The sequence below is a fragment of the Hippopotamus amphibius genome, chromosome X (assembly GCF_030028045.1).
Source record: "Hippopotamus amphibius kiboko isolate mHipAmp2 chromosome X, mHipAmp2.hap2, whole genome shotgun sequence".
NCBI classification, from domain to species: Eukaryota; Metazoa; Chordata; class Mammalia; order Artiodactyla; family Hippopotamidae; genus Hippopotamus; species Hippopotamus amphibius.
This window is the reverse complement of record NC_080203.1, coordinates 91,439,321-91,727,678: the sequence shown is the minus strand read 5'-3', so window position 1 is coordinate 91,727,678 and position 288,358 is coordinate 91,439,321. Positions and strand designations below refer to the sequence as shown.

The 288,358-nt window shown below is 39.3% G+C and overlaps 2 protein-coding genes, 2 non-coding genes and 2 pseudogenes across 11 annotated transcripts; 4 read left to right on the top strand and 2 right to left on the bottom strand.

Moving 5' to 3' along the window:
- Positions 1-74,347: 74,347 nt before the first annotated feature.
- Positions 74,348-203,848, bottom strand: LOC130842311 (melanoma-associated antigen D4). 4 transcript variants are annotated; one of them, XM_057718946.1, is made up of 13 exons: positions 81,649-81,747; positions 80,488-80,698; positions 79,412-80,242; positions 78,819-79,025; positions 78,651-78,714; positions 78,343-78,422; positions 77,852-77,943; positions 77,137-77,216; positions 77,009-77,051; positions 76,523-76,585; positions 75,447-75,561; positions 74,733-75,175; positions 74,348-74,553 (listed from the first exon to the last, which is right to left on the bottom strand). In XM_057718946.1, exons 2-12 carry the CDS (start codon positions 80,695-80,697, stop codon positions 74,741-74,743), a joined length of 2,220 nt encoding a protein of 739 aa, XP_057574929.1. In that variant the 5' UTR covers position 80,698; positions 81,649-81,747; the 3' UTR covers positions 74,348-74,553; positions 74,733-74,740. The 4 variants fall into 4 exon arrangements, with proteins under 4 accessions (XP_057574929.1, XP_057574928.1, XP_057574931.1 ...); XM_057718945.1 differs by having other exon boundaries at positions 80,488-80,729; positions 81,649-81,713; XM_057718948.1 differs by lacking the exons at positions 80,488-80,698; positions 81,649-81,747 and adding an exon at positions 203,806-203,848 and having other exon boundaries at positions 79,412-79,918.
- Positions 75,807-75,935, bottom strand: LOC130842800 (small nucleolar RNA SNORA11). The gene has a single exon (XR_009050577.1). It is a non-coding gene; the product is annotated as a small nucleolar RNA SNORA11 (small nucleolar RNA).
- On the top strand, positions 79,931-209,431 carry LOC130842312 (melanoma-associated antigen D4). Of its 5 annotated transcripts, none has more exons than XM_057718950.1 (13): positions 202,032-202,130; positions 203,081-203,291; positions 203,537-204,367; positions 204,754-204,960; positions 205,065-205,128; positions 205,357-205,436; positions 205,836-205,927; positions 206,563-206,642; positions 206,728-206,770; positions 207,194-207,256; positions 208,218-208,332; positions 208,604-209,046; positions 209,226-209,431. In XM_057718950.1, exons 2-12 carry the CDS (start codon positions 203,082-203,084, stop codon positions 209,036-209,038), a joined length of 2,220 nt encoding a protein of 739 aa, XP_057574933.1. In that variant the 5' UTR covers positions 202,032-202,130; position 203,081; the 3' UTR covers positions 209,039-209,046; positions 209,226-209,431. The 5 variants fall into 5 exon arrangements, with proteins under 5 accessions (XP_057574936.1, XP_057574933.1, XP_057574934.1 ...); XM_057718951.1 differs by having other exon boundaries at positions 202,066-202,130; positions 203,050-203,291; XM_057718949.1 differs by having other exon boundaries at positions 202,090-202,130; positions 202,894-203,291.
- On the top strand, positions 145,916-146,167 carry LOC130842314 (non-histone chromosomal protein HMG-17-like; annotated as a pseudogene).
- LOC130842799 (small nucleolar RNA SNORA11) lies at positions 207,844-207,972 on the top strand. Its single transcript, XR_009050576.1, has one exon. It is a non-coding gene; the product is annotated as a small nucleolar RNA SNORA11 (small nucleolar RNA).
- A 40,324-nt stretch (positions 209,432-249,755) lies between the features above and the next one.
- LOC130842069 (nucleoporin NUP35-like) lies at positions 249,756-250,974 on the top strand (annotated as a pseudogene).
- Positions 250,975-288,358: the final 37,384 nt, after the last annotated feature.

The following is a 288,358-nucleotide window of genomic DNA, read 5'->3' as shown; positions in this document are numbered from 1 at the left end:
CCTTTGTTGACTGACATGGCAGGCAACATTCCTTTCTGCAGTTCTAATGTGAATTTGTTCTGGACTTGCTGTTTCCACTCTTTTGTATTTCCTTGAGTCTCCTAAATCCTTTGCAAGAGGTGTTGGTATACAAAGGAGTAGACAAAAATAAGTCAAGGTACCAGGCAGGTAATATCAGTTCCCTGCAGAACAGAGTATGTAATAAATGAGGAGTGAGTCCACGTCCTCATCCCTTTCCATCTCCATTGCACCTGGCTCTTAGATAATCTAAGCTACTTTTTAATCTGTAATTGAATAATAGGAGAGGCCCCAAGGCTGCCGCAGGATTACTTGAACCTCTAGTTTTTGGTGACCTATTGTTCTGCATCTGAAAACCACTAATGGTTCAGTTTTTAATCCCAGCAAGAATATCTTTTATTTTCCCATAATTATAAAAAGGACTATTTAAACCAAAAAAAATTAATTATGGCATCTATAATAATTGATGAAATAAAATATACAACCATGATCACACAACGGAGAGGGGTGAATGGAATTATAATATTTTAAATTTATTACATTTATGAGAAGTGGTAAATATTAACTCTACAGACTGTGATAAGTTAAAGATGCATATTGTAACTTTTGAGCAACTACTAAAAGTCATGTGAAAAATTATGGATTTATCTATATATTTAAATAAAATAGAGGCATTAAATAAAATACAAAAGTATTGATTATCCTTAATGAATTAGGAATATGAAATAGAAGAATAATATACAAATAGGACAAAGAGAAAACAAATAGCAAGTGATAGATTTAGCAACATGCAAAATTGCATTGAGTGGAAATAAACTAGGGACTTCCCTGGTGGTCCAGTGGTTAAGACTCCATGCTCCCAATGCAGCGGGCCTGGGTTCAATCCCTGGTCAGGGAATTAGATCCTGAATGCTGCAACTAAGAGCCCACATGCTACAACTAAAAGAGCCTGCATGCTGCTCTAAAGATCCTGCATGCCGCAACTAAGACCCAGCACAGCCAAATAAAAAGAAAATGGAAATAGACTAAACACTCCAATAAAAGGCAGAGATTATTAGACAGGATAATAAATCAAGACCCAAGACAAAAAAAAAAGGTGCACTTTAATGGAAATACTCAAATTGGTTGACAATAAAGAGGATGGAAAGTGATATATCTTGCAAAATGTAAACCTAAGAACAATGTTGTGGCTACATAAATATCAGACAAAAAAGACGTCAAGAAAAATAATATCACTTGAAATAAAGTGAGAAATTTCATAAAGATAGTGGGTTAATACACAATAATGCTTAATATGTTTGTGCCTAAAAACAAAACTTTAAAATTCATGAGACAAATGCAGATAGCTCTAAAGGGAGAAATAGACATATCCACAAGTGTAATTGGTAAATTTTATCACTCTTCTCTCAGTAATTAATAGGAGCTACACAGAAAATTAGTTAAGGATTTAGAAGATTTCAATAATAGTGTCATCCAAGTTAATGGAGTTGACATATTATAGAACACTACACTCAATAACTACAGAATTCATGTTATTTTCAAGGGCACATGAAATGCTCACCAAGCTAGACTATATTCTGGGCCACAGATTATCCATATATATTTTGGATATATACATATATTATCCATATTTACCCATAAACATAAAGTAAATGTAAGTTTGAAATCTTACAGAGTATATCCTTTGGCTACAACATAATTATTAGAAATAAATAATGATGAAATAGCCAGAAGATATCTAGAAATAGCCTCAAATATTTATAAATGAAATGACACACTCCTAAATAAAATATTAATCAGACATAAAATCATAAGAAGAATTAAAAGATATTTTGAATTGAGTATTATGTAATCACAACATATCACAGTGTTTAGGATACAGCTAGAGCAGTACATAGGGGAAATTTATGGTTTTAAATGCTTATACTAGAAAAACAGAGAGTCTTAAAAAATCAGTCATCTAAATTTACATCTTTAAAAGCTGACAAAAGAAGAGAAAATTAAATTCAAAGTAAGTAGAAGTAAAAATATAGTAGAGAACAGAAACAATAAGAATAGAAAACAGACCAAATATAGAGAAAATTAATAAAGTCAAAAGTTTGTTCTTTGAAAGAATTAATAAGTTTATAAATTCCTAATGAGACTGATCAAGGAACAAAGAGAGAGAAAACTCAAAACATCAATATCAAGAATGAAAGTGTACATCACTACAGATTTTATAAATATTTAAAGTTTAATGAGTACATTCTCTGGCCATACAAAATTAAATTAAACATCAATATTATCAGTAATAATTAGAATTTCCTCTAAGAATGTGAGACATATTTTCTTCCTCACTTGTATCCTGATTAGCCTATGTACCTTTTGATCAGGTCCCATATTACTTGAGTAGTGGCAAAGAAAATAAGAGAAAGATGGCATTACAGGAATTGCCTAGTAGAGAGTGTTTAGTATTGTCTTAAAATTGGTGAGTAAGAGAAGCTGAGATTGAGGACTATCATCTTTGTAGTGATGCCACAATGTGTAGGTGGGTAGCCAAGTGGCACAGATAATAGAGGGAAGCTATATGAAACTCACCAGTTGAAGGTCAATGGGGAATGGTGACAAAATTTTCCAAAGAACTTTTAATAATTTAGGGGAGAAAAAAATAATTTAGGGGAGCTCCACTGAAGTCAGTTCCTTGTCAATAAGGCATTGGAATAGTTACAACTCATTCTCATTAAGCTCTTGAAAAGAGTAATATCAAGCATAGAGTGGGACTGAAAAAGCCAGTTGAGTAGAATTTTGTCCTTTTTTTTCTCTCTGTTTTTTTTATCCTACCGCATCATGGAGGAGAAAGTAAGTGCCTTGAAGGGAGGATGACAAGGGGAGAGAATGTATCTCCCTTGACTCCTCCACTTTCTCTTGTATACTAGACCAGGCTTTGATGTGGTTGAAATCAAAGCCTGGTCTAGCATGACCTGGGGTAGGCAAAAAGCTCTAAGATTTAAATTAAGTTCAGAAATCAAATTGTAAAATAAATGGGACTATGTTATAAATATCAAACATCAATATGAGATCATTCTAATAACCTAATAACACCAGCAAGTTATGGAATTTGGTCAAGCCACACAAGTGTGAAGGGAATGTTTTCAACTTTGCTATATGGAGAGCAGTTACTAGAAAAAATAAAATCATTTCATGGTTACACACCAATGAGTTGAGAATTCTTAATACACTCACTTAGATTTGAGACATAACTTTACCTCAGCCATTATCCCTCTTCCTGTCCCTGTACTTTTGCTTGTTTGTCCATTTCTCTTTTCTTTGTATTTAGTCCTTCATCCCCCTTTCTCAGTCTTTAGTATCCTTCACAATCTCCTCTCCTCTTTCTTTATATATCTCCCACTCTTCTTACTCTTAAACTTTTATTCCATGCTCCTATCATCCCTTCCTCTCTTCTATCTTACCTTATTCTGAACCCTTCTTGGAGTATAGGATCTCTGCCTAGAGTTGACTAAATAGTCAAATTGTGTCACTATTGAGAGCAAATGAGTATGCCAATTATAATTTTTCTAAGGCAACAGGCATAAACCAGTACTATCATAGGCAAATTGGGATTATGATCTCACTATCTATAACAAAGCTCCAAATTAGATAAGTCATCATGGTCTGGGAAGGCCACTATGGGAAAATGAAATTAAGTTAATGTCTGTAGGATGCATAGAGGTAGGTGAAGAGTGGGGAGAAATATGTTACTGACAAAACAAAAGGGGATGCAGAGGCCTTGAGGTAAGTAAGAGTGAATAAATTCAGAGTAGTTGGAGAATGGAAAGAGTGGCATAGACTGAATGCAGTGAGAAGTCATATCAGGAGATGATTTGAACAAAGGGTTTCCAGAATTCCTCCATTTGTGGGGACTTAAATGAAGCTTTCTGGTTGAAATGAGCTGGTGGTACTAGATTACTTGTCACCAAGCTACGTTTTTATAGCAAGCATAGGTATTTTATTTAGAATTGTGTGTTATAAGTCAGTAAAATAGCACTGTTTTACCAAAGATGCTTTTAATTATGAATTGCATGAGACAAACATGAATTTTTGTTGAAGATATTATTAGTATTTGGATGAAGTGATGGGGAATGTAGATGAAGAAAATCAAAAAGGGAGAAGGTTAAAGCCCTGCACAAGGTACTGCTTGGCCAGGGTAGGGAGTTTGACTTTTATTATAATTACAATAGGAATACAGTGGGAGATTTAAGCAGGAAAATAGCATAATATGATTTACATTTTAAGCAGATTAATTTAGTTACTGTGTAGAGGACTGATTATATTAGGAAAAATATGAAGTAGTGAGGCCAATTAGGAGGCTCCTTCAGTAGGCCAGGTTAGAGAGATAATAGTGGCCTAGTGTGATAATGGAAAGTGAGAGGAGTTCGTATATACTTGAGGTACAATATTCAGGATTTGATGGTTGTTTGAATATGGGAAAGGAAATGAGGGAAAGGAAGTGGTGATGGAAGTTTCTGGATTGAGAATATGAATGCACGTTGGTGGTACTTACTGAGATGGAGGAATCAAGTGAAGGAATACATGATGATTGTGAGAAGGCTATACTACAAGAAGTCAGTTTGGGACATGTTAATTTTGAGAATACCAAGAGATATCAATTAGAGAAGTAAGGTAAGCAATTTGATTATGGATCTAAAAGCCATAGGCCAAGTTAGAACTGGAGATACAGATATGGGAGCAGAAAGCATATAAAATGGTGTTTCAGATCTCCTTTCCTGAGTCTGATCACATCCCACTGCAGACACTTTACAGAGGAAGTGCTGAGGAAAAACAGGCAGCTGACACGGGAGGTTGCTATGCAACAGATGAGGAAAGTTATCCAGCCAGGCAGAATTGATGTTGGCCCTTGGGGACCAAATGCTGCAGTTCCTCCCAACATTAGCTTCCTTTCATATGTTGGCTCCTAGCAGGATCTGATGCCAGAACAAATGTGAAATGTATGAAGATCTACCTTGGATTTTTTGGGGAGAATCAATTCAATTTGAGTTATTTCACATCTATATGTCATTATCTGCCTTCTGAGTCTCTCCAGTCATTCTGGGAGCACAGCAGCATGTGTGTCCTTGGGTAGGACCCCAATAAGTGCCCTTTACAGCAAACTTTCCATTTTGGATATTGATAAATCAGGCTCAGAGATGTCCAGTGACCTGAACAGACTCAGTTAGGTGAGAATCTGGCCCGGCACTCTGTCCCTGGAATTCAGAGGTCCATAAGACCACAGCTACCCTAGGCCCCCAGCCATGGAAAGAACCAAGTCAAACATTTACTCTGAATCAGGGCTTGCCATGGCTCAGACACACAAATGCCTGATTGTCCTGGCCGCTCCAGTGGGCACCAGGAAGTCCTCAGGGGCAGCACGTTTGTGTCACTCACAGTGAAGAGGCCTGACAGAGCAGAGAGTGGACCCCCAGGAGCAATTTTCACACTTGGATGGACCCACCTAGAGCAAGTGGAGATGGGGCTGGGGCCTCTACCTGTGTACTCTGGGATGCAGAACATGGGCTTAGATACCAGAGAACAGAAACCTTGTTTGTTTGGACAGATGTTGGCGGGGCAGGGGAGGTGGGGTGGATCTTCTGCTTAAACTGAAGAGGTTAGGGTGCCTCAGTACCCGGGCCAACACTAGTGGAACATGGGTTTTTGGAGTCAGGAAGACCCAGGCCCCAATTCTGCATTTTTTATTTATTGGCTCTATGGCCTTGTCTAGTTCATGCAATGTCTCTGTTTGTGCCTCAGCTTTCTTATCTGTAGAATGGGGATGTTGACATCTACCTCTCAAGGCTGCTGTGAGAGGAAGACAAACATCAGCACAGATCCTGCTACAATGTCTAAACTGTGTCCTTCCTTGACCCCCTTTCTCAATACACACAGAATGAGTCCATGGCTGGAGCAGGACAAAGAGCAGGGAAGAAGGATATTGGCAATTCATGAATAAGGGGCTTACATGGAGCAAGTTGGTGGTCACTGAGGTAACTGCCACCCCCATTAGTGTATTTCCCCTAGGTCCTTGCTTTTCCTTAGCCCTAGAGCTGAGGAGATGTTCAGCAGGTGTTTGGTGTAGCACTTGTTCCCTCACAGAGATCTATTTCAGAGAGGCAGACGGCTTCTTGGACTGGCTACCCTTATCGCTCATCCTATTGGTTACCATGATTCAAGTTGTAGGCACTCTGCAAAGATTCAGTCTAGGGAGGCTAGCCCATGACAATCAGACTCTCAGGAGACTAATGTATAACAAAAGCCAATGTATTTACATAAATTCATTTTGACTGGCTGGTGCTTCCTGTTATATACATTCTCTCTCAATAAAGGAAAATACTCACAGGCAGCTTAGAGTCTTCAGCATCAGAGTGAGGGAAGTTGGTTGGTCATCTCAGTGGCTGGAATTCTTGAATTAGGATTCTTTATGCATGCATAGCCTGTATAGGGAATTTCTGGTCACAAATTCCAATGTTTCTATCAGCAACCAGGTCACTCTCTCATAGGTAGACTGTCTCACACAAAGAGACATGTCTTTTCTGCTGCTTGGATAACCCTGCCACGGATTCCATGCAGCCCACCTTGCTTCTGCCTACATAATCCTTCTTCATACAGGCTGCAATGTCACTATTAGTTATTAACATCAGTATAGCCCTGCTATCTCCACCTGAGACTCTGGCCCAGGCTTCTCACTTCTAACGGATGTTCTCTGGGGTCAACCCTAAGGAATCTCATGTCACTACCTAAAGGGTGATTTTTCTCACCATTGCTTAAGGCCATGAACATATTATTCGAAAACAGCATAAAAGTATTCTAACTATGGATTCACATTGTAGATAAAGTAGTTTTTAAGTCTCATAATGTTGGACAATTAGTTTTCTAATTTTCACTATTGCATATGAGAAATGGATAATTTTGCTCCTAAATATTAAAGTAATCTCTGATTATTTTATTGAAGTTAGCTCCTAAAACTGGAATCATTGAGGAAAATATATGAAATTTTTCTAAGGCTTTCATGTATATATTTCTCTCCAGAATGATTGTACCAATTTATAGTGCTACAGCTATGTGTGAATGCCAGTTTTATTGCATTATCACCAACACTGGTCACTATTCTCTTAAAAAATCTGCCAATCCCTTTTGTGAAAAATAAGTGATTAATATTATTTTATTTAAAAATATCTTACTCTTTTCTGATTATAGAGGTGATTCATAATATATGTAGGAAATTGGAAAATACAGAAAGAAATGAAGAACAAAATAAAAATAGTATATACTTTCACACCAATATAACTACTATTATAATTTTTAAGATTTTATTTATGCTTATTTATTTATTCCTGACTTATTTCTTTCTCTCCACATCACACATCCAACCAATCTGTCAGGAAAATATTTTGGTTCTAGCTTCAAAATATGTACTTGTAACTTGACCACTTCTTTCCAGTTCTATAGTTAGCACCTTGGTTCAAACCACCAGCATTGTTCATACGGACCATTATAATAGCACCTTCACTGGTCTCCTTATTTCCATCATGTCCTGTACAGTCTATTCTCCATGAGATACTCAGAAGGATCCTGCTAAACCTTATGTCCCTCCACTGCTTACAATCATTCCATATCTCTAAAGTCCTTAGAATGATCTATAAAGTCCAACATGATTTATTGCTCACCTCTCTGATTGATTTGTCTCACCCACTCACACATTCTACTTATGCTACATTGGCTTCTTTCTGGATCCTTAAATATACCTTCCTTGCTTACTTCTACTTTAAGTGTTCACTCAGCTGTTTCCATGGCCAGGAATACCCTTCTACAATATAGCTGCATGATTAATTCCTTCATAGTGAAGAATTTTCTCAAGTAGGCACCTCCAGACTCTTCTGATCCCCTTACTCTGCTCTATTTTTTCTTTTCCCCATAACTCCAATTTTGTAGTGCACTATGTAATTTAGTTATTTTTTATGTTTATTGTTTATAGTCTGTTTCCCCCACTGGAAAATAAGACCCACAAGGGCAGAGATACTTATGTGTTTTGTTTTCTATCCAAAGAACACTGAACAAGGACTCAGCACAAAGAAGGCATGCGATAAATATTTGCTGAATTTATTGATCTATCTATCTATCTATCTATCTTAATAAATTCTCAGGATAAGTAATGAGGCTCAATGGGTGGAAGACAAGAGGAAGTTTATTTTGTTGCTCCATAAAGGTAGAGTTGATGAGGGATTTAAAAAAAGTAAACTAGAAGCCAAGGAGTGGTGGAAAGTTGCCTAAGTGCTTGATGTAACTCCTTTTATTCAACTCCAAGATCTTTAAAAAATTTCACAAAATTTCATGCACTGTTTGGCCTGTGTGAATATTTTGAAGGTTGAGGTTGGGATGTGTGAAAGGCAGAGTTGTGAGTTCAAGAGACGTGAAGCAAAACAGAGGCAGTGGGAGAGTGACATCAACAATAGGGCAGACTAGGAAGTTCCAGGTCTTTGTTTTCCTACAGAGAAACAAAGTAAATGCCAATAAATGGGCTAAGATATCTTTGTGAGAAATCCAGAGACCAGTTGAGAAGTACCCAGGCCAAGAAGGGATTACAGCAAAAGGGGTAAGAAAATTTACATCATTTTGTGTGCCTGTCTGTGCCCCTTCCCTAACATGTCATAGTGAGGCACAACCAAGAGAAAATGTTCTGTACTGGGGTTCCTCCTTCAGGTTGGAAACAAAACAGTGGACCATGTGTCAAACGTTCTGGCTTGTTTGGAGGTTCACTAAGGGATGGATTTCTCTCTTGTTTTACTCAGAGCACTGACAGGACTGGTGGCATAGTTTGTAAACCACTGAAAATGAAATGAGCAGTGTGCAACATTAGAGCTGTGATTTTACAGGCAGATACTAGGAGAAGCAAAAGATTATGGGCTTCTGGAAGTAACCAAGACAAGCTGCTTAGGAAATTTGAGACAGTTAAAAACACAACATAGTCAAGAGAAGGCACATCCCCAGAAAAGGCTTGAGAATTCCTTGTATCTACAGCTTGGCTTATGGGTGTCTTATCCTGCACAAAACCCAGTACACAGAGATAGGGAGATGTGGTTGTTTATTTATGCCCAAATCTCAATAAAATATTACAATGCATACCCCCAGAAGGGAAACATAGACGAATCAAAGGAAGAAAATAAAGCTTGACACCAATCCTAAAGAAACAGAGATCTATAAGCTGCCTGACAAAAAAAATGTTTTAAAACTGTCTTAAAGGTACTCAATGAGCTAAAAGGAATACAGAATGACAACTAAATTAAAGCAAGAAAGTGAAAAATACAATAACTAAACTGAAAATTTTGCTAAAGTGATTAAACAGCACAGTTAACAGGCAGAAGAAAGAATCAATGAACTTGAAGATAGGTCATTTGAAATCATTGAGTCAGAGCAGCAAAAATAAAAAAGAATGAAGAAAGCAAACAACATATGCATTGTGTGAGTCTCAGAAGGAGAAAAGTGAGAAAAGGGGCAAAGAGCTTATTTTAAGAAATAATGGCTAAAAATCCCCAGATCTGAGGAAATAAATAAACATACAAATTCAAGAAGCCCAACAAATTCCAACTAGGAAAAACTCAAAAGAGATCCACATCAAGATACATTATAGACAAACTGTCGGAAGTCAAAGACAAAGAGGAAATCTTGAAAGCTGCAAAAGTAAAGGAACTTATACAAGGGAACTTCCATAAAATTATAAACAGATTTCTCAACAGAAAATTTTCAAGCAGAAGAAAGTGGGATGATGTATTCAAAGTGCTGAAAGAAAATAAGAAAACTCTGTCAACCAAAATATTGTATTTGGAAAAAGTGTCATTCAAAATGAAAGCTAAAGGAAAGATGGCAGCGAAGTAGAAGGTCATGGAGTGCATCTCTTGCCACAGATGCATCAGGAATACATCAGTAGATGCAACAATTCCCACAGAAAACTAGTTGGACACTAGCAGAAGACCTTGGACACTGGAAAGGACTGCAAAGATCCCAGCATAACTGGGTAGGATGAAAAAAAAAAATAAGTGAGAAAGAGGAGAAATCAAAAAGGATGAGACCTGCACCCCAGGACAGGGGGAGCTGAAACAAAGGAAAGAATACTGAATTGAGGGAAACACCCCTTATCTGACGAGGAAACCTCCTCACCATTGGGGAATTTGATTGGGTCAGAAGGGAGGCATTTGGGACTATCCAAAGAGGGTAAAGTGACCAATCTATGGCAGATGGGAAAGAATGAGAAACACACAGATGGTCTGTACCACAGCCCTGCATGCCCCCAACTGAGACGTGGGTTCACAGCAGTACAGGGGGTCTGGGAGCTGGAATGTGGGGACTGGAGAACAGGCCCAGGGTGAGAACTGTTGTTGGCTGTGGGGAGATGGACTGAGGGGATGGGAGGGAAGAAACCTGCATCAGGGAATGCCTAACAGGGAAGACTGGGTAGCAGGGTGCTACTGCTGAGTCACAAGCAGGGGGAGGAGCCACTGTTGTGGCCTCTCCAGAACAATAAAGGAAGACCACTCTAAGCATGGCTGTCAAGTGCCAGTCAACAAGTAATAGAAAAAGCCGCCTCAACAGACGGCCCTAGTGTGCTAACTGATGAGAGCCAAAATGTCTGGCCAGTCGGGACCATCTATAGGGACATTCATCTTACACCCATGCCCACCAGCTTCCCTTCACATTTGGTGTCAACACTGGGGCTCCTACAATCCAAGCAGGGCACTATTGCTGACTCACACACAGGGGGAGGAGCCACTATTGTATCCTCTCTTTCCCCACACACTGGCACTTACAGACAAACAATAAAGGAAGCTCTGCTGGTTGCAGAGTAATACAAAAAGCCCAAGGTGGGTAAAAGGACACTTACAGCTGAGACCCCCAAGGAAACAGAAATATTATTATTAATTCTATTAATCTTGTCCATTTGGGGGTCAGTTATAGTTTTTTTTATTTTTTAATTATGATCTTAGTCCTAAGGGATCTACAAGTTTTATAACATTTTTTATTCTGTTTTTTCTTCTATTTTTATATTTAGCATTTTTATATATTTCTATTTCTAGCTAAGTTTTTTGTAGTGCTGACTTTATCTCTTCTAGCTTCTTTTCTTCTCTTTTACACATTTTTATTTTTTTTCTTTTTCTTTTCAGATTTCCAGTCACACTACGCTCTTCTGTTGCCCTGTCTTCTTTCCTTTTTTGTTTTACTTTACCTTAATATACTTTTAATCAATATTATCAGTCTGCTCTGTTTCCTTGTTTTATTCTCCAGATGACACAATGCTTTGGTTTTTCTTATAAGGTTTTTTTTTTTTAGCTCTCTATTGGAATATAATTGCTTTGCACTTTTGTACCAGCTTTTGAGGTACACCAAAGTGAATCAGCTGCATTTCTACATAAATCTCCATACCCCCTCCCCCCCACAACTCCCTCCCACCCTCCCTGTCCTGGCCCTCTAATGCATCACCTGTCATTGAGTTGATTCCCCTTTGTTATACAGCAACTTCCCACTAGCAATCTATTTTACAGTTGGTAGTGTATATATGTCTATGCTACTCTCTCACTTCATCCCAGCTTCCCCTTCACCCCCTGCCTCCCCAACCCCATGTCCTTATTAGGTTTTGTCTTTATCTTAGTCCTAATTATAATTGTCTGATTTTGTTTTGGGAATCTTCAGTCTGCCTGGTTGTTCTCTTGCTCTTTATTATATTCAATCCTCACTTTCAAAATTTCCCTGGATTTGTGTTTGTGTGTGTGTGTTTGTGGGTTTGTTTTTTTTTTAGTTTTGAATTTTTGTTGGTTTTCTCTTTGCTTGCATGATTGCATACTGGGGTTCTTCTGTCAGGTTTTTCTAGTGCTTTATGTTCTATTGGGTTTGGTATTTGTGTGTCTTGTGCATGTATGTGTTTCCTTGATTTAGTATTTGTATGACTCAACACTCTGCCATTAGTCTGGGGCTTGGACAGTCTTTTTTAATCCCCTTTATTGCTGGGAGAAACAACCTCTGGAGTCTGGACTACTCGACCAGAAGTCAAGTAGGAGGCTCTGGGGAGGGAGCACTGAATCCAGGATGCTAGACCAATAGGGAGTCCTAAGCCACAGGGAAGATTAACTACAGAGAATTCTCACAGAGCCCTGCATCAGAGTCTAAGACCCGGCTTTGTCCAACTGTCTGCAACTGCCAGTGCTGGATACCTTTCACCAAACTACAAACAAGACAGGAACACAAACCCACCCATCAGCACACAGATGACCTAAAGCCATATTAAGCTCACAGATACCATAAAACACACTACCTGACATGCCCCTGCTCATCAGAGAAAAAAGACTCAGAGCCACACACTGGAAAGCAGGCATCAGACTCTCCTACCAGGAAGATTACTCAAGACAGTGGAAAAACTGCACCACAGGGGGCATAGAGCAGAAATAACAGAAATTACTACCAGGCAGCATAAGGAAAGGAGACAGCAAATCCTATAAATTAGACAAAATGAGAAAACAAAGAAACACCAGGCAGGCAAAGGAGCAAGATGAAAACCCCCAAGACCAAATAAATGAAGAGGGAATAGGAAAATTGCCTGAAAAGAATTCAGAGTAAAGATAGTAAAGATGATACAAAATCTTGAAAACAAAATAGAGAAACTACAAGAAACAGTTAATAAGGACTTAGAAGAACTAAAGAGCAAACAAACAGCAATGAAAAACGCAATAACTGAAATTAAAAATACTCTAGATGGTATAAACAGCAGAATAACTGAGGCAGAAGAAGGAATAAGTGAGTTGGAAGATAGAATGGGGAAATAACTGCCACAGAGCAGGAAAAAGAAAAGAAAATAAAAAGAATGGAAGGCAGTCTCAGAGACCTTGGTGACAACATTAAGCATACCAACATTCAAATCATAGGCATCCCAGAAGAAGAAGAAGAAAAAAAGTAAGGGTTTGAAAAATATTTGAAGAGGTTATAGTGGAAAACTTCCCCAACATGGGAAAGGAAATAATTAATCAAGTCTAAGAAGCACAGAGAGTCCCATACAGAATAAACCCAAGGAGAAATACACTGAGGCACATATTAATCAAACTAATGAAATTAAACACAAAGAAAAATATTAAAAGCAGCAAGAGAAAAGCAACAAATAACATATAAGGGAAAATCCATAAGGATAACTGCTGATCTTTCTGTAGAAAATCTGCAGGCCAGAAGGGAGTGGCAGGATATATTGAAAGTCCTGAAAGAGAAAAACCTACAGCCAAGAATACTCTATCCAGCAAGAATCTCATTCAGATTCGACAGAGAAATCAAAGGCTTTACAATCAAGCAAAAGTTAAGAGAATTCAGCACCACAAAACCAGCCTTACAACAATTGCTAAAGGAACTTTTCTACGTAGGAAACACAAGAGAAGGAAAAGAACAACAAAAACAAACCCAAAACAATGAAGAAAATGGTAATCGGAACATATATGTCAATAATCACGTTAAATGTAAATGCACTGAATGCTCCAACCAAAACACACAGACTGCCTGAATGGATACAACAACAAGACCCTTCTAAATGCTACCTACAAGAAACTCACTTCAGACCAAGAGACACATACAGACTGAAAGTAAGGGGATGGAAAAAGATATTCCATGCAAATGGAAGTCAAAAGAAAGCTGGAGTAGCAATACTCATATCAGACACATTAGACTTTAGAGTAAAGTCTATTACAAGAGACAAGGAAGGACACCACTTAATGATCAAGGGATCAATCCAATAAGGAGATATAACAATTGTAAATATCTAGGCACCCAACGTAGGGGCCCCTCAATACATAAGGCAAATGCTAACAGCCGTAAAAGGGGAAATCAACAGTACCACAATAATAGTAGGAGACTTTAACACCCCACTTACATCAATGGACAGATCATCCAAGCAGAAAATAAATAAGGTCACACAAGCTTTAAATGACACATTAGACCATCTCGACTTAATTGATATTTATAAGATACTCCACCCAAAAATGACAGAATACACTTTCTTCTCAAGTGCACACGGAACATTCTCCAGAATAGATCACATCTTGGGTCACAAATAAAGGCTCGGTAAATTCAAGAAAATTGAAATCATATCAAGCATCTTCTCTGACCACAATGCCATGAGACTAGATATCAATTACAGCAAAAAAACTGCAAAAAATACAAACACATGGAGGCTAAACAATATGCTACTAAACAACCAAGAAATCAAGGAGAAAATCAAAAAATACCTAGAAACAAATGACAATGAAAACACAACAACCCAAAACCTATGGGATGCAGCAAAAGCAGTTCTAAGAGGGAAGTTTATAGAAATAGAGTCCTACCTCAAGAAACAAGAAAACTACTGAATGAACAATCTAACCTTTCACCTAAAACAGTTAGAGAAAGAACAAAAAACCCCAAAGTGAGCAGAAGGAAAGAAATCATAAAGATCAGATTCCAAATAAATGCAAAAGAAATGAAGGAAATAATAGCAAAGATAAATGAAACTAAAAGCTGGTTCTTTTAGAAGATAAACAAAATAGGTAAGCCTTTAGCCAGACTCATCATGAAAAAAAGGTAGAAGACACAAATCAACAGAATTAGAATAGAAAAAGGAGTAGTAACAACTGACACCACAGACATACAAAACATCATGAAAGACTACTACAGCAAATATATGCCAGTAAATTGGATAACCTGGAAGAAATGGATAAATTCTTAGAAAAGAACAATCTTCTCAGACTGAACCAAGAAGAAGGAGAAAATATGAACAGATGAATCACAAGTTTGGAAATTGAGACTATGACTAAAAATCTCTCACCAAGCAAAAGCCCAGGGCCAGATGGATTCACAGCTGAATTCTATCAAACATTTAGAGAAGAGCTAACATCTATCCTTCTCAAACTCTTCCAAAATAGAGCAGAAGGAGGAACATTCCCAAACTCATTCTACAAGGCCACCATCACCCTGATACCAAAACCAGGTAAAGATGTCACAAAAAAAGAAAATTACAGACCAATATCACTCATGAATATAGATGCAAAAATCCTCTGCAAAATATTAGCTAAGAGAATCCAACAGCACATTAATAAGATCATGCACCGTGATAAAGTGAGGTTTATCCCTGGAATGCAAGGATTCTTCGATATACACATATCAATCAATGTGATACATCATATCAACAAATTGAAGAATAAAAACCATATGATCATCTCAATAGATGTAGAAAAAGCTTTTGACAAAATTCAACATCCATTTATGATAAAAACTCTCCAGAAAATGGGCATGGAAGAAAATTACCTCAACATAATAAAAGCCATAAGTGAGAAACCAAAAGCCAACATTGTTCTAAATGGAGAAAAACTGAAAGAATTCCCTCTAAGAACAGGAACAAGACAAGGGTGTCCACACTCACCATTAGTATTCAACATAGTGTTGGAAGTCTTAGTCACAGCAATCAGAAAAGAAAATGAAATAAAATAAATCCAAATTGGAAAAGAAGAAGAATTGTCACTCTTTGCAGATGACATGCTGTTATACGTAGAAAATCCTAAAGATTCTACCAGAAAACTGCTAGCACAAATCAATGAATTTAGTAAAGTAGCAGAATACAAAATTAATGCACAGAAATCTCTTGCATTCCTATACACTAACAACAAAAGATCAGAAAGAGAAATTAAAGAAACTCTTCCATTTAAAATTGCAACAAAAATAATAAAATACCTAGGAATAAACCTGCCTAAGGAGGCAAAAGACCTGTGTGCAGAAAACTATAAGACATTGATGAAAGAAATCAAAGATGATAGAAAAAGATGGAGAGACATACCATGTTCTTGGATTGGAAGAATCAACATTTTATAATGACTATCATATCCAAAGCAATTTACAGATTCAAAGCAATCCCTATGAAATTACCAATGGCATTTTCACAGAACTAGAACAAGAAATCTTACAATTTGTATGGAAACGCAAAAGACCCCGAATAGCCAAAGCAATCTTGAGAAGGAAAGCTGGAGTTGGTGGAATTAGGCTTCCTGACTTCACAATGTACTACACAGCTACAGTGATCAAGGCAGTATGGTACTGGCACAAAAAAAAGAAAGGTAGATCAACGGAATAGAATAGAGAACTCAGAGTTAAACACACACACATATGGGCACCTTATCTTTAACAAAGGAGGCACGAATATACAATGGAAAAAAGACAGCCTCTTCAATAAGTGGTCCTGGGAAAATTGGACAGCTACATGTAAAAGAATGAAATTAGAGCACTTCCTAAGACCATACTCAAAAATAAACTCCAAATGGATTAAAGACCTAACTGTAAGGCCAGACACTATAAAACTCCTAGAGGAAAACATAGGCACAGTACTCTAAGACATACATCAAAGCAAGATCCTTTTTGACCCACCTCCTAGAATAATGAATATAAAATCAAGAATAAACAAATTTGACCTAATGAAACGTAAAAGCTTTTGCACAGCGAAAGAAACCATAAACAAGACAAGAAGACAACCTTAGAATGAGAGAAAATACTTGCCAATGAAGCAACAGACAAAGGATTAATCTCCAAAATATACAAGAAGCTCATGCAGCTTAATTCCAAAAAAGGAAATAACCCAATCCGCAAATGGGTGGAAGAGCTAAACAGACATGTCTCCAAAGAAGACATGCAGATGGCCAACAAACACATGAAAAGATGCTAATTAGAGAAATGCAAGTCAAAGCCACAATGAGGTATCACCTACACCAGTCAGAATGGACCTCATTAAAAAATCTAGAAACAATAAATGTTGGAGAGGGTGTAGAGAAAAGGGAACTCTCCTGCACTGTTGGTGGGAATGTAAGCTGGTACAGCCCCTATGGAAAACAGTTTGGAGGTTCCTTAGAAAACTAAAAATGGAACTACCATATGACCCAGTAATCCCACTTCTGGGCATATACCCAGAGAAAACCATAATCCAAAAAGAAACATGTACCATAATGTTTATTGCAGCACTATTTACAATAGCCAGGACATGGACGCAACCTAAATGCCCAACAAGAGATGAATGGATAAAGAAGATGTGGCACATATATACAATGGAAATTACTCAGCCATAAAAAGGAATGAAATAGAGCTATATGTAATGAGGTGGATAGACCTAGAGACTGCCATACAGAGTGAAGTAAGCCAGAGAGGGAAAAGCAAATACCGTATGCTAACTCATATATATGGAATCTAAAACAATTGTACTGATGCACCCAGTGACAGGACAAGAATAAGGATGCATATGTAGAGAATGGACTTGAGGACACGGGGTTGGGGGAGCGAAGGGGAAGCTGGGATGAAGTGATAGAGTAGCATAGACATACATACACTACCAACTGTAAAATAGATAGCTAGTGGGAAGTTGCTGTATAACAAAGGGAGATCAACTCGATGATGGGTGATGCTTTAGAGGGCCGAGACTGGGAGGGTGGGGGAAAGTCACGGGAGGGAGGGAATATGGGGATATGTGTATAAATGCAGCTGATTGACTTTGTTGTACCTAAAAAACTGGTACAGGAGTGTAAAGCAATTATATTCCAATAAAGAGCTTAAAAAATAAAAATAAAAATTCGTGTCTTTCCTGATAACAGTGGAATGAAATGAGAAGACGAAAGCAGCAATCACACTGGGAAATCCATAAATATGTATAAACATACTCTTCAACAACCAATAGGCTGAAAATGAAGTCAGAAAGGAAATTAGAAAGTACTTTGAGACAAATAAAAATAAAAACATAACATACCAAACTTATGGGATGCAGTGAAAGCAGTTCTCAGAGGATAACTTATAGCTGTGTACACCTACATTAGAAAATAAAAATGATTTCAAATCAATAACTTAACCTTCTATCCCGAGATACTGGAAAGAAGAGAACAAGCTCAACTCAAAGACAGGACAAGGAAGGAAATAATACAGATTAGAAAGGAAACAAATGAAATACAGAAGAGAAAAAAAGATAATCAACTGAACTGAAAGTTGATTATTTGAAAAGATCACTACAATTGACAAAACTTTAACCAGACTGGTAAAGCAAAAAGGAGAGAATATTAAAATTACTAAAATCAGGAATGAAAGAAGAAATTACTACCAACATTACAAAAATAAAAAGGATAACAAAAGAGTATGAACAATTGATGGCCAACAAATTAGATGACCCAGATAGATACATTTATATTAATATATGAACTAGAGAAAATGACTCAAGAAGAAATAAAAAATCTAAATACCTTTAATAAGTAAAGAGACTGAGTTAGAAATCTAAAATCTTCCAACAAAGAAATGCCAGGATAAGATGACTTTACTGGGAAATTTTCCTTAAAGAAGAATTAATATCAATCCTTCTAAAACTCTTACAAAAAGTAGAAGAGGAGAAACACTTCCTAGCTCATTCTGGAAGTCATCATTACCCTGACACCAAAGCCAAACGAAGGCCTCACAAGAAAAGAAAACTACAGACAAATATCAGTTAAGAATATAGATTCAAAAATACTTAACTATATGCTAGCAAAACAAATCCAACAGCATATTAAAAGATTTATACAGCATTAACAAGAGGGATTTATGTCAGGGATGCAATGGTAATTCCACATATAAAGATCAATGTAAAACACAATATTCATAGAGTAAAGGAAAAGAATCTCTTAATTGACACAGGAAAATAATTTGACAAATTCCAATGTCATTTCATGATTAAAACACACACACACACACACACACAGCAAACTTGGAATAGAAAAAAAATTCCTCAACTTGATAAAGGACATCTATGAAAACCCTATGCCTAATATCATACTTAATGGTCAAAGACTGAAAGTCTTCCCCCAAATATCAGGAAGAAGACAAGGATGTCTGATCTTGCAACTTCTATTCAGCATCATACTGGAGATTCTAGCCAGAGCAATTAGGCAAGAAGTAGAAATAATAAAGCACCTAGATTGGAAAGGAAAAGGTAAAAGTATCTCTATTCACGAATGACATGATATTATACATGCAGAAAAATTTAAAGAATCTACAAGAAAAACATTAGAGCTGGTAAGAGATCAGCAAAGTTTTGGGATATACAAATATCAGCTGCAATTCTATACACTAGCAATGAACAAACTGAAAATGAAATTTAAAAATTCCATTTAAAACAGCATCAAAAATTACAAAATAGTTAGGAATAACTTTAACAAAAGAAGTGCAACACTTGTACAGTGAAAACTACAAAGCACTGTTGAAAGAAAATAAAGATCTGAATAAATGGAAAGACATCTTGTGTTTATAGATTGGAAAATTTAACATTGTTAAGGTGGCAATACTAGCCAATTGATATACAGATTCAATACAATCCCTATCAAAATTCTGCCTGTTTTTTCCCTAGAGATGGACAAATGGATCCTAAAATTCATATGAAGTTACAAGGGATACATAGTAGCCAAAATAGTCTTGAAGAAGAACAAATCTGTAAGATGCACACTATGAAATTTCAAAACTTATTACAAAGCTACAATAATCAGGATAACGTGATACTGGCCTAAAGATAGACATATAGACTAAAGAAATAGAAGTGAAAGTGTAGAAATAAACGTTTATATTCTGGCCCAGTTGACTTTCAACAAGGGGGCCAAGACTATTCAAAGGGGAAAAGAACAGTCTTTTCAACAAATGGTACTAGTATAACTGAATATCCACATGCAAAAAAATGAATTTGCACACCTATATAACATTTACAAAAATAAACTCAAAATGAATCAAGGACATAAATGTAAGAAGCTATAAAAATCTTAATGGAAACAAGTGAAAAGCTGTGTGATGTTGGATTAGGCAAAAGTTTCTTAGATATGAAACAAAAGGCACAAGCAATCAAGAAAACAAATAGAACTTGATCAAAATTAAAAACATTTTTGCATCAAAAAATACAATAAAGAAAGTGATGAGAATCTACAGAATGGGAGAAAATATTTGCAAATCATATATTAGATAAGGGTCTAGTATCTAGAATGTAAAAAGAAGTCTTACAACTGAACAACACAATGCCAAATAAGCCAGTTTTAAAAATAGGCAAATGATTTGAATAGACATTTCTCTGAAGAAGATCTACAATGGCCAACTGACATGTGAAAACATCCTCAACATCTTTCTTTTGCTGTTAGGGAAATGCAAGTCAAATATACAATGAGATGCAAGTAACACTAAGATGGCTATAATAAGAATAATAAAAAAAAGAAATAGCCTGCATGGAAAATAACTTGGCACTTTGGCAGTTTCTCAATAACTTAAATAAAGAATTACCATGTATCCCAGCAATTCAACTCCTAAGTATAGGCCCAAGAATATTGAAAACATATACTCACACAAAAACTTGTTCTTCAGTGATCTTAACAGTATTATTCATAATAGTCAAAAAGTGGAAACAACAATAATGCCCATCAGCTGATGAATAGATGAACAAAATATGGTATATCCATACAGCTATAAAAATAAGGAAAACACAGATGAATCTTGAAAATATTAAGTTAAAGAAGCCAGACACAAAAAGCCACATACTGTATGATTCCATTAATATGAAACGTTCAGAATAGGTAAATCCATAGAGACAGAGAGAATATTGGTTTCCAGGCAACTGGGGGAGGGCAAATTGGTATAAACTTCTAGTAGGTATGGAGTTTCTGTTTAGGATGATGAAAATACTTTGGAATTAGATAGTGGCAAAAGTTGTACAATATACTGAATATTGTACTAAAAACATTTGAAGTGTTAGTTTTATGTTATGTAAATTATAGCTTGGTAAGAAACATATGACAGCACATTCTGTGCTGGTAAGACTATAAGAAACAGACAGTCTCTCATAAATTGCTGGGAGAAATGTGTTCCTGTTCACACTTGGGAGGGGGTGTGGCACTATCCCCTCTGGCTTTGATCCAGCCTCTAACCAAGACATGTACACAAAGGGGGAAAAGTGAAACTGGCACAGAAGTGCAGCCCCAAGCCTCAGCCCCAGCCACATCCCCAACCAAGGCAGAGATTGCCATCACACACAGGAGAAACCCAACTCCCTCAGGGCTCCTGCTTTAGCCCCTCAGACCCTGACCCCATTCCCAATAGGGTGGTGACAGAAATTGAGCATAGGAATAGACCTGAGTTTCACCTGGCTCCGGCACTAGCCTCTCCATTCCAACGCTACCTTCCAACAAGATGGTGGCTGCCAGCACACCCTGGGGGAAGACACAGCCTGTGCACACCTTAGATCCAGCCCTCCCAACAAAGCATGTGCAGACTGCATAAGGTTGCTCCCAAACAAGGACACGCTTTCCAGACCAGGGAATGTAACTGTTTCACTTAATTTCATAGAAACAGAGAAAGATAAACAAAATGAGAAGACAGAGGAATGTTTCAAACTAAAGAACAACAACAACAAAACCCTGAAAAAAACCTTAATGAAATAGAGAAATAATTTACATGATAAAGAGTTCAAAGCAATAATAAGAATGCTAACTGAACTAGGGAAAAGAGTATATGAACACATTGAGAATTTTAACAAAAAGTTAGAAAATGTAAAAAAGAACTAGTCAGAACTGAAGAATACAATAACTGAGATGAAAAATACACTAGAAGTAATTAACAGTACATTAGGTGATACCGAAGAATGCACAAGTAATCCAGAAGATAGAATAATGGAAATCACTCAACCAGAGCAACAAAAAGAAAACCAAATTTTAAAAATGAGAATAGTTTAAGAGGCCTCTGGGGTAACATTAAGTATATTAACATTCTCATTATAGGGGTTCCAGAAAGAGAAGAGAGAGGGAATGGAGTATAAAATATATTTGATGAAATTATGGCTGAAAACTTCCCAAACCAAAAGAAGGAAAGATATACAGGTACAGGAAGCACAGAAGGTCCCAAACAAGATGAACCCAAAGAGACCCACATCAAGATGTATCATAATTAAAATGGCAAAATTTAAAGATAAAAAGAGAATTCTAAAGGCAGCAAGAGAAAAACATTGTCAGTTGCAAGGGAACCTACATAAGGCTATAAGCTAATTTTTCCGTAGAAACTTTGCAGGCCAGAGGGAGTGTCACGATATGTTTAAAATGTTGAAAAGAAAAAACTCTACAACCTAGTTTCCCTACCCAACATGGTTATTATTCAGAATTGAAGGAGAGATAAAGAGCTTCTCAGAAAAGGAAAAAAGTAAAGGAGTTCATCAATATTAAACTGACCTTACAAAAAATATTAAAGGATATTCTTTAAGTGGAAAAGAAAGGCTACAACAAGAAATAAGAAATTATAGGAAGGGGAAATCCCCTTCCTGATAAAGAGAAATATATAGTGAAGGTTGTGGATCAACCACTTAAATAAGCTAGTACAAAGGTTAAATGACAAAAATTGTAAAATCAATATAACTACAATAAAGTTAAGGGATTGACATGGAGATGTAAAATATGACATCAAAACTGCCGAACATCAGAGTGGGGGGAGTAAAAAATGTAGAGTTCTTAGGATTGAATTTAAATAATTGTCAGTTTAAAATAAGTATTTAGATATGGTTATAGGTCAACATATATGAACTACATAGCAACCACAAATCAAAAACAGAAAATTGATATACAAAAACTAAAGAGAAAGGAACACAAACAAATCACTAAAGAAAATCATCAAACCACAGGGGAAGAGACTAAGGGAATAAAAGAACAGAGCTACAAAGAAACCAAAACCAATCAACCAAACAAACAAAAAACACCCAGAAAACAAATTACAAATAGCAATAAGTACACACCTATCAACAACAATCACTTTAAATGTCAATGGGCTAAATGCTCCAATCAAAAGACATAGTGTGGTTGATTGAATAAAAAGACAAGACCCATCTATATGCTGTTTACAAGAGACTCATTTCAGAGCTAAAGATACCCACAGACTGAAGTGAGGAGGTGGAAAATGATATTTCATGAAAATGGAAATGACAAGAAAGTGAGCGTAATATTCATATCAGAAAAAATAGACTTTATTTTATTTTTAATTTTTTATTTGAAGTATAGTTGATTTACAATATTATATTAAAGAAGTACAGCATAGTGATTTGGCATTTGTCCAGATTATACTCCTTTAAAAGTTATTACAAGATAATGACTATAATTCCTTGTGCTGTGCAATATATCTTTATTGCTTATCTATCTTATACATAATAGTTTGTATCCCTTAATCCCATTTCCCTATCTTGCCCCCTCCCTCTTCCCTCTCTCCACTAGTAACCACTAGTTTGTTCTCTATATCTGTGAGTCTGTTTCTTTTTTGTTATATTCACTAATTTGTTTTATTTTTTAGACTCTACACATAAGTGATATCATATATTTGTCTTTGTCTGACTTATTTCACTTGGCATAATACCCTCCTATATATATATAAATCATATATATATGATTGTTTTAAGTTACTGACCTCAACTTCAAATGCATCTTAACAATCCCACATTTGTACCTTCCTCCCCTCATGATGACTATTTTTTAGTATGATAGTTTTATATTATTGGTTCTTTATTTTATTTCATTTATTTCATTTATTCAGCAAATATTTACTAAGTGCCTGTCAGGTATGTACCTCACTTAATGCTGTATATACCTTCATGTAGCCGATCTTCATATCCTGAATTTCTTTGAATTCCTAGAAATGGAGTAACACTTCTCACATAAATATGAGACTTCCCTATTTCCAGCAACTTAGGAAGAGCCTTTGGAATCTTTTTGAAGATGATGTGCAATGCAAGTGCTGGATTCTTCTAAACACAGAAGAGTCACTTGTGTTCCCTTCCCCACAAACTGGAAATGACACACATTGATGCTAGTGGCCTGATAAAAAATACGAGGTGAGGTACTGAAGAACTAGGTCCACCTCTGAGATAATGGTGTTAAGACATTAAAATTACTTCACCTCCACTCTGTCCTCTCAGCACATTATTTAAGTTGTTTCAATAGATTTATGCAAAATAGCACAAGGACAGAGTCTAGAACCTGAAAGAAATTAGACCGTGTACTAAATCAACCTAACTTCATGCCAAATATTATAACCTTGACAGGCATATAGATATACTAGATAGATAGATGCTGATTTTTTTTTTCATATTTTTGTGTTCATTAACATTAGCTCTGTAATTCCTTTATCCAGAGAAACAAAGAAAATCAGAGAAAGTATTACATATGTGCAATAGAGTCAGCAAAGTTGCTTGCAATGTAGGTTAAAAGGCTTATTAACACATTTTTCTCACCCTTTTAAACTGAAAATCCATAAAGTATTGTGGCCAAGGAAGTTAATTTAACATTTAATTAGAGACATTAGAAAAGAGGTTCTGGAATAATACAAAAGAGATCAGAAAGGAAGTTATTTTCACTGTAATAATATGATAACCAGCTGATTACAGTTTATCTTTTTTTAAAAAGCTCTTTACTGGAGTATAATAGCTTTACACTGTTGTGCCAGTTTTTGCTGTACAACAAAGTGAATCAGCTGTATTTATACATATATCCCCATATCCCCTCCCTCCTGTGACTCCCTCCCAGCCCCCCATTCCAGCCCTCTAAGTCATCACCAATCATCAAGTTGATCTCCCTGTGTTATGCAGCAGCTTACCACTAGCTATTTTACACTTGGTAGTGTATATATGTCAATGCTACTCGTGCACTTTGTCCCAGTTTCCCCTTCACCTCCCCCGCCATGTCCTCAAGTCTGTTCTCTACATCTGCACCTTTATTCTTGCCCTTTCACTGGGTTCATCAGTACCAATGTTTTTAGGTTCCATATATATGTGTTAGCATACAGTAATTGTTTTTCTCTTTCTGGCTTACTTCACTCTGTATGACAGACTCTAGGTCCGTCCACCTCATTACATATAGCTCCATTTCATTCCTTTTTATGGTTGAGTAATATTCCATTGTATATATATGCCACATCTACTTTATCCATTCATCTCTTTTCTTTTTAATTTCTTTTTATTTTTTTTAAATTTTTTTGGGGGGTACACCAGGTTCAATCATCTGTTTTTATATACATATCCCCGTATTCCCTCCCTTCCTTGACTCCCCCCCCTTGAGTCCCCCCCACCCTCCCCACCCCAGTCCTCTAAGGCATCTTCCATCCTCGAGTTGAACTCCCTTTGTTACACAACAACTTCCCACTAGCTATCTATTTTACAGTTGGTAGTATATATATGTCTGTGCTACTCTCTCACTTCATCTCAGCTTCGCCTTCACCCCCCACCCCCTCCCATACCTCGAGTTCTCCAGTCCATTCTCTGTATCTGCGTCCTTGTTCTTGTCACTGAGTTCATCAGTACCATTTTTAGATTCCGTATATGTGAGTTAGCATACAATATTTGTCCTTCTCTTTCTGACTTACTTCACTCTGTATGACAGACTCTAGGGCTATCCACCTCAGGACATATAGCGCCATCTCATCCCTTTTTATAGCTGAGTAATATTCCATTGTATATATATGCCACATCTTCTGCATCCATTCATTTGTTGATGGGCATTTAGGTTGTTTCCATGTCCTGGCTATTGTAAATAGTGCTGCAATAAACATTATGGTACACGTTTCTTTTGGGATTATGGTTTTCTTTGGGTATATGCCCAGGAGTGGGATGACTGGATCATATGGTAGTTCTATTTGTAGTTTTTTAAGGAACCTCCAAATTGTTTTCCATAGTGGCTGTGCCAACTTACATTCCCACCAACAGTGCAGGAGAGTTCCCTTTTCTCCACACCCTCTCCAACATTTGTGGTTTCCAGATTTTGTGATGATGGCCATTCTGATCGGTGTGAGGTGATACCTCATTGTGGCTTTGACTTGCATTTCTCTGATGATTAGTGATGTTGAACATCTTTTCATGTGTTTGTTGGCCATCTGTATGTCTTCTTTGGAGAAATGTCTATTTAGGTCTTCTGTCCAATTGTGCATTGGGTTATTTGCTTTTTTGGTATTAAGCTATATGAGCTGCTTGTATATTTTGGAGGTTAATCCTTTGTCCATTGTTTCATTGGCAAATGTTTTTTTTCCCATTCTGAGGGTTGCCTTCTTGTCTTGTTTATGGTTTCCTTCACTGTGCAAAAGCTTTTAAGTTTCATGAGGTCCCATTTGTTTATTCTTGATTTTATTTCCATGATTCTAGGAGGTGGGTCAAAAAGGATCTTGCTTTGATGGATGTCATAGAGTGTTCTGCCTATGTTTTCCTCTAGGAGTTTTATAGTGTCTGGCCTTACAGTTAGGTCTTTAATCCATTTGGAGTTTATTTTTGAGTATGGTGTTAGGAAGCATTCTAATTTCATTCTTTTACATGTTGCTGTATTTTCCCAGTACCACTTATTGAAGAGGCTGTCTTTTTCCCATTGTATATTCTTGCCTCCTTTGTCAAAGATAAGGTGCCCATATGTGTTTGGGCTTACTTCTGAGTTCTCTATTCTATTCCATTGATCTTCCTTTCTGTTTTTGTGTCAGTACCATACTGTCTTGATCACTATGGCCTTGTAGTATAGTTTGAAGTCAGGAAGGCTGATTCCACCAACTCCATTTTTCCTTCTCAAGATTGCTTTGGCTATTCGGGGTCTTTTGCATTTCCATACAAATCAAAAGATTTCTTGCTCTAGTTCTGTGAAAAATGCCATTGGCAATTTGATCGGGATTGCATTGAATCTGTAAATGGCTTTGGGTAGTACAGTCATTTTCACTATGTTGATTCTTCCAATCCAGGAACATGGTATGTCCCTCCATCTGTTTGTGTTCTCTTTGATTTCTTTCATCAGTGTCTTAAAGTTTTCTGCATACAGATCTTTTGCCTCCATAGGCAGGTTTATTCCTAGGTATTTTATTCTTTTTGTTGCAATGGTAAATGGGAGAGTTTCCTTAATTTCTCTTTCTGTTCTTCCGTTGTTAGTGTATAGGAATGCAAGAGATTTCTGCGCATTAATTTTGTATCCTGCTACTTTACTAAACTCATCAATTAGTGCTAGCAGTTTTCTGGTAGCGTTTTTAGGGTTTTCTATATATATCATGTCATCTGCAAAGAGTGACAATGTTACTTCTTTTCCAATTTGGATTCCTTTTATTTCTTTTTCTTCTCTGATTGCTGTGGCTAAAATTTCCAAAACTATGTTGAATACTAATGGTGAGAGTGGACACCCTTGTCTTGTTTCTGTTCTAAGAGGGAATTCTTTCAATTTTTCCCCATTTAGAATGATGTTGGCTTTTGGTTTCTCACATATGGCTTTTATTATGTTGAGGTAATTTCCTTCTATGCCCATTTGCTGGAGAGCTTTTATCATAAATGGGTGTCGAATTTTGTCAAAAGCTTTTTCTGCATCTATTGAGATGATCATATGGTTTTTATCCTTCAATTTGTTGATATGATGCATCACAGTGATTGATTTGCGTATGTTGAAGAATCCTTGCATCCCAGGGATAAACCCCACTTGATCATGGTGGATGATTTTTTTAATGTGCTGTTGGATTCTGTTAGCTAGTATTTTGTTGAGGATTTTTGCATCTATATTAATCAGTGATATTGGTCTGTAATTTTCTTTTTTTGTGACATCTTTACCTGGTTTTGGTATCAGGGTGATGGTGGCCTCATAGAATGAGTTTTGCAGTGTTCCTCCTTCTGCTCTATTTTGGAAGAGTTTGAGAAGGATAGATGTTAGCTGTTCTCTAAATGTTTGATAGAATTCGCCTCTGAATCCATCTGGCCCTGGGCTTTTGTTTGTTGGGAGATTTTTAATCACTGCCTCAATTGCTGTACTTGTGATTGGTCTGTTCATAGTTTCTCTTTTTTCCTGGTTCTGTCTTGGAAGATTGTGTTTTTCTAAGAATGTATCCATTTCTTTCAGGTTATCCAATTTGTTGGCATATATTTGCTTGTAGCAGTCTCTCATGATCTTTTGTGTTTCTGAGGTGTCCGTTGTTACTTCTCCTTTTTCATTTCTAATTCTGTTGATTTGCATCTTCTCCCTTTTTTTCTTGATGAGTCTGGCTAATGACTTATCAATTTTGTTTGTGTATCAATTTTCTATCCTGCAACTTTATTGAATTCATTGATGAGCTCTAGAAGTTTTTCTGGTAGCATGTTTAGTATTCTCTATGTATAGTATCATGTCATCTGCCAACAGTGACAGTTTTACTTCTTTTCTTATTTGGATTTCTTTTATTTCTTTTTCTTCTCTGATTGTAATGGATAAGACTTCCAAAACTATGTTGAATAAAAGTGGCAAGAGTGGACTTCCTTGTCTTGTTCCTGATCCTAAAGGGAATGCTTTCAGCTTTTCACCATTGAGTATGATGTTAGCTGTGGGTTTCTCTTATATAGCTTTTATTATGTTGAGGTAGTAGGTTCCCTCTATTTCCACTTTCTGGAGAGTTTTTTTTTAAATCATAAATGGGTGTAAGTTTTCTCCATTTATTATTCTTTTAAAAAGTTTGTGGAGCATTTGTAACTATTTGGTTTTGAAAATTGGAAGAATTCCCCCTTGAAAACATAGAAGTCTCCCACTTTTAGTGGGGATAATTTTACTTCTTTTTTTCTTTCTATTGGAAGTCAGTTTGTTTAAACTTTCTATTTTTACTTGATTAATATTAGTAAATAATTTTTTTCCTAAGAAATGCTACATTTCATCTAGGTTTTCATGCTATATGTATATAAGAATGGAAAATTTATGATTTTTTTAAAAAGATTTATTATTTATTTATTTGTTTTATTTTTGGCTGCATAGGGTCTTTGTCACTGCACATGGGCTTTCTCTAGTTGTGGCCAGTGGGTGCTACTTTTCATTGCAGTGTGTGGGCTTCTTATTGAAGTAGCTTCTTTTGTTGTGGAGCATGGGCTCTAGGTGCACGGGCTTCAGTAGTTGTGGTGTGTGGGTTCAGTAATTGTGGCTCCCAGGCTCTAGAGCACAGGCTCAGTAGCTGTGGTGCACAGGCTTAGTTTCTCCATGCGTGGCATGTGGGATTTTCCCAGCCCAGGGATCGAACTCATGACCCCTGCATTGGCTGGTGGATTCTTAACCACTGTGCCACCAGGAAAGTCCTCCCAAAATTTATGATTTTTCAACAAGTGCTCTATTTCAATGGTTATTATCCCTTATCATATCACAAATTAGTGATTTCTGTATTTTTATTGATTGTTAGCTACTGAGTTTCTATTTTATTTTTTCTAACATTTTTCTCTCCTCTAGCTCATTATTTTCTCATTTTATATTTACTATTTAATTCCTTGTGCTTTCTTTAGGTTTATTTACTGTTCTTTCCCCAGCTTCTTGAGATTAGAGTTTATTTTAATTATTTTATTTTTATTTTTGAAAATGTTTAAGACTGTAAAAGTTTTCTTCAATTATGGTTTTAAATGTGTTCCACAGACTCCCATATGCAGTGTTTTTGTTATCATTTATTTTAGAAGTCCTATAATTTTGGTTTGTAACTCCTATTTACCCAAAACTTTTTGAGTAGATTTTAAAAAATTTCAGGTGGAAGGCCACATGTGAATTCTTATTTTGTTTATAAAACTCAGTTTTATTACATTATGTTTGTAAAACTACTGCTCTATGGAATGTAACCAAATGGAAAAAATTTTTGAGGAAAACCAAAACAGCAAAAACTATTTTAAAAGATACAAATTTATATGTATATGTAAGTAAATCATAATGCATAAAATATTCACTGTATTCTTTATGGTTCATGTGAACTTTTATTCATCAAGAGATACTATTAAGATTGAAAAGGCAAGCCACAGAATTGGAGATAATATTTGCAATCATGTATCCAAAGGAGTTATCTTACTTAGGATATGTAAAGAAAACTAAAGTTAAATATATACAAGGTAGACAAATCAATAGAAAAATTGATAAAGCTATAGAACAAGCACTTCACAAGAGAATACTCCAAATGACTAAAAAATAGATGAGAAGGTGCTAAGCATCAGGAAATTTCACCTACAATGACATCCAATGCCAATTCCAATGGCTAGAAACAAAAAAGAAATAACAATGCCAAATTTTGGTTAGAAAGTGGGGAAACGTGAACTGTCATACATAGTTGATGGGAGTGTAAATTGGTATGACCATTTTGGAACTCTCTTTGGTAGCATATAATAAATCTGAATATATGCAATGTCCTATGACCTAGCACATCCACTGCTGGGTAAATACTTGGAGAAATCCACACATATGAACACAGTTATTACCAAAAAAATGCATACAAGATAGTGCTGAAGCATAATATGTAATATCCCAGAAGAAAAACTACCCAAATGTACATAACAGTAGAAGTAATGAATAAAGTTTTCTACATATGATGGAACATGTCATTAAAAATAATTGTCATTCCAAATCAGTACTGTTTTTGAAAGTGTATTTCTTTAATCTTGAAGGAATCTTTGAAGAATTATCTCTTTGGTGAAAAAAATCTTTAACAAAGGTTCACCTCTTTCTCGTTCCCCTTCCTGTTATTTTATAGTAGTCTACTAAAATATAACCTAATACATTTTTATTTTTAATAGTATGTGTGGAATAAACTCGTCATTGTAAAAATTCACTTCTGTAAAGCCATCACTCTCCTTTTTGCTTTCCATTTAATAACTTATCCTTTTATTTCATACATGAATAGTGAGATATTTGTAGTGATTTTGACCTAGTATTAGAACTAGATAATTCTGAATGTTTCAATTTGCTATAATATATTGAATTCACCTCCATATTTCCATATAGTACTTGATTTTTTAAACATGAACATAATATGATAAATTTATGAAGCCACTAACCTTTTGAAAAGTTTTAGTATACTTCACATATTTTGTAAATGTGTTTATATGTTGTCAATCAAACCATGTGGTCAATTTGCACTGTGATTAAAAGCTTTGGAATAGCATTAATATGTTAAATTGTGTTGATTTTTTAAAAAATTTTGCATTATATAATTTTTGTTGAATTGATTCATTCATTTTTTTGTGACTTTATTTTATTTTATTTTATTTTTTTATAATTTTATTTATTATTTTTTGGGGGGTACACCAAGTTCAATCATCTGTTTTTATACACATATCCTCGTATTCCCTCCCTCCCTCGACTCCCCCCCACCCTCCCCACCCCAGTCCTCTAAGGCATCTTCCATCCTCGAGTTGAACTCCCTTTGTTACACAACAACTTCCCACTAGCTATCTATTTTACAGTTGGTAGTATATATATGTCTGTGCTACTCTCTCGCTTCATCTCAGCTTCCCCTTCACCCCCCACCCCCTCCCATACCTCGAGTTCTCCAGTCCATTCTCTGTATCTGCGTCCTTGTTCTTGTCACTGAGTTCATCAGTACCATTTTTAGATTCCGTATATGTGAGTTAGCATACAATATTTGTCCTTCTCTTTCTGACTTACTTCACTCTGTATGACAGACTCTAGGGCTATCCACCTCATGACATATAGCTCCATCTCATCCCTTTATATGGCTGAGTAATATTCCATTGTATATATATGCCACATCTTCTTTATCCATTCATCTCTTGATGGGCATTTAGGTTGCTTCCATGTCCTGGCTATTGTAAAGAGTGCTGCAATAAACATTATGGTACACGTTTCTTTTGGGATTATGGTTTTCTTTGGGTATATGCCCAGGAGTGGGATTACTGGATCATAGGGTAGTTCTATTTGTAGATTTTTAAGGAACCTCCAAATTGTTTTCCATAGTGGCTGTACCAACTTACATTCCCACCAACAGTGCAGGAGAGTTCCCTTTTCTCCACACCCTCTCCAACATTTGTTGTTTCCAGATTTTGTGATGCTGGCCATTCTGATCGGTGTGAGGTGATACCTCATTGTGGCTTTGACTTGCATTTCTCTGATGATTAGTGATTTTGAGCATCTTTTCATGTGTTTGTTGGCCATCTGACATTTATTTTTTTTTTTAATTTATTGGCTGCATTGGGTCTTTGTTGCTGTGCAAGGGCTTTCTATAGTTGCGGAGAGCGGGGTTACTCTTCATTGCAATGTGCAGGCTTCTAATTGCGGTGGCTTCTCTTGTTGCGGAACATGGGCTCTAGGTGCACGGGCTTCAGTAGTTGCGGCTTGTGGGCTCAGTATTTGTGGCTCTTGGGCTCTAGAGTGCAGGCTCAGTAGTTGTGGTGCATGGGCTTTGTTGCTCTGCGGCATCTGAGATCTTCCCAGACCAGGGATTGAACCTGTGTCCCCTGCATTGGCAGGCAGATTCTTAACCACTGCAGCACCAGGGAAGCTCCTGGTTTTTAATTTTTTTATAAAAATTTATTTTTTCAGAATTTACATTTGGTTTTGTAAACAGCTGTACATTTTAACAGCGTCCAGATTTGGCACATTTGAGATTTTAACAGCAAAATCAATTTTTACACGTCCTACTTTTTCTATGATCAAATCAGTTTCTATCCGTGGTTCTAGGTTACTGGAGGTGGGGTCAGGCTTCTCTTTCCACTACCCACTCCAGAGAAAGCCGCCTTCTCCAAAGCCCTTTCCTCACTCTTCCTTTAGAGGGAAGACTGATGTGATGGGCCAGATTCTGGAGCACTCTGAGCAGTACCACTGTGCACTGGGGTGGGACACCCATGCATGCAGGACATGGTCATGCCCTTCTCTTTCAGGTAAGCTGAACCAGTGCCTACACGTGAAAGCTGGGTGTTGCCACATCACTCTCTGTCCTTTCTTCTCACTGGAGATTTTGGGCTCTGTCATCCTTGCACATTGGGGATCAGCTGGTGGTAAGTGGTAGAATTAGAGTCAAAGATATCTTGCTTCATTCTTGAGCCCAAGCCTGTGCTTCACCCCAACCTCACCAGAAGGCACTACACTGAGGGGCACTGGGAACTGGCCCAGTGAAGGATATTTCAGATTCCTGTGTGTCTGTCTCCTTTAGGGAAAGCCCTGGGAGAGGGCAGAGCAACTGTGTCAGGTAGGAGGAGGGCATTGTTGTGTCCTCTGAACAAATACTTACCCCATACTGTCAGATTCTCACTAGTAACTCCACACCTTCACGTCTCTCACTCTACTGCAGATGGTGAACACATTCACCCAAATGTCATAACCCACATTGAAATGTCACAGGTACCCATTCAAATAGACATGCCCTCAGGTGTTGCCATGTTCTCAGCCAGCGGCCAGCATTTGTTGTTTGCAGACACGGTGGTGGACTCAACTCAAGAAATGATAAGGTAAATGTCTACTGATAGGTTGAAGCCTCCTGAGTTCCAGTGGTTCCCCCATACCTGCTTTCCATCAGGGGTTCATGCACCAGTGTCAGGTCCCATGAAGCCAGTGTTCTCGTTCCTAAACTGGTCCCACTGTGACATGTTGTGCTTGTTTAGACCTCATGTTATCTCTCAGTACTTTGGCCTTGATATTTAGACTATCCAAATTGTAAACACATTTCATAGCCAAATCACTGGCTTCTTATATTTCTCACTTAAAATTGGGCATTCCAGGTCATCTTCAGTAACTATTCCCATATATCTAACAAATTATTTGCTTTCTTTGCACACAATGTTAATTATTTATCTCACATTTAACAATTGCCTTGAAATATCATATATCACTACCACCTTTTTATAAATACCTTTCAGCTATCACTAAGATATATTCAAAATTTTACTTTTTTAGAGGTAGCCCAGAGGTCCTACAGAATCACTACCAATTATCTATGTATACTATTTCACTTGCACAAAAATTTTCACACTCACAGGCCCATGTCAATTGTTAATATATGCAGAGTCAAAATAGGATAAGTTTATCTTTGGTAGTCAGTTTTCAAATATACCTCCACATGAATAGATGGAGTCTATTTTATAGCCTCTATAATCCATCCTAAAATGCTTGTTCCACAACTTTTTCTCCAACACCATAAAATCAATTCTCTGTTCCCATAGGCTCTGGTTAAGTTACATTCCTCTATGTACCAAAATAAACCCACTACTGAGATCACACCCACATCACATGGTGCCATCACTCAAATTGAGCCCTAGTGGAATGATTATCAACGAAATATTCCCTAACACACGTTCAGGAAAGGAGAAAGGAAGGACTTATGGCAAAGCTAAGATTGATGAGGTAAAGTGGTTTCAGGATGGGCAACACGTTTCCATTTGAGTTCATCTAAATACCAATAATCTTGACTAAAAAACTCCATATCAACCTATGTTTAAAAATGTTCGCTCATGGGGAATTATTATTATTATGTGTGAATTATTATACAATATAATTTGAGAAACATTAACAACATAATGTAGCTTTTTACAAAACTTACCTTAGTGTTTAATGGTCATAGTTGATAATATTTACGAGTAAGAGGTAAATAGAAGATCATTTGTTCTCCTGAATGTAAATTCCCCATTTAGTAGTTTTATTTTCATCTAACAAATTAAAAATACCAGCATGAGTAATTTTGCTAAAAGAGAGGATTAGATAAAATCCCAGTGTTCCAGAAAGGGGCATGGGTACTTCATTGTGGAATATTTAAAGAATTCCCAAGAGAAACTTTTTTAACAATGACAAATGCAGGAGTTTATGTTACTCACTATGTGAGAGAGGAGGCCTCCACCATTATTGTCTGTCCCTTACAGTACTGCTTTAGGAATTTAATAAAAACACACTCCTGTTAAAATTATTTCAACTATCACTTACAAGATACAGTTAAAACTTTTTGGCATATGATGTTTAAAGATTTTCTATGTTTGTACCAGACTAACAGAGCAGGCCCACCTCTCACTCTATTCCACTGAGATTTACTCCTCCCCTTTTACCTGGTACCCATAGCGCCAAAGAACTCTCTATCCTCTTCTAAGTCACTGATGCATTCTACTTGAAAGGTCCTGAACTGTGTCTTACTTTTGGTGACTTTGCTCTGTCTTCTTTGCAGCCTCTAGAGTTTAGTGATTGCCTGTCCTAACTTTTCCGTACTCTCTGATTGTTACCCCTGTAACCTGTGGGGAAGAATAGTACTGTTCTTGAGTCAGAAAAGAAAGGAAACCCTTTGACTCAGTGGTGCAGCTCTGGGCAGAGTTGGGAGCTCACCACGAGACTTTCCCTTATTTCCCTGTTGTCAGAAACATTACATCTCTGGCCTCCAAATATACTACCTTGGGGAACCTGGATGTTCTCCAATTATGGAGGAATTTATCAGGCACTTCCTAAGCTGAAAGCCTCCCCAGTCTGCTCCTTATGGTCTAATGATAGTTCCCCCTGGTCCTGTGGGTTTGATGCTGTGTTTCTAATTTTTCATATTTTCTATGGAGTTCTTCAATCCTCTGTGAAAGGTGTTGGGGTACAAAGATTATGTCATAGTGTCAGGCAGGTGATGGCATTTCCCTGCAGAACACTGTGTGTAATGGATAAAGGGTGAGTCCACTTTCCCATCATTTTCCCTCTCCACGCCCACTGTCTCCTGGGTAATATAAGCTACTTTCTTATCTGTCAGATCAGAATATATTTATAGCATTCACAAAACAATACTGTTGACATAGTTTTCTTTTTTTTCCTATTTCCACAGAAGAGAGGATTGACATATTTGACTCAGTTTCTGAGGTCAACATGAACAATGTGACTCCCCAAGTAAATCAGGGGAGGCTCTAATAATTCTGTAATGTTTTTGTGGAGTGCAGGTGGACAGCCTAATCCAAGTTGTTGATCAGTTTGTGGATGAAACTTCCACATAGGCTCTTTAACCTCCAGCACATCCCATGCTGGAGGAGCACCCTGTCTTTACCATTGCAAAGGTCAGTGGCCTTTGGTGCAACCAGATTCTTATCAACGTCCAGAAGGCCCTTTGAGATGATTAACTTTTCATGGTCAGTACTGACTAGGCCATCCCTGGGCAGGCAGAGTTTCAGTTTATGGACTGTGCAAGGTACACAGAGAACTTTACAACTTGAAGCATAGCAACATTTTGCAATATTAACTGAATTATCTTTCCATATTTCCTTGTACTCCTCTGCATTTGCACCATAAATTCAGTCAGCCAGTCATTCACTGCCTCAGGGAAAACAGAAATGATAGATACTCCCACCCTCCTTCACAGTAGAAGGTTGATAATGTGCCAGGGAGAGGCCTCAATGTCCCTCCTCCCTTAACACAATCTGACTCCATGGACTCAAAGATTCTTTCCCTTACACCAGAAGCTTCCTCCTTTGTCATAGATTTCATGTTGTTTTTAAATTAATCTGTTTTCTACAAAAATCCTTTGAAAATGTCTTAAGTTCAGTTGGACTTTCAATTCTTGCCTCTCAGTAGAATGGTGACTGAGATTTGAGAAAGAGTGATAATAGCTTGTCTATGATATGGTAATTGGCCCTGACATGCACTTACAGTATAAATAACTACCAACCTGTTCAAAATTCATGAAGAGACTGTTTGTGGACGTTGGACAACAGGGAGTACAGAATTGTGATCCTTGAGAGAGGAGCACTGAAGAAATGAAACCAATGTTTGCCACAAGCATTCTACCTGGGGGCACATTGCAGATTGTGGAACAAGAAGGTAGAACCTAAACAGTGTGCAGACACTTGGATGAGTTGAAAGATTGGGATTTGCAGCTGCTGAAGCACTTGAAATTTGCAGGTTTTATCTGAAGAGAAGGGTGCTGTTTATGTCCCAGGCTGAAGGCAAGACTCCAAGAAGCCTATGACGGGGCAGGTGCGGTGGAACTGAGTGCAGAAATCTTGCTGAACATTGTGGGCACTCAGTTCGAATGACAGACAAGCTAGACATTAGGCATAAAATACACTTCCCTACAACTAAGTTCAAAACTGATCCATGCCCACCCTCCCAAGGAATAAAAGCAAGCTGGACAAGCCAAAAAGGACCCAACAGTAACTTAAACACCTGCCAGAACAAAACTGAACAACCTTTATAGACTATGACACAGTCCAGATTTCAAACAATGCTCCAATCTCCTGCAACAAACAAAACAAAAACTCCTGCACATACCAAGAAGTAGGAAAGAGTGAATCAGAATCAACAAAAACTGCAATGACTAGAAACTGACCTCAAGAGATCTAAACTGTTGGGATTAGCAGAAAAATTGAAGGAAAACATGCCCAAGGCTCCCCTCTTCTCTGACCCTCACCATTACAACTATCACCAGTGATCCATGTGAATCTATGACACTTGTTCAATAACTTGCTTAAGGTCACACAGCTAGTGGTGGAGCCACTATAAATATTTCAACTATTTCCCACTACACTTATATTAGTGATCATTTTTGATACACAAACCTCTTCCATACTTAAAGGTTTTGAAAATAGTTTCTTCATTTTGCAGGTATTAAATGAGGTGATAATAGACTCAAATTTATTTTACATCAGATGTCTTATAAATTCATTTTTAATACAATCTGAGGGAGAGAGAGAGAGAGAATGAATGGACATGTGTTATCTGCCCACCCCACCCCCATCCCTCACAGTGGTGTTTGTCACTCTGCCTCTACATTTTGTCCCAGGGTGCCTGGAAAGGAGATGTCACATTCAGACTCTTGCTTCATGAGGGGGCTCTTTGACTTTCTGACATGAAGAATACTGGCTTCAAATGTCTGCCATGACCTGGTGCAGGTTAGCACTGTGGTCCACACATCACCCCACGTGTGGACTTAGATGATCGGTTTTACAGGTCTTTATTATGTGGAAGCAGCTCCCAAATATAGAGTGGATAAGATGTGCCATGCCAGCTGGCCAACTCTAGTGTGAGAAACAAACAGAGTCTACACCTGGCTCATCCATCTTGACACACATCACCTCCATTCCCAGCAAAATCTGCTCTCCCTGTTACCAGGCAGTGACTTGGCAGTACCTACACCACCATACTAACAAAGCTTAAACTATTAAGAGCCTTCACAAAATATCTAAGTGCAACATCTCCTGCAAATTAATGACCTTTCAAGATGACTCTGTGAAGAATGTAGTGCACACACCATGATCCCTCAAAGGAAATTTATAAGGCTAAAGCCCTATTCAACAGTCTTTACAAGAAATGAAAGGGAAACATGGCAGGGAAACCATGAGAATCACTAGACCAGCCTCACCACCCTCTGACACAACTTCCCCCTCCCTCACCTTAATAACAACCCCTCCTTCTAAGGTCTTCCTGAGGCCTGCGTTGCTATGATGGATGGAAGACTGATCTGAGAAGAGATGATTACTAGTAACATAAACAATGACAATAATAATGAACATTTATTGATCACTTACTATGTGTCAGGTATTTTGGTAAGCATTTTACATGGATTCTCTCCTTTAATTCTCCCAACCACATTGTGAGTTAGATTATTATTGTAGATTATTATTGAAATTTCACAGGGAAAGCCTCTGGAGTTGAAAAAGCAGAAGCAATTCTCTTAAGGTCAGTGGGGCATCTAGGGTTTTGAGCCAGGTCTGTCCCCAGCACCCTCTTTTGTTTTGAAGTATAGTTGATTTACCCTATTTCAGGTGTACAGCAAAGTGATTCAGTTATACCTGTCTCTCAATAGATGATAGATAGATAGATAGATGATAGATAAATATATTCTTTTTCAGATTCTTTTCCATTATAGGTTACTACATGATATTGACTTTAGTTCCCTGTGCTATAGAGTAGTTCCTTGTGGTTTATCTATTTTATATATAGTAGTGTGTATATGTTAATCCCAATGCCCTAATTTATCTCTCCCCCCATGCTTCCCCTTTGGTAACCATAAATTTATTTTCAAAGTCTGTGAGTCTGTTTCTGCTTTGCAAAGAAGTTCATTTGTGTCATTTTTAAAGATTCTACATATAAGTGATATCATATGATATTTGTCTTTGTCTCTCTGACCTATTTCACCTAGCATGATAATCTCTAGGTCCATCCACATTGCTGCAAATCACATTATTTCATTCTTTTTAATGACTGAGTAACATTCCATTGTATATATACATATATATATATATACATATATACACTACATCTTCTTTATCCATTCCTCTGTCAATGGACATTTAGGCTGCTTCCATGTCTTGGCTATTGTAAATAGTGCTGCTATGAATATTGAGGTGCATGTATCTTTTTGAATTACAGTTTTCTCCAGATATATGCCAAGGAGTGGATTTCTGGATCATAGGGTTATTCTATATTTAGTTTTCTGAGGAACCTCCATACTGTTTTTCATAGTGGCTGTACCAACTTACATTCCCACCAACAGTGTAGGAGGCCTCCCTTTGCTCCACATCCTCTCTATAATTTATTATTTGTAGTTTTTTGGTGATGACCATTCTGACTGGTGTGAGGTGATACCTCATTGAAGTTTTGATTTACATTTCTCTAATAATTAGCAATGTTGAGAATCTTTTCATTTGCCTGTTGGCCATCTGTAGGTCTTTGGAGAAATGTCTATTTAGATCTTCTGCCCATTTTTTGATTGTGTTGTTTGGTTTTTTTTTTTTTAATATTGAGCTGTTTGTATATTTTGGAAATTAAACCCTTTTCATTGCATCATTTGCAAATATTTTCTTCCATTCTGTAGATTGTCTTTTCTTTTTATTTATGGTTTCCTTTGCTGTGCAAAAGCTTTTAAGTTTAATTAGGCCTCACTTGTTTATTTTTGTTTCCGTTACTCTAGGAGATGGTTCCAAAAAAACATTGTTGCAGTTTATGTCAAAGTGTGTTCTGATTATATTTTCCTCTAGTTTTGTAGTATCCAGTCTTACTTTAGGTCTTTAATCCATTTTAAATTTATTTTTGTGTACCATGTTAGAGAATGTTCTATTCATTCTTTTACATGTAGCTGTCTAGTTTTCCAAGCACCACTTATTGAAGAGACTGTCTTTCTCCATGTTATATTCTTGCTTCTTTTATCATAGATTAATTGACCATAGGTGTGTGGGTCTATTTCTGGGCTTTCTATCCTGTTCCATTGATCTATGTGTCTGCTTTTGTGCCAGTACCATACTGTTTCAATTACTATATCTTTGTAGTATACTCTGAAGTCAGGGAGTGTGATTACACTAGCTCTGTTCTTCTTTATCAAGATTGTTTTGACTATTTGGGGTCTTTTGTGTTTTCATACAAATTAAAAAAAATTTTTGGTCCAGTTCTGACAGCAACCTCACTCTTAATGACTATGCCTATGTTTCCTGAACTTCAGTAATCATCTGTTTACCACCATTCCCTTTTTTGCCATATTTGATCATGGTACATGCTAGTCTAATACCAAATACCTCCAATGTACATAAGTACTTCACTTGCATGTACTGTATCTTTGCTAAGAATTTAATTTATTAATCTCACATGAAATCCTCACTATTGTGTTTAGAAGGCTTAATATTTTCCTTTGATAAATCATTATGCATTGATAAGTACATTTTTAAATGAAACTTTGTGTCACTATCATGGTGGAAATACCACATCATTTGTCAAAAATGTCAAGTGGCCATAAAAACAAATTTCAGTGAAGCAAAATGTGACATTTGTTGAAAAATGATTTAATATGTGTTAATTTTTTTCAGTGGTTCATCCAAATATACCACTGATCATTTGGGTGTCAGTTCAGTAGATTTTATCAATGTGAGGGATTCCTCTGTAGTCCAATTCCTTCTGGATACATGGACAAAACTTAATTTCTGGACCTACGAAACTGTGAATAATGGTGAATATAACAAGATATTAACTTCCCCTGTGGGGAACTGACTGGGTGACAAGATGACCTTCCTCACGTGTCCTTTAACGCCTGTGTTTTTAAATGATAGAACTGATTTGTGACTTTTCCTTCCCAGTCCAGGGTGCGTGCATTCACAAGTGGCCCGCAAGGCTGCCATGTTAATTTCCCCTATAGCCCCAGAGCCTTGCACAGTATTTAGAAAATACAGAGTTCTCAATAAACATTTGTCCAGTAAATTCTCCTGCATCCTTGCAAATCTTGTTTCTTCTTGGAATGTTATTTGCATAGCTTTGATAGCTGATAAACTCCAATTCATCCTTACAAACCAGGTGCAAGTACTCTTGACTCTTTCAGGAAGTTGTTTCCTCCTCTCTGTTCCCATCAGTTATTGTCACAATACCTCTATCAGAGAGGTATTGTGGTATTGCTTTGAAGCCTGTTTACCCAGCAAGACTCTGAATTTCTCATAGCAGTAACTATTTCAAGTTCATCTTTGTGAAAGTTCTTCAACTTCTATAGTACTGTTTTTTCCTTTAATAATGTCATGGGTTTGTTCTTATTTTCCAAACCAAATTTGGGGTTCCCGTAGTATAATGAGCCTGACCGTCCAGTTTGTGTGCCATATGATTCTTCAGCCATCAGCCCTGCTCCTAGAACCCCACCAAGCCCTTCTACTATCACTCAGTTCTGGATATCGCCAAAATGCTTGAGCCTCAGTTAAGCCTCTTCCTTCTCCCAGGTTTCCATCTCTGGACTAAAAGACTTATTATATACTTTAAAGACAATACACTTTTTTACTGGGCAGGAGAATGAATAGAACCTTCAATATAGCATTGTTACCAAATCAAACTGTGTTCTCTAAAAAAATTTGAGTTTTAGAAATTATCTTGTGGGCTTCTTATCAAATCCACTTTCGGAAAAATTTCATCTAAAATTACTCAAACATCTTTGAGTTTATTGTGGTAGATGTAAATGTTGATAGACACAGAATGGGTAGAAAGGTGAAGGGAGAACCTGTGAGGTAAGAGGTTTGCAAGATGATGTCTGACCCTCATTATTTGTTCACTCCTTATTCTACTGCTAGCAGGTGTCACCATCTCATTATCATGTGAGAAGATAGCCCAGAGAAAGAAAACCTACCCATTTCAGCCCATCAACATCACCATTGGTCTTTGGGGCTGAGAAAACTTGAGTAACTTGCTCAAGCTCACTCATACTCATTCTATAAGACTAGTGTTTATTACCCAGTTACTAAAATCAGAAGAGACATCATATGAAAAGTATACTACAGAATAACATCCTTTATGAATATAGATGAAAATGTCCTCAATAAAATCAAAAGCAGAGATTGGAAGAATAGATTTTTTAAATACTCCAATTATATGCTATCTAGAAGAGACACACTTTACATTCAAAGGCACAAGTACCTTGAAGATAAAAGGGTGAAAAAGTATGTCATGCAAACAAAAATGAAAAGAGAGCTGGAGAATCTGTACAAATATTTCTAAAGACAGAAATATCATTAGATGAAATATACTTTAAGACAAAAGTTGTAATTAGATACAAATAAGGACATTTTTATCATGATAAAATGGTCAATCCATCAAGAAGGTATAATAATTCAAAACATATATGTACATCACAACAGTGCCTCATAATACATGAAACAAAAACTGACAGAATTGAAGGGAGAAAAAGACAATTCAACACGAATAATTGGAGAATTCAATAACTCCCTTTCAATAATATTAGAGTAAATAGGCAGAAGATAGCAGATAATAGAACACATTAACAATAGCATCAAAAATATAGAATTAACAGATATCTGTAAAACATTTCACCCAACAACAGTAAGGAACAGAATACACAATCATCTAAAGTGCACATTCTTTGGGATAGATTAATATGTTATGCCATTACACAAGCCTCAATAAATTTTGAAAATATTGAAAGAATACAAGCTTGTTTTCTGATTACAATGGAATGGAATTAGAAATAAATAACAAGAGGGAGTTGAATAATTCAAAAGTATATGGAAATTGGCTTCCTAAGTGGCACAGTGGTTGAGAATCCACCTGCCAATGCAGGGGATACGGGTCCAATCCCTGCTCCAGGAATATCCCACATGCCACGGAGCAAATAAGCCCGTGTGCCACAACTATTGAGCCTGAGCTTTAGAGCCCATGAGCCACAACTATTGAGCCCATGTGCTGCAACAACTGAAGCCCATGCGCCTAGAGCCCGTGCTCCACAACAAGAGAAGCCACAGCAATGAGGAGCCTACACACCACAAAGAAGAGTAGCCCCGACTCACTGCAACTAAAAAGAAAGCCTGCACACAGCAAAAAAGACCCAACACAGCCAACAAAATAAATAAATAAATAAAATTTGAAAAAAAAAAAGTATATGGAAATTAACAAATAACCAGTGGGTCAAAGAAGAAGTCACAAGGAAAATTAGAAAATACTTTGAGATGAATGAAATGAAAAACACAAGATCTCGAACCTTACAGGATATAGTTAAAGCACTTCTTAGAAACAAATGTATAGCTATAAATGCCATTATTAACAAAGAAACAATTATTTTAAATTTTTTCAAAAATATTATCTCAAATAATTATCCTAAAAATTCATTTTAAGACATATGAAAATGAAGAATAAACTAAACCAAAACAGGTAGAAGGAAGGAAATAAGGAACATTACAATGGATATAAATGAAAAGAAAATAGAAAATAATAGAGGAAATTAACAAAATCAAAAGCTAATTTTTGAAAAGATCAACAAAATTGAAAAGCTTTTAGCTAGACTAAGATAAAATAACAAAGACTCAAATTGCAAAAATCAGAAATGAAAGATAGAACATCAACACAAACCTTACAGAACCAAAAAGATTATAAAGAATGATATGAACAATTGCATGCCAACAAATTAGACAACCTAGATGAAATGGACAAATCCTCCAAAAGACACAAACTGAAATTGACTCAAGGAGAAATAAAAAACCTGAATAGACTTATAACAGGTAAAGGGACTGAATTAATAACAAATATATTTCCACAAAGAAAAACCCAGCATCAGAGGGCTTAAGTGGTGAATTATACCAAATATATTTAAAGCAGAATTAACATCAAACTTTCACAAGATGATCCAACAAAAAGAAGAAGGGATACTTCCTAAATAATTTTATGAACATAACTTTAACCTAATACCAAAATCAGACAAGGCATCAACAAGAAAAAACAAAATTAAGGCCAATATCCCTTACAAATACAGGCACAAAAATCCTCCACAAATTACACACATACTGAATCCACCAACAAACACAAAAAGATTATACATAAAGATCAAGTGAGATTTATTCCAGGGATTTAAGTTTGACTCAACATACAAAAAATAATCAATGTAGTATGCCCATCTCAATTGAATAAAGGAAAAACCTTATCATTTCAATAGACAAAAGCATGTGACAAATCCAAAACCATTTTTTTTGATAAAAACAATGAAGAAAATAGGAAAAGAAAGGCATCTTCTCTACTCAATAAAAGCAATCTACCAAAACCCAGCTACTATAATACTTACCTATGAAAGACTGAAACTTTTGCTCTAAAATAATGAAAAAGACAACAATGTCCACTCTCACTTCCATCCAACAACATCCTGGAGCTTCTGGCATAACATTTAGGCAAGAAAAATAAAGAAAAGACCTTCAAATTAGAAAGAAATAAAGAAAACTATTGCACAGTTGACATGATCTTGTGTATAGAAAATACTAAGGAAGCTGGAAAAGAAAATATTATTGGAACAAACAATCCAGTTTAGTAAGATTGCAAAATATAAAATCAATATAAAAATTCAGTTGCATTTCTATACACTAGCAGTGAAATATTTTTAAGAAAAATTAAGAAAAGAATTCCATGTATAACAGTATCCACAGAAATAAAATACTCAGAAATAAATTTAACAAAAGAAGTACAAGACTTGCACACTGAAAACTACAAAATATTGTTGAAAGAAACTAAAGAAGACCTAAATAAATGGAAAACCATCCCTTATTCACTGATTGGAAGACTTTATATTGTTAGAAATGGTAATATTTCACAACATGATCTACAGATATCATGTAATCCCTGTTAAAAATCTCAGCAGGATTTTTCTGCCAGAATTGGCAAGCTGATCCTAAAATTTCCATGGAAATGCAAAAGGACCTAGAAAAGCCAAAACAATCTTGAAAAAAACAAAGGTGGAAGGCTCATACTTCCTGATTTCAAACTTACTACAGAGCAGCACTAATCAAGATCCAGTCCTGGAACAAAAAATCTTAAAATTTGTGTGGACACACAAAAGACCCTGAATAGCTAAAGCAATCTTGAGAAAGAAAAACGGAGTTGGAGGAATCAGGCTCCCTGACTCAGACTATACTACAAAGCTATCGTCATCAAAACAGTATGGTACTGGCACAAAAATAGAAATATGGATTAATGGAACAAGATAGAAAGCCCAGAAATAAACCCACACACCTATGGTCAATTAATCTATGACAAAGGAGCCAAGACTATACAATGGTGGAAAGACAGTCTCTTCAACAAATGGTGCTGGGAAAACTGGACAGCTATATGCAAAAAAAGAAAAAATGAAATTAGATCATTCTTTAACACCATACATGAAAATAAGCTCAAAATGGATTGAAGACCTAAATGTGAGACTGGACACAAAAACTCCCACAGGAAAATATAGGCGGGACACTCTCTGACATAAATTGCAGCAACATTTTTTTTGATCCATCTCAAAATAAACAAATGGGACCTAATTAAACTCAAAAGCTTTTGCACAGCAAAGGAAACCATAAACAAAATGAAAAAGAAAAAAACAACCCACAGATTAGGAGAAAATATTTGCAAACGAAGTGATCAACAAGTGATTAGTCTCCAAAATTTACAAAGAGTTCATGCGGCTTAATATCATCAAAACAAACAACCCAAGCAAAAACTGGGCAGAAGACCTAAATAGACATTTCTCCAAAAAAGACAAACAGATGGCCAAGAAGCATACGAAAAGATGTTCAACATCTCTAATCATTAGAGAAATGCAAATCAAAACTACAATGAGATATCACCTCACACCAGTCAAAGTGGCTATTATCAAAAAATCCACAAACAATAAATACTGGAGAGGATGTGGAGAAAACGGAACCCTCCTACACTGTTGGTGGGAATGTAAATTGGTACAACCACCATGGAGAACAGTATGGAAGTTCCTTAAAAACCTGAAAATAGAACTACCACATGATCCTGCAATCCCACTCTTGGGCATATATCCAGAGAAAAAAGTGGTTTCAAAGGATACATGCACCACAATATTCATTGCGACACTGTTTACAATAGCCAAGACACAGAAGCAAACTAAATGTCCATTGACGGAGGAATGGATAAAGATGTGAGAAGGTGTGGTAAATATATACAATGGAATATTATTCAGCCGTTAAAAAGAATGAAATAATGCCATTTGCAGCAACACGGGTGGACCTAGAGATTGCCATACTGAGTAAAGTAAGTCAGAGAAGAGAAATATCATATGATATCGCTTATATGCAGAATCTAAAAAGAAATGATACAAATGAGCTTATATACAAAACAGAAACAGATTCACAAACTTAGAGAATGAGCTTATGGTTACCAGTGGGGAAGGGTGGAGGGAAAGGACAGTCCAGGAGTTTGGAATTCACATGTACACACTGCTATATTTAAAATGGATAACCAACAAGGACCTACTCTATAGCACAGAGAACTTTGCTCAATGTTATGTAGCAGCCTGGATGGGAGGGGAGTTTGGGGGAGAATGGATACATGTGTGTGTGTGTGTGTGTGTGTGTGTGTGTGTGTGTGTGTGTGTGTGTGTGTGTGTATATGGCTGAGTCACTTCTCTGTGCACCTGAAACTATCACAGCATTGTTAATTGGCTATGTGCCAATATAAAATAAAAAGTTAAAAATGAAAAATACAAAAAACAAACAAACAAAAATGTGTGGTCTTGGAATAAACAAAGGTATTATATATATATATATATATCAATATAATAAAATTTGAAATTCTAGAAATAAACTTACATTTAAGGTCAATTGATTTTTGACAACCTTATCAAGACAATTCAAAGGGGAAGGAATAGTATTTTCAACAAATGGTACTGGGACAACTAGATATGCACATGCAGTTGTGGACTGAGAATGAGATTGGACTGCCATCTCACACCATGCACAAAAAATGAATTCAAATGGATGATAGACATAAATCCAAGAGGAAAACTATAAAACACTTAGGATAACATTTTACTGTAAATCTTCAACGCCTCGAAATAAGCAATAATTTCTTAGATATGACACCCAAATCATGAGTGAAAAAAGAAAACACATAAATTAGACTTCCTCAAAATTAAAAATTTTGCTCTTCAAAGCCCACCATCAAATGTAAATAATGTCTTACTTATCCATGGGATAGTAGAAAATATTTGTAAATCATATATCTGATAACGGAACTTTTATCTACAATATGTAAATAACACAACTGAATAATAAACAGACAACACAAATAAAAATAGGCAAAGGATTCTAATGGACATTTCTCCATTTCTCCAAGGAAGATATACAAATGGCCAACAAGCATAAGAAAAGATGTTCAAGGTCATTAGTCATTAGGGGAGTGAAAAAACCACAGTAAGATATCACTTCATACGCACTAGGATGGCAAAAAAAAAATGGACAGTAACAAATGTTGACAAGGATATGGAGAAATTGGCGTCTACATTTCTAATAAGATTGTAGAAGTTTCAGTCACTTTGGAAAAGACTTTGGCACTTCCTCAAAAACATGACCATACAGTTACTTTGTGACTCAACAATTTGACTCTAAAAATCTACCTAAGGGAACTGAAAACATGTCAAGTGAAAACCTGTATGATAGTGTTCATAAGTGCCTTATTCACAACGCCCAAATAGTGGAAACAACACGAATGTCCATGAAAGTGTGAATAGATACAGAAAATGTGGTATATCCATATAATAGAATATTATTTAGTAGTTATAGGAATAAAGAATTGATACATGCTACAACATTGATTAATCTAGAAAACATAATGCATAATGAATGAAGCCGGTTTAAAAAGGCCATCTACTGTATGATTCCTTCTATTTGGAATGTTTACTGTATGCAAAATCCGAGAAATGAATAGATATTCCCAGGGACTGGAGATAGGGGAGGGATTGGAAGGGACTTTAATACATACTGAGTTTCCTTTCAAAAGAAAGAGTTCTTGAATTACCTTATGATGACAGTTGCAAAGCTCTATGAATATACTAACAACCACTGCACTGTACACCTTAAAGAATGAGTTTTACGGTATTTGAATATATCTCAAAACATTTTCTAAAATTTGTAAAGGCACCCATAGTATTCATAGTATATTACTAGATTCACCTACATATATGCATGCATATATATCAGTATAAAAGGTAAAGATAATTTTAAGTTATTTATAAAACAAACAAATATAAAGGTTTCTAACAGGAAATGATATGGGACAGAGAGCCCCCAGTGCAACCTCTCTGCCACAGTAGCAATGCTGTAAGCAAAAATGTCAAAACTAGGCTGTTCCTCAGGCATGACCTTCATGATTGGTTCTGCCTCTCAGACGCACCTAGATCCTGCTTGCTTTCCAATCCTGGCTCTCCAGCTCTCTATGGACAACATGTGCAACCCGATATCCTTGAGTAAGATCTATTTTCGGTTAAGCGATCCTGAGCCTTGTTCTCTTGATCATAAGCACACACCCGGATTCACACAGGGATTGGCAGATGTAGATATTATTTATAGTCATAAAGGGGAAAGAAACATTTTACTTGTTAGACCGCTTTATTGCGGTATGATTGACATACAAATAGCTGTACATATTTAATGTATACGAATTGATTTAAAAAGTTTCTAAGAGAGGAAATGTACAAAAGGAGGAAAAGAGAGCCCAAAGCCACAAGCTAGAGCGTGTCAACCTGTAGATGAGTTTAGAGGAGGAGAAGCCAAAAACTTGAGTCAAAGAATAGGATCCATGCAGTAAGGAAGAAACTCAGGAGAGAGTGAATTACTGAAATCAGAAGATTTCAAGGAAGAGGAAGTAGGCAGCAAGTTCAAGGCTACTGAGAAGTCAAACAGGGGCGGAGGAATGATACTTTAATTTGACATCATGCTAGTTATTGGAGAACAAGAAAAAAGCAGTTTAGAGGACAGACAGGCATGCAAGACTTGTTGGAGGGGGAGGTGTGAAGTGGAGACAACTTATCATGAAAGTTTTGCTGTGAGGGCAGCAGATATAAGGAACAATAATTGGTAGTGAAGTGTCATCAAAGGAATGTATTGTTTAAAATGGCGGACAGTGGAGCTTGATTGCATGCTGGTGGGAATAACCCCTAGAGCAGGAGAAGATGCAGATGCAAGAGAAACAGTGGTTATCTGCAGGGCTTAAATCTTTTAAAAGGTGAGGGTAAGGATTAGGTCAACTGGAGACACTGACTTTGTTACCATTATGACCCAGGTGCCCCATGCTTCATACTCTAACTTAAAGAAGTGCTGAAAGCTACATCCCCATGGAAGGCCAAACTGAGAATGAGAGATCAGTGTACCAGCAATGGCCAGAGGATGCAGTTTGAAGTTCAAGAGATCCAGACTGAGTTCTGGAGGTTAATCTAGACTGACAAATTTCCATTTTCAGCAATGTATGGGTTAGGGATTATTGCGTGCCACTGATAGTTCTATGGCATGTGTGTGAGTGTGTGCGTGTGTGTCTGCATATTCAGAGGAGGGTGAAAATTGTGGATCGATCCCACTGCTAAGAGAATAAGAAATCCTTACAACGAAGGATATCAATGGAGGGGACGTTCTCCTTTTCAAGGGAAGAGAAAAAGGCAGTCGTCAAGAAAAGCTGGGAACAGAGATCAACCCAGAATGGAATCTTCCCAGAAGGCCTTAACTTTTGGGGTGGAGGGGCAGGAGATGGGTGATTTCCCCTGGACTTTAGGAACTTTGATATTTAGCCATCATTTCCTAGTAGTTTTGTTCCATATTTTCCTTCCCTCAGTTACCTTTCACCTGTTATTTAGAATCTGCTTCTCCCATACAGTCTAGAGTGGTGTTTGGGAGGATTTAAGGAGCAGGACATTCCAGGAAAACATTACCTTCCTTGCATTACTGTTCCTCTTTGGTCCTACTCCAAGGGACTCTCCTCCCAGACATCCAGGCGGCGACCAGCATCCAAGAGGATCTGGGATCCTCTGAAAGAGGTGTGACACAGAGAAGTGGCTGGCAAGTGGATACTGAGAGTGGATATGAGGCAAACCCCCTTTCCCAAAACAGACGGACATCTGAAAAAGACCCTGAGGTCAGGAGGGTGGGCAAGCCTTTGGGTTCTGTCCAGTGTGAGTCATCCAATTGGAGTGGAAAGGATATTCCTTAGACTTTTTGGATTGAGGGGTTGCAGTACGCAGGAAGTGGTGGGCAGCTGGGATCCAAGAAATGGTAGCAGGGCTGGACAAATGGACTTCTAGAGACATCCTACAACACTGAGAGAGAAGGGAGGGGTGGATGGGGACATACTCCCAGGTTTTGTGCTGTCTTCCCTCACAAATTGGTGCCCTGAGATATCTCACGTGCTGCCTGGGACCGTGGTTGTCCAGCCTCTGAAATGAGGAGAAAATGCAAAGGAGGTAATTGGCTACTTGGGATAAGGGGTTAGGGAAGAGGTGCTTGCTTAGTTCTGTTGCTTTCCAAATTCAGGAGGCTGGCAGAGACCTCTGTCCCCTGAGTCTCCCCAAGGCCCTGGTAAAACAGAGGTGGGGCAGGAAGGGGGAGCCCTATCAACTGGTCTCATGGTCTGGGTAGTGGTCTCCCAGAACAAAGAGGGGAGGAGGGAGTCATGTGTCCTGAGCGACTTCCCTACTGATGGTCATGGAACATTCCTGGGAGCAGTACTTCTGAAATCTGGCTGGAGCTGAGGTTTGTGCTATAAAATTGGGGCTACTGGAAACCCACACAATGAGATAGAGGCTACAAGGTGAGAACACGGGAAGTGGGTTGGGTAGCAGGAGTCCTGGACTCCATGGGCATGGTTTGGAGGTAACAAAAAGTTGCTGGTGAAGGTGGATAAAGGTCAAGGAAGCCTACGTTTCCCAACCATGCAAGTGCACTGTGGAGAGGTAGAAATTCTAGATTCATATTGGGCTGCTCTACAATTTCGATCCTCCTCCAACAGGCAGTGGGCGCAGGGCAAGGTAGAATTAAATGGGATGTGCTTTTTAAATCCCTAAATAGTAGCTTGTGTACCTCAGAGGAAGACAAGCGCACACATTTCTGCCTTTCTCTTTGTCTCATCCTTAGTCCCTAGACATGATAGGAAACAATACCTTGGTTACCATGGAAACCGAAGCTGAGTGATGCATTGGACTGTGGGCGGAAAGCAAAGGCGGTCTTGACATAAAGGCCCTTGGGAGAAGAGATTTGAGCAAATTCTTTCAACATGAGCAAAGTGCTCATGTTGAAAGAATTCACAGTTTCCACAGGCGCATTGATCCCTGCGATTGTTATTATGCAGAAAACACAAAGGTGCATGCACGCGCGCACGCACATGCACACGCACACGCACACGCACATGGGAACAGACGTCATTCTCTGCATCATGCTGGCTGGCCCATAGGATTCTTGTGGGCGAAGCTGTGCTACGACCCCTTCAACATCCGTCATCACCCTGTCATCTCTCCTCTGCCGCCGAGCTCTGTCCTACCTGCGTTCTCTTTCAGTTTGTCTCCCCCCTCGGCCCCCTGCCCCCCGTCTTCCCCTATCCCTTGCCTCTTCTCTCCCTCCTTAGTTTTTCATTCTGGTCCTCCATTGTGCCTTGCTCTTTGTCCTTCCTCCTTCTCTCTATACTTTGTTCTTCCTCCCACCCCCTCCCCTGCCCCTACGTTCCAAGTGACTAAGAATTCATTCACTCAATTATGATAGGCCTGTTATGGACCATGTATTTTGAGCTCCCAGCCTCATCGGACAGTGCATCATAAAATTAATCGCAGACATTGTTCCACTGCAAATTATGCTGAGTGACATGGAATTAAATAACAAGGAGCTATGAGTGTGAACAATAGGGGACCTAATTTCTGTGGTGGGTTCAGTGAAGGAAATGTCATGGGCATTTGGCATCCTGCCACCCAGCATCGTCTTATTGCCTCTTTAGGTAACTGCCTTCTCTTTCACGTTGGCAGCAGCTACCCTCTTCTATCGTTTGCAGCATGATGGGACTCTCACATAAGGTGCCAGCCCACTCTTGAAGGTGTAAACATGAAATCTAACGGGATGCCCACTTCCTGGAATCTGACTAGCAAACAGACCAAAACAGGGTAAGGAGCTGTTTCGTCTTGTCAGCGCATCCTTGTTCCTGCTTCCAGGTTCCCCAGCGGCACCTTTGTTCATGTCCTTCATCCATTCTCTTGCTCATTCTTTCTTCTTCCATCTCTTCTTCCTCCCTCTCGCCTGGCTAGATCCCTTTTCTTAGAGGCCTACCCCCACAAGGACAAAAAGGGTGGGTGAGGAGACGATAATAATTATCAAGTATTAGAAGGTGGAAAGCAGACAGATGAGCGCTATCTGACTTAGCTGATTTAAGAGCCCAGAGGTGAGGAAAGCACCAAAACAACAGTTTTTAACCCCCGTTGCCAGACCTTCAAACTGTCTGTGAGATTGGCAGTGGCAGGTACCCCTCCACGTTAGGGGTAGTAGTGGGGGTTGTAAATTGCATGACTGCTCTTGGGTAGAGTTAAGAGACATTTAGACACCCAGAGCCCCTCTCAACAACCTGTAGCCTGGGCAAATTGCTTTCTCCAAACCCTAGGGAGTTTGAGGGGAGACTTACTCTCCGGAGCGAGTGAATCAGCAACGTATGGACTTGGAACCTCAGGATGAGGTGAAAGCAGGCATCCAAACCCAACACAGAGGTTTAAGTGAAAAATATACTGTACATAAAACGACAGTCATCAGCCTCATGCTCAATTTGCTATACAAAGTGCTGGCATCTTGCCTTTTCCCATAGATGCAGGAGGTTCTTTCCTGGGTAATCTAACCATCCCAGGAGTAGAGATTTCATAATTATAGCAGGCAGTGGTCTCCAAGTTTTCAATATTAGTTCAAAATATTTTCTAATTTCGATGATTTCTTCTTAGAGTCATGGGTCATTTAGGAGGCATGTCTTTGTTTACAAACATATGGGGGATTTTCTAATGATCTTTGTTATCGATTTATAGTTTTAATGGCATTTTACAGTTTATGGTGGTCAGAAAATATACACATCACCAAAGAGTCTATTCTTTATGTATGCTCGTGGGAGTCTCTTTATCTGAATATCTTTATTAACTTTTCAGTGGAATACAACACAAAAATGGAATTGCACGAAATGTAAATGTTCTGCTCTGTAAATTTTTACATCACCAACAACTAACTGCACCCAGGTCAAGAGATGTGGCATTGCCGACAACCCAAAGGCACCATCGTGCCTCTGCTTGCTCACTATCATCTGCCACCTCAGCAAATCTAACCAGTATTTTACTTTTAGTGCTTTAATGTTGCCTGTTTGTGAAGCGTATTACACATAACAAATATGTATCCTTTTTAAAAAAATTTTATTGAAGTATAGTTGTTTTATAGTGTTGTGTTAGTTTCTGGTGTACAGCAAGGTGATTCAGTTGTCCATATATATATATATATTTTTTTTATGTTCTTTTCCATTATGGTTTATTACAGAACATTGAATATAGTTAGTTCCCTGTGCTATTACATTAGGAGCTTGTTGTTTATCTATTTTATATGTAGTAGTTTTTATCGGCTAATCCCAAACTCCCAATTTATCCCTCCCCCACTCCCTAAATCTGTATTCTTATAATCTAGCTTTCTTTTGGAAACATTATGCTTTGATTTCCATTAATATCAATATATCATTGATTTCCATTAACGAATAGTAATTAAATTGGTATGAACATAGCACAACTTAGTTATAGCTTCTATTTCTAATGGACATTTCAGTAGTTTCCAGTCCTGCAGTATTAAAAATGTTACTGTGGTGAACATTCATACTCATGTCCTCTGCTCCTTTAAGGCTGTAGTTGCAGGATCACCCTTATTACTTTCTCCCCCTGTGGCAATGTCTGTGGTGATAATGGATAGCCTGGTGCTTTTCATGATCTCAGAGGGGACACTTTCAACATTTCATCACTAAGTGACATGGTGAATTTTGTAGGCTTTTAAAAGATATTCTGATTGGATTAAGACAGTTCCCTTTTATTCCTAGTTTGCTAAGAGGTGTTTTTTTTTTTATCATAAATGGACGTTTATTTGTATATTACATTTTTAATTATTTACCAGTTTATTGATACATAGTTGACATATAACATTGTGTAGGCTTAAGGGATACAACATGATGATTTCATACATTATGTACTGTGAAATGATTACCACAATAAGGTTAGTTAACACCTCCGTTTATCACATAATTACAATGTGCACGCACGTGTGTGTGTGTGTGTGTGTGTGTGTGTGTTGAGAACATTTAAGATTTACTCCCTTAGAACTTTAAGTATGTGAGACAGTGCTGTTAAGTATAATCACAAGGCTGTGCATTAGACCTCCAACACTTTTTTGTCTGTAGCCTTTGACATACATCATCCATTTCCTCCACTCTCTCACCTCTGGCAACCAACAATCTATTCTGTTTCTATGAGTTTGGCTTTTTTAGATTCCACATATAAGTGAGAACATACAGTATTTGTTTTCCACTTTCTGACATATCTCTTAGCATACTGCCGTCAGGGTCCGTTCATATTGTCAAAATGCCAGGATTTCATTCTTTTTTTTATGATGGAATAATATACCATTGTATATATCTCACATTTTGTTTATTCATTTACCTGTCGATGGACCCTTAGGTTGTTTCCAAGTCTTGGCTAACGTGCATAGTGCTGAAGTGAGCATGAGGGTTCAGATATCTCTTCAAGATAGTGATTCCTTTATTTAGGATGTGTACTCAGAAGTGAGATTGTTGGATCATATGGTAGTTTTATTTTTAATTTTTTGAGGAAACTCCACATTGTTTTCCATGGTGGCTATACCAGTTTTATTCCCACCAACCGTGCACAAGGGTTCTCTTTCCTCCACATCCTTGGATGTTTATTTTTTGAAAATCAAATTCACACAATACTTTTCCTGCATCTATAGGAAATATAATATTTTTTTATCCTTAATATGCTAATTCTATGAAATACATTAATTTCATGTTGAACCACTTCATTTCTAGACTAATCTTGACTTGATTGTGAGATATTATCCTTTTGTAACATATAACTGGATTGGTTTTACCAGTGTGTTATTCATGATTTTTCCTTCTATGTTTATGTGAAATACTGGCCTGTATATTTCATTTCTTACAATAGGCCTCATAGAACAAGCTGGGAAGTGATCCCTGTTTTTTATACTTTCTGCCGTGTATGTAAGACTGATGTTCTTTCAAGTTTTATAGAATTGATTGGTGGGGTCATCAGAATATGGAAATTGCTTTTGCTGTTGTTTTCTTCAGGTTCCATTCATTTAGTATTTATAGGACAATTCATATTTTTAGTTTGTTTTGGTGTCATTTTCTGTGGTTTGTTGAAACTTGTACATTATACCTAACTCTTCACATTTATTTGCATAAAGTTGCTCGTGAGTCTTTCAGTATCTTTATTATAACTATAATCATGTCTCCTCATTCATTCCAGACGTTGATTTTTAGATAACTTCTCTCTTTTTTGTTCGAGCTTACACGAGGTGATTGTCAATTGTGTTGTCTTTACCAAGAATCAACCTTGGCTGTTTTGTCTTTAACCAATTAATGCTCTTATTCTTATTTCTTCTGCTTTCGTTGTGTTGAATCTGCTGTTCTAGCACCTTGTTGAGATAGATGCACATGTCATTGATTTTTTGCTTTTCTTTTTTTGTAGTATACATTTGAAGCTGGATCCCACAAATCTTCATTATTATTCAGTTCAAAATATTTTATAATTTCATTGATTTCTTTTTTGAGCTCTGGGTAATTTAGGAGGATGTTAATTTTAAAACATATGGGGGATTTTCTCCTTATCATTGTTTGTTAACTTATATAGCTTAATAGCATTTTGATCAGGGAATATACTCTATTATTTCATTGTCTTGAAATTTTCTGGGACTTGCTTTATGGTCAACATGTGGTCTTTTTTTGGTAAACATCGTTAGTACTAGAAAAAGACTGTGTATCTTGCAGTTGTGGAGGTGAACGCTGAGTTGAATGTTGATAGGAATGTATAAATATATACTGCCAAGTTTGTTCACTGTATTTTTCAAATCTTTCGTGTCTTTGCAAACTTTATGCGTGTGATGTATTGTTTACTGGGAGAAGTGTTTTGAAATATCCCACTATGATTGTGGAGTAATGTATATGTCCTTGCAGCTGTGCCAAGGTTTATATCATATACTGAGACCACATTATTGGTGCAAACAGATTCATAAGTGTTTTATTTTCCTGGTGAATTTGAACCCCTTATGTTTGTTGAGCTAATAAACAGTATATTTACCTGTGGTAATGCTTTTTTTTCCCCTTTTTTTGCCTCAGAGGCCAAAGTTTCTGATATAAATAGAGGCACACCAGCTTGCTCTGATTAATATTTTTCAGGTACATATTTTACTAATTTGTAACATTAACTTTTCTGTATACTTAAATTTGATGCAGCGTGTACTGTAAGCATATATTGCCTTCTTTTTCTTCTTCTGCCTCCTTCTTCACCTGTTCCTCCTCCTCCTTCTTCAATCAGCCTGCTAATCTCTGGATTGTTTTTTTTTGTTTTTTTGATTGGAGTATTTACCTTCAATGTGATTATTGATATACTTACCTTTATATCTACCATCTTACTATTTACTATTATTCCTGTTTCTCTGTGCTCATTTGTCTCTTAGTTTTTGTCTTCCTTTTGATTAATTAAAATTTTTTTCTATTTCCCACTTCTATCACCTTGATAGTTATTCACTCTGTTACTATTTTTTGGGTGGTTATTTGGAGACTATAACTTGCATTCTTAACTTCTCAACGCCTAAAATAAATTGGTCCTTTTATCTCATCACAGAAAATGTAAGGATGTTAGAACACCTGGTCTATGTTTGCCCGCTCCTTACTTTAATATTGTTGCTGTAATGAATTTTAATGCCTCATAGATATAAACACCCAAACACATATGGTTTTTTTAAGCTCTTTATTAGAATATAATTGCTTTACACTGTTGTGCCTGTTTTTGAGGTACCCCAAAGTGAATCAGCTGTATTTATATATGGTATCCCCATATGCCCTCCCTCCCGCAACTCCCTCCCAGCCTCCCTATCCCAGCCCTCTAAGTCATCACCCATCATCGAGTTGATCTCCCTGTGTTATGCAGCAGCTTCCCACTAGCTATCTATTTTACATTTGGTAGTGTATATATGTCAATGCTACCCTCTCACTTCGTCCCAGCTTCCCCTTCGCCCACCCCCACCTCGTGTCCTCAACTCCGTTCTCTACATCTGCATCTTTGTTCTTGCACTGTCACTGGGTGCATCAGTACCATTTTTTTAGATTCCATATATATGAGTTAGCATACGGTATTTGTTTTCCCTTTCTGGCTTACTTCGCTCTGTATGACAGGCTCTAAGTCCATCCACCTCACTACATACAGCTCCATTTCATTCCTTTTTATGGCTGAGTAATATTCCATTGTGTATATGTGCCACATCTTCTTTATCCATTCGTTTGTTGATGAGCATTTAGGTTGCTTCCATGTCCTGGCTATTGCAAATAGTGCTGCAATGAACAGTGTGGTACATGTTTCTTTTTGGATTATGGTTTTCTCTGGGGATATGCCCAGCATTCGGATTGCTGGGTCATATGGTAGTCCCATTTTTAGTTTTTTAAGGAACCTCCATACTGTTTTCCATAGTGGCTGCACAACACATATGGTTTTAACCTCAAGAGACATTAGTATTTTTTTGTATCATTTTATAAAGCCAATATCATTTAAATATATCGACATATTTATCTTGTATGTCACTCTTCATTACTTCCATGTCTTTAAGTTTGATGAGAGATCATTCTTTCTGTTCTTAAAGAACACACTTAAGTACTTCCTTTAGTGTGGATGTGCTGGTGAGATGTTTTCTCTTTCTAATTTAAACTAATAGATTTTATTTTTGGAGCAGATTTATGTTTATAGTAAGATTGATTGGAAAGTACAGAGAGTTGCCACGTACTCCTTCTCCCCGCCACCTGCACCCTGTCTTGTTTTCTCCTGTCATTTACATCTGGCATTATTGTGGTCCATGTGCTACAATTGAAAATTATTAACTAAAGCCCATAGCTTGCACTCGAGTCAACTCTTTGTGTTGTACTCTTGACAAATGTAAAATAACATGTATCCACCATTACTGTCACATACAGACTAGTTTCACTGTCCTAAAATTGCCTTTTGCTTCCACCTATTCCTCTTTCCTTCACTCCCTGGAATCCTGGCATTTCCATTCCCCTGGCGACTCCACTCCCCTGGAATCCTTTGTACTGTCTCCATACTTTTACCTTTTCCAGGATATCATCTAGTTGGAATTGTAGAGAAGGTAGCCTTTTCAGATTGGCTTTTTCTCATGTAGCAATGCACTTTTCAGGTTCCTAAATGTCTCTTTGTGGCTTGATCACTCATTTCTCTTTATTGGTAAATATTATTGCATTGTATGGATGTACCGTGGTTTACCCATTCACCTGTTGCAAGGCATCTTACCTTTTCGGCTTTATTAAGATAAAAATCGTATATGTTTAGGTGGTATGGTGAGATGATTTGACATAAATATACATGGTGAAATGGCTACCACAATCACACCAATTAATATACCCATCCCCTCACATGGTTACCCTTGTGAAGGGTTCTTGTGGTTAGAACACTTGATATCTATCCTCTCAGAAAATTTCAGTTATACAGTTCGTTACTATTAACTATGGTCACCATGCTGTATGACTGCTTCCAACTTTTAGCAATTATGACTAAAGCTGCTATTAACATGTGAGTGCAGGTTTTTGCATGGACAAAAGTTTTCAGCAAATCTGGGTAAATCTCAAGGAGTATGATGGCTGGATCATACGGTAAGAATATGAAACATTGACCCTCTTGTTGGCTTGAAAATGTCTTTATTTCTCCTTCATCTTGAAGGATCTTTCCCTGGTCATAGAGCTCTATACTGGCAGTTCTGTTCTTTCAGCACTTGGAATGTATCATTCTACTTACTTCTGGCTTCCTCGACTATGTTGAGAGTCAACTGTCAGTCTCATTGTCCTCTTTTGAAGACCATGGCTTGATTTTCCCTGTTTGCTTTCATGATGTTCTCCTTGTTCGCTTTTCAGCAGTTTGACTATACAAATTTAGGAGATGTTTACTTCAGAATTTATCCTGCTTGGGCTCCTTAGCGTTTCTTGAGTCTCGAAGGGACATGTTACTTGTCAGTTTGGGAAACACCATGGTCCCTCTCTGTTCAGATGTTGCCTAGACACTTTTCTCTCTGTCATCTCTTCATGGAACTTCAATTAAAATAGCACGCGTATGTGAGCCTCTGCATCCACTATATCTCTTACTACCCGTTCTGTATTTTCCATTGTTTTTTCTCTCTGTATTTTATCCTGTGTACTTTTATCTAACACTCTGATTCTCTCTTCACCATGTCTTACTTGTTGAAAATGGATGCATTCATTTCTTGCTTTCAGATATTTTGTTTTTTCTATGTTCCATATATTTCTTGGTTTTGTTGGGACACAATTTACATTCAATAAACTATATTCACTTGTGTGTACACTTTGATGAGTTTTGACAAATTGGAACGTCTGTGTAACCACCACCAATATCAAGATAGAGAACATTTCCAATGCCCCGCAAAGTTCACCGTGTGCCTCTACAGTCATCCTCCTCACCCCACTTCTAGCCCTGGGTAATCACCAACCTTCCTTGTCTTGTGTTAGTTCTGACTCCTCAAGAATTTTGTGTAAAATGAATCAGAAAGTGTGCAGTATTCTGTTTCTGGTCTTCCACTTAATTCTTTTGATTTTCCTAGGCATTGTGTATGTTGATGGTTTGTTCCTTTTGACCCTTTGTAGGAATATGCCACAGTTTGATAATCCAGTCACCAACTGATGGACATTTAGGATGTTTTCAGTTTGGGGACATTATGAATAAAGCTGCTGCCAACATCCATGTACAAGTTTGGTGGGTGGGCATGTGCTTTTATTTCTCTGGGTTCAACACCTAGGAGTGGGATGACTAGATTACATGGTAGCTGTATGCGTACCTTGATAAGAAACTGCCAAATTTTTATGGAAGTACCCAGTCTCTGTGCCCACATGTCTGAAATCTGTAGTGGCTCCACCTCACCAGCCCTTGCCATATTCAGTCATATGAATTGTAGTCATTCTAGTGGTTGTGGTGTGCCTTCTCACTTGGGTTTAAATCTGTATTTCCCTGTTGACTAATGATTTTGAGCAACTTTATATGTGTTTATTTGCCTTTCATGTATCTTATTTAGAGTAATGACTATTCAAATATTTTGCCCATTTTAAAAACAGGTTATGGGTTCCCCTTATTGAGTTGTAAGAGATTGTTTTATTTTCAGTTGTGCAAGTAAGTTCTGTATTACAAATGTGCTCTTTCTCTCTGTGACTGGATTTTAGTTTCTTAACAGGATCTTCCAAGGAGCAAAAGTTCTCACTTCCCCTTTTAATTTTTATTTACACTTTTCTGGGTTTTTTCCTTTTATTGTTCATGCTTTGTGTGTTCTAAGAAGTCTTCACCTAACTAACAAAGATTTTTCATGGGCAACTTTTAGAATTTATAATTTTCCCCTTTACATGTATGCATATTGTCTATTTTGACTTATATTTGTATGTCATTTGAAGTAATGTGAAAGTTACATTTTTCTATATGCATATGCAATGCTTCTTCAATATTTGCTGAAAGCATGTTTTGCCCCATGGATTACATTAGCACCATTGTTGAAAAACAATTGCCCTTACATGTGTACATCTCCTTCTGGACTTTCTATTCATTTTCCATTTGTTTATATGCCTATCCTTTTGCATATAAACAAATGCAAAATCCACACTCTCTTGAAGACTGTATCTTTACAGTAATTTACAAAGTTAGGCAATGTGAGAATTCCAAATACGTGATTCTATTTGCGTGTTGGTAGGGCTATGCCAATCCTTTGTATCTCGGTAATAGTTGTAGAATTATCTTGTTGCTTTCCAGTCATTTGAGGTGTGGTGTATCAATAGATCAACATACTTCTTAATAATTTATTTCTTTTTTTTGATTTTCACTTCTCTTCTTGGTTGTTCTTTGTTTTTCAAGAACTTTTATTGAGATACAGTTGACATACAATAAACTGCACATATTTAAAGTGTAAAATTTGATTTTTTTTCTTATTAGTAATGTATATATGGCAGACCCAATCTCCCAATTCATTCCCCCACAACCCCCCCGCCTCCCCCGCCCCACTTTCCGCACTTGGTGTCCATGTGTTTGTTCTCTACATTTGTGTCTCTATTTCTGCCTTGCAAACCGGTTAATTTGTACCATGTTTTTGGATTCTGCATATATGTGTTAATATATGACATTTGTTTTTCTCTTTCGGACTCACTTCACTCTGTATGACAGTCTCTAGGTCCACCCATGTCTCTACAAATGTCCCAATTTCGTTCCTTTTTACAGCTGAGTAATATTCCATTGCATATATGTACCACATCTTCTTTAGCCATTCATCTGTTGATGGACATTTAGGTTGCTTCCATGTCCTGGCTATTGTAAATAGTGCTGCAATGAATATTGCAGTGCATGTGTCTTTTTCAATTACGGTGTTCTCTGGGTATATGCCCAGTCGTGGGATTGCTGGGTCACATGATAAATCTATTTTTAGTTTTTCAAGGAACCTCCATGCTGTTCTCCATAGTGGCTCTATCAATTTACATTCCCACCAACAGTGCAAGAACGTTCCCTTCTCTCCACACGCTCTCCAGCATTTGCTGTTTGTAGATTTTCTGATGATGCCCATTCTAACCGGTGTGAGGTGATACCTCATTGTAGTTTTGATTTGCATTTCTCTAATAATTAGCAATGTTGCAGCTTTTCATGGGCCTCTTGACCATCCGTATGTCTTCTTTGCAGAAATGCCTGTTTAGGTCTTCTGCCCATTTTTTGATTGGGTTGTTTGTTTTTTGGATATTGAGCTGCATGTACTGTTTATATATTTTGGAGATTAATCCTTTGTCTGTTGATTCATTTGCAAATATTTTCTCCCATTCTGAGGGTTGTCTTTTCGTCTTGCTTATAGTTTCCTTTGCTGTGCAGAAGCTGTGAAGTTTCATTAGGTCCCAGTTATTTATTTTTGTTTTTGTTTCCATTACTCTAGGAGGTGGATCAAAAAAGATCTTGCTGTTATTTATGTCAAAGAGTGTTCTTCCTAGGTTTTCCTCTAGGAGTTTTATAGTGACTGGCCTTGCATTTAGGTCCTTAGTTCATTTTGAGTTTATTTTTGTGTAATGTGTTAGGGAGTGTTCTAATTCAATTCTTTTACACGTAGCTGTCCAGTTTTCCCAGCACCACTTATTGAAGAGGCTGCCTTTTCTCCATTGTATATCCTTGGCTCCTTTGTCATAGATTAGTTGACCATAGTTTATCTCTGGGCTTTCTATCCTGTTCCATTGATCTATATTTCTGGTTTTGTGCCAGGACCATATTGTCTTGATTACTGTAGCTTTGTAGTATAGTCTGAAGGCAGGGAGTCTGATTCCTCCGGCTCCATTTTTTCCCTCAAGATTGCTTTGGCTATTTAGGGTCTTTTGTGTCTCCACACAAATTTTAGGATTTTTTGTTCTAGTTCTGTAAAAAATGCCATTGGTAATTTGATAGGGATTGCACTGAATCTATAGATTGCTTTGGGTAGTATAGTCATTTTCACAATGTTGATTCTTCCAATCCAAGAACATAGTATATCTCTCCATCTGTTTCTGTCATCTTTGATTTCTTTCATGAGTGTCTTATAGTTTTCTGAGTACAGGTCTTTTACCTCCTTAGTTTGGCTTATTCCTAGGTATTTGATTCTTTTTGTTGCAAAGGTGAATGGGATTGTTCCCTTAATTTCTCCTTCCGATCTTTCATTGTTAGTGTATAGAAATGCAAGAGACTTCTGTGTGTTAATTTTGTATCCTGCAACTTTACCAAATTCATTGATTAGCTCAAGTAGTTTTCTGGTGGCATCTTTAGCATTTTCTATGTATACTGTCATGTCATCTTTGAACAGTGACAGTTTTACTTCTTTTCCAATTTGGATTCCTTTTATTTCTTTTTCTTCTCTTATTGCTGTGGCAAGGACTGCCAAAACTATGTTGCATAGTACTGGAGAGAGTGGACATCCTTGTCTTGTTCCTGATCTTAGGGGGAATGCTTTCAGATTTTCACCATTGGGAATGATGTTTGCTGTGTGTTTGTCATATATGGCCTTTATTATGTTGAGGTGGGTTCCCTCTATGTTCACCTTCTGGAGAGTTTTTGTCATAAATGGGTGTTGAATTTTGTCGAAAGCTTTTTCTGCATCTATTGAGATGATCATGTGGTTTTTATGCTTCAATTTGTTAATATGGTGTATCACATTGATTGATTTGCCTATATTGAAGAATTCTTGCATTTCAGGGATAAACCCCACTTGACCATGGCGTATGATCCTTCTAATGTGTTGTTGGATTCTGGTGGCTAGTATTTTGTTGAGGATTTTTGCATCTAAATTCATCAGTGATATTAGTCTGTAGTTTTCTTTTTCTGTAGTATCTTTGTCTGGTTTTGGTATCAGGGTGATGGTGGCCTGCTAGAATGAGTTTGGGAGTGTTCCTTCCTCTGCAATTTTTTGGAAGAGTTTGAGAAGGATGGGTGTTAGCTCTTCTCTAAATGTTTGATAAAATTCACCTGTGAAGTCATCTGGTCCTGGACTTTTGTTCGTTGGAAGATTTTTAATCACAGTTAACAATTCACTTCTTCACATATTTGAGTCTTAAAATCCAAACACATGATCCATCTCTCCATTCATTTACTTGGTGGTGAATTTCTCTCTCGGCAATTCCTATTGTGTATCATTTTACAACTTCACTCACATTTTGTTAAATTCACCTGTAAGTGGCTCATATTTTGCATCAATTATGGATGATGTTTTTGTTTATGATTCTAATTGTTTTTACAATAGATAACTGTAATTGATTTTTGTTTACCGACCTCATATCCCGCAACCTTGCTGAGATCACCAGCAATAGTTCTAGTAATTTTTTAAAAAGATACTTAAAGATTTTCCATGTGGGTGATTATTTCATCTGTGATTAAAGACAATTTCACTCCTTCTTTTCCACTTTGTATAGTTCAAGATATATTTTTTGTCATTTTTTTTGCTCTTTATTGGAGTATAATTGCTTTACACTGTTGTGGCAGTTTCTGCTGTACAACAAAGTGAATTGGCTATATTTGTATATGTATCCCCATATCCCCTCCCTCAGCCATAAAAAGGAATGAAATTGAGTTATTTGTAAAGTATGTTTTAAAAATCTTGCCGTAATGCGCTGGTGAGGACTGCCAATCCGGTGCTGATCAGGAGTGTTGAGAGAACTTAGGGGGAAAGCTTTCAGCTTTTAACTGTGAGATATATTTTAGGTGACTTTTATCAGTTTGAGGAGTCTCTCCTATTCCTGGTCTCCAGAGAATTTTTAATCTGAGTGGGTGTTACATTCTGTTAAATGCTTTGTCCGAATTACATAAGTATCCTCTTGTGGCTATAACAAATTACCACATACTTTAGTGGCTTAATACAACACAAGTTTGTCATCTCACAGTTCTGGAGGTCTGAAGTCTGAAATGGGTTTTACATGGCCAAAGTCAATGTGCCTACAGTGTTATGTTCCTCTGAGGCTACTAGGGAACAATCTGTTCCTTGCCTTTCCTGTGTTAGAGGCCACCTCTCCTCTTTGGATCCTGCCCCTTTCTCCATGTTCCAAGGCAGCAGCATAGAGTCTTCCAACCTCTGTCCTCTCTGACCTCTGCTTTTGACATCACATCCCCTACTCTCTCTCACTCTCATTTTCCTGCCATGCCCTTATAAATAAGGAACTTTGTGATTGTATTGGTCCACCCAGATCATCCAGGATAATCTCCACATTGCAAGATCCTCAACTTAATCACATCGGCAAAGTATTTTCTGTCATGTAAGGTAACATATTCACAGGCCACAGAGATTAATGCGTAGATACATTTGGGCGGCATTGTTCTACCTAGGATGTGCATCATTTGAGATAATGGTATGGCTCTCTTTTGTAGTCTATTAATATGATTAATTTCATACATCGATACCCAAATGTTCAAGAGAACTTACATTTTGATAGTAACCCCCATTTGGTCATAAAAAATGTGTTTTATGTATCATTGCCTTCTATTTGCTAACCTTTTGTTACCAATTTTTATGTCTACATTCTTGAGGGATATTGGTTTGCAGTTATATTTTCTTGTAATGTCTTGGTCTGGTTTTGGTATAGGGATAGTTTGCTATAAGGATAATAGCTTCAGAGAGTGAACTGGGAAGTACTCCTTCCTCTTCATTTTTCTGACAGAATTGTGTAAATTTGGCACTATTCCTTCCTGAAATACTCTGTAGAACACAGTGAGACCAACTGTGCCTGGAGTTTCCTTTGTGGGAAGATTTTTAGCCAAAGATTCTATTTCTTTAGGAGATATAAGGCTACTCGAGTATTCTCTGTTTTCTTGAGCGTGCTTTGATAGACTGTACCTTTCTAATAACTTGTTCATTTTCTTCTATGTTGTCGATTTTTAAAGTGAAGTTTTTCATATTATTATTCCCTTATTGTTGTTTTAGCATTTTTGCACTCTAAAGTCATATCTCCTCTACTACTCCTGATACTGGCCACTTGTGTCTTATGTATCAAAGCTTTCTTTCTCACTTAGTCTACATCAAGTTTATAAATTGTATAAATCTTTGGAATGAACCAGCTATTGACTCGTATTTTCTCTGTTATTTCTTTGTTTTCCATTTTATTGATATCTTTTTTTTCATCTTGTATAACTGTAACTTTATTATTTTTTTTAATTTTTTATTTTTATTTTATTTATTATTTTGGGGGGGTACACCAAGTTCAATCATCTGTTTTTTTTTTTTTTTATTTTATTTTATTTTATTTTATTTTTTTTGGTGGTACACCAGGTTCAATCATCTGTTTTTATACACATATCCCAATATTCCCTCCCTCCCTTGACTCTCCCCCCACCCTCCCTCGAGTCCCCCCCACCCTCCCCGTCCCAGTCCTCTAAGGCATCTTCCATCCTCGAGTTGAACTCCCTTTGTTATACAACAACTTCCCACTGGCTATCTATTTTACAGTTGGTAGTATATATATGTCTGTGCTACTCTCTCGCTTCGTCTCAGCTTCCCCTTCACCCCCCGCCCCCTCCCAAACCTCGAGTTCTCCAGTCCATTCTCTGCACCTGCGTCCTTGTTCTTGCCCCTGAGTTCATCAGTACCATTTTCAGATTCCGTTTTCTACTTTCTCTCGGGTTAATTTTTACTTCTTTTGGTAGCATCTTAGTTTTGTAGTTCATTGATGTTATCCCTTTCTTCTTTCCGAAAATAATCATGCAAAGTGAGAATTTCTCTCTAAGCACTGCCTTAGCTTAATCACACAAAAGTTGATATGTTGTGTTTACATTTCCCTTTAGTTCAAAATACTTTCAAATTTCCCTAGTGCCTCCTCTTTGTCTGTGTGTTACTTTGAAATCCTTGTTAAATTTCAAAGTTTGGGGATTCTCTAGAAGTCTCTTGCTATGGACTTCTTGTTTCACTCCACTGTGCCCAGAGGACATCCTCCACATGACATCAATCCTTCTTCATTGATGGAGTATTGTTTTATAACCCAAAAGAGAGGCTCTTTCTTGACACATTCCCCATGTGCCTTGTGTGTATTCTACTGTACTGAGTGGAGTGTACTATAATTAGGTCTAATTAGTTGATAGTGTTGTTAAAGTTCTCTGTATAATTATTGGCCTTCTGTCTATTTTCTATATCAAAATCTCGGAGAAAAATGTTTGAAATTTCCAACTATTAAATATGTTTGTCTGTCTATATCTCTTTTTAAGGCCAGTCAGTGTTCCCTCTGTGTAATTTAAAGTTCAAATATCCAGTGCAAGGAGGACTGCTGTGCTTTCCTGAGTAATGAGCCCTCTTTTTCCATTATTAAATATGCTCATTTATCACTAGGTAACACTCCTGATCCTAATACCTACCTTATCCGTTATTATACCTTCTCTTTTTTCTAACAGTTCACCTTCACATGGCATATCTTTTTCAATCCTTTTTCATTTAATCTATCTCTGTCTCTATATTAGAGTGAGTTCCTAGTTAACAGCATACTATGGAATCTTGCTCCTATTCTATCTAGAAATCTCGGCCTTTAATTTGCAGGGTTTAGAATATTTACATTTAGTTTGAGTAGAAATCCGATTGGCTTTAAATCCATCACTTTATTTCAAGTAGATTTCTTTCCTTCCTTCTTTTCTTTTTCCTTCCTTCTTTCCTCCCTTCTTCCTTCCTTCCTTCTTTCCTTATTGACTTTGTTTCCTCATTTTTTCTTTCACCCAATTCCCTTGCCATCTTACGTACTGCTGATGTGGTTTTCAGTATTCCATTTTAATCTGTATATGTATTATTTATTCCTTTTGTTTTATATCTAAGTGGTTCCTGTAGAGAGTATACTATACATATTTCAATTTAGGCATTTCGTCTTCAAAGAATAAGATTCCTTACACACACATATGTCTTTATTTTTATAATCCCATCAATTTGCTTTTGTTTCCATACAATGCATTTATATGTATATTATATCCCAGATAATGCATTGCTATTGGTCTTGAAAACATTCAGTTAACTTTTAGAGAAAGAAATCTTTTAGAATCCCTTCCCCTCCCCGATTCCACCTCCCACGTATTTACCATTTCTATAGGTACTTTTTCCTTTGGGTTGATTTGCACTTATATTTGGCATGGTTTTCATTCATCCTAAAGAAACGCATTCGATATTTTCTATTGTGCAGGCCGCTGGTGGACAATCCTAATACTTTTTTTTGGTTTGACTGAAAAAGACTATTTCGTCATCATTTCTTTAATTTTGGTTTTAAATTAATGTTCAGTGACATAGACTTCTTCTGGACGTCCAGTTCTAGGAATTTCAGCACTTGTATAGCTGCTTGTAACCACCATCACAATCAGTATTCAGAACATTTCTGCAACCCTCAAGAAGTCCCCAGTGCTACCCTTTCGTAGTCATGCTCTACCTCCACGCCTCACCACGGCACCACCAATTTGCTCTCAGTCATGACAGTTTTGTCTTTTCAAGACCGTCCTACAAATGGAGTCATTTAAAAAGTAATCTGAGACTGGCTTCTATCACTGAGCATAATGTTACTGAGTTTCATCCACGTTGTTGACTGTATTAATAGTTCATTCCTTTCTACCACTGAATAGTATTCAATTGTATGGGAATAATGCACTTTGTCGAAGGACATTTGGGTTGTTGCACAGTTTTGTTGATTATGAACAGAACTCTTGCTACAAACATTTGTGTATGGGGTTTTGTGTGAACTCACCTTTAAACTTCTCTAGGGGAAATACTTTGGGGAGAAGTTGCTGGTCACGTCGTGGCTACGTATAAGTTTAACCTCATATAGGAGCAATACAACTCTTTCCATAGTGGCTGTGCCACTCTGCATTCTCATCGGTAACCTGTGGTAAATCCAGTTGTTGCCTATCCCTAGCATCATTTGGCATTGTCAGGTGTTTTTGTTTGTTTGCTTGCTTGCTTGCTTGCTTCTTTGTTTGTTTCTTGCTTTGTGTTGTTTAGTTTTGTTACATTTGAGCATTTTTAAGATAGAAAGGCTGGTATTTCACCTTAGTTTTAATCTGCATTTGCCTGAGAGCCAGGGAAGTTGCACATCTGTTTGTGTGCTTAGTTGCCTGCTATGTATTCTTTTTATTGAAGTATCTCTTTAAGTATTTTTTCCACTATTTTCTTTCTGCTGCGTTTTGACAGTTCTTTATATATTCTGGGTACAAGACCTTTGCTGGATATGTAATTTTTAACTACATTCTCCCAGCCTGGGATTTGTTTTTTCCAACCGTTAACAATATCTTTCACAGAGGAAAAGGGTTTTTTGGGTGTCATACCTAAAACATCCTTACCAAACTCCAGGGTGAAGATTTTGTGTTATTTCCTTCTAAAAGTTTTACAGTTTCACGTTCCTGGTTTACATCTAAGATTCATTCTTAGTGGCTTTTAGGGTAAGGTGTGAGGGTCTTTTTCTTTCAGATGGACATCCAGTTGTTCCCACACATATGCTGAAAAGCCAGTCCTTTCTTCGTTCAATCACCTTTGCAGCTTTGTCCAGAACAAATTAGCTGTATTTTGTGAAACTAGTTCTGGAATCTTCCCTCTGATTTATTTTTGTGTGTGTCTGTTGCTTCACCATCGTCACACTGACATTTGTTTACTGCAGTTTTGTAAGTTTTTTTTTTTTTTTGGGGGGGATACATCAGGTTCAATCATCTGTTTTTATACACATATCCCCGTATTCCCTCCCTTCCTTGACTTCCCCCCCTCAAGTTTTTTTTTTTTTTTTTTTTAGTTTTGTAAGTTTTAAATGAGATAATGTGACTCCTCCAATTTTATTCTTCTTGTCACAATTGTTTTGCCTCTTTTAGTTCCTTTTACTTTCTGCATAGGCTTTAGAATCAGCTTGTTTACACCTACAAAACTGGATGCTGGGAGTTTTTTATTGGAATTGCATTAACTCTACAGATAAATTTAGGGAGAACTGACATCTTCACTATGGTAAATATTCCAATCCATGGTCGTAGTATGTTCTTCCATTTATTTAGGTCTTCTTTTATTTTTTTCTTCAGTGTTTTGCACTTTACAGCATGAAAATACCATGTGTCATTTGTTAGATTCACAACTAAGAATCGCCCTTATTTATGAGTGGTACGTGGTATCACTCTCTCTCTCCCTTTTCAATTAATTAATTAATTAATTAACTTAATGGCTGCGTTGGGTCTTTGTTGCTGTGCTGTGCATGGGCTTTCTCTAGTTGCGGTGAGTGGGGGCTACTCTTTGTTGTGGTGTAGCGGTGGCTTCTTTTGTTGTGGAGCACGAGCTCCAGGCGCATGGGCTTCGGGAATTGTGGCACGTGGGCTCAATAGTTGTGGCTTGTGGGCTCTAGAGCACAGGCTCAGTAGTTGTGGCGCAGGGGCTTAGGTGCTTCGCAGCATGTGGGATCTTCCCGTCCCAGGGCTCGAACCTGTGTCTTCTGCATTGGCAGGTGGATTCCCAACCACTGCACCACCAGGGAAGCCCAGGTATCACTCTCTCAAGTTTCATTTTCCAACGCTTCTTTGCTACTATATAGAAATATGATTGATTTTGTGCTGTAATCTTGTATCTTGCAATCTAGGTAAATTCACTTAGTAGTTCTAGGAGATTTGGGTATATCTGCGTGATTTCAACAGAGACAATCGGCTTGTGAATTGGAACAATTTTACTTTAGTCTACTGATTTGTGCCACAGCATGGATGAATTTCCAAAGCATTGAAGCAGAGGGGAAAAAAAGGCAGACACAAGAGATTACATATTGCATATTTATGTGTATATCAGGCTCTAGTAAAGAGCATATCTAACCTATAAGCAATATAGAGAGGAGATCAGTGGTTGCCTAAGGCTGGATGTGGATGGTAGGGATTCACTGGGATGGGGTATAAGGGAACTTTATCAGGTGATGGAAATGTTCTCTTTCTTGACTGAGGTGGTAGTTACATGGACGGTAGCATTTGTCAAAGTGCATGGAACTGTACACTTAAATGGACACATTTTTATTGGCCTGAGTACAACTGATAAAGAGAAGCCTTGACTGTTAATTTAATTGGGAGGAACTCAGTTTGCAAATGAGCAACACCCAAAACGATGACCTCTGATAATGAAAATCTTCAGGGCTTTATCAGTCATTGCAATGTTCTCCTTGTGGGCAGCAAGCAGGGGACTCTTGCCAGCCTCTGCAGTCCTCCAAAACCCGCCCACACGCAGAAGAGCAAAGTGTGCTTGGGACAAGAATGTGAAACTACAGCTGAGGTTGGACACCATTTCCTGGGAACACCCTTCTGCATTGATTCTTGCCCTTGCCCTTGTCCCTCCTGCGTTGGAACCTTGTGCCTGGGGCCCTTCCCAGCCCTCCCATGCCTCCCCCCCCACCGCCCCCCGCTGGGGAAGGAAGCAAGAGGAGGAGATGTGTGAGGTGGCCTGATCCTAAGGCTCCTCCTCTGTGTCCCAATTCCGATTCCGGGTGCCGGGACCCCTCAGTGTCCTCGAGAGCTCCAGAGACAAGCTAAAGATAATTTGTAGCTGCTGCCTTCCCGAAAGGCACATGATTATCTGGCTCTCAGCTCTCTCAGATTCCTGGCTAAAAGCAGTGCGCTGCTCATAGTGAAGCTACATCTTCCCACCTCTTCCCTCCCTGCTTTCAGAAGGCTCACTTTCGCCTAGACTTGACCTCTGTTGCCTCCTCCATCCAGGCTGCCTGAAGTAGCCACATGCTCTAATCCCTCCTGGTTTCCAGAGGCCTCCTACAAATGAAGACGTCTATGGACACTGTAGGGGAGTTCGCTTGCTCCACAACCCCATCAACTCTTAGTATCCACAGTCTTTTTAATTTTCTTCTTTCATGTGGTCTTTGGGTGTGTACACCACATTTCACTTATTGAACTTTGTAACCCGCGGAAGGGTCAACCGTTTCAAAATAAATTGCATGTATTTGCTGAACCCCATACTAGGGCAGCTGGCCTGGAAAGGGACTGTTGTGTCACCCTCAGGTGTGAGTCCATTTCTGACGAGGATGCCGAAGCGTTGGCCTCTCCAGGACACAGGAGTGAGGATGTGTCGGGAGGCTGGGTAGGCAGTGGCAGGCCTCAAAAGCCCAGGATGAACCTCGGAGGCAGGGAGGCCATGAAGGGTGGGGTTCTGGCTCAGGGAAGAGAGATGGGGAGCTGTATGGGTTGCCTGGGTGGTCAGGAGGGTGGGTGTCTGCAGAGAGGAATGAGAGGCGGGGGTGTCACCCCACGACACTGTGAGTCCCTCGAGGGCAGTGGCAGCGGGCTGCAGTGGGCAGAGCACACATGTAGCCTCAAAGTGCCCTGGGCTCCAGTCCCAGCACTGCCACTTCCTGGCTGTGGGGCTTAGGGCAAGTGTCTTCCCTCTCAGAGCCTCAGTGTCCTCACCCATGGAGTGGGCCTGATCATCCCATCCTATCAGGGCTGCCTGGTGAATGACATCAAGGCCGTGTGAGCAATTGCATGTGAATATTCAGAACAACTGTATACGTAATCGTCAGTAACTGGAAACAAGTGAATCGGTGAATGCTTGGCCGTCAACAAGTGTCCCAGGAGTCAGAGGGCACAGGCCTGTGTTGGGGAGAAAGCTGCGGGAGCTGCCAAGGTGCATGCACACCTCAGCCAAGGCCCCGGCACACAGCAGGGCCTCAGAAAACACTTGCTGAGACCTACTGTGGGCCTTTGTGGTGGGGGAGCCCATGGAAGGGCTGTGGCTGGGGCGGGAGGGAGGCCTGCCTTGGTCTCATGGTTGCCCTGTGGGTGAGGAGGTCGGCCGCCTCTGAGGTGACCATCCTCGGCTTCTGGGGGACCCAGGGCCTGTCTGCCATCCCCAGGGCCCTCTTTCCTCCCTGTTCCTGAGGCCGCCTCTCTGCTCTCTTCCTCCCTCCCCACCCTGCTCTCAGCACTGCCCCCTGCAGAGTGTGGGGGAGCAGGGCCCAGGTGAAGACCACCATGGGGAAGGGGTGGAAAGGGAGAGTGCTGCAAGCCTGGAGGCCCAGGGAGGTGGTGCCTTCCCCAGCACCCTGTCTCTGAGGGCTGCCCTCTCCTTCTTTCCAGATGAGCTGCCTTATCTCAGGTGCCCTCTGCCCACAGTGCTCCAGCTCATACCTGTGGCTTGTGGTGAGCGCCCCACCCTTGTCCGTGAGAAGGCAGGTGCCTACTGCATGCATAGCAGGGTCCTGGAGGTCCCAGGGCGAGGGAGCCAGAAACATTCCAGTGTCATTCATCATGCCAGGGCTGGGTTCCCAAGTCCCGGACCATCAACCTGGAAACCTGCACCCTGAAGGGGACTGAATCTTTGTCAGAATCACAAAGTGTCCACGGGGCCAAGCATCAACCCAGCAGCCAGGGAGGCAGAAATCAAGCCACCAACAAATAAGGCAGAAACCTGCGTGAAGCCTGTCTTTAGGGGAGGGGTCCATACAGAGCCTGCTTCCTGGGGGTGCGGCCCAGGCCGTCCCTCAGCAGGGCTGCACTAGTGGTTGAGTGCTCTGCTGCTGCTCTCTTGGACTTGTTCATCATTTTTGAGCAAGGTGACCAGCGTTTTTGTTTTCCACTGGGCCTGGCAAATGATGTAGCTGGGTCCGGGTCAGGATCCAGGTCTGGCTGAGAGGGTGGAACCCCTTCTTGGGGCAAAGAGGCAAGCGGCGGGGTGGGGGCGGTGGGGTGGGCAGGCCAGGGTCCTTAAGCTACTCTCTCCTCCCTCTCAGCCCGGAGCCTCGTCGTCCAAGCTGCGGACATCACTGGGGGAGCCAGAAAAGCCCCAGATTGCCCCTTCGTGCTACAGTCCTTCCCAGGGATCCAAAGTGTCTCTGCCCTCACTGTCGTCCACCCGAGGAATTAAAGTTCTAGCCTCAGCTCCCGCAGGGATCACACAGCCCTTGAAAACACAGGGACCTAGGCTGGCCTTGGCCTCACTGGGAGAGCCCTGCTTCCATGGAGAAGAGCCCTGGAGCCTCCCAAAGGGCCTCGGGTCATGGTCACAGGCAATGGGCTGCCCAGGTCTGCCTGCAGCTTTCTTTCATTAAATCGGCTCTCGCGGCAATAATGGCTCCTCCTTCTACCTGCTGGAGGGGTGAGAACGTCACTGTGAGGCCTACCTCATTGTCCTTAAAACTCGGTCTGAGAGCTGAGGTCTTGAAATTGGGTGGATGATGAGGGAAGGATTCCAGGACAGCGACTCCAGAGATGGGGCAGAGGTGGGTCCTGGGGGATGTCTGTGGACCCTGTCCCTTGGTGGGAGGGACAGTGGCACCAGCTCACAGTCCTCCACCCCACCCCTTCTCCTGTGGACCCCCACTGGCATTTAAGCGGGGCCACACAGCGCAGGAAATCATGAAACTGTGTGGACTGAAGCCCCTGGAAACTCTTGGTCTCCACACTCAGCTGGCATCTCTGCCCCTCCCAGCGCCCGGCCCACCCACACCCGCCTGCCTTTTAGGCAGAGGCGGCCCCCGCCTGTCCCAGAGGGCCTGACCATGGGCCAGTCAGAGCCACACCTGCCCAGGAAAAGGAGGAAACGTCCGACTGATTTTGCAACTTTAATGTAACACTGATACCCAAAACACGACAGCACGACAAAAGCACACAACGAAAGCAGGAAGGGCAGAGAGCGCGTCATCTTGCATGCCATCTTCCGGGGATGGGGAGAAGCTGCCTAGAGTGCTCTGTCGGGGAGGGGGCAGAGGAGGCACTCTGGCTTGGCGGGGGACTGCTGCAGCTCCTCAGCGCTGCCTGGAACCGGGAGACACAAAAGCCAGAACACAAGTGTCAATACACGTGACCCACGAGGGATAGGAAGGACAAACCAAGTGTCTTGTCAGGCTTTCCTCGTTCCCCCACGACTCCCCAGGCCTCCCCCTGACTCCTCCCAGCCCCTCCACACCCCATCCTTCGGAGTCTCACGTAATGACCTCCAATCTTACTGAATCCAGGAGAAGAAGCTGGCACTGGTTCTGGCGGCGTTTCTGGTCCGGATGGTGGAGCTGGTGCTGGGGCCATCGAGCATGCTGGTGCTGGCCGCACCACTGGTGCCGCTGCTGACGCCAGCCCTCCAGGTGCCTCTCCTGTTGGCACGGTTGCTATTCAGAATGTACTGATGGTATCTGGCCCAGAAAGCGAAGGGGATCCTGGACCAGGCGTCGCCAAAGTCTCCGTCCTCATCCCAGGTCAGGAGTTCGACCTGTATGTCGTCCCAGCTCCACCGTCCAATCAGAGCTTCCTCCCCGATGTTCATCTGGGCCCTCATCTGGGCCCTGGCATGTTCCTCAGCCATATCCACATCCATCGTCTTGAAAGCATCATCCACAGCCTCCAAGAAATGAGCCCTCCATTCCCGGGGGTCTCGGTTCTGATACTGCGATGGGAGAACAGCAGCCGTCGGAACAGCTACCCCACCTCGCTCAGCACCTGCTTCCTGCCATACACCCTCCTGAGCACGTTGTGAAATCAGGATAAGAACACACACAACTGGAATCGGGCTCCCGTTATTCTGTGCCAGGCCTGAGATTTCGCCCCATCCACTCACTACGTCTGTGAACTTGTGTCAGTGACTTAGGAACCTTTCTGGGCCTCAGCGAACAAACAAGGTATGGGAAGCTCCAGCCAGAACAGAGGCTCTGCCTTACCTGGGCGATGAATCTCAGCACCCTCATCTTGCTGGTCTCGTGGCGGGCGCGGAGGCCCCAGAGGAACTCATACTCGGGTGGGCTGCTGTTGGGGATCTTCTTGTATTCCAGGTACCTGCGTGAGAGAGGAAAATAAACTTCTGCTTCCAGCCAGGCAGACCTGTTGCTGCACCAGTGGCTCCCAGGTGGCCCCTTCCCAGCCCCGAGGCTGCAGCTCAGCTGCTGCAGGAGGCCTGCCCTGGCCCTGCAGTCCTTGCCTCGCTCCCATGCTTGCTCCCAGGGTTTGTGCCTCTGAAACTGAGGTGCTCACACCCTTACGCCATTGGTCCTGCCCAGCAGCTGTGTGGAGGTGCAGGGGGCATGTGTAGAGTATTTGTTCATAGGAAGGCCACGAGTTTGGTGCCCCTTGTCACAATAACCCAGATTCCTGTTGGGTGTGTTGCAAACAGAGGAGTCATTTCTTCAGGCCCCCTGGTCTGAGCACACCCCACCACGGGGCTCATCCATGGCCTGGCTGAACCCTGGGGCAGTCGACCCCAGAAAATGACTGTAAGGGAAGAAACAGTCAACCGAGAGCAGTGGACTCCATGCATACTCTTGACCATCTGTATGTGTGTATGTGGCGGGGCTGGGGGGGTGGTGAACATGCACACGGGCCTGTGTGAGGGCACACGAGATCTCCAAGCACTGAGGATGGGGTGGGCCTGGGCTAGAAAGTCAGCAGGGCTGGGCTCCAGGCCCAAACAGGCCTTATCCCAGCCAGGGCCATGCTCAGGCTTCCACTCTCTGAGCCCCAGCCTCCTGAGATGTAAAGCCGGGGACACGGCCTAGAGGGCGGGTGCTGAACGAGATGGGGGCTGTACCACCCCACCCAGTGTTCACAGTCAGCACGTGCTCCCTTTCCCCAAGCCTCCTTGGAACTGTCCTCCCCACAACACTCACATACCCCCACCCCACGCTCACGCCAGACACCCATCCCTCTGGTGTTAAGACATGGGCTGGGGAATGGCTTCCTCAGCTAGAGCAGCACACGAGGAAGGCCTGAGTGGGAGGCAAAGTGAACTGTCGATACTCACTTCTGCTTCACAAAGTCCTCTGTAATGAGTTTCCTCAGATCGCCCAGGAATGGGTGCCTCACCCTGAGTGCAAGGAAAGGAACGCACGACTAGAGACGGTGGCAGTGCCCGGGGTGGGCAGGAGCGCTCCCAGCAGGACTGAGAGCTTCCCAGCCCTGGGGGGGGGGGGCGGTCCCCATGGACGCCCAGGCCGGCAGCAGAGGCCAGATGGCCACTTGTCAGCGATGCCCCAGGGAGGGGTTTGACGGAGCCCCCAGGTCTGATGGTTTCTCTTAGCTCTCATCTGGGAATAGAGAGGGCACACGGAGCGGAGGGGGCGCGGCTCAGAGTTCAGGACCGTTTCCCCACGCACCCTGGTGGGACCCTCTGCGCTCTACCTAGTCCAGGACGCCACACCCCACAGAGCCCACTAGGCTGCTGCAATCCTGGGGCCTCTTGTGCCCAAGGACACACTGAGGAGCGGGAGCCGAGAGACCCCAATCATACCCGGGGCGCAGTCCCATCTTGCGTAGTGCCTCCCAGAGGACAGCTGCAAGGGGAGATGAGGTAACGAGAGTTAAGCACACGGAGGTGAGACGGTGGGCAACCCCCCAGCTGCAGGTCCAGCCACTCACCCTCGCTGGCACGGTTGCCGTTCATGAAGATGACGCCCAGAATCACCAAGAGGAGGCTCAGCCTGGGAGTGTCCTTGGTCCTGGAGGTGTAGAAAGAGGGATCCTGTCCAGCAGCCACTTGCCCAGGGCACCACAGCCAGCTCGCCCAACTAGCCTCTCCCAGATTGCTGGGCTACAGGGCAGTTCCTCCCCCTCTGTGAGGCTTGCTATACCTGGTCAGGACAATTCATTCCTCGGCCTGAGACTGAGTCCCTTCATCCATCAAATGTGGATGCTCACACCTCCTCCCAGGGTTCTGCCGAGGATGGGGTGAGGCAGGGAGCAAACGCTTGGCAGCCCTGGGTCCAGAGGCACATCCAGACCTTCCCTGCCCTTTGTGCACTGCGTCGGGAGCACAACTCCACTGGAGCACCACCGCTCTCACCCCTCCCGAGGCCCAGAGTGCCAAGCCCTGGCCAGGACCTTAGCAGGGAGAGGCAAGCAACACACCTGCTTTCCTACGAAGATGGGCATGGCGACGGGTGGGCAGGGGTGAAACCCGGAGAGCAGCAAAGCCTCACCCCACGATACTGCCCCTACCAGCCCTTAACTGCCCAGCACTGTTAACTCTGGGTGGGAGTCGTGCTAGCTGCCCCCCAACCCCACTTTCCCGTTTCTCTGAGAGGAGGCAGGAGGCACCACCGAGGAAGGCCACCACTCTCCTGCGCTTTCTCACTTTCCCAGGAGGCGGGCTGACGAATCCCGTGTGCAGACAAGAATGTAGAGGTGTTCTTCCTTGTCGATTTCCTTCAGGTGGATGCCGAACTTCTACACGGGGCAGAAAACAGAATGTCAGATCAAACATCCATGCTGGGTGTCCTGCAGGCAGTCACTCAATTCCCTGTTGGAACTTTTCCTTGGCGGGGAGCCCCAAGCCCTGGGGGAGGAGGAAGGGAGGCCGCGGAGGAAGAGCCCTGCGGGAGCACTGACACTAGCTGAGACAATGGGGTCCACCTCAGGAGACCACAGACACTCAGAGAGCACGAGGGGCAGGAAGGAGGGAAGGAGGCACACAGAAGAAGCTCTCAGGTGGAGAGGCCAGGGAGGCCTTCCTTCCAGGGCACAGCGTCCCTGCCCTTGGGCCTGGAGGGGATGCAGGGAGCAAGGGTTCCCTGCTGCTCCTGCCCCACAGAGCTGCCCCCCCACCCGCCACTGCCCCACACCCACCTTTTCCAGAGTGTACGTTGCTCGTTCAATGATCTCAGGGAAATGTTCGTCGTATTCTCGGATGACATCCTTTAGCATGTCTGCAGGAGGGGAGGGGTGGGCAAAGCACCAGGGCTGAGCAGGGGCCACAGAGCTGCAGCCTTTCCGTCAGCCCTGCTGAGGGGAGCACACTCAGGACCCCACACCGTGCAGATGGAGCCATCAGCCAGGCCTGATATGTGTGTGGGGGCATCTGACGGGAGGCCCACAGGGTAGGGTTGTGGGAGGGGGAAAGAGCAGAGCTCAGGGAGGGGCCACATGTTGCCCACCTGAGCGCCTGATGGGGATCTTCTTGTAGTCTTTAATCATCAGATATTTCACCAACTTATTTGCCTGGAGAAGGAAGAGCACACCAGGAGATCAAGGCGTGGGTGACCTCAAAGAACTGGCCCTCAAGGGAGGAGAGGAGGGAGATGGGGGAAGGGCAGGCTTCTTACCCTCTCCTGCAGAAGGGTCACATTGCGGGGTGGCAAGCACAGTACGTGCCTTGAGGGTACCTGGGACCTCAGGGCCATGGGGGGCCGAGGGGCCATCTGAGGCCGAACAGTCGTCAGTGGGGGCTGCGATGCCCTCCAGGTCGGTGGGACCGTAGGAGGCTCTCTCTCCTCCTCGCTGCTCTCATATTCGTCATCCAGGTGCTTGGACTGTACCATTAGACAGAGGAGAGACTCAGGGCTACCAGGCTACCCGTGCAAAAGCACCTGGCACACATCTTAACCAGAGCAGGTACTTGGAAACAAGGGTAGTAGGAACAGCGGATGACACGTGCCGAGTGCTTACTAAGTGCCAGGCACTGAGCCAACCGCTTCTCCCTCCAGGCCTGAGGGTAGGGACTATGTGGAGTAAAAACATGCGCGTAAACTTGCCATGGAGAAACATGCACAAGCTGAGAGAAGAGGGGAGGGAAGAAGAGGGGAGGGAAAAGGATGCGGGGAAGGGAGGGGAGGAGGCGGAGAAGAGGAGGCAGAGAGAGGAGAGGGCAGAGAAAGCAGGGGAGCAAGGGGGACTGGAGACATCAGGGAGGTCTCACCTTCTTTGTCCTCTTGCCTCCCATCCTGGCCCAGGGCTCCGCACTCTGCTGAGAGGTGGCAGCTGCACCCTCAGGCTCCGGGATGCTCGTGGCCATCTTGGCCTTGGCGGCAGCTGCTGCCACAACATTCTGAGGCTCCACCCACCGAGTCTTGGCGAGAGCCTTCCCAGACTTGGTCGTCTTGGGCCGGGTAGCTGCCCCCTCCCCAGCAGAGGCTGTCTGGAGCCCCCCAGAGGCAGCACTGGGGCCCTCTGTGGCAGCCTCTTGGGCCGGGGCAGGTCTCTTGGGGCGTGGGAAGGCCATGCCACTCACACCTGCCGGCTGGGTGAAATCAAAGACATCGTTCTGACCCAGGAAGGCTGTCTTGGGCCGGGTGGCATCCATCTCACTGGCACGCGGGGCCTGGGAGAAAGCACAGGTCGTACTAGGGCCCTCGGCAGCAGCCTCCTGGGCCTGCGAGGATGTCTGGGGCTGTGTGGACCTTGCCGGAGCCCCAGGGGTGGCCATCTCGCTGTTGACTAGCATCTGGGAGCTGTGCGGAGAAGCCAGGCTTGTCTCGGGGGTGGCTGCCTGAGCCTCAGCAGCGGATGTCATGGGCTGGGTATCGCCTCCTGAGGCCTGGTCTGCGGCCACTGAGTGGTTAGCGACCACCTGATTGTAGGTGGCACGGGCAGCAGTGGCAGTGGCCCGAGCAGCTTGGTTAGAGGAGGCGGCCCGGGCTACGTTGGCAGCACGGGCAGCCGTCTCATTGGCAAGTGTTTCTGGATCCATGCGAAATGCCTCCAGCAGAGTCCTGGCCAGCATAGGGTTTTCCAGTTCCCAGGGCTCATTCTGCAAGACCAGGGAGGGGAGGGGAAGGCAGACAGCTCTACACACTCGGCCTGTGCTGGCCAGCCCCTGACCAGCCCCCAGGCCCTCCCAAACCCCCCTGCTCCCAGCAGCACAGGGGAGGTTTGGGGAAGCTGGGCAGTCCTTCCCCATTCAACTCCAGCCTTCATCTACCCCCTCCTCCCATCCTCCCTGACGTCACAGGAGAGAAGGCCCAGGGCTAGCAGGTGGCCGACAAGGGGCCTCACCGCTAAGATGCGAAAGCCTGGACCCAAGCTCCCAAAGGCTCTGAGGATACGGATGTCAAAGCTGGTGAGGGCTCCGTAGCCTCCAAAAGCACCAAATTCTTCATAGTCGTTGCCTTCAACCATGTCTTCCTCCCCGACTTCATCACTACCCTCGTCCATGTCTTCAACGTTGTACCCTTCTGATTCTTTGTGGTAGCTTCCCTCAGCCATGCTGGGGGGTCCCAAGGAGAAGACAGCTCAGCCTGAGTGGGACGGGGAGGCCTCTTCAGGGGGAGGGGGCGGGATCCAGCAGGAGGTGGGATCTCTCGGGAGGTGGGGGGCTGCAATCATCAGGTTACCAGGCAGTATGGAGGGGGGGAGTGAGGGCTGCTGGGGTAGATTCTCTCAGAGACAGAGCCCTAGGAGAAGGATAGAGGAGGTCGGAGGAGACCCTGCACTGAAAGGGAAATTTAGGACAGGCAGGCTCCCCAGCCCAGCGGCTGGATTTGAACAGGGGATGGACTGGCGGGCTCGGGTCCAAAGAGTCCCATAGGAGATGCGTTGAGAGAGGGGGAAATAAAGAGCCTGAATTTAACGGCTGGAGCAGGGGGCCAGGATGGTGGGCAGGAGATGACATGAGAGGGCTCAGACAACGGGGACCGCCAGAAGCTCTGGGAAAATGAATCCCAGGGACCCTCTGACTAAGTCCCAGTGGGGGACTCAGCTGATTCAGGTCTAGGTTGGGCTCATATAGGAGCGCTCAAGGTGGATGGGGTGGGGGTCCTCGGACTAGGTGAGGCTCGAGCTGGAGCGCTGGAGGTCTCAAAGGCCACGACTGCAACTCCGGGAAGGGGGCAAAGCGGTCAGTTCGACTGGATTGATCTCAGAGTGGTTGGGGTGGGGGTGGGGCCGCCGCTCTAAGGAAGCTCAGCACGGAGCACACGGATCTGTTAAAGGGGTTCGGATGGTGGGCTCCGGTGTAAGTAGGGCTCGACTCGGGGAGCCTGCGTCTGGTGGCGGTGGTGGGGGGCGGCTCCTATCTAGACCGCGGGTCTAATGGGGTTCAGGTTCTGCGTGCTTGGGCTTTGTTCAGACCCAGCGGCGGGGGGTTGGGATGGGGAGGGCACAGCGTACCGGGTTCCACTCGCCCTCTCCCGGTCCTGCCTGGGGCTGGATCCTTACCTTCCCTGGGGCTCCAATGGCGTCCGTCCTCAGCACCAGGAACCCCGCAGCCGCGCCCTCGCCTACTGCTGCCAGCACAGCAGCTCCGACCACCCCGCCCCTTTTCTCCGCGCACCCCCCGCGACTGGGCAGCCTGCGCATGCGCGGACCCCTCCAGCCGGCCCGCTTTCCCAACAAAAGCCTTTTCCACCAGGTCCCTGTGCGCATGCGATTCCGCCCGTGGGTGGGCGGGGGGGGGGGGGGCGTTTTCTCCTTCCCGCCAGATTCCCCTCACCGTTCCCCCGCTCCGCCCCCACGTCCCCGATCGCAGGCGCGGGCACGCACACCCTGTATTGCGGTTCCAATCCATCCATCGTATACCCTCAGTCCCCCCACTTCTGCACAATGCTTCTCAGCCCTGCCCTCCCCCTTGCCTCTAAGCTCCTCCAGCGTGGTCTGGAATACACTGAGCCCTGCTTCCCCAGCATGACCCCTAGGTCACCAGAACAGAGGTCTCTTGCCCAGTCTGTAACTACATGCAACAAGAGAAATGGGAATGGCGAGAGAGGACACCAGTTCCCTTTGTGTTCCCCTCCACTATCCACCTCTAGGGCCCCCAGGCACACTGGGAACATCTGCTTCCCCAGCCACTCTTCATGCAGCCTGTGTGTCACAGCCCAATCTGTGCTGGGCATTATCTTCCTCTCACAACAGCCCTGGGAGGTGGATGTCAGGATCCCCATTTTACAGATCAGGAAGCTGAGGCACAGACAGACGCATTGCACGAACTAGACAAGGCCACAGAGCCAGTAAGCTGAAGATGCAGAATTTGGGCTCCGGTCTTCCTGACTCCAAAATCCTTTGTTCCACTAGCACTGGCCCCGGGGACTGAGGCACCCTCGGCTCTTCAGTTCCAGCAGCAGATCCACCCCACCTCCCCTGCCCTGTCAACATCTGTCCCAACAAGCCAGGTTTCTGTTCTCTGAGACCTAAGCTCATGCTTGGGTCATCCCAGGGGGAACAGGTAGGGGCCCCAGGCCCACCCCTTGCCTGCTGGATGTAGGTCCATCCAGGTGTGCGAACCTGGGGGTCTACTCCCTGCTCCAACTGTCAGGCCCCTTCGCTGTGAGTGGCACAAACGCGCTGCCCCTGAGGCCTTCCTGGTGCCCGCTGGAGCGGCCAGGACAATCAGGCACTTGTGTGTCTGAGCCATGGCAAGGCCTGATTCAGAGTAAATGTTTGGCCTGGTTCCTTCCGTGGCTGGGGCCTGAGGCAGCTGTGGTCTTGTGGATAGAAGCTGGGCTGGACTTCCGAATTCCAGGGACACTGGAGTGCCAGGCCAGTCTGTTGCTAGCTGTGTGAGCCCGCTCGGGTCATTGGACATCTCTGAGCCCGGTTTCTCAATATGCAAAATGGGAAGCAAAAGGAGAACTTAACTGGGGTCCTACCCAAGGACACGCATGCTGCTGCACTTCCAGAACGACTGGAGAAAATGCTATGTTCCCATCTCAAGTTGCACCTCTGTTTTTCTAAATTTATTTATTTATTTATTTATTTTTACAAAAAACATAGTGGACTTTTATATTCGTTTTCACATCAGCCTCTCCAGGACCCCTGTGTCTGAATGGAAGCTATTGCTAGGACCAGAGCTTTTACTCTCCAGTGACCAACATCAATTCTGACTGGCTGGATGGCTTTCCTCAGCTGTTGCATAGCAACCTTCCCTGTCAGCTGCTTGTGTCTCTCAGCCCTTCCTGTGTAACACGTTTCTGTGGGACGTGACCAGACCTTAGAAGCAAAAGCCTTGAGAAACCGCTATACGCCAACAGCAAGTGCTATGTTCCCCTCTCATTTTGAAACTGTGCTTTTTCATAAAATCCGTAGCGGAATTTTATATTCGCTTTATTTTGCATTTTAGTCTTATTTTTTCTTTTTCTATTTTTTTTAAATTGAGATATAATTGGCATATAACATTATATTAGTTTCAGGTGTAAAACATCATGATTCAATATTTGTATATACTGTGAAATGACCACCACAATAAGTCCAGTTAACATCCATCATCACACATAGTTACAATTTTTTATGATGAGAACTTTTAATGCATTCATTTTTATACCAGCCCCTCTATACGCTATATGCTTTATAACTATATATGCTAATATGCTAACAACTGCGAAATCTACAACCCCAGTTTGACTTCACCTTTGGGATCCAAATCCATAAATTCATTCGTCTACTTGACATCTCCACTTGGATGTCTCAAGGGCTCCTCACAGTGAGTCTGTCTCACTGTGGTATTGTTATATCCACCCCTCCCACACACTCACATCCCCCATCTCTCTTGTTTTTGAAACTCCCATCTTCACAATCTCAGTAAATGGCACCATGATCCACAAAACTACTCACTCCAGAAAACGAAAGTCAACTACCACCACTGCCCTTTTCTCATACACTGCACCCAGATGGGAAACCTCCGCAGCTCTCCAGAGCTACCTCTCTGTGCAGCTCTCTCCCCTCCATCACTCCCAGAATATTCTAGTCACATTGGCCTCTTGGAATTCTCAACTCTGTCTCTTTCACTCATTGGGCTCTGTCTGTGTTCAATCTCCCTGTGCTGCAGCCTGTAAACTCTATCCAGGAAAGAAGTTGGGGGTGGGGGGTAGGGGTGGAATTGGGCAATCCAGGGGATCACCTGGTTAATTTCCTTTATCTTGGGGATCTCTGTCCTATGTGGCTGGTGGTGCCATGACGTAAAGCTCTATAATTTGGGGGGTTTATAGGTATTTATGTGGCAGAGCAAATCAGATTCGTGTTAACTTATCATGGCTGCAAGTATAAGTTTCCACCCCGGTTTTTCATTTATTTTTTTCAGTGACCCTTATGCTTTAATATGTATCCAAGTTGCTATGCACAGTTAATGCATGATGTGTATTCATGGTATTTTTGCAATCGGCTTCCCCAGGGTTTTACCTTTATTCCTAGACAAGTATAAAACCAGAAAAATATAGAATCATTAAGAGGACCAAAGATAAGAATTTGAGGACGCTTCTCATAAGGAATAATGCAAGTCATAAGAAAGTGGCATACCATTTTTAAAATAGTGAAACAATAAACGTCCACTCAGAATTTTACGCTCAATGAATATCTTTTTAAAAATGAAGTTGAAATAAAAGTTTTTCATACGTACTGAAGCTGAAATAATTAATCATCAGTAGATTCGCCCTACAAGAAATGTTACAGGATGTCCTTCAGGCACAAGAAAAATGACTATAAATGGAGATATGGTCTACACAAATGAAAATCAGCACTGTAAATGGTAGATGTGAAAGTAGATATAAGCTATTAATTTTCACATTTAAGAATATTTTGTTATTGATACGTAAAGCAAAAATTCATAACAATGCATTGTGGAGTTATACGTTATATAAGTTATGTGGAACTCACTTCTTGGAAAATAATAGCACAAGAACTGGGGGGTGGAATATAAGAGTATGTAACATGCTAAATCTACATGTGAAGTGGTACAATATTACTTGAAGGTAGATTGCGATACGTTAAGGAAGCATGAAATATAAACACTAACGTATCTATCCAAAGAATTATGGCTAATAAGCCTACATGGGAGATAAACGGAATCGTGAAGTGCTCATTTAATTTAAAATGTTTCAAAAAGAGAAATAATAAAACAATAGATGAGCAGCTAGAAAAAAGATAACATGACAGCTTTATTTTTTCTTTCAGCAAAACTTTGATCTTTATTTTTTATTTTTTTTTCAGATCTTTATTGGAGTATAATTGCTTTACAATGCTGTGCCAGTTTCCGCTGTACAGCAAAGTGAATCAGCTGTATTTACACATATATATCCATATCCTCTCCCTCTTGAGCCTCCCTCCCACCCTCCCTATCCCACCCCTCCAGGTCATCACAAAGCATCGAGTTGATCTCCCTGTGCTATGCAGCAGCTTCCCATTAGCCATCTATTTTACATTTGGTAGTGTATCTATAACATGACAGCTTTAAATCCAACCATATCAATAACCATATTAAGTACAAATTGTCTAAATGCACCAATTAAAAGTTAGGGATTGACAAATTGGATTCCTTTCTCTTTTAAATAGACTTCATTTTTTAGAGCAGTTTTAGGTTCATAGCAAAATTTAGCAGAAATTACGGAGCCATCCCATATCCCTCCTGCCCCCACAGAGACAGAGCCTCCTCCATTATCATCATCCTGCACCAGAGGGGTGTACTTCTTACAATCAATGAACCTACATTGACATATCATTATCACCCAAAGTCCGTAGTTTACATTAGGGCTCACTGTCGCTGTTGTACATTCCATGGGTTTGGACAGCAACATGTAGCCACCATTACAGTATCATACAGAATAATTTCACTGCCTCCCAAATCCTCTGTGCTCCACATATTTGTCCGTCCCTCTCTCCTAACTGCTAGCAACCACTGATTTTTTCACTGTCTCCATAAGGTTGCCTTTTCCAGGATGTCATTTAGTTGGAATCATACAGTATGTACCCTTTTCAGATTGGCCTCTTTCACTGGGTAATTATGGCAATTATGAGTAAAAGTGCTATAAACATTCATATGCAGGTTTTTGTGTGGACATACATTTTCAGCTCATTTGGGCCAATACCAAGGAGCACGATTGCTGGATTACATGGTCAGAGTAGGTTTAATTTTGTAAGAAACTGTCAAACTGTCTTCCAAAATGGTTGTATGAGTTTGAATTCCCACCAGCAATGAAGGAGAGTTCCTGTTGATACACATCTCTGCAGGCATTTGGTATTGCCAGTGTTCTGGACTGTGGCCATTCTAATAGGTGTGTAGTGGTATATCAGTTTTTAAATTTGCATTTCCCTAATAACATACAATGTGGAGCATGACAAATTGGATTTTAAAAAGATCCAGCTATACGCTGTGTATATGAATCCCATTTTAAATATAAAGGTACATATAGGTTAAAAGTAAAAGTATGGGAAAAGATATATTATGATACTAATAATCAAATCAAGGCTGTAATGGATATATTAATATCAGGTAAAGGAGATTTCAGAATAAAACATATTGCCAGGGATAAAGAGGATCATTTATAAGAGGATAGTTTATGATTGCCTAAAGAGGCCAATTCTTCAAGAGGGCATACAAATTCTAAATGTTTATACACCTAAAAACAGAATTTAGACATATATGAAAGAAAGGAAAATCCACGATTAGGGTCAGAGATTTTGTCTTTTCCCTCCACAGCTGAACAAGTTGACAAAAAAGAAAAAAATCAGTAAGTGTATAGAATGCTTGAAAATGCCGTCACTCAAATTAATCTAATTAACATTAAAAATTTTTATTGGGGTATAAATGATTTACAATGTTGTGTTAGTTTCAAGTGTACAACAAAGTGAACCTGTTATACAAATACATATATCCACTCTTTTTTTAGATTATTTTCCCATATAGACCACTACAGAGTATTGAGTAGAGTTCCCGGTACTATACAATAGGTTTTTATTAGTTATCTGTTTTATATATAGTAGTGTATATGGGCCAATCCCAATCTTCCAATTTACCCCTCCCCTCCTTACCCCCCAGTTAACCGTAAGTTTATTTTCTACGTATGTAAGTCTATTTCGGTTGTGTAGATAAGTTCATTTGTAGCCTTTCTTTTCAGATTCCACATATAAACGACCTCATAAGATACTTGTCTTTCTCTGTCTGACTTACTTCACTCAGTATGACAATCTCTAGGTCCATCCATGTTGCTGCAAATGGCATTATTTTGTTCTTTTTGTGGCTGAGTAGTATTCCATTTTATCACATCTGCTTTATCCATTCCTCTGTTGATGGACATTTAGGTTGCTTCCATGTCCTGGCTATTGTGAATAGTGTTGCAATAAACATCAGGGTGCATGTATCTTTTCCAGTTATGGTTTTCTCCGTATGTATGCCTAGGAGTGGGATTGCTGGATCATATGGTAGCTCTGTTTTCAGATTTTTAAGGAACCTCCCCACTGTTCTCCATTTTAAGGACACTATCCCCAACAAAAAGAGAACACACGTTGTTATCACATGTACATGAAAATTTACCATGATAGACAATATTCTGGGCCATAAATACATCTTACAATTGAAAGAATTAACATCACCTAAAGGATTTTCATGAAGGACAATGAAATTAATTTCACTGTAAATAACGGGAATGTGTCTGTAAAATTCCCCAAATTGCAAACAATAGAACATACTCTTCAATAACATATGGCTGAAAATAACAAAAAAGAAATTTAGAAAGTAATTTGAATTGAATGAAAAGTAAACAATAAAATTTCAGGGATGCATCTAAAGCAGTCCTTAGAAACCAATTTATAGCACTAAATGTATTATTTCATTTTTTTAAGGCTGGGTATTTTTCTCTAGTAAATTTATACCACATCTTTATAATCTATTCTTTGTCTACAGACATTTAGATTGTTTCCATGTCTTGGCTATTGTAAATAGTACTGCTTTGAATGTTGGAGTGCACGTATATTTTCTGGTTATGGTTTTCTCCAAATATATGCACAGGAGTGGGATTGCTTGATCATATGGTAACTTTATTTTTACTTTTTTGAGGAACTTCCATACTTTCTCCATAATGGCTACACCAATTTACATTCCCACCAACAATGTAGAAGGGTTCCCTTTTCTCCACACCCCTTCCAGAATTTATTATTTGTAGACTTTTTGATGATGGCCATTCTGACTGGTATGAGGTGATACTTCATTGTAGCTTTGATTTGCATTTCTCTAACAATTAGCAATGTTGAGCATCTCTTCATGTGCCTTTTGGCCATATTTATGTCTTGTCTGGAGAAATTCTTTTTAGGTGTTCTGCCTATTTTTTGATTGGGTTGTTTGTTTTGATATTGATCTGTATGAGCTGTTGTATATTTTGGAAATTAGTCTCTTGTTAGTTGCATCCTTTGGAAATATTTTTTCCTAGTTCATAGGTTGTCTTTTCCTCTTGTTGATGGTTTTCTTTGTTGTGCAAAAGCTTTTAAGTTTTATTAGCTCATATTTGCTCATTTTTGCTTTTATTTCTTTTGCCTTGGGAGATTGATCTAAGAAAATATTGTTATGAATTACGTCAAAGAATGTTTTGTCTATGTTCTCTTCTAGGAGTATCATGGTGTCAGGTCTTACATTTATGTCTTTAAACCATTTTGAGTTTAGCTTTGTATATGGCATTAGAGAATGTTCTAATTTCATTATTTTACATGTAGCTGTCCAGTTTTCCCAGCACCCATTATGGAAGAGGCTGTATTTTTCTCCATTGTATATTCTTGCCTCCTTTGTCATAGATTAATTGACCATAAGTGCTTGGGTTTATTTCTTGACTTTCTATCCTGTTTCATTGATCTATGTGTCTGTTTTGGTGCTGGTACTATACTGTTTTGATGACTGTAGCCTTGTAGTATAGTCTGAAGTCAAGGAGCACGATTTCTCCAGTTCCATTCTTCTATCTCAAGATTGTTTTGGCTATTCGAGGTCTTTTGTGTTTCCATACAAATTTAAAAATTTTTTGTTCCAGTTATGTGAAAAAAGCCATTTTTAATTTGAAAAGGACTGCATTGAATCTGTGGATTGCCTTTGGTACTATGGCCATTTTAACAATATTGATTCTTCCAAGAAGATGAGTAATTTAAATTTAGGATGAAGTGGTTTGTGGCCAAGAAAGTCCTTCAGGAAGAAATGATCTTTAAGCTGAGACCTCATAAATAAGCATGAGTTAGACAGATGAACAGGAGAAGACAAAGGGTTATCACTTCAGGATTCCCAGGAGCAGCACTATAAATTCCCTAAGGCAGTAAGAAGTGTGGCTCCCACAGGGCCTAAGAGAAGTTCAGAGTAGTTTAAGCAAAGGGAGGGTGGGAATACTTTAGGGTCAGAGGGTTGAGAAAATCATATTCCAGCTCATATCACTATTGCCATCATTCTTTCAGGCCAATCCCCTCACTTTTCATTCATATATTCAATCATTTTTCATTCCCATTATTCACTCCCACTCTATGCCTCTCATGGAGACCATATTCTAGTTTGCTTACTATCTATCCCTTGCTTTATGCAATTGAAAAATATGTACTGTAAGTCATTTTCTCTTGATTTCCATAAGATTATTTTTATATTTTTTATATTTATAGTATATAATTTTACATATCATATATCACAATAATTCTATCCTTTTTCTTACAGCTTTTTTTGGTGGTATAATTGACAGCCAGCAAACTGCCCATATTTTTTGTGTACTATCTGATGAGTTTTGGCATATAAAACCATCTTTGAAGCAACTGCCACAGTGAAGATAATGAGCATATTTGTGATATCTGTAATGGTTAGCTTTATATGCAAATTTTGCTATGCTATAGAACCCAGTGATTCAATCAAATACTTTCTGTGTTTTCCTGTGAAGGTATGTTGTAGTTGTTAATGACATCTATAATTACTTGACGTTAAGTAAAGGAGATTATCACTGATAACTGGAGTCAGCCTCATCCAATGAGTTGAGAGAACTTAAGTGAAAATTTGAGGTTTCCCTGGGGAAGAAGAAATTCCACCTGTGGACTAAAGTATTCGCTTCTGCATTATAGTTTTAAGGGTGCTATTTTCTGACAGAGATTTTCCTACAGATTTCGGACTTGCTTAGCTTGTACTCGCAATCATGTAAGCCAATTTAAGCAATCTCTCTCTCTCTCTCTGTCTCTCTTCTCTCCCTTTCTGTGTGTGTGTATGTGTGTGTGGTACCCAGAGGGTTCTAGAGGAAAACAATCTTAAGGATGAGCTTTCTGAATTGGTTTTATTTTTTCCCAGAATTGCTTCTCTAATCTGATTAGATTTAAAGGCACTAATGACCCTATTTCCTGTGGTAAAGAGAACACTTGTTGTCCATGACTTATGTGACAATAGAGATATGCAAAATATTGCCATTGGACTCACCTAATCACATCATTATGAAAAGCAAGGTTCTGGATAACTATATAATTGATAACTTAGAACATTTTAATTAAGCTAAAGTGTATAATAATATCATCTAGTCACTCTAACTGTACCAGAGAAGGTGAGAAAAGAAAAAAAGAGATGAGCTCAGGGCTTCCAATTTTCATTTCAAATTTCCGTTTTGACGTGAATGGCCCAAAGTGTCAATGTCTGCCCTGAAAGAAACCCTTATCTCTTTTGCCTGCAGGGCTGAGTTTTCTTTTTTTTTTAAGAGGAAAAAATTTTACTTTTTACCTATACCAAGTAAAATCAAGAAGCTTTTTTCTTATAAGTATGGTCTTACACAGAGGGATTAATTATAGACATCAGCTTATGTAAAAGCTAATAAACATAAATATTTCCTATATGATTCTTGTGGGAGAGTACAAAAAATACAAAAGAATACAAAAAATACAATCGAAGTTAAAATTGTACATTTTTTTAACATCTCATTTAACTTTCTACACTTGTTTCCTTATTTAGTGTGGGTTAATGGTAATTAACTCATACAACTCTTATAGGAATTTAATGAGGTAAGATATGCAAAGTGCCTGGCAAATGGTAAAGATTCAAGACCTGTTGGTAAAGAAGTGTAATTAAATGCATAGTGTCACTTGATCAAGTCCAGGTGTTTCCGACCTAAATCTGCTTCTGTCCATTCTCTACATTACAGCTAGTGTTAACAGCCAATAGAAAACATAAATCTGACTTACATTATGACCCCTCTGCTTAAAATTATTCAAATGATACATCTAAGAAAAAACCCAGACTCCTTACCAGGAAATACAAAACCTTTCATATTCTGACTTCTATTTTCTTATGTGGTCTTTCAATCTTTTGTTTTTCTTTTTTAAGCTCTTTATTGGAATATAATTGCTTTACACTTTTGTACCAGCTTTTGAGGTACACCAAAGCGAATCAGTCGTATTTATACATATATCCCCATATCCCCTCCCTCCCGCGACCCCCCCCCACCCCCCGTCCTGGCCCTCTAAGGCATCACCCATCATCGAGTTGATCTCCCTTTGTTATACAGCAACTTCCCACTAGCTATCTATTTTACAGTTGGTAGTGTATGTAAGTCTATGCTACTCTCTCACTTCAATCTTTTAAATCTTTGTAAATCATGTCTATCCACACTGAACTATTTGTATTTACCTGAATATGACACAGGGTTAAATGCCCTCATGCGTATTTAAAACAATATCTTTTCCACCTGAAATGCTTGCCTTGATTTTAGTTTCCTGGGGAGTTCCTGCTGATCCTTCTAGACTCTGGGATGTGATCATTGATACACCAAGGTAAGTATTTCAATCAGGGCTAAGTTTTCTGAAAAACAAACCTATAGTCTCATCCTACCAATAGCTGAATTACAACAGAAATTAAATTCCCAGTCTCACAGAGTGTCTTAAAGTGATGACATTGATTGGGAAGAGTGGGATCCTGAACATTGGAAAGAGGATATATGGGAAGATTCCAGTGAAGATGGGGATATCAAAACCCTAAATTCTACTGAGCCTTCTTTGCCAGTGGAAAAGATGTTTCCATCCTGCTCTGAAAATGTTTACTCTTCCTGAAGAAACTTTAATGGCCTCCCTTAAGGTAGTTGCCTGAAGAAGCACTGATTTTTTGCTTCTTGGCTTACTCCCACCACCCTTCTTTGCTTCTAGATCTTTAAGTATACTCAAGTCATAGAAGTTTCCAAGGGTAAGGTACAAAGTGTGACCCATGGGGAAGTTTGCTGTACACCAAAACAAATGAATGAAATTTTCCAATTTATGCAGACAGAAATCAGGGCAATATGTGTTGGAATGGGTATTAAGTGTGTGGGATAATAGTGGAAGGAACATAAAGTTGGATCACAGCAAATGTACTGATAGGGACCTGCTAAGTAGAGATTCTAGATTCAGTGTTTGAACTCAAATGGTTAGAAAGAACTACAGCAGTTTGGTTGGTTGGTTGGCTGAAACATGAACCAAAAGGTGGCCTACACTAAATGCCTTTGAAATGCCAGAACTGCTTTGGTGTACTCTAGAGGAAGGTATCCAAAGGCTTAGGGAGATTGGAATATTATTGTGAAATTTATAATGTAAAACCTGCTCACCTACCCTGGGAGAGTCCAGAGGACACACTTACACCACGTTGTGAGAAATGAATTTCTGAAGGGAGCCTCAGCATACTCAAAGAGTTCTATGGTCACTCCACTCTGTAGGTCAGAAGAAACAGTGCAAACTGCTGCCACTAAATGATTTCTTTAAATGCAATGGCAATCACTGGATCCCAAGCTATCAGGGATCAAGTGGCAACACCTAATCACTCAAGCCAAAGTGTGTATGGTTATCATAATAGACAACAGAATCAAAGCATTAATAAAAATAGTTTGACTCCCATAGGACTGTGGTATTGGCTAGTTGATCATGTTAGCCCTAGAAAAAAAACAGTTGGGCAGTCTAAGTGGAAGAGTTACAGGTGAAGTGAACAGAGGTCTAAATTGAAATATCAAAACAGAGTCATGGCCCTTCAACAAATTTCCAGACTTGAGACAATTTACAGACCCAGGATCCCTTAATGAAGGGGAGGCTGGGTCCCCTTGAGGAAAGACCCTACTACACTGCCAAAATTTATACTGCTAATCTTACAGCTTTTCCCAAAGGGACTACAATGGACTGAATTATGTCGCCCCCAACCCAAAATTATATTTTGAAGCCCTAACTCCCAGTGTGATGCTATCTGGAGATGGGGCCTTTGGGAGGTAATTAGAGTTAGATGAAGTCATGAGGGCAGGGCCCTAATGGTGGGATTAGTGCTCCTATAAGGAGAGACACAGGAGAGCTTGTTCATTCTCTCTCCATGTGCCGACAAAAAAGAGATGATGTGAGCACACAGCATACTAAAAGGCCAAGAGAAAAGGCCTCAGAATGAAACTGACCTTCCCAGTACCTTAATTTTTGACATGGCAGCCTCCAGAACTATAACAAATAAATTCTTGTTATTTAAGCCACGCAGTCCATAGTATTTTTTTATGGCAGCCCAAGAAGACTAAGACAGGCAACCAAGGCCAATTACCAAGGTGGCTGTGCATTGGAGAAAGGGAAATAATTGTACTTTTGGGGGATTACTGGACACTGGCTCTAAACTGACACTAATTCTGGGAGACCCAAAACATCACTGTGATCCACTAGTCAGAGTAGCAACTTATGGAGGTCAGGTGATCAATGCAGTTTTAGCTCAGATCCATCTCATAGAGGGTGTCCAAATCCATCCTGTGGTTATTTCCCCAGTTCTGGGATGAACAAGTGGTATATACATATTCAGCAACAGGCATAACCCCTATATTGGTTCCCTGACTTGTGGAGTGAGGACTATTGTGGTGGGAAAGGCTGAGTGGAAGCTACTAGAACTGCCTCTACTTAGAAAAATAGTAAGCCAAAAGCAATACCACATTCTTGGAGGGACTATAGAAACTAGTGTCACCATCAAGGACTTAAAATATTCAGGGGTGGCGATTCCTACCACATCCTCATTCAACTTACCTATATGGTCTGTGCAGAAGGCAGATGAAACTGGGAGAATGACTGGATTATTGTAAGCATAACCAAGTGGTGACTTCAATTACAGCTACTGTTTCAGATGTGGTCTCATTGCTTGAGCAAATTAACACATTCCTTGGTACTTAGTAGGCAGCTATTGATCTGGTGATAGTGTGATGATTGGATCTAATGAGCAAGAAATGGAATCAATTCTATACATTTTGATAAGACAATTCTGTGTCAGAGGGTAAGGAATAAATCTGACAAAAATTAGAGGCCTTCCACTATAATGAAATTTCTAGGGGTACAGTGGTATGAGGCATATTGAGATATCCTTTGTAAGGTGAATGATAAGTTGTTGCATCTGGCTCTCTTACAACCAAATAAGAGACACAATGTCTAATGTGTCTCGGATTTTGGAGGCAATATATTTCTCATTTGGGTGTGAGCAATACTCTGATCCATTTACTGAGTGATCTAAAAAGCTGCTAGTTTTGAGTGGGGCCCAGAACAAGAGAAGGCTCTGCAACAGGTCCAGGCTGCCATACAAGCTTTTCTGCCACTTGAGCCATATGATCCAGTAAATCCAATGAGCTTAAAATGCCAGTGGCAGACAGAGATGCTATTTGGAGCCTTTGGCAGACCCCCTACAGGCGAATTACAGTGCAGGCCCTAAGGATTTTGGAGCAAATCCTTGAAATCCTCTGCAGAAAACGGCTCTCCTTTTGGCTTACTACTGCCTTTCATGAAATGGGTGTTATCTGACCCACTAAGCCATAAAATTAGGTATGCACACCTCACTCTGTCTTCAAATGGAAATTGTAGATACCAAGTCAGGCTTGAGCAGGGCACTGGTATGTTACATCAAGCAGTAGACCAAATGCTCACGGTCCACACTTTCGCAACTTTACCTTTTCTCCTTACCTGAATCTATGATCTCATTGGGAATTCCCTACCATCAGTTGAGTGAGAAAGAGTACCAATTTACAGGTGGTTCTTCATGGTTTGCTGGCACCACATGAAAGCAGACACCAACATCAAGTAATTCAACCCCTTTCTTCTTTTTTCTTTTTAAATAACTTTTATTGAGATATATTTGACATACAATAAACTGCATATATTTAAAGTGTACAATTTGATATTTTTTCTTATTAGTAATGTATATATGGCAATCCCAATCTCCCTCAACCGCCCTAAAAATAGTGGTGAAGGGAAATCCTCCGAGAATGCAGATCTTAGAGCAATGACCCTGGATGTGTGTTTCCCTTGGAAGGAAAAACAGCCTGAGTTATGAGTCAATACTGATTCATGATCTATGGCCAATGGTTTGGCTGAATATTCAGAGACTTGGAAGGAATATGATTGGAAAATTGGTGACAAGGAAGTCTGAGGAAGAGATATGTGGATAAACTTCTATGAATGGGCAAATAATATGAAGATATTTGTTACATATTAATACTCACCAATGAGTGATCTCAGCAGGTGAGAATTTTAATAGTCCAACGAATAGCTGTGCTGTCTATTCCAGTAATTCTCTTTCTTTAGACATTCCTCTCACTGCCCAAAGAACTCACGAAAAAAGTGGCTGTGGTGGCAGGGATGGAGGTTATGCATGGGCTCAGCAACATGGACTTCTACTCATCAAAAGTGACCTGGCTGCAGCCACTGATGAATGTCCAATCTGCTAGGCCAGCACTGAGTCCTAATATGGCACCATCCTCCAAAGTGATCAGTCAGCTACCTGGTGGCAGATTGATTACTTTGGACCATTTCCATCATGGAAAGAGCAACACTGTTCTTACTGGAATGAACACTTACTCTGGATACGGATTTGGCTTTCTTGAACACATGCTTTTGCCAAAAATACCACCTATAGATTTACAGAATGCCATATCTGCCATCACAATATTCCATACAATGTTGCTTCTGATCAAGGAACTCACTTCATAGCAAATTGGCCCATACTCGTGGAGTTCACTGTTTTTTCCAGGTTCCCCGTTATCCTGAAAGCACTTGCTCGATGGGATTATGGAAGGACCTTTTGGAGACTCAGTTATAGTGCCAGCTAGGTGGTGATACCTTGCATGGTTGAGTTAATGTCCTCCAAGAGGCAGTATATGCTCTAAATCAGCATACAATATGAGGTGTTGCTTATTGCATAGCTTGGATTCACAGATTCAAGAATCAAGGGAGGATTAATCTCCAAAATATACAAATAGCTCATACAGCTCAATACCAAAACAAACAAACAAACAAACAAACAAACAACCCAATTAAAAAATGGGCAGAAGATGTAAAAAGACATTTCTCGAAAGAAGACATACAGATGGCCAAAAGGCACATGAAAATATGTTCAACATCGCTAATTATTATTTTATTTATTTATTTATTATTTTTTGGGGGGTACACCAAGTTCAATCATCTGTTTTTATACACATATCCCCGTATTCCCTCCCTTCCTTGACTCCCCCCCTCCTTGAGTCCCCCCACCCTCCCCGCCCCAGTCCTCTAAGGCATCTTCCATCCTCGAGTTGGACTCCCTTTGTTATACAACAACTTCCCCCTGACTATCTATTTTACAGTTGGTAGTATATATATGTCTGTGCTACTCTCTCGCTTCATCTCAGTTTCCCCTTCACCCCCCGCCCCCTCCCAAACCTCGAGTTCTCCAGTCCATTCTCTGTATCTGCGTCCTTGTTCTTGATCCCACTCCTGGGTATATACCCAAAGAAAACCATAATCCCAAAAGAAACTTGTACCATAATGTTTATTGCAGCACTATTTACAATAGCCAGGACATGGAAGCAACCTAAATGCCCATCAACAAATGAATGGATACAGAAGATGTGGCATATATATACAATGGAATATTACTCAGCTATAAAAAGGGATGAGATGGAGCTATATGTAATGAGGTGGATAGAACTACAATCTGTCATACAGAGTGAAGTAAGTCAGAAAGAGAAAGACAAATATTGTATGCTAACTCACATATACGGAATCTAAAAATGGTACTGATAACTCAGTGACATCGCTAATTATTAAAGAAGTGAAAATCTAAAAAAATGGTACTGATGAACATAGTGGCAGGGCAAGAATAAAGATGCGGATGTGGAGAATGGACTTGAGGACTTGGGGGGAGGTAAGGGGAAGCTGGGACGAAGTGAGAGAGTATTATTGACATATACACTATCAAATGTAAAATAGATGGCTAGTGGGAAGCTGCTGCATAACACAGGAAGATCAACTCAATGATTGGTGATGTCCTAGAGGGGTAAGATAGGGAGGGTGAGAGGGAGGCTCAAGAGGGAAGAGATATGGAGATATATGTATAAATATAGCTGATTCACTCTGTTGTACATAGGAAACTGGCAGAACATTGTAAAGCAATTATACTCCAATAAAGAACTGAAAAAAATAAAAATAATAAAAATTTAAAAATCTAAAAAATTTAAAAACACTATAATGAGGTATTACCTCACACTGGTCAGAATGGCCATCATCAAAGAATCTACAAACAGTAAATGCTGGACAGGGTTTGGAGAAAAGGGAACCCTTCTGCACTGTTGGTGGGAATATAAATTGGTACAGCTACTATGGTGAACAGTATGGAGGTTCCTAAAAAACTAAAAATAGAACTACCATATTACTCAGCAACCCCACCCTTAGGCATATACCCAGAGTAAACCATAATTTGAAATGATACATGTACCCCAATGTTCATTGCAGAACTTATTTACAATAGCCAGGACATGGAAACAACCTAAATGTCCATCAACAGAGGAATGGATAAAGAAGATGTGGTACATATATACAGTGGAATATTACTCAGCCATAAAAAGAACAAAATAATGTCATTTGCAGCAACATGGATGGACCTAAAGATTGCCATAATGAGTGAAGTAAGTCAGACAGAGAAAGAAAAATACCATATGATATCATATCCCTTATATATGGAATCTTAAAAAAAAAAGGGTACAAATGAACTTATTTACAAAGCAGAAGTAGAGTCACAGATGTAAGAAAACAAACTTATGGTTACCAGGGGTAAAGGTGGGTGGGAGGGATAAATTGGGAGATTGGGATTGACATACACACACTACTATATATAAAATGGGTAACTAATAAGGACCTGCTGTATAGCACAGGGAACTCTACTCAGTACTCTTATAATGGCCTATATGCTGTACACCTGAAACTAACACAACATTGTAAATCAACTATAGTCCAATAAAAATAAAAAAAATAAACTTATGGTTACCAAACAGGAGATGGGAGAGAGATAAATTGGGAGCTTGAGATTAACAGATATATGTATGTATATACATGTATAATTGAATCACTTTGTACACCTGAAACTAACACAATATTGTAAATCAACTATATTTCAATAAAATTAAAAAAAATAATCAAGGGATGTGGATGAAAATGGGAGTACCTACACTCACTATTACCCCTAGTCCTCTACTAGAAAATTTTGCTTCCTGTCCCTGGCGCTTTATGCCACAGGGCCTTTTGTAACACTTGTTATAAGAGGTAACAAGTGTTGGTGGGCATGTGGAGACGAGGGAACTCTTGTGCACTATTGGTGGCAATATAAATTTGTACAGCCACTATGAAAATCAGTATGGAGGTTCCTCCCAAAATAAAAAATACAACTACCATGTGATCCAGCAATCCCACTCTGGTGTATATCCAAAATAAATGAAAACAGGATATTGAAGGGATATCTACACTCCCATATTCATTGCAGCATTATGCAAAGTATGCAAAATATGGACACCATCAACAGATGAGTGGAATGGATAAAGATGTAATAAATATATATATGTATAATTAGTCACCCAATAGAATATTATTCAGCCATGAAAAAGAAGAATATACTACCATTTGTGACAACATGGATGAACTTGAAGGCATAATGCTAAGTAAAATAAATCGGAGAAAGACAGAGAAAGTATATGGTATCACTCATATGTGGAATGTAATCAAACTAATTGAAACAGAGAGTTAGAATGGTGGTTTTCAGGGGCTAGAGTGTGGAGGAAATAGGGAGAGGTTAGTAGAAGGGTACAAACTTTTAGCTATAAATTGAATAAGGTCTGAGGATCTGATGTATAGCATAGTAACTAGAGTCGATAATTATTGTATAATTGAAATTTGCTAAGAGAATAGAGCTTAAATGTTCTCACCCACACATAAAGATAAATATGTGAGGTTATTGATATGTTATTTAACTAGATGAGTGAAACCCTTTCACAATGTATATGTATGACAACTTGTGATCTATAATTTAAATATCTTACCATTTTATTTGTCAGTTATACCTCAATAAAACCAAAAAACAAAACAAAGGGAATCCTTTGTAGGCAGCATATAGTTGGATCTTGCTATTGTTTAAAATCCATTGTGCTAATCTTTGGAGTGGGGAGTTTAATCCACTTACATTGAAAGTAATTACTGACAGGGAATGACTTTTGCCATTTTGTTATTTGTTTTCTGTATGTCTTATGGCTTTTTGTTCCTTATTACTCCATTGCTACCTTCCTTTGTGTTTAGTTGAGTTTTGTAGTGACATACTCTGATTCCCTTCTTATAGTATTTTGTGTATATTCTATAGATATTTTCTTTGTGGTTACCCTGTGGATTACACATAAAATTCTAAAGCTTTAAGAATATTTTATATTAAAGCATTTAACTTCAATCACATACATCTCTACCTTTTTACAGCTCCACGTTCCCCCCCACTTTATGTTATTGATGTCGCAGATTGCATCTTTTTTTCTGCTTCTTTTTGATTTTATTCTTAGTTCGTTGTATTTTTTTAGATTCCACATATAAATATCATACAGTGTTTATCTTTCTCTGTCTGACATTTCACTAAGCATAATGTCCTCCAAGTACATTCATGTTGCTGTAAATGGGAAAATTTCATTCTTTTTATGGCTGAGTAGTATTCCATTGTAAATATATACCACATCTTCTTTATCCATTCCTCTGTTTATGAACACTTAAGCTGCTTCCATATCTTGGCAATTTTAAATAATGTTGCTGTGAACATTGCAATTCACATAACTTTTTTTCCCAGATATATACGCAGGAGTGGAATTGCTGGATATTATGGTAAGTCTGTTTTAGTTTTTTGAGAAACCTCCATATTGTTTTCCACAGTGGCTGACCGATTTACATTCTCTTTTCTCTTTGCCCACATTTGTTATTTGTGTTGCTTTTGATGATAACTATTCTGACCAGTGTGAAGTGATATCTCTTTGTGGGTTTGATTTGCATTCCCCTGATGATTAGAGATGTTGAGCATTTTTTCATGTACCTATTGCCATCTGCAGTTCCTTTTTAGAAAAATGTCTATTCAGTTCTTTTGTCCATTTTTAAAAAAATTGGGTTGTTTGGGTTTTTTGATGTTGAATTTTATGAACTCTTTATATATGTTAGATATAACCTCTTATTGGTCATATGATTTGCAAATATTTTCTATCATTCAGTAGGTTGTCATTTCATTTTGTTGATGGTTTCCTTTGCTGTGCAAAAGCTTTTAAGTTTAATTGAGTACCAGTGTTTTTATTTCCATTACTCTTGGGGATGGATCAAAAAAAATACTGCTGTGATTTACGTCAAACAGTGTTCTGTGTATATTTTCCTCTAAGAGTTTTACAGTACCCAGTCTTGCATTTAGGTATTTAATCTATTTTGAGTTTATTTTTATATATGATCTTAGAGAATGTTCTCATTACATTCTTTTACATGTAGCTGTCCAGTTTTCCCAGCATCACTTATGAAACTGTTCTTTCTCCATTGGACATTCTTGGCTTCTTTGTCATAGATTAATTGACTATAAATGTGTGGGCTTATTTCTGGACTCTCTATTCTAATATGTTGATCTGTGTGTCTGTTTTTGTGCCAGTATGATACTATTTTGATTACTGTAGCTTTGCAGTATAGTCTGAAGTCAGGGAGTGTGAGTCCTCCATCTCCATTCTTCTTTCCGAAGATAGTTTTAGCTTTGGCTATTAAGGATTTTTTGTATTTCATACAAATTTTTTTTTATAAATTTATTCATTTATTTATTTATTTTATTGACTGTGTTGGGTCTTTTTTTTTTTTTTTTTTTTGCTGTGCACGGGCTTTCTTTTAGTTGCTGTGAGTGGGGGCTACTCTTTGTTGTGGTGTGCGGGCTCATTGCCATGGCTTCTCTTGTTGCGAAGCACAGGCTCTAGGTGCATGGGCTTTAGTAGTTGCAGCACATGGGCTCAATAGTTGTGGCACACTGGCTTAGTTGTTCCATGGTATGTGGGATCTTCCTGGAGCAGGGATCGAACTTGTGTCCCCTGCATTGGCAGGCAGATTCTTAACCACTGTGCTGCCTAGGAAGCCATCAATACAAATTTTAAAATTATTTGTTATAGTTCTGTGAAAAATGCTATTGGTATTTTCATATGGATTGCATTTAATCTGTAGATTACCTTGTATACTATGGACATTTTAACAATATTCTTCCAATCAAAGAACAGGAGATATCTTTCCATGTGTTTGTGTCATCTTCAATTTCTTTTATCAGTGTCTTATAGTTTTGCAAGTACAGCTTTTACCTCCTTAGGTAGGTTTTTTTTTGTTTGTTTTTTTTTAAATTTTATTTATTTATTTATTATTTTTTGAGGGTACACCAAATTCAATCAACTGTTTTATACACATATCCCCGTATTCCCTCCCTCCCTCAACTCCCCCGCCTTGAGTCCCCCCACCCTTCCTGCCCCAGTTCTCTAAGGCATCTTCCGTCCTCGAGTTGGACTCCCTTTGTTATACAACAACTTCCCACTGATTATTTTACAGTTGGTAGTATATATATGTCTGTGCTACTCTCTTGCTTCGTCTCAGCTTCCCCTTCACCCCCTGCCCCCTCCCAAACCTCGAGTTCTCCAGTCCATTCCCTGGATCTGTGTCCTTGTTCTTGTCCCTGAGTTCATCAGTACCATTTTTAGATTCCGTATATGTGAGTTAGCATACAATATTTGTCTTTCTCTTTCTGACTTACTTCACTCTGTATGACAGACTCTAGGGCTATCCACCTCATGACATATAGCTCCATCTCATCCCTTTTTATAGCTGAGTAATATTCCATTGTATATATATGCCACATCTTCTGTATCCATTCATTTGTTGATGGGCATTTAGGTTGCTTCCATGTCCTGGCTATTGTAAATAGTGCTGCAATAAACATTATGGTACAAGTTTCTTTTGGGATTATGGTTTTCTTTGGGTATATGCCCAGGAGTGGGATGACTGGATCATATGGTAGTTCTATTTGTAGGTTTTTAAGGAACCTCCAAATTGTTTTCCATAGTGGCTGTACCAACTTACATTCCCACCAACAGTGCAGGAGAGTTCCCTTTTCTCCACACCCTCTCCAACATTTGTTGTTTCCAGATTTTGTGATGCTGGCCATTCTGATCGGTGTGAGGTGATACCTCATTGTGGCTTTGACTTGCATTTCTCTGATGATTAGTGATGTTGAACATCTTTTCATGTGTTTGTTGGCCATCTGTATGTCTTCTTTGGAGAAATGTCTATTTAGGTCTTCTGTCCAATTGTGCATTGGGTTATTTGCTTTTTTGGTATTAAGCTATATGAGCTGCTTGTATATTTTGGAGGTTAATCCTTTGTCCATTGTTTCATTGGCAAATGTTTTTTTCCCATTCTGAGGGTTGCCTTCTTGTCTTGTTTATGGTTTCCTTCACTGTGCAAAAGCTTTTAAGTTTCATGAGGTCCCATTTGTTTATTCTTGATTTTATTTCCATGATTCTAGGAGGTGGGTCAAAAAGGATCTTGCTTTGATGGATGTCATAGAGTGTTCTGCCTATGTTTTCCTCTAGGAGTTTTATAGTGTCTGGCCTTACAGTTAGGTCTTTAATCCATTTGGAGTTTATTTTTGAGTATGGTGTTAGGAAGCATTCTAATTTCATTCTTTTACATGTTGCTGTATTTTCCCAGTACCACTTATTGAAGAGGCTGTCTTTTTCCCATTGTATATTCTTGCCTCCTTTGTCAAAGATAAGGTGCCCATATGTGTTTGGGCTTACTTCTGAGTTCTCTACTCTATTCCATTGATCTTCCTTTCTATTTTTGTGCCAGTACCATACTGTCTTGATCACTATGGCCTTGTAGTATAGTTTGAAGTCAGGAGGCTGATTCCACCAACTCCATTTTTCCTTCTCAAGATTGCTTTGGCTATTCGGGGTCTTTTGCGTTTCCACACAAATTGTAAGATTTCTTGCTCTAGTTCTGTGAAAAATGCCATTGGCAATTTGATCGGGATTGCATTGAATCTGTAAATGGCTTTGGGTAGTACAGTCATTTTCACGATGTTGATTCTTCCAGTCCAAGAAGATGGTATGTCCCTCCATCTGTTTGTGTTGTCTTTGATTTCTTTCATCAATGTATTAAAGTTTTCTGCACACAGATCTTTTGCCTCCTTAGGCAGGTTTATTCCTAGGTATTTTATTCTTTTGGTTGCAATGGTGAATGGGAGAGTTTCCTTAATTTCTCTTTCTGCTCTTCCGTTGTTAGTGTATAGGAATGCAAGAGATTTCTGTGCATTCATTTTGTATCCTGCTACTTTACTAAACTCATCAATGAGTGCTAGCAGTTTTCTGGTAGAGTCTTGAGGGTTTTCTATATATAATATCATGTCATCTGCAAAGAGTGACAATTTTACTTCTTCTTTTCCAACTTGGATTCCTTTTATTTCTTTTTGTTCTCTGATTGCTGTGTCTAAAACTTCCAAAACTATGTTGAATACTAATGGTGAGAGTGGACACCCTTGTCTTTCTCCTGTTCTTAGAGGGAATTCTTTCAGTTTTTCCCCATTGAGAATGATGTTGGCTTTTGGTTTTTCATATATGGCTTTTATTTTGTTGAGGTAGTTTCCTTCTATGCCCATTTTCTGGAGACCTTTTATCATAAATGGATGTTGAACTTTGTCAAAAGCTTTTTCTGCATCTATTGAGATGATCATATGGTTTTTATCCTTCACTTTGTTGATATGATGTATCATGTTGATTGATTTGCGTATAGTGAAGAATCCTTGCATCCCAGGGATAAACCCCACTTGATCATGGTGTATGATTTTTTTAATGTGCTCTTGGAGTCTGTTAGCTAGTATTTTGTTGAGGATTTTTGCATCTATATTCATCAGTGATATTGGTCTGTAGTTTTCTTTTTTTGTGACATCTTTGCCTGGTTTTGGTATCATGGTGCTGGTGGCCTCGTAGAATGAGTTTGGGAGTGTTCCGCCTTCTGCAAAATTTTGGAAGAGTTTGAGAAGGATAGGTGTTAGCTCTTCTCAAAATGTTTGATAGAATTCGCCCGTGAACCCATCTGGTCCTGGGCTTTTGTGTGTTGGGAGATTTTTAATCACTGCCTCAATTTCCATACTTGTGATGGGTCTGTTCATGGTTTCTATTTCTTCCTGGTTCTGTCCTGGAAGACTGTATTTTTCTAAGAATGTATCCATTTCTTCCAGGTTATCCAATTGATTGGCATATAGTTGCTTGTAGTAGTCTCTCATGATGTTTTGTATTTCTGAGGTGTCCGTTGTTACTTCTCTTTTTTCATTTCTAATTCTGTTGATTTGCATCTTCTTCCTTTTTTTCTTGATGAGTCTGGCTAATGGTTTATCAATTTTGTTAATCTTCTCAAAGAACCAGCTTTTAGTTTTATTTATTTTTGCTATGGCTTCCTTCCTTTCTTTTTCATTTATTTCTGCTGTGATCTTTACGATTTCTTTCCTTCTGCTTTCTTTGGGGTTTCTTTGTTCCTCTTTCTCTAATTGTTTTAGGTGTAAGGTTAGGTTGTTTAATCAATAATTTTCTTGTTTCTTAAGGAAGGACTGTATTGCTATAAACTTCCCTCTTAGAACTGCTTTTGCTGCATCCCATAGGTTTTGGGTTGTTGTGTTTCCGTTGTCATTTGTTTATAGATATTTTTTGATTTCCTCTTTGATTTCTTTAGTGATTTCTTGGTTGTTTAAGAGTGACTTGTTTAGCCTCCATGTGTTTCTACTTTTCGCAATTTTTTTCCTGTAATTGATATCTAGTCTCATGGCATTGTGGTTTGAGAAGATGCTTGATATGATTTCAATTTTCTTGAAATTGCCGAGGTTTGATTTGTGACCCAAGATGTGATCTATCCTGGAAAATGTTCCGTGTGCACTTGAGAAGAAAGTGTAGTCTGTTTTTTTTGGATGGAATGTCCTATAAATATCAATTAAGTCGAGATGGTCTAATGTGTCATTTAAAGCTTCTGTGTCTTTATTTATTTTCTGTTTGGATGATCTGTCCATTGATGTAAGTGGGGTGTTCAAGTCTCCCACTATTATTGTGTTACTGTCGATGCCCCTTTTATAGCTGTTAGCATTTTCCTTATGTATTGAGGTGCTCCTATATTGGGGGCATAGATATTTACCATTGTGATATGTTCTTGTTGAATGGATCCCTTGATCATTATGTAGTGTCCTTCCTTATCTCTTTTAATAGTCTTTACTCTAAAGTCTAATTTTTCTGATATGAGTATTGCTACTCCAGCTTTCTTTTAACTTCCATTTGCATGGAATATCTTTTTCCATCCCTTTACTTTCAGTCTATATGTATCCCTTGGTCTGAAGTGGGTTTCTTGTAGGCAGCATATAGAAGGGTCTTGTTTTTGTATCCATTCAGCCAGTCTGTGTCTTTTGGTTGCAGCATTTACATTTAAGGAGATTATTGACATGTGTGTTTCTGTTACCATTTTCTTAATTGTTTAGGGTTTGTATTTGTAGGTGTTTTCCTTTTCTTGTGTTTCCTGCTTAGAGAAGTTCCTTTAGCACTTGTTGTAAGGCTGGTTCGGTGGTGCTGAATTCTCTTCACTTTTGCTTGTCTGGAAAGCTTTTGATTTCTCCCTCAAATCTGAATGAGATTCTTGCTGGGTAGAGTGCTCCTGGCTGTAGGTTTCTCTCTTTCAGGACTTTCAGTATATCCTGCCATTCCCTTCTGGCCTGCAGAGTTTCTGTAGAAACGTCAGCTGTTATCCTGATGGGTTTTCCCTTATATGTTATTTGTTTCTTTTCTCTTGCTGCCTTTAATATTTTTTCTTTGTGTTTAATTGTTGTTAGTTTGATTAATATGTGTTTTGGTGTATTTCTTCTTGGGTTTATTCTGTATGGGACTCTCTGTGCTTCTTGGAGTTGGTTAATTATTTCCTTTCCCATGTTGGGGAAGTTTTCCACTATAACCTCTTCAAATATTTTCTCAGACCCTTTCTTGTTTTCTTCTTCTTCTGGGATGCCTATAATTCGAATGTTGGTATGCTTAATGTTATCACTGAGGTCTCTGAGACTGTCTTCTATTCTTTTTATTCTTTTTTCTTTTTCCGGCTCTGTGGCATTTATTTCCCCCATTCTATCTTCCAACTCACTTTTTCGTTCTTCTGCCTCAGTCATTCTGCTGGTTATAGCATCTAGAGTATTTTTAATTTCAGTTATTTTGTTATCCATTGCTGTTTGTTTTTCTGAGTTCTTATGAACTGTTTCTTGTACTTTCTCTATTGTGTTATCGAGATTTTGTATCATTTTTACTATCATTACTCTAAATTCTTTTTCAGGCATTTTTCCTATTTCCTCCTCATTTATTTGGTCTTGTGGGTTTTTTTCCTGCTCCTTTGCCTGCACAGTGTTTCTTTGTTTCCTCATGGTTGTCCAAACTTTTGGGGTTGCTTGTCCTGGCGATAGAGGTGTTTATAGAAGACTGTCCAAGACTCAGACTAATGCCCAAGTATTGGATTAAACAAATATTCAGTGTAGGAATCACGTACTTGTATAAGCACACAATTCCTGAATCCATTAGGACATAAGGCTCTAGAAAGTCCTGACAGAACCCCAGTGTGCTACCAGATATTCAAAGAGAAACCCAACAGAAATTGACAACTGAGACAGAACAAATCAGAGACAAAAGCAAAAGCAAACAAACAAATAACACCTTACACGTACAAACATTAATCCAGGGAGATTTTGTAAGCTAGGATCAAATATAGAAAAGAGCCAGAGTACCACCAGAGAGAATGGAGATTCTCAGAATGAAATGAGACAACTGTACTAAGAACTAAGATAAAGACAAAAACCTAATATTAAATACGAAGGCTGTGCGTCATCTGGAGAATAGAGCAAGGAGTCTGAGCAGACCGATAGTGTTGCTTATAAGTATGTTAAAATAAAATAAACTTAAAATGGCTGGAAGAAAGGGGAACAGAAGAGCGTAGTGTGGTTGGAAATATGCAAATAAAAAGAAAGGAATAGAAATGTATAAAAGATAGGGATGAAAGGAAAGTATGAGAGATATATTGTCCATACTACCAAAAACTTAGGTAGATATAGAAGTATATAAAAAGGCAAAAAAAAAAAAAGAATAAAAAATATCATTAAAAATTATGTTATAAAACTTGTAGATCCCTTAGTGCTAAGATCGTATTTAATAAAGAAAAAAAAAAGAGAGAGAAAAAGAAAAAAAAATCCAGAACTGATCCCAGAATGGACCAGTTCAATAGGAATTGATACTAATATTTCTGTTTCCTTAGAGTCTCAGCTGTAAGTTTCCTTCTCTTCACCTTGGGTTTTTTTGCATTATTCTGTGACCAGCAGAGGTTCCTTTATTGTTCGACTATAAGCATCGGTGTGTGGAGAAGGAGAGGGTACAATAGTGGCTCCTTCCCCTGGGAGTGAATGAGCAGTGGCGCACTGTTGTTTCAGTGGGGCTTGGAGGTGCCTGTTGCAGAGGGATGCTGGTGGCTCAGGTGTAAACAGAACGTCTTAGAGTTGGGCCTCTCTTGGGTTTTTTTGTTGTTGTTGCTGTTGTTGTTGTTGTTGTTTTTCTTGGCAGCCTCCCTGCTGCCAGCATTCCAAGGGGTTTTAATCTAACCCCGTCCGAGTGCCTGAATGTGCTTGTTATCCCTGAGTGCCTTAGGTGGCCCACGGGGCCTCTCTCCACTGCCTGTTGCAGAGGCGCCGAAAGAGAGAGAGAGTCTACACCCGTGGCTCCTCCCCCCTGCGTGTGAGCCTGCAGCCTCCAGCCGCCATCATGGCCGGGCAGCTCTCAGTGGCAGGCACTCCTCACCGCGGACCTCTTCCCGCCTGTCCTCTCAGTCTGTCACCTTACTGGCAACATTGTTTCTCACCCTGAACCGGCTCTCTGGTTCCCATGCTCCTGCTCCCAGACCCTCTGTTCAGCTGTGGATTGATGTCCTGGTCCGGAAATGCTAAGCTGTGGTGCGGACCCTCCGTATGTTTCTCACTCCCTCCCGCCTGCCATAGCTCCGCTGCTTCACCCGCTTTGAGCCATCATAGATGCCTCCCTACTGGTCATGTCGGGCTCCTTGCAGTCCTTTCCGGCGTCCAAGGCCGTCTGCTGGTGTTCAGCTTGTTCTCTGTGGGAATTATTGTGTCCTTCGGTGTATTCCCAATGCATCTGTGGAGAGGGATGCATTCCACGTCCCTGTACTTCACCGCCATGTTTTTCCTCTCCTTAGGTAGGTTTATTGCCAGGTATTTTATTCTTTTTGATGCAATGGTAAACGGAATTTTTTCTTTAATTTCTCTTTCTGATAGTTTGTTGTTAGTGTATAGAGATGCCACCTATTTCTGTGTATTAATTTTGTGTCTTTCAACTTTACCAAATTCATTGATGAGCTCTAATAGTTTTCTTGCGGTATCTTTATGATTTTCTATGTATAGTATCATGCCATCTGCAAACAGTAACCATTTTACTTCTTCCTTTCCAATTTGGATTCCTTCTATTTCTTTTTCTTCTCTGATTGCTGTGGCTAGGACTTCCAAAACTATGTTGAGTAAAAAATGGTGAGAGTAGACATCCTCGTCTTGTTCCTTATCTTGAGGAAATGCTTTCAGATTTTCAGCATTGAGTATGATGTTAGCTGTGGGTTTGTCATATATGGCCTTTATTATGTTGAGGTATACTCCCTCTATGCCCACTTTCTGGAGAGTTTTTATCATAAATGGATATTGAAATTTATCAAGTGATTTTTCTGCATCTATTGAGATTATCATTTGGCTTTTATTCTTCAATTTGTTAATGTGATGGATCATAGTGTTTGATTTACAGATATTGAAAAATCCTTGCATCCATTGGCTGAATCCCACTTGGTCATGGTGTATGATCCTTTTAGAGTATTGTTGGATTTTGTTTGATAGTAGTTTGTTGAAGATTTTCACATCTATGCACATCAGGGATATTGGCCTCTATTTTGGGTTTTTTTTTTGGTGATATGTTTGGTTTTGGCATTAGGGTGATGGTGTCCTCCTACAATGAGTTCAGAAGTGTTCCTACTGCTGCAGTTTTTTTGGAAGGATTTCAGAAGTATAGGGTTTAACTCTTCTCTAATGGTTTGTTAGAATTCACCTGTGAAGCCATCTGGTCCTGGACTTTTGCTTGTTGGGAGTTTTTAAATTATTGATGCAATTTCAGTACTGGAAAGTGGTCTGTTCTTATTTTCTGTTTCTTCCTGATTCAGTTTTGGGGGATTGTAACTTTCTAAGAATTTGTCCATTTCTTCTAGGTTGTCCATTTTGTTGGCATATCGTTGCTTGTAGTAGTCTCTCATGATCTTTTGTATTTCTGTAGTCTTAGTTATAACTTCTTTTTCATTTCTGATTTTATTGATTTGGGCCCTCTCCCCTTTTTTCTTGATGAGTCTGGCTAAAGGTTTCATCAATTTAGCTTATCATTTCAAAGAACCATCTTTTAGTATCATTCATCTTTTCTATTGTTTTCTTTTTAGTCTCTATTTCATTAATTTCTACTCTGATCTTTATAATTTTTTTTCCTTCGACTAACTTTTCATTTTGTTTCTTCTTTCGCTAGTTGCTTTAGGTGTAAGGTTAGGTTGTTTATTGGAGGTTTTTTTTGTTTGTTTGTTTCTTGAGGTAAGCTTGTATTGCTGTAAACTTCCCTTTTAGAACTGCTTTTGCTGCATCCCATAGGTTTGGGATCATTGTGTTTTCATTTTCATTTTTCTCTAATATATTTTTTTTAATTTCCTCTTTGATTTCTTCAGTGAGCCATTGGTTTTTTAGTAGCATATTGTTTAACCTTCATGTGTTTGTGTTATTTACAGTTTTTTCTTGCAGTTGACTTCTAGTCTCATAGAGTTGTGGTTGGAAAAGATGCTTGATGTGATTTTAATTTTCTTAAATTTATTGAAGCTTGTTTTGTGGCCTATTATTTGATCTGTCCTGGAGAATGTTCTATGTGAACTTGAAAGGAATGTGTATTCTGCTGCTTTTGGGTGGAATGTTCTATATATAGCAATTAAATTCATCTGGTCTAATGTGTCATTTAAGCCCATTGTTTCCTTATTGATTTTCTGTCTGGATGATCTGTCCATTGATGTAAGTGAGGCATTACAGTCCCTCTCTATTATTGTATTACTGTCCATTTCTCCCTTTATGTCCATTCATATTTGCCTTATATATTGAGGTGTTCCTATTTTGGGTGCATATATAGTTACAATTATTATATATTTTTCTTGGATTGATCCCTTGATTATTATGCAGCGTCCTTCTTTGTCTCTTGTAACAGTCTTTATTTTAAAGCTGATTTCTCTAATATAAATATTGCTACTCTGGCTTTCTTTTGATTTCTATTTGCATGGAACACTTGTTTCCATATCCTCACTTTCAGTCTTGGTGTGTTTCTAGATCTGAAGTTAGTCTCTTGTAGGCAGCATATATATTGGTCTTGTTTCTGTAGCCACTCAGCCACTCTGTCTTTTAGTTGGAGCATTTAGTACATTTACATTTAAGGTAATTATCAATATGTATGTTCTTATTGCCATGTTGTTAATTGTTTTGCATTTGTTTTTGTAGTTCTTTTTTTCCCTTTCTTCTCCTTTTGTTCTCTTCTCTTGTGATTTCACACCTATCTTTAGTGTTATGTTTGGATTCCTTTTTCTGTTTTTGTGTATATATCTATTATATATACATAGCTATACAAAAATCTCTTGGTGTATATATATTATATATTTTATGTATATATATTATATATTTGTGTATATAGATTATACATTTTTTGCATATATCTATTATATATATATGTATATATATAGGTATACAAAAACTTCATGGTAACCACAAACATATGTATATATATGTATAAGCAAGTATATATATATATATATATATATATACACACACTTGTTTAAGTTGCTGATCTGTTAATTTCAAATGTTCCTCTACTGTCTTATTTTGTCTAATTTGCTATTGGTATTTTAGAGTATGTAGTAGGTTATTTACATTTCCTGACCCTGGAGCAGTGACCTTCTGTAAGAGAATTTCTGTGTCCCTGCAGCATACTGCCCTCTAATCACCCAAGCTACATGCTCTAAGGACTCCCCCTAAGAGGGCTGTGTCATTCCTTCTGGTGTGGCAGGCTCACTATGTGGGCAGTCTGGCAGGCTTGGTTGGCCCCCTTGGTTGGTAGGTTGGTTGTCAGGCTCTGCTTTGTGTCAATGCTGCTGGCTGCTGGTTAGCGGGGCTTGGTCATAAGGCAGCTGACTGCAGAATGCTGGGAGGTGTGGCCCAAGGCTAGTGCTGACTCACTGGTGGCCTGAATCAGGATCCAGAAGACTCTGGGTCTGTTGCCCCCACCCCACCCCCACCACTGGTGGGTAAAGCCAGGTCCTGGGATTAATGGCAGACTACTGGCAGGCAAAGCTGGCTCCTGGAGTCTGGCTGCAGGGCCCAGGAATCCCATAGCTGGTATCAGATTGCTGACACAGTTGGGTATGCTATCCAGGGCATCCTAAAATTTGTTTTGGCCTGCTAGTGTGCAGAGGAGGGGTCCAGCTCGTCCTAAGGTGGGGTCTGGACTGTTATGGGTCAGCTGGGTCTGTAGGCTTTGGGATTGTGGTTTTCTTGAATCAGGTGTCTGCCTCCAGGTGAGTGAGGCTGGTCAAGGGGCTAGTGCAGGTTTCCTGGAGTTCAGGGCCAATGCCTGCCCACTGGTGGATGCAGCTGGGTGTTGGCCCTCTGGTGGGCAGGGCCATGTGTAGAGCATGTCTAAAAGTGCTGTGGGCTTAGGAAGTCTTTAGGCATTCTGTCTGCTGATGAGTGGGGCTGTGTCCCCACATGGTTAGTTGTTTGGCCTGAGGTGTCCTAGTACTGGTGCCTGTAGACTGTTGGAGTTGGGCCAGGTCTTGACATTAATGAGCCAGTGGCACCCACCAGCAGTGGCGTCCATGCAATAGAATGAGCTCCCATATATGGCTGCTACCAGCATCTATGTCCCCAGAGTGAGCTGGAGCCATCCACACCTCTCTGGGAGACTCTCCAAGACCAACAGGTATGTCTGGCCCAGGCAGCTATCAAACTACTACAGTGCACATGAGATTTTGTGTGTGCCCTTTAAAAGTGAAGTCTCTGTCTCTTGCAGTCCTTTTAGGACTCCCAAAGTTAGGCCCTGCTGGCCTTCAAAGCCAAATGCTCTGGGGGCCTATCTTCCCAGTGCAAGACCCCCAGGCTGAAGAGCCCAGCATGGGGCTCAGAACTCACTCTTATAGGAGAAACTCTGCACTATAATTATTCTCCAGTTCATGGGTCACCCACCTGGGGGTATGGACTTGACTATATCATGACTCCACCCCTCCTACCCATCTCATTGTGGTTCCTTCTTTATGTCTTTAGTTGTAGAAGATCTCTGGTAGGTTTCAGTCATTTTTAGATGTTTGTTCTGCAGACAGTTGTGGTTTTGATGGGCTCATGAAAGGAAGCGAGCTCAGGGTCTTTCTACTCCACCACTGTGGCCCAAATCGCTTCTATTACAAATTTATATATATATATATAGTATGTGTGTGTGTGTGTGTGCGCCTGTGTGTGTGTATGTGTATAGAAAGTTTGATTATATTGCATTTAGGTGTGGATCTCTTTGGGTTTAGGACACTTGGAGTTTATTGAATTTCTTGGTCTTATGCATCCATGTATTTTATCAAATTTGTGAAGTTTTCAACCACTAATTCTTCAAGTATCTTTTTTCTTTCTCTTTCCTCTGGGACATCAATAATGAGTACTTTAAAAAATGTATCTTATCAGTTCCTTAGGCTCTATTCACTTTTTATTCTTTTTTCATGGCAGTTCTTATGCAGGTTGTAAAAGGACCTCTTTGCATCATTTGAACTTACAGTGACAGAATGTTAATACACAACAATAGGTACAAGCTCATGAACTCCATTCTCAGGACATTAACAGCATTGGGTCCCTGGTATCATATCACTTCTTACCTTTGCCCTTGCAGTTTTCCCCCAAATTCTCCCTTCCAATGCTTTCCCCTCAAGATTTCCTATGTTAAATTTCTTGTGTGATGATGGTTGCATAACACTGTGAGTATACTCAATGACTTGACTTATACACTTTAAAATAGTTAAAAAGCTAAATTTTGCTGTGTGTATTTTACCACAGTAAAAAAATTTCATGTGAGAATTCCTAGTGGGATTTTTCCCTGACTGGAAAAATATTTAATAAATGCCTTTCCATGTGTGTAATTCTCTATTTTTGTCCCTTAGTAGTGTTTTATAATTTTACATGTAAATCATTTATAAGATTGTTATAATTGTAAATTAGTTCCTCTTTTCAAAACTCTTACTTATTAGTATTGGTATATAAAATATTTACTTTTGTATATTTATGTATTAGAGAGGGAAAATCTATTTCTAACCTGCCTTCTAAAGATGGTGGAGGGGCTTCCTTGGTCCAGCAGTGGTTAAGAATCCACCTGCCAGTGCAGGAGACATGGGTTTGAGCCATGGTCTGGGAAGATACCACATGCCATGGAGCAACTAAGCCTGTGCACCACAACTACTGAGCCCATGCACTGCAACTACTGAAGCCCACACACTCTAGAGCCCATGCTCCACAACAAGACACACTGAGAAGCCTGCACACCACAATGAAGAGTAGCCCCCACTTGCCACAACTAGAGAAAGCCTGTATGCAGCAACGAAGACCCAATGAAGCCAAAAAAAAAAAAAAAAAAAAAAAAAGGATACCAATTATATTAAAAAAAATAGTTCACAGCATGTGAATGAACATATTGTACCTCTGAGTGAGTGTGTAATTTTTCAGTGGTTTGTAACCTCTCAGTGTGGATTTCTATCATCTGAGTGTCTCTGTAGTAAGACACTGAACATGTATGTGACTTTCAAGTGTGACATTCCACTCTGTAAGTATGATCTAAATGGATGTGTGTTATGTGTGTAACATCTGGATGAGTGTAAAAGACAAGGAATCACTGTTTATGCCATCTGAGGGACACACATTTCTGATAGAGAGAGATCAAAATTGTAACATCTGATCATGGTTGTGTCATCTTTGGGGGTATATTTTGGAATGTGCTAATTGGTGTGTCATGATTAAATAACTATAGTAATATTTGAAATATATTATGCATGATATGTTAGTGAGTATATAACATAAAGTTGTGTTTATTAAAAGTCTCCTGCATCCCAAGCCTGTTGCTAGTCATTGGAGAAACAAAGGCAACTAAAACAGAGTCACTGGCTAGGAGGCCTGTCTTGTCCATAAGAAGAGAGATACCTAGACACACAGGAAAAGTGATATGAATAGACCAGGTCAAAAAGGTCTTTAATGGCCATGCTAAAAATGTGGACTTTATCCTAAAAGGCAATGGGAAGCCATTAATTCATAGTATTTATTCAGAGTAGTGCTGTGGTCAGATTTTTGAATCATAAAGACCATTTGGTTGTAGGGTGGAAGATGGATTGGCAATATGTCGTGAGAATGCTGGTATGGTGGTCCAAGGGACATTGAAATAAGGCAGTGGCAATTGGGTTGCTAAGGAGGGAACAGCACAGAGACACACAGTAGAGGTTGGCAGAAAATGTCTTGGTAAGAGATAGGGTAGGGAAACCAAGGGTGACTCCAGATTAGCTAGTGGCATGGGTGACTGGGAGGTGCTGGTGCCTTTCTCTAAACTGGAAAATAGAAGAACAGCAGCTTTGAGAAAGAAGTAGTTTATGTTAGACCTTGAGTGTATGGAAGAAAGGAGGGTTTGATGGAGTTTTTATGTCTGAATGAATGTGTGTGCATGTGTGCACCATAAGAAGATACCAGTGATGTCTGAGTGAATGTGTGACAATGGATGGGCATTGATGACACCAGAATGGGTGTGTGCATCATCTAAAAGAAACAATAACAAATATTTATTATCATATCTTACATTTTCTCATTCAGATGTCTCAAAATCTGTTTTGAACATTAACCAAACACAAATGTCTCATCTGTTTATTGAGATGTCAAAATAACAATTTATCTGTTACACGCAAATTCTTTTTTAAACACCCAAATTCTGATGTAAAGCCGACTTATCCATTGACTTCTGTTTTCAGTTCAAAGACGTGGAAAGCTTCAAAGGGCATTTTAAACATTATTATGGCAAGAAAGAAGCAGAACAGACTGCAAAATAACAAATTATATTAAACTCCTCAGAAAACAGGAAAAAAGCAATCAGAAAACAAAGCAAAAAGCCAACTCAAATTTTAGACAGCCAGGAATCTTTAGGGAGAAACATTACCTCATTATCTGCTAACTTGGGAAACAATAATCTTCAACTCTGGTAACCATACCAACAACAAATTTCAACTGCAGTGCAACTCCTGACTACATTAAAACATACCTCCACAGTAAAGGCTTAGAAGAGGGAAAAGCTGGCTCATAATGACACATAAAAAAATTTAACCTCCGTATCTACTATCCCATACATCATGTCCAGCTTGCAACAAAAAAGTTACAAGGTATAAAAAAGAGGCAAGAAAGGCATAGTCTGGAGAGACAAAGCAATCATGATAACTAGACTCAGATATGACACAAGTATTAGAAATATTAGGCAGGAAATTTAAAACAACTATAATTATTGATAACGTGTTAAAGTCTCTAATGGAAAAGGTAGACAACATGCAACATTAAATGGGTAATTTAAGTAGAGAGATTAAAAACTATAAGAATCAAATAAAATGCTAGAAATAAAGTGAAGAATACCTTCAACAGGGTAATCAATATTCTCAAAAAAGCTATGAAAGAAACAGTAAACTTGAAGTCAATAGAAATTATACAAATTCAAATACAAAGAGCAAAAAGTGGGAAGAAAACAATAGAACATTCAAGAGCTGTGGGGACAATATCAAACAGTGAAATATATGTGTAATTAAATTTCCATAATGAAAAGAAAGAGTCGACCAGAATTAATATTTGAAGAAATAATGGTCATGAATTAACCGAGTAAGTGACAGAACACCAAGCCACAGAACCAAGAAGTTTAGAGAACACCAGGCAAGGTAAATGTCAGCACACACACACACACACAAACACACATATCTAAGCAAACGATATTCAAACTGCTGAAAACTAAAGACAAAGAGAAAATCTAAAAAACAGTCATAGAAAAAAAAAGGAATAAAGATAAATTAAAGCAGAATTCTCAAACAAGAGGACAACTGAGTGACATCTTTAACTTGTTGAAAGAAAAAGACCCATAAAGTGAAAAGACAAAAAAGAAAGAAAGAAAAAGACCCAAATTTTCAAATCAATATTCTATATCCAGCACAAGTACACTTCAAAACTGAAGGCTTGACTTTCAGTTCCAGCTCAAAGATGGAGAGATACAGAAAAATAGCTGGATAAACAGTATATTAATGACTTTATGTAATTTCAACATAGAGCTGAATTCACAGAACTAACAGCCATGCCAAAATTTAGAGAGAGAGACCTTCAGTGAGACACAATGACCTGAGAAAGGGAGTTCTCCACACTTTTACAAGATTTTGGAGGAACTCCACTAAATTTTGAAAATGAGGATCAAGAAGAACCCAGAGAAATCACCTCCCACCCTCCCTCATATTGCTGACTAGGGCAAGGAAAGTGAAAGTCACTGAGAAATCTGCCCAGGTCCTTTTACCTTACAGAACAAAACTCTTAATTAGAAGGGTGCAGAATATCACCTGAGGGCACTAGTGAAGTACAAGTGTGGCTGGAGGAATGCAGCTGCACCCAGATCCAGGTCCACAGTCTCACCTAGGTAAAATATAAAATGAAAGCCTTAATCTGTACGGGGAAGGTCCTCAAGCTGTAGGCAGAGAATATTGGTGGATATCCGCTTTAGCTGAGGGAAAGAAGTGAGGGTGATAAAAACTCTAGGCTTTCAGGGGAGTGATAGAAAATCCTGTGAAGGCCACATCACTGAGAGATAGGCCCACTGTGTTCTCCAAATACTGAGGCATAATGAGAATATTACATAATACCCCCCAGTTCCCCATACCCTATCACCACAGTAAAAAGTATTCAGTAATAACAGTGGGTTACAGTTAGGAGGTCTGCAAGAGACAGACTCTCTCTTGGGAGCAGGATAATGAGAATGCCAAAAGCCAATGTGGGAAACAAAAACAATACCACTAGAGGAATTTCAAGCCCCTACTATCCACAGCAATGGTAAATTTCAACACTGGTAGCCAAAGGAAAGAAAAAAAACTTCAAATAGAGTAAAACTTCTGTCTAGCTTAACACAAATCCCCATATCAGAGGCTTACTTCTTCCATATCTACTAACCTAAATAACATGTCAGTCTTTCAACAAGAATTTACTATGGATATCAAAAGTTAAAATAAAACAATGGGTGAAGGGGGTCAAAATGTAAAAACAAAAAACAGAAAAATTACAATGTGAAGAAACAAGCCAATGATCAGAACCAGACTCAGATATTACCTGGATGTTGGAACTATCACATGCAGAATTTAAAGTAACTATGATTCATACGTTAAAGACTATAACAGAAAAAGTTGACCAGATGCAAAAGTAGATAGGTGAGCCTCAAGTTTGTTCACAGGCTGTGTCAGAGTGAAGCTGAGCCCTTGGGACTATCCCAGGATGCAGTAAGAAGGCAGCTATCTGTAAGCTGCACCTGAAACTGAAGCAGCTGGAACCTTAATCTTGGACTCCTAGCTTTCAGAACTGTTGTTGCTGATGCCTTTGAGGACAGGATGCAATTCTCACAAGAAAATAAGAAACCTGAGCATAAAGGAAGAATATTGATAAAAAGTCAGAGATAAGCTTGAAGAACACCTTTCAGCATCTTGTAAGATGGGTCTAATGGTGATGAAAGACAACTTTGCCAGGACTCTTTACAACTCAAGTATTTAGAAAGCCTCTGTTGGACCTCGAAAAAGATGGCACAGGAGTAGGATGTGGAGATCACCATCCTCCCCATGAATACATCAAAAATACATCTACTTGGGAAGTGGCTCCTGGAGAACACCTTCCAAATGCTGGCAGGCGACCTAAGAGCACCAAAAAGGCAAGAGAATTTCCACGTAATTGGGTAGCACAAAGGAAAGAAGGGAAAAAGAGAGACAAAGAATCATAAGGAGACCGGCCCTTCTGGGAGGGGAGCTGGGGAGCACCCTCCTTGATGGGGAAGGACAGGGGGAGCCTTGGAGCCCCCAGAAAAGAGAGCAACAGCAGGTGTGCAGAGGTCAGAGCAGAGAGATCCCCTCACAGAGGAGTCAAGCAGCACTCCCCAGCCAGAGAACTAATCTGCTCACCTGCAGCAATGGTGGGAGCTGGGTGCCGAGGCTTGGGCTTCAGAGAACAGACAACAGGGAGAGAGCTGGGGCTGGCTGCATGAGAACAGCCTGGGAGGCAGGTGTGCCAGCAAACTAAGAAGGAGCTTGGGGAAAATCCTGGGCCAGATGGAGAGGTAGGGGACTTTTGCTTTGGAGTGCTTGGGAGAAACTTCCCTCTCCATGAACTCACAGGCTGCAAAGCAGCATGACCCATGGCTGCTGGATCGAAAAGCCGCCCACTGGGCTCTGTGCCCACACCCTGCAGTGCACCATCAGGCCCCACCCACTGCCCGCCCACCTGCCCACTGCTCCACTCCCCTCCCCTGCCATGTGGCACCTGGCATGATGCCTGCCCACGTGCTGCCACCAAGGGTCTTGCGTGTAAGGCAAGTCATTGGCCACACCCTCTTGGCAGCAGGTGAAGCCCACCAACATGAAGAACCCCATGTTTAGGACCAACTTCCCTGGGAGAACGCACAACATGCCTCAGGCTCACACTGACCTCTGCTGCTACAAGCACTCCTGCAGATTTCAATGAGAATGCCATATCCCTACCTCACCCCAAACTGAAGTTTTAAATGAGCCCCAATCACCCTCTTTTTCCCCTTCTTGCCTGAGTGGGGAACTGACTCCTAAGAGCAACCCACACACAAAGAAGGGACCAAAACCAAAACTGATCCCCGAGGACTGCAGGACCAAAGAAGATAAAGAGAAACAGCTGTAGGAGGAGCAGATTTAATACCCACAGTAGGCTTGATAGACCCTGCATCTGTGGACCACCTGAATAGATGAGTGTTTCTACAATAGAGACTGTAGACATAGGGGGCAACTTGGGACTGTAGGGACAAATACACTCAAGACTAATACCATATCACAGTCTGAGCTCTTCACTGTCCTCTCCATAGCAGGTGCAGAGCCCTACCTAAAAGTATTGGAGGACTTCTTTGTATGTTTGTCTTGTTTCTGGTCTTTTATTTGTAAGTTTAATCTTTACTGTATATATTTGTATGTGGATTTGCCTGTAATTCGTATGCATACTCACTTCTTTTTTTCTTTGCTCTCTCATTTTCTCTTCTCTTTGGTTTCTTTTCCTCTTCTCTTTTTGCAAGTGCAAGTGAGTACAACTCCTTGAGTGAATTTGACTGATTAGAGTTGCTTTTACCACCAGTCTTGGGGATCTGCCTGTCCTTTCCCCTTTTTTCCTTTTTCCCCTTTTGTTCTGTGCTCTCCTTCTACCTCCTTTTTCTCCATGCTTTGCAGCTTCCAGTGTCTTGGTGCCCTGGCCAGGGGGCAAACATGGACCTCTGAGACAGCAGAGCAGAGTCCAGGACGTTGGACCACCAGAGAATTCCTGACCCCATGGAACATTAATCAGCAAGTGCTCCCCCAGAGTTCTCATTCTCAAAACCAAGCTCCAAATTGAACCAAAGGCCAGCAAGCTCCAGTGCTTGATGCCTCAAGCCAAACAGAACATAGATAAGAGGAATTACTACTAGGCAACATAGGGAAAGGAGACAGCAAGTAATATAAATTAGACAAAATGAGAAAACAAAGAAACAACTTGCAGGCAAAGGAGCAAGATAAAAACCCACGAGATCAAACAATTGAAGAAGAAATTGGAGGACTTCCTAGGTGGCGCAGTGGGTAAGAATCCACCTGCCAATGCAGGGGACATGGGTTCAATCCCTGCCCCAGGAAGATACCACATGCCATGGAGCAACTAAGCCCATGCGCCACAACCACTGAGCCTGTGTTCTAGAGCCTGTGAGCCACAACTATTGAGCCCATGTACCACAACTACTGAAGCCCATGTGCCTGGAGCCCATGCTCTGCAACAAGTGAGGCCACTGCAATGAGAAGCCCATGCACCACAAGGAAGAGTAGTCCCCACTTGCCGCAACTAGAGAAAACCCGTGTGCAGCAACGAAGACCCAACACAGCCAATAAAATAAATAAATTAATTAATTAATTAATTTAAAAAAGAAGAAATTGGAAAACTGCCTGAAAAAGAATTCAGAGTAATGATAGTAAAGATGATCCAAAAATCTCAAAAACAAAATAGAGAAAATACAAGAAACATTTAATAAGGACCTAGAAGAACTAATGAGCAAACAAACAGTAATGAACAACAGAATAACTGAAATTAAAAATACTCTAGGAGAGGAAAGACGGCGGTAAAGTAGAAGGACATGGAATGCATCCCTCTCCACAGATGTATCAGGAATACATCAAAAGATGCAATAATTCCCACAGAGAACCAGCTGAACACCAGCAGAAGACCTAACACACCAGAAAGGACTGCAAAGGTCCTGACATAACTGGGTAGGACAGAGGGAAAAGAAAAAAAAATAGAAAGAGGAGGAGAAGAAAGGAAAGGGACGGGTCCCACACCCTGGGGCAGGGGGATTTGAAACAGAGGGGAGATTGCCAAATTCAGGGAAATGTCCATTATCTGATGGGGAAATCTCTTCTCCAATGGGGAATTTCCCTGAGTCAGAAGGGAGGCATTTGGGACTGTTCAAAGATGGTGAAGTGGCTGATCTGTGGCAGATGAGAAAGCGTGAGAAACACACAGAGACTCCGCACCATGGCTCAGCATGTCCGGACTGAGATGTCAGTTCACAGCTGAACAGGGGGTGTGGGAGCTGGAATGTGGGAACCAGAGAACTGGTTCAGGGTGAGAAATATTGTTGGCAGTGTGAAGATGGACTGAGAGGAGAGGAGGGAAGAAATCCACAGCGCAGAATGCCTACCGTGGAAAGCTGAGTGGCCATGGTGCTGGCTTGATACTGCTGACTTACAAGCAGGGGGGAGGAGCCATGGGTGTAGCCTCTCTCTCAGTGCCTGTGATGGACAAAGGAAGGACCCCTCTGGGACTGGCTAATGCACTCAGGGATAATAAAGACCCCCAGGTGGGGCTGGCCTAGAGTGCCTACAGCCGAGAACCAAAAGTTCCCAGAGTGACCCAGCTCTGGAGACATTCTGTTTACACCTGAGCCACTGGCATCCCTCTGCAACAGGTACTGCCATGGCTGACTGAGCCACCGTGACCCAGGCAGGGCACTCACTCACTCCCAGGGGAAGGAGCCACTATTGTACCCTCTCTCTCCCCACACACTGGGGCTTACAGATGAACAATAAAGGAAGCTCTGCTGGTTGCAGAGTAACATAAAAAGCCCAAGGTGTGTAGAAGGACACTTACAGCTGAGACCCCAAGGAAGCAGAAATATTACTATTAATTCTATTGATTTGGTCCATTCTGGGGTCAGCTGTAGCTTTTTTTAAAATTAATTACGATCTTAGTCCTAAGGGATCTACACGTTTTATAACATATTTTTTATTCTATTTTTATATTTAGCCTTTTTATATATTTCTATATCTAGCTAAGTTTTTTGTAGTGCTGACTGTATCTCTCCCACCTTCTTTTCATCTCTATATTTTATGCATTTCAAATTTTTTCTTTTTCTCTTCATATTTCCAGTCACACTATACTCTTCTGTTGCCCTGCTTTCTAACGTTTTTTAGTTTCTTTTATCTTAATATACTTATAAGTAATATTATCAGTCTGTTTCCTTGCTTTATTCTCCAGATGACATACTGATTTGGTTTTTATTTTTAGGTTGTGTCTTTATCTTATTTCTAAGTATAATTGTCTCATTTTGTGCTGAGAATCCTCAATTTGTCTGGCGGTACTCTTGCTCTTTATTATATTTGACCCTAGCTTTCAAATTCTCCCTGGATTTGTGTTTGTGTGTGTGTGGTTTTTGTTTTTTGTTTTTTTGTTTTTGTTTTTTTTTTTTGGTTTTGAATTTCTGTTGGTTTTCTCTTTGATTGGCTGATGGCATACTGGGGTTCTTCTGTCAGGTTTTTCTAGTGCCTTATGTTCTGTTGGATTCAGTATTTGTGTGTCTTATACATGCATGTGTTTCCTTGATTTAGTATGTGTTTGACTCAACACTTTGCCATTAGTCTGGGGCATGGGCAGTGCTCTTTAAAGACCTTTATTGTCAGGACAAGCAACCACTGAAGTCTGGACTACTCCATCAGAAGTCAAGTAGGAGGCTCTGGGGAGGGAGCACTGAATCCAGGATGCTAGGCTATTAGAGAGTCCTCAGACACAGGGAAGATTAACTGCAGAGAACTCTCACGGAGCTCCATATCAGAGTCTAAGACCTGGCTTCATCCAACTGTCTGCAACTACCAGTGCTGGACACCTCACACCAAACAACAAACAAGACGGGAACACAAACCCACCCATCAGCACACAGACTACCTAAAGCCATATTAACCTCACAGATATCCTAAAATAAATCACCTGACATAGCCCTGCTCATCAGAGAGAAAAGACACAGAGCCACACACTGGAAAACAGGCAGCAGACCCTCCCACCAGGAAGCCTACTCAAGACACTGGACAAACCCCACCACAGGGTGCAGAGGGTAGAAACAAGAGGAATTACTACTAGGCAGCATAGGGAAAGGAGACAGCAAATCCTATAAATTAGACAAAATGAGAAAACAAAGAAAAACCATGCAGGCAAAGGAGCAGGAAAAAAAAAACCCACAAGAACAAATAAATGAAGAGGAAATAGGAAAATTGCCTGAAAAAGAATTCAGAGTAATGATAGTAAAGATGATTCAAAATCTCAACAACAAAACAGAGAAAATACAAGAAACAGTTAATAAGGACTCAGAAGAACTAAAGAGCAAACAAACAGTAATGGACAACAAAATAATCGAGATTAAAAATACTCTAGATGGTATAAACAGTAGAATAACTGAGGCAGAACAACGAGTAAGTGAGTTGGAAGACAGAATGGGGGAAATAACTGTCACAGAGCAGGAAAAAGAAAAAAAGAATGGAATGCAGTCTCATAGACCATGGGGACAACATTAAGCATACCAACATTTGAAACATAGGCATCCCAGAAGAAGAAGAAAAAAAGAAAGGGTCTAAAAAAATATTTCAGGAGATTATGGTGGAAAATCTCCCCCACATGGGAAAGGAAATAGTAAACCAGGTCCAAGAAGTGCAGAGAGTCCCATACAGAATAAACCCAAGGAGAAACACATGGAGGCACATATTAATCAAACTAACAAAAATTAAAAACAAAGAAAAAATATTAAAAGCAGCAAGAGAAAAGCAACAAATAACATATAAGGGAAAACCTATAAGGATAACAGCTGATCTCTCTGCAGAATCTCTGAAGGCCAGAAGAGAGTGGCAGGGGATAATTAAAGCCTTGAAATAGAAAAATCCACAGCCAAGAATATCATACCCAGCAAGAATCTCATTCAGATTCAATGGAGAAATCAAAAGATTTACAGACAAGCAAAAGTTAAGAGAATTCAGTACCATGAAAGCAGCCTTACAACAACTGTTTAAGGAACTCCTCTAGGCAGTAAACACAGGAAAAGGGAAAGACCTACAAATACAAACCCAAAACAATTAGGAAAATGGCAATAGGAATATACATGTCAATAACTACCTTAAATGGAAATGGATTAAATGCTGCATAGAAAAGATACAGAGTGGCTGAATGGATAACAAAACAGGAACCTTACATATGCTGCCTACAAGAAACCCACTTCAGACCTAGGGAAACATATAGACTGAAAGTAAGGGGATGGAAAAAGATATTCCATGCAAATGGAAGTCAAAAGAAAGCTGGAGTAGCAATACTCATATCAGACAAATTAGACTTTAAAGTAAAGACTATTACAAGAGACAAGGAAGGACACTACATCATGAACAAGGGATCCATCCAAGAAGAACATATAACAATTGTAAATATCTATGCACCCAACATAGCAGCCCCTCAATACGTAAGGCAAATGCTAACAGCCATGAAAGGGGAAATCGACAGTAACACAATAATAGTAGGAGACTTTAAGACACCACTTACAGCAATGGACAGATCATCCAAAAAGAAAATATATAAGGACACACAAGCTTTAAATGACACATTAGACCATCTCAACTTAATTGATATTTATAGGACATTCCATCCAAAGACAACAGAATACACTTTCTTCTCAAGTGGACACAAGGTATTCTCCAGGAGAGATCACATCTTGGAGCACAAATCAAGCCTCAGCAAATTCAAGAAAATTGAAATCATATCCAGAATTTTCTCTGAACACAATGCCATGAGATTACATATCAATTACAGGGAAAAAACTGTAAAAAACACAAACACATGGAGTCTAAACAATAAACTATTAAACAACCAAGAAGTCACAGCAAACACCAAAGGGAAATCAAAAAATACCTAGAAACAAATGACAATGAAACCACAATGAACCAAAACATAAGTAGCAGCAAAAGCAGTTCTAAGAGGGAAGTTTACAGCAATACACTCCTACCTCAAGAAACAAGAAAAATATTGAATAAACAACCTAAACTTACACCTAAAACAATTAGAGAAAGAAGAACAACAACAACAACAAAAAACCCAAAGTGAGCAGAAGGAAAGAAATCATAAAGATCAGAGCAGAAATAAATGAAAAAGAAAGGAAGGAAACAATAGCAAAGTTTAATAAAACTAAAAGCTGGTTTTCTGAAAAGATAAATGAAATTGATAAACCGTTAGGCAGACTCATCAAGAAAAAAAGGGAGAAGACCTCAATCAACAGAACTATAAATGAAAAAGAAATAACAACCGACAACACAGAAATACAGAAGATCATGAGAGACTACCTCAAGCAACTATATGCCAATAAATTCGATAACCTGGAAGAAATGGATACATTCTTAGAAAAATACAATCTTCCAAGACTGAACCAGGGAAAAATAGAAAATATGAACAGACCAATCACAAGCACTGAAATTGAGACTGTGATTAAACATCTCCCAAGAAACAAAAACCCAGGGCCAGATGGCTTTATAGGTGAATTCTGGCCAACATTTAGAGAGGAGCTAACACATATCCTTCTCAAAATTTCCCAAAATATAGAGTAAGGAGGAACCCTACCAAACTCATTCTATGAGGCCACCATCACCCTGATACCAAAACCACACAAAGATGCTACAAAAGAAGAAAATTACAGGCCAATATCACTGATGAATATAGATATAAAAATCCTCAACAAAATACTACCAAACAGAATCCAACAGCACATTAAAAAGATCATACACCATGATCAGGTGGGGTTTATCCCTGGGATGCAAGGATTCTTCAATATATGCAAATCAATCAATGTGACACATCATATCAACAAATTGAAGGATAAAAACCATATGATAATCTCAATAGATGCAGAAAACACTTTTGACAAAATTCAACATCAATTTATGATAAGAACTCTCCAGAAAGTGGGCATAGAAGGAAGTTATCTCAACATGATAAAAGTCATATATGACAATCAAACAGCCAACATCATTCTGAATGGTGAAAAATTGAAAGCATTCCCTCTACGGATAAGAAAAAGACAAGGGTGCCAAATCTCACCGGTATTATTGAACAGTTTTAGAAGTGTTAGCCACAGCAATCAGAGAAGAAAAACAAATAAAAGGAATCGAAAAGAGAAAAGAAGTATAATTGTCACTCTTTACAGATGACATGATATTGTACATAGAAAACCCTAAAGAAGCTTCCAGAAAACTGCTAGCACTAATCAATGAATTTAGTAAAGTAGCAGGATACAAAATTAATGCACAGAAATCTCTTGCATTCCTATACACTAACAATGAAAGGTCATAAAGAGAAACTATGGAAACAATCCTTTTAATATTGCAACAAAAAGAATAAAATACCTAGGAATAAACCTGCTTAAGGAGGCAGAAGACCTGTTTACAGAAAACTATAAAACACTGATGAAAGAAATCAAAGAGGATGCAAACAGATGGAGGGACATACCATGTTATTGGATTGGAAGAATCAACATTGTGAAAATGACTGTACTACCTATAGTTATTTACAGATTCAATGCAATCCCTGTCAAATTACCAATGGCATTTTTCACAGAACTAGAACAAGAAATCTTACGATTTTTATGGAAATACAAAAGACCCCGAATAGCCAAAGCAATCTTGAGAAGGAAAGATGGAGTTGGTGGAATTAGGCTTCCCAAGTGCAAACTATACTACAAGGGTACAGTGATTAAGACAGTATGGTACTGGCACAAAAACAGAAATATACATAAATGGAACAGAACAGAGAGCCCAGAGATAAACCTAAGCACATATGGGCACCTTAACTTTGACAAAGCAGGCAAGAATATACAATGGAAAACAGACAGCCTCTTCAATAAGTGGTGCTGGCAGAACTGGACAGCTACATGTAAAAGAATGAAATTAGAACACTTCCTAATACCATATTCAAAAATAAACTCCAAATGGATTAAAGACCTAAATGTAAGGCCAGACACTATAAAAGTCTTAGAGGAAAGCACAGGCAGAACACTCTATGACATCCATTAAAGCAAGATCCTTTTTGACCCACCTCCTAGAATCATGGAAATAAAATCAAAAATAAACAAATGGGACCTAATGAAACCTCAAAACTTTTGCACAGTGAAAGAAACCATAAACAAGACAAGAAGACAACCCTCAGAATGGGAGAAAACATTTGCCAGTGAAGCAAATGAAAAAGGATTAGGCTCCAAATTATACAAGCAGCTCATGCACCTTCATAACAAAAAAGCAAATAAACCAATCCACAAATGGGCAGAAGAACTAAATAGACATTTCTCCAAAGAAGACATCCAGATGGCTAACAAACACATGAAAAGACGCTCAACATCACTAATCATTAGAGAAATGCAAGTCAAAGCTACAATGAGGTGTCACCTTACTCCAGTCAGAATAGCCATCATCAAAATATCTAGAAACAGTAAGTGTTGGAGAGGTTGTGGAGAAAGGGGAACTTTCCTGCACTGTTGGTGGGAATGTCAGCTGATACAGCCACTATGGAAAATAGTTTGGAGGTTCCTTAAAAAAGTAAACATGGAAGTACCATACAACCCAGTAATCCCACTACTGGGCATATACCCAGAGAAAACCATAATCCAATAAGAAACATGTACCCCAATGTTCATTGCAGCACTATTTACAATAGCCAGGACATGGAAGCAACCTAAATGCCCATCAACAAATGAATGGATAAAGAAGATGTGGCACATATATGCAATAGAATATTACTCAGCCATAAAAAGGGATGAAATGGAGCTATATGTAATGAGGTGAATGGACTTAGAGACTGTCATACTGAGTGAAGTAAGCCAGAAAGAGAAAAACAAATTCCGTATGCTAACTCATATATATGGAATCTGAAGAAATGATCCTGATGAATCCAGTGACAGAGCAAGAATGAAGATGCAGGTGTAGAGAATCGTCTTGAGTACACGGGGTTTGGGGGGAGAAGCAGAAGCTGGTACAAAGCAAGAGAATAGCATTGACATATATACAGTACCAAATGTAAAACAGATATCTAGTAGCAAACTGCTGCATAAAACAGGGAGATCAACTAGACGATGGGTGATGACTTAGAGTGCTGGGATAGGGAGGGTGAGAAGGAGTCATGGGAGGGAGGGGATATGGGGATATATGTATAAATACAGATGATTCACTTTGTTGTACAGCAAAAATGACACAGCAATGTAAAGCAATTATATTCCAAAAGAGAGCTTTGAAATTAAAAAAAATGCAGGTAGGACTCCCTCCCGTCAGGAAGCAGGCACAGCCGCCTACATAGCTTCCTCCACAAGAGGGCAGACAGCAGAATCAAGCAGTATCAGCAGTATTTCATCTTGTGGAACTGAAAACCACAGCCACAGAAAGATAGAGAAAGTGAAAAAGCAGAGGACTTTGTACCAGATGAAGGGACAGGATAAAACTCCAGAAAAACAACTAAATGAAGAGGAGATAGGCACCCTTACAGAAAAAGAATTCAGAATAATGATAGTGAAGATGATCCAGGACTTTGAAAAAAGATTGGATGCAAAGATCGAAAAGTTTACCAAAGACCTAGAAGAATTAAAGAACAAACAAACAGAAATATGCAACACAATAACTGAAATGAAAAATACACTAGAAGGAACCAATAGCAGATGAACTGAGGCAGAAGGATGAATAAATGACCTGGAAGACAGAATGGTGATAATCACTGATGTGGAAAAGAATAAGGAAAAAAGAATGCAAAGAACTGAAAACAGCCTAAGAGACCTCTGGGACAATGTTAAATGCACCAACATTCGCATTATAGGGGTCCCAGAAGAAGACGAGAGAGAGAAAGGACCTGAGAAAATACCAGAAGAGATTCTAGTTGAAAACTTCCCTAACATGGGAAAGGAAATAGCTACCCAAGTCCAGGAAGTGCAGAGAGTCCCACGCAGGATAAACCCAAGGAGAAACATGCCAAGACATATACTAGTCAAATGGACAAAGAAAAGTTATTAAAAGCAACAAGGCAAAAATGACAAATAACATACAAGGGGACTCCCATATGGTTAACAGGTCATTTCTCAGCAGAAACTCTGCAAGCAAGAAGGGAGCAGCACAATATATTTCAAGTGATGAAAGGGAAGAACCTACAGCCAAGAATACTCTACCCAGCAAGGATCTCATTCACATTTGATGGAGAAATCAAAAGCTTTACAGACAAGCAACAGCTAAGAGAATTCGGCACCATCAAATCAGCCCTACAACAAATGCTAAAGGAACTTCTCTAAGTGGGAAACATAAGAGAAGAAAAAGACCCACAAAACAAAAACAAAACAATTAAGAAAATGGTAATAAGAACATACATATTGATAATTACTGTGAATGTAAATGGACTAAATGCACCAACTAAAAGACACAGACTGGCTGAATGGATACAAGAAGAAGACCCATACGTATGCTGTTTACAAGAGACCCACTTCAGACCTAGGGTCACATAGAGACTGAAGGTGAGGGGATGGAAAAATATATTCCATGCAAATGGAAATCAAAAGAAAGCTGGAGTAGCAATATTCATATCAGATAAAATAGACTTTAAAATAAAAAATGTTACAAGTGACAAGAAAGGACACTACATAAAGATCAGGGGATCAATCCAAGAAGAAGAGATAACAATTATAAATATATATGCACTCAATATAGGAGCACCTCAATACATAAGGCAAATGCTAACAACCATGAAAGAGGAAATCGCCAGTAACGCAATCATAGTGGGGAATTTTAACACCCCACTTACACCAATGGACAGATCATCCACACAGAAAATTAACAAGGAACCACAAGCTTTAAATAACACAATAAATCAGCTTGATTTAATAGATATCTATAGGACATTACATCCAAAAACAGCAGATTACACGTTCTTCTCAAGTGCTCACGGAACATTCTCCAGGATAGATCACATTTTGGGTCATAAATCAAGTCTTGGTAAATTCAAGAAAAGTGAAATCGTATCAGGCATCTCTTCTGACAACAACGCTATGAGATTAGAAATCAAATGCAGGAAAAAAAAACTGTAAAAGCACAAACACATGGAGGCTAAACAATACGCTACTAAATAACCAAAAGATCACTGAAGAAATCAAAGAGGAAATCAAAAAATACCTAGAGACAGATTACAATGAAAACACAACAATCCAAAATCTATGGGACGCAGTCAAGGCAGTTCTAAGAGGGAAGTTTATAGCAATGCAATTCTACCTCAAGAAACAAGAAAAATCCCAAATAAACAATCTAACCTTACAGCTAGAGAAACTGGAGAAAGAAGAGCAAACAAAACCCAAAGTTAGTAGATGGAGAGAAATGATAAAGATCAGAGCAGAAATAAATGAAATAGAAACAAAGAAAACAATAGCAAAAATCAATAAAACTAAAAGCTGGTTCTTTGAGAAGATAAATGAAGTTGAGAAACCTCGAGCAAGACTCATCAAGAAAAAGAGGGAGAGGACTCAAATCAATAAAATTAGAAAGGAAACAGGAGAGGTTACAACAGACACTGCAGAAATGAAAAGCACCATAAGATACTATTACAAGCAACTATATGCCAATAAAATGGACAACCTGGGTGAAAGGGACAAATTCTTACAAAGGTATAACCATCATAGACTGAATCAGGAAGAAACAGAAAATATGAACAGACCAATCACAAGTAATGAAATTGAAGCTGTGATTAAAAATCTCCCAACAAACAAAAGTCCAGGACCAGATGGATTCACAGGTGAATTTAATCAAACATTTAGAGAAGAGCTAACACCCATCCTTCTCAAACTCTTCCAAAAAATTGCAGAGGAAGGAACACTCCCAAAAACATTTTATGAGGCCACCATCACCCTGATTCCAAAACCAGACAAAGATACTACAAAAAAAGAAAACTACAGACCAATATCACTGATGAATTTAGATACAAAAATTCTCAACAAAATGCTAGCCAACAAAATCCAACAACACATTAAAAGGATCATCCACCGCGATCAAGTGGGATTTATCCCTGGAATGCAAGGATTCTTCAATACCCACAAATCAGTTGATGTGATACACCATATCAATAAATTGAAGGATAAAAACCACACGATCATTTCAATAGATGCAGGAAAAGCTTTTGACAAAATTCAACACCCATTAATGATACAAACTCTCCAGAAGGTGGGCATAGAGGGAACCTACCTCAACATAATAAAGGCCATATAAGACAAACCCACAGCAAACATCATTCTCAATGGCGAAAACCTGAAAACATTCCCTCTAAGTTTAAGAACAGGAAAAGGATGTCCACTCTCACCACTACTATTCAATATAATTTTGAAAGTCCTGCCACAGCAATCAGAGAAGAAAAAGAAATAAAAGGAATCTAAATTGGAAAAGAAGTAAATCTGTCACTGTGTGCAGAGGACATGATACTATACATAGAAAATCTTAAAGATGCCCCAGAAAACTACTTGAGCTAATCAATGAATTTGGTAAAGTTGCAGGATACAAAATTAACACACAGAAGTCTCTTGCATTTCTATACACCAACAATGAAAGATCAGAAAGAAATTAAGGAAACAATCCCGTTCACCATTGCAACATAAAGAATAAAGTTACTAGGAATAACCCTAACCAAGGAGGTAAAAGACCTGTACTCAGAAAACTATAAGACACTAATGAAAGAAAGCAAAGACGACATAAACAGATGGAGGGACATGCCATGTTCTTGGATAGAAAGAATCAACATTGTGAAAATGACTATACTACCCAAAGCAATTTACAGATTCAATGCAATCCCTATCAAATTACCAATGGCATTTTTTACAGAACTAGAACAAGAAATTTTATGATTTGTATGGAAACGCAAAAGACCCCGAATAGGCAAAGCAATCTTGAGAAGGAAAGAAGGAGTTGGTGGGATTAGGCTTCCTGACTTCAGGCTATACTACAAGGGTACAGTGATTAAGACAGTATGGTACTGGCACAAGAACAGAAATATAGATCAATGGAACAGGATAGAAAGCCCAGAGATAAGCTATGGTTAACTAATCTATGACAAAGGAGCCAGAGATATACAATAGAGAAAAGGCAGCCTCTTCAATAAGTAGTGCTGGGAAAATTGAACAGCAACATGTAAAAGAATGAAATTAGAACACTCCATAACACCATACACAAAAATAAACTCAAAATGGATTAAAGACCTAAATGTAAGGCCAGACACTATAAAACTCCTAGAGGAAAACCTAGGAAGAACACTCTTCGATGGAAATAACAGCAAGATCTTTTTTGATCCACCCCTTAGAGTAATGGGAATAAAAACAAAAATAAATAACTGGGATCTAATGAAACTTCAAAGCTTCTGCACAGCAAAGGAAACTATAAGCAAGGTGAAAAGACAACCCTCAGAATGGGAGAAAGTATTTGCATACAAATCAACAGACAAAGGATTAATCTCCAAAATATATAAACAGTTCATCCTGCTCAATATCCAAAAAACAAACAACCCAATCAAAAAATGGGCAGAAGACCTAAATAGGCATTTCTCCAAAGAAGATATATGGGTGGTCAAGAGGCACATGAAAAGCTGCTCAACATGACTAATTATTAGAGAAATGCAAATCAAAACTACAAAGAGGTATCACCTCACACCAGTTAGAATGGGCATCATCAGAAAATCTACAAACAGTAAATGCTGGAGAGGGTGTGGAGAAAAGGAAACATTCTTGCACTGTTGGTGGGAATGTAAATTGATAGAGCCACTATGGAGAACAGCATGGAGGTTCCTTGCAAAACTAAAAATAGAGTTACCATATGACCCAGCAATCCCAGTGCTGGGCATATACCCAGAGAAAACCATCATTCAAAAAGACACATGCACTCCAGTGTTCATTGCAGCACTATTTACAATAGCCAGGACATGGAAGCAACCTAAATGTCCATCAACAGATGAATGGCTAAAGAAGATGTGGTACATATATACAATGGAATATTACTCAGCTATAAAAAGCAAAGAAACTGGGTCATTTGTAGAGACATGGATGGACATAGAGACTGTTGTACAGAGTGAAGTGAGTCAGAAAGAGAAGAACACATATCATATATTAACACATATATGCGGACTATAGAAACATGGTACAAATCAACCGGTTTGCAAGGCAGAAATAGAGACAAAGATGTAGAGAACAAAGTTTTGGACACCAACTGGGGAAAGCAGGGAGGGTTGTGGGGGAATAAATTGGGAGATTGGGATACCAAATTGTACACTCTAAATATATGCAGTTTATTGTCTGTTAACTGTATCTCAATAAAAGTTCTTAAAAAATAGTCAATAATACAGAATTTTCAAAGCAGCAAGGAAAAAGCAACTCATCATGTACAAGGGAGATTCCATAAGAATATCAGTGTATTTCTCAAAAGAAACTTTTAAAGCCAGAAGGTATTTGGATGATATAGTCAAAGTGCTTAAAGAAAAAAAATACCAACCAAGAAATATACACCTGGCAAAATTATCCTTCAAATATGAAGGAGAGAATAAGAATTGCCCAGACAAACAAAAGCTGAGGGAGTTCATCAGCACTAGACCTACCTTACAGAAAGCGCTAAAATAAGTTCTTTAGTTTGAAATGAAGGATGGTGGACAGCAACACAAAAGCATATGTAAGTATAAAACTCAAAGGAAAAAGGTAAATATATATATACAAATACACAATTTTGTAATACTGTAATAGTGGTGAATAAATCACTTTTAACTCTAGTATAAAAGGTAAAATACATAAATATTAAGAATAACTATAACTACAATAATATGTTAATGGATATACAAGATAAAATATGTGAAATCAATAACGTAAAGTGTGTGTGAAGAGAGAGAGGTAACAGTGTAGAGTTTTGTCTGTAATTGAAGCTGAATTATTAGCTTAACAGCAAAAGCAGTTCTAAGAGGGAAGTTTATAGTGATAAAGGCTTATATTAAGAAAAAACAAATATCTCAAGTAAACATTCTAACTTAGAAAAAGAAGAACAAATTAAGCCCCAAATTAGCAGAAGCAGGGAAAAATAAAGATTAGAGCAGAAATAAATGAAAGACATTAGGAAAAGAGAGATGAGTAAAATTAATGGTTTTTCTGAAAGAAATGCAAAACTGATAAACCCCTAACTAGACTAAGAAATAAAAAAGAGAGAAGACTAAAATAAATACAATTATAGGAGGGGTTTCCAAGATGGTGGTTTAGAAAGAGACTGAGCTCACCACCTCTCACGGACACATTGAACATATACCTACATATAGAGCAATTCCTCTTGAAGAAGTCCTGAGGGCTGAATGAAGAGTTACTGCACGTAAAAGGACCACACATAAATGGGTAGGAGAGACGAAGACACGGTATTGATGGGAACACACCCCTGATTTAGCAATCTGCAGTAGGGGAAGGGTATTTGTTAGGGGCCAAATGCAGACTCACCTGCCCAGGAATACAGTTAAAAACCAACAGTTTAAAAGGCACCTAGGCTATAGGGGAAGGAAATCCATTTACTAACACTAAACCATCTGTCAAATGGGAACAGATGACAGGAAACTCCTGGAGCACTCTCCAAGGTCAGAGGCACTGGCAAGTGTCACTTTTAGAGTCCCCCTGGGACTCCCACCATCCCTTGCCCACTCCAGCCCCATCCACCTAGCCAAAGCAGTCTCATGCTCTGTGCTCCCCAGGAATTGCCTCCAGTCAAGGCCCACTCCCATCCCAGCTTCCCTGCCAAAGTGGCTTTGGGTGGAGTACTCCCCAGGGACTTCCCCCAAACTTCACCTGCTCCAACTCAAGCTGGCCTGCCAAAGCCACCTGGTTCAAGCAGTCTACACAGGAGACACTCCCAAACAACACCATTCCTTCAAGACCAGGAGAGATATCTCTTTTGCTTAATTCATAGAAACAAAAATTGAAAGTCAAACAAAATGAAGAAAGAGAGGACTACTTTCCGCAAAAAGATCAAAATAAAATACTCAGGAAAAAAAACAACTTCATGAAACGGAGGTAAGTACTTTACCTGATAAAGAGTTCAAAGAAAGAGACATAAGTTTACTGACTGAACTTGGGAGAATTACCCAGTGAGAACTTTATAAAAGACTTAGCAAATATAAGAAAGAAGCAATCAGAGCTGAAGACTACAACTAAAATTAAACACACACACACACACACACACACACACACACACACACACTAGGAATAAACAGCAGATTAGATAATACAGAAGAATGAATAAATGATATGTAAGATAGAATAGTGAAAATCACCCAATCAAAAAAGCAAAAAGGCAAAAAAGAAAATTTTAATGAGAATTGAAAGGACGTATGGGGCAACATCAAGCATTGTAACATTCACATTATAGGGGTCCCAGAAGGAAAAGAGAGAGAGAAAGAAACAGAAAATTTATTTGAAGAAATAATGGCTGAAAAATTCCCTAACATGGGAAAGAAAATAGACACCCAGATACATGAAGAACAGCCCCAAAGAAGATGAACCCAAAGAGATCCACACCAAGACACATTATAATTAAAGTGGTAAAAGTTATAAGATATAAGGAGAATCTTAAAGGCAGCAAGAGGAAAACAACTAATTACACAAAACAGAAACCCCTTAAGAGTATCAGCTAATTTTCCAGCAGAAACTTTACAGGCCAGAAGGGAGTGGCAGGATATATTTAAAGTGCTGGGACTTCCCTTGTGGTGCAGTGGTTAATAATCTACTTGCCGATGTGGGGGACATGGGTTCAATCCACGCTCTGGGAAGATCCCACATGCCGAACAACTAAGCCCATGCACCACAACTACTGAGCCCATGAACCACAACTACTGAAGCCCATGCACTCTAGGGCCAGCGTGCCACAACTCCTGAGAACACGTGCTGTAACTACTGAAACCCATATGCCTAGAGCCTGTGCTCTGAAACAAGAGAAGCCATTGCACTGAGAAGCCCATGCACTGCAACAAGGATTAGCCCCAGCTCGCCACAACTAGAGAAAGCCTGTATGCAGTGATGAAGACCTAGCTCAGCCAATTTCTTTTTAAAGTGCTGAAAGAAAAAAAAATACATGCTAGAATATTCTATCTGGCAAGGTTATCATTCAGAATTGAAGGAGAGATAGCTTCCCAGACAAGCAAAAACAAAAGGAGTTCATCACCACTAAACCAGCCTTACAAGAAATGTTAGAAGGTATTCTTTAAGAGTAAAAGAAAATGCCACAACTAAAAATAATAAAATGCATGAGTGGAAAAATCTCACGAGTACAGGCAAATATATGGTTATGGTAGTGGATCAGCCACTTTAAAAGTCAGCATGAAGGTTAAAAAACAAAAGTAGTACAGTTGACCACACCAATAATAAGTAGTTATGGGAGACATGAAATAAAAAGATGCAAAATATGACTTCAAAAACATAAAACATTGGGGACAGGGAGTGAAAATATAATACTTTCAAATGCCTTCAAATTTAAGAGACTATAAGCTTAAAATAAATAGCTATATACATGCCAATATACATGAACTTCATGATAACCACAAACCAAAAACCTACATTGAGTACACAGAAAGACTCTAGGTCTATCCACACCATTACAAATAACTCAATTTCATTCTTTTTTATGGCTGAGTAATATTCCATTGTATATATATGCCATGTCTTCTTTATCCATTCATCTATTGATGGGCATTTAGGTTCATACAGGGCAAAGTAGGCCAGAAAGAGAAAAACAAATACTGTATGCTAACTCATATATATGAAATCTAAAAAAAAAAAGGCACTGATGAACACAGTGACAGGGCAAGAATAAAGATGCAGATGTACAGAATGGAATTGAGGACATAGACGGGGGCAAAGGGTAAGCTGGGACGAAGTGAGAGAGTAGCATTGACATTTATACACTACCAAGTGTAAAATAGATAGCTCGTGGGAAATTCCTGCATAATATAGTGAGATAAACTCGATGATGGGTGATGACTTAGAGGGCCAGGATAGGGAAAGTGGGAGGGAGTCTCAGGAGGGTGGGGGTGTGGGAATATATGTATAAATACACCTGATTCACTTTGGTGTACCTCAAAAATTGGCACAACAGTGTAAAGCAATTATATTCCAATAAAGAGCTTTTAAAAAAAATACACAGAAAGTAAAGAGAAAGGAATTGAAACATAACATTAAAGGAGTCTTGAAACCACACAGTAAGAAACCAAAAGAAAAAGACAGGAATAAAAAATAATGACAACTACTTTCCACCCCTAGGAAACAATTAACAAAATGGCAATAAGTACATACATATGAATAATTACATTAGATGTAAATGGAATAAGTGCTCGAATTAAAAGACACAGGGCAGCTGAATGGATAAAAAAAAAAAAAGACCCATCTATGTGCTGCCTACAAGGGCTCACCTCAGACACACATACATTGAGAGTGGAGGGATAGAAACAGATAATCCATGCAAATAGAAAAGAAAGAGTGGTTAGCAATACTCATATCAGGCAAAATAGACTTTAAAACAAGACTGTAACAAAAAGACAAAGAAGGACATTACGTAATGGTAAAGGGGTCAACCCAACAAGAGGATTTAACATTTGTAAGCTTTTATGCACTCAACATTACAGAATCTAAATATATAAAACAAATATTAAGAGAAATAAGATAAATTGACAGGAATACAGTAGTAGTAGGGAACTTTTATTTTTGTGGTGAGTAGAAGAGATTTTTCTTTTTTTTTTTTAAACTATTTTAAAAAAATCTTTATTGGAGTATAATAGCATTACAGTGTTGTGCCAGTTTCTGCTGTACAACAAAGCAAATCAGCTGTATTTATACATACACCCCCATGTCCCCTTCCTCTTGAGCCTCCCTCCCAAGCATCCCTCCCACCCTCCATATCCCACCCCTCTAAGTCATCAGCAATCAAGTTGATCTCCCTGTGTTAGGCAGCTGCTTCCCACTAGCTATCTATTTTACATTTGGTAGTATATAAATGTCAATACTACTCTTTCACTTTGTTCCAGATTCTCCTTCCCCACCTCCCCATGTCCTCAATCTGTTCTCTACCTTTGTGTCTTTATTATTCCTCTACTACTGAGTTCATCAATACCATTTTTCTTTAAATTCCATATGTATGTGTTAGCATACAGTATTTGTTCTCTTTCTGACATACTTCACTCTGTATGACAGACACTAGGTCTATCCACCTCACTAAAAATAACTCAATTTCATTCCTTTTTATGGCTGAGTAATATTCCATTGTATATATGTGCCTCGTCTTCTTTATCCATTCATCTGTCAATGGGCATTCTGGTTGTTTCCATGTCCTGGGTATTGTAAATAATGCTGCAATGAACATTGTGGTACATGTATCTTTTTGAATTATAGTTTTCTCTGGTTATATGGCCAGTAGTGGGATCGCTGGGTCATATGGTAGTTCTATTTTTAGCTTTCTAAGGAAACTCCATACTGTTTTCCATAGTGGCTGTATCACTTTACATTCTGACCAGCAGTGCAGGAGGGTTCCCTTTTCACCACATCCTTTCCAGCGTTTACTGTTCCTAGATTTTTTGATGATGGCCAATCTGACTGGTGTGAGGTGATACCTCACTGTTGTTTTGATTTGCATGTCTCTAATGATTAGTGATGGTGACCATCTTTTCATGTGTTTTTTGGCCATCTGTATGTCTTCTTTGGAGAAATGTCTATTTAGGTTTTATGCCCATTTTTGGATTGGTTTTTTTGTTTTTTTGATATTGAGCTGTGTGAACTGCTTATATATTTTGGAGATTAATCTTTTGTCAGTTGCTTCATTGGCAAATATTTTCTCCCACTCTGAGGGTTGTCTTCTCATCATATTTATGGCTTCCTTTGCTGTGCAACAGCTTTTAAGTTTCACTAGGTTCCATTTATTTATTTTTGTTTTTATTTCCTTTACTCTAGGAGGTGGGTCAAGAAAGATATTGCTGTCATTTATGTCATAGAGTGTTCTGCCTATGTTTTCCTCTAAGAGTTATATAGGGTCAGCTCTTACATTTAGGTCTTTGATCCACTTTGAGTTTATTTTTTATTTTTATTTTATTTTTTAATTTTATTTATTTATTATTTTTTGGGGGGTACACCAAGTTCAATCATCTGTTTTTATACACGAGTTTATTTTTGTGTATGGTGTTAGGGAACGTTCTAAATTCATTCTTTTACAAGTAGTTGTCCACTTGTCCCTTGAAGAGGCTGTCTTTTCTCCATTGTATATTCTTGCCTCCTTTGTAAAAGATAAGGTGACCACATGCACATGGGTTTATCTCTGGGCTTTCTATCCTTTTGCATTGATCTATATTTCTGTTTTTGTGCCAGTACCATACTGTCTTGATTACTGTAGCTTTGTAGTATAGTCTGAAGTCAGGGGGCTTGATTCCTCCAGCTCCATTTTTTCTTCTCAAGATTGCTTTGGGTATTCAGGGTCTTTTGTGTTTCTGTTTAAATTGTATAATTTCTTGTTCTAGCTCTGTGAAAAATGCCATTGGTAATTTGATAGGGATTGCACTGAATCTGTAGATTGTTGTGGGTAGTACAGTCATTTTCACAATGTTGATTCTTCTAATCCAATAACATGGTTTATCTCTCCATCTGTGTCATCTTTGATGTCTATCATCAATATCTTTAGAACCCCACTTACACTAATGGAGATGCCACTGAGACAGAAAATCAGTAAGGAAACACTGGCCTAAAATGACACAGCAAATCAGACGGACTTATAGATATATAGAGAACATTCCATCTAAAAGCTGCAGAATACACATTCTTTTACATTTTTTAAAAATTTTGACAACTTTATTTTATTTTTTAAGGTCTTTATTGGAATATAATTGCTTTACACTCTTGTACCAGTTTTTGAGGTACACCAAAGTGAACCAGCTGTATTTATACATATATCCCCAAATCTCCTCCCTCCCTCAACTCCCTCTCACCCTCCGTGTCTTGGCCCTCTAAAGCATCACCCACCATCCAGTTGATCACCCTTTGTTATACAGCAACTTATCACTAGCTATCTATTTTACATTTGGTAGTGTATCTAAGTCTGTGCTACTCTCTCACTTCGTCCCAGCTTCCCCTTTGCCCCACACCCCCCACCACAGCCCCGTGTCCTCAAGTCTATTCTCTCTATCTGCATCTCCATTCTTGCAGTGTTACTGGGTTCATCAGGATCATTTCTTCAGATTCCATATATATGAGTTAGCATACGGGATTTATTCTTCTCTTTCTGACTTACTTCACTCTGCATGACAGACACTAGGTCTATCCACCTCACTACAAATAACTCAATTTCATTCCTTTTTATGGCTGAGTAATATTCTATTGTATGTATGTGCCACATCTTCTTTACCCATTCCTCTGTTGATGGGCATTTAGGTTGCTTCCATGTCCCGGCTATTGTAAATAATGCTGCAATGAACATCAGGGTACATGTTTCTTTTTGGATTATGGTTTTCTCTGGGTATATGCCCAGTAGTGGGATTACTGGGTTGTATGGTACTTCCATGTTTACTTTTTTAAGGAACCTCCAAACTATTTTCCATAGTGGCTGTATCAGCTGACATTCCCACCAACAGTGCAGGAAAGTTCCCCTTTCTCCACAACCTCTCCAACACTTACTGTTTCTAGATATTTTGATGATGGCTATTCTGACTGGAGTAAGGTGACACCTCATTGTAGCTTTGACTTGCATTTCTCTAATGATTAGTGATGTTGAGTGTCTTTTCATGTGTTTGTTAGCCATCTGGATGTCTTCTTTGGAGAAATGTCTATTTAGTTCTTCTGCCCATTTGTGGATTGGTTTATTTGCTTTTTTGTTATTAAGCTACATGAGCTGTTTGTATATTTTGGACATTAATCCTTTGTCAGGTGCTTCATTGGCAAGTATATTCTCGCATTCTGAGGGTTGTCTTCTTGTCCTGTTTATGGTTTCTTTTGCTGTGCAAAAGCTTTGAAGTTTCATAAGGTCCCATTTGTTTATTCTTGATTTTATTTCCATGCTTCCAGGAGGTGGGTCAAAAAGGATCTTGCTTTGATGGATGTCATAGAGTGTTCTGCCTGTGCTTTCCTCTAAGACTTTTATAGTGTCTGGCCTTACATTTAGGTCTTTAATCCATTTGGAGTTTATTTTTCAGTATGGTATTAGGAAGTGTTCTAATTTCATTCTTTTACATGTAGCTGTTCAATTTTCCAAGTACCACTTATTGAAGAGGCTGTCTGTTTTCCATTGTATATTCTTGCCTCCTTTGTCAAAGATAAGGTGCCCATATGTATGTGGGTTTACCTCTGTGTTCTCTATCATGTTCCATTGATCTATCTTTCTATTTTTGTGCCAGTACCATACTGTCTTGATCACTTTGGCCTTGTAGTATAGTTTTTAGTCAGGAAGCCTAATTCCACCAACTCCATTTTTCCTTCTCAAGATTGCTTTTTCTATTCAGGGCCTTTTGCATTTCCATACAATTTGTAAGATTTCTTGTTCTTGTTCTGTGAAAAATGCCATTGGTAATGTGATAGGGATTGTGTTGAATCTGTAAATTGCTTTGGGTAAGATAGTCATTTTCACAATGTTGATTCTTCCAATCCAAGAACATGGTATGTCTCTCCATCAGTTTGTGTCGTCTTTGATTTCTTTCATCAGTGTCTTATAGTTTTCTGTATACAGGTCTTTTGCCTCCTTAGGCAGGTTTATTCCTAGGTATTTTATTCTTTTTGTTGCCATGGTAAATGGGAGAGTTTCCTAATTTCTCTTTCTGCTCTTTCATTGTTAGTGTATAAGAATGCAAGAGATTTCTGTGCATTAATTTTGTATCCTGATACTTTACTAAATTCATCGATTAGTGCTAGCAGTTTTCTGGAAGCTTCTTAGGTTTCTCTACATCTAATATCATGTCACCTACAAAGAGTGACAATGTTACTTATTCTTTTGCCATTTGGATTCCTTTTATTTATTTTTCTTCTCTGATTGCTGTGGCTATCAGCAGAACAACAACAAGACAAGAAATATGATAATAAGAAACTCACAGATGTGTTAGAAAAAATTAAAAAAAAATAGATGGAGCAACACCTGGAAGGTAAAACAACTTCAATAGCCTAAGTGAGGAGGTGGGAAGAAAAAAAAAACAGAAAAGGCCTTGACTGTGGGGGTGGGGATTAGACGAGGGCTGCAGGTGGGGGGGGGGAGGTTAGGCACTGCACAGGGCCTATGCTTTGAAAAAGCCCTAGGTGTGGTGGGGAATAGGGCTTAGGCCCAATGCAGCAGAGGGGCCCAAGAATGCCTCTGGTCCTGGAAGCAAAGGACCAGGTTGAGGTACCCAGTGGGCTCCCTGGGCCTGAGTTGGTGGTAGAAATGCTAGACACCTCCCCTAGTCCTCTAATCTTGGAGGGTCCCTTCCCCTTGGGTTCTCTTCTTCCTCATCCCCTCCCTACTATTCCCCTAGGACCCTCACTGCTGCAGGGGACACTGGAAGGCAGGAGACTAGACTCTGATGCCCAACAGGCTTCCAAGGGCCAACTGTGCTAGGGTAATGTCTGCAGCACTTCCCCAGATCTGTCAGTCTCATAGAGTCCCTGTCTGCCTCTCTCCCTCTCCCCTGTTCCCCACTCTCCTAGGTCCCAAGCAGCTGGAGGGGGCCCTGGAGTGTGAAAGACCAGGTCCGTGAGCCTAGCAGGCTTCCCAGAGCTAGTGGGCAGGGGAAATACATTCTCTGCCTCCCTGGATCCTCCAATTCCAGAAGGCTCCCTCCCCTGCCTGCCTCTCCCCTTTTCCCCTGCTTTCCTTCTACATCCCTTGAACCAGTGAGACATAGAGGGTTCCCTGGAGGACTGAAGATCAGGCCTGGGGGTGCAACAGGCCTCCCAGTGCCAAATGGGTAGGGAGATTTCCTGCAGCATCTCCCCTGATCCTCCAGTCCTGCAAGATCCCCTGCCCCCCCCCCCACTGCTGTCTGCCCCTCTTCTTCTTCTCCTCTCCTCCCTCCCTCCCATGCCTGTATGACCCACTCAGCCAGAGAGACTGAGGGATCAGACTCAGGATCCCAGCAGGCCCGCTGGGTCCAAGTGGGCAGCAGAAAAGTCCTCCACACCTCCCCTGGTCCTCTGCTCCTGGCATGTCCCACCACCAGTCTGCCTCTCTTCCTCTTCCCTTGCCATGCCCCAATGTCCCCAGAACCAACGTGTCTGGGAGGGGACCCTGGAGAGTTGGAGACCAGGTCCGGGAGCCCAGCAGGCTTCCTGGGCCAGTGGGCAGTGGAAATGCCTTCCGCTCCTCCCCCAATCCTCTGATCCCAGTGGGTCCTTCCCCTCTTCTGCCTCTCTTCTTTTCCCCACACTGCTTCCCTCCTGTACTTCTAGGACCAACAGCTGGGAGGAGCCTTGGAAGGTGGAGGACCTGCCCAGAAGGAATACCTGGAGGCACCTCCCCTATTCTTCTGACCTGGAGAGATCCCTTCCCATCCCCGCTGCCTGCCTCTCCCCCTCCCCCACACACCCCCAGGACCTTCGTGCTGGAGGGGGGCCCAGAGAGTGAAAGACCAGGTCTGGGAGCCCAGCTGGCCTCCCTGGCCAAGAGGGCAGGTGAAACGCTCTCTTGCCTCCCCATCCCCAAATCTCAAAGCCCCCACCCCACCTGTCCACCTCTCCACCTCCTTACCCCTCCCTCCCTCCTTCCCACACCCCCAGGACCCAGGCAGCCCGGAGGGGGCCTTGGAGGGTGGAGGACTCCACTGGGGAGCCCATCAGGCTCCCAAGTCAGGGAGCTCAGCAGGCCTCCTGGGTGGGAGAAACCCAGTTGCGGTTTTGGATCTCCCCAACCCCCAAAAGTCCCTCCAGGCAGGAACCTACCCCCTCACCCAGCCACCCCCCAGGGGCACCGGTCCCATCTGGCTTCCCCTTCCACAACCCCTGACTTCCCCCAGGTCCTACCTAGTTGCTCCAGGGTTCCTGCAGTCTGTTTGGGCCTCAGGTCCCCTGCTCGCCTCCAGCAACCTGTCTATTTGTGGGGAGACACGATCTCCTTGTCTTCCCACTCCACCATCTTGACTCCACCCCCACATTCTTTTCAACTGCACAAAGAGCATTCTCCATGCCAGGTCACATGCTAAGTCACAAAACAAGTCTCAATAAATTTAAGAAGATTGAAATCATATCAAGCATCTTTTCCAACACAAATGTATGAAACTAGAAATCAACTACAAGAAGAAAACTGCAAAAACACAAACACGTGGAGACTAAACACCACACTACTAAACAATCAACAAGTCAATGAAGAAATCAGAGAGGAAATAAAAGATAACTTGAGACAAATTAAAAGGGAAACACCACAATCCAAAATCTATAGGATGCAGGAAAAGCAGTTCTAGAAGGGAAGTTCAAATCAATAGAGGTCTACCTCAAGAAACAAGAGAAATCTCAAATAAACAACCTAAATGTACATTTAAAAGAACTAGAAAAAGAAAAACAAGTACAGAGCAAAATTAAAAGGAAGGAAATATAAAGATGAGAGTGGAAATAAATTAATAGAGACAAAAAGTAGAAAAGATCAATGAAACTAAAAGATGTTTCTCCAACAAGATAAACAAAATTGTGAAACTTGCAGACAGACTCATCAAGAAAATAAAAAGCCCAAATCAATAAAATCAGAAATGAAAGAAAAGAAGTCACCGCCAATACCACAAAATAGAAAAGATCATGAAAGAATACTGTGAACAATTATATGCCAAGAAATTAGACAACCTAGAAGAAATGGATGAATTTCTAGACATACACAATCTTCTAAGAATGAATTGTGAACAAAGGGAAAATCTAAAAAGCACATTTACTAGTAAGGAAATTGAATCAGACTTCAAAAAAACAAAAGTTCAGGGCCAGATGGCTTACAGGTGAATCCTACAAAATATTTAAAGAAGAGTTAGCACAGATCCTTCTCAAATTATTCCAAAAAATTGAAGGGAAAGAAACACTCCCAAACTCATTTTATGAGGCCAGCATTGCCCTTATGCCAAACCAGACAAAGACACTATTAAGAAAGAAAATTATAGGCCAATATCCTGGATGAATGCAGATACAAAAATCCTCAACAAAATATTAGCAATATGAATTCAACAATACATTAAAAAGATCATACACCATGATTAAGTGGGATTTATTTCAGGGATGTAAAAATGGCTTAACTTCAGTAAATCAATGTAATACACCACATTAACAAAACAAAGGATAAAACTCACATGATCATCTTAATAGATGCAGAAAAAGCTTTTGACAAAATTCAGCTTCCATTCATGATAAAAACTCCCCACAATATGAGTATAGAAGGAACATACCTCAACATAATAAAGACAATATATGGTAAAGACACAGCTAATATCATACCCATTGGTGAAATCAAAGCTTTTCCTCTAAGATCAGGTGCAAGACAAGGATGCCTACCACTTTTATTCAACCTATTATTAGATGTCCTAGCCACAGCAATTAGGCAAGAAAAAGAATAAAAGGTATCCAGGAGCAATGTGAAGAAGAGACAAGAGTGACCCCTGAAACAACCAAAGCCCATGCACCACTGCATCCTTGTGTTCAGGGCCTACGTCCCACCACCATCACCACCATGCCCAAGAGAAAGAGAAGGAGATGATAAAGGAAATAAAGCAAAGGTGAAGGATGAACCACAGAGAAGATCCAAGGTTATCTGCTAAACCTGCTCCTTCAAAGCCAGAGCCCAAGCCTGAAAAGGCCCCTTGCAAAGAAGAGAGAGAATGTACCCAAAGGGAAAGCTGATGCTGGCAAGGATGGGAATAACCATCCTTGGAGAAAATGGAGATGCCAAAACAGACCAGACACAGAAAGCTGAAGGTGCTGGAGTTGCCAAGTGAATTGTGTGCATTTTTGATATCTGTGTACTTCTGGTGACACTAATTTGAAATACAATTTTTATCGTTTTATTAAAATGCAGAATTTTGTTTTACTTTCTTTTAAGCTATGTTGTTAGTACACAGAACACTTCATTGCTGTGTTTTGGGGGAAGGGCACATGTCGCTAGTAGAATGTCTCCGAAGCTGGACTGATGTGGAGAAAAGACACCTTTCCTGTCTAGTTTTGAGAAACTTCCTCTTGGTTCCCAGGAAGGAGGGATTCCTTGATGTTGACCCACATTAGCCACCTTGGCACAAACACCTCGTGGTGTGGAAAAACTAAAATTAGTTTTTATGTCCTCCTCTCTTTCTCCACCTTCAGCATAGACTTAACTCCCTTAAACCAAAAAACCTGTTGGAACCTGACCCCCCAAAATTGGTTACTAGTATGTCAGGCAATCAGGACTTTCCAGTGTCACCATTGAGATGGCATCCCTCAAAAGAGCAGCAGTTCCTTTTTTAGATTTTGGATCTTCAGATTGATACTTCTGTCATTTTCACTTCCATTTCCTGAAAGTCAGGTGGGCTCACGAAAAGTTGTTAAATAACTTGATAAATGTGAAATGTCAACTCACGCTCTAAACTTTCCCTGTTCAGAGCATCACACGAAGATTTCATTGGGTTTTATAGTGGTTTTCTGATTTTAGTAGTCCATTGAAAAAGGGAGTTTGAAAATTGTTGTATACTGTTAACAATTGTCTGCCCATGTCTTTCTTGAAATACCATGATTATTTATGAAAAATATCTTTAATAAAGCTGGATACAGTTAGGTTTGGAAAAAAAGGTATCCAAATTGGAAAGGAGGATGTAAAACTGCCACTATTTGCAAATGACATGATGCTATATATAAAAAACTCAAAGATGCCAACAAAAAACTATTAGAACTAATAAATGAATTCTTTAAAGTTACAGAATACTAAATTAATATACAGAAACCTGTTGCATTTCTATACAATAACAACAAACAGAAGGAGAAATTAAGAAAGTAATTCCATTTACAATTAAATCAAAAAGTAAAGCACTTGGGGATAAATCTAAGGAGGTAAAATGCATGTACTCAGAAAAATATAAAACATTGATGAAAGAAATTGAAGGACACACAAATAAATTGAAATACATCTCATGTTCATACATTAAAAAATTAATCTTCTTAAAATGTCCATACTACCCAAAGAAGTCTGCATATTCAAAGCAATCCCTATCAAAACTCCAATGGTATTTTTCACAGAAATAGAAAACACAATCCTAAAATACGTGTGAAACCACAAAAGACCCTAAATAGCAAAAGCAATCATAACAAGAAGACCAAAGATGAATGTATCACACTTCCTGATTTCAAATTATATTACAAAAGCATAGTAATCAAATCAGTATGATACTGGCATAAAATCAGACATATAGACCAATGGAAAAAAATAGAGAGCCTGGAAATAAACTCACATATATACAGTCAAATAATTTTTTATTAGTGCCCCAAGAGTACACAATGGGAAAAGGATAGTCTCTTCAATAAACTGTGTTGAAAAAAAGTAGATACTCACTTGCAAAAGGATGGAACTGGACTGTATTTTACATCATATGCAGAAATCAACTCAAAATGGATAAAAGACTTAAACATAAAACCTGAATCCATAAACTCCTAGAAGAAAACATAGGGGAAAATATACTTGAGATTTGTCTTATTGATTTCTTGGCTATGACACCAGAAGCACATGCAACAAAAACAAAAATAAACAAGTGGGACTACATCAACTTGAAAAGCTTCTGCATGGCAAAAGAAACAATTAACAAAATGAAAATGTGAATTGTGAGAAAACATTTGCAAACCACATATCTGATAAGGGATTAATATCCAAAATATATAAGGAACTCACACAACTCAATTGCAAAAATACAAGTAATTCAGTTAAAATGAGCAAAGAACCTAAACAGATTTTTCTCCAAAGGAGATGTACAAATGACCATCACCTAGATAAAAAAGTGCTCAACTAATCATCAGGAAATTGAGAATCAAAAGCACAAAATATCATTTCATACCTGTTAGGACAGGTATTATTTTTAAAACAACAAATGGTGTTAACAAGGTTGTGGAAAAAAAGGGAGCCCTTGTACATTGTTGGTGGGAATGTTAGTTGGTACATTCATTATGGAAAAACAATACAAAGGTTTCTCAAAGAAAATAATAATAGAGCTATCATATGATCCAGAAATCCCACCTCTGGATATTTATCCAAAGGGTTTGAAATCATGATTTTCAAATATATACCTGCACTCTTATGTTCATCACAGCAATATTCACAATAACCAAGATATGGAAACAACCTAGATAGCTACCATTGGATGAATGACTAAGGAAAACATGGTATGTACATACAATAGAATAATATTCAGCCTTTACAGAAGAAGGAAATTCTGCCATTTGTGATAACATAGATGGACCTAGAGGACATTATGCTAAGTGAAATAAGCCAGACAGAGAAAGACAAATAGTGTATGATCTTAGCCACATGTAGAATCTAAAATCGTCAACCTCATAGAAGCAGAGTACAATGGTAGTTGCCAGGAGAAGAGGGAGAAATGGGGAGGTTATGGTCAAAGTGTACAAAATTGCAGTAATGCAAGATAATTTCTGAAGATCTACTATATATCACAGTGCCTATAGCTAACAATACTGTATTTTAAAATTTCTTAAGATGGTAGACCTTATGTTAAGCATTCATACTACCAAAAAATAATAGAGGCTGCAAGGGAAAACTTTTGGAAATGATGGTTATGTTTCATGGCTACATACTTATCCTTAAACGTGTCAAGTTGTATATGTTAAAGATGTACAATTTTTTCCATGTTGATCATACCACAGTAAAGTGGTTTTAAAGAAAAGAAAGAGGGCCTCCCTTGTGGTGCAGTGGTTAAGATTCTGCCTGCCAACGCAGGGGACACGGGTTTGAGCCCTGGTTGGGATGATCCCACATGCAACGGATCAACTAAGCCAGCGTGCCATAACCACTGAGCCTGCACTCTAGAGCCCATGAACCAGAACTACTGAGACTATGTGCCACAACTACTGAAGCCTATGTGGCTAGAGTCTGTGCTCCACAACAAGAGAAGCCACTGCAATGAGAAGCCCGTACACCACAGCAAAGAGTAGCCCCCAGTCACCACAACTAGAGGAAGCCTGTGCACAGCAACAAAGACCCAACACGATCCATAAATAAATAAATAAATAAATAAATAAATAAATAAATAAATAAATTTATTTTAAAAAGAAAAGAAAGAATATTTGAAGAAATGATAGCCAACTTCTCAAAATTGATGAAAAATATTAATTTACATACCCAAGGAGACAAATTAACTTCAAGTAAGATAAATCAAGTAGATACACACCTAGACCTGTCATAGTTAAACTGTCAAAAGCAAAGACAGACACAATCATGAAAGGAACAAGAGAAAAGTGACGCATGACATATAAGGGATACACAATGGATTATCACCTGCTATTTCATCAGAAAGCAGGGAGGCCAGAAAGTAGTGGGGTAACCTTCTGAAAGTAGAGAAAGAAAGAGTCAACCATGAATTCTATATCCAGCAAAACATTCATTCAAAAGGGAGAAATTAAGACATCCCAGATAGACAAAACAGAGAATTGTCACTAGCAACACTGTTCTATAGAAATACTAAAGGGAATCCTACAGGCTTAACTAAAAAGGGCACTAAATGTCACCTTGAATCCAAGTGAAGAAATAAAGAGAACTATTAAAGAAACTACATAGGTAAATATAAAAGACGGTATAAATGTATTTTTCATTCAAGCTCATTTTCTCACCAATCTGATTTAAAAGACAAGTGAATAAAACAATAATTATAAAACTGTTATGATGGGCATATAATGTATTAAGATATAACTTGTTTGACAATAACACACAGAAAGGGAAGGAAATGAAGCTACATTGCAGCAGAGACTCTTTATAGTATTTAAACTAATTAGTGTTCATTACAATTAGATTGTTATAAGCTAAGATACTAATCATAATCCTCAAGTCAACCACTAAGAAAATAACTCAAAAATATAGTAAAACTAAAAAACTGATTTACTAGAAAATATTTAATTCAAAAGAAGCATTTATGGAGAAAAAGAATAATAGAGACTAAAAATATAGGAAAAAATAAAATCATAGATGTAAAAACAATCTTATCAGTAATTACACTGGTAATGAATAAACACTCCAATTGAAGGGCAGATATCAGTAGAAAGGAATTTTTAAAATCCAGCTATGTGCTCTGTACAAGACATATGCTTTAGATTAAAAGATAGAAATAGGTTGAAAGAATGGAAAAAGTTATGCCATGAAAGAATAACCAAAAGAAAGCTGAAGTGGCAATGTTAATATAAGAAAAATAAACTTTCACATAAAAGTTTTTTGTTAGAGACAAAAAGAATAGTTTATAATGATAAAAGCATCAATCAATCACAAATAAATAACAATGACAAATATATATTGACCAAACAACAGAGCCTCAAATTGGATAAAGAAAGAACTGACAGAATTGAAAGGAGAAAGGGGCAAATAAATAATATTTGGAGACTAAAATACCCCACTTGCAATAATGAGTGGAAAAACTAGGAAGAAAATTATCAATTACATAGAAGACTTGAAAAACACTATAAACCAATTATATCTAACAGCATCTATAGAGCACTCTACTCAACGTCAGGAAAATATACATTCTTCTCACACACATGTGGAACATTCTCTAGGTTGGTCCATAACAAATAATTAATTAAATTAATAAAACAAACCTTGATATATTTGAGAGGACTGAATGCATACAAAATGTATTGTCTGACTACAATGGAATTAAATAAAAATCAGTAACAGGAAGAAATCCTGAAAATTCACAAATACATAGAAACAAATCAACACACTCACAAATAACATTTGACTCAAAGCCAAGATCCCAACGGAAATTAGAAAAACTTCAAAGTAAGTAAAAATGTAATATAATAAAACTTACAGAATGAAGTTAAAACAGTGCTTAATGGGAAATGTATATCTCTAAATGCCTATATTAGAAAGAAACTTGAGACACCAGATAGAGAAGAATACATTAAACCTAAAACAAGCAAAAAGAAGGAAATAATAAATATTAGGAGAAGCTGGGACAAAGTGGAAGAGTAGTATTGACATTTATACACTACCAACTGTAAAATAGATAGCTAGTGGGAAGCAACTGCCTAACACAGGGAGATCAACTCAATGATTGCTGATGACCTAGAGGGGTGGGATAGGGAGGGTGGGAGGGAGGCTTAAGAGGGAGTGGATATGGGGATATATATATATATATACACACACAGCTGATTCGCTTTGTTATACAGCAGAATCTGGCACAACAGTGTCAAGCTATTATACTTCAATAAAGATCAAAAAACAAACAAACAAAAAAAGAAATGAAGGAAGCACTAGAAAAATGTAAGTGAAATCAATGAAACCAAAAATTGGCTCTTTGAAATGATCAACAATATTGACAAACCTCTAGCTAGAATGAAAAATTTTAAAAAGAAAACTCAAATTACTGAAATCAGAAATGAAAGTGAGGCATCACTAATAACTTTACAGAAGGTAAAATGATTATAAGGAAATATATGAACAGTTTCATGCCTTCAAGTTAGATAACAGATGAAATGGACAAATTCCTAGAAGACACAAACTACAAAACTCAACTCAAGAAGAAATAAAGAATCTGAATACACCTATAGCAAACAACGACTTTGAAAATGGTAATTTAAAAACTTCCCACGAAGAAAATCCCTTGCACAGATGGCTTCACTAGTAAATTCTACCATTTAATAGAGAATATTGACCAGTTTTTCACAAAATCTTTCAAAAAATAAAAGAGGATGCAACACTAACTCATTCTATGAGGCCAATATTACTCTTATACCAATGCCACTCCAAAGATATCACAAAAACAGAAAATTTTAGGACAATATCGTTAATGAATATAAAGGTAAAAAATCCTTAACAGAATACCAGCAAACTGTATTCAGCTACATTTAAAAAGGTTTATACAACATGGCCAAGTGAAATTTATCCCAGTAATGGGAAGTGGGTTTAACATCCCCAAATTAAGTAATGTAATACACCACAGTGATAGAATAATGGACAATCACATAATCATCTCAATAGAAACAGAAAAAAAAAAAGCACATTACAAAACCTTACATCTTTTCATGATAAAATCATTCAAACAGCTAGAAATAGACAGGGACACCCTTAATCATACAAGGGTCATCTACCAAAAAAAATCCCCACAGTTAACATCATAATTCATGTCAAAAACTGAATACTTTCACCTATCATTAAGAACAACGAAGTTTGTCCACTTAACTTATTTTCAACATTGTGCTGGATATTTTAGACAGTACTTGGCAAAAGAAAACTTAAAAGAAAGAAAATGCATCTAGATTAGAAAGCTTAATTAAAATATCTATATTTGCAGTGATATGATCTTGTATATAGAAAATTCAAAGTAATTACTAAAATTATTAGAAATAAATTCTGCAAAGTCTCAGGATAGAAAATCAATACAAATATTAATTACACTCCTATCCACTAAGAATGAACAATCCAAAAATCAAGTTTACATTTACAATAGTCTCAAACTAATATAGAGATAAATTTAAATATCATTCAAAGAGTGACAATTTTGCAAAAATTGACAAGCTGATCCTAACATTTTATGATAATTCGAGGGACACAGAATAGCCAAATTAATCTCAAAAAAAGATGAAAAAATTTGAAGGATTCATAATTCCCAATATTAAAACTTACTACAAAGCTATAGTAATCAGGACAGTGCTACAGTAGTACAAGAAGAGACACATAGATTAAAGGAATAGAATTGAGAGCATGAAATTAATCCTTACATTTATTGTCAATTGAGTTTCTACATGGGTAGCAAGAAAATTCAATAATGAAAGTACAGTCTTTCCAACAAATTTTACTAAGTTAACTGGATATCCACCTGGAAAACAGTGAAGTTGCACCACTACACAAAAATTAATTCGAAGTGGATCATCAACATAACTGTAAAAGTTAAAGTTGTAAAAACTCTTGGAAGAAAACATTGCAATATTTTTTATGACATTCAGTTAGAAAATAGGGTTTTATTTTTATTTTTTAAGCTCTTTATTGGAATATAATTGCTTTACACTCTTGCACCAGCTTATGAGGTACTCCAAAGTCAATCAGCTGTATTTATACACACATCCCAATATTCCCTCCCTCCCTCAACTCCCCCCCCCACCCTCCCCGTCCCGGCCCTCTGAGGTATCACCCAACAACGAGTTGATCTCCCTTTGTTATACAGCAACTTCCCACTGGCTATCTATTTTATAGTTGGTAGTATATGTATGTCTATGCTACTCTCTCACTTCGTCCCAGCTTCCCCTTCACTCGCCGCCCCCCCAACCCTGTGTCCTCCGGTCCATTCTCTGCATCTGCATCCTTATTCTTGTCTTGTCACTGGGTTCATCAGTACCATTTTCTTCTTTTTTTAGATTGCATATATATATATGAGTTAGCATACAATATTTGTTTTTCTCTTTCTGGCTTGCTTCACTCTGTATGACAGACTCAAGTTCTATCCACCTCATTACATATAGCTCCATTACATTTCTTTTTATAGCTGAGTAATATTCCATTGCATATGTATGCCACATATTCTTTAGACATTCATTTGTTGATAGGCATTTAGGTTGCTTCCATGTCCCGGCTATTGTAAATAGGGCTGCAATGAACATTGGGGTACATGTTTCTTTTTGGATTATGGTTTTCTCTGGGTATATGCCCAGGAGTGGGATTACTGGGTCATATGGTAGTTCTATTTTTAGTTTTTTAAGGAACCTCCAAACTGTTTTCCATAGTGGCTGTACCAACTTTTGTTCCCACCAACAGTGCAGGAGAGTTCCCTTTTCTCCACACCCTCTCCAACATTTGTTGTTTCCAGATATTTGAATGATGGCCATTCTGACTGGTATGAGGTGATACCTCATTGTGGCTTTGACTTGTATCTCCCTAATGATTAGCAATATTGAGCATCTTTTCATGTGTTTGTTGGTCATCTGTGTGTCTTCTTTGGAGAAATGTCTATTCAGGTCTTCTGCCAATTTGTGATTGGGCTAGTTGCTTTTTTGGTATTAAGCTGCATGAGCTGCTTCTATATTTTGGAGGTTAATCCTTTGTCCATTGCTTCATTGGCAAATATTTTGTCTCATTCTGAGGGTTGCCTTCTTGTCCTGTTTATGGTTTCTTTTGCTGTGCAAAAGCTTTTAAGTTTCATAAGGTCCCATTTGTTTATGCTTGATTTTATTTCCATGATTCTAGGAGGTGGGTCTAAAAGGATCTTGCTTTGATGTATGGCATAGAGTGTTCGGCCTATGATTTCCTCTAGGAGTTTTATAGTGTCTGGCCTTACATGTAGGTCTTTAATCCATTTGGAGTTTATTGTTGAGTATGGTGTCAGGAAGTGTTCTAATTTCATTCTTTTACATGTTGCTGTCCGTTTTTCCAAGCACCACATATTGAAGAGGCTGTCTTTTTTCCATTGTATATTCTTGCCTCCTTTGTCAAAGATAAGGTGCCCATATGTGTTTGGGCTTACTTCTGAGTTCTCTATTCTATTCCATTGATCTTCCTTTCTATTTTTGTGCCAGTACCATACTGTCTTGATCACTATGGCCTTGTAGTATAGCTTGAAGTCAGGAAGCCTGATTCCACCAACTCCATTTTTCCTTCTCAAGATTGCTTTGGCTATTCGGGGTCTTTTGCATTTCCATACAAATCGTGAGATTTCTTGCTCTAGTTCTGTGAAAAATGCCATTGGTAATTTGATCGGGATTGCATTGAATCTGTACATTGCTTTGGGTAGTACAGTCATTTTCACAATGTTGATTCTTCCAATCCAGGAACATGGTATGTCCCTCCATCTGTTTGTGTTGTCTTTGATTTCTTTCATTAATGTCTTAAAGTTTTCTGCATACAGATCTTTTGCCTCCTTAGGCAGGTTTATTCCTAGGTATTTTATTCTTTTGGTTGCAATGGTGAATGGGAGAGTTTCCTTAATTTCTCTTTCTGCTCTTCCGTTGTTAGTGTGTAAGAATGCAAGAGATTTCTGTGCATTAATTTTGTATCCTGCTACTTTACTAAACTCATCAATTAGTGCTAGCAGTTTTCTGGTAGAGTCTTGAGGGTTTTCTATATATAATATCATGTCATCTGCAAAGAGTGACAATTTTACTTCTTCTTTTCCAACTTGGATTCCTTTTTGTTCTCTGATTGCTGTGGCTAAAACTTCCAAAACTATGTTGAATACTAATGGTGAGAGTGGACACCCTTGTCTTGTTCCTGTTCTTAGAGGGAATTCTTCCAGTTTTTCCCCATTGAGAATGATGTTGGCTTTTCGTTTTTCATATATGGCTTTTATTATGTTGAGGTAATTTCCTTCTATGCCCATTTTCTGGAGAGCTTTTATCATAAATGGATGTTGAACTTTGTCAAAAGCTTTTTCTGCATCTATTGAGATGATCATATGGTTTTTATCCTTCACTTTGTTGATATGGTGTATCACATTGATTGATTTACGTATATTGAAGAATCCTTGCATCCCAGGGATAAACCCCACTTGATCATGGTGGATGATTTTTTCAATGTGCTGTTGGAGTCTGTTAGCTTGTATTTTGTTGAGGATTTTTGCATCTATATTCATCAGTGATATTGGTCTGTAGTTTTCTTTTTTTGTGACATCTTTGCCTGGTTTTGGTATCAGGGTGATGCTGGCCTTGTACAATGAGTTTGGGAGTGTTCCGCCTTCTGCAATATTTTGGAAGAGTTTGAGAAGGATAGATGTTAGCTCTTCTCTGAATGTTTGTTAGAATTCGCCCGTGAACCCATCTGGTCCTGGGCTTTTGTGTGTTGGGAGATTTTTAATCACTGCCTCAATTGCCATACTTGTGATTGGTCTGTTCATGGTTTCTATATCTTCCTGGTTCAGTCTTGGAAGATTGTATTTTTCTAAGAATGTATCCATTTCTTCCAGGTTATCCAATTGATTGGCATATAGTTGCTTGTAGTAGTCTTTCATGATCTTTTGTATTTCTGAGGTGTCCGTTGTTACTTCTCCTTTTTCATTTCTAATTCTGTTGATTTGCATCTTCTCCCTTTTTTTCTTGATGAGTCTGGCTAATGGTCTATCAATTTTGTTAATCTTCTCAAAGAACCAGCTTTTAGTTTTATTTATTTTTGCTATGGCTTCCTTCCTTTCTTTTTCATTTATTTCTGCTCTGATCTTTATGATTTCTTTCCTTCTGCTCACTTTGGGGTTTCTTTGTTCTTCTTTCTCTAGTTGTTTGAGGTGTACGGTTAGTTTGTTTATTCGATAATTTTCTTGTTTCTTAAGGAAGGACTGTATTGCTATAAACTTCCCTCTTAGAACTGCTTTTGCTGCGTCCCATAGGTTTTGGGTTGTTGTGTTTCCGTTGTCATTTGTTTCTAGATATTTTTTGATTTCCTCTTTGATTTCTTTAGTGATTTCTTGGTTGTTTAAGAGTGAATTGTTTAGCCTCCATGTGTTTGTACTTTTTGCAGTTGTTTTCCTGTAATTGATATCTAGTCTCATGTCATTGTGGTCTGAGAAGATGCTTGATATGATTTCAATTTTCTTGAATTTGCCAAGGTTTGATTTGTGACCCAAGATGTGATCTATCCTGGAAAATGTTCTGTGTGCACTTGAGAAGAAAGTGTAGTCTGTCGTTTTTGAATGGAATGTCCTATAAATATCAATTAAGTCGAGATGGTCTAATGTGTCATTTAAAGCTTGTGTGTCTTTATTTATTTTCTGTTTGGATGATCTGTCCATTGATGTAAGTGGGGTGTTCAAGTCTCGCACTCTCATTGTGTTACTGTCGATGTCCCCTTTTATGGCTGTTAGCATTTGCCTTATGTATTGAGGTGCTCCTATATTGGGGACATAGATATTTACCATTGTGATATGTTCTTTTTGGATGGATCCCTTGATCATTATGTAGTGTCCTTCCTTGTCTCTTGTAATAGGCTTTACTTTAAAGTCTAATTTGTCTGATATGAGTATTGCTACTCCAGCTTTCTTTTGACTTCCATTTGCATGGAATATCTTTTCCCATCCCTTGACTTTCAGTCTATATGTATCCCTTGGTCTGAAGTGGGTTTCTTGTAGGCAGCATATAGAAGGGTCTTGTTTTTGTATCCATTCAGCCAGTCTGTGTCTTTTGGTTGCAGCATTTAATCCATTTACATGTAAGGTGATTATTGACATGTGTGTTCCCATTACCATTTTCTTAATTGTTTTGGGTTTGTATTTGTAGGTGTTTTCCTTTTCTTGTGTTTCCTACTTAGAGAAGTTCCTTTAGCACTTGTTGTAAGGCTGGTTCGGTGGTGCTGAATTCTCTTAACTTTTGCTTGTCTGGAAAGCTTTTGATGTCTCCCTCAAATCTGAATGAGATTCTTGGTGGGTAGAGTATTTTTGGCTGTAGGTTTCTCTCTTTCAGGACTTTCAGTATATCCTGCCATTCCCTTCTGGCCTGCAGAGTTTCTGTAGAAAGGTCAGCTGTTATCCTTATGGGTTTTCCCTTATATGTTATTTGTTTCTTTTCTCTTGCTGCCTTTAATATTTTTTCTTTGTGTTTAATTGTCGTTAGTTTGATTAATATGTGACTTGGTGTATTTCTCCTTGGGTTTATTCTGTATGGGACTCTCTGTGCTTCTTGGAGTTGGTTAATTATTTCCTTTCCCATGTTGGGGAAGTTTTCTGCTATAATCTCTTCAAATATTTTCTCAGACCCTTTCTTTTCTTCTTCTTCTTCTGGATTGCCTATAATTCGAATGTTGGTATGCTTAATGTTATCACTGAGATCTCTGAGACTGTCTTCTATTATCTTTATTCTTTTTTCTTTTTCCTGCTCTGTGACGTTTATTTCCCCCTTTCTATCTTCAACTCACTTATTCGTTCTTCTGCCTCAGTCATTCTGCTGGTTATAGCATCTAGAGCATTTTTAATTACAGTTATTTTGTTATCCATTGCTGTTTGTTTTTCTGAGTTCTTATGAACTGTTTCTTGTACTTTCTCTATTTTGGTATCGAGATTTTGTATCATTTTTACTGTCATTACTCTGAATTCTTTTTCAGGCATTTTTCCTATTTCCTCCTCATTTATTTGGTCTTGTGGGTTTTTTTCCTGCTCCTTTGCCTGCATGGTGTTTCTTTGTTTCCTCATGGTTGTCCAAACTTTTGGGGTTGCTTGTCCTGGCGATAGAGGTGTTTATAGAAGACTGTTGAAGCCTCAGACTAATGTCCAAGTATTGGATTAAACAAATATTCAGTCTAGGAAACACATACATGTATAAGACACACAATTACTGAATCCATTAGGACATAAGGCTCTAGAAAGACCTGACAGAACCCCAGTGTGCTATCAGATATTCAAAGAGAAACCCAACAGAAATTGACAACTGAAACAGAACAAATCAGAGACAAAAGCAAAAGCAAGCAAACAAACAAATAACATCTTACACATACAAACACTAATCCAGGGAGATTTTGTAAGCTAGGATCAAATATAGAAAAGAGCTAGAGTACCACCAGACAGAATGGAGATTCTCAGAATGAAATTAGACAGTTGTACTAAGAACTAAGATAATGACAATAACCTAATATTAAATACCAAGGTGGTGCATCATTTGGAGAATAGAGCAAGAGTCTGAGCAGATCGATAGAGTTGCTTATAAGTATGTTAAGATAAAATAAACTTAAAATGGCTGGAAGAATGGGGAACAGAAGAGCATGGTGTGATTGGAAATATGCAAATAAAAAGAAAGGAATAGAAATGTATAAAAGGTAGGGATGAAAGGAAAGTATGAGAGATATATTGTCCGTACTACCAAAAACTTAGCTAGATTTAGAAGTATATAAAAAGGCAAAAAAATGAAAATAGAATAAAAAATATCATTAAAAAAGTCATGTTATAAAACTTGTAGATCCTTTAGGACTAAGATCATAATTAATAAAGAAAAAAAAAGAGAGAGAAAAAACAATCCAGAACTCATCCCAAAATGGACCAGTTCAATAGAATCAATACTAATATTTCTGTTTCCTTAGCGTCTCAGCTGTAAGTGTCCTACTCACCTTCGTTTTTTTTGCATTATTCTGTGACCAGCAGAGGTTCCTTTATTGTTTGTCTGTAAGCTTCGGTGTGTGGGGAGGGAGAGGGTACAATAGTGGCTCCTTCCCCTGGGAGTGAGTGAGCAGTGGCGCACTGTTGTTTCAGTCGGGCTTGGAGGTGCCTGTTGCAGAGGGACGCCAGTGGCTCAGGTGTAAACAGAAAGTCTTAGAGTTGGGCCTCTCTCGGGTTTTTTTTTTTTTTCTTGGCAGCCTCCCTGCTGCTGGCGTTCCAAGGGGTTTTAATCTAGCCCCTCCTAAGTGCCTGAGGGTGCTTGTTATCCCTGAGTGCCTTAGGTGGCCAGCAGGGCGTCTCTTCACTGCCTGCTGCAGAGGTGCCCGAAAGAGAGAGAGAGGCTATGCGCGGCTCCTCCCCACCACCCGTGAGCCTGCAGCTTCCAGCTGCCATCGTGGCCGGGCAGCTCTCAGGGGCAGGCACTCCTCGCCACGGACCTCTTCCCTCCTGTCCTCTCGGTCTGTCACCTTACTGGCAACAATGTTTCTCACCCTGAACCAGCTCTCTGGTTCCCACGCTCCTGCTCCCCGACCCTCTGTTCAGCTGTGGATTGACATCTCAGTCTGGGAACGCTGAGCTGCGGTGCAGACCCTCCGTATGTTTCTCACTCCCTCCCATCTGCCACAGCTCTGCCGCTTCACCCTCTTTGAGCTGTCGTAGGTGCCTCCCTACCGGTTATGTCGGGCTCCTTGCTGTCCTTTCTGGTATCCGAGGCCATCTGCTGGTGTTCAGCTGGTTCTCTGTAGGAATTATTGTGTCCTTCGGTGCATTCCCAATGCATCTGTGGAGAGGGATGCATTCCACGTCCCTCTACTTCGCCGCCATCCTAAACTGCCGCTTGATGTATTCTTTAAGGCCATTGTTTCCTTATTGATTTTGTGTCTGGATGATTTGTGTATTGATGTAAGTGGGGTGTTAAAATCCCTTACTACTATTGTGTTACTGTCAACTTTTATGTCTGTGAATATTTGCTTTATATATTTAGGTGCTTCTATGTTGGGTGCATATATATTGATATTTACAATTGTTACATAAGATTTGTTGGACTGATCTCTTTATCATTAGGTAATATCCTTCCTTGTCTCTTGTTACAATCTTTGTTTTAAAGTCTTTTGATTGGAGCATTTAGTCCTTTAATGTTTAAAGTAATTATTGATAGGTATGTATTTATTGTAATTTTATTAATTGTTTTCTGGTTGTTTTGTAGTTCTTTTTTCTTCCTTTCTTCTTTTTTTGCTCTCTTCCCTTGTGATTGATTACTTTTAATGCTATGTTTGGATTCCTTTCTCTTTTTTATGTATCTGTTATATATTTTTGGTTTGTGGTTACCATGATGTTTGTATATAGTTATATATACACACACACACACACACACACACACATATATATCATATATATCTACATAGTATATGTACACATATAGTTGATTAAGCTGATGATCTCTTAAGTTTGAATGCATGCCAATAACTCTGCATTTTTACTCGCCTTCTCTCACATTTACTGTTTTTGACATCATATTTTACATGTTTTGTTTGCATAACCCATAACTACTTATTGTGGATAAACCATCTAAATATTTTTTTCTTTTAACCTTCCTAGTAGCTTTATACAAGATTGATCTACTAACTTTCCTGTATACTTACCTTTAGCAATAAGATTTTTCCTTTTGTAATTTTTATATTTCTAGCTGTTGCCTTTTATTTTCCTCTTAGGGAAGTTCCTTTAACATTTCTTGTAAAGCCAGTTTCATGGTGCTGAACACTTTTAGCTGTCACTTGTCTATAAAACTCTTGATAATTCCTTCAAATCTAAATGATAGGCTTGCTGGATATACTTGGTTGTAGGTTTTCCTTTCATCCTTCAAATAGATCATGCCACTGCCTTCTGGCCTATAAAATTTCTGCTGAAAAGTCAGCTGATGGCCTTATGGGAGTTCCCTTGTACATAACTCATTGATTTTCCCCTGCTGCTTTTAATATCTTCTCTTTATCTTTAATTTTTGCCATTTTAATTACAATATGTGTTGGTGTGGTCTTCTTTGGTGTGATCTAATTTGAGACTCTCTGTGCTTCCTGGACCTAGATGTCTGTTTCAAGGTTAGGAAAGTTTTTAGCTATTATATCTTCAAATAAATTGTCTGCCCTTTTCTCTCTCTTTTCCTTCCAGGACCCAGATAATGTAAATGTCACTATACTTGATGTCCCAGAGATCTCTTAATCTGTCCTCATATTTTAAATTCTTTTTTCTATTAAGCTTGAGTGATTTCCACTACTCTATTTTCTAGTTTGCTGATCTTTCCTCTGTATCAACTTATGTTGATTCCTTCTAGTGTATTTCTTATTTCAGTTATTGCATTTTTCCTCTCCATTTTGTTCTTCTCTATATTTTCTAATTCTTGGTTAGAAAATTCTAACTTTTCACTGTGCTCATCCATTCTTCTCCTGAGTTTTTGAGCATCTTTCTGATCATTATCTTGAAATCCTTATTGGGTAGATTGTTTATCTTCACTTTGCTTAATTCAACTTCTGGGTTTTTATTTTGTCCCTCCACTTGGAACATTTTATTTGTTTTACAGGCCAGAAGACAGTGGCATGATCTATTTGAAGTAATGAAAGGAAAAACCTACAACCAAGTATATCCAGCAAGCCTATCATTTAGATTTGAAGGGATTATCAGGAGTTTTACAGACAAGTGACAGCTAAAAGTGTTCAGCACCCTGAAACTGGACTTCTCTGAGGGGAAAATAAAAAGCAACAAAATGTCACCTCATTTTGCCTAATTCTCTGTTTATATGTATGTTTTAGGTAGGTTGTTATGTTTACTGAGCTTGGAGAAGGGGCTTTATATAGGAGATATACTATGGGACCCAGAAGTATACTCCCCTCTGGTCACCAGAACTACTTGATCTAGCCCCTATGTGGGCTGGAGTGGGCCCTTCTGTTGGGACAAGGTCAACAACTGTGGGCACAATGATAGGTAAGGCTAGTCCCCAACGTTGTTGGCTGTTAGGCCTTGTCTATTGCAGAGCCTACTGGCTTCTGGTAGGGAAGGCTAGGTCTTTCTGTGGCTGGTGGAGGGGCCTGGGGGGTCCTTGAGCTTGTGCCAGACTGCTAGAGGGTGGGGCCTGGTCCTGGAGCAGCCAAATGTGTGGCTCATGTTGTCCCAGAGCTGATGCCTGCCCCCTAGTGAGCTGGTCTTGGCTTTGAACCTCTTGGGGTTGGTTTGGCCTTCTGGCAGGTGGGCCTGTGTCTTGGGGTACCTGGTTGCACATCCTGCATCATGGGGAGGCATCCCAGAGCTGGTTCTGACCTGCTAGTTGGCAGGGATGGGCCTTAAAAGTCCTGAGGTTGTCCCCAGCCTAGTAGTGTCTGGTGCCAGGTCCCAGGGCAGCTTGCTGGGGAGACTGGAACTGATGCTGATCCACTGATGGGCATGGGTGAGTACCCAAGGGACTGGTTGCTCAACTCAGGGAGTCTTGGGATTGGTGCTGACCAGCTGGTGGGCCTGGCTAGGTCCAGGCAGTAATAGTCTAGAGAGAGGATTCCAAAATTTTACTTCCCAGCCCCAATGTCTTTGTGGTAGAACAAGCTCCCCAAAATGGTTGCTGCCAGTGTCTGTGTCCCTAGGGGGAATCCCATCAGCCTCCTACCTCTCAGGGAGGCTTCTCCAAGATCAGCAAGTGGATCTGACGCAAGCTCCTTTCAAACTATTGCTTCTGCACTGGGTTTCAGGGCATGTGAGATTTTGCATGTGTCCTTTTAGAGTGGAATCAGTTTCCTGTGGCCCCCCAATTCTCCTGTATTCAAACCCCAGTGGCCTTCAAAGCCAGAATTTCTGGGGGCTCATCTTCCTGGTGTAGGACCCCCAGACTGGGGAACCTGATGTAAGGCTCAGACCCTTCATTCCTTGGGGACAACCTCTGCAATTCTGATTATCCTTCTGTTTGTGGGTCACTTACCTGGGGATGTGGGTCTTGAATTACTGCATCTCCACTCCTATTCGTTTCATTATGGTTCCTTCTCTGTGTCTATAGTTGTGAAAAATCTTTTCTGCTACTCTTCAGGATGTTCTCATCAAAAGTTGGTCTGTAAATAGTTGTACTTTTGGTGTGTCCATGGGAGGAGGTGAGCTTAAGTCTTCTTACTCCACCACCTCAACTATGCCTCTCCCAGCAACCCAGATCCTGACTGTGCTGGTCCTAATCTCAGACCTCCAGCCTCCAGCACAAATCTAAGACCCAATTTGAAAGATGCCAAAAGTAGAAATAGGTTGAAGCTGCTCCATCACTGATGTAAAACTAAAAGCTCACTATCAATGATGAATATTTTGAGGATGCAATATCCTCAAAAAAAAAAAAAAAAAAAGCAAACTGAATTCAACATTATATTAAAAAAACACACACACACCATGATCAAACAGAATTTATCCCCATGATGCAAGAATGGTTCAATATCTGCACATCAGTCAATGTGACATACCACATTAACAAATTGAAGAATAAAAATCATATGATCATCTCAATAGATGCAGAAAAAGATATTGACAAAATTTAACATTCATTTAGGATAAAAAGAAAACTCTCCAGAAAGTGGGCATAGAGGGACCATACCTCAACATAATAAAGGCTACATATGACAGACCCACAGCTAACATCATACTCAACTGTGAAAAGCTGAAAGCATTTCCTCTAATATGAGAAATAAGACAAGGATGCCCACATTAGCCATTTTATTCCTAGCCACAGCAATCAGACAAGAAAAAGAAAAAAAGAATCCAAATTGGAAAGGAAGAAGTAAAACTGTCACTGTTTGTAGAAGGCAAGATATTATACATAGAAAAGTCTAAAGATGCCAAAAAAAACCCTGTGAGAACTAATAAATTAATTCAGTAAAGTTGCAAGATACTAAATTAATATACAAAAATCTGTTGCATTTCTATACACTAAGAACAAACTACCAGAAAAAGAAATTAAGACAAAAATCCCATTTACAATTGCATGAAAAAGAATAAAACACCTAAGAATAAATCTAACCAAGAAGGTAAAAGATGTCTACTCAGAAAACTATAAGACACTGATGAAAAAAATTGAAGTTGACACAAACAAGTGGAAAGAGATAGTGTGCTCATGGATTGGAATAATTAATATTGCTAAAATGACCTTACTACCTAGGCAATCTACAGAGTCAATGTAATCTCTATCAAAATGGATGTTATCATGGAACTAGAACAAATAACTCTAAAATTTGTTTGGAAACACAAAATGCCCCAAATAGCCAAAATAATCTTGAGAAAGAAGAACAAAATTGGAGGTATCACTCTCGCCAATTTTAAACTATACTACAAAGCCACAATAATCAAAAGAGTATATACCAGCACAGAAATAGACACATAGGTTAATGGAACAGAATAGAAAGCCCAGAAATAAATTCATACTTACATGTCAATTAACCTATGACAAAGGAGGCAAGAATATCCAATGGGGAAAAGATGGCCTCCTGAATAAATGGTGCAGAGAAAAGTGGACAGCTACATGCAAAAGAATCAGACAGGAATACTTTCTCACACCATATGAGAAAAATAAAAACTCAAAATGGATTAAAGACTTAAATGTAAGACCTGAAACCATAAAACTTTTAGAAGAAAACATAAACAGTATGCTTTTTATATTGGTCTTAGTATTGTTTTGGATATGTCTCCTCAGGCAAGGGAAACAAAAGCAAAAATAAACAAGTGGTGCTACACCAAACTAAAAAGTTTTTGCACAGTGAAGGAAAATATTAACAAAATGAAAAGCTTTCCACTGGATGGGGGAAGATACTTGCAAACAATATATCCAAAAGGAGTTAATATTCAAAATATACAAAGGACTCATATAGTTCAACAACAAAAAACCCTCAAACAACCTGATTGAAAAATGGGCAAAGGACCTGAATAGACATGTTTCCAAAGAAGACATGCAGATGGATAACAGACATATGAAAAGATGCTCAGCTTAACATCACTAATCATCAGGGAAATACAAATCAAAACCACAATGAAATAGCACCCCACACGAATCAGAAAGTCTATTATCAAAAAGACAACAAATAACAAGTTCTGGCAAAAATGTGTAGGAAAGGGAATCCTCATGCACTGTTAGTTGGAATATATATTGGCACACCCATTACAGAAAACATTATGGAAGTTCCTCAAAAAATTAAAAATAAAATGATCCTAAGACCAGCAATTTCCTCTTCTGTGTATTTTCCCAAAGAAAACAAAAACACTAATTCGAAAAGATGTAAGTACCTTTATATTCATTGCAGCATTATTCACGATTTCCAAGATAAGGAAGCAACCTAAGTTCACATCATTAGATAAATGGATATAGAAGATGTGGTATATATATAATACATATATATATCACATATATAATATATATAATAGAATATTACTCAATCATAAAAAAGAATGAAATCTTGCTATTTGTGACAATATGGAGGGATCTAGAGGGTATTTTGCTAACTGAAATAAGCCATACAGAAAAGACAAATGCCATGTGATTTCACTTATATGAGGAATCTAAAAATCAAAACAAATGAACAAACATAGTAAAACAGAAACAGTCATAGATACCCCGAGACAAACACATGGTTGCCAGAGGGAAGAGGGGTGGGGGAATGAATGAAATATGTGAGGGAAATGAAGAAGTACAAACTTCCAGTTACAAAATAAATGAGTTATAGTGATGAATTATACAGTGGGAAGAATATACTCAATAATAATGTAATATATTTGTAAGGTGATGAAAATAGCAAAAAGGTACAAACTTACAGTTATGAGATAAATACTACAGGGACTTCCCTGGTGGCACAGTGGTTAAGAATCTGCCTGCCAATGCAGGGGACACGGGTTCGAGCTCTGGTCTGGGAAGATCCCACGTGCCGTAGAGCAACTAAGCCCGTGTGCCACAACTACTGAGCCTGCGCTCTAGAGCCCATGAGCCACAACTGTTGAGCCCATGTGCCACAACTACTGAAGCTTGTGCACCTAGAGCCCATGCTCTGCAACAAGAGAAGCCACTGCAATGAAAATTATGCAGACCACAACGAAGAGTAGCCCCCACTCATCACAACTAGAGAAATCCCGCAGGCAGCAACAAAGACCCAACACAGCCAATAAATAAATAAATGAATAAATAAATACAATTTTAAAAAAGATGAATACTGCAGTTCTAATGTACAACATGATTAATGTAAAGTTGTTAAGAGTAAATCTAGGGACTTCCCTGGTTGCACAGTGGTTAAGAATATGCCTGCCAATGCAGGGGACATGGGTTCGAGCCCTGGTCTGGGAAGATCCCACATGCCGCAGAGCAACTAAACCTGTGTGCCACAACTACTGAAGCCTGCACATCTAGACCCCACACTCCACAACAAGATAAGCCACCACAATGAGAAGCCTGCACACTGCAATGAAGAGTAGTCCCTGCTAGCCACAACTAGGGAAAGCCCACATGCAGAAATGAAGACCCAATGCAGCCAATAAATAAATAAATAAAATTAATAATAAAAGACATTTTGAAAAGAGTAAATCTAAGAGCTCTCTCATCACAAGGAAAATTTTTTTTCTTTTTCTTTTTGCTTGTATCTGTATGAGATGATGGATGTTCACTAAATTTATTGTGGTAATCATTTCATGATGTATGTAAGTCAAATCATTATGCTATACACCTTAAACTTATATATGCTGTATGTCAATCAATAAAACTGGAAGAAAATAAAAGACTTGCTTATTTAACAATTCTTTAACAGATGAAGTGCTTAGGTGTAAATTTAACAACATAATGTGCAAGATTTGTATGCTGAAAACTACAAAACTTATGAAAGAAATTAAAGTATATTTAAACAAGGAAAGAGATATTCTGTGTTTATGGACTGAAGTATCCAATAATGTTAAGATATCATTTCTCCCCAATTTGATCTATAGATTCAATGTAATCCCAACTATTATCCTAGAAAGCTTGCTTTGGTAGATATTTAACAAGCTGATTCTAAAATTTATATTAAAAGACAAAAAGCTTCATATAAGGAAAAACCTACAAAGAGAATAAAATTGGAGAACTCACACTACCCAATTCAAAACTTACTCTGAAGCTACAGTAATTAATCAAGATGAAAAGATACACACACAAGTTTGCAGAATAGAATGTACATATACCTTAAAACAATTAAACTTCCATAGTAAAGCACAGAAGAAAATCTTTGTGACCTTGGGTTAGGCAATGATTTCTTAGATACCGTACCAGCATCAGAAAAATATTAATAAATTAGACTTCATCAAAATTAAGAGCTTTTCTAAAGATACCCTTAAATGAATGAAAAGACAAATCACAGGTTTGTATAAAATATTTGCAAATCCTATATCTATCAATGTACTTGCATTTAAAAAATACAAAGAACATTTAAAATTTACCAAGAGGAAATTAAACAACCCAATTTAAAAATGGGGAAAAGATTTAAATAGACTTCTCACCAAAGAAGATACATGAATGGCAAATAAGCATTTGCAAAGATGTTCAGCATCATTTTCCATCAGGGAAATGAAAATTAAAACTATCAAATACCACTGCATAGGTATTAGAGAGACTAAAACAAAACAAAAAAGAACTTCATGATTATATATAAACACTGTACTCTGTTAATTTATCACAGAGATGTAAATTAGCAATTCTGAAACTGCATTATGTGTACTCAGGTCTCCAAATGTCAAAAGAAGTTACAAATAAACAAAGGTGGAAGGCTAGAATGAAGCCTTTGATGTTAGAGTCAGAGACATCAATAGGAACTCATGTTTGAATACATATATCTATATACCTTCGTCTATATCTATTTATAGATATGTGTGCATACATGGATTAGTATACATGCATATATTACTGAGATCTTTCCACTGAGAGGGCATAGAAGCAGCAATGTGCACACCCCTACCCAGATCTAGATTTCTGAATATATGCTCCAGTACAAGGAACCACAGCTTCTGGTTGCAATGGTTGATTCTATAGGACAAAAAATGATATGATGACTAACTGCAGTATAGTACCAAGATTGGACACTTGAACAGCAAAGGAATATTGGTAGGAAAAACCTGCTGATGTGGGAGCTCCCCCAGAACAAAGTAACACTAGGACCCGGAGACCATGACTCAACTAGAAAGGAAGGCAGTTGGATCCTGCCATTGTCTTTATGTGCCCATTAACTCTGAAGCCCCTCTTGTATGGTTCCTGCATAACTCTGTTACTATGTAACTCCTGCCTAACTCTGTAACTTAGCAACAGCCCAGAGGCCATAGAAGGGGAAGTACCCAATCAGGTTATATGCTCCTTTGCTTGTTACCTTATTTGGGACACAAAGAATTCCAATGTATAGGAGTTTAACGAAAGTATATAAGGCCATGACCCACTGTGTTTGGGGCTCAGCCTTTGGATATGAATCCGCTGAGCCTGTACTGGTACAATAAACATTGTTTCCTGCTTATAGCTTCAATGTCCTGTCTCCTACTGCTGATTCCTGCTACAGCGAAATCTGAATAAATTCTGTCATTTAGTTACTAGTAATGTGCTAAGGTTAATTTATTAGTTTTGACAAATGTGGTGAAGTTATAATTGTTTAGGATGATAACATTAGAGTAAACTGGGTGAGGGTATGTGATAAATCTCTATACTTTCATCTTTTATTTAAATATTAAATCATTCCAAAGTTAAATGTTTATATTGAAAACTCACTTATTCAAGATATTAAAAATTTTCCCTGTGATCACAATTATTCCTTAAGATATTACACTCAAATATCACATGAACTCATTTGTCCTTCTTTCATGCTCACTGCTCTACCCCCAGCATTTATACAGTGCTTGGCATGCAATAGGTATGCAACAAATAGTTTGAAGGAATTAAATAAATGTTTCTCACAGATTCAGTTACAATATACATTTAGCTATTACAACCATTTATTCTTTTGTTACATTCATTTGGAACCTGTTCACCAATTCAGATATCAAAGACACACAGATATTTCCCATATACTTTTTAGATATGGCACACAATCCTTCACTTATAGTACCTTAGTTATCATAGGTATATACTTGCTACTTACATTCTTTTAGATATTATTCACACATTCAGATGAAACACACCCTAAGTCAGATGTTTAACACTCAAGTTCAGATGATCAGCTTGCTTATTCATTTGCCATATACATACATTCAGTATTTATGGACTGAGATATTCTAACAGGGAAGAACAAAATCTGACTCCACATTGGATCTGTTTCTTTTACTTTAACCTTTGCTCTCTTTTGCTTTTTGTTACTATAATCACCAAAATGATGTTGTCTATAGCCATCGGCATACATAACAGCCTCCCTCAGGGAACCCTGCCCCTCTGCCTAAATGTTAAACTAAAATGCCTTTGTTCAGCTCACAGGGAAACATTCTGATCCTGCCCACCTGTGAGTGGCTGCAAGAACAAAGTAATTAACACATCCCCTTCTTGAGGCTGGTCAAACCATGATGTTTTGTGAGACTTATGGCCTTTTTACTTTACTTCCTTACCTCTTCCCTCTCTCTGTTCTATAAAAAAAAAACTAGTATCCAGACCCCAATAAGATGGTACTCTAGGATATTAGTCCACCATCTTCTCGGACTCCCAGCTTTCTGAGTAAAGTCACCATTCTTCACCTCAATGCCTCATCTCCCAATTTATTGGCTTGTTGTGTGGCAAGCAGAGCAATCTTGGACTCAGTGACAATACGAGAAAAATATTCAGATGTTATATACACAATGTTACTCTCAACTATCACACATTCATTGTGATATCACATACATGCAGCAAAATGCAATACCACCCTCTCAAATGCCAAATACTCATTGAGAAGTTATAATACTTTCAGTCATCATACTCATTCAGTTGTCTCACACATTCATTCAGATGACATGTTCATTTCATTTAAACTATGCATTCGGATGTCACTTACATATTCAAAAAGTCACATTTAGATAATACGTATGCATAGTATTTGAAGTGTTCCTCACACTCAGGAAAATGGAAAATACTTATTCTAAGGTTAAAATCTTGATTAGATATCACAATCACTTCTCAGATTAAAATACATTTATTAAGATGTAACTCACACATTTAGACATCTCACACTTTAAGATGTTATACATGTTCACTCTATATTTCATCTGATTTAATCAGATGTAGAACACCCACAATGAGGTATTCAGAGTATATCTTTGTATACCTCACAATTGTTCAAATGACATACACGTTCATTCAGACATTATCCTCACACAATTGGGTCAAGTATTTTATTTGCATGTCCTTAAATCATTGCTAGATTCCCAATAATCACATGACTTTGGGCTCTCAGGTTTCTTGTTCATGGACTTCTACATGTGACAGGTTTTCATCTAGACAGACTCTTAGATAGGATGGGGAACTTGTGTAACAAGGGTAAATGGATCTATTACTAGTCTCTCTCTCTCTAGTCTCTTGAAATGAATAAAATGCTCACAAATAGTGAAATGGACAAATCAATTATGTTATATTAATATAATACTATATATTATGAAATATATATGAAAATTAGTAATATACAACCACACACATCAATCAAGATGAATCACACAAATATTAAGTGAAAGTAGTTAGACATCAAATAATATATCCTGCTTGATTCCATTTATACAAATTACTAAAACAGGCAAAACTAATCTATGCTTGGAAATCAATATATTGGCTAACCTTGAAGAAGGAGTAGAGAATAGAAAAGCCAAGAAAGAAGCATTACCCAAGAAAAGACAACTATTCTCTGTAAGTACTTAAGTAAGTACAATACAGAAGAATTTATCCATAATATGCATTCAATTAGACAGGAGCTCAAAGACAGGAAGTTAGAACAACAAAATGTAGGAAAGGAGAGATTTCAGAGCTTAGGAAATGAATGGAGAACTAAAAAAAATACCATTGTGGGGCTAGGAAACATACTAGAAAGATGAAGGAAAACAACATACAAAGAAAAAAAGTAAGAATAACCTCAGCCACCTCATGCCCAGACCCTGATTTCTAATATCATTCTCCAGTAAAATGAATCACGCTTACTTGGAGAAATGACCAATTCTATGACTGAGACAAGAAATATACAAGATGAATAAAGATCATCTTGTAGTGCCACAAAGTGAGGAAGTACTAAAAAAGATCAATGATGGAGGTAGGTCAAAGAGACACAGGAGCCAACTGAAAGAGTCCTAATGGCCAAAGCTGAAACAATTTGAAAAATATTAAGTCCAAAATATAAAATATTAAATCCAAATATAAATATTAAATCCAAATATAAAAATATTAAATCCAAAATATAAAATACATATCCATGATTTCATACTAACATAAATAAGTGATTGAAGAAAATATATGGAGGGCATGAATAGATAAATTTTCCACACAGAAAAATTCCAAACATATATGTAGAAGTTCCACACTCAAGGAGATAGAACATAGTCTCCATTCCTTAAGTGTGGGTTGCTTATAGTGACTTCATTCCAAACAGTAAAGTATGGAACTGTGGGAAAAAAGAGTAACTTTATAGTGAAGAAACTTGCCAATCGTTATTTCAGCCAGGTGATCAAAGTTAACCTCAACATTAAAAAATCATATGAGAGAGGAAAATGATGGCAGTGAAGTAGAAGGACATGGAGTGCATCTTTCCACAGATGCATCAGGAATACATCAAAAGATGCACTAATTCCCACAGAAAACCAGCTGAACACTAGCAGAAGACCTTGGACACCAAAAAGGATTGCAAAGATCCCAACATAACTGGGTAGGGCAGAGGGGGAAAAAAAGGAGAAAGAAGAGGGGGAGAAAGGAAAGGGATAGGTTCTACACCCTGGGGTGGGGGAAGCTGAAACAGAGGAGAGATTGCCGAATTCAGGGAAACCCCCTTATCTGACCAGGAAACCCCTGCTCCAATGGAGAATTTGATTGGGTTGGAAGGGAAGCATTTGGGACCATCCAAAGAGGGAGAAGCAGCCGATCTGTGGCAGATGGGAAAGAGTGAGAAACACACAGAGGGTCCATACCACTGCTCTGCATGTCCTGGACTGAGACATGGGTTCACAGCTGTACAGGGTGTCTGGGAGCTGGAATGTGGGAACTGGAGAACTGGTTCAGGGTGAGAAACATTGTTGGCTGTGGGCAGATGAACTGAGGGGACAGGAGGGAAGAAATCCACAGTGGAGAATGCCTACCGCAGAAAGCTGGGTGGCCATGGTGGTGGCATGCTACTGCTGACCCACAAGCAGGGGGAAGGAGACATTGTTGTAGCCTCTCTTTTGAACCTGTGATGAACAAAGGGAGGCCCCCTCAGGGCCTGGCTGTCGCAGTCAACAAGGGATAGAAACAGTTCCGGGGGGGGTGGGGCTGGACTGGTGTGCCTGCTGCTGAGAGCCAGAAGAAGGCTGCAGAGAAGGACAACTGTGGAGACATTCCTATTACACCTGAGCCCCCCAGCTTCCCTCTGCAACAGGCACTGCCACCGCCACCACTATGGCTCCTGCGACCCAGGCAGGGGGCTACTGCTGGCTCACCCACAGGGGAAGGAGACACTATTGTACCCTCTCTCTCCCCACACACCAGCGCCTACAAATGATCAATAAAAGAAGCTCTGCTGGTCCCAGAGTAATAAAAAAAAGCCCCTGAGTGCTGCCCATCAGGCACCTTGTGCCGGTCACCAGTAAAGAACCACACTAAGGCCAGATTTCCTATACCCATGGCCACCAGCATCCTTGCAAATTTTGTGTCATCCCTGGGGCTCCTGCCATCCAAGCAGGGTGCTACTGTTGAGTCACACACAGGGAGAGGAGCCACTATCAAAGCCTCTCTCACCCCACACACCTGCATCTGCAGATGAACAATAAAGGAAACCCTCACTGAGGCAGGCCCAAAGAGCTCCAAGGCAGCCTCAGGACCAGACTCTGGTGGTTAGACCACACGCAGAAGCAGGGACAAATCAAGCTGAACACCAGGGATGGGGGACTAAGGAAGAGTTTCTAAAATCTTTCCATCAGATATGCATGCTACAGACTAAATCCTTGTGATCAGCTAGGTAGACCCTATGTCTTTGGAATATCTGAGTACACAATGAATGTCCCCACAAATGAAAAAGGTCTAGCTCTGGTGGCTGTGGACTGTGGGAGAAAGCACACACAGGAATAGCCTAAGTGGACCTGATAGGACCCACAGCAGGTCCAGAGTCCAACCCAGAGGCAGAAGAGGGCTTCTTGGGGAGGTGAAGGTGGCCTGAGGCTCAAGACATGTGTACATTTATAGCAGAGACGCCAAGGACTCTTACAGCTGAGACCCTAAGGAAACAGAATTATTATTGATTCTATTGATCTGATCCATTATGTGGTCAGTTCCAGCATTTTTTTTTCTTGGTTTTGCTTTGTTTTGGTTTGATTTTGGTTTTTACGATATTAGTCCTAAGGAATCTTCACGTTTTCTAACATATTTTTAATTCTATTTTTTACTTTTATTTTTATTTTTAGCCCTTTTATATATTTCTGTTTCTAGCCAGCTTTTTTGTAGTGCTGAGTTTATCATCCCTCTCTTCTTTTTTTATCTTTAATACATTTCTATTTTATTTTATTTTATTTTATTTTTCTTTTTCTTTTTATATTTCCAGGAATACTATGCTCTTCTGTTGCTCTGTGTTCTATTCCTTTTCATTTTATTTTTTCTTATTATACTTTTAATTGATACCATTGGTCTGCTCTGTTTCCTTGCTTTATTCTTCAGATGACACACTGCTTTGCTTTTTGTTATTAGCTTATCTCTTTGTCTTACTTCTAATTAAAATTTTTTGATTTCATTTTGAGGATCTTCAGCCTATCTGGTTGTTCTCTTTGTTATACTTGCTCCCTGTTTCTATTTGGTCCCTTTTATATTTGGTCCTTGTTTTCACAGGTTCCCAGGATTTGTTCATTTGTTTTTGTTTTGAATTTTTGTTAGTTTCCTATTTAATTGTTTGACTGCATCCTGGGGTTCTTCTCTCTGGTTTTTCTAGTGTTTTATGTTCTTTTGGGTTCTGTTTTTATGTTTCTTGTGCATGTACGTGTTTCCTTGATTTGGTATTTCTTTGTTTGACTTAAACATTTACCATTAGTCTGGGGTTTGGATAGTCTTTCTTAATCCCATTTATTGCTGGGATGAGCAACGTCTGGAGTCTGGATACCTCAACCAGAAGTCAAGTCAGAGGCTCTGGGGAGGGAGCACTGAGTCCAGGATGCTAGACCACTAAACAGTCCTCAGCCACAGGGAATATTAACCACAAAGAATTCTCACAGAGACCTCTATCAGAGTCAAAGATCTGGTTTTGCTCAACTGCCAGCAATTGCCAGTGTTGGATACCTCATGCCAAACTACAAACAAGACAGGAACACAAACCCACCCATCAGCACACAGAATACCTAAAGCCATATGAACCTCACAGATACCTTAAAACAAACCACCTGACATGGCCCTGCTCATCAGAGAGAAAAGACTCAGATCCACACACCAGAAAGCAGGCACCAGACACTCCCACCAGGAAGCCTACTCAAGACACTGGACAAACCCCACCACAGGGGGCAGAGAACAGAAACATGAGGAGTTACTACTAGGCAGCATAGGGAAAAGAGACAGCAAATACTATAAATTAGACAAAATGAGAAAACAAAGAAGCACCTTGAAGGCAAAGGAGCAAGATAAACGCCCACAAGATCAAATAAATGAAGAGGAAATAGGAAAAATGCCTGAAAAAGAATTCAGAGTAATGATAGTAAAGATGATCCAAAATCTTGAAAAGAAAATAGAGAAAATACAAGAAACAGTTAATAAGGACTCAGAAGAACTAAAGAGCAAACAAACACTAATGAACAACACAATAACTAAAATTAAAAATACTGTAGATGGTATAAAGAGCAGAATAACTGAGGCAGAAGAATGAGTGAGTTGGAAGATAGAATGGGGAAATAACAGCCACAGAGCAGGAAAAAGAAAAAAGAATAGAAAGAGATGAAGACAGCCTCAGAAACCTCAGTGACAACATTAAGCACACTAACATTCAAATCATAGGCATCCCAGAAGAAGAAAAAAAAAGGGGGGGGGGTCTGAGAAAACATTTGAAGAGGTTATAGTGGAAAATTTCCCCAACATGGGAAAAGAAATAATTAACCAAGTCCAAGAAGCACAGAGTCCCATACAGAATAAACCCAAGGAGAAACACACTGAAGCACATATTAATCAAATTAATGAAAATTAAACACAAAGAAAAAATATTAAAAGCAGCAAGAGAAAAGCAACAAATAACATATAAGGGAAAACCCATAAGAATAACAGCTGATCTTTCTGTAGAAACTCTGCTGGCCAGGAGAGAGTGGCAGGATACACAGTCCTGAAAGAGAAAAACCTAAAGCCAAGAATGCTCTACCCAGCAAAAATCTCATTCAGATTTGACAGAGAAATCAAAAGCTTTACAGACAAGCAAAAGTGAAAAGAATCCAGCAACACAAAACCAGCCTTACAACAATTGCTAAAGGAACTTCTCTAGGGAGGAAACACTTACAGAGAAGAGAAGAGAAGGAAAAGACCTACAAAAACACAGCCAAAACAATTAGGAAAACAGTAATAGGAACATTCATGTCAATAATTACCTTAATTGTTAATGCATGAAATGCTCCAACCAAAAGACACAGACTGGCTGAATGGATACAAAAGCAAGACCATTATGTATGCTGCCTACAAGAAACCCACTTCAGACCTAGGGAAACACAAAGACTGAAAGTAAGGGCATGGAAAAAGATATTCCATGCCAATGGAAGTTAAAAGAAAGCCAGAGTAGCAATACTCATATCAGACAAAGTAGACTTAAGTAAAGACTATTACAAGAGACTAGGAAGGACCCTACATAATGATCAAGGGATCAATCCAAGAAGAACATATAACAACTGTAAATATCTATGCACCCAACATAGGAGCTCCTCAATACATAAGGCAAATGCTAACATCCATAAAATGGGAAATCAACAGTAACAGAATAAGAGTAGGAGACTTTAACACCCCACTTACACCAATGGATGGATCATCCAAGCAAAAAATAAATAAGGAAACACAGCTTTAAATGACACATTAGACCATCTCAACTTAATTGTTATTTATAGGACAGTTCATCCAAAAACTACAGAATATACAGAATACACTTTCTTATCAAGTGCACACAGATCACATCTTGGGTCACAAATCAATCCTTGGTAAATTGAAGAAAATTGAAATCATATCAAGCATCTTCTCTGACCATGATGTAATTATCAATTGACTAGATATCAATTACAGGAAAAAAAACTGTAAAAAATACAGACACGTGGAGGATAAACAATACGTTATTAAACAACTAAGAAATCACTGAAGAAATCAAAGAGGAAATAAAAAAATATCTAGAAACAAATGGCAATGAAAATACAGTGATCCAAAACCTACAGGATGTAGCAAAAGCACCTCTAAGACAGAAGTTTAGAGCAAAACAATCCTACCTTAACAAACAAGACAAATCTCAATTAAACAACCTAATCTTACACCTAAAACAATTAGAGAAAGAAGAACAAAAAAAAAAAGCCCGAAGTGAGCAAAAGGAAAGAAATCATAATGATCAGATCAGAAATAAATGAAAAAGAAATGAAGGATACAACAGCAAAGATCAACAGAGCTAAAAGCTGGTTCTTTGAGAAGATAAACAAAATTCATAAACCGTTAGCCAGACTCATCAGGAAATAAAGGGAGAAGACATAAATCAACAGAATTAAAAATGATAGAGTAGAAGTAGCAACCAACACCACAGAAATACATTATGAGAGACTACGACAAGCTACTATATGCCAATAAATTGGTCAACCTGGAAGAAATGGATAAATTCTTAGAAAAGTACACTCTTTCAAGACTGAACCAGGAAGAAATAGAACATATGAAAAGACCAATTACAAGCACGAAAATAGAGACTGTAATTAAAAATCTCCCAACAGCCCAGGGCCAGATGCCTTCACAGGTGAATTCTAACAAACATTTAGAGAGGAGCTAGCACCTACCCTGCTCAAACTCTTCCAAAATAGAGCAGAAGGAGGAACACTCCCAAACTCATTCTGCGAGGCTACCATCACCCTGATACCAAAACCAGAAAAAGATACTACAAAAAAAGAAAATTACACAGCAATATCACTGATGACTATAGATGCAAAAATCCTCAACAAAATACTAGCAAACAGAATCCAACAGCACATTAAAAAAATCATACACCATGATCAAGTGGGGTTTATCCCTGGAAGGCAAGGATTCTTCAATATACTCAAATCAATCAATGTGATACATCATATAAACAAATTGAAGGACAAAAACCATATGATCATCTCAATAGATGCAGAAAAAGCTTTTGACAAAGTTAAAAATCCATTTATGATAAAAATTCTCCAGCAAATGTGCATAGAAGGAAGTTACCTCAACATAATAAAAGCCATATATGAGAAACCAACAACCAACATCATTCTCAATGGTGAAAAACTGAAAGAATTCCCTCTAAGGATAGGAAAAAGACAAGGGTGCCCACTGTCACGACTATTATTCAACATAGTTTTGAAAGTTGTAGCCACAGCAATCAGAGAAGAAAATGAAATAAAGGATTCCAAATTGGAAAGAAGTAAAATTGTCACTCTTTGCAGATGACATGTTATTATACATAGAAAACCCTGAAGATTCTACTGGAAAACAGCTAGCACTAATTGATGAATTTAGTAAAGTAGCAGGATACAAAATTAATGCACAGAAATCTCTTGCATTCCTATACACTAACAATGGAAGAGCAGAAAGAGAAATTAAGGAAACTCTCCCATTTACCATGGCAACAAAAAGAATAAAATACCTAGGAATAAACCTGCCTAAGGAGGCAAAAGACCTGTATGCAGAAAACTACAAGACACTGATGAAAGAAATCAAAGATGATACAAACAGATGGAGGGACATACCATATTCTTGGATTGGAAGAATCAACATTGTGATGATGACTATCCCACCCAAAGCAATTTATGGAATCAATGCAATCCCTATTAAATTCACAGTGGCATTTTTCACAGAACTAGAACAAGAAATTTTATGATTTTATGTAAAAGCAAAAGACCCCGAATACCCAAAGCAATGTTGAGAAGGAAAGACGGAGCTGGAGGAATCAGGCTCCCTGACTTCAAACTATACTCCAAGCCCACAGTGATCAAGACAGTATGGTACTGGCAGAAAAATAGAAATATAGATCAATGGAACAGAATAGAGAGCCCAGAGATCAACACACGCACACATGGGCACCTTATCTTTGACAAAAGAGGCAAGAATATACAATTGAAAAAAGACAACCTCTTCAATAAATGGTCCTGGGAAAATTGAATAGCAACATGTAAAAAAAATGAAATTAGAACACCTCCTAACATCATACACAAAAATAAACTCAGAATGGATTAAAGACCTAAATGTAAGGCCAGACAGTATAACGCTCTCAGAGGAAAACATAGACAGAACACTCTATGACATAAACCAAAGCAAAATCCTTTTTGACCCTCCACCTAGAATAATGGAAATAAAATCAAAAATAAACAAATGGTACCCACTGAAACTTCAAAGCTTTTGCACAACAAAAGAAACCATAAACAAGACAAGAAGACAACCCTCAGAATGGGAGAAAATATTTGCCAATGAAGCAATGGACAAAGGATTAATCTCCAAAATATGCAAGCAGCTCATGCAGCTTAAGACCAAAAAAGCAAATAACTCAATCCACAAATTGGTGGAAGACCGAAATAGATATTTCTCCACAGAAAACATGCAGATGGCTTATAAACACATGAAAAAATGCTCAACATCACTAATCATTAGAAAAATGCAAGTCAAAGCCACAATGAGGTATCACCTCACACCAGTCAGAATGGACATAAATTATCTAGAAACAATAAATGCTGGAGAGGTTGTGGACAAAAGAGAACTCTCCTGCACTGTGGGTGGGAATGTAAGTTGCTACAGCCACTATGGAAAACAGTTTGGGAGTGCCTTAAAAAACTAAAAATAGAACTACCATATGACCCAGCATTCCCACTATTGGGCATATACCCCCAGAAAACCATAATCCAAAAAAGAAACATGTACCATAATGTTCATTGCAGCACTATTTACAATAGCCAGGACATGGAAGCAGCCTAAATGCCCATCAACAGATGAATGGATAAAGAAGATGTGGCACATATATACAATGGAATATTACTCAGCCATAGTAAAGAATGAAATTGAGTTATTTGTAATGAGGTGGATGGATGTAGAGTCTGTCATACAGAGCGAAGTAAGCCAGAAAGAGAAAAACAAATACCGTATGCTAACCCATATATTTGGAACCTAAAAAAAAAAAAATGATACTGATGCACTCAGTGACAGGGCAAGAATAAAGATGCAGATATAGAGAACGGACTTGAGGACACAGGGTGTGGGGGCGGCAAAGAGGAAGCTGGGATGAAGTGAGAGAGTAGCATTGACATATATACTCTACCAAACGTAAAATAGATAGCTAGTGGGAAGTTCCTGCATAACATAAGGAGATAAACTCAATGATGGGTGATGACTTCGAGGCCCAGGATAGGGAGGATGGGAGGGAGTCACGGGAGGGATATATGCATAAATACAGCTGATTCACTTTGGTGTACCTCAGAAATTTGCACAACAGTGTAAAGCAATTAAATTCCAATAAAGAGCTTTAAAAATAAAAAAGGTGATTTGTATACCTTTTCACACATGAAAGAATGTATGGAAGGGAACACAAGGGCCTTCATTAGAATAATTACAGTGCTGAAAGATAATGTAAGAGATGAATAATAATAAAGCAGAAACAGAAAAGTTTTAGTATAATGAATGACAGTGAACAACAAACTGATTTATAACTGGAATGAAGACTAAACAATTAGGGACTTAAAGGCTCAAAACAAAATATAAAAGTTATTAAAATGGACAAAGTGAAAAATAATACAATTATCAAAAATAAGAATTGGGAAGTGTATAGGAAGTTTTTTTGCCCAGATCTTTATTGGAGTACAATTGCTTTACACTGTTGTGTTGTTTCCACTGTACAATAAAATGAATCTGCTGCATTTATACATATGAGGGTGAGTCAAAAATTATCCGTACTCTGGCTGTAGAATTTATTTTAATTAACTTTTAGAAAAGACAAATTCATCATTTTTTGATATAATCTCCTGGCTTTTCAATACACTTTGTCCATCTGTGAACAAGCTTTTGCATTTCCTCATTAAAAAAACGTTTTAGGCTGAGTTGCGAGCCACGAATGCACCTCTGTCTTCACTTCTTCATCAGAAGTGAATTTTCATCCTCGTAGGATTGCTTTCAGAGGACCAAATAGGTGAAGGTCCGATGGAGCAAGATCAGGACTATAGGGAGGATGCTTTAACACCTCAAAACGAAGTTTTTGCAAAGTGTCAACAATGTGGGCAGAAGTGTGTGGATGTGGACACCCTCAGACCACAAAAAACGAATCACTCCATGCTGCTCTTCTTTCATGCATATCACAAGTGGGGCATCCATTTTTGCTCGCACTGCAGTTACAAATGAACTGATGTAACATGTTCACACCTGCACAGTAGTGACTGTGGAGACAATAGCCTTGAACAGAAAGTGCTGATAAGACAGTGTAGCCAACAGAAGTTTTAATATAACCAGAGTGTGGATAATTTTTGACTCACCCTCATATATCCCCATATTCCCTCCCTCTTGAGCCTCCCTCCCCCCCTCCCTATCCCACTCCTCTAGGTCAACTCCTAGACAGGAATTAAGATGACCTTCTCAATCTAAATAGACATTTCTCCAAAGAAGACATGCAGATGGCCAAAAAACACATGAAAAGATACTCAAAATCACTAATTATTAGAGAAATGCAAATCAAAACTACAATGAGGTGTCACCTCACACTAGTCAGAATGGCCATTACCAAAAAATCTACAAGTAATAAATTCTGGAGAGGGTGTGGAGAAAAGACAACCCCCCTACACTTTTTGGAATGTAAATCGACACAGCCACTGTGGAGAAGAGTCTGGAGGTTCCTTAAAAAACTAAAATAGAAGTACCATATGACCCAACAATACCACTACTGGGCATATACCCAGAGAAAACCATAATTCAAAAAATATATGTACCACAATGTTCATTGCAGCACTATTTACAATAGCTAGGTCATGGAAGCAACCTAAATGTCCATCAACAAGTGAATAGATAAAGAAGATGTGGTATAAATTTACTATGGAATACTACTCAGCCATAAAAAAGAATGAAATAATGCCTTTTGCAGTAACATGGATGGACCTAGAGATTGTCATACTGAGTGACGTAAGTCAGACAGAGAAGGACAAATATCATATGATATCACTTATATGTGGACTCAAAAATGTGGTACAGATGAACTTATTTACAAAACAGAAATAGAGTTACAGATATAAGAAACAATCTTATGGTTACCAGTGGGGAAATGGGGGGAGGCATAAATTGAGAGATTGCAATTGACATGTACACACTACTATATATAAAATAGGTGAGTAACAATAACCTGCTGTATACCACAGGGAACTCTACTCAATACTCTGTAATGACCTATGGGAAAATAATTTTAAAAAGAGTAGACATATGTGTATGTATAACTGATTCATTTTGTTGTACAGCAAAAAGTAATACAATGTTGTAAATAGACTATATTCCAAAAAAATTTTTTTTAAAGATGACCTTCTCCTATTCTAATTATGCTACAGAGCAAAAGTAATTGCTTTCTGGAGGCCAAAACCTTAAATGGTTTCCACTTGTTCTATATACAAAATATAGTAGACAATTTTTTAAAACAGCAGGCTTGAACAAGATAGAGTTAAATAAATGGGGCACAGTTTATAAAAGTAAAGAAAAATAAAGAAAAGGAATAGACCCATAAATGATCCAGATTTTACAATTAAAAACAATGAATGACAAGAAGGAGGATTTCTCAAGATAACTGAAACATATAAGAATAACACAATGGAAATTTTAGAAATGAAAATAAAATAAATTAAAAACACAATAGATTGGTTTAGAACCACATAAGACAAGAAGAGAAGAATAATGAACTGGAAATTATATCAGATAAAAATATCCAGAATTAAAAACATAAAGCAAAAAGAATTGAAGACAAAGAAGTCAATGTAAGATATGTGAGAAATGGAGAATAAGTATAAGATGTATCAAATTTAAGTCAGAGAGAGAAGAAAGCAAGAGAGAGAATGGGGCAGAATGGGCTTCCTTTAGGCAGAATGAAGTGATCACAAATGGAAACGTGGCGATACAAAAAAGAATAAATGGAAATTAAAGGGGAAAATATATGAATTATTGTAAATTAATATTTGTTATGAAAAATAGTAATAGTATCCTGTGGACCTTAAAATACATGTAAAATTAAAATACATGTTTAAAATAACTCAAAAGATGAGGGATGTGAGGCAAAATAAAGTGGTTTAAGATCCTTGTAAATTTCTGGGAAGTAGTAAAAGTATCCATAAAAATTAGACTCTAATAAGCAAAATTCATGGTGTAACCTTGAGAATAGTCAATAAAAGAAAAAAGAGTTATATATCTAACAAGGCTCTAAAAAGTAAACATAAAATGATGATAAATACTTGATTAATCCAAAAGATGACAAAAACAAAGTGAAAAAATAACACAGGACTTTCTAGGTGGCGCAGTGCTTAAGAATCCACCTGCCAGTGCAAGGGATACGGGTTCAAGTCCTGCTCTGGGAAGATTCCACATGCCACGGAGCAACTAAGCCCATGTGCCACAACTGTTGAGCCTGTGCTCTAGAGCCTGTGAGCCACAACTATTGAGCCCATGCGCCACAACTGTTGAAGCCCAAGTGCCTAGGGCCCATGCTCCACAACAAGAGAAGCCACTACAATGAGGAGTCTGCACACCACAATGAAGAGTAGCCCCCGCTTGCAGCAACTAGAGAAAGCCCATGTACAGCAACGAAGAACCAATGCAGCCAATAAATAAATAAACAAATAAATTTATATAAAAAAATAACACAGAACCTGCAGGAGACAGAACAAATAATGAGATGATAGATTTAAACAAAAATATATCTGTAATTACATTAAACTTTAATGGACTAAAAACAATAAATAGAAAAAATGAAACAGAACAACAGAATAGAGAAGATAAATCTAAACATATCATTTGAAAAGATTAATACAACTGATAAACCAGTACTAAGACTGACCAAGAAAAATAGAGAAAGCATAAATTACAATACATACAAGACATTATAGATATCAAAAATGTAATGGGTGTAAAATTGTCCATGATAAATTTGAGGATTTACATAAAATGAAAAATTCTTTGAGAAAAAAAATTTACCAAATATGTTAGAATAAATAGAAAATATGACTGATCTTAAAGTTATTTTTTTAAAGTGTATGTTATTAAACACCTCCCCACAGAGAAAATTTCAGGCTTAGATAGCTTGACCAATGAATTATTCCAAACACTTAAAGAAATGTCACTAATTTTAAATAAAGTCTTCCAAGGAGTAGAAAAAGTACAGTTTGCAACTATTTTAACTCTCTAGCAAAATCTTGACCCAAGACTAGACACAGACATTACAAAAAGGAAAATTACAAAGTATCAATAAATAGAACCCAGCAATATATATAAAGGGTAGTCCATGACAATTAAGGCATGATTGAGAAAGGCAAGGGTGCTTTGATACTGGAAAATCTATCGGTGTACTTCCTCACATTAATAAAAGGTAGCAAAGTCATATGAGAATCTCAATAGATACAGAAAAAGTAATTTGACAAAATTATTTAAAAATTTGCTTTAGAAAATTAGTGAATGGAAAAAAGTCTTTAATCTGTTAAATACTACTTTCATAAAACATGTAGCAAACATTAATGGTGGTGAATTATTTAAAGCATTCTGCCTTAAACTGAGAATGGAGCATATAAAAAAGAAAAAGAAATTGAATTGGAAAGAATAGAATAACACATGGTGTTATTAAGCACATAGAAAACCCAAAAGAATTTACAAACTATTAGAATTAATAAGTGAATTTAACAAGGTCACACGATGCAAGGTTAACACATAACAATTAATCATATTTCTATAAACATAAATGAACAAACAAAAGGAAATGAAATAGTAAAGGTGATGCCATTTACTAACATAAATAATAAAATCAGGAATCAATCTAATCAAAGAAATGCAAGACACAAAACATTATTTAGAGAAATTAAGGGAAATCTAAATAAATGTCATGCTGCTGGATTGGAAATCTCAGTAATGTAAGGTGTAAATACTCCCCAACTTACCTGAAAACTTAAAAAAAACAAAACAACAAAATAACAATGTAAGGAACAATTTTAAATACAGCAGGTTTTTGACAAATGACAAATTCATTCTACAATGTATATGGAAATGTAAATGGAGAGAAAGAATCAAGGTAATCTTGAAGAAGAAAACTATAGATGAAAGATTCTAACTATAAGAAGATTTAATAGTAAGTTATAATTAAGACACTGATACTGGTGCAAAGATGAACAGACCAATGGAATAAAGAGTCCAGAAACACACATACACATATGATCACTGACAATGTAAATGCTTTTGCAGTGCAGTGGGGAAATTATGGTCTTTTCAGTAACTTGTATGGCATCAATGGTATATTTCTATGGGGGAAAAATATTTCCCTGTCTTCACAAAATATGAAATAATCTATTTGAGATGTATTTCAGATTTAAATAAGAAATGTAAACTAATAAAATTTTATAAGAAAATACAGGTGGGCAGCTGGTATGGCTTGCTGGAGCCAGGGTGGGCAATAAAGACCTTGTTCTCTAAATATCAGGGTTCTCTATTCTGATTGCTGATCACAGTTTTTCACAGCTGAGGTGCAGGCAGCTCCTCAAAAAGTTAAATGTAGAACTACCATAGGATCCAGCAAGTCCACTCCTCAGTATATACACAAAAAAGCTGCAGGCAGGAACTCAAACAGAAATTTGTACACCCATGTTCATAGCAGCATTATTCACAATAACCAAAAGGTGTAAACAATCGTGTGTCTATCAACAGATGACTGGATAAACAAAATGTGGTATATACACACAATGGAATATTGCTCAGGCATAAAAAGGGATGAAATTTTGATATGTGCTGCAACATGGATGGACCTTGAAAACATAATTCTAACAGAAATAAGCCAGGTACAGAGGGACAAATATTGTATTTACATTGTATAATGTATTTCATTTATATGAGTTAAGTAGAATAGGCAAATTCATACAGGCAAAAAGTAGAATAAAGGTTACTAGGGGCTAATGGGAGGAAGAAATGGGGATTTATTTTTTAATAGGTATAGAGTATATGTTGGAAAAGATGACAACTTTTGGTGTAGATAGTGATGAGGGTTACACAACATTGTGAATGCATTTAATGCCACTGAACTCTGCACTTATGAATGGATAAAATATTAACCATTACGTTGTATACATTACACCACACAATTTTTTAATGGTATGACCTAGCAGTTCATCTCCCAGGTAAATTGTTACACAAATTCACATAGGTAAGTACAATTATCACTAAAACATGTAAAATATTTGATATAACAAAACATGTAATATCCCAGATTTTAAAACTACTCAAATATCCATGACAAGTAAAATTGATGAATAAATTATGCACATTCATATGATAGAATACAATACAGCAATCAAATGGTTGAATAACTACCAGACCCAAAGAGCATGGATAAAACACAGGAAAAATGATGTTGTGTAAAAAGAAGCTAAACACAAAAAACTTCACACCATACGATTCCATTTACATAAATTTAAAATCAGACAAAACTAGATTATGGTGCTGGAGGTGAGGATTGTTGTTACTTTGGTAAGGAGGGATGGAGGTAACTGGGAAGGGGCACAAGAAGGCTTTGTAGGGAGTTTTGTGATATTCTACATTTCAAACTGAATGTGGATTACATAGGTGTGGTATGCTTACTTTGTGAAATTTCATGGAGCAATACAATTATAATTTGTATAATTTTTGTATGTGAAGTTATACTTTAATAAATAAGTGTATTTGAAAAAAACCCTGGGAGATGGGGGAGATTGGGTCAGGAAGTACAAGGAAACTATCATCCTCATATTTCATCTTTCAAGGCAGGGATTTCCCTGAACCTACCAAAATTTAAATGAGCCATGAAAATAAAAAAGTTTCCAAATCTAAATGTTACTGAGAATCTATGTTCTTAACTTTGGAGGAATCTTCCAGGAACACATATCCCATCAGCTAAGGAAATCTTTAACCCAGACGCATCTCTTTCTTGTTACCTTTCCATTTATTTTTGCATACTTGATAAAACTAAGTTTATTTTTATTTTGAATAGCAAGGTATGGTATAAGCCAATTGCTGCAATATTCATTTCTTTCATGTTATCTCTCTTTATTGCTTTCCACCTGCTTGACTACACTTTTATTTCGTAGATGAATAATAAGATGTTTGAAGTGATTTTGATCCAGCATTAGAACTAGATAAATTTGGATGTTGAAATTTGTCATAATTTATTGTTTTGCATTTATGTTTTCTCAGTGCTTGACTTTTTAACAATCAGCATATTATAACAAAGTTATGAAGTCACACTCCTATATTTTTTAAATTACCTGTACCTCACTCTCTTATATCTTGTAAACGTAACTATATGCTGTCAAAGCATGTGATTGATTTACGTCATGATTAAAAGCTTCAAAATCCTCAGCGTTTATATGCTAGATTTTGTTATTTTTTATTTTACAATAATAATTCATTCTGTGAATTTACATTTGTTTTTGTCACTGGATCCACATATAAACAATTTCCAGAATTATTTTTTCTTAACCTGAGAGGAATCTTCCAGGAAATAATATCACTTTAGTTAAAGAAATCATTAACTGAAGATTCATCTCTTTCTTGCTTCCTTTCCTTTATCTTATCATAGTCTAATAAAATGAAATCTAATACTTTTTTATTTGAATAGCATGTATCAGGTCAACATTGTAAAATCATTTCCGTAGGTTAGCTCCCTTTCTGGCTATCCACCTTATAACCTATCAATATATTTCATAAGTAAAAAGAAAGATGTTTGTATGTAATGATTTTGAGTGTTAGAACTAGCTAATACTGAATGTTGCAATTTGATATAATTTATTGTATCTGCCTTCATATTTCCTTGTGCTGATTTCTTTAACAATCAAAATGTTACAATAAATCTATGAAATGGCTATCCTTTTTTTAATTCACATGAACCTCTCCCTGTTGTATTTTGTAAATAGAGCTGTATGTTATCAACCAAACCATGTAATTGATTTATACCATGATAAAAAGTTTTAAAATCATCAGCAATTATATGCTAGAATATATTTATTTTTTTACACACATAACCTACTTTTTATGATCAAATCAGTTTCTATCCGTGGTTCTAGGTTACTGGAGGTGGGGTCAGGCTTCTCTTTCCACTACCCACTCCAGAGAAAGCCGCCTTCTCCAAAGCCCTTTCCTCATTCCTCCTTTAGAGGGAAGACTGCTGTGATGGGCCAGATTCTGGAGCACTCTGAGCAGTACCACTGTGCACTGGGATGGGACACCCATGCATGCAGGACTTGGCCATGCCCTTCTCTTTCTTACAATACTAAGATGTAGGTAGGCTGAGCCAGTGCCTACACGTGAAGGCTGGATGTTGCCACATCACTCTCTGTCCTTTCTTCTCACTGGAGATTTTGGGCTCTGTCATCCTTGCACATTGGGGATCAGCTGGTGGTAAGTGGTAGAATTAGAGTCAAAGATATCTTGCTTCATTCTTGAGCCCAAGCCTGTGCTTCACCCCAACCTCACCAGAAGGCACTACACTGAGGGGCACTGGGAACTGGCCCAGTGAAGGATATTTCAGATTCCTGTGTGTCTGTCTTCTTTAGGGAAAGCCCTGGAGAGGGCAGAGTGGCTGTGTCAGGTAGGAGGTGGGCATTGTTGTATCCTCTGAACAAATACTTACCCCATACTGTCAGATTCTCACTAGTAACTCCACACCTTCACGTCTCTCACTCTACTGCAGATGGTGAACACATTCACCCAAATGTCATAACCCACATTGAAATGTCACAGGTACCCATTCAAATAGACATGTCCTCAGGTGTTGCCATGCTCACAGCTAGAGCCCAGCATTTTTTGTTTGCAGACATAGTGGTGGACTCAACTCAAGAAATAAGGTAAATGTCTATTGATAGGTTGAAGCCTCCTGAATTCCAGTGGTTCCACCACACCTGCTTTCCGTCAGGGGTTCATGCACCAGTGTCAGGTCCCATGAAGCCAGTGTTCTCGTTCTTAAACTGGTCCCACTGTAACATGTTGTTCTTGTTTAGACCTCATGTTATCTCTCAGCACTTTGGCCTTGACATTTAGACTATCCAAATTGTAAACACATTCCATAGCCAAATCACTGCCTTCTGATATTTTTCAGATAGAATTGTCACTTCTATCCATATACCACATATAAAATAATCATCCACTTACTTTGCACACAATTTATTTTATGTACCTCACCTTTTACAATTGTCTACAACTAAACACATATCCCTACTTCCCTTTTGAGACACAGTTTTCAACTACCATTAAATTGTGTATTGCCCTAGCCAATAACCACAATCTTCATCACCTTCCCCAAATAAAAAAGGATCTGAGGATAAAAAGGATTTTCCCAACAATAACTTTTCCTTGATGACCACTCTGTGAATAAGCCTCACAAGTGCGCTGGTTGATCAGCCTCTTGCTTAGGCCTGGGTTAACTGTCCTAGGGCTGCTGTTAACCATTGGGAAACTGATGTTGCACTCTCATAAGCTCTTTCCTGCTTGCTTCTGTCTGTCTTCCCTAAATACCCCATTGAGAGGGCATACCCATGCTGCATACACCATTACACAAAAGTGCCCAAACTGGGCTCATTGTAAACTTTTAGTCATTATCTCAGGAGAGGGAAGGGAAGATCTGATGGCAGAACTAAGATCGGTGTGTCATAGTGGAATCAGTATGGTTAGCCCTTCTCCATTTTAGTCCACGCAAGTCCTCAAGACATTGCCTATAAACCTCTAACAGCTTAAGGAAACAATTCAGGCCCATAGTGAATTACAATAAAATGTAGAGCTTGGGAAATATTAGCATTTAAATGTCAAAATACGGCTGTTTGTTTCCACTGAGTCTCATTAGTCTAACACCACATGCAAGAACGTCCTTGGGATCAAGTGATAATGGTTACAACCTTTTAGTAGCTTGTGATATTAAATTCTATATTTCATTTTAGAGGTTTGATATAATAAATTCCCAATACCAGCAGCAGGGCAACTTCTACCTGGAATGCTTGTTTCGCCCCTGAGAGGATGCAATTTCTTTCCAGTGCCCCGTGATGGGGAATTTTCCAAGGTATGTGTACAAAGGACTTGATATTTCCTTTTTCCTTTCTACAAAACCAATGCATACATAGCCTATTACTTTCCCTGGATGTGCTTTCCATACAGCCCTCTGAATGGAGCTTGCTTCAGAATGAGGAGTGTCTATTTGTCCCTGCCCCTTTCCCTGTAGCCTTATCACTGGTATGACCTCAGCTACGAGGTTTTCACCAGAAGTAATGGGTGGAATTGGACCTTTGTTGACTTGATTTTTACAAACAGCTCTAATTTTTCATGGCCAATGTTAAGAGCTGGTGGTGCTAGAAAGTAAAGGAGGAATGTCTGGAATTCACTGTTTAGATCACCACTCAGTAAGGTGTGTTGTTGCAGAGAGATGCTCCTTTACTTTCTGTCTGCCTCTGGCTTTCTGTTTGTCATGTTGCAGTCCCACTTGCTGTCTCTCTCCTCCATCTCTCCCTCAGCTCCCCTGCATTCTCCCTCTCTCTTTGCTGCTATCTCTCTCTCTCTGTCTCCCTCTTTCCTATGTCTTTCCAGTCCTCCAACTGCTTTTTCTACTCAGTACCCCTTTCTCTTTCCATCCTTTATCCCTCATTCCGCATCTGTGTATCTTCCATCCCCTGCCTCTCCCTGGCATATCCCTGTCTGTTTTCCCATTGCCAGGCCCATGTGGAACTACATTCATCCACCAATCCCTCTACCAGTTCTTCCATCCTCTCCATTCCCTTTTCCAATTCATTGATTCCTCTGTTCATTCATTTATTCCTCCCACAAACATATTTGTGAGTCTATAAGGGAACAGGCAGTGGACTAGACCCTCAGGATATATAGTGGAGAACAAAACAGACAATGGAAACTTTCACCATGGGGCTTGCACTGGAACAGGGCAACAGGTGTTTCAAAAGGATCCCTCTAACAAATATATACAAATACATTAGTTATGACAAATACTGATAAGTGTTATGAAGTTTTCAGGGTGCTAAGAGAAAGGAGAAGAGGATGAGTAATTTATTAATTTTGTTTATTTTTAATTGTTTTTTTTATTGACGTATAGTTGACTTACAATGTTTCAGGTTACAGCAAAGTGATTCAGTTATACATATATATTCTGTTTCAGATTCTTTTGCGTTATAGATTATTACAAGATATTGAATATAGTTCCTTGTGCCATACGGTAGGACTTTGTTGTTTTTCTATTTTATATAAAGTAGTATGTATCTGGTAATCCCCAATTCCCAATTTATCCCTCCCCTCCCTTTCCCCTTTGGTAACCATAAGTTTGTTTTCTATGTCTGTGAGTCTATTACTCTTTTGTAAATAAGTTCATTTGTATCATCTTTTTGGATTCCATAAATGAAAGATATCCTATGATATTTGTCTTTCTCTGATTTACTTAGTGTAATTATCTCTAAGTCCATTTATGTTGCTGCAAATGGCATTATTTCATTCTTTTCTATAGCTGAGTAGTAATCCATAGTGAATTTATACCACATCTTCTTTATCTATTCATTTGTTGATGGACATTTAGGTTGCTTCCATGTGTTGGCTGTTGTAAATAGTACTGCTATGAATATTGGGGTGCATGTATCTTTTTTAGTTATGGTTTTCTCCAAATATATGCTCAGGAGTGGGATTGCTTGATCATATGGTAACTCTATTTTTATTTTAAGGAACCTCCATACCATTCTCCTCAATGGCTGAACCAATTTACATTCCCACCAACAATGTAGAAGGGTTCCCTTTTCTCCACACCCCTTCCAGAATTTATTATTTGTAGACTTTTTGATGATGGCCATTTTGACTGGTGTGAGGTGATATCTCATTTTAGTTTTGATTTTCATTTCTCTAATGATTAACAATGTTGAGCATATCTTCATGTGCCTTTTGGCTATCTTTATATCTTCTTTGGATAAATGTCTATTTAGGTCTTCTGCCCTTTTTTGATTGGGTTGTCTGTTTTTCTGATATTGATCTGTATGAGCTGTTGTATATTTTGGAAATTAGTCCCTTGTCAGTTGCATCCTTTGCAAATATTTTCTCCTAGTCCATAGGTTGTCTTTTCATTTTGTTGATGGTTTTCTTTGCTGTGCAAAAGCTTTTAAGTTTTATTAGTTCCCCTTTGGTCATTTTTGCTTCTATTTCTATTGCTTTGGGAGATTGATCTAAGAAAATATTGCTATGAGTTATCTCAAAGAATGTTTTGTCTATGTTCTCTTCTAGGAGTATTATTGTGTCAGGTCTTACATTTAGGTCTTTAAACCATTTTGGGTTTAGCTTTGTATATGGTGTTAGAGAATGTTCTAATATCATTCTTTTACATGTAGTTGTTCAGTTTTCCCAGCACCACTTATGGAAGAGACTGTCTTTTCTCCATTGTATATTCTTGCCTCCTTTGTCATAGATTAATTGACCAGAAGTGCATGGGTTTATTTCTGGGCTTTCTATCCTGTTTCATTGATCTATGTGTCTGTTTTTTGTGCCAGTACTGTATTGTTTTGATGACTGTAGCTCTATAGTATAGTCTGAAGTCAGGGAGCATGATTCCTCCAGTTCCATTCTTCTATCTCAAGATTGTCTTGGCTATTCGAGGTCTTTTGTGTTTCCATACAAATTTAAATTTTTTTTGTTCCAGTTATGTGAAAAATGCCATTTTTAATTTGATAAGGATTGCATTGAATCTGTAGATTGCCTTGGGTAGTATGGTCATTTTAACAATATTGATTCTTCCAAGAAAATGAGTGATTTAAATTTAGGATGAAGTGGTTTGTGGCCAAGAAAGGCCTTCAGGAAGAAGTGATCTTTAAGCTGAGACCTCAGAAATAAGCATGAGGTAGGCAGATAAACAGGAGAAGACAAAGGGTTACCACTTCAGGATTCCCAGGAGCAGAACTATAAAGTCTCTAAGGCAGTAAAAAGTGTGGCTCTTCCGCAGGGCCTAAGAGAAGGTCAGATTAGTTCAAGCAAAGGAAGGGTGAGAATACTTTAGGGTCAGAGGGTTGAGAAAATCATATTCCAGCTCATATCACTATTGCCATCATTCTTTCTGGCCAGGCCCCTCACTTGTCATTCATGTGTTCAGTCATTTTTGTTCCCATTATACACTCCCACTATATGCTTCTCAGGGAAACAAGAAATTCTAGTTTTTTTAATATGTATCATCTTTCTTTCTTCTTCCAGTTTTTTTCAGATATTATTGACATAAAGCACTGTATAAGTTTAAGGTATACAGTATAATAATTTGACTTAGATACATCATGAAACAATTACCACAATAAGTTTAGTGAACATCCATCATCTCATATGGATACAAAAGTAAAGAAATAGAAAATATTTTTCCTTGTGATAATAACTCTGAGGATTTACTCTTGCAACTTTCATACATACGGTATAGCAATGTTAATTATATTTATCATGTTGTACATTACATCACCAATATCTGTTTACCTTTTCACTGAAAGTTTGTACCTTTTGACTGCCTTCATCCAAGTCCCCCTCTCTCCACGCCCTGCCTGTGGTGCCCACAAATCCGATCTCTTTTTTCCATGAGTTTGTTTGTTTGTTTGGTTGGTTTCTTTTTGAAGTATAATTGACCTACAACACCATATTAGTTCCTGGTACACAAAATAGTGATTGTATATTTCTGTATGTTTCAAAATGATCACCATAATAAGTCTAGTTATCATCTGTTACCATACAAAGATATTACATAATTATTGACTATATTTCCCACACTGTACATTTCATCCCTGTGACTCATTTATTTTGTAACTGAAAGTTTGTACCTCTTAACCTCCCTCACTTATTTCTCTTTTCCTCTTAACCTCCTCCCCTTTGGCAACCACCTGTCTGTTTTCTGTATCTATGACTCAGTTTCTCTTCAGTTAGGTTTGTTCATTTGTTTTGTTTTTTAGATTCCACATATAAGTGATATCATACAGTATTTTTCTTTCTGACATAATGCACTTAGCGTAACACCCTCTAGATCCATCCATATTGTTGCAAATGGCAAGATTTAATTCTTTTTAATAGCTGAATATTCCATTGTGTATACACCATATCCACTTTATCCATTCACCTATTGATGAGCACTTAGGTTGTTTCCATATCTTTGCTATTGTAAATAATGCTGCAACGAACATAGGATTGTATATATCTTTTCAAAATAGTGTTTCTGTTTCCTTTGGAAAAATACTCAGAAGTAGAATGACTGGATTGTATGATAGTTTTATTTTTAATTTTTTGAGGAAACTTCATACTGCATTAGCTTCACGAATTTACATTTCCACCAAAGTCCACAGGGGACCCTTTCTTTTCTCCACATCCTTGCCAACACTTGTTATTTGTTGTCTTTTGATAATAGCCATTCTGAAGGTGTGAGATGATATCTCATCATGGTTTTGATTTGCATTTCCCTGATGGTTAGTGATATTGAGTATCCTTTCACATGTTTGTTGGCCATCTGTATGTCTTCTTTGGAAAAATGTCTACTCAGGTCCTATTTTTTAATCTTTTTTTATTTTATTTTTGATGTTGAGTTGTATGAGTCCTTTATATATTTTGTATATTAACCCTTTATCCAATATTGTTTGCAAATATCTCCTCCCATTGAGCAGGCTGCTTTTTCATTTTGTTAATAGTTTCCTTCACTTTGCAAAACCTTTTTAGTTTCATGTGGTCCCATTTGTTTATTTTTGCTTTTGTTTCCCTTGCCTGAGGTGACATATCCAAAAAATTATTACTGAGTGATATTAAAGACCATACTGCTTATGTTTTCTTCCAGAAGTTTTATGGTTTCAGGTCTTACTTTAACCCGTTTTGAATTTATTTTTGTATATGGTGTGAGAAAATTAACCAGTTTGATTCTTCTGCATGTAGCTGGCCAGTTTTCCCAACACCATTTATTGAAAAGGCTGTCTTTCCCCCATTGTATATTCTTACCTCCTTTGTCATAGATTAATTGCCCATATAACTGTGGCTTTATTTCTGGGCTCTCAGTTTTGTTCATTTATCTATATGTCAGCTTTTGTGCCAGGACCATACTGTTTTGATGAATGCAGCTTTGTAGTATAGCTTGAAATCAGAGAGTGATACCCACAATTCTATTCTTCTTTCTTAACATCGTTTGGCTATTCGAATTTTTCTGTATTTCCATATGACTTTAGAATTATATATTCCATTTATTTAGGTCTTCTTTAATTATTCTCAGCAATGTGTTAATGTTTTCAAGTAATGGGTTGCTTAACTTTGTCACATTTACCCTTATGTAATTTGTCTTTTTATGCACTTGCAAGGGGTATTTTTGCTATCAGAAATGGCATTTAAAATTTCATTTTCGTGATTATTTCTGTTGCATAAATTTCTATTCATTAAAATAAAGTTATTGAATATTGACATAAATTTCTTATTAGTAATATAATTAACAGTAATTTTTTCATTCTTGATATTGGTAATTAATGCTCTCTCTTTTATTTCCCTAATTATTCTGGATAGAGTCTTGTTGGTTGTACTGATATTCTTACAGACTAGATTTGATCTCTTTAATTGCCATTATTAGTTTTTTTTTGGCTACTTCAGTGACATCTACACTTTTCCTTATTTCCTTTCTTCTATTTCAGTTTTAATTATACTGGCATTCTTGTTTCTAAATATTGCACTTTATATGATTGATTTAATTCTGATTTTTAAATATAGGCATTTAGTGCTATAAATTGGTTTCTAAGGACTGCTTTAGATGCATCCCTGAAATTTTATTGTTTACTTTTCATTCAATTCAAATTACTTTCTAAATTTCTTTTTTGTTATTTTCAGCCATATGTTATTGAAGAGTATGTTCTATTGTTTGCAATTTGGGGAATTTTACAGACACATTCCCGTTATTTACAGTGAAATTAATTTCATTGTCCTTCATGAAAATCCTTTAGGTGATGTTAATTCTTTCAATTGTAAGATGTATTTATGGCCCAGAATATTGTCTATCATGGTAAATTTTCATGTACATGTGATAACAACGTGTGTTCTCTTTTTGTTGGGGATAGTGTCCTTAAAATGGAGAACAGTGGGGAGGTTCCTTAAAAATCTGAAAACAGAGCTACCATATGATCCAGCAATCCCACTCCTAGGCATACATACGGAGAAAACCATAACTGGAAAAGATACATGCACCCTGATGTTTATTGCAACACTATTCACAATAGCCAGGACATGGAAGCAACCTAAATGTCCATCAACAGAGGAATGGATAAAGCAGATGTGATAAAATGGAATACTACTCAGCCACAAAAAGAACAAAATAATGCCATTTGCAGCAACATGGATGGACCTAGAGATTGTCATACTGAGTGAAGTAAGTCAGACAGAGAAAGACAAGTATCTTATGAGGTCGTTTATATGTGGAATCTGAAAAGAAAGGCTACAAATGAACTTATCTACACAACCGAAATAGACTTACATACGTAGAAAATAAACTTACGGTTAACTGGGGGGTAAGGAGGGGAGGGGTAAATTGGAAGATTGGGATTGGCCCATATACACTACTATATATAAAACAGATAACTAATAAAAACCTATTGTATAGTACCGGGAACTCTACTCAATACTCTGTAGTGGTCTATATGGGAAAATAATCTAAAAAAAGAGTGGATATATGTATTTGTATAACAGGTTCACTTTGTTGTACACTTGAAACTAACACAACATTGTAAATCATTTATACCCCAATAAAAATTTTTAATGTTAATTAGATTAATTTGAGTGACGGCATTTTCAAGCATTCTATACACTTACTGATTTTTTTCTTTTTTGTCAACTTGTTCAGCTGTGGAGGGAAAAGACAAAATCTCTGACCCTAATCGTGGATTTTCCTTTCTTTCATATATGTCTAAATTCTGTTTTTAGGTGTATAAACATTTAGAATTTGTATGCCCTCTTGAAGAATTGGCCTCTTTAGGCAATCATAAACTATCCTCTTATAAATGATCCTCTTTATCCCTGGCAATATGTTTTATTCTGAAATCTCCTTTACCTGATATTAATATATCCATTACAGCCTTGATTTGATTATTAGTATCATAATATATCTTTTCCCATACTTTTACTTTTAACCTATATGTACCTTTATATTTAAAATGGGATTCATATACACAGCGTATAGCTGGATCTTTTTAAAATCCAATTTGTCATGCTCCACATTGTATGTTATTAGGGAAATGCAAATTTAAAAACTGATATACCACTACACACCTATTAGAATGGCCACAGTCCAGAACACTGGCAATACCAAATGCCTGCAGAGATGTGTATCAACAGGAACTCTCCTTCATTGCTGGTGGGAATTCAAACTCATACAACCATTTTGGAAGACAGTTTGACAGTTTCTTACAAAATTAAACCTACTCTGACCATGTAATCCAGCAATCGTGCTCCTTGGTATTGGCCCAAATGAGCTGAAAATGTATGTCCACACAAAAACCTGCATATGAATGTTTATAGCACTTTTACTCATAATTGCCATAATTACCCAGTGAAAGAGGCCAATCTGAAAAGGGTACATACTGTATGATTCCAACTAAATGACATCCTGGAAAAGGCAACCTTATGGAGACAGTGAAAAAATCAGTGGTTGCTAGCAGTTAGGAGAGAGGGACGGACAAATATGTGGAGCACAGAGGATTTGGGAGGCAGTGAAATTATTCTGTATGATACTGTAATGGTGGCTACATGTTGCTGTCCAAACCCATGGAATGTACAACAGCGACAGTGAGCCCTAATGTAAACTACGGACTTTGGGTGATAATGATATGTCAATGTAGGTTCATTGATTGTAAGAAGTACACCCCTCTGGTGCAGGATGATGATAATGGAGGAGGCTCTGTCTCTGTGGGGGCAGGAGGGATATGGGATGGCTCCGTAATTTCTGCTAAATTTTGCTATGAACCTAAAACTGCTCTAAAAAATGAAGTCTATTTAAAAGAGAAAGGAATCCAATTTGTCAATCCCTAACTTTTAATTGGTGCATTTAGACAATTTGTACTTAATATGGTTATTGATATGGTTGGATTTAAAGCTGTCATGTTATAGATACACTACCAAATGTAAAATAGATGGCTAGTGGGAAGCTGCTGCATAGCACAGGGAGATCAACTCGATGCTTTGTGATGACCTGGAGGGGTGGGATAGGGAGGGTGGGAGGGAGGCTCAAGAGGGAGAGGATATGGATATATATGTGTAAATACAGCTGATTCACTTTGCTGTACAGCGGAAACTGGCACAGCATTGTAAAGCAATTATACTCCAATAAAGATCTGAAAAAAAAATAAAAAATAAAGATCAAAGTTTTGCTGAAAGAAAAAATAAAGCTGTCATGTTATCTTTTTTCTAGCTGCTCATCTATTGTTTTATTATTTCTCTTTTTGAAACATTTTAAATTAAATGAGCACTTCACGATTCCGTTTATCTCCCATGTAGGCTTATTAGCCATAATTCTTTGGATAGATACGTTAGTGTTTATATTTCATGCTTCCTTAACGTATCGCAATCTACCTTCAAGTAATATTGTACCACTTCACATGTAGATTTAGCATGTTACATACTCTTATATTCCACCCCCCAGTTCTTGTGCTATTATTTTCCAAGAAGTGAGTTCCACATAACTTATATAACGTATAACTCCACAATGCATTGTTATGAATTTTTGCTTTACGTATCAATAACAAAATATTCTTAAATGTGAAAATTAATAGCTTATATCTACTTTCACATCTACCATTTACAGTGCTGATTTTCATTTGTGTAGACCATATCTCCATTTATAGTCATTTTTCTTGTGCCTGAAGGACATCCTGTAACATTTCTTGTAGGGCGAATCTACTGATGATTAATTATTTCAGCTTCAGTACGTATGAAAAACTTTTATTTCAACTTCATTTTTAAAAAGATATTCATTGAGCGTAAAATTCTGAGTGGACATTTATTGTTTCACTATTTTAAAAATGGTATGCCACTTTCTTATGACTTGCATTATTCCTTATGAGAAGCGTCCTCAAATTCTTATCTTTGGTCCTCTTAATGATTCTATATTTTTCTGGTTTTATACTTGTCTAGGAATAAAGGTAAAACCCTGGGGAAGCCGATTGCAAAAATACCATGAATACACATCATGCATTAACTGTGCATAGCAACTTGGATACATATTAAAGCATAAGGGTCACTGAAAAAAATAAATGAAAAACCGGGGTGGAAACTTATACTTGCAGCCATGATAAGTTAACACGAATCTGATTTGCTCTGCCACATAAATACCTATAAACCCCCCAAATTATAGAGCTTTACGTCATGGCACCACCAGCCACATAGGACAGAGATCCCCAAGATAAAGGAAATTAACCAGGTGATCCCCTGGATTGCCCAATTCCACCCCTACCCCCCACCCCCAACTTCTTTCCTGGATAGAGTTTACAGGCTGCAGCACAGGGAGACTGAACACAGACAGAGCCCAATGAGTGAAAGAGACAGAGTTGAGAATTCCAAGAGGCCAATGTGACTAGAATATTCTGGGAGTGATGGAGGGGAGAGAGCTGCACAGAGAGGTAGCTCTGGAGAGCTGCGGAGGTTTCCCATCTGGGTGCAGTGTATGAGAAAAGGGCAGTGGTGGTAGTTGACTTTCGTTTTCTGGAGTGAGTAGTTTTGTGGATCATGGTGCCATTTACTGAGATTGTGAAGATGGGAGTTTCAAAAACAAGAGAGATGGGGGATGTGAGTGTGTGGGAGGGGTGGATATAACAATACCACAGTGAGACAGACTCACTGTGAGGAGCCCTTGAGACATCCAAGTGGAGATGTCAAGTAGACGAATGAATTTATGGATTTGGATCCCAAAGGTGAAGTCAAACTGGGGTTGTAGATTTCGCAGTTGTTAGCATATTAGCATATATAGTTATAAAGCATATAGCGTATAGAGGGGCTGGTATAAAAATGAATGCATTAAAAGTTCTCATCATAAAAAATTGTAACTATGTGTGATGATGGATGTTAACTGGACTTATTGTGGTGGTCATTTCACAGTATATACAAATATTGAATCATGATGTTTTACACCTGAAACTAATATAATGTTATATGCCAATTATATCTCAATTTAAAAAAAATAGAAAAAGAAAAAATAAGACTAAAATGCAAAATAAAGCGAATATAAAATTCCGCTACGGATTTTATGAAAAAGCACAGTTTCAAAATGAGAGGGGAACATAGCACTTGCTGTTGGCGTATAGCGGTTTCTCAAGGCTTTTGCTTCTAAGGTCTGGTCACGTCCCACAGAAACGTGTTACACAGGAAGGGCTGAGAGACACAAGCAGCTGACAGGGAAGGTTGCTATGCAACAGCTGAGGAAAGCCATCCAGCCAGTCAGAATTGATGTTGGTCACTGGAGAGTAAAAGCTCTGGTCCTAGCAATAGCTTCCATTCAGACACAGGGGTCCTGGAGAGGCTGATGTGAAAACGAATATAAAAGTCCACTATGTTTTTTGTAAAAATAAATAAATAAATAAATAAATTTAGAAAAACAGAGGTGCAACTTGAGATGGGAACATAGCATTTTCTCCAGTCGTTCTGGAAGTGCAGCAGCATGCGTGTCCTTGGGTAGGACCCCAGTTAAGTTCTCCTTTTGCTTCCCATTTTGCATATTGAGAAACCGGGCTCAGAGATGTCCAATGACCCGAGCGGGCTCACACAGCTAGCAACAGACTGGCCTGGCACTCCAGTGTCCCTGGAATTCGGAAGTCCAGCCCAGCTTCTATCCACAAGACCACAGCTGCCTCAGGCCCCAGCCACGGAAGGAACCAGGCCAAACATTTACTCTGAATCAGGCCTTGCCATGGCTCAGACACACAAGTGCCTGATTGTCCTGGCCGCTCCAGCGGGCACCAGGAAGGCCTCAGGGGCAGCGCGTTTGTGCCACTCACAGCGAAGGGGCCTGACAGTTGGAGCAGGGAGTAGACCCCCAGGTTCGCACACCTGGATGGACCTACATCCAGCAGGCAAGGGGTGGGCCTGGGGCCCCTACCTGTTCCCCCTGGGATGACCCAAGCATGAGCTTAGGTCTCAGAGAACAGAAACCTGGCTTGTTGGGACAGATGTTGACAGGGCAGGGGAGGTGGGGTGGATCTGCTGCTGGAACTGAAGAGCCGAGGGTGCCTCAGTCCCCGGGGCCAGTGCTAGTGGAACAAAGGATTTTGGAGTCAGGAAGACCGGAGCCCAAATTCTGCATCTTCAGCTTACTGGCTCTGTGGCCTTGTCTAGTTCGTGCAATGCGTCTGTCTGTGCCTCAGCTTCCTGATCTGTAAAATGGGGATCCTGACATCCACCTCCCAGGGCTGTTGTGAGAGGAAGATAATGCCCAGCACAGATTGGGCTGTGACACACAGGCTGCATGAAGAGTGGCTGGGGAAGCAGATGTTCCCAGTGTGCCTGGGGGCCCTAGAGGTGGATAGTGGAGGGGAACACAAAGGGAACTGGTGTCCTCTCTCGCCATTCCCATTTCTCTTGTTGCATGTAGTTACAGACTGGGCAAGAGACCTCTGTTCTGGTGACCTAGGGGTCATGCTGGGGAAGCAGGGCTCAGTGTATTCCAGACCACGCTGGAGGAGCTTAGAGGCAAGGGGGAGGGCAGGGCTGAGAAGCATTGTGCAGAAGTGGGGGGACTGAGGGTATACGATGGATGGATTGGAACCGCAATACAGGGTGTGCGTGCCCGCGCCTGCGATCGGGGACGTGGGGGCGGAGCGGGGGAACGGTGAGGGGAATCTGGCGGGAAGGAGAAAACGCCCCCCCCCCCCGCCCACCCACGGGCGGAATCGCATGCGCACAGGGACCTGGTGGAAAAGGCTTTTGTTGGGAAAGCGGGCCGGCTGGAGGGGTCCGCGCATGCGCAGGCTGCCCAGTCGCGGGGGGTGCGCGGAGAAAAGGGGCGGGGTGGTCGGAGCTGCTGTGCTGGCAGCAGTAGGCGAGGGCGCGGCTGCGGGGTTCCTGGTGCTGAGGACGGACGCCATTGGAGCCCCAGGGAAGGTAAGGATCCAGCCCCAGGCAGGACCGGGAGAGGGCGAGTGGAACCCGGTACGCTGTGCCCTCCCCATCCCAACCCCCCGCCGCTGGGTCTGAACAAAGCCCAAGCACGCAGAACCTGAACCCCATTAGACCCGCGGTCTAGATAGGAGCCGCCCCCCACCACCGCCACCAGACGCAGGCTCCCCGATTCGAGCCCTACTTACACCGGAGCCCACCATCCGAACCCCTTTAACAGATCCGTGTGCTCCGTGCTGAGCTTCCTTAGAGCGGCGGCCCCACCCCCACCCCAACCACTCTGAGATCAATCCAGTCGAACTGACCGCTTTGCCCCCTTCCCGGAGTTGCAGTCGTGGCCTTTGAGACCTCCAGCGCTCCAGCTCGAGCCTCACCTAGTCCGAGGACCCCCACCCCATCCACCTTGAGCGCTCCTATATGAGCCCAACCTAGACCTGAATCAGCTGAGTCCCCCACTGGGACTTAGTCAGAGGGTCCCTGGGATTCATTTTCCCAGAGCTTCTGGCGGTCCCCGTTGTCTGAGCCCTCTCATGTCATCTCCTGCCCACCATCCTGGCCCCCTGCTCCAGCCGTTAAATTCAGGCTCTTTATTTCCCCCTCTCTCAACGCATCTCCTATGGGACTCTTTGGACCCGAGCCCGCCAGTCCATCCCCTGTTCAAATCCAGCCGCTGGGCTGGGGAGCCTGCCTGTCCTAAATTTCCCTTTCAGTGCAGGGTCTCCTCCGACCTCCTCTATCCTTCTCCTAGGGCTCTGTCTCTGAGAGAATCTACCCCAGCAGCCCTCACTCCCCCCCTCCATACTGCCTGGTAACCTGATGATTGCAGCCCCCCACCTCCCGAGAGATCCCACCTCCTGCTGGATCCCGCCCCCTCCCCCTGAAGAGGCCTCCCCGTCCCACTCAGGCTGAGCTGTCTTCTCCTTGGGACCCCCCAGCATGGCTGAGGGAAGCTACCACAAAGAATCAGAAGGGTACAACGTTGAAGACATGGACGAGGGTAGTGATGAAGTCGGGGAGGAAGACATGGTTGAAGGCAACGACTATGAAGAATTTGGTGCTTTTGGAGGCTACGGAGCCCTCACCAGCTTTGACATCCGTATCCTCAGAGCCTTTGGGAGCTTGGGTCCAGGCTTTCGCATCTTAGCGGTGAGGCCCCTTGTCGGCCACCTGCTAGCCCTGGGCCTTCTCTCCTGTGACGTCAGGGAGGATGGGAGGAGGGGGTAGATGAAGGCTGGAGTTGAATGGGGAAGGACTGCCCAGCTTCCCCAAACCTCCCCTGTGCTGCTGGGAGCAGGGGGGTTTGGGAGGGCCTGGGGGCTGGTCAGGGGCTGGCCAGCACAGGCCGAGTGTGTAGAGCTGTCTGCCTTCCCCTCCCCTCCCTGGTCTTGCAGAATGAGCCCTGGGAACTGGAAAACCCTATGCTGGCCAGGACTCTGCTGGAGGCATTTCGCATGGATCCAGAAACACTTGCCAATGAGACGGCTGCCCGTGCTGCCAACGTAGCCCGGGCCGCCTCCTCTAACCAAGCTGCTCGGGCCACTGCCACTGCTGCCCGTGCCACCTACAATCAGGTGGTCGCTAACCACTCAGTGGCCGCAGACCAGGCCTCAGGAGGCGATACCCAGCCCATGACATCCGCTGCTGAGGCTCAGGCAGCCACCCCCGAGACAAGCCTGGCTTCTCCGCACAGCTCCCAGATGCTAGTCAACAGCGAGATGGCCACCCCTGGGGCTCCGGCAAGGTCCACACAGCCCCAGACATCCTCGCAGGCCCAGGAGGCTGCTGCCGAGGGCCCTAGTACGACCTGTGCTTTCTCCCAGGCCCCGCGTGCCAGTGAGATGGATGCCACCCGGCCCAAGACAGCCTTCCTGGGTCAGAACGATGTCTTTGATTTCACCCAGCCGGCAGGTGTGAGTGGCATGGCCTTCCCACGCCCCAAGAGACCTGCCCCGGCCCAAGAGGCTGCCACAGAGGGCCCCAGTGCTGCCTCTGGGGGGCTCCAGACAGCCTCTGCTGGGGAGGGGGCAGCTACCCGGCCCAAGACGACCAAGTCTGGGAAGGCTCTCGCCAAGACTCGGTGGGTGGAGCCTCAGAATGTTGTGGCAGCAGCTGCCGCCAAGGCCAAGATGGCCACGAGCATCCCGGAGCCTGAGGGTGCAGCTGCCACCTCTCAGCAGAGTGCGGAGCCCTGGGCCAGGATGGGAGGCAAGAGGACAAAGAAGGTGAGACCTCCCTGATGTCTCCAGTCCCCCTTGCTCCCCTGCTTTCTCTGCCCTCTCCTCTCTCTGCCTCCTCTTCTCCGCCTCCTCCCCTCCCTTCCCCGCATCCTTTTCCCTCCCCTCTTCTTCCCTCCCCTCTTCTCTCAGCTTGTGCATGTTTCTCCATGGCAAGTTTACGCGCATGTTTTTACTCCACATAGTCCCTACCCTCAGGCCTGGAGGGAGAAGCGGTTGGCTCAGTGCCTGGCACTTAGTAAGCACTCGGCACGTGTCATCCGCTGTTCCTACTACCCTTGTTTCCAAGTACCTGCTCTGGTTAAGATGTGTGCCAGGTGCTTTTGCACGGGTAGCCTGGTAGCCCTGAGTCTCTCCTCTGTCTAATGGTACAGTCCAAGCACCTGGATGACGAATATGAGAGCAGCGAGGAGGAGAGAGAGCCTCCTACGGTCCCACCGACCTGGAGGGCATCGCAGCCCCCACTGACGACTGTTCGGCCTCAGATGGCCCCTCGGCCCCCCATGGCCCTGAGGTCCCAGGTACCCTCAAGGCACGTACTGTGCTTGCCACCCCGCAATGTGACCCTTCTGCAGGAGAGGGTAAGAAGCCTGCCCTTCCCCCATCTCCCTCCTCTCCTCCCTTGAGGGCCAGTTCTTTGAGGTCACCCACGCCTTGATCTCCTGGTGTGCTCTTCCTTCTCCAGGCAAATAAGTTGGTGAAATATCTGATGATTAAAGACTACAAGAAGATCCCCATCAGGCGCTCAGGTGGGCAACATGTGGCCCCTCCCTGAGCTCTGCTCTTTCCCCCTCCCACAACCCTACCCTGTGGGCCTCCCGTCAGATGCCCCCACACACATATCAGGCCTGGCTGATGGCTCCATCTGCACGGTGTGGGGTTCTGAGTGTGCTCCCCTCAGCAGGGCTGACGGAAAGGCTGCAGCTCTGTGGCCCCTGCTCAGCCCTGGTGCTTTGCCCACCCCTCCCCTCCTGCAGACATGCTAAAGGATGTCATCCGAGAATACGACGAACATTTCCCTGAGATCATTGAACGAGCAACGTACACTCTGGAAAAGGTGGGTGTGGGGCAGTGGCGGGTGGGGGGGCAGCTCTGTGGGGCAGGAGCAGCAGGGAACCCTTGCTCCCTGCATCCCCTCCAGGCCCAAGGGCAGGGACGCTGTGCCCTGGAAGGAAGGCCTCCCTGGCCTCTCCACCTGAGAGCTTCTTCTGTGTGCCTCCTTCCCTCCTTCCTGCCCCTCGTGCTCTCTGAGTGTCTGTGGTCTCCTGAGGTGGACCCCATTGTCTCAGCTAGTGTCAGTGCTCCCGCAGGGCTCTTCCTCCGCGGCCTCCCTTCCTCCTCCCCCAGGGCTTGGGGCTCCCCGCCAAGGAAAAGTTCCAACAGGGAATTGAGTGACTGCCTGCAGGACACCCAGCATGGATGTTTGATCTGACATTCTGTTTTCTGCCCCGTGTAGAAGTTCGGCATCCACCTGAAGGAAATCGACAAGGAAGAACACCTCTACATTCTTGTCTGCACACGGGATTCGTCAGCCCGCCTCCTGGGAAAGTGAGAAAGCGCAGGAGAGTGGTGGCCTTCCTCGGTGGTGCCTCCTGCCTCCTCTCAGAGAAACGGGAAAGTGGGGTTGGGGGGCAGCTAGCACGACTCCCACCCAGAGTTAACAGTGCTGGGCAGTTAAGGGCTGGTAGGGGCAGTATCGTGGGGTGAGGCTTTGCTGCTCTCCGGGTTTCACCCCTGCCCACCCGTCGCCATGCCCATCTTCGTAGGAAAGCAGGTGTGTTGCTTGCCTCTCCCTGCTAAGGTCCTGGCCAGGGCTTGGCACTCTGGGCCTCGGGAGGGGTGAGAGCGGTGGTGCTCCAGTGGAGTTGTGCTCCCGACGCAGTGCACAAAGGGCAGGGAAGGTCTGGATGTGCCTCTGGACCCAGGGCTGCCAAGCGTTTGCTCCCTGCCTCACCCCATCCTCGGCAGAACCCTGGGAGGAGGTGTGAGCATCCACATTTGATGGATGAAGGGACTCAGTCTCAGGCCGAGGAATGAATTGTCCTGACCAGGTATAGCAAGCCTCACAGAGGGGGAGGAACTGCCCTGTAGCCCAGCAATCTGGGAGAGGCTAGTTGGGCGAGCTGGCTGTGGTGCCCCGGGCAAGTGGCTGCTGGACAGGATCCCTCTTTCTACACCTCCAGGACCAAGGACACTCCCAGGCTGAGCCTCCTCTTGGTGATTCTGGGCGTCATCTTCATGAACGGCAACCGTGCCAGCGAGGGTGAGTGGCTGGACCTGCAGCTGGGGGGTTGCCCACCGTCTCACCTCCGTGTGCTTAACTCTCGTTACCTCATCTCCCCTTGCAGCTGTCCTCTGGGAGGCACTACGCAAGATGGGACTGCGCCCCGGGTATGATTGGGGTCTCTCGGCTCCCGCTCCTCAGTGTGTCCTTGGGCACAAGAGGCCCCAGGATTGCAGCAGCCTAGTGGGCTCTGTGGGGTGTGGCGTCCTGGACTAGGTAGAGCGCAGAGGGTCCCACCAGGGTGCGTGGGGAAACGGTCCTGAACTCTGAGCCGCGCCCCCTCCGCTCCGTGTGCCCTCTCTATTCCCAGATGAGAGCTAAGAGAAACCATCAGACCTGGGGGCTCCGTCAAACCCCTCCCTGGGGCATCGCTGACAAGTGGCCATCTGGCCTCTGCTGCCGGCCTGGGCGTCCATGGGGACCGCCCCCCCCCCCCAGGGCTGGGAAGCTCTCAGTCCTGCTGGGAGCGCTCCTGCCCACCCCGGGCACTGCCACCGTCTCTAGTCGTGCGTTCCTTTCCTTGCACTCAGGGTGAGGCACCCATTCCTGGGCGATCTGAGGAAACTCATTACAGAGGACTTTGTGAAGCAGAAGTGAGTATCGACAGTTCACTTTGCCTCCCACTCAGGCCTTCCTCGTGTGCTGCTCTAGCTGAGGAAGCCATTCCCCAGCCCATGTCTTAACACCAGAGGGATGGGTGTCTGGCGTGAGCGTGGGGTGGGGGTATGTGAGTGTTGTGGGGAGGACAGTTCCAAGGAGGCTTGGGGAAAGGGAGCACGTGCTGACTGTGAACACTGGGTGGGGTGGTACAGCCCCCATCTCGTTCAGCACCCGCCCTCTAGGCCGTGTCCCCGGCTTTACATCTCAGGAGGCTGGGGCTCAGAGAGTGGAAGCCTGAGCATGGCCCTGGCTGGGATAAGGCCTGTTTGGGCCTGGAGCCCAGCCCTGCTGACTTTCTAGCCCAGGCCCACCCCATCCTCAGTGCTTGGAGATCTCGTGTGCCCTCACACAGGCCCGTGTGCATGTTCACCACCCCCCCAGCCCCGCCACATACACACATACACATGGTCAAGAGTATGCATGGAGTCCACTGCTCTCGGTTGACTGTTTCTTCCCTTACAGTCATTTTCTGGGGTCGACTGCCCCAGGGTTCAGCCAGGCCATGGATGAGCCCCGTGGTGGGGTGTGCTCAGACCAGGGGGCCTGAAGAAATGACTCCTCTGTTTGCAACACACCCAACAGGAATCTGGGTTATTGTGACAAGGGGCACCAAACTCGTGGCCTTCCTATGAACAAATACTCTACACATGCCCCCTGCACCTCCACACAGCTGCTGGGCAGGACCAATGGCGTAAGGGTGTGAGCACCTCAGTTTCAGAGGCACAAACCCTGGGAGCAAGCATGGGAGCGAGGCAAGGACTGCAGGGCCAGGGCAGGCCTCCTGCAGCAGCTGAGCTGCAGCCTCGGGGCTGGGAAGGGGCCACCTGGGAGCCACTGGTGCAGCAACAGGTCTGCCTGGCTGGAAGCAGAAGTTTATTTTCCTCTCTCACGCAGGTACCTGGAATACAAGAAGATCCCCAACAGCAGCCCACCCGAGTATGAGTTCCTCTGGGGCCTCCGCGCCCGCCACGAGACCAGCAAGATGAGGGTGCTGAGATTCATCGCCCAGGTAAGGCAGAGCCTCTGTTCTGGCTGGAGCTTCCCATACCTTGTTTGTTCGCTGAGGCCCAGAAAGGTTCCTAAGTCACTGACACAAGTTCACAGACGTAGTGAGTGGATGGGGCGAAATCTCAGGCCTGGCACAGAATAACGGGAGCCCGATTCCAGTTGTGTGTGTTCTTATCCTGATTTCACAACGTGCTCAGGAGGGTGTATGGCAGGAAGCAGGTGCTGAGCGAGGTGGGGTAGCTGTTCCGACGGCTGCTGTTCTCCCATCGCAGTATCAGAACCGAGACCCCCGGGAATGGAGGGCTCATTTCTTGGAGGCTGTGGATGATGCTTTCAAGACGATGGATGTGGATATGGCTGAGGAACATGCCAGGGCCCAGATGAGGGCCCAGATGAACATCGGGGAGGAAGCTCTGATTGGACGGTGGAGCTGGGACGACATACAGGTCGAACTCCTGACCTGGGATGAGGACGGAGACTTTGGCGACGCCTGGTCCAGGATCCCCTTCGCTTTCTGGGCCAGATACCATCAGTACATTCTGAATAGCAACCGTGCCAACAGGAGAGGCACCTGGAGGGCTGGCGTCAGCAGCGGCACCAGTGGTGCGGCCAGCACCAGCATGCTCGATGGCCCCAGCACCAGCTCCACCATCCGGACCAGAAACGCCGCCAGAACCAGTGCCAGCTTCTTCTCCTGGATTCAGTAAGATTGGAGGTCATTACGTGAGACTCCGAAGGATGGGGTGTGGAGGGGCTGGGAGGAGTCAGGGGGAGGCCTGGGGAGTCGTGGGGGAACGAGGAAAGCCTGACAAGACACTTGGTTTGTCCTTCCTATCCCTCGTGGGTCACGTGTATTGACACTTGTGTTCTGGCTTTTGTGTCTCCCGGTTCCAGGCAGCGCTGAGGAGCTGCAGCAGTCCCCCGCCAAGCCAGAGTGCCTCCTCTGCCCCCTCCCCGACAGAGCACTCTAGGCAGCTTCTCCCCATCCCCGGAAGATGGCATGCAAGATGACGCGCTCTCTGCCCTTCCTGCTTTCGTTGTGTGCTTTTGTCGTGCTGTCGTGTTTTGGGTATCAGTGTTACATTAAAGTTGCAAAATCAGTCGGACGTTTCCTCCTTTTCCTGGGCAGGTGTGGCTCTGACTGGTCAGGCCCTCTGGGACAGGCGGGGGCCGCCTCTGCCTAAAAGGCAGGCGGGTGTGGGTGGGCTGGGCGCTGGGAGGGGCAGAGATGCCAGCTGAGTGTGGAGACCAAGAGTTTCCAGGGGCTTCGGTCCACACAGTTTCATGATTTCCTGCGCTGTGTGGTCCCGCTTAAATGCCAGTGGGGGTCCACAGGAGAAGGGGTGGGGTGGAGGACTGTGAGCTGGTGCCACTGTCCCTCCCACCAAGGGACAGGGTCCACAGACATCCCCCAGGACCCACCTCTGCCCCATCTCTGGAGTCGCTGTCCTGGAATCCTTCCCTCATCATCCACCCAATTTCAAGACCTCAGCTCTCAGACCGAGTTTTAAGGACAATGAGGTAGGCCTCACAGTGACGTTCTCACCCCTCCAGCAGGTAGAAGGAGGAGCCATTATTGCCGCGAGAGCCGATTTAATGAAAGAAAGCTGCAGGCAGACCTGGGCAGCCCATTGCCTGTGACCATGACCCGAGGCCCTTTGGGAGGCTCCAGGGCTCTTCTCCATGGAAGCAGGGCTCTCCCAGTGAGGCCAAGGCCAGCCTAGGTCCCTGTGTTTTCAAGGGCTGTGTGATCCCTGCGGGAGCTGAGGCTAGAACTTTAATTCCTCGGGTGGACGACAGTGAGGGCAGAGACACTTTGGATCCCTGGGAAGGACTGTAGCACGAAGGGGCAATCTGGGGCTTTTCTGGCTCCCCCAGTGATGTCCGCAGCTTGGACGACGAGGCTCCGGGCTGAGAGGGAGGAGAGAGTAGCTTAAGGACCCTGGCCTGCCCACCCCACCGCCCCCACCCCGCCGCTTGCCTCTTTGCCCCAAGAAGGGGTTCCACCCTCTCAGCCAGACCTGGATCCTGACCCGGACCCAGCTACATCATTTGCCAGGCCCAGTGGAAAACAAAAACGCTGGTCACCTTGCTCAAAAATGATGAACAAGTCCAAGAGAGCAGCAGCAGAGCACTCAACCACTAGTGCAGCCCTGCTGAGGGACGGCCTGGGCCGCACCCCCAGGAAGCAGGCTCTGTATGGACCCCTCCCCTAAAGACAGGCTTCACGCAGGTTTCTGCCTTATTTGTTGGTGGCTTGATTTCTGCCTCCCTGGCTGCTGGGTTGATGCTTGGCCCCGTGGACACTTTGTGATTCTGACAAAGATTCAGTCCCCTTCAGGGTGCAGGTTTCCAGGTTGATGGTCCGGGACTTGGGAACCCAGCCCTGGCATGATGAATGACACTGGAATGTTTCTGGCTCCCTCGCCCTGGGACCTCCAGGACCCTGCTATGCATGCAGTAGGCACCTGCCTTCTCACGGACAAGAGTGGGGCGCTCACCACAAGCCACAGGTATGAGCTGGAGCACTGTGGGCAGAGGGCACCTGAGATAAGGCAGCTCATCTGGAAAGAAGGAGAGGGCAGCCCTCAGAGACAGGGTGCTGGGGAAGGCACCACCTCCCTGGGCCTCCAGGCTTGCAGCACTCTCCCTTTCCACCCCTTCCCCATGGTGGTCTTCACCTGGGCCCTGCTCCCCCACACTCTGCAGGGGGCAGTGCTGAGAGCAGGGTGGGGAGGGAGGAAGAGAGCAGAGAGGCGGCCTCAGGAACAGGGAGGAAAGAGGGCCCTGGGGATGGCAGACAGGCCCTGGGTCCCCCAGAAGCCGAGGATGGTCACCTCAGAGGCGGCCGACCTCCTCACCCACAGGGCAACCATGAGACCAAGGCAGGCCTCCCTCCCGCCCCAGCCACAGCCCTTCCATGGGCTCCCCCACCACAAAGGCCCACAGTAGGTCTCAGCAAGTGTTTTCTGAGGCCCTGCTGTGTGCCGGGGCCTTGGCTGAGGTGTGCATGCACCTTGGCAGCTCCCGCAGCTTTCTCCCCAACACAGGCCTGTGCCCTCTGACTCCTGGGACACTTGTTGACGGCCAAGCATTCACCGATTCACTTGTTTCCAGTTACTGACGATTACGTATACAGTTGTTCTGAATATTCACATGCAATTGCTCACACGGCCTTGATGTCATTCACCAGGCAGCCCTGATAGGATGGGATGATCAGGCCCACTCCATGGGTGAGGACACTGAGGCTCTGAGAGGGAAGACACTTGCCCTAAGCCCCACAGCCAGGAAGTGGCAGTGCTGGGACTGGAGCCCAGGGCACTTTGAGGCTACATGTGTGCTCTGCCCACTGCAGCCCGCTGCCACTGCCCTCGAGGGACTCACAGTGTCGTGGGGTGACACCCCCGCCTCTCATTCCTCTCTGCAGACACCCACCCTCCTGACCACCCAGGCAACCCATACAGCTCCCCATCTCTCTTCCCTGAGCCAGAACCCCACCCTTCATGGCCTCCCTGCCTCTGAGGTTCATCCTGGGCTTTTGAGGCCTGCCACTGCCTACCCAGCCTCCCGACACATCCTCACTCCTGTGTCCTGGAGAGGCCAACGCTTCGGCATCCTCGTCAGAAATGGACTCACACCTGAGGGTGACACAACAGTCCCTTTCCAGGCCAGCTGCCCTAGTATGGGGTTCAGCAAATACATGCAATTTATTTTGAAACGGTTGACCCTTCCGCGGGTTACAAAGTTCAATAAGTGAAATGTGGTGTACACACCCAAAGACCACATGAAAGAAGAAAATTAAAAAGACTGTGGATACTAAGAGTTGATGGGGTTGTGGAGCAAGCGAACTCCCCTACAGTGTCCATAGACGTCTTCATTTGTAGGAGGCCTCTGGAAACCAGGAGGGATTAGAGCATGTGGCTACTTCAGGCAGCCTGGATGGAGGAGGCAACAGAGGTCAAGTCTAGGCGAAAGTGAGCCTTCTGAAAGCAGGGAGGGAAGAGGTGGGAAGATGTAGCTTCACTATGAGCAGCGCACTGCTTTTAGCCAGGAATCTGAGAGAGCTGAGAGCCAGATAATCATGTGCCTTTCGGGAAGGCAGCAGCTACAAATTATCTTTAGCTTGTCTCTGGAGCTCTCGAGGACACTGAGGGGTCCCGGCACCCGGAATCGGAATTGGGACACAGAGGAGGAGCCTTAGGATCAGGCCACCTCACACATCTCCTCCTCTTGCTTCCTTCCCCAGCGGGGGGCGGTGGGGGGGGAGGCATGGGAGGGCTGGGAAGGGCCCCAGGCACAAGGTTCCAACGCAGGAGGGACAAGGGCAAGGGCAAGAATCAATGCAGAAGGGTGTTCCCAGGAAATGGTGTCCAACCTCAGCTGTAGTTTCACATTCTTGTCCCAAGCACACTTTGCTCTTCTGCGTGTGGGCGGGTTTTGGAGGACTGCAGAGGCTGGCAAGAGTCCCCTGCTTGCTGCCCACAAGGAGAACATTGCAATGACTGATAAAGCCCTGAAGATTTTCATTATCAGAGGTCATCGTTTTGGGTGTTGCTCATTTGCAAACTGAGTTCCTCCCAATTAAATTAACAGTCAAGGCTTCTCTTTATCAGTTGTACTCAGGCCAATAAAAATGTGTCCATTTAAGTGTACAGTTCCATGCACTTTGACAAATGCTACCGTCCATGTAACTACCACCTCAGTCAAGAAAGAGAACATTTCCATCACCTGATAAAGTTCCCTTATACCCCATCCCAGTGAATCCCTACCATCCACATCCAGCCTTAGGCAACCACTGATCTCCTCTCTATATTGCTTATAGGTTAGATATGCTCTTTACTAGAGCCTGATATACACATAAATATGCAATATGTAATCTCTTGTGTCTGCCTTTTTTTCCCCTCTGCTTCAATGCTTTGGAAATTCATCCATGCTGTGGCACAAATCAGTAGACTAAAGTAAAATTGTTCCAATTCACAAGCCGATTGTCTCTGTTGAAATCACGCAGATATACCCAAATCTCCTAGAACTACTAAGTGAATTTACCTAGATTGCAAGATACAAGATTACAGCACAAAATCAATCATATTTCTATATAGTAGCAAAGAAGCGTTGGAAAATGAAACTTGAGAGAGTGATACCTGGGCTTCCCTGGTGGTGCAGTGGTTGGGAATCCACCTGCCAATGCAGAAGACACAGGTTCGAGCCCTGGGACGGGAAGATCCCACATGCTGCGAAGCACCTAAGCCCCTGCGCCACAACTACTGAGCCTGTGCTCTAGAGCCCACAAGCCACAACTATTGAGCCCACGTGCCACAATTCCCGAAGCCCGTGCGCCTGGAGCTCGTGCTCCACAACAAAAGAAGCCACCGCTACACCACAACAAAGAGTAGCCCCCACTCACCGCAACTAGAGAAAGCCCATGCACAGCACAGCAACAAAGACCCAACGCAGCCATTAAGTTAATTAATTAATTAATTAATTGAAAAGGGAGAGAGAGAGTGATACCACGTACCACTCATAAATAAGGGCGATTCTTAGTTGTGAATCTAACAAATGACACATGGTATTTTCATGCTGTAAAGTGCAAAACACTGAAGAAAAAAATAAAAGAAGACCTAAATAAATGGAAGAACATACTACGACCATGGATTGGAATATTTACCATAGTGAAGATGTCAGTTCTCCCTAAATTTATCTGTAGAGTTAATGCAATTCCAATAAAAAACTCCCAGCATCCAGTTTTGTAGGTGTAAACAAGCTGATTCTAAAGCCTATGCAGAAAGTAAAAGGAACTAAAAGAGGCAAAACAATTGTGACAAGAAGAATAAAATTGGAGGAGTCACATTATCTCATTTAAAACTTACAAAACTAAAAAAAAAAAAAAAAAAAAACTTGAGGGGGGGAAGTCAAGGAAGGGAGGGAATACGGGGATATGTGTATAAAAACAGATGATTGAACCTGATGTATCCCCCCCAAAAAAAAAAAAAAACTTACAAAACTGCAGTAAACAAATGTCAGTGTGACGATGGTGAAGCAACAGACACACACAAAAATAAATCAGAGGGAAGATTCCAGAACTAGTTTCACAAAATACAGCTAATTTGTTCTGGACAAAGCTGCAAAGGTGATTGAACGAAGAAAGGACTGGCTTTTCAGCATATGTGTGGGAACAACTGGATGTCCATCTGAAAGAAAAAGACCCTCACACCTTACCCTAAAAGCCACTAAGAATGAATCTTAGATGTAAACCAGGAACGTGAAACTGTAAAACTTTTAGAAGGAAATAACACAAAATCTTCACCCTGGAGTTTGGTAAGGATGTTTTAGGTATGACACCCAAAAAACCCTTTTCCTCTGTGAAAGATATTGTTAACGGTTGGAAAAAACAAATCCCAGGCTGGGAGAATGTAGTTAAAAATTACATATCCAGCAAAGGTCTTGTACCCAGAATATATAAAGAACTGTCAAAACGCAGCAGAAAGAAAATAGTGGAAAAAATACTTAAAGAGATACTTCAATAAAAAGAATACATAGCAGGCAACTAAGCACACAAACAGATGTGCAACTTCCCTGGCTCTCAGGCAAATGCAGATTAAAACTAAGGTGAAATACCAGCCTTTCTATCTTAAAAATGCTCAAATGTAACAAAACTAAACAACACAAAGCAAGAAACAAACAAAGAAGCAAGCAAGCAAGCAAGCAAACAAACAAAAACACCTGACAATGCCAAATGATGCTAGGGATAGGCAACAACTGGATTTACCACAGGTTACCGATGAGAATGCAGAGTGGCACAGCCACTATGGAAAGAGTTGTATTGCTCCTATATGAGGTTAAACTTATACGTAGCCACGACGTGACCAGCAACTTCTCCCCAAAGTATTTCCCCTAGAGAAGTTTAAAGGTGAGTTCACACAAAACCCCATACACAAATGTTTGTAGCAAGAGTTCTGTTCATAATCAACAAAACTGTGCAACAACCCAAATGTCCTTCGACAAAGTGCATTATTCCCATACAATTGAATACTATTCAGTGGTAGAAAGGAATGAACTATTAATACAGTCAACAACGTGGATGAAACTCAGTAACATTATGCTCAGTGATAGAAGCCAGTCTCAGATTACTTTTTAAATGACTCCATTTGTAGGACGGTCTTGAAAAGACAAAACTGTCATGACTGAGAGCAAATTGGTGGTGCCGTGGTGAGGCGTGGAGGTAGAGCATGACTACGAAAGGGTAGCACTGGGGACTTCTTGAGGGTTGCAGAAATGTTCTGAATACTGATTGTGATGGTGGTTACAAGCAGCTATACAAGTGCTGAAATTCCTAGAACTGGACGTCCAGAAGAAGTCTATGTCACTGAACATTAATTTAAAACCAAAATTAAAGAAATGATGACGAAATAGTCTTTTTCAGTCAAACCAAAAAAAAGTATTAGGATTGTCCACCAGCGGCCTGCACAATAGAAAATATCGAATGCGTTTCTTTAGGATGAATGAAAACCATGCCAAATATAAGTGCAAATCAACCCAAAGGAAAAAGTACCTATAGAAATGGTAAATACGTGGGAGGTGGAATCGGGGAGGGGAAGGGATTCTAAAAGATTTCTTTCTCTAAAAGTTAACTGAATGTTTTCAAGACCAATAGCAATGCATTATCTGGGATATAATATACATATAAATGCATTGTATGGAAACAAAAGCAAATTGATGGGATTATAAAAATAAAGACATATGTGTGTGTAAGGAATCTTATTCTTTGAAGACGAAATGCCTAAATTGAAATATGTATAGTATACTCTCTACAGGAACCACTTAGATATAAAACAAAAGGAATAAATAATACATATACAGATTAAAATGGAATACTGAAAACCACATCAGCAGTACGTAAGATGGCAAGGGAATTGGGTGAAAGAAAAAATGAGGAAACAAAGTCAATAAGGAAAGAAGGAAGGAAGGAAGAAGGGAGGAAAGAAGGAAGGAAAAAGAAAAGAAGGAAGGAAAGAAATCTACTTGAAATAAAGTGATGGATTTAAAGCCAATCGGATTTCTACTCAAACTAAATGTAAATATTCTAAACCCTGCAAATTAAAGGCCGAGATTTCTAGATAGAATAGGAGCAAGATTCCATAGTATGCTGTTAACTAGGAACTCACTCTAATATAGAGACAGAGATAGATTAAATGAAAAAGGATTGAAAAAGATATGCCATGTGAAGGTGAACTGTTAGAAAAAAGAGAAGGTATAATAACGGATAAGGTAGGTATTAGGATCAGGAGTGTTACCTAGTGATAAATGAGCATATTTAATAATGGAAAAAGAGGGCTCATTACTCAGGAAAGCACAGCAGTCCTCCTTGCACTGGATATTTGAACTTTAAATTACACAGAGGGAACACTGACTGGCCTTAAAAAGAGATATAGACAGACAAACATATTTAATAGTTGGAAATTTCAAACATTTTTCTCCGAGATTTTGATATAGAAAATAGACAGAAGGCCAATAATTATACAGAGAACTTTAACAACACTATCAACTAATTAGACCTAATTATAGTACACTCCACTCAGTACAGTAGAATACACACAAGGCACATGGGGAATGTGTCAAGAAAGAGCCTCTCTTTTGGGTTATAAAACAATACTCCATCAATGAAGAAGGATTGATGTCATGTGGAGGATGTCCTCTGGGCACAGTGGAGTGAAACAAGAAGTCCATAGCAAGAGACTTCTAGAGAATCCCCAAACTTTGAAATTTAACAAGGATTTCAAAGTAACACACAGACAAAGAGGAGGCACTAGGGAAATTTGAAAGTATTTTGAACTAAAGGGAAATGTAAACACAACATATCAACTTTTGTGTGATTAAGCTAAGGCAGTGCTTAGAGAGAAATTCTCACTTTGCATGATTATTTTCGGAAAGAAGAAAGGGATAACATCAATGAACTACAAAACTAAGATGCTACCAAAAGAAGTAAAAATTAACCCGAGAGAAAGTAGAAAACGGAATCTGAAAATGGTACTGATGAACTCAGGGGCAAGAACAAGGACGCAGGTGCAGAGAATGGACTGGAGAACTCGAGGTTTGGGAGGGGGCGGGGGGTGAAGGGGAAGCTGAGACGAAGCGAGAGAGTAGCACAGACATATATATACTACCAACTGTAAAATAGATAGCCAGTGGGAAGTTGTTGTATAACAAAGGGAGTTCAACTCGAGGATGGAAGATGCCTTAGAGGACTGGGACGGGGAGGGTGGGGGGGACTCGAGGGAGGGTGGGGGGAGAGTCAAGGGAGGGAGGGAATATTGGGATATGTGTATAAAAACAGATGATTGAACCTGGTGTACCCCCAAAAAAAATAAAATAAAATAAAATAAAATAAAAAAAAAAAAAACAGATGATTGAACTTGGTGTACCCCCCCAAAATAATAAATAAAATAAAAATAAAAAATTAAAAAAAATAATAAAGTTACAGTTATACAAGATGAAAAAAAAGATATCAATAAAATGGAAAACAAAGAAATAACAGAGAAAATACGAGTCAATAGCTGGTTCATTCCAAAGATTTATACAATTTATAAACTTGATGTAGACTAAGTGAGAAAGAAAGCTTTGATACATAAGACACAAGTGGCCAGTATCAGGAGTAGTAGAGGAGATATGACTTTAGAGTGCAAAAATGCTAAAACAACAATAAGGGAATAATAATATGAAAAACTTCACTTTAAAAATCGACAACATAGAAGAAAATGAACAAGTTATTAGAAAGGTACAGTCTATCAAAGCACGCTCAAGAAAACAGAGAATACTCGAGTAGCCTTATATCTCCTAAAGAAATAGAATCTTTGGCTAAAAATCTTCCCACAAAGGAAACTCCAGGCACAGTTGGTCTCACTGTGTTCTACAGAGTATTTCAGGAAGGAATAGTGCCAAATTTACACAATTCTGTCAGAAAAATGAAGAGGAAGGAGTACTTCCCAGTTCACTCTCTGAAGCTATTATCCTTATAGCAAACTATCCCTATACCAAAACCAGACCAAGACATTACAAGAAAATATAACTGCAAACCAATATCCCTCAAGAATGTAGACATAAAAATTGGTAACAAAAGGTTAGCAAATAGAAGGCAATGATACATAAAACACATTTTTTATGACCAAATGGGGGTTACTATCAAAATGTAAGTTCTCTTGAACATTTGGGTATCGATGTATGAAATTAATCATATTAATAGACTACAAAAGAGAGCCATACCATTATCTCAAATGATGCACATCCTAGGTAGAACAATGCCGCCCAAATGTATCTACGCATTAATCTCTGTGGCCTGTGAATATGTTACCTTACATGACAGAAAATACTTTGCCGATGTGATTAAGTTGAGGATCTTGCAATGTGGAGATTATCCTGGATGATCTGGGTGGACCAATACAATCACAAAGTTCCTTATTTATAAGGGCATGGCAGGAAAATGAGAGTGAGAGAGAGTAGGGGATGTGATGTCAAAAGCAGAGGTCAGAGAGGACAGAGGTTGGAAGACTCTATGCTGCTGCCTTGGAACATGGAGAAAGGGGCAGGATCCAAAGAGGAGAGGTGGCCTCTAACACAGGAAAGGCAAGGAACAGATTGTTCCCTAGTAGCCTCAGAGGAACATAACACTGTAGGCACATTGACTTTGGCCATGTAAAACCCATTTCAGACTTCAGACCTCCAGAACTGTGAGATGACAAACTTGTGTTGTATTAAGCCACTAAAGTATGTGGTAATTTGTTATAGCCACAAGAGGATACTTATGTAATTCGGACAAAGCATTTAACAGAATGTAACACCCACTCAGATTAAAAATTCTCTGGAGACCAGGAATAGGAGAGACTCCTCAAACTGATAAAAGTCACCTAAAATATATCTCACAGTTAAAAGCTGAAAGCTTTCCCCCTAAGTTCTCTCAACACTCCTGATCAGCACCGGATTGGCAGTCCTCACCAGCGCATTACGGCAAGATTTTTAAAACATACTTTACAAATAACTCAATTTCATTCCTTTTTATGGCTGAGGGAGGGGATATGGGGATACATATACAAATATAGCCAATTCACTTTGTTGTACAGCAGAAACTGCCACAACAGTGTAAAGCAATTATACTCCAATAAAGAGCAAAAAAAATGACAAAAAATATATCTTGAACTATACAAAGTGGAAAAGAAGGAGTGAAATTGTCTTTAATCACAGATGAAATAATCACCCACATGGAAAATCTTTAAGTATCTTTTTAAAAAATTACTAGAACTATTGCTGGTGATCTCAGCAAGGTTGCGGGATATGAGGTCGGTAAACAAAAATCAATTACAGTTATCTATTGTAAAAACAATTAGAATCATAAACAAAAACATCATCCATAATTGATGCAAAATATGAGCCACTTACAGGTGAATTTAACAAAATGTGAGTGAAGTTGTAAAATGATACACAATAGGAATTGCCGAGAGAGAAATTCACCACCAAGTAAATGAATGGAGAGATGGATCATGTGTTTGGATTTTAAGACTCAAATATGTGAAGAAGTGAATTGTTAACTGTGATTAAAAATCTTCCAACGAACAAAAGTCCAGGACCAGATGACTTCACAGGTGAATTTTATCAAACATTTAGAGAAGAGCTAACACCCATCCTTCTCAAACTCTTCCAAAAAATTGCAGAGGAAGGAACACTCCCAAACTCATTCTAGCAGGCCACCATCACCCTGATACCAAAACCAGACAAAGATACTACAGAAAAAGAAAACTACAGACTAATATCACTGATGAATTTAGATGCAAAAATCCTCAACAAAATACTAGCCACCAGAATCCAACAACACATTAGAAGGATCATACGCCATGGTCAAGTGGGGTTTATCCCTGAAATGCAAGAATTCTTCAATATAGGCAAATCAATCAATGTGATACACCATATTAACAAATTGAAGCATAAAAACCACATGATCATCTCAATAGATGCAGAAAAAGCTTTCGACAAAATTCAACACCCATTTATGACAAAAACTCTCCAGAAGGTGAACATAGAGGGAACCCACCTCAACATAATAAAGGCCATATATGACAAACACACAGCAAACATCATTCCCAATGGTGAAAATCTGAAAGCATTCCCCCTAAGATCAGGAACAAGACAAGGATGTCCACTCTCTCCAGTACTATGCAACATAGTTTTGGCAGTCCTTGCCACAGCAATAAGAGAAGAAAAAGAAATAAAAGGAATCCAAATTGGAAAAGAAGTAAAACTGTCACTGTTCAAAGATGACATGACAGTATACATAGAAAATGCTAAAGATGCCACCAGAAAACTACTTGAGCTAATCAATGAATTTGGTAAAGTTGCAGGATACAAAATTAACACACAGAAGTCTCTTGCATTTCTATACACTAACAATGAAAGATCGGAAGGAGAAATTAAGGGAACAATCCCATTCACCTTTGCAACAAAAAGAATCAAATACCTAGGAATAAGCCAAACTAAGGAGGTAAAAGACCTGTACTCAGAAAACTATAAGACACTCATGAAAGAAATCAAAGATGACAGAAACAGATGGAGAGATATACTATGTTCTTGGATTGGAAGAATCAACATTGTGAAAATGACTATACTACCCAAAGCAATCTATAGATTCAGTGCAATCCCTATCAAATTACCAATGGCATTTTTTACAGAACTAGAACAAAAAATCCTAAAATTTGTGTGGAGACACAAAAGACCCTAAATAGCCAAAGCAATCTTGAGGGAAAAAATGGAGCCGGAGGAATCAGACTCCCTGCCTTCAGACTATACTACAAAGCTACAGTAATCAAGACAATATGGTCCTGGCACAAAACCAGAAATATAGATCAATGGAACAGGATAGAAAGCCCAGAGATAAACTATGGTCAACTAATCTATGACAAAGGAGCCAAGGATATACAATGGAGAAAAGGCAGCCTCTTCAATAAGTGGTGCTGGGAAAACTGGACAGCTACGTGTAAAAGAATTGAATTAGAACACTCCCTAACACATTACACAAAAATAAACTCAAAATGAACTAAGGACCTAAATGCAAGGCCAGTCACTATAAAACTCCTAGAGGAAAACCTAGGAAGAACACTCTTTGACATAAATAACAGCAAGATCTTTTTTGATCCACCTCCTAGAGTAATGGAAACAAAAACAAAAATAAATAACTGGGACCTAATGAAACTTCACAGCTTCTGCACAGCAAAGGAAACTATAAGCAAGACGAAAAGACAACCCTCAGAATGGGAGAAAATATTTGCAAATGAATCAACAGACAAAGGATTAATCTCCAAAATATATAAACAGTACATGCAGCTCAATATCCAAAAAACAAACAACCCAATCAAAAAATGGGCAGAAGACCTAAACAGGCATTTCTGCAAAGAAGACATACGGATGGTCAAGAGGCCCATGAAAAGCTGCAACATTGCTAATTATTAGAGAAATGCAAATCAAAACTACAATGAGGTATCACCTCACACCGGTTAGAATGGGCATCATCAGAAAATCTACAAACAGCAAATGCTGGAGAGCGTGTGGAGAGAAGGGAACGTTCTTGCACTGTTGGTGGGAATGTAAATTGATAGAGCCACTATGGAGAACAGCATGGAGGTTCCTTGAAAAACTAAAAATAGATTTATCATGTGACCCAGCAATCCCACGACTGGGCATATACCCAGAGAACACCGTAATTGAAAAAGACACATGCACTGCAATATTCATTGCAGCACTATTTACAATAGCCAGGACATGGAAGCAACCTAAATGTCCATCAACAGATGAATGGCTAAAGAAGATGTGGTACATATATGCAATGGAATATTACTCAGCTGTAAAAAGGAACGAAATTGGGACATTTGTAGAGACATGGGTGGACCTAGAGACTGTCATACAGAGTGAAGTGAGTCCGAAAGAGAAAAACAAATGTCATATATTAACACATATATGCAGAATCCAAAAACATGGTACAAATTAACCGGTTTGCAAGGCAGAAATAGAGACACAAATGTAGAGAACAAACACATGGACACCAAGTGCGGAAAGTGGGGCGGGGGAGGCGGGGGGGTTGTGGGGGAATGAATTGGGAGATTGGGTCTGCCATATATACATTACTAATAAGAAAAAAAATCAAATTTTACACTTTAAATATGTGCAGTTTATTGTATGTCAACTGTATCTCAATAAAAGTTCTTGAAAAACAAAGAACAACCAAGAAGAGAAGTGAAAATCAAAAAAAAGAAATAAATTATTAAGAAGTATGTTGATCTATTGATACACCACACCTCAAATGACTGGAAAGCAACAAGATAATTCTACAACTATTACCGAGATACAAAGGATTGGCATAGCCCTACCAACACGCAAATAGAATCACGTATTTGGAATTCTCACATTGCCTAACTTTGTAAATTACTGTAAAGATACAGTCTTCAAGAGAGTGTGGATTTTGCATTTGTTTATATGCAAAAGGATAGGCATATAAACAAATGGAAAATGAATAGAAAGTCCAGAAGGAGATGTACACATGTAAGGGCAATTGTTTTTCAACAATGGTGCTAATGTAATCCATGGGGCAAAACATGCTTTCAGCAAATATTGAAGAAGCATTGCATATGCATATAGAAAAATGTAACTTTCACATTACTTCAAATGACATACAAATATAAGTCAAAATAGACAATATGCATACATGTAAAGGGGAAAATTATAAATTCTAAAAGTTGCCCATGAAAAATCTTTGTTAGTTAGGTGAAGACTTCTTAGAACACACAAAGCATGAACAATAAAAGGAAAAAACCCAGAAAAGTGTAAATAAAAATTAAAAGGGGAAGTGAGAACTTTTGCTCCTTGGAAGATCCTGTTAAGAAACTAAAATCCAGTCACAGAGAGAAAGAGCACATTTGTAATACAGAACTTACTTGCACAACTGAAAATAAAACAATCTCTTACAACTCAATAAGGGGAACCCATAACCTGTTTTTAAAATGGGCAAAATATTTGAATAGTCATTACTCTAAATAAGATACATGAAAGGCAAATAAACACATATAAAGTTGCTCAAAATCATTAGTCAACAGGGAAATACAGATTTAAACCCAAGTGAGAAGGCACACCACAACCACTAGAATGACTACAATTCATATGACTGAATATGGCAAGGGCTGGTGAGGTGGAGCCACTACAGATTTCAGACATGTGGGCACAGAGGCTGGGTACTTCCATAAAAATTTGGCAGTTTCTTATCAAGGTACGCATACAGCTACCATGTAATCTAGTCATCCCACTCCTAGGTGTTGAACCCAGAGAAATAAAAGCACATGCCCACCCACCAAACTTGTACATGGATGTTGGCAGCAGCTTTATTCATAATGTCCCCAAACTGAAAACATCCTAAATGTCCATCAGTTGGTGACTGGATTATCAAACTGTGGCATATTCCTACAAAGGGTCAAAAGGAACAAACCATCAACATACACAATGCCTAGGAAAATCAAAAGAATTAAGTGGAAGACCAGAAACAGAATACTGCACACTTTCTGATTCATTTTACACAAAATTCTTGAGGAGTCAGAACTAACACAAGACAAGGAAGGTTGGTGATTACCCAGGGCTAGAAGTGGGGTGAGGAGGATGACTGTAGAGGCACACGGTGAACTTTGCGGGGCATTGGAAATGTTCTCTATCTTGATATTGGTGGTGGTTACACAGACGTTCCAATTTGTCAAAACTCATCAAAGTGTACACACAAGTGAATATAGTTTATTGAATGTAAATTGTGTCCCAACAAAACCAAGAAATATATGGAACATAGAAAAAACAAAATATCTGAAAGCAAGAAATGAATGCATCCATTTTCAACAAGTAAGACATGGTGAAGAGAGAATCAGAGTGTTAGATAAAAGTACACAGGATAAAATACAGAGAGAAAAAACAATGGAAAATACAGAACGGGTAGTAAGAGATATAGTGGATGCAGAGGCTCACATACGCGTGCTATTTTAATTGAAGTTCCATGAAGAGATGACAGAGAGAAAAGTGTCTAGGCAACATCTGAACAGAGAGGGACCATGGTGTTTCCCAAACTGACAAGTAACATGTCCCTTCGAGACTCAAGAAACGCTAAGGAGCCCAAGCAGGATAAATTCTGAAGTAAACATCTCCTAAATTTGTATAGTCAAACTGCTGAAAAGCGAACAAGGAGAACATCATGAAAGCAAACAGGGAAAATCAAGCCATGGTCTTCAAAAGAGGACAATGAGACTGACAGTTGACTCTCAACATAGTCGAGGAAGCCAGAAGTAAGTAGAATGATACATTCCAAGTGCTGAAAGAACAGAACTGCCAGTATAGAGCTCTATGACCAGGGAAAGATCCTTCAAGATGAAGGAGAAATAAAGACATTTTCAAGCCAACAAGAGGGTCAATGTTTCATATTCTTACCGTATGATCCAGCCATCATACTCCTTGAGATTTACCCAGATTTGCTGAAAACTTTTGTCCATGCAAAAACCTGCACTCACATGTTAATAGCAGCTTTAGTCATAATTGCTAAAAGTTGGAAGCAGTCATACAGCATGGTGACCATAGTTAATAGTAACGAACTGTATAACTGAAATTTTCTGAGAGGATAGATATCAAGTGTTCTAACCACAAGAACCCTTCACAAGGGTAACCATGTGAGGGGATGGGTATATTAATTGGTGTGATTGTGGTAGCCATTTCACCATGTATATTTATGTCAAATCATCTCACCATACCACCTAAACATATACGATTTTTATCTTAATAAAGCCGAAAAGGTAAGATGCCTTGCAACAGGTGAATGGGTAAACCACGGTACATCCATACAATGCAATAATATTTACCAATAAAGAGAAATGAGTGATCAAGCCACAAAGAGACATTTAGGAACCTGAAAAGTGCATTGCTACATGAGAAAAAGCCAATCTGAAAAGGCTACCTTCTCTACAATTCCAACTAGATGATATCCTGGAAAAGGTAAAAGTATGGAGACAGTACAAAGGATTCCAGGGGAGTGGAGTCGCCAGGGGAATGGAAATGCCAGGATTCCAGGGAGTGAAGGAAAGAGGAATAGGTGGAAGCAAAAGGCAATTTTAGGACAGTGAAACTAGTCTGTATGTGACAGTAATGGTGGATACATGTTATTTTACATTTGTCAAGAGTACAACACAAAGAGTTGACTCGAGTGCAAGCTATGGGCTTTAGTTAATAATTTTCAATTGTAGCACATGGACCACAATAATGCCAGATGTAAATGACAGGAGAAAACAAGACAGGGTGCAGGTGGCGGGGAGAAGGAGTACGTGGCAACTCTCTGTACTTTCCAATCAATCTTACTATAAACATAAATCTGCTCCAAAAATAAAATCTATTAGTTTAAATTAGAAAGAGAAAACATCTCACCAGCACATCCACACTAAAGGAAGTACTTAAGTGTGTTCTTTAAGAACAGAAAGAATGATCTCTCATCAAACTTAAAGACATGGAAGTAATGAAGAGTGACATACAAGATAAATATGTCGATATATTTAAATGATATTGGCTTTATAAAATGATACAAAAAAATACTAATGTCTCTTGAGGTTAAAACCATATGTGTTGTGCAGCCACTATGGAAAACAGTATGGAGGTTCCTTAAAAAACTAAAAATGGGACTACCATATGACCCAGCAATCCGAATGCTGGGCATATCCCCAGAGAAAACCATAATCCAAAAAGAAACATGTACCACACTGTTCATTGCAGCACTATTTGCAATAGCCAGGACATGGAAGCAACCTAAATGCTCATCAACAAACGAATGGATAAAGAAGATGTGGCACATATACACAATGGAATATTACTCAGCCATAAAAAGGAATGAAATGGAGCTGTATGTAGTGAGGTGGATGGACTTAGAGCCTGTCATACAGAGCGAAGTAAGCCAGAAAGGGAAAACAAATACCGTATGCTAACTCATATATATGGAATCTAAAAAAATGGTACTGATGCACCCAGTGACAGTGCAAGAACAAAGATGCAGATGTAGAGAACGGAGTTGAGGACACGAGGTGGGGGTGGGCGAAGGGGAAGCTGGGACGAAGTGAGAGGGTAGCATTGACATATATACACTACCAAATGTAAAATAGATAGCTAGTGGGAAGCTGCTGCATAACACAGGGAGATCAACTCGATGATGGGTGATGACTTAGAGGGCTGGGATAGGGAGGCTGGGAGGGAGTTGCGGGAGGGAGGGCATATGGGGATACCATATATAAATACAGCTGATTCACTTTGGGGTACCTCAAAAACAGGCACAACAGTGTAAAGCAATTATATTCTAATAAAGAGCTTAAAAAAACCATATGTGTTTGGGTGTTTATATCTATGAGGCATTAAAATTCATTACAGCAACAATATTAAAGTAAGGAGCGGGTAAACATAGACCAGGTGTTCTAACATCCTTACATTTTCTGTGATGAGATAAAAGGACCAATTTATTTTAGGCGTTGAGAAGTTAAGAATGCAAGTTATAGTCTCCAAATAACCACCCAAAAAATAGTAACAGAGTGAATAACTATCAAGGTGATAGAAGTGGGAAATAGAAAAAAATTTTAATTAATCAAAAGGAAGACAAAAACTAAGAGACAAATGAGCACAGAGAAACAGGAATAATAGTAAATAGTAAGATGGTAGATATAAAGGTAAGTATATCAATAATCACATTGAAGGTAAATACTCCAATCAAAAAAACAAAAAAAAACAATCCAGAGATTAGCAGGCTGATTGAAGAAGGAGGAGGAGGAACAGGTGAAGAAGGAGGCAGAAGAAGAAAAAGAAGGCAATATATGCTTACAGTACACGCTGCATCAAATTTAAGTATACAGAAAAGTTAATGTTACAAATTAGTAAAATATGTACCTGAAAAATATTAATCAGAGCAAGCTGGTGTGCCTCTATTTATATCAGAAACTTTGGCCTCTGAGGCAAAAAAAGGGGAAAAAAAAGCATTACCACAGGTAAATATACTGTTTATTAGCTCAACAAACATAAGGGGTTCAAATTCACCAGGAAAATAAAACACTTATGAATCTGTTTGCACCAATAATGTGGTCTCAGTATATGATATAAACCTTGGCACAGCTGCAAGGACATATACATTACTCCACAATCATAGTGGGATATTTCAAAACACTTCTCCCAGTAAACAATACATCACACGCATAAAGTTTGCAAAGACACGAAAGATTTGAAAAATACAGTGAACAAACTTGGCAGTATATATTTATACATTCCTATCAACATTCAACTCAGCGTTCACCTCCACAACTGCAAGATACACAGTCTTTTTCTAGTACTAACGATGTTTACCAAAAAAAGACCACATGTTGACCATAAAGCAAGTCCCAGAAAATTTCAAGACAATGAAATAATAGAGTATATTCCCTGATCAAAATGCTATTAAGCTATATAAGTTAACAAACAATGATAAGGAGAAAATCCCCCATATGTTTTAAAATTAACATCCTCCTAAATTACCCAGAGCTCAAAAAAGAAATCAATGAAATTATAAAATATTTTGAACTGAATAATAATGAAGATTTGTGGGATCCAGCTTCAAATGTATACTACAAAAAAAGAAAAGCAAAAAATCAATGACATGTGCATCTATCTCAACAAGGTGCTAGAACAGCAGATTCAACACAACGAAAGCAGAAGAAATAAGAATAAGAGCATTAATTGGTTAAAGACAAAACAGCCAAGGTTGATTCTTGGTAAAGACAACACAATTGACAATCACCTCGTGTAAGCTCGAACAAAAAAGAGAGAAGTTATCTAAAAATCAACGTCTGGAATGAATGAGGAGACATGATTATAGTTATAATAAAGATACTGAAAGACTCACGAGCAACTTTATGCAAATAAATGTGAAGAGTTAGGTATAATGTACAAGTTTCAACAAACCACAGAAAATGACACCAAAACAAACTAAAAATATGAATTGTCCTATAAATACTAAATGAATGGAACCTGAAGAAAACAACAGCAAAAGCAATTTCCATATTCTGATGACCCCACCAATCAATTCTATAAAACTTGAAAGAACATCAGTCTTACATACACGGCAGAAAGTATAAAAAACAGGGATCACTTCCCAGCTTGTTCTATGAGGCCTATTGTAAGAAATGAAATATACAGGCCAGTATTTCACATAAACATAGAAGGAAAAATCATGAATAACACACTGGTAAAACCAATCCAGTTATATGTTACAAAAGGATAATATCTCACAATCAAGTCAAGATTAGTCTAGAAATGAAGTGGTTCAACATGAAATTAATGTATTTCATAGAATTAGCATATTAAGGATAAAAAAATATTATATTTCCTATAGATGCAGGAAAAGTATTGTGTGAATTTGATTTTCAAAAAATAAACATCCAAGGATGTGGAGGAAAGAGAACCCTTGTGCACGGTTGGTGGGAATAAAACTGGTATAGCCACCATGGAAAACAATGTGGAGTTTCCTCAAAAAATTAAAAATAAAACTACCATATGATCCAACAATCTCACTTCTGAGTACACATCCTAAATAAAGGAATCACTATCTTGAAGAGATATCTGAACCCTCATGCTCACTTCAGCACTATGCACGTTAGCCAAGACTTGGAAACAACCTAAGGGTCCATCGACAGGTAAATGAATAAACAAAATGTGAGATATATACAATGGTATATTATTCCATCATAAAAAAAAGAATGAAATCCTGGCATTTTGACAATATGAACGGACCCTGACGGCAGTATGCTAAGAGATATGTCAGAAAGTGGAAAACAAATACTGTATGTTCTCACTTATATGTGGAATCTAAAAAAGCCAAACTCATAGAAACAGAATAGATTGTTGGTTGCCAGAGGTGAGAGAGTGGAGGAAATGGATGATGTATGTCAAAGGCTACAGACAAAAAAGTGTTGGAGGTCTAATGCACAGCCTTGTGATTATACTTAACAGCACTGTCTCACATACTTAAAGTTCTAAGGGAGTAAATCTTAAATGTTCTCAACACACACACACACACACACACACACACACACGTGCGTGCACATTGTAATTATGTGATAAACGGAGGTGTTAACTAACCTTATTGTGGTAATCATTTCACAGTACATAATGTATGAAATCATCATGTTGTATCCCTTAAGCCTACACAATGTTATATGTCAACTATGTATCAATAAACTGGTAAATAATTAAAAATGTAATATACAAATAAACGTCCATTTATGATAAAAAAAAAAACACCTCTTAGCAAACTAGGAATAAAAGGGAACTGTCTTAATCCAATCAGAATATCTTTTAAAAGCCTACAAAATTCACCATGTCACTTAGTGATGAAATGTTGAAAGTGTCCCCTCTGAGATCATGAAAAGCACCAGGCTATCCATTATCACCACAGACATTGCCACAGGGGGAGAAAGTAATAAGGGTGATCCTGCAACTACAGCCTTAAAGGAGCAGAGGACATGAGTATGAATGTTCACCACAGTAACATTTTTAATACTGCAGGACTGGAAACTACTGAAATGTCCATTAGAAATAGAAGCTATAACTAAGTTGTGCTATGTTCATACCAATTTAATTACTATTCGTTAATGGAAATCAATGATATATTGATATTAATGGAAATCAAAGCATAATGTTTCCAAAAGAAAGCTAGATTATAAGAATACAGATTTAGGGAGTGGGGGAGGGATAAATTGGGAGTTTGGGATTAGCCGATAAAAACTACTACATATAAAATAGATAAACAACAAGCTCCTAATGTAATAGCACAGGGAACTAACTATATTCAATGTTCTGTAATAAACCATAATGGAAAAGAACATAAAAAAAATATATATATATATATGGACAACTGAATCACCTTGCTGTACACCAGAAACTAACACAACACTATAAAACAACTATACTTCAATAAAATTTTTTTAAAAAGGATACATATTTGTTATGTGTAATACGCTTCACAAACAGGCAACATTAAAGCACTAAAAGTAAAATACTGGTTAGATTTGCTGAGGTGGCAGATGATAGTGAGCAAGCAGAGGCACGATGGTGCCTTTGGGTTGTCGGCAATGCCACATCTCTTGACCTGGGTGCAGTTAGTTGTTGGTGATGTAAAAATTTACAGAGCAGAACATTTACATTTCGTGCAATTCCATTTTTGTGTTGTATTCCACTGAAAAGTTAATAAAGATATTCAGATAAAGAGACTCCCACGAGCATACATAAAGAATAGACTCTTTGGTGATGTGTATATTTTCTGACCACCATAAACTGTAAAATGCCATTAAAACTATAAATCGATAACAAAGATCATTAGAAAATCCCCCATATGTTTGTAAACAAAGACATGCCTCCTAAATGACCCATGACTCTAAGAAGAAATCATCGAAATTAGAAAATATTTTGAACTAATATTGAAAACTTGGAGACCACTGCCTGCTATAATTATGAAATCTCTACTCCTGGGATGGGTAGATTACCCAGGAAAGAACCTCCTGCATCTATGGGAAAAGGCAAGATGCCAGCACTTTGTATAGCAAATTGAGCATGAGGCTGATGACTGTCGTTTTATGTACAGTATATTTTTCACTTAAACCTCTGTGTTGGGTTTGGATGCCTGCTTTCACCTCATCCTGAGGTTCCAAGTCCATACGTTGCTGATTCACTCGCTCCGGAGAGTAAGTCTCCCCTCAAACTCCCTAGGGTTTGGAGAAAGCAATTTGCCCAGGCTACAGGTTGTTGAGAGGGGCTCTGGGTGTCTAAATGTCTCTTAACTCTACCCAAGAGCAGTCATGCAATTTACAACCCCCACTACTACCCCTAACGTGGAGGGGTACCTGCCACTGCCAATCTCACAGACAGTTTGAAGGTCTGGCAACGGGGGTTAAAAACTGTTGTTTTGGTGCTTTCCTCACCTCTGGGCTCTTAAATCAGCTAAGTCAGATAGCGCTCATCTGTCTGCTTTCCACCTTCTAATACTTGATAATTATTATCGTCTCCTCACCCACCCTTTTTGTCCTTGTGGGGGTAGGCCTCTAAGAAAAGGGATCTAGCCAGGCGAGAGGGAGGAAGAAGAGATGGAAGAAGAAAGAATGAGCAAGAGAATGGATGAAGGACATGAACAAAGGTGCCGCTGGGGAACCTGGAAGCAGGAACAAGGATGCGCTGACAAGACGAAACAGCTCCTTACCCTGTTTTGGTCTGTTTGCTAGTCAGATTCCAGGAAGTGGGCATCCCGTTAGATTTCATGTTTACACCTTCAAGAGTGGGCTGGCACCTTATGTGAGAGTCCCATCATGCTGCAAACGATAGAAGAGGGTAGCTGCTGCCAACGTGAAAGAGAAGGCAGTTACCTAAAGAGGCAATAAGACGATGCTGGGTGGCAGGATGCCAAATGCCCATGACATTTCCTTCACTGAACCCACCACAGAAATTAGGTCCCCTATTGTTCACACTCATAGCTCCTTGTTATTTAATTCCATGTCACTCAGCATAATTTGCAGTGGAACAATGTCTGCGATTAATTTTATGATGCACTGTCCGATGAGGCTGGGAGCTCAAAATACATGGTCCATAACAGGCCTATCATAATTGAGTGAATGAATTCTTAGTCACTTGGAACGTAGGGGCAGGGGAGGGGGTGGGAGGAAGAACAAAGTATAGAGAGAAGGAGGAAGGACAAAGAGCAAGGCACAATGGAGGACCAGAATGAAAAACTAAGGAGGGAGAGAAGAGGCAAGGGATAGGGGAAGACGGGGGGCAGGGGGCCGAGGGGGGAGACAAACTGAAAGAGAACGCAGGTAGGACAGAGCTCGGCGGCAGAGGAGAGATGACAGGGTGATGACGGATGTTGAAGGGGTCGTAGCACAGCTTCGCCCACAAGAATCCTATGGGCCAGCCAGCATGATGCAGAGAATGACGTCTGTTCCCATGTGCGTGTGCGTGTGCGTGTGCATGTGCGTGCGCGCGTGCATGCACCTTTGTGTTTTCTGCATAATAACAATCGCAGGGATCAATGCGCCTGTGGAAACTGTGAATTCTTTCAACATGAGCACTTTGCTCATGTTGAAAGAATTTGCTCAAATCTCTTCTCCCAAGGGCCTTTATGTCAAGACCGCCTTTGCTTTCCGCCCACAGTCCAATGCATCACTCAGCTTCGGTTTCCATGGTAACCAAGGTATTGTTTCCTATCATGTCTAGGGACTAAGGATGAGACAAAGAGAAAGGCAGAAATGTGTGCGCTTGTCTTCCTCTGAGGTACACAAGCTACTATTTAGGGATTTAAAAAGCACATCCCATTTAATTCTACCTTGCCCTGCGCCCACTGCCTGTTGGAGGAGGATCGAAATTGTAGAGCAGCCCAATATGAATCTAGAATTTCTACCTCTCCACAGTGCACTTGCATGGTTGGGAAACGTAGGCTTCCTTGACCTTTATCCACCTTCACCAGCAACTTTTTGTTACCTCCAAACCATGCCCATGGAGTCCAGGACTCCTGCTACCCAACCCACTTCCCGTGTTCTCACCTTGTAGCCTCTATCTCATTGTGTGGGTTTCCAGTAGCCCCAATTTTATAGCACAAACCTCAGCTCCAGCCAGATTTCAGAAGTACTGCTCCCAGGAATGTTCCATGACCATCAGTAGGGAAGTCGCTCAGGACACATGACTCCCTCCTCCCCTCTTTGTTCTGGGAGACCACTACCCAGACCATGAGACCAGTTGATAGGGCTCCCCCTTCCTGCCCCACCTCTGTTTTACCAGGGCCTTGGGGAGACTCAGGGGACAGAGGTCTCTGCCAGCCTCCTGAATTTGGAAAGCAACAGAACTAAGCAAGCACCTCTTCCCTAACCCCTTATCCCAAGTAGCCAATTACCTCCTTTGCATTTTCTCCTCATTTCAGAGGCTGGACAACCACGGTCCCAGGCAGCACGTGAGATATCTCAGGGCACCAATTTGTGAGGGAAGACAGCACAAAACCTGGGAGTATGTCCCCATCCACCCCTCCCTTCTCTCTCAGTGTTGTAGGATGTCTCTAGAAGTCCATTTGTCCAGCCCTGCTACCATTTCTTGGATCCCAGCTGCCCACCACTTCCTGCGTACTGCAACCCCTCAATCCAAAAAGTCTAAGGAATATCCTTTCCACTCCAATTGGATGACTCACACTGGACAGAACCCAAAGGCTTGCCCACCCTCCTGACCTCAGGGTCTTTTTCAGATGTCCGTCTGTTTTGGGAAAGGGGGTTTGCCTCATATCCACTCTCAGTATCCACTTGCCAGCCACTTCTCTGTGTCACACCTCTTTCAGAGGATCCCAGATCCTCTTGGATGCTGGTCGCCGCCTGGATGTCTGGGAGGAGAGTCCCTTGGAGTAGGACCAAAGAGGAACAGTAATGCAAGGAAGGTAATGTTTTCCTGGAATGTCCTGCTCCTTAAATCCTCCCAAACACCACTCTAGACTGTATGGGAGAAGCAGATTCTAAATAACAGGTGAAAGGTAACTGAGGGAAGGAAAATATGGAACAAAACTACTAGGAAATGATGGCTAAATATCAAAGTTCCTAAAGTCCAGGGGAAATCACCCATCTCCTGCCCCTCCACCCCAAAAGTTAAGGCCTTCTGGGAAGATTCCATTCTGGGTTGATCTCTGTTCCCAGCTTTTCTTGACGACTGCCTTTTTCTCTTCCCTTGAAAAGGAGAACGTCCCCTCCATTGATATCCTTCGTTGTAAGGATTTCTTATTCTCTTAGCAGTGGGATCGATCCACAATTTTCACCCTCCTCTGAATATGCAGACACACACGCACACACTCACACACATGCCATAGAACTATCAGTGGCACGCAATAATCCCTAACCCATACATTGCTGAAAATGGAAATTTGTCAGTCTAGATTAACCTCCAGAACTCAGTCTGGATCTCTTGAACTTCAAACTGCATCCTCTGGCCATTGCTGGTACACTGATCTCTCATTCTCAGTTTGGCCTTCCATGGGGATGTAGCTTTCAGCACTTCTTTAAGTTAGAGTATGAAGCATGGGGCACCTGGGTCATAATGGTAACAAAGTCAGTGTCTCCAGTTGACCTAATCCTTACCCTCACCTTTTAAAAGATTTAAGCCCTGCAGATAACCACTGTTTCTCTTGCATCTGCATCTTCTCCTGCTCTAGGGGTTATTCCCACCAGCATGCAATCAAGCTCCACTGTCCGCCATTTTAAACAATACATTCCTTTGATGACACTTCACTACCAATTATTGTTCCTTATATCTGCTGCCCTCACAGCAAAACTTTCATGATAAGTTGTCTCCACTTCACACCTCCCCCTCCAACAAGTCTTGCATGCCCGTCTGTCCTCTAAACTGCTTTTTTCTTGTTCTCCAATAACTAGCATGATGTCAAATTAAAGTATCATTCCTCCGCCCCTGTTTGACTTCTCAGTAGCCTTGAACTTGCTGCCTACTTCCTCTTCCTTGAAATCTTCTGATTTCAGTAATTCACCCTCTCCTGAGTTTCTTCCTTACTGCATGGATCCTATTCTTTGACTCAAGTTTTTGGCTTCTCCTCCTCTAAACTCATCTACAGGTTGACACGCTCTAGCTTGTGGCTTTGGGCTCTCTTTTCCTCCTTTTGTACATTTCCTCTCTTAGAAACTTTTTAAATCAATTCGTATACATTAAATATGTACAGCTATTTGTATGTCAATCATACCGCAATAAAGCGGTCTAACAAGTAAAATGTTTCTTTCCCCTTTATGACTATAAATAATATCTACATCTGCCAATCCCTGTGTGAATCTGGGTGTGTGCTTATGATCAAGAGAACAAGGCTCAGGATCGCTTAACCGAAAATAGATCTTACTCAAGGATATCGGGTTGCACATGTTGTCCATAGAGAGCTGGAGAGCCAGGATTGGAAAGCAAGCAGGATCTAGGTGAGTCTGAGAGGCAGAACCAATCATGAAGGTCATGCCTGAGGAACAGCCTAGTTTTGACATTTTTGCTTACAGCATTGCTACTGTGGCAGAGAGGTTACACTGGGGGCTCTCTGTCCCATATCATTTCCTGTTAGAAACCTTTATATTTGTTTATTTTTTAAATAACTTAAAGGGCTTTTCTGGTAGCACAGTTGTTAAGAATCTGCCTGCCAATTCAGGGGACATAGGTTCGATCCCTGGGCCAGGAAGATCCCACATGCCACGGAGCAACTAAGCCCATGCGCCACAACTACTAAGCCTGTGCTCTAGAGCCCATGAGCCACAACTGATGAGCACACATGCCACAACTACTGAAGCCCATGCACCTAGAGCCCATGTTCTGCAATAAGAGAAGCCTGTGCATCACAACGAAGCCCCTGCTCACCACACATAGAGAAAGACCACATGCCATAACGAAGACCCAACACATCCAATATATAAAAATAAAATAAATAAATAATTCAAAAATGAATAAATAAATAACTTAAAGAATATCTGTACTTTTTAATACTGATATATATGCATGCATATATGTATGTAAATCTAGCAATATATTATGAACACTCTAGGTGCCTTCAGAGTTTTTTCTTATTTTTAAAAATCAGCTTCATTAAGATATAATTCAAATACCATAAAACTCTCCCTTTACAGTGTACAATGAAGTGGCTTTTAAATTAAGTACACAAAGTTGTGCAACTATCAACAAAATCTATGTTAAGAGTATTTTTATATTTCAAAGTGAAACCCAATATTACATCATCTAAAATACATAATGCACTACCTTATATAAAATGGATAACCAATGAGAACCTACTGTGTAGCACAAGGGGCTCTACTTAATGCTCTGTGGTAACATAAATGGGACAGGAATCTAAAAAAGAATTGATATATGTATATGTATAACTGATTTCTTTGCTGTACAACAGAAAATAACACAACATTGTAAAGCAACTATACTCCAATAAAAATTAATAAAAATAAACTAAAATACATAATAATTCAAATCTGAATTCAGCTAATATGAGCTTCAAAATACATGAAGGAATTACTGACAATAGTAAAGAAATAAACAGACATATTCACAATCATAATTGTGGAGTTTTAACATCTTTTGGCCAGAAATTTACTTAAGTAAAGAAACAAATCACAAAGAATATTAAGTTGAAGACAAACAAACAATTTGACCTAATTGATATTCATGAAACCTAACACCTACCAAATTCAGAATACACATTCATTGTGAGTGCGTATGGATGATCCACCAAGAAAGACTGATTTCTAAGCTATAAGACATCTCAATAATTATCAGAGGACTGATATTATGCAGTGTAAATTATTGAGCCAGATCATTAATAAGTGAGCTATCTATACAAATAAGATACCAAGAAATACCTCTCTGTTTGGAAATAAACAACATACTTCTAAGTAACCAATGGAATGAAGAAAAAATTACAAAGGAATTTATGAAATAATTTGAACTGAATCAAAGTTAAATTTACGGGGCACATCTCAAATCAGTGATCTTCTTCCATAAGAAATTAGAAAAAAGAACAGAAAGTTAAACTCAAAGTAAATAGAAGAAAGAAGTGATAAAAGAAACAGTGGAAATCATCAACAGAAAAAATGAAAAAATATAGAATGTCAACAAATTCAAAATGTCAATCCTTTTATTGGTAAAATCTATATTGACAAATTCTATATAACCCTAGCCAGATAGATTAAGGGGAAAAAAGACTCAAAATTGTGAGAAATGTAAAAATAAAAATCACAATAGAGCATAGAATAATTTAAAAGAAACTAAAATACTCCATAAGAGCTGGATAGCAACAGTTTGGAACAGTAGATGAAATGGGCAAAATACCTTGAAAAATAAAACTTATGAAACTGACATGGGGAAAATAGAATATGTAAATGTTCCTATAGAAAATGTATAGTCAATGAATGGATAAAGAAGATGTGGCACATATATACAATGCAATATTACTCAGCCATAAAAAGGAATGAAATTGACCTATATGTAATGAGGTGGACAGACCGAGAGTCTGTCATACAGAGCGAAGTAAGCAAGAAAGAGAAAAACAAATACTGTATGCTAACTCATATATACGGAATCTTAAAAAAAAATGGTACTGATGAACCCAGTGACAGGGCAAGAATAAAGATGCAGATACAGAGAATGGACTAGAGGACGTGGGTTTGGGAGCGGGGTGAAGGGGAAGCTGGGACGAAGTGAGACAGTAGCATAGACATATATACACTACCAAATGTAAAATAGATAGCTACTGGGAAGTTGCTGTATAAAAAAGGGAGATCAACTCGATGATGGCTGATGCCTTAGAGGTCCAGGACAGGGAGTGTGGGAGGGAGTCGCAGGAAGGAGGGGATATATGTATAAATACAGCTGATTCACTTTGGTGTACCTCAAAAGCTGGTACAAGAGTGTAAGGCAATTATATTCCAAAAAAGAGCTTAAAAAAAAAAGATCATATACCGTGATCAAGTGGGGTTCAGGTCTGGAATGCAAGGATTCTGCAATATATCCAAATCAATCAATGTGATACACCATTTTAAAAAACTGAAGGATAAATCCATATGATCATCTCAATAGATGCAGAAAAAGCTTTTGACACAATTCAACATCCATTTATGATAAAAAAAAAAAACCTCTCCAGAAAGCGAGCATAGAAGGAAGTCACCTCAACATAATAAAAGCCATATATGACAAACCAAGAGCTAACATCATTCTAAATGGTGAAAAACTGAAAGCACTTGCTCTAAGGATAGGAACAAGACAAGGGTGGCCACTCTCACCACTGTTATGCAACATAGTTTTAGAAGTGTTAACCACAGCAATCAGAGAAGAAAAACAAATAAAAGGAATCCAAATTGAAAAAGAAGTAAAATTGTCACTCTTGCAGATGGCATGATACTATACATAGAAAACACTAAAGAAGCTCCCAGAAAACCACAAACACTAATCAATGAATTTGGTAAAGTAGCAGGAGACAAAATGAATGCACAGAAATCGCTTGCATTCTTATACACTAACAATGGAAGATCAGAAAAAGAAATTAAGGAAACAATCCCACTTATCATTGAAACCAAAAGAATAAAATACCAAGGTATCAACGTGCCTAAGGAGGTAAAAGACCTGTATGCAGAAAAGTATAAGACACTGGTGAAAGAAATCAAACACGATACAAACAGATGGAGGGACATACCATGTTATTGGATTGGAAGAATCAACAGTGTGAAAATGACTATCCTACCCTAAGCAATTTACAGATTCAATGCAATCCCGATCAAATTACCAATGGCATTTTTCACAGAACTAGAACAAGAAATCTTATGATTTGTATGGAAATGCAAAAGACCCTGAATAGCCAAAGCAATCTTGAGAAGGAAAGACGGAGCTGGAGGAATCAGGTTTCCTGACTTCAACTATACCACAAGGCTACAGTGATCAAGACAGTATGATACTGGCACAGAAACAGAAATATAGATCAATGGAACAGCATAGAGAGCCCAGAGGTAAACCCACACACATATGAGCACCTTACCTTTGACAAAGGAGGCAAGAATATACAATGGAAAAAAGCCTCTTCAATAAGCAGTGCTGGGAAAATTAGACAGCTACATGTAAAAGAATGAAATTAGGACACTTCCTAACACCATACACAAAAATAAACTCAAAATGGATTAAAGACCTAAATGTAAGGCCAGACACTATAAAACTCTTAGAGGAAAACATAGGCAGAATACACTATGACATACATCAAAGCAAGATCCTTTTTGACCCACCTCTGAGAATAACGGAAATAAAATTTAAAAAAAACCAAACGGGAGCTAATGAAACTTAAAAGTTTTTGCACAGCAAAGGAAACCATAAACAAGACAAGAAGATAGCCCTCAGAATGGGAGAGAATATTTGCCAACAAAGCAACGTACAAAGGATTAATCTCCATAATATACAAGCAGCTCAAGCAGCTTAATACCAAAGAAAGCAAATAACTCAATCCAAATGTGTGGAACACCTTCATAGACATTTCTCCAAAGAAGACATGCAGATGGCTAACAAAAACATGAAAAGATGCTCAACATCAGTAATCATTCGAGAAATGCAAGTCAAAGCCACAATGAGGTATCACCTCACCCCGGTCAGAATGGCCATCATGAAAAAATCTAGAAACAATAAATGCTGGAGAGGGTGGGGAGAAAATGGAACCCTTCTGCACTGTTGGTGGGAATGTACATTGGTACAGCCACTATGGAAAACAGTATGGAGGTTCCTTACAAGACTAAAAATAGAACTACCATATGACCCATCAGTTCCACTTCTGGGCATATACTCTGAGAAAACCATAATCCAAAAAGAAACATGTACCACAATGTTTATTGCAGCACTATTTACAATAGCCAGGATAAGGAAGCAACCAAATGGCCATCAACAGATGAATGGATAAAGAAGATGTGGCACATATATACAATGGAATATTACTCAGCCTTAAAAGGGATGAAACTGAGTTATTTGTAATGAGGTGGATGGACCTAGAGTCTGTCATACAGAGCGAAGTTAGCCAGAAAGAGAAAAACAAATACCATATGCTAACTCATATATATGGAATCCTAAAAAATGGTACTGATGAACCCAGTGACTGGGCTAGAATAAAGATGCAGATGTAGAGAACAGACTTGAGGGCACTGGGTGGCGGGGAGCAAAGGAGAAGCTGGGACAAAGTGAGAGAGTAGCCTTGACATATACACACTACCAAATGTAAAATAGATAACCTCTGGGAAGTTGCTGCATAACACAGGGAGATCAACTCAATGATGGGTGATGACTTAGAGGGCTGGGATAGGGAAGGTGGGAAGGAGTCTCAGTAGGGAGGGGATATGGGGATATGTGTGTAAATGCAGCTGATTCACTTTGTTGTACAGCAAAATCTGGCACAGCAGTGTAACGCAATTATATTCCAATAAAGGGCTTAAAAAATGACATGTTGAAAAAAAAAAAAAGAAATGCAACTAGAAATCACTGAACTGCATATGGCACTGAAAACCAGGTATGATGAAGTTGGAATACCAGAATTCTGTATGTATCTTGATTAATTTTTATAAGTATCACAAACCATTTTGCAAAGACTCTAGTTTATTCACAATTACCTACATTTATGAGCAACTATCTTCCACTATTAAATTAACCAAATTTAAAAAAAAAAAACTTGTTTATACGAGGTTGAGTCAAAAATTATCCTGAGATAATTCTCTGCCTGAGAATTTATAGAAGTTTTAATATAACAAGAATGCGAATAATTTTTGACTCACACTTGTATATACAGCTCTTATGTGTTTTTTGAAATGTGCACTTTTCCTTCGACAAAACTCAACCCCCATTTATGATAAAAACTCTTCAGAAAGTGGGCAGAGAGGGAACATATATCAACATAATAAAGGCCACAAACCCACAACCAACATCCTCCTCAATGTTGAAAAACTGAAAGCATTTTCTCTAAGATCAGGAACAAGACAAGTGTGCCCATTCTCACCACTATTATACAACATAGTTTTGGAAGTTTTGACCACAGCAATCAGAGAAGATAAAGAAATAAAGTAATCCAAATTGGAAAGGAAATAAAAATGTCACTGTTTTCAGATGACATAATACTATATACAGAAAACCCCAAATATGCTACCAGAAAACTATTACAGTAAATAACACAATTTGGTAAAGTTGCAGGATACAAAATGAATGACAGAAATCTCTTGCATTCCTACACAACAACAATGAAAAATCAGAAAGGGAAATTAAGGAAACACTCCCATTTACCACTACAACAAAAAGAATAAAATACCTAGCAATAAACCTACCTAAGGAGGCAAAAGATCTGTATGCAGAAAATTATAAGACACTGTGAAAGAAATCAAAGATGACACAAACAGATGGAGAGATATACCATGTTCTTGGATTGGAAGAATTAATATTGTGAAAATGACTATACTACCCAAAACAAATCTACAGATTCAATGCAATCCCTATCAAATTACCAATGGCATTTTTCACAGAACTAGAACAAAAAATTATACAATTTATATGGAAACAAAAAACACCCCAAATGGCCAAAGCAATCTAGAGAAGAAAAAACGGAACTGGAGGAATCAAGCTCCCTGACTTCAGATTATAGTACAAAGCTACAGTAATCAAGACAGTATGGTACACACAAAAACAGAAATATGGATCAATGGAACAGGATACAAAGCCCAGAGAAACCCACATACATATCGTCAACTTATCATCCACAAAGGAGGTAAGAATATATAATGGAGAAAAGACAGCCTCTTCAATAAGTGGTGCTGGGAAAACTGGACAGCTACTTGTAAAAGAATGAATTTAAAACATTCCCTAACACCACACACAAAAATAAACTCAAAATGGATCAAAGACCTAAATGTAAGGCCAGACACTATAAAACTCTTAGAGGAAAACATAGGCAGAACACTCTATGACATAAGTGACAGCAAGATCTTTCCTGACCCACCTCTTAGAATGAAGGAAATAAAAACAAAAATAAACAAATGAGACCTAATGAAATTTAGAAGTTTTTGCACAGCATAGGAAACCATAAGTATGATGAAAAGACAGCCCTCAGAGTGGGAGAAAATATTTGCCACTGAAGCCTGATAAAAGATTAATCTACAAAATATATAAGCAGCTCATGCAGCTCAATATCAAAGAAAAAACAACCCAATCCAAAAATAAGTGGAAGTCCTAAACAGACATTTCTCCAAAGACAATATACAGATTGCCAACAAACACATGAAAAGATGGTCAACCTCACTCATCATTAGAGAAATGCAAATCAAAACAACTTTGAGGTATCACCTCACACCAGTCAGATTGGCCATCATCAAAAGATCTAGGAACAATAAATGCTTGAGAGGCTCTGCAGAAAAGGGAACCCTCATGTACTGTTGGTGGGAATGTAAATTGATACAGCCACTATGGAAAACAGCATGAAGAGTCCTTAAAAAACTAAAAGTAGAACTACCTTAGGACCCAGTAATCCCACTACTGGGCATATATCTGGAGAAAACCATAATTCAAAAAGGTACATGTACCACAATGTTCATTGCAGCATTATTTACAATAGCCAAGACATGGAAGTAACCTAAATGCCCATCAACAGATAAATGGATAAAGAAGATGTGGCACACATATACAATGGAGTATTATTCAACCATACAAAGAATTGAAATTGAGTTATTTGTAGTGAGGTGGATAGACCTAGTGTCTGTCATACAAAGTGAAGTAAGTCAGAAAGAGAAGAACAAATACCGTATGCTAACACATATATATGGAACCTAAAAAAATGGTATCGATGCACTCAGTGGCAGAGGAAGAATAAAGACACAGAGTTAGAGAACAGTTTTGAGGACATGGGGAATTGGGGATGGAGAAGCTGAAACAAAGTGAAAGAGTAGTATTGACATTTATATACTACCAAATGTAAAATAGCTTGTAGGAAGCAACTGCCAACACAGGGAAATCAACTCAATGATTGCTGATGACCTAGAGGGGTGGGATAGGGAGGGTGGGAGGGATGCTTGGGAAGGAGGCTCCAGAGGGAGGGGATATGGGGATATATGTATAAATACAGCTGATTCGCTTTGTTTTACAGTGGAAACTGGCACAACAGTGTAAAGCTATTATACTCCAAAAAAGATCGAAAAAAAAAAGTTAAAAAAAAGTTCTAAAATTTTTTTAAATGTTCACTTTTTTCCTCTTTATTTTTTTTTTAACTTTTTATTTTATATTGGAGTATAGTTGATTAACAATGTTGTGATATTTTCAGGTGTACAGCAAAGTGATTCAACTCTACATATACATGTATCTATTCTTTTTCAAATTCTTTTCCCATTTAGGTTCTTACATAATATTCAGCAGATTTTGCTGTGTTATACACTGGGTCCTTTTTGGTTACCCATTTTAAGTATAGCAGTGTGTACATGTCAATCCCACACTCTCTATCTCTTTCCCTCACCCTCCCCCCTGGTAACCATAAGTTAGTTCTCTAAGTCTGTGAGTCTGTTTCTATCTTGTAGATAAGTTCATTTGTATCATTTCTTTTTAGATTATGCATATAAGCGATATCATATGATACTTCTATCCTCTGTCTGACTTCACTCGGTATGACAAGCTTTAGGTCCATCCACGTTGCTGCAAATGGCATAATTTCATTCTTTTTAATGTCTGGGAAATATTCCATTGTATATATGTACCACATCTTCTTTATCCATTTCTCTGTTGATGGACATTTAGGTTGCTTCCATGGCTTGGCTATTGTGAACAGTGCTGCAATAAACATTGGGGTGCATATATCCTTTCAGGCCATGATTTTCTCTGGATATATGCCCAGGAATGGGATTGCAGGATCATATGGTAGCTCTATTTTTAGTTTTTAAAGGAATCTCCATACTGTTCTCCATAGTGGCTGTACCAATTCATATTCCCACCAACAGCATAGGAGGGTTCCCTTCTCTCCACAACCTCTCCAGCATTTGTTGTTTGTGGATTTTTTGATAATAGCTTTTTTGACTGGTGTGAGGTGACATCTCATTGTAGTTTTGGTTTGCATTTCTCTTATAATTAGCAATGTTGAATGTTTTTTCATGTGCTTCTTGGCCATCTGTCTGTCTTCTTTGGAGAAATGTCTATTTAGGCCTTCTGCCCATTTTTTGATTGGGTTGTTTGTTTTGATGATTTATGAACAGCTGCATAAGTTGTTTATAAATTGTGAAGACTAATCCTTTGTCAATCACATCATTTGCAAATATATTCTTCCATTCTGTGAGTTGTCTTTTCATTGAGTTTATGGTTTTCTTTGGTGTGCAAAATCTTTTGTGTTTTTTTTAAACCCTTGTCTTAGTTAGTATAATTATCACAATGGCCTGTCATGATATTCTACCTCTTAAGCAGAAGTGGCACACCTATGGTCGTTATTTAAATGGGATGTTCAGAGGTGAATTGAGGACTGCCTGCCACAAGCTATTCCTAACTAGAATACTCATGTTTATTTTTCTGAAATAAAATTGAAATAATATTCCACAAAGCCTTTTGTAAACTTCATATCCCAGGTACATGGATATGTTTGAATATTTTAAATAATTTTAACCATATATTTATTAATGCCTGAATGCTATAATACAGTATGAATGTACCATAATTCATTTCAACAAACCTCTATTGATGATCATTTACATTTTCTCCTGGTGATAAGCAGGAAAACCTACGTGTTTAAGCAAGCAGAGGAGATATAGTTGGTTAGATAGTTTTTAAAGATAAAGACGTTTTTAATTATGCTTGAAGATAACATTTTATGGTAGAAAATTGTGAAAGGACTAAATTAGTGTATTTGCTGGAAAAATTCTTGGTCACTAAAATATAAGGAGATACAAATGAGATAGTAAGAAAAGACTACAACTATTTCCAAGTCCCAGGGCCACAGAATTTAATTGAGCTGAGAATAGATAGAATCTGAGCAGGAAATGGAGAAATTTCATGTAAAACTGGAGTGGATCAAGGTAAAATAACTAAGCAGGATCATTGTAAAATAACTGAGCCTTTATAAAACCAAATTGCAGGTGGAATCAAGATGGTGGCACCAGAGTATTCAGAGTTCACCTCTCCCCACAACCAGGCCAGTTGCCCAATGCTAGTGCAGGACATTGAGACCCAAGGAGACTGGAGGAAACCCTGAGCAACCGGCTTGGGGGAAGGCCTGAGCTCCTGCAGTAGGAGCTCTGAGTCCAAACATTGGACTAACAGGGAAGCCCAGACCCGAAGGAATATTCATCAGAGTGAGGTCTCCCAGAGGTTCTCACCTCAGCACCAAGACCCAGCTCTACTCAACAGCCTACAAACTCCAGTGCTTAAAGCCTCAGGCCAAACAATCAGTAAGGCAGGAACACAATACCACCCATCAAGAAAAAATATGAGATGACAAAAAAATATGTCACAGATGAATGAACAAGGTAAAAACATACAAGACCAAATAAATGAAGAGGAAATAGGCAATCTAGCTGAAAAATAATTCAGAGTAATGATAATAAAGATGATCCAGAATCTCAGAAATAGAATCAAGAAAATACAAGAAATGATTAACAAAGATCTAGAAGACCTAAAGAACAAACAAACAGAGATGAACAACACAATAACTGAAATGAAAAAATACACTGGAAGGTATCAATAAGAGAATAATGGAGTCAGAAGAACAAATAAGTGAGACAGAGGATAGAATGGTGGAAAAAACTGCCAAGGAAGAGAATAAAGAAAAAAGAATGAAAAGAATTGGGGACAGTCTCAGAGACCTCAGGGACAACACTAAACTCACTAACATTCGAATGATAGGGGTCCCAGAAGAAAAGAAAAAGAAAGGGTCTGAGAAAATATTCAGAGAGTATGGTGGAAAACTTCCCTAACATGGGAAAGGAAATAGTCTCCCAAGTTCAGGAAGCACAAAGAGTCTCATACAGGATTAACCCTAGGAGAAATACACTAAGACACATATTAATCAAATTAACAAAAATTAAATCCAAAGAAAAAATATTAAAAGCAGCAAGGGAAAAGCAAAAAATAGCATTAAAAGGAAGCCCCATAAGGTTATCAGCTGACTTTTCTGCAGAAACTCTACTTGCCAGAAGGGAGTGTCAGAATATACTTAAAGTGATGAAGAGAGAAAACTAAAACCAAGAATCCACTACCCAACAAGAATCTCTTTCAGATTTGATGGAGAAATAAAAAGCTTTACAGACAAGAAAAAAACTAAAGAATTTAGAACCACCAAACCAGCTTTACAACAAATGCTAAAGGAAATTCTCTAGGAGGGAAACACAAGAAAAAGTCCCAGAAAAACAAACCGAAAACATTTAAGAAAATGGTAATAGGAACATGCATATTGATAATAACATTGAATGTAAATGGATTAAATGCTCCAGCCAAAAGACACAGACTGGATGAATGGATACAAAAACAAGACCCACATCTAAGTTGTCTAAAAGAGACCCACTTCAGATCTAGGGACACAAAGAGACTGAAATTGAAGAGATGGAGAAAGATATTCCATGCAAATGGAAATCAAAAGAAAGCTGGAGTAGCAATACTCATATCAGATGAAATAGCCTTTAAAATAAAGACTGTCGCAAGAGATAAAGAAGATGACTACATAATAATCAAAGGAACAATCCAAGAAGAAGATACAACAATTATAAATATTTATGCACCAACATAGGAGCACCTCAATACATAAGGCAAATTCTAATAGCCATAAAAGCAGAAATTGACAGTAACACAACAATAGTAGGGGACTTTAACACCTCACTTATACCAATGGGCAGATCATCCAGACAGAAAATAAACGAGGAAACACAAGATTTAAGTGACACAATAGACCAGATAGATTTAATTGATATTTATATGGCATTCCACTGGAAAGTGGCAGAATACACTTTCTTCTCAAGTGAACATGGAACATTCTCCAGGACAGATCACATCTTGGGTCACAAATCAAGCCTCAGAAAATTTAAGAAAATTGAAATCATATCAAGCATCTTCTCTGACCACAACACTATGAGATTAGAAATCAATTACAGGAAAAAAATGTAAAAAACACAAATATATGGAGGCTAAACAGTGCACTACTAAATAACCTAGTGATCACTGAAGAAATCAAAGAAGAAAATAAAAAACATGTAGAAATAAATGACGATGAAAACACGATGACCCAAAACCTATGGGATGCAGCAAAAACAATTCTAAGAGGGAAGTTTATAACAATTCAAGCTCACCTCAAGAAACAAGAAAAATCTCAAGTAAACAATCTAGACATACATCTAAAACAACTGGAGAAGGAAGAACAAAGAAAACCCAAAGTCAGTATAATGAAAGAAAACATAAAGAACAGAGTAGAAATGAATGAAATGGAAAAGAAAGAAAACAATAGCAAAAATCAATAAAACAAAAGTTGGTTCTTTGAGAAAACAAACAAAACTGATAAACACCTTTAGCCAGACTCACCAAGAAAAACAGGGAGAGGACACAAATCAATAAAATTAGAAATGAAAAATGAGAAATCACACCTGACACAGCAGAAATAAAAAGGATCATAAGAGACTACTATTAACAACTATATGCCATTAAAATGCATAACCTCGAAGAAATGGAGAGATTCTTGGAAAGGTACAACTTTCCAAGACTGAATCAGGAAGAATTAGAAAATATAAACAGACTTATCACAGGAAATGAAATTGAAACTGTAATAAAATGTCTTCCAACAAATGAAAGTCCAGGACCAGATGGCTTCACTAGTGAATTCTATCAAGCATTTAGAGAAGAGCTAACACCTATTCTTCTCAAACTCTTCCAAAAAATTGCAGGGGGGGATACTCCCAAATTCATTCTGTGAGACCACCATCACCCTGATACCAAAACCAGACAAAGATATCATAGAAAAGAAAGAAAATTAAAGACCAATATCACTGATGAATATAGATGCAAAAACCCTCAACAAAATACTAGCAAACAGAATCCAACAATACATTAAAAGGATCATACACCATGATCAAGTGGGATTTATCCCAGGAATACAAGGATTCTTCAATATATGCCAATCAATGATGGTGACACACCATATTAACAAATTGAAGGATAAAAATCACATGATCAACTCAATAGATGCAGAAAAAGCTTTTGACAAAATTCAACACCCATTTATAATAAAAACTCTCCAGAAAATGGCCATAGAGGGAACCTACCTCAACACAATAAAGGCCTTTTATGACAAACCCACAATAGACATTATTCTCAGTGGTGAAAAACTGAAAGCATCTCCATTAAGGTCAGGAACAAGACAAGGATGTCCACTCTCGGCACTCTTATTCGCCATAGTTTTTGAAGTCCTAGCCACAGCAATCAGAGAAGAAAAAGAAATGAAAGGAATATGAATTGGAAAAGAAGTAAAACTGTCACTGTTTGCAGATGACATGATACTATATACAGAAAATCCTAAAGATGCTACCAGAAAACTACTAGTGCTCATCAATGAATTTGGACAAGTTGCAGGATACAAAATTAATGCACAGAAATCTCTTGCATTCCTATACACTAACAATGAAAAATCAGAAAGAGAAATTAAGGAAACAACCCCATTCACCATCACAACAAAAAGAATAAAACACCTAGGCATAAACCTACCTAAAGATACAAAAGACTTGTATTCAGAAAATTATAAAACACTGATGAAAGAAATCAAAGATGACATGAACAAATGGAGAAATATACCATGTTCTTGGATTGGAAGAATCAACATTGTGAAAATGACTATACTACCCTAAGCAATCTACAGATTCTAGGCAATTCCTATCAAATTACCAATGACATTCTTCACAGAACTAGAACAAAAAGTTTTACAATTTGTATGGAAACAAAAAAGACCCCAAGTAGCCAAAGCAATCTTGAGAAAGTAAAATGGAGCCAGAGGAATGAGGCTTCCCAATTTCAGACTATACTACAAATCTACAGTAATCAAGACAATATGGTACTGGCCCCAAAACAGAAATGTAGATCAATGGAACAGGATAGAAAGCCCAGAGATAAACCCACAATATGGTCACCTAATTTATGACAAAGGAGGCAAGAGCATACAATGGAGAAAAGAAAGCCTCTTCAATAAGTGGTGCTGGGAAAATTGGACAGCTATGTGTAAAAGAATGAAATTAGAACACTTCCTAACACCATACAAAAATAAATTTAAAATGGATTAAAGACCTAAATGTAAGACCGAACACTATAAGACTTTTAGAGGAAAACATAGGCAGAACACTCTATGACATAAACCATAGCAAGATATTTTTTGACCCACCTTCCAGAATAATGGAAATAAAAATAAAAGTAAACAAATGGGACCTAAGGAAAGTTAAAAGCTTCTGCACAGCAAAGGAAACCATAAACAAGACAAAAAGACAACCTCAGAATGGGAGAAAATATTTGTAAATGAAGAAACGGACAAAGGATTAATCTCCAAAATACACAAGCAGCTCATGCAGCTTAATGTCAAAAAAATAAGGAATGCAATCCAAAAATGGGCAGAAGACCTAAATAAACATTTCTCCAAGGAAGACATACAGATTACCAACAAACATATGAAAAGATGCTCAACATCACAATCATTAGAGAAATGCAAATCAAAACCACAACAAGGTATCACCTCACACCAGTCAGAATGGCCATCATCAAAAAATCTAGAAACAGAGAGTTTCCGCCATTTTTGAAAATCAGGAAGGTCCGGGGCTAAGTGTCGTTGGTGCTGTGATGGCAGCCTTTGCGGTGGAACCCCAGGTGCCCACGCTGGGATCTGAACCAATGATGCTGGGTTCACCCACATCTCCAAAGCCAGGGGTTAATGCCCAGTTCTTACCTGGATTTTTAATGGGGGATTTACCAGCTCCAGTGACTCCACAACCTCAATCAATTAGTGGCCCTTCAGTAGGAGTAATGGAAGTGAGATCACCTTTACTTGCAGGTGGGTCACCACCACAGCCAGTTGTACCAGCTCATAAAGATAAAAGTGGAGCTCCACCAGTTAGAAGTATATATGATGATATTTCCAGCCCAGGACTTGGATCAACACCTTTGACTTCAAGAAGACAGGCAAATATTTCAGTAATGCAGAGTCCTCTTGTTGGAGTTATGACAACTACTCCTGGAACAGGGCAAAGTATGTTTAGTCCAGCAAACATTGGTCAACCACGAAAGCCAATATTATCTCCTGCCCAGTTGGATCCTTTTTATACTCAATGAGATTCTCTGACATCTGAAGATCACTTCGATGACACTTGGGTGACTGTGTTTGGGTTTCCTCAAGCATCTGCTTCCTATATATTATTACAATTTGCACAATATGGGAATATCTTAAAACATGTGATGTCTAACACAGGAAATCGGATGCATATTCATTATCAATCTAAACTGCAGGCCCAGAAAGCCTTAAGCAAAGATGGGAGAATTTTTGGAGAGTCCATCATGATTGGTGTAAAAGCATGTATAGATAAAAGTGTTATGGAAAACAGTGACAGGTGTGCATTATCATCTCCATCTCTTGCCTTTACACCGCCAATCAAAACCTTAGGTACACCAACCCAACCTGGAAGTACTCCTAAGATTTCTACCATGAGACCTCTTGCTACAGTATACAAAGCTTCTACTAGTGACTATCAGGTTATTTCTGACAGACAGACGCCAAAAAAAGATGAAAGTCTTGTATCCAAAGCAATGGAATACATGTTCGGCTGGTAGTATAGTAAGAGCTAAGAACTCAACTACAAAGGAGAAGGCTGCCACACTAAAGCAGGGTACTGCTGGGTTTCCTTCGGTTAGTTATATAACCACTCTTGACAGTATATTGTATAGCTGTCTCATACTTCCTTTAGAAGCCATTTTCTTTAAGAATACAGCGTATTTGTAGCTCGCACTTTAAAAGATGCTTGAGATACATTTTAAAGAAACAAAAAATCCCTGTAAATAAGATTTTGTGCTTCCTGTGATAGTGCATGCTTAAGTGCAAAAAACTCATTGATTACTGTAAATTATACAATTGAGTTTAGAGGGAGGCTTTGTAGTCTTCATGAGTTAGTGAGGTGAATTTCATGAAGAGTAATTTTACAGCTGCTTCTAACAAGACACAAAGATTATAATAAACAGCTTGAATTATGGTCTTTTACTTTAGATGGTATTTAATATTTTAATTATCTTTGTTTATATTTGTCCAGTCATGGATTGTCACCTTTCAGTCTTGTAAAACCAAAACAGTCTTTTAAAAAACGTACTAAAGTTTCTTGATAATAAACTTGTCACTTATAAATTAAAAAAAAAATCTAGAAACAATAAATGCTGGAGAGGGTGTGGAGAAAAGGGAACTCTCCTGCACTGTTGTTGGGAATGTAAATTGATACAGCCATTATGGAAAACAGCATGGAGGTTCCTTAAAAAACTAAAAATGGAACTACCATATGATCCAGTAATCCCACTACTGGGCATATACCCAGAGAAATCCATAATCCAAAAAGGTACATGTACCACAATATTCACTGCAACAGTATTAACAATAGCCAGGACATGGAAGCAACCTAAATGTGCATCAACAGATGAAGATGTGGCACATATAAAAAATGGAATATTACTCAACCATTTAAAGGAACAATTTTGAGCTATGTGTAGTGAGGTGGATGGACCTAGAGGCTGTCATACAGAGTGAAGTAAATCAGAAAGAGAAAAACAAATACCATATGCTAACACCTATATATGAAATCTAGAAAAATGGTACTGATGAACCTAGTGGGAGGGCAAGAATAGAGATGCAGAGGTAGAGAATGGACTTGAGGACACTGTCACGGGGGGGAGGGGAAGCTTGGACATAGCAAGAGAGTAGCATTGACATAAACACTACCAAATGCAAAACAGATAGCTAATGGGAAGCTGCCACAAAGCACAGGGACATCAGCTCTTTGTGAAGACCTAAAGGGCTGGGATAGGAAGCATAGGAGGGAGGCTCAAGAGGGAGGGGATATGGGGATATATGCATACATATAGCTGATTCACTTTGTTGTACCGCAGAAACAAGCACAATTCTGTAAAGCAATTATACTCCAGTAAAGATAAAATAAATAAATAAAGTAAATAAAACCAAATTGTATACTTCTGTTATTTCTAGAAGAAAACATAGCCTTAGGCGGGTGGGCATGCCTCCCTTTGGTGGCATGCTTGATTTGATAGAAGTTGTTAGTCCTTATGGCAGTCTGCTGTCTTCACTGCCCTTCTTGCCTCTTCTTCTGCCAAAGATGATCATTTGCCCAGAGTTCGTTGAATGAGGATATTTTTTAAAAATCTTGGACACACAATATGTAATATTTTATTATTCCAATTACTGTTGTAATGGATGTGCTGTACACAAAATTCTGATTAATCTCTGAATTTTTACTTAGGATTAATTTCCAGAAATTATGCTGCCACATTAACTTCCCTTTACATATTGCCAAATCCAACTGGAGATTCTTCTTTTTATGACCAACTTCAAAAAGCTTCTATATAATTAATTTTCTCCAAACAAGATATAATTCATGAGAACATTACAAGAAAGGAAAATTACAGATTAGTCTCTATCATTAAAAATGGATGCAAAAACTCATGTTAGAAAATAGAATCCAGCAATATACAAAAAAGATAATACATCATGACTAAAAGGGACAATCCCAGAAGGCAAGCATGGTTCAGCTTTGGAAAACCTATCAGTGTGATTACTATTTTCACAAAAAAAGGAAAATAATATGATAACCTCAATAAGTACAGAAAAACAATTTGACAAATCCAATAGCCATTCATGGTTTCTTTTTTAAAATGCTTTTAGAACTAAGGAATAGAAGAAAATTAATTATTCTGATAAACACTACATCCAAAAATCTACAGCAAAATCATAATTAATGGTGAATTACTGAAAGTGTTCTTCCTGAAATTTGGATGTTAGGAGTAGGACAAGGATGGCCATTATCCCCACTTTTGTCCAGCAAATTACTGGCAATCTTAGCTACCGAAGTAAAGCAAGAAAAATAAATTGAATTAGAAAAGAAGGGATTAAAATATCTTCATTCATGATGTAAGTATGTGTATATATAATTCAAAAGAACCTACAAGCTCTTACAATATACGTGAGTTTAACAAAATCACATGATACAGGGTCAATATATAAATACCGATCATTTCAGCAACTAACAACTGTTTTGGGAAAAAATTAAAACCACACCATATATGGTAGCATTAAAAACACAAATACAAAGGAATTAATATAATAAAAGAAGTAAACCACAATAAACCACAAAGTATTATTCAGAGAAATTTAAGAATTTCCAGATAAGCACCATGCTCTTAGATTGGAAGAATCAATATTGTAAACATGTAAATTCTACCCAAATTTTCTCTACAAATTCTATACAATTCCAACAAAAATTATAGCAGACAAGCAAACACTAAGAGAATTCAGCACCACCAAACCAGCTTTACAACAAATGCTAAAGGAACTTCTCTAGGCAGGAAATACAAGAGAAGAAAAAAGACCTACAAAACCAAAGACAAAACAACTAACAAAATGGCAATAAGAATATACATACCGATAATTACCTTAAATGTAAATGGGTTAAATGCTCCAACCAAAAGATATAGACTGGCTGAATGCATACGAAAACAAGACCCACATATAAGATGTCTACCATAGACCCACTTCAGATCTAGGGACACATACAGACTGAAAGTGAGGGGATGGAAAAAGTTAATCCACGCAAACAAAAATCAAAAGAAAGCTGGGGTAGCAATACTCATATCAGACAAAATAGACTTTAAAATAAAGACTGTTACAAGACACAAAGGAGGACACTGTGTAATGATCAAGGGATCAATCCAAGAAAATACAACAATTGTAAATATATATGCACCCAAAGTAGGAGCACCTCAATATATAAGGCAAATACTAACAGCCATAAAAAGAGAAATTGACAATAACACGCTAATAGTGGGGAAATTTAACACCGCACTTTCATCAATAGACAGATCATCCAGACAGAAAATCAATAAGGAGACACAGGCCTTAAATAACACATTAGATCAGATGGAGTTAACTGACATTTATAGAGTATTCCATCCAAAAGCAACAGAATACATATTCTTTTCATGTGCACTTGGGACATTCTCCAGGATTGACCACATGCTGGACCACAAAGCTAGCCTTGGTAAATTTGAGAAAATTAAAATCATGTCACGTATCTTTTCCAACCACAGTGCTATGAGATTAGAAATCAACTACAAGGGGAAAAAAACTGTAAAAGACACAAACACATGGAGGTTAAACAATATGCTACTAAACAGCCAATGGATCAGTGGAGAAATCAAAGAGGAAATCAAAAAATACCTAGAGACAACTGAAAACGAAAGCACAATCATCCAAAACCTATGGGATGGAGCAAAAGCAGTTTTAGGAGGGAAGTTTAAAGCAATACAATCTTACCTCAGGAAACAAGAAAAATTAGAATAAACAACCTAACCTTACACCTAAAGCAAGTAGAGGAAGAAGAACAAACAAAACCTAAAGTTAGTAGAAGGAAAGAAATCATAAAGATCACAGCAGAAATAAATGGAATAGAGATAAAGAAAACAGTAGCAAAGATGGATGAAACTAAAAGCTGGTTCTTTGAAAAGATAAACAATATTGATAAAGCTTTAGCCAAATTCATCAAGAAAAAAAGAGAAAGGACTCAAATCAATAAAATTAGAAAAGAAAAAGAAGAAGTGGGACTTCCCTGGTGGTGCAGTGGCTAAGAATCCACCTGCCAATGCAGGGGACATGGGTTCAAGCCCAGGGCCAGGAAGATACCACATGCCATGGACCAACTAAGTCCATGTGCCACAGATACTGAGCCTGCACTCTAGAGCCTGCAAGCCACAACTATTGAGCCCATATGCCACAACTACTGAAGCCTGCATGCCCTAGAGCCTGTGATCCACAACAAGAGAAGCCACTGCAGTGAGAAGCCTGTGCACCACAACAAAGGGTAGCCCCTGCTCACTGCAATAAAGACCAATTTTTAAAAAAGAAAAAAGAAAAAGAAGTTATAACCAACACCACAGAAATATAAAAGATTATAAGAGACTACTACAAGCAACTATATGCCAATAAAATGGACAAATTGGAAGAAATGGATAAATTCTTAGAAAGATACAATCTCCCAAGACTGAATCAGGAAGAAATAGAAAATATGAACAGACCAATCACAAGTACTGAAATTGAAACTGATTTTAAAACTCCCAAAAAACAAAAGTCCAGGATTAGATGGCTTCATGGGTGAATTTTATCAAACATTTAAAGAAGTATTAACACCTATTCTTCTGAAACTGCTCCAAAAATTTGCAGAGGAAGGAATACTCCCAGATTCATTTTATGAGGCCACCATCACCCTGATACCAAACCAGACAAAGATACCACAAAAAAAGAAAATTACAGGCCAATATCACTGATGAACATAGATGCAAAAATCCTCAAAAAAACACTAGCAATCCAAATCCAACAATATATTAAAAAGATCATACACCATGATCAAGTGGGATTTATCCCAGAGATGCAAGGATTTTTCAATATCCACAAATCAATCAGTGTAATACACCACATCAACAAACTGAAGAATAAAAACCATATGATCATCTCAATAGATGCAGAAAAATCTTTTGACAATATTCAACATCCATTTATGATAAAAAAAAAAACTTTCCATAAAGTGGGCATAGAAGGAAATTACCTCAACATAATAAAAGCCATATGTAACACAAACCAACAATCAACATCATTCTAAATGGTGAAAAACTGAAACCATTCCCTGTAAGAACAGGAACAAGACAAGGGTGCCCATTCTCACCACTATTATTCAACATAGTTTTGGAAGTTTTAGCTACAGCAACCATAGAAGAAAAAGAAATAAAAGGAATCCAAATCAGAGAAGAAGAAGTAAAACTGTCACTGTTTGCAGATGACATGATACTACACACAGAAAATACTAAAGATGCTACCAGAAATCTGCTAGAGTTCATCAATGAATTCGGAAAAGTTGCAGGTGCAAAATTAATACACAGAAATTGGTGGCATATCTATACACTAACAAAGAAAGATCAGAAAGACAAATTAAAGAAACAATCCCATTTACCATCACATCAAAAAGAATAAAATACCTAGGAGTAAACCTACCTAAGGAGACAAAAGACCTATACCCTGAAAACTAAAAGACAGTGATGAAAGAAATTGAAGAGGATACAAACAGATGGAAAGATATAACATGTTCATGGATTAGAAGAATCAATATTGTCAAAATGACTATACTACCCAAGGCAATCTACAGATTCAATGTAATCCCTATCAAGATACCAATGGCATTTTTCATAGAACTAGAACAAAATATCTTAAAATTTGTATGGAGACACAAAAGACCCCAAATAGCCAAAGCAATCTTGAGGGCGAAAGAAAAAAAAAAGGGGGGGGAGCTGGAGGAATCAGGCTTCCTGTCTTCAGACTAAACTGCAAAGCTCTAGTCATCAAAACAGGATAGTACTGGCACAAAGATAGAAATATAGATCAATGGAACAGGATAGAAAACCCAGAAATAAACCCAGACACCTATGGTCAATTAATCTACAATAAAGGAGGCAACAATGTACAATGAAGGAAACAGTCTCTTCAATAAATGGTGCTGGGAATACTGGACAGTTACATGTAAGAGAATGAAATTAGAACACTTTTTAATACCATACACAAATATAAACTCAAAATGGATTAAAGACCTAAATGTAAGACCAAACACTATAAAAATCTTAGAGGAAAACATAGGCAGAACACTCTCTGACATAAATCACAGTAATGTTTTTTAGATCCATCTACCAGAAATAAAAACAAAAGTAAACAAATAGGACCTAATTAAACTCAAAAGCTTTTGCACATCAAAGGAAACTACAAACAAAACAAAAGGACAACCCACAGAATGAGAGAAAATATTTGCAAACAATCTGACCAACAAAGGCTTAGTCTCCAAAACTTACAAACATCTCATGGAGCTTAATATCATAAAAATAAACAACCCAATCAAAAAATGGGCACACAACCTAAACAGACATTTCTCCAAAGAAGACATACTGATGGCCAAGAGGCACATGAAAAGATGTTCAACATCACTAGTTATTAGAGAAATGCAAATCAAAACTACAATGAGGTATCACCTCACACTGGTTAGAATGGGCATCATCAGAAAATCTACAAACAGTAAATGCTGGAGAGGGTGTGGAGAAAAGGGAACGCTCTTGCACTGCTGGTGGGAAAAGTAAATTGATACAGCCGCTATGAAGAACACTATGGAGGTTCCTTAAAAAACTAAAAATAGAGCTACCATATGATCCTGCAATCCCACTCCTGGGCATATATCCAGAGAAAAACATGGCCCAAAAGGATATATGCACCCCAATGTTCATTGCAGCACTCTTTACAATCTCCAAGCCATGGAAGCAACCTAAATGTCCATTAGCAGAGTAATAGATTAAAAAAGGTGTTGTACATATATACAATGGAATATTCCACAGCCATTAGAAAGAATGAAATCATGCCATTTGCAGCAACATGGATGGACCTAGAGATTGTCATACTGAATGAAGTTAAGTCAGACAGAGAAAGACAAATATTGTATGCTATTGCTTATATCTGAATCTAAAAAATTGATAGAAATGAACTTATTTACAAAACTGAAGCAGATTCACAGACTTAGAAAAAGAACTTGTGGTTACCAGGGGGGAAGGTTGGAGGGGTGGATAGTTAGGCAGTGTGGGATTGACATGTACGCACTGCTATATTTAAAATGGATAACCAACAAGGACCTACTGTATAGCACAGGGAACTCTGGTCAATATCATGTAACATACTGATGAACACAGTGACAGGACAAGAATAAGGATGCAGATGCAGAGAATGGACTGGAGGACACGGGGTTGGGGGGGCGGGGGGTGAAGGGGAAGCTGGGACGAAGTGAGAGAGTAGCATAAACATATACATACTACCAGCCGTAGAATAGATAGCCAGTGGGAAGTTGCTGTATAACAAAGGGAGATCAACTGGATGATGGGTGATGCCTTAGAGGGCCAGGACGGGGAGGGTGCAGGGGGAGTCGTGGGAGGGAGGGGATATGGGGATATGTGTATAAATACAGCTGATTGACTTTGGTGTACCTCATAAGCTGGTACAAGAGTGTAAAGCAATTATATTCCAATAAAAAAATATATCATGTAACAACCTAAATGGGAGAAGAATTTGAAAAAGAATAGATATATATGTATAATTGAATCACTTTGCTGTACAACTGAAACTATCACAATACTGTTAATCAACTATATTCCAATATAAAACAAAATCTTTTAAAAAAAGAATTTAAAACTAGACCAAATGAACAGTCTAGAGAATTCAGAAACACATATATAGTCACTTCATTTATGACAAGTTACCATTTCATTCCAGTGAGGAAAAGATACTTTCTAATTGCACTTTGTCCATTCAATATTGTTATGGAAAAAAAGCAAATCTTTTCTTTTTCTTCATAATGTACAAAATAATCAATTTCAGAAGTAGTTCATGTCTAAGTGTGAAAAGTAAAATAATAAAGATTTTAGAGGAAAACATTGAAGAAAATCTCCATAACTTGGAGTATCAAATTTAAATTTTTTTCTAGTTCATTTACTTATTTTTTAAAGTTTGACACTGATTTAACTACAGAAGTTAGAAGAGCAACACAAAGAATTCTTATGTGCATGCCTTGCAGTTTCCTCAGATATTAATATTACACCACATCTATATCTCCTATCTCTCTAATTCTCTATATATCTATCCACATAATTTTTTCTGAAGCCTTTGAGAGTGAGTTGCGGACATAGGTATCTTTCCCTCTAAATACTTGATTGTGTATTTCCTTAAAAGCTTGGAAATTCTCTTTTGTAATCACAATTCAATTATGAAAATTAGACAACAAATATTGATGTAACATCATCTAATGAATAGAGCTTGTATTTTATAAATTCAAATGAATCTACCTCTTACAGTCTGGATTTTCAGTCTCAGTTGGAAAGGCTTTCACAAATAGGTTAAAGAGGAATTTATTCACATTCTCTGGTATTTGTGTGATCTCATTGTTTTATATGTACATCCCTGTTCCATTTGGAATTTATTCTTGTGTCTACCTTCAGGTATGGATCTAATTTTCTCTTTTTCCAAATGGCAAAGCTAGTCACCAAGTACAATTTATTAAACAGTTGATCTTTTATCAAGTCATTCGAAATGCCAACTTCATCACATACTGATGAAATTGGAAGATCTATATGCATTTTTATTTCTTTCTGGGCATTCTCTTCTATTCCATTGGTCTGTGTATTCGTGCATCAGTTTTACTAATAGAGGCTTTATAAGTGTGTTTTAATATCTTAAAGTTCTCAAAGGGTTAGTCTCCCTTTGTAGCTTTTTCCTTTTTAGTATTTTCTTGAGTATTCTTGTATGTTCATTTTCCAATGTGAAATTTAGTATCAAAATGTCTGGCTCCAATAATGTTAAAATTAATTCTACCTCTATCTTGCCTTCATGCCCATGTTCAAAATTACAGACATAGAATTTATTTAACCTGTGATGACTGTATCATCATTACAGTAAAAAGATTTTCCAGTAATTGAAAAAATATCTGGCTCCATCAAAATGCTGATTCACATTTTTTATTGATACTGAGTAAAGTTTATAAATTAAGGAAAAACTATAATTTTCTGATGTTGGATAATCCTATCCAAGAGCAAAGGAAATCTTTCTATTTGTTTGAGTTTACTTTGTCTTTTACAGACATTAAGAACTTTTTCTCAACAGATATTAATTAGTGTTTGTTTATGTAAAAGCTATTAAGATCTTATGGTAATTTACTAACCTGTTTATTGTATTGAACTGCCTTTTTGTTTGAGTAAACATTATCATTGATTCTGTTGGGTTTTTCAGTTATACGAACATAACATCTGCAAATAGAGGTAGTTTTAATTCTTTCTTAGTTCTTATACCTCAGATCGATCTCTGATTTATCTAGTTGCGTTGGTCAGCACCTCCAGGACAGTGATGAATATGGGTGGATATAGTTTGTATCCTTGCCTTTGTCCTGATCTCTTAAAGTCTTTTTTATGAGTTTCATTTTTATTTATTAATTTTTAGATTCCACATATGAGAGATCATATGGTATTTTGTCTGACTCATTTCACTTAGCATAATGCTCTTGATATCCATCCATGTTGTCACAAATGGCAAGATTTCCTTCTTTTTATGGCTGAATAATATTCCATTGTATATAGATACCACAGTTTCTTTATCCATTTGTCCATCAATGAACACTTAGGTTGCTTCTATATCTTGAATTAATTTAAAATGCAAGGTGTCTTACCATTAAGAAAGTTGATGGAACTAGTATGAACATTGTGCATGTGTGTGTAATATACTATATTCATAAATGTTATCAGTCTGTACTATTCTTTTTGGTACTGTCTTATCAAGTTTAAGTATCAATGTTTTAGTTGCCTCACAAAACAATTATGAAGTTTCCCTTCATTTTCAATGCTCTGGAACAATTTCTGGAGCACTGGAACTCTCTGGTCTTTGAATATTAGGAGATTTCCCCTGTGAAAACATCTAGGCCTGGTGCTTTTAGTGGGTTAGTTATAATTTTTCTTTATTTCTTTCTATAGAAATTGGTCTGTTTAAGCTTTCAATCCCTAATAGGTTCAACTTTGGTAAACATTGTTTTCCTATGGAATTACACATTTCATCTAGATTTCAACTTCATATGCATAGAGCAATATTTTATTATTTTTGAAAGTACTCCTGTTTCAATGGTTATTATCCTTTATACTACTTTAGATTGTATATTTGTAATTTCTATGTTTTTATTTATTAAGTTAGATAGCATGTTGTCTATCTTGTGATTTTTTCCCCAAAATCAATCATTTTATTAACTAGATCTAGCATTTATCCCTCCTTTAACTCATTATTTTCTCTTTTCATCTTTGCTATTTCCTTCTCTGGCTTTCTTTTGGTTACTTTGCCACTCTTTTTCTAGTTTTTTGAGGTGGATATTTAATCAATTTACTTTCCTTCCTTCATTTTAATTAATGAAATGTCTAAGACTATGAAAAATTTTCTCTGATCCCTGTTTTAAATGTGTGACATACATTCCTGTATGCAGTGTTTTCACTGTCATTAGTTTAGAAAACCTATAATTTTTGTTTGTATTTCCCATGTTACCACAGAACTTGTAAAATAGACTTCAAAAAAAATTTCAGGTGGAAGGCCCTGTGTGCTTTCATATTTTGCTTATAATTTGTAATCTTATTAAATTGTAATCAGGTAATATAATCTGTAATACTTCTACTTTAAGGAATGAGATAAAGTTTTATTTGTAAGCTAATGACGAAGACATTAAGTCAAGTCCAGACAGCCAAAAGGATTTTTAAAGTATGTGTGTGTGTGTGTGTGTGTGTGTGTGTGTGTGTGTGTGTGTATACAGGCTATAAATGATAAAAAATGAAAATAATTTTATTTTTTACCATTAACATAAACTTCTGTTCACCAAAAGATACTATTCAGAGAATGAAAATGCAAGTCACAGAATGATATGCATGGTTGCAATACATGTCTGCAAAAATGTTATCTTACTTATTATATGTAAAGAACACTAAAAATTAAAAAAACAGATAAATCAATAGAAAAATGGCAAAAGTATGGAATAGGCACTTCACAAAACAAGATTCCAAATTACTAAAAATTATATAATAAGGTGCTTGATATCATTAGGCATGAGGGAATTAAACCTATAATGACATGCCTATGGCACATCCTAAGTGCCAACTTTTTTTTAATTGAAGTATAGTGGATTTACAATATTGTGTTGTAAATCAGATGTACAGCATATAATTTGGGGGTGGTTGCACATTATACTCATTTATAGGCTATTACAGGACATTGGGTAAATTCCCTGTGCTATACAGTAAATCTCTTTTGCTTATCAATTTTATGTATAGTAGTTTGTATCTGTTAATCCTATATTTGTAATTTGTCCCTTTCCCTGTCCCTTTCCCCTTTGGTAACCATAAGTTTGTTTTCCATGTCTGGGGGCAATTTCTGTTTTATATATAGGTTCATTTCTATTGTTTTTTATATTCCACATGTCATATAGTATTTGTCTTTCTCTGTTTGACATATCACTAAGCATAATGTGGCTGAGTAATATTCCTTTGCATATACATACCACATCTTCTTAGGCTAATAGCCTGTTGGTGGGCACTTGGGTTTCTTCCATGTGTTGGCTATTGTAAATAGTGCTGCAATGAACATTGGTGTGCATGCACTTTTGCAAATTAGTTTTTTTTTTCCCAGATATACACCTAGGAATGGAACTGCTGAATAATATGGTAGCTCTATTTTTTGTTTTCTATGATCAAATCAGTTTCTAACCGTGATTCTAGGTCACTGGAGGTGGGGCCAGGCTTCTCTTCTCACTACCTACTCAAGAGAAAGCCCTCTTCTCCCAAGCCGTTTCCTCATTCGTCCTTTAGAGGGAAGACTGATATAATGGGCCAGATTTTGGAACACTCTGAGCAGTACCATCATGCACTGGGATGGGACACTCATGCATGAAGGACATGGCCATGCCCTTCTCTTTCTTACAATACTAGGTAGGTAAGCTGAGCCAGGGCCTACCTGTAAAGGCTGGGTGCTGCCACATCACTCTCTGTCCTTTCTTCTCATTGGAGATTTTAGGCTCTGTCAACCTTGCACATTAATGATCAGCTGGTGGTAAGAGGTAGAATTAGAGTCAAAGATATCTTGCTTCATTCTTGATTCCAAGCCTGTGCTTCACCCCAACTTCACCAGAAGGAGCTACACTGAGAGGCACTGGGAACTGTGAAGGATATTCCAGATTCCTGTGTGTCTGTCTCCTTTAGGGAAAGCCCTGGAGAGGGCAGAGCAGCTGTGTCAGGTAGGAGGAGGGCATTGTTGTGTCCTCTGAACAAATACTTACCCCATACTGTCAGAGTTCCACCAGTAACTCTACACCTTCACGTCTCTCACTCTACTGCAGATGGTGAACACACTCACCCAAATGTCATAACCCACATTGAAATGTCACAGGTACCCATTCAAATAGACATGCCCTCAGGTGTTGCCATGCTCTCAGCTAGAGCCCAGCATTTGTTATTTGTAGACATGGTGGTGGACTCAACTCAAGAAATGATAAGGTAAATGTCTATTGATAGGTTAAAGCCTCCTGAATTCCAGTGGTTCCCTCACACCTGCTTTCCATCATGGGTTCATGCACCAGTGTCAGGTACCATGAAGCCAGTGTTCTCATTCTTAAACTGGTCCCACTGTGACATGTTGTTCTTGTTTAGACCTCATGTTATCTCTCAGCATTTTGGCCTTGATGTTTAGACTATCTCACTGGCTTCTGCTATTTCTCAGTTAGAATTGGCTGCTTCTGGTCATCTTTAATAACTAATCTGACATATCTAACTAATTACTGTCTCTATTTGAACACAATTGTTATTTTCCTCACATTTTACAATTACCTTAAGATAGACAACACATGTCACTACTGCTCTTCTAATAAATGCCTTTTGGTTATCAAGTTGTATATTTAAAATTTTCTTCTTTCTTAGAGGTTTCCCAGATGTCACTACCACTTACTAATATATATATATTTTCATTGCACACAAATCTCACACTCCCAGTCCCATGGCAACTATGAATAGAGTCAAAAATGGAATGAGATACATTCTGCTGGGGAATCAGTTTCCAAATATGTCTCCACATGAGCAGGTGGAGTCTCTTCTACAGTCTCTATAATCCATCTAAATTGCATGTTCCAAAACAGTTTCTCTAACACTGGAAAATCAATTCTCTGTTCCCATAGGCTCTGGTAATGCTCACATTCCTCTGCCATCCCAAAATAAATTCACTACTGAGATCATACCCATATCACATGATGCTATCACTCAAAATGAACCCTAGTGAAAAAAAATGGTTATACATGAAGTAAACCCTAATACAAGCTTAGGAAAGGGGAATGAAAGTCATCATGGCAAAGCTAAGATTGATTTGGTAAAGTGGTTTCAAGATGGGAGACACTTTTTTATTTCAGTTCACCTGAATACTAAATATCTTGGATAAAAGACTCAGTAACAGACTGTTAATAATACTGGATCACAGTGAATTATAACAACACATTACTTGAGAAACATTAACAAAATTTGCAACTTATATTTTAATACTCACCTTGGCGTTTAATGATCATAGTTGAGAACATTTCTTTGTGCCAAGGGATTAACTTTTTCATAGCTCCTGAGTGTAAGTACCCTATTTAGTAGATTTATTTTTACCTAACAAATTAAAAATACCAGGATGAGTAATTTTGCTAACAGCGAGGATCAGATAGCATCCCAGTATCCCAGAAAGGGGAATGGGTACTTCATCATGAAATATTTAAAGAATTTCCAAGAGGAACTTTTAGCAATGACAAATGCAGCCATTTATACTATTCACTACGTGAGAGAGGAAGCCTCCATAATGTTTGTCTGTCCTTTATTCATTTATTTAATTATTTTTCACTGTGGCATTTTTTTGTAGCAGCTAAAGGTTTTGTTTTCTTTTTTTTAAATTAAGTATTGTTGATGTACAATATTATATGTTACAGGCATACAATATAGTGATTCACAATTTTTATAAGTTATACTCCATCTATAGTTATTATAAAATATTGGCTATATTCCCTGTGTTGTACACTATATCCTTGCAGTTTATTTTATACATAATAGTTTGTACCTCTTAATCTCCTACCCTTGTATTTCTCCTTCCCCCTTTCTTCTCCCCACTGGTAACCACTAGTTCTCTATATCTGTGAGTTCATTTCTTTTTTGCTATATTATCCAAGATAAAAATCCACAAGGTCAAATAAATGAAGAGGAAATGGGCAAATTGCCTGAAAAAAGAATTCAGAGTAATGATAGTAAAGATGATCCAAAATCTCAAATACGAAATAGAGAAAATACAAGAAACATTTAATAAGGACCTAGGAAAACTAAGGGGCAATCAAACAGTAATGAAGAACACAGTAACTGAAATTAAAAATACTCTAGGTGGTATAAACAGCAGAATAACTGAGGCAGAAGAATGAGTAAGTGAGTTGGAAGATAGAATGGGGGAAATAACTGCCACAGAGCAGGAAAAATCCTTTTTCTGAATAAAAAGAATGGAAGATAGTCTTAGAGACCTCAGGGACAACATTAAGCACACCAACATTCGAATCATAGGCGTCCCGGAAGAAGAAGAAAAAAGAAAAGGTCTGAGAAAATATTTGAAGAGGTAATAGTCAAAAACTTCCCCAAAATGCAAAAGGAAAGAGTAAACCAAGTCCAAGAAGTGCAGAGAGTCCCGTACAGAATAAACCCAAGGAGAAACACACGGAGGCACATATTAATCAAACTAATGACAATTAAACACAAAGAAAAAATATTATAAGCAGCAAGGGAAAAGCAACAAATAACATAAAAGGGAAAACCCATGAGGATAAAAGCTGACCTCTCTACAGAGACTCTGCAGGCCAGAGGGAGTGGCAGGAGATAATTAAAGTCTTGAAAGAGAAAAACCTACAGCCAAAATTATGCTACCCAGCAAGACTCTCATTCAGATTCGACAGAGAAATCAAAAGCTTTACAGACAAGCAAAGATAAAGAGAATGCAGCACCACCAAACCAGCCTTACAACAATTGCTAAAGGAACTTCTCTAGGCAGGAAACACAAGACAAGGAAAAGACCTACAAAAACAAACCCGAAAACAATTAAGAAAATGGTAATAGGAACATACGTGTCAATAATTACCTTCAATGGAAATGGATTAAATGCTCCAACTAAAGACACAGACTAGCTGAATGCATACAGAAACAAGACCCTATATATGCTGTACATAAGAAACCCACCTCAGACCTAGAGACACATACAGACTGAAAGTAAGGGGATGGAAAAAGATTTTCCATGCAAATGGAAGTCAAAAGAAAGCCAGAGTATCAATACTGTTATCAAACACATTACACTGTAAAGACTATTACAAGAGACAAGGAAGGACACTACATAAGGATCAAGGGATCAAGAAGAAGATATAGCAATTGTAAATATCTATGAACCCCACATAGAAGCACCTCAATACATAACTCAAATGCTAACAGCCATAAAAGGGGAAATTGACAGTAACACAATAATAGTAGGCAATTTTAACACCCCACTTACACCAATGGACAGATCATGCAAACAGAAAATAAATAAGTTAACACAAGCTTTTAATGACACATTAGACTATCTCGACTTAATTGAAATTTAGAGGACCTTCCATCCAAAAAGTACAGAATACATTTTCTTCTCAAGTGCACATGGAACATTCTCCAGGATAGATCACATCTTCGGGCACAAATCAAGCATTGGTAAATTGAAGAGAATTGAAATCGTCTCAAGCATCTTCTCCGACCACAACGCCATGAGACTAGATATCAATTACAGGAAAAAAATTGTAAAAAATACAAACAAATGGAGGATAAACAATACACTATTAAACAATGAAGAAATCACTAAAGGAATCAAAGAGGAAATCAAAAAACACCTAGAAACAAATGACAAAAAAACAAAGCAATCCAAAACCTACAGGATGCAGCAAAAGTAGTTCTAAGAGGGAAGATTACAGCAATACAATCCTACCTCAAGAAACAAGAAAAATTTCAAATAAACAACCTAATCTTACACCTAAAACAATTAGAGAAAGAACAACAACAACAACAAAAAAAAACCAAAGTGAGCAGAAGGAAAGAAATCATAAAGACCAGATCAGACTCATCAGGGAAAAAAGGGAGAAGATGAAAATCAACAGAATTAGAAATAAAAAAGGAGAAGTAACAACTGACACTGCAGAAGAAGAAAGATCATGAGAGACTATCACAAGCAACTATATGCCAATAAATTGGATAACCTGGAAGAAATGCATAAATTCTTAGAAAAGTACAATCCTACATGACGAACCAGGAAGAAATATGAAAAGATGAACAGAGCAATCACAAACACTGAAATTGAGACTGTGATTAAAAATCTCCTAAGAACCAAAAACCCAGGGCCAGATGGCTTCACAGGTGAATTGTACAAAACATTTAGAGAAGAGCTAACACCTATCCTTCTCAAACTCTTCCAAAATAGAGCAGAAGGAGGAACACTCCCAAACATTCTATGAAGCCACCATCACCCTGATACCAAAACCAGGCAAAGATGTCACAAAAAAAGAAAATTACAGGCCAATATCACTGATGAATATACATGCAAAAATCCTCAACAAAATACTAGCAAACAGAATCCAACAGCACATTAAAAAGATCATACACAATGATTAAGTGGGGTTTATCCCTAGAATGTAAGGATTCTTTAATATATGCAAATCAATCAATGTGATACCCCATATTAACAAATTGAAGAATAAAAATCATACGACAATCTCAATAGATGCAGAAAAAGCTTTTAACAAATCTCAACATCCATTTATGATAAAAACTCTGCAGAATGTGGGCATGAAAGGAAATTACCTCAACATAATAAAAGCCATATATGACAAACCAATAGCCAACATCATTCTAAATGGTGAAAAACTGAAAGCATTCCCTCTAAGAACAGGAACAAGACAAGGGTGCAAACTCTCATCACTAATATTCAACATAGTTTTGGAAGTTTTAGCCACAGCAATCAGAGGAGGAAAAGAAAGAAAACGAGGCGAAGTTGGAAAAGAAGATGTAAAATTGCCACTCTTTGCAGATGACATGATATTATACATAGAAAATCCTAAAGATGCTTCAGAAAACTACTGGACATAATCAAAGAATTTGGTAAAGTAGCAGGATACAAAATTAATGCACAGACATCTCTTGCATTCTATACACTAAGAACAAAACCTCAGAAAGAGAAATAAAGGAAACACTCCCAATTACCATTGCAACAAAAAAGAATGAAATACCTAGGCATAAAGCTGCCTAAGGAGGCAAAAGACGTGTATGCCAAAAACTATAAGACAGTGATGAAAGAAATCAAAGATGATACAAACAGATAGAGGGACATACCAGGATCTTGGATTGGATGAATCAACATTGTGAAAATGACCAACCTACGCAAAGCAATTTACAGATTCAACACAATCCCTATCAAATTACCAATGGCATTTTTCACAGAACAAGCACAATATTTTTATGATTTGTATGGAAACACAAAAGACCCCGAATAGCCAAAGCAATGTTGAGAAGGAAAGACGGAGCTGGAGGAGTCAGGCTCTCTGACTTCAAACTATACAAGGCACAGTGATGAAAAGAGTATGGCACTGGCACAGAAACGGAAATATAGATCAATGGAACAGAATAGAGAGCCCAGAGATAAATCCACGCACATATGGTCAGCTTATCTTTGACAAAGGAGACAAGAATATACAGTGGAAAAAAGACCGCCTCTTCAATAAATGGTGATGGGAAAATTGGACATCTGCATGTAAAAGAATGAAATTAGAATACTTCCTAACACCATACACAAAAAGAAAATCTAAATGCATTAAAGAGCTCAATGTAAGGCCAAACACTATAGAACTCTTAGAGGAAAACATATGCAGAACACTCTATGACATCCATCAAAGCAAGATCCTTTTTGACCCACCTCTGAGAATAACAGAGATAAAATAAAAAATAAACAAATGGAACCTAATGAAACTTAAAAGCTTTTGCACAGCAAGAGAAACCATAAATAAGACAAGAAGGCAACCCTCAGAATGGGAGAAAATATTTGCCAATGAAGCAACTGACAAAAGATTAATATACAAGCAGTTCATGCAGCTTAATATCTAAAAAGCAAATAACCCAATCCAAAAGTGGGTTGAATACCTAAATAGACATTTCTTCAAAGAAGACATGCAGATGGCTAACAAACACATGAAAAGATGCTCAACATCACTAATCATTAGAGAAATGCAAGTCAAACTACAATGTGGTATCACCTCACGCTGGTCAGAACGGCCATCATCAAAAATCTAGAAACAAAAAGAAAAGATGGTGGCGAAGTAGAGAGACGTGGAGTGCATCCCTCTCCACAGATGCATTGGGAATGCACGGAAGGACGCAGTCATTCCCACAGAGAACCAGCTGAACACCAGCAGACGGCCTCGGACACCAGAAAGGACTGCGGGGAGCCCGACATAGCCAGTAGGGAGGCATCCACGACGGCTCAAAGAGGGTGAAGCAGCGGAGATGTGGCAGACGGGAGGGAGTGAGAAACATACGGAGGGTCCAGGGTCCGCAGCGCAGCTCAGCATTCCCGGACCAAGACATCGATCCGCGGCTGAACGGAGGGTCCAGGAGCGGGAGCATGGGAACCGGATAGCTGGTTCAGGGTGAGAAACATTGTTGCCGGTAGGGTGACGGACTGAGAGGACAGGAGGGAGGAGGTCCGCGGAGAGGAGTGCCCGTCCATGACAGCTGCCCGGCCATGATGGCGGCTGGAGGCTGCAGGCTCACGGGCGGGGGGGAGGAGCCACGCGCGTAGCCTCTCTCTCTCTTTCGGTGCCTCTGCAACAGGCAGTGGAGAGACGCCCCTGGGCCACCTAAGGTGCTCAGGAATAACAAGCACCCTCAGGAGCTTGGGCAGGGCTAGATTAAAACCCCTTGCAATGCCAGCAGCAGGGAGGCTGCCGAGAGGAAAAAAAAAAAAAAAAAACACAGCAACAAAAAAAGAAAAACGGGAGAGAAGCCCAACTCTAAGACTTTCTGTTTACGCCCGAGCCACTGTCGTTCCTCTGCAACAGGCACCTCCAAGCCCCACTGAAACAACAGTGCGCCACTGCTCACTCACTCCCAGGAGAAGGAGCCACTATTGGACCCTCTCCCTCCCCACACACCGACGCTTACAGACGAACAATAAAGGAACCTCTGCTGGTCACAGAATAATGCAAAAAAACCCAAGGCAAGGAGAAGGACACTTACAGCTGAGACGCTAAGGAAACAAAAATAGTAGTATCAATTCCTATTGAACTGGTCCATTCTGGGATCAGTTCTGGATTTTTTTTTTTCTTTTTCTCTCTCCCTCTTTTTTTTTTTTTTTTCTTTATTAAATACGATCTTAGCCCTAAGGTATCTACAAGTTTTATAACATAATTTTTAATGATATTTTTTATTCTTTTTTTTTTTTTGCCTTTTTATATACTTCTATATCTAGCTAAGTTTTTGGTAGTACGGACAATATATCTCTCATACTTTCCTTTCATCCCTATCTTTTATACATTTCTATTCCTTTCTTTTTATTTGCATATTTCCAACCACATTACGCTCTTCTGTTCCCCTTTCTTCCAGCCATTTTAAGTTTATTTTATCTTAACATACTTACAAGCAACACTAACGGTCTACTCAGACTCCTTGCTCTATTCTCCAGATGACAAACTGCCTTAGTATTTAATATTAGGCTTTTGTCTTTATCTTAGTTCTTAGTACACCTTGTCTAATTACATTCTGAGAATCTCCATTCTCTCTGGTGGTACTCTGGCTCTTTGCTATATTTGATCCTAGCTTACAAAATCTCCCTGGATTAATGTTTGTATGTGTAAGGTGTTATTTGTTTGTTTGTTTGCTTTTGCTTTTGTCTCTGATTTGTTCTGTTTCAGTTGTCAATTTCTGTTGGGTTTCTCTTTGAATATCTGATAACACACTGGGGTTCTGTCAGGTCTTTCTAGAGCCTTATGTCCTATAGGATTCAGTAATTGTGTGTCTTATACATGTATGTGTTTCCTAGATTGAATATTCATTTAATCCAATACTTGGACATTAGTCTGAGGCTTGGACAGTCTTCTATAAACACCTCTATCGCCAGGACAAGCAACCCCAAAAGTTTGGACAACCATGAGGAAACAAAGAAACACCATGCAGGCAAAGGAGCAGGAAAAAAACCCACAAGACCAAATAAATGAGGAGGAAATAGGAAAAATGCCTGAAAAAGAATTTAGAGTAATGACAGTAAAAATGATACAAAATCTCGATACCAAAATAGAGAAAGTACAAGAAACAGTTCATAAGAACTCAGAAAAACAAACAGCAATGGATAACAAAATAACTGAAATTAAAAATACTCTAGATGCTATAACCAGCAGAATGACTGAGGCAGAAGAACGAATAAGTGAGTTGGAAGATAGAATGGGGGAAATAAACGCCACAGAGCAGGAAAAAGAAAAAAGAATAAAAAGAATAGAAGACAGTCTCAGAGACCTCAGTGATAACATTAAGCATACCAACATTCGAATTATAGGCATCCCAGAAGAAGAAGAAAACAAGAAAGGGTCTGAGAAAATATTTGAAGAGGTTATAGTGGAAAACGTCCCCAACATGGGAAAGGAAATAATTAACCAAGTCCAAGAAGCACAGAGAGTCCCATACAGAATAAACCCAAGGAGAAATACAACAAGACACATAGTAATCAAACTAACGACAATTAAACACAAAGAAAAAATATTAAAGGCAGCAAGAGAAAAGCAACAAACAACATATAAGGGAAAACCCATCAGGATAACAGCTGACCTTTCTACAGAAACTCTGCAGGCCAGAAGGGAATGGCAGGATATACTGAAAGTCCTGAAAGAGAGAAACCTACAGCCAAGAGTACTCTACCCAGCAAGAATCTCATTCAGATTTGAGGGAGAAATCAAAAGCTTTCCAGACAAGCAAAAGTTAAGTGAATTCAGCACCACCAAACCAGCCTTACAACAAGTGCTAAAGGAACTTCTCTAAGTAGGAAACACAAGAAAAGGAAAACACCTACAAATACAAACCCAAAACAATTAAGAAAATGGTAATGGGAACACACATGTCAATAATCACTTTAAATGTAAATGGATTAAATGCTCCAACCAAAAGACACAGACTGGCTGAATGGATACAAAAACAGGACCCTTGTATATGCTGCCTACAAGAAACCCACTTCAGACCAAGGGGTACATATAGACTGAAAGTCAAGGGATGGGAAAAGATATTCCATGCAAATGGAAGTCAAAAGAAAGCTGGAGGAGCAATACTCATATCAGACAAATTAGACTTGAAAGTAAAGACTATTAAAAGAGACAAGGAAGGACACTACATAATGATCAAGGGATCCATTCAAAAAGAACATATCACAATGGTCAATATCTATGCCCCCAATATAGGAGCACCTCAATACATAAGGCAAATGCTAACAGCTATAAAAGGGGACATCGACAGTAACACAATGATAGTGCAAGACTTGAACACCCCAATTACATCAATGGACAGATCATCCAAACAGAAAATAAATAAAGACACACAAGCTTTAAATGACACATTAGAGCATCTCGACTTAATTGATATTTATAGGACATTCCATCCAAAAACGACAGACTACACGTTCTTCTCAAGTGCACACGGAACATTTTCCAGGGTAGATCACATCTTGGGTCACAAATCAAACCTCGGCAAATTCAAGAAAATTGAAATCATATCAAGCATTTTCTCAGACCACAACGCCATGAGACTAGATATCAATTACAGGAAAAAAACTGCAAAAAATACAAACACATGAAGGCTAAACAATTCACTCTTAAACAACCAAGGAATCACAAAAGAAATCAAACAGGAAATCAAAAAATATCTAGAAACAGATGACAACGAAAACACAACAACCCAAAACCTATGGGATGCAGCAAAAGCAGTTCTAAGAGGGAAGTTTATAGCAATACAGTTCTACCTTAAGAAACAAGAAAATAATCGAATAAACAACCTAACCTTACACCTCAAACAACTAGAGAAAGAAGAACAAAGAAACCCCAAAGTGAGCAGAAGGAAAGAAATCATAAAGATCAGAGCAGAAATAAATGAAAAAGAAAGGAAAGAAACCATAGCAAAAATAAATAAAACTAAAAGCTGGTTCTTTGAGAAGATTAACAAAATTGATAAACCATTAGCCAGACTCATCACGAAAATAGGGAGAAGATGAAAATCAACAGAATTAGAAATGAAAAAGGAGAAGTCACAACGGACACCTCAGAAATACAAAAGATCATGAGAGACTACTACGAGCAACTATATGCCAATCAATTGGATAACCTGGAAGAAATGGATACATTCTTAGAAAAATACAATCTTCTAAGACTGAACCAGGAAGAAATAGAAACCATGAACAGACCCATCACAAGTACAGAAATTGAGGCAGTGATTAAAAATCTCCCAACACACAAAAGCCCAGGACCAGATGGGTTCACGGGCGAATTCTATCAAACATTTCGAGAAGAGCTAACACCTATCCTTCTCAAACTCTTCCAAAATAGAGCAGAAGGAGGAACACTCCCAAACTCATTCTTAGAGGCCACCATCACCCTGATACCAAAACCAGGCAGACATGTCACAAAAAAAGAAAATTACAGGCAAATATCACTGATGAATATACATGCAAGAATCCTCAACAAAATACTAGCTAACAGAATCCAACAGGACATTAAAAAGATCACACACCATGATCAAGTGGGGTTTATCTCTGGGATGCAAGGATTCTTCACTATATGCAAATCAATTAACGTGATACGTCATATCAACAAATTGAAGGATAAAAACCATATGATCATCTCAATAGATGCAGAAAAAGTTTTTGACAAAGTTCAACATCCATTTATGATAAAAGCTCTCCAGAAAATGGGCATAGAAGGAAATTATCTCAACAGAATAAAAGACATATATGAAAAACCAAAAGCCAACATCGTTCTCAATGGGGAAAAACTAATAGAATTCCCTGTAAGAACAGGAACAAGACAAGGGTGTCCACTCTCACCACTATTATTCAACATAGTTTTGGAAGTTTTAGCCACAGCAATCAGAGAAGAAAAAAAATAAAAGGAATCCAAATGGGAAAAGAAGAAGTAAAATTGTCACTCTTTGCAGATGACATGATATTATATATAGAAAACCCTCAAGACTCTACCAGAAAACTGCTAGCACTAATTGATGAGTTTAGTAAAGTAGCAGGATACAAAATTAATGCACAGAAATCTCTTGCATTCCTATACACTAACAATGGAAGAGCAGAAAGAGAAATTAAGGAAACTCTCCCATTCACCATTGCAACCAAAAGAATAAAATACCTAGGAATAAACCTGCCTAAGGAGGCAAAAGATCTGTATGCAGAAAACTTTAAGACATTGATGAAAGAAATAAAAAAGACGAAACAAACAGATGGAGGGACATACCATGTTCCTGGATTGGAAGAATCAACATTGTGAAAATGTCTGTACTACCCAAAGCCATTTACAAATTCAATGCAATCCCGATCAAATTACCAATGGCATTTTTCACAGAACTAGAGCAAGAAATCTTATGATTTGCATGGAAACGCAAAAGACCCCGAATAGCCAAAGCAATCTTGAGAAGGAAAAATGGAGTTGGTGGAATCAGGCTTCCTGACTTCAAAGTATACTACAAGGCCATAGTGATCAAGACAGTATGGTACTGGCACAAAAATAGAAAGGAAGATCAATGGACTAGAATAGAGACCTCAGAAGTAAGCCCAAACACATATGGGCACCTTATCTTTGACAAAGGAGGCACGAGTATACAATGGAAAAAAGACAGCCTCTTCAATAAGTGGTGCTGGGAAAATTGGACAGCAACATGTAAAAGAATGAAACTAGGACACTTCCTAACACCATACACAAAAATAAACTCCAAATGGATTAAAGACCTACATGTAATGCCAGACACTATCAAACTCCTAGAGGAAAACATAGGCGGAACACTCTATGACATCCATCAAAGCAAGATCCTTTTGGACCCACCTCCTAGAATCATGGAAATAAAATCAAGAATAAACAAATGGGTCCTCATGAAGCCTAAAAGCTTTTGCACAGCGAAAGAAACTATAAACAAGACTAGAAGGCAACCCTCAGAATGGGAAAAAATAATTGCCTATGGAACAACGGACAAAGGATTAACCTCCAAAATATACAAGCAGCTCACGAAGCTTAATACCAAAAAAGCAAATAACCCAATCCACAAATGGGCAGAAGACCTAAACAGACATTTCTCCAAAGAGGACATACAGATGGCCAACACACACATGAAAAGATGCTCAACATCACTAATCATCAGAGAAATGCAAGTCAAAGCCACAATGAGGTATCACCTCACACCAGCCAGAATGGCCATCATCACAAAATCTGGAAACCACAAACGTTGGAGAGGGTGTGGAGAAAAGGGAACTCTCCTGCACTGTTGGTGGGAATGTAAGTTGGTACAGCCACTATGGAAAACAATTTGGAGGTTCCTTAAAAACCTACAAATAGAACTACCATATGATCCAGTCATCCCACTCCTGGGCATATACCCAGAGAAAACCATAATCCCAAAAGAAACTTGTACCATAATGTTTATTGCAGCACTATTTACAGCAGCCAGGACATGGAAGCAACCTAAATGCCCATCAACAAATGAATGGATACAGAAGATGTGGCATATATATACAATGGAATATTACTCAGCTATAAAAAGGGATGAGATGGAGCTGTATGTCAGGAGGTGGATAGAACTACAATCGGTCATACAGAGTGAAGTAAGTCAGAAAGAGAAGGACAAATATTGTATGCTAACTCACATATACGGAATCTAAAAATGGTACTGATGAACTCAGTGACAAGAACAAGGATGCCGATACAGAGAATGGACTGGAGAACTCGAGGTATGGGAGGGGGCGGGGGGTGAAGGGGAAACTGAGATGAAGGAAGAGAGTAGCACAGACATATATATACTACCAACTGTAAAATAGTCAGTGGGAAGTTGATGTATAACAAAGGGAGTCCAACTCGAGGATGGAAGCTGCCTTAGAGGACTGGGGTGCGGAGGGTGGGGGGGGACTCGAGGTGGGGGGAGTCAAGGAAGGGAGGGAATATGGGAATATGTGTATAAAAACAGATGATTGAACCTGGTGTCCCCCCCCCCCAAAAAAAAATCTAGAAACGATAAATATTGGAGAGGACGCGGAGGAAAGGGAACCCTCTTGCACTGTTGGAGGGAATGTAAATTGGTACAGCCACTTTGGAAAGCAGTATGTAGGTTCCTTACAAAACTAAAAATAGAGCTACCATATGACCCAGCACTCCCACTCCTGGGCATATACCCTGAGAGAACCATAATCCAAAAAGAAACATGTACCACAATGTTTATTGCAGCACTATTTACAATAGCTAGGATAAGGAAGCAATCAAATGGCCGTCAACAGATGAATGGATAAAGAAGATGTGGCACATATATACAATGGAATATTACTCAGCCTTAAAAGGGATGAAATTGAGTTATTTGTAATGAGGTGGATGGAGCTAGAGTCTGTCATACAGAGTGAAGTTAGCCAGAAAGAGAAAAACAAATACCATATTATAACTCATGTATACAGAATCTGAAAAAAATGGTACTGATGAATCCAGTGACAGGGCAAGAATAAAAATGAAGATGTAGAGAACAGACTCGGGGATATGGTGTGGTTTGCAAAGGGGAAGCTGGGATGAAGTGAGAGAGTAGCATTGACATATATACACTACCAAATGTAAAATGGATAGCTAATTGGAAGCTGCTGCATAACACAAGTAGATTAACTTGATGATTGGTGATGACTTTGAGGGGTGGGATAGGGAGGGTGGGAAGGGTGGCAGGAGTGAGGGGATATGGGGATATATGTACAAATACAGCTGATTCACTTTGTTGTACAGCATAAACTGGCATAACAGTGTAAAGCAATTTTACTGCAATAAAGACCTTAAAAATAAAATATGCAAGTTTCTCCAATTTAATTGATTTTTAGGTTTACAAGTAAGGGAAATTAAAAAATAATTTATGCTTGATGTAAATTCAACAAAAATTTCTATTTACTTTTTGGACAATATTTCTAAAATTCATTTTGGAAGAATAAGCAGATTTTCATAGTTAAAATATGTTTCAAAACATCAATAAAGATACTAAAATGTAAAAAAAAAAGCAATGTAGAAGCAATGGATAGCAAATTAAATGACAGGAGAACAAATAAGTGATGTGGAAGATTGTATAATGGGAATCACCAAATCAGAACAGCAGACAGAAAGAGAAATTAAAAAAATGAAAGCAACATACAAAATCTGAGATAATATAAAATGTGCCAATCTACACATGATAGGGGTTCTAGAAAGAGAAGACAGAGAAAAGGGGCTCGAAAGTGTATTTGAAGAAATTAGGGCTGAAAATTTCCCAAACCCAAAGAAGGAAACAGATATCCAGGTACAGGGACCACACAAGGTCCCAAACAAGAGGAACCCAAACAGACCCACAGCAAGACAACATAATTCAAATGGCAAAGTTTAGAGGTAAAGACCAGATTCTAAAGGCAGCAAGAGAAAAACAAAGAGTGAGTTACAAGGGAAACCCCATTAGGCCATAAGCTGATTTTTCTGTAGACACTTTGCAGGCCATAAGTAGTGGCATGATATGTGCAAAGACCTGAATGGGATACTCTGCCTAGCAAGATTGTCATTTAGAATACAAGGAGAGAGGAAGAATTTCTTAGAGAAGCAAAAACTAAAAGAATTCAGCAATACTAAGCCTACTGTAAAAGAAATATTGAAAGGTCTTCTCTAAAGACAAAAGAAGCAATTATCTATAGGAAAGGGAAAATCACAATAGGAAAGGGAAATATATAAAAGGATGAAAGACCACTTAAATAAGCCAGTACATATATTTAAAAACAATGAAAAATTGTAAAAGTAATTATACCTACAGCTAACAGTAAAAGGATAAACATAAAGATGTAAAATAAAATGTCAAAATCACAAAATGTTGGGGAGTAGAATATAAAAATGTCGACCTTTTATTTATTAATTTACTTTTTTAAGCTCTTTATGGGAACATATTTGCTTTATACTCTTGTACCAGCTTTTGAGGCACACCAAAGTGAATCAGGTGTATTTACACATATATCCCCATATCCCGTCCCTCCCGTGACTCCCTTCCCCCCCTCCCTATCTTGGCCCTCTAAGGCACCACCCATCATCAAGTTGACCTCCCTTGGTTATACAGCAACTTCCCACTAGCTATCTGTTTTACAGTTGGTAGTGTAAATGTGTCTATGCTACTCTCTTACTGAGTCTTAGCTTCCCCTTCGCCCCCCACCCCAGCCCCGTGTTCTCAAGTCCATTCTCTACATCTTCATCTCCACTCTTTCCCTGTCACTGGGTTCATCAGTACCATTTCTTCAGATTCCATATATATGAGTTAGCATATGGTATTTGTTTTTCTCTTTCTGGCTTACTTCACTATGTATGACAGTCTCCAGGTCTATCCACCTCATTACATATAGTTCAATTTCATTCCTTTTTATGGCTGAGTAATATTCCATTGTATATATGTGCCACATCTTCTGCATCCATTCATCTGTTGATGGGCATTTAGGTTGTTTCCCTGTCTTGGCTATTGTAAATAGTGCTGCAATGAACATTATAGTACATGTTTCTTTGGGGATTATGGTTTTCTTTGGGTATATGCCCAGTAGTGGGATTACTGGGTCATATGGTAGTTCCATTTTTAGGTTTTTTCAGGAATCTCCAAACTGTTTTCCAAAGTGGCTGTACCAGCTTACCTTCCCACCAACAGTGCAGGAGAGTTCCCTTTTCTCCACACCCTCTCCAACATTTATTGCTTCTAGATGTTTTGATGATGGCCATTTTGACAGGTGTGAGGTGATACTGCATTGTGGCTTTGACTTGCATTTCTCTAATGATTAGTGTTGTTGAGCATCTTTTCATGTGTTAGCCATCTGAATGTCTTCTTTGGAGAAATGTCTATTTAGGTCTTCTGCCCATTTGTGGATTGGGTTATTTGCTGTGTTGCTATTAAGCTGCATGAGCTGCTTATTTATTTTGGAGATTAATCCTTTGTCTGTTGCTTCATTGGCAAGTATTTTCTCCCATTCTGAGGGTTGTCTTCTTGTCTTGTTTATGGTTTCTTTCACTGTGCAAAAGCTTTTAAGTTTCATTAGGTCCCATTTGTTTATTCTTGATTTTATTTTCATTATTCTCGGAGGTGGGTCAAAAAGGATCTTGCTTTGATGGATGTCATAGAGTGTTCTGCCTATGTTTTCCTCTCAGAGTTTTACAGTGTCTGGCCTTACATTTAGGTCTTTAACCCATTTTGAGTTTATTTTTGTGTATGGTGTTCGGAAGTGTCCTAATTTCATTTTTTTTACATGTAGCTATCCAATTTTCCCAGCACCACTTATTGAAGAGGCTGTCTTTTTCCCATTGTATATTCTTGCTTCCTTTGTCAAAGATAAGCTGCGCATATGTGCTTGGGTTTACCTCCAAGTTCTCTATTCTGTTCCATTGATCTACCTTTCTATTATTGTGCCAGTACCACACTGTCTTGATCACTGTGGCCTTGTAATATACTTTGAAGTCAGGAAGCCTAATTCCACCAACTCCATCTTTCCTTCTCAAGATTGCTTTGGCTATTCGGGGTCTTTTGTGTTTCCATACAAATCATAAGATTTCTTGCTCTAGTTCTGTGAAAAATGCCATTGGTAATTTGACAGGGATTGCTTTTGAATCTGTAAATTGCTTTGGGTAGTACACACATTTTCACAATGTTGATTCTTCCAATCCAGAAAATAGTATATCCCTCCACGTGTCTTTGATTTCTTTCATCAGTTTCTTATAGTTTTCTGCATACAGATCTTTTGCCTCCTTAGGCAGGTTTATTCCTAGGTATTTTATTCCTTTTGTTGCAATGGTGAATGGGAGAGTTTCCTTAATTTCTTGTTCTGCTCTTTCATTGTTAGTGTATAGGAATGCAAAAGATTTCTGCACATTAATTTTGTATCCTGCTACTTAACTAAATTCATTAATTAGTGCCAGCAGTTTTCTGGTAGAGTCTTCAGGGTTTTCTATGTATAATATCATGTCATCTGCAAAAAGTGACAATGTTACTTCTTCTTTTCCCATTTCGATTCCTTTTATTTCACTTTCTTCTCTGATTGCTGTGGCTAGCACTTCCAAAACTATGTTGAATAATAATGGTGAGAGTGGACACCCTTGTCTTGTTCCTGTTCTTAGAGGGAATTCTTTCAGTTTTTCACCATTTACAATGATGTTGGCTTTTGGGTTCTCATATGTGGCTTTTATTATCTTGAGGTATCTTTCTTCTACGCTCATTTTTTGGAGAGTTTTTATCATAAATGGATGTTGACTTTTGTGAAAATCTTTTTTTTTGCATGTATTGAGATTATCATATGGTTCTTATCCTTCAATTTGTTGATATGATGTATCACATTGATTGATTTGCATATATTGAAGAATCCTTGCATCCCAGGGATAAACCCCACTTGATTATGGTGTGTGATCTTTTTAATGTCCTGTTGGATTCTGTTAGCTAGTATTTTGTTGAGGATTTTTGCATGTATATTCATCAGTGATATTTGCCTGTAATTTTCTTTTTTTGTGACATGTTTGCCTGGTTTTGGTATCAGGGTGATGGTGGCCTCTAAGAATGAGTTTGGGAGTGTTCCTCCTTCTGCTCTATTTTGGAAGAGTTTGAGAAGGATAGGTGTTAGCTCTTCTCTAAATGTTTGATAGAATTCGCCTGTGAATCCATTTGGCCCTGGGCTTTTGTTTGTTGGGAGATTTTTAACCACAGTTTTAATTTCCGTACTTGTGATGGGTCTGTTCATGGTTTCTATTTCTTCCTGGTTCAGTCTTAGAAGATTGTATTTTTCTAAGAATTTATCCATTTCTTCGAGGTTATCAAATTTGTTGGCATATAGTTGCTTGTAGTAGTCTCTTGTGATGTTTTGTATTTCTGTGGTGTCTGTTGTTACTTCCCCTTTTTCATTTCTAATTCTGTTGATTTGTGTCTTCTCCCCTCTTTTCCTGTTGAGTCCAGTTAATGGCTTATCAATTTTGTTTATCTTCTCAAAGAACCTGCTTTTAGTTTAATAATCTTTGCTATTGTTTCCTTCCCTTTTTTTTTTTCCATTTATTTCTGATGTGATCTTTATGATTTCTTTCCTCCTGCTCACTTTGGGATTTTTTTGTTCTTCTTTCTCTAACTGTTTTAGCTGTAAGGTTAGGTTGTTTATTTGATATTTTTCTTGTTTCTTGAGGTAGGACTCTATTGCTATTAACTTCCCTCTTAGAACTGCTTTTGCTGCATCCCATAGGTTTTGGGTTGTTGTGTTTTCATTGTCACTTGTTTCTAGATATTTTTTGTTTTCCCCTTTGATTGCTTTAGTGATTTCTTGGTTGTTTAGTAGTGTATTGTTTAGCCTCCATGTGTTTGTATTTTTACAGTTTTTTTCCTGTAATTGATTTGTAGTCTCATGGTGTTGTGGCCAGAGAAGATGCTTGATATGATTTCAATTTTCTTGAATTTACCAAAGCTTGTTTTATGTCCCAAGATGTGATCTATCCTGCAAAATGTTCCATGTGCAGTTGGGAAGAACGTATGTTCTGTCGTTTTTGGATGGAATGTCTTATAAATATCAATTAAGTCGAGATGGTCTAATGTGTCATTTAAAGCTTGTGTGTCATTTATTTTCTGTTTGGATGATGTGTCTATTGATGTAAATGTGGTGTTAAAGTCTCCCACTATGATTGTGTTACTGTCGATGTCCCCTTTGGTGGCTGTTAGCATTTGCCTTATGTATCGAGGTGCTCCTATGATGGATGCATAGATATTTACAATTGTTATGTGTTCCTCTTGGATGGATCCCTTGGTCATAATGTAGTGACCTTCCTTGTATTTTGTAATAGTCTTCACTTTAAAGTCTAATTTTTCTGATATGAGTATTTCTACTCCAGCTTTCTTTTGACTTCCATTTGCATGCAATATCTTTTTCCTTCCCTTTACTTTCAGTCTATATGTATCCCTTGGTCTGAAGTGGGTTTCTTGTAGACAGCATATAGAAGGGTCTTGTTTTTGTATCCATTCAACCAGTCTGTGTCTTCTGGTTGGAGCATTGAATCCATTTACATTTAAGGTGATTATTGACATGTGTGTTCCTATTACCATTTTCTTAATTGTTTTGGGTTTGTTTTTGTAGGGCTTTTCTTTCTCTTGTGTTTCCTGCTTAGAAAAGTTCCTTGAGCAATTGTTGTAAGGCTGTTTTGGTGGTGCTGAATTCTCTTAACTTTTATTTGTCTGTAAAGCTTTTGATTTCTCCATCACACCTTAATGAGATTCTTGCTGGGTAGAATACCCTTGGCTGTAGGTTTCTCTCTTTCAGGACTTTCAGTATATCCTGCCATTCCCTTCTGGCCTGCAGAGCTTCTGTAGAAACTTCAGTTGTTATCCTTATGGGTTTTCCCATATATGTTATTTCTTGCTTTTCTCTTGCTGCTTTTAATATTTTTTCTTTGTGTTTAATTGTCGTTAGTTTGATTAATATGTGCCTCACTTTATTTCTCCTTGGGTTTATTCTGTATGGGACTCTCTGCACTTCTTGGACTTGATTAATTATATCCTTTTCCATGTTGGGGAATTTTCCCCTATAACCTCTTCAAATATTTTCTCTGACTCTTTCTTTTTTTCTTCTTCTTCTGGGATGCCTATGATTCAAATGTTGGTGTCCTTAATGTTATCCCCAAGGTCTCTGAGACTGTCTTCCATTCTTTTTATTCTTTTTTCTTTTTCCTGCTCAGTGGCAGTTATTTCCCCCATTCTATCTTCCAACTCAGTTATTCGTTCCTCTGCCTCAGTTATTCTGCTGTTTAAAGCATCTAGAGTATTTTTAATTTTGTTTATTTTATTATCTATTACTGCCCGTTTGCTCTTTAGTTCTTCTGAGTCCTTATTAACTGTTTCTTGTATTTCCTCTATTTTGTTATCGAAATTTTATATCATCTTAATATAATTACTCTGAATTCTTTTTCAGGCAATTTTCCTCTTTCCTCTTCACTTATTTCGTCTTGTGTATTTTTACCTTGTTCCTTCTTCTGTGACATAGTTTTCTGTCATCTCATTTTCCCCTGACTTTGGATGGGCAGGATTGTGTTCCTGTCCCACTGGGTATTTGACCTAAGGTTTCAAGCACTGGTTTTGTAGGCTGTTGAGTATAGCTGGGTCTTGGTGTTGAGGTGGGAAGCTCTGGGAGACCTCACTCTGAAGAATATTCCCTGGGGACTGGGTTTCCCTGTTAGTCCAATATTTTAGACTTAGAGCTCCCACCTCAGGATCTCAGGCCTGACCCTGGACTTGTGAATCAAGATCCCACAAGCTGTGTGGAGCAGGGAAAATGAAAAAAAAATTTTAAAAGTAGGAGAACAGCAGAACAATAGCAAGATAAAAAATATGGTAATAAGAAACTAATAGATGTGTTAGAAAAAAAAAGATGGAGAAACAACTGAAAGGTAACACAACTGCAATAGCCTAAGTGAGGAGGTGGGAAGATAATAAAAAAGGAAAAGAAAAGAAAAAAAAGCCAGAAAAGGCCTTGGCTGTTGGGATGGGGTTTAGACTCAGGCAGGTGTGTGTGTGGGGGTGAAGTTAGGCAATGGGAAGGGCCTACACTTAGAAAAGGGCCTGGGGGTGGTGGGGAATGGGACTTAGGCCCAATGAGGCAGAGGGACCCAGGAATGCCTCTGGTCCTGGGAGCAAAGGACCAGGTCAAGGTACCCAGTGGGCTACCTAGGACTGAGTTGGTGGGAGAAATGCTCAGCACCTCTCCTAGTCCTCCAATCTTGGAGGGTCCCTCCCCCTTGGGTTCTCTTCTTCCTCACCTCCTCTCTCCTATTCCCTTAGGACCCTCACAGCTGCAGGGGGCACTGGAAGGCTGGAGATCAGACTCTGAAGCCCAACCGGCTTCCCAGGGCCAACTTGGTTAGGGTAATGCCTGTGGCACTTCCCCAGATCTCCCAGTATCATAGGGTCCCTGTCTGCCTCTCTTCCTCTCCCCCACTCCCCACTCTCCTAGGTCCCAAGCAGCTGGAGGGGGCCCTGGAGTGTGAAAGACCAGGTCCGTGAGCCTAGCAGGCTTCCCAGAGCTAGTGGACAGGGGAAATACCCTCTCTGCCTCCCTGGATCCTCCAATCCCTGAAGGTCCCCTCCCCTATCTGACTCTCCTCCTCACCCCTGCTTTCCTTCTACACCCCCAGGACCAGTGAGACCTAGAGGGGGCCCTGGAGGACCGAAGTCCAGGCCTGGGGGCACAACTGGCCTCCCAGTGCCAAGTGGGGTAGGGAGATTTCCCACAGTGTCCCCCCTGATCCTCTGGTCCTGCAAGGTCACCCCCACTGCTGTCTGCCTCTCTTCCTCTTCTCCTCTCCTCCCTCCCTCCCATGCCTATATGACCCACTCAGCCAGAGAGACCGAGGGACAAGACTCAGGAGCCCAGCAGGCCCACCAGGCCCAAGTGGGCAGGGGAAAGGTCCTCTGCACCTCCCCTGGTCCTCTGCTCCTGGAATGTCCCACCACCAGTCTGCCTCTCTTCCTCTTCCCCTGCCATGCTCCAACATCCCCAGGACTGATGCGTCTGGGATGGGACCCTGGAGAGTTGGAGACCAGGCCCGGGAGCCCAGCAGGCTTCCCGGGCCAGTGGTCAGAGGAAATGCCTTCTGCTCCTCCCCCAATCCTCTGATCCCAGAGGGTCCCTCCCTGCTTCAGCCTCTTTTCTTTCCCTCCCCCCCCCATGCTTCCCTCCTGTACTTCTAGGACCAATGGCCAGGAGGAGCCTTGGAAGGTGGAGGGCCCACGCAGAAGAAATACCCGGTGGCACCTCCCCTGTTCTTCTGACCTGGAGAGATCCCTTCCCACTCCCACTGTCTGCCTCTCTCCCTCACCCCCACCTCACGGTCCCAGGACCCTTGGGCCAGAGGGGGGCCCGGAGAGTAAAGGACCAGGCCCGGGAGCCCAGTTGGCCTCCCTGGTCAAGAGGGCAGGTGAAATGCCCTTTCACCTCCCTGTCCCCAAATCTCAAAGCCCCCACCCCCTCCTGTCTCCCTCTCCACCACCTCACCCCTCCTCCCTCCTTCCCCCACCCCAGGACCCAGGTAGCCTGGAGCGGGCCCTGGAGGGGGCCCTGGAGGGTGGAGGACCCTGCTGGGGAGCCCAGCAGGCCCCCAAGCCAGAGAGCTCAGCAGGCCTCCTGGCCTCCTGGGTGGGAGAAACCCAGTTGTGGTTTCCCTGATCTCCTCAGCCCCCAATGGTCCTTCCAGGGGGGAACATCCCCTGTCACCCAGCCACCCCCCAGGGGCACCAGTCCCCTCTGGCTTCCCCTTCCCTGACCCCTGACTTCCCCCATGTCCTACCTGGTTGCTCTGGTGTTCCTGTGGTCTGCTTGGGCCTCAGGTCCCCTGCCGGCCTCTGTCAACTGTTCTATGTGTGTGGAGATGCGATATCTGAGTCTTCCCACACCTCCATCTTGACTCCGCCCCCAGATCTTTTAGAATGTGTTTGAATTTGAATGAATATCAGTTAAAAGCAAGTAGGTAGAGTCAACATAATTGAACTTCATGGTAATCACAAATCAAAAACATGAAGTAGATTCACAAACACCAAAAAGAAAGCAACTCAAGCATACTACAAAATAAAATCATCAAACCACAAAAGAAAAAACAAAATGAAGAAGAGATGAGTAAAGAAACTACAAAAACAACTGAAAATCAGGATTAAAGCGGCAGTAAGTACACATCTATCAATTATTACTTTAAATGCCAATGGACTAAATGCTCTGATCAGAAGGCATAGAGTGTCAGATTGAATAAAAATACAAGAACCTGCAATATGCTGCTTACAGGAGACTCACTTCAGGGTGAAAGACACATACAGACTGAAACTGAGGGGATAGAAAATGATACTTGATGCAAATGGAAATGACAAGTCAGCCTGGTAACAATATTCATACTAGACAAAATAGACTTTAAAACAAAGGCCATAAAGAAAGACAAGGAAGGGCAATATGTAATGATAGAGTGATCAATACAATAAGAGCATGTTACAATAATTAACATATATGTACTCAATATATGAACACCTAAATATATAAAACAAATACTAAAAGACATAAAGGGGAAATTGACAATAATACAAAAATAGTAAGGAGCCTTTATCACCCCACTGACATCAATGGACAGATCATCCAGACAGAAAATCTATAAGACAACAGAGGTCCTAAATGATGCAATAGACCTGTTGGACAGAACTGATATCTATAAAACACTACATCCAACAAAAGAGAATACACATTCTTTTCAAGCATGTGTGGGATGTTCTGTAGGATAGACCACATACTAGGTCAAAAAAGAAGCCTCAGCAAATTTAAGAGGATAGAAATTATTTTAAGCACCTTTTGTGACCATAATGGTATGAAACTAGAAATCAACCACAGAAAGAAAAACAGGAAAAGAATGACCTAATGGTACCAAGCCACATGCTACTAAAAGAAACCAATGGGTCAATGATGAGCTCAAAGAAGAAATCCAAAAATACTTCTAGACAAATGAAAGAGAAAACACAAGTTTACAAAATCTGTGGGATTCAGCAAAAGCAGTTCTAAGTGGGAAGTTCATAACAATAGAGGCCTTCCTGAAGAAACAAAAGAATCCCATATAAACAACCTAATCTAACACCTAAATGAATTAGAAAAAGAACAAACAAAACACAAATTCAGCAGAAGGAAGGAAATAAAGTCAGAGAGGAAATAAATAAAACAGAGATCTAAAAAACAATAGAAGAGATAAATAAAACCAAGAGCTGTTATTTTCAAAAAAGATAAACAAAATTGACAAGCTTCTAGCCCGGGTCACCAAGAAGACAAGAGAGAAGACCCACATAAACAAAATAAGAAAAGAAAAAGAAGAAATAAGTGATAGCACAGAAATACAAAAAATATCACAAGAGAATACTATGAACAGTTATATGCCAACAAATTGAGCAGCCTAGAAGAAATGGACACATTTCTATTAACATTCAGCCTGCCAAAACTCAGTCAAGAAGAAACAGATAATTTGAACAGACCGACTACTAGAAGTGCAATAGAATCTGTAACAAAATAACTTCCTGCAATCAAAACAGTGTGGTACTGGCACAAAAACAGACATATAGATTAATGGAAGAGAATAGAAAGCCCAGAAATAAATTCATGCACCTATGGTCAATTAATCTATGACAAAATTGGCAAGAATATGCAATGGAACAAAGACAGTGTCTTCAACAAGTGGTGTTGGGAAAGCTGGACAGCTACACATAAATCGATAAAATTAGAATACTCCCTCACTCCATACATAAAAATAAACTCAAAATGATTTAAAGACATAAATATAAGACATGACACCATAAAACTCCTAGAAGGGAACACAGGCAAAATGTTTTTTGACGTAAATGGTAGCAATATTTTCTTAGATCAGTTTCCCAAGGCAAAAGAAATAATGAAAATAAGCAAATGGGACCTAATTAAACTTAAAAGCTTTTGTATAGAAAAGGAAACCATCAGCAAAATGAAAAGACAACCTATGGAATGGGAGAAAATATTTGCAAATGATGCAACAAACAAGGGGTTAATAGCCAAAATATCCAAAAAGCTCATACAACTCAGTAGCAAAAAAACCCCAAAGAACCCAATCAAAAAACAGGCAGAAGACCTAAATAGACATTTTTCAAAGAAGGCATACAGATGGTCAACAGATGAAAATTTGCTCAACATCGCTAATTATTAGAGAAATGCAAATCACAACCACAATGAGGTATCACCTCACACCTGTCGGAATGGCTATCATTAAAAAGTCTATAAATAATAACTGCTAGAGAGAGTGTGCACAAAAGAGAACCCTCCTACACTGTTGGTGGGAATGTAAGTTGGCGCAGCCACCATGGAAAACAGTATGGAAATTTCTTAAAAAACTAAAAATAGAGTTACCATATGATTCAGCAATCTCACTCCTAGGTATATATCCGGAAAAAATGAAAACTCTAAGTCAAAAAGATACATGCACCCCAATGTTCAAAGCAGCACTATTTGTAGTAGCCAAGACAAGGAAGCAACCCAAGTGACCATCAACAAATGATTGGCTTAAGAAGATGTGTGTGTGTGTATATATATATAGCTCAGCCATAACAGATAATGACATATTGCCATTTACAGCAACATAGATGGATTTAGAGACTGTTATGCTTAGTGAAATAAATCAGACAAAGACAAATAGTATATGATATCA

Bases quoted from the DNA above. Each gene is read 5' to 3' on its own strand.
- LOC130842311 (XM_057718946.1), bottom strand. From the start codon at position 80,697: ATGGCTGAGGGAAGCTACCACAAAGAATCAGAAGGGTACAACGTTGAA. The intron at 80,243-80,487 runs GTGAGGCCCCTT...CTGGTCTTGCAG, and splicing joins CAGGCTTTCGCATCTTAGCG to AATGAGCCCTGGGAACTGGA. The intron at 76,586-77,008 runs GTATGATTGGGG...CCTTGCACTCAG, and splicing joins AAGATGGGACTGCGCCCCGG to GGTGAGGCACCCATTCCTGG.
- LOC130842312 (XM_057718950.1), top strand. From the start codon at position 203,082: ATGGCTGAGGGAAGCTACCACAAAGAATCAGAAGGGTACAACGTTGAA. The intron at 205,129-205,356 runs GTGGGCAACATG...CCCCTCCTGCAG, and splicing joins GATCCCCATCAGGCGCTCAG to ACATGCTAAAGGATGTCATC. The intron at 205,437-205,835 runs GTGGGTGTGGGG...TGCCCCGTGTAG, and splicing joins CAACGTACACTCTGGAAAAG to AAGTTCGGCATCCACCTGAA.